The sequence below is a fragment of the Chelmon rostratus genome, chromosome 1 (genome assembly GCF_017976325.1).
Source record: "Chelmon rostratus isolate fCheRos1 chromosome 1, fCheRos1.pri, whole genome shotgun sequence".
Lineage (NCBI taxonomy): Eukaryota > Metazoa > Chordata > Actinopteri > Chaetodontiformes > Chaetodontidae > Chelmon > Chelmon rostratus.
Window position 1 is genome coordinate 29970714 of NC_055658.1, and position 253820 is coordinate 30224533.

General features: G+C 43.0%; 17 protein-coding genes across 25 annotated transcripts in view; 10 read left to right on the forward strand and 7 right to left on the reverse strand.

The window, feature by feature from the left end:
* Positions 1-1612, forward strand: part of mapk6 (mitogen-activated protein kinase 6) — a 14972-nt gene extending 13360 nt beyond the window's left edge. For both annotated transcript variants that reach the window (XM_041959912.1, XM_041959828.1), the window contains exon 8: positions 1-1612. This exon is cut by the window's left edge and continues 823 nt beyond it. In XM_041959912.1, the coding sequence (XP_041815846.1) occupies positions 1-275 (275 nt within the window). In that variant the 3' untranslated portion in view covers positions 276-1612.
* A 14221-nt stretch (positions 1613-15833) lies between these two features.
* usp8 (ubiquitin specific peptidase 8) lies at positions 15834-27243 on the reverse strand. Its single transcript, XM_041962972.1, has 19 exons — positions 27174-27243; positions 26243-26430; positions 25934-26078; positions 25697-25782; positions 25423-25564; positions 24399-24441; positions 24106-24277; positions 23748-23910; positions 23453-23594; positions 22728-23014; positions 22110-22622; positions 21425-21499; positions 20984-21282; positions 20504-20725; positions 20205-20415; positions 18776-19012; positions 18397-18539; positions 17530-17662; positions 15834-17448 (listed from the first exon to the last, which is right to left on the reverse strand). Exons 2-19 carry the CDS (start codon positions 26344-26346, stop codon positions 17290-17292), a joined length of 3276 nt encoding a protein of 1091 aa, XP_041818906.1. The 5' UTR covers positions 26347-26430; positions 27174-27243; the 3' UTR covers positions 15834-17289.
* Positions 27244-32502: 5259 nt separating this feature from the next.
* hdc (histidine decarboxylase) lies at positions 32503-37038 on the forward strand. Its single transcript, XM_041938813.1, has 9 exons — positions 32503-32530; positions 32608-32780; positions 32853-32966; positions 33066-33188; positions 33280-33417; positions 33512-33655; positions 34677-34743; positions 34864-35027; positions 36584-37038. The coding sequence occupies exons 1-9, from the start codon at positions 32503-32505 to the stop codon at positions 36902-36904; spliced, it is 1272 nt and encodes a 423-aa protein (XP_041794747.1). The 3' UTR covers positions 36905-37038.
* Positions 37039-37195: 157 nt separating this feature from the next.
* On the reverse strand, positions 37196-41968 carry LOC121605431 (very long-chain acyl-CoA synthetase-like). Of its 2 annotated transcripts, XM_041935340.1 has the most exons (10): positions 41488-41968; positions 40475-40684; positions 40228-40386; positions 39931-40055; positions 39624-39818; positions 39324-39414; positions 39042-39240; positions 38556-38653; positions 38060-38190; positions 37196-37959 (listed from the first exon to the last, which is right to left on the reverse strand). In XM_041935340.1, the coding sequence occupies exons 1-10, from the start codon at positions 41966-41968 to the stop codon at positions 37786-37788; spliced, it is 1863 nt and encodes a 620-aa protein (XP_041791274.1). In that variant the 3' UTR covers positions 37196-37785. The 2 variants fall into 2 exon arrangements, with proteins under 2 accessions (XP_041791274.1, XP_041791283.1); XM_041935349.1 differs by lacking the exon at positions 40228-40386.
* Positions 41969-43244: 1276 nt separating this feature from the next.
* On the reverse strand, positions 43245-52890 carry zgc:158482 (uncharacterized protein LOC100009650 homolog). The gene is made up of 10 exons (XM_041936005.1): positions 52392-52890; positions 50951-51160; positions 50668-50826; positions 49293-49417; positions 47727-47921; positions 45616-45706; positions 45257-45455; positions 44628-44725; positions 44393-44523; positions 43245-43768 (listed from the first exon to the last, which is right to left on the reverse strand). The coding sequence occupies exons 1-10, from the start codon at positions 52873-52875 to the stop codon at positions 43592-43594; spliced, it is 1869 nt and encodes a 622-aa protein (XP_041791939.1). The 5' UTR covers positions 52876-52890; the 3' UTR covers positions 43245-43591.
* Positions 52891-57430: 4540 nt separating this feature from the next.
* On the forward strand, positions 57431-60913 carry gatm (glycine amidinotransferase (L-arginine:glycine amidinotransferase)). The gene is made up of 9 exons (XM_041941668.1): positions 57431-57499; positions 58337-58555; positions 58687-58882; positions 59434-59624; positions 59840-59977; positions 60087-60251; positions 60369-60432; positions 60529-60645; positions 60801-60913. Exons 1-9 carry the CDS (start codon positions 57431-57433, stop codon positions 60911-60913), a joined length of 1272 nt encoding a protein of 423 aa, XP_041797602.1.
* Positions 60914-71702: 10789 nt separating this feature from the next.
* On the forward strand, positions 71703-113462 carry pde8a (phosphodiesterase 8A). Its single transcript, XM_041933440.1, has 22 exons — positions 71703-72383; positions 92702-92758; positions 95866-96056; positions 97917-97973; positions 98165-98219; positions 98499-98587; positions 98762-98840; positions 99256-99396; positions 100066-100154; positions 100301-100352; positions 100447-100489; positions 102875-102952; positions 103095-103165; positions 105118-105282; positions 107780-107828; positions 108023-108158; positions 108287-108485; positions 109902-110119; positions 110705-110837; positions 111846-112010; positions 112147-112276; positions 112747-113462. The coding sequence occupies exons 1-22, from the start codon at positions 72231-72233 to the stop codon at positions 112851-112853; spliced, it is 2457 nt and encodes an 818-aa protein (XP_041789374.1). The 5' UTR covers positions 71703-72230; the 3' UTR covers positions 112854-113462.
* A 3600-nt stretch (positions 113463-117062) lies between these two features.
* Positions 117063-125796, forward strand: LOC121609114 (KH homology domain-containing protein 4-like). The gene is made up of 14 exons (XM_041940702.1): positions 117063-117198; positions 118221-118494; positions 118598-118717; positions 118892-118965; positions 119472-119524; positions 119664-119869; positions 120788-120996; positions 121581-121641; positions 121910-121967; positions 122179-122414; positions 122872-122976; positions 123846-123931; positions 124019-124137; positions 124543-125796. Exons 1-14 carry the CDS (start codon positions 117170-117172, stop codon positions 124671-124673), a joined length of 1761 nt encoding a protein of 586 aa, XP_041796636.1. The 5' UTR covers positions 117063-117169; the 3' UTR covers positions 124674-125796.
* LOC121608876 (fibronectin type III and SPRY domain-containing protein 2) lies at positions 125219-137066 on the reverse strand. 4 transcript variants are annotated; one of them, XM_041940328.1, is made up of 14 exons: positions 136593-137066; positions 136257-136389; positions 135389-135692; positions 134878-134961; positions 134371-134604; positions 134206-134228; positions 132966-133087; positions 132060-132224; positions 131823-131957; positions 131546-131699; positions 130734-130867; positions 127900-128032; positions 127617-127793; positions 125219-126233 (listed from the first exon to the last, which is right to left on the reverse strand). In XM_041940328.1, the coding sequence occupies exons 2-14, from the start codon at positions 136265-136267 to the stop codon at positions 125984-125986; spliced, it is 1926 nt and encodes a 641-aa protein (XP_041796262.1). In that variant the 5' UTR covers positions 136268-136389; positions 136593-137066; the 3' UTR covers positions 125219-125983. The 4 variants fall into 4 exon arrangements, with proteins under 4 accessions (XP_041796262.1, XP_041796516.1, XP_041796431.1 ...); XM_041940582.1 differs by having other exon boundaries at positions 125220-126233; positions 135389-135675; XM_041940497.1 differs by having other exon boundaries at positions 125220-126233; positions 135389-135675; positions 135879-136389.
* On the forward strand, positions 136646-150476 carry LOC121608748 (WASP homolog-associated protein with actin, membranes and microtubules). Of its 2 annotated transcripts, none has more exons than XM_041940121.1 (11): positions 136646-137294; positions 138263-138436; positions 138906-139056; positions 139390-139559; positions 141068-141275; positions 143521-143705; positions 144308-144394; positions 144476-144694; positions 145995-146400; positions 146929-147071; positions 148904-150476. In XM_041940121.1, the coding sequence occupies exons 1-11, from the start codon at positions 136719-136721 to the stop codon at positions 149057-149059; spliced, it is 2475 nt and encodes an 824-aa protein (XP_041796055.1). In that variant the 5' UTR covers positions 136646-136718; the 3' UTR covers positions 149060-150476. The 2 variants fall into 2 exon arrangements, with proteins under 2 accessions (XP_041796055.1, XP_041796140.1); XM_041940206.1 differs by having other exon boundaries at positions 144476-144571.
* Positions 150477-153039: 2563 nt separating this feature from the next.
* Positions 153040-184049, reverse strand: homer2 (homer scaffold protein 2). Its single transcript, XM_041938321.1, has 9 exons — positions 183393-184049; positions 172854-173010; positions 164534-164665; positions 164148-164240; positions 163193-163332; positions 159994-160150; positions 159405-159515; positions 156563-156643; positions 153040-154997 (listed from the first exon to the last, which is right to left on the reverse strand). Exons 1-9 carry the CDS (start codon positions 183395-183397, stop codon positions 154809-154811), a joined length of 1065 nt encoding a protein of 354 aa, XP_041794255.1. The 5' UTR covers positions 183398-184049; the 3' UTR covers positions 153040-154808.
* On the forward strand, positions 183398-186685 carry LOC121607495 (RNA guanine-N7 methyltransferase activating subunit-like). The gene is made up of 3 exons (XM_041938335.1): positions 183398-184430; positions 184695-184865; positions 185745-186685. Exons 2-3 carry the CDS (start codon positions 184696-184698, stop codon positions 186025-186027), a joined length of 453 nt encoding a protein of 150 aa, XP_041794269.1. The 5' UTR covers positions 183398-184430; position 184695; the 3' UTR covers positions 186028-186685.
* An 8961-nt stretch (positions 186686-195646) lies between these two features.
* LOC121603832 (BTB/POZ domain-containing protein 1-like) lies at positions 195647-202225 on the reverse strand. 2 transcript variants are annotated; one of them, XM_041933094.1, is made up of 8 exons: positions 201645-202225; positions 200385-200541; positions 199215-199320; positions 198911-199108; positions 198550-198679; positions 198358-198445; positions 196559-196705; positions 195647-196443 (listed from the first exon to the last, which is right to left on the reverse strand). In XM_041933094.1, the coding sequence occupies exons 1-8, from the start codon at positions 202067-202069 to the stop codon at positions 196285-196287; spliced, it is 1410 nt and encodes a 469-aa protein (XP_041789028.1). In that variant the 5' UTR covers positions 202070-202225; the 3' UTR covers positions 195647-196284. The 2 variants fall into 2 exon arrangements, with proteins under 2 accessions (XP_041789028.1, XP_041789020.1); XM_041933086.1 differs by having other exon boundaries at positions 195648-196443; positions 198550-198742.
* Positions 202226-203721: 1496 nt separating this feature from the next.
* LOC121605734 (transmembrane 6 superfamily member 1-like) lies at positions 203722-209062 on the forward strand. Its single transcript, XM_041935787.1, has 10 exons — positions 203722-203991; positions 204123-204226; positions 204525-204622; positions 204717-204820; positions 205042-205124; positions 205349-205464; positions 205696-205800; positions 205892-205984; positions 206082-206201; positions 208410-209062. Exons 1-10 carry the CDS (start codon positions 203900-203902, stop codon positions 208599-208601), a joined length of 1107 nt encoding a protein of 368 aa, XP_041791721.1. The 5' UTR covers positions 203722-203899; the 3' UTR covers positions 208602-209062.
* A 720-nt stretch (positions 209063-209782) lies between these two features.
* On the forward strand, positions 209783-216232 carry zrsr2 (zinc finger (CCCH type), RNA-binding motif and serine/arginine rich 2). The gene is made up of 11 exons (XM_041965220.1): positions 209783-210060; positions 210500-210579; positions 210688-210772; positions 210912-211020; positions 211705-211791; positions 212220-212258; positions 212685-212815; positions 212933-213146; positions 213751-213806; positions 213901-214010; positions 214126-216232. Exons 1-11 carry the CDS (start codon positions 210020-210022, stop codon positions 215046-215048), a joined length of 1875 nt encoding a protein of 624 aa, XP_041821154.1. The 5' UTR covers positions 209783-210019; the 3' UTR covers positions 215049-216232.
* Positions 215275-220960, reverse strand: ap1s2 (adaptor related protein complex 1 subunit sigma 2). The gene is made up of 5 exons (XM_041965343.1): positions 220804-220960; positions 220163-220341; positions 218305-218413; positions 218027-218164; positions 215275-217205 (listed from the first exon to the last, which is right to left on the reverse strand). Exons 2-5 carry the CDS (start codon positions 220339-220341, stop codon positions 217158-217160), a joined length of 474 nt encoding a protein of 157 aa, XP_041821277.1. The 5' UTR covers positions 220804-220960; the 3' UTR covers positions 215275-217157.
* Positions 220961-222048: 1088 nt separating this feature from the next.
* On the forward strand, positions 222049-240678 carry phka2 (phosphorylase kinase, alpha 2 (liver)). 2 transcript variants are annotated; one of them, XM_041960155.1, is made up of 32 exons: positions 222049-222302; positions 222429-222518; positions 224309-224467; positions 225043-225090; positions 227062-227230; positions 227394-227476; positions 227831-227911; positions 228036-228134; positions 228220-228366; positions 228493-228546; positions 228663-228785; positions 228903-228998; positions 230030-230137; positions 230391-230469; positions 231058-231192; positions 231282-231391; positions 231517-231661; positions 232013-232091; positions 232236-232372; positions 232463-232633; positions 233000-233109; positions 233200-233336; positions 233446-233608; positions 234280-234359; positions 234451-234529; positions 234609-234738; positions 234819-234920; positions 236529-236647; positions 237384-237437; positions 238587-238820; positions 238900-239100; positions 239199-240678. In XM_041960155.1, the coding sequence occupies exons 2-32, from the start codon at positions 222441-222443 to the stop codon at positions 239370-239372; spliced, it is 3684 nt and encodes a 1227-aa protein (XP_041816089.1). In that variant the 5' UTR covers positions 222049-222302; positions 222429-222440; the 3' UTR covers positions 239373-240678. The 2 variants fall into 2 exon arrangements, with proteins under 2 accessions (XP_041816089.1, XP_041816169.1); XM_041960235.1 differs by lacking the exons at positions 222049-222302; positions 222429-222518 and having other exon boundaries at positions 224387-224467; positions 227042-227230.
* The last annotated feature ends 13142 nt before the right edge of the window (positions 240679-253820 follow it).

Sequence of the window (253820 nt, forward strand, 5' to 3'; positions counted from 1 at the left end):
GCCTGTTCAGTCGGAAGGAGGAGGGGGTCGGAGAGACTGTGGCCGGCTCGGAGACGGAGCCCTCGGAGGCGAGAGAGCTGGACGAGAGCTTCCTCGGCAGGAACACGGAGATTGTGCTCAACGTGCAGCTGGACTCTCTGGCCCTGCCCGGCTTCGACAGCGCCGATGACTTGCCTCTAAAATCCATCCAGGCGTCCCTCACCCCCTGCGCTGTCAGATGCTCCCCACAAATTGCCCACAAAACATACAGCAGCATCTTCAAGCATCTTAATTAAAGAAATATATATCCTCCCTCACAGTGCAGAGTTTAGGCAGTTTTGTTTTTATGTTTTTTTTAATAATATGGTATATTATTGTACTTGAATCATTTCATACCTTTTTTATTATGGTTACTTTTAATTAGTTTTTTTTTTGTTTGTTTTTTTAAGAGTTGAGAAGGGTGATTTATTATATTCAAAGAGTTTTGGTCATCACTCTGAGCCTTGATCACCAGGCCTTCATGGGTTAATGTCTACGCCCTCATTGCTAAACTGGCATGTCACTCGCACACTTATGTACTGTAGACGACCAGAGAGCGGGGGGGAGTTGGCTGGAAGAAAGTCGGAGGGTGGGAGCGGAGTTCTGATTGAAGAGATGAGGTTTGGCTGTTCGGGTGTGACAAGGAAGGATGGTAGACGCTAACATTGCTGTAGGCATTTAAAGTGCTTCAAAAACCCTTTCCTGGGATGGGATCCAACAGAAAAAAGGGGATGGGATGTCCTTTTTTATTTTATGACTTTTATTTCCCCCCTCTGAAGAAAGCTTCCTTAATTACCCTTTCATACTGTAAATCTGACACATGATGCCAGCAGCAACCATTATCGTAGGCGTTAATGTAAATGTGTTATCTACCTCAAGGTAACAGCCGCGAGAGACACTCGAAGCCGCACTAGTGCTTTACACACATGACCATCCTCATACCATGAAATGAAGTGGTCGCGTAGACGAAATCTGTCTCACTTTTGCATTTAACATAGTGAGGTGTTTCAGTAATCATTATTTATTTCTAGCAGATGTGCGATATTTATTTTATCAAAATGTGTTATTTCAATGTGATTATTGAAGATCGAGGAGTTGGACAGACTTCCATTTTCATTTCGGCACTATATGGGCGTGTAAGTGTTCCTTTTGTTTTATGGTAGGATGCAAATTCATCAGTTATGTTCTAAAAAGAAGTTGAGGCTTTCCATTTTCCACCAATATTGTCCACATGGATATCATTCTTTTTGTTCATTTTTTTTTTATTTATAGGTGCGTTCTGTCTTTAGTGGAAAAAAAACTGCTTTATGGTTTAAAGAGGCGCCTAAAAGTCTTAATTTTTTATCTAAATGTAATGTAAAAAATTGCGTGCATGGAGGCAAGAGAAAGGTACATTAAAGTAAAGTTAATGGTGAGTATAATGTACGTCAGTTTTAATTGTACGTTTTTTGTTAAATTTCTATGTACTTTTTCCAGGCAAGCATGAATTAGGTTAAGGTGTAGCATGTAGAACACTTATGGACTTTTTTTTTTTTGGTAATCATTGGTTCCCCTGTTCTACAAAATATCTCAAAATAAAATTACTGGCAAAGAGTTTGTCCTGCGTCTGTCCTTTCTTTTTGGTCAGGGACGACTCTGACCTCATGCACTTAGTTAAGCTGTGTTTTTATAACTTGAATTTTGTATGGCGGCGCAGCCACAAGATCCCTGTTGGTGGAGAAGTGCTGACTGCGGCGCTGCCACCTCTAGACTCACACTTTTAATGTTTAAGTAGGCAGACTAAATTACACTGAGTGCTGGGGACACAAGCTTTGAATCATCAGCTAAATGTAGCTCTGACTCAGAACACCGTACATCACTGCTGCTGACTGAGTACACAGGTTCCCACCTGCTTTCAGACATTAAACAAGCGGGATTACATGTCGACATTTGTCTTTCTTTTTTTTGGCAGCAACATTTTGCTTCTTCTGCAATACTGACGCTTTTTCCCGTCAAGGACACAGGTGTAGAAACGCGGTATGTCACCATCTCACGTCCCTTCACAGGCAGCCTTGCAGTTTGCATTTCCAAACTTCTCGGAAAGAAGACCAGCTCGACGAGGTGGCCACATCAGACTGTGAGAAAATAACAGACTCCTGCAGGTTGACAGTGTCAAAGTGACAGTTAATTTTGGGACGAGTCGTCACATTTTCACAAGAATTTAGCATTTTAGTGTTTAATGTACTGAAAAGCAAACAGCTTCTAGGTTCCCTTTGATATATAATCTTAAAGCATTGACATAGTCTGATATTTTGGAGTCAGGGTCAGATTGTATAGGGTAACATGAAATAGTCTGTATTTTACTTAATAGATAAATGTTTGAGTCAAAAACAGTGGAAAAACTTATTCTTGGTTCACATTCCAAGCTGTAAAACTACTCCATTACAAGTAAAAAGGTGCCACATTGAAAACGGTAGAAGTACTCATTATTTCCAGCAGTCCCATCAATGTATTATTGTATATTACTGAATTATTACTATTGATACGTTAACATTTAAGCAGTGTTAATGTTCCAGCTGTTCAAGGTGGGGCCAATTTTATGTATACTGGTAAACATATGTCTAATTTTCTAACTGCAGGTTTTGTATGTAAAGTCTTAAGTACTGCGCTTGAGTAAATGTACTGACCTCTTAAAAACTAAATGTTTGTCCAGCTAAGAAGGTTGACAACTGGTTTGTGATGCGCATATTTCTCTGACCAGACCAGAGGCTCATTTGAACAGCTGTAACCTCACAGGAAGTGAAACGCTGCGGTGCAAAGGTTGGTCGTCTGACTCTAATCAGCTGCAGCCGGGCTCGGGCTTTTCACCGCTGCTACCTCCTGCTGGGAAAAATTAGGCCAGCTATGTGTTGTTATCCTGCTCTCTTGGTAACAGCGCAGCGCAGCCCTCAGCCGCAGTGACTAAACCCTGCAGGAATACTCGGATGAAAGCTAAGACACCCGATTTGTGCCAAGACCAGCGCCTAAAGACTAAATGTAGGTCAAATTGTGCTATTTTCCCTGTTTTCACTCCAACCAGCTCACAGGTTTTCCTTCTTCCTCTTCGCCTCACTCGCTCTATAAATGTCTGCATCTCTGCTGCGGTGTCACCGCTCGCATCAACCCCACGTAGGCTTCTTCATCACCCCCCTCATGAGGCGAACTCCTCCATCCTCCCCCCGTGCTGCAACTTCATCCACACACGCTTCTGCAACTTAACTACTGAACTACTGGGGGTTTTTCCTCTCTGTCGCACACCCACATTGCATTCTCCATCTTTCATATTGCCTCCTCATCCTTCACCCTCTGAGGTCTCCCTCTGAGGTCCTGGGCCTGTCAGGTGTTGTCAGGTTAAAAATAAAATCCAGGAACACCAGGATAAGCAGCTCAACTCACCCCCCCATCAGCTGACAGTAGCTTAACGCATCACCTACTAATTCAAGGTCATGAATGCAATTCTCTTTCCTGGAAGGCCAATTAAAACTCAGTGTCGGAGATTTCGGCAAAGTCGAGGAACTCTCAAAGCTTCCACAGACGGAAAACACCGAAATAACTTGATGACCTGCTTGGAACAGGTCTTGCAGTGCAGCTGAGCACATGTGGAGACAAAGCACAAGCCTCCAACAGTTATCTGTTCAACTTGAGGCTGCTCATTATGGCTCCTCAGTGTCAGAATGTGTGTCCATATTCAGACTGGAGTTGTGCACCGTGCCGGATACTAAAGTTAGAACACAAAGTGCCTTTAAAAATAGACATCAGCTCTCAGGGACCTGCACTTTGAATGCTTTAACTACTGCCAAAGTCACAGAGCGTCCTGACCACTGACACCAGATCAGTGTATCATTTTATACGACTTCTTAGCAACGCAGGAGTGCAAATACAACAGGCTGCCGTTTCCGTCCGGCAGATTCAGAAAATGTAGCTTGCAAGAAGCTTGTGCTCAGCCTGAGAGTGAAGTGAGGGTCCTCCGCAGCTTCTGTAAAACGTGGGATGGCTATAATCCATATTTTTATCAGAAACCTGATCAAAGGACAGCGTGAGAATAACTTGTGCTGCAGAGAATGATCACATGACTCTGCAGCTCCCCTGGTCTTTATAAAGCTTTAAAGGTCCAGCATGTAGGATTCAGGGGGATCAACTGGCAGAAATGGAATATAATATTCACAATTATGTTTTCATGAATGAAAATAAGGATTGCTGTGTTTTGTGCAGCCCAGAACGGACAAACCGAACACTGGCTTTGCAGAGAACCCTTCACGTTTTGCAGCCAACATATGGTGCTCACTGCTAGATCCCACTAAACACACACTGACATCCCAGCATGCTCACTGAAGGAGCTTTTGGTTGCAGCGTTTGATTCCCCCTTTCCAAACTGGCTGCGGAGCAACTTCTTAATGCAACTTCAGTAAGAAATGGGGGCAAGGAAACGTCTGGGGAAACACAAAAAGGGAATTTTGCACTAACAACACTGTTGTTTTGACATTTGATTTGACTGAAGCCTCAGTTTGGCTTCAGCTGAACATTAGAAGCCGTTTTCGCAGTCAGGACGGGATTTTGTTCCCCATCTCTAACATCAAAATCACATTAGGAGGAGATGCTTCGCCGCCAGTACAGACAGGAGGAATGATTACAGCGACCAGTCCTTCAGTGAATAATGGGCACATGAGTATTTTAAGAAAGAAAAAAATGTGAAGCTAACATTCTGAAGACGCACGCAGGTTTGGAAAAGAGCGACCAGGTTGAGAAAAATGCATTAGTCCTCAGCCAGGCGTGAGTGCTCTGGAGCTGACGTGATAAACAACGGTGGCCAGCACAACAATCTGTGCCCTCATTCAAACAAAATCATCCTAAAAGCTTATTAATATTCATAATGTCCCTTTTACACAATGTTCCCCCGGCTTGTAGAGCAGCAACAGCTGCTCAGCACATTAGCTGAGCAGTTTCCATAATGAAAGATTTCTTCTTTGTGTGCACACGAATGGCACAAAAACATGCTTTTTTTCTCTCTTGTGCAATCAAAATATTATATTGTGCGTATAAGTCATTATGTCGTAGTAACAAAGCAACTCACTGTGAACGAATTCGCTCTTCTTTCCTACCATGCAGCTCGCTCACACGCAAGGCAACAAAAAGGAGGGAAATCAAGTTTTATTTTCACTTTGGAGTGTCACACAAGCTCGCCGGAAACACGAGACCCTCCTCAGCGGGGATCATCTGATGTGTGTTAGCTAATGGAGAGACTACAGATGTTAGAGCGTGTCAGTTGACCTCATCCGTGATCAATCACACAGCCCGGGGACGCGATCTTTCAGTTCTCGAAGCTCAGAATCTGGTACATCGGGTCAGCAAAACCGTCTGTTTTGCGTAATTCGCCGCAGAAACATGCTGCTCTCTCTTCTGGCTGCTGTTATTTTGGGATATTTCAGAAGCTGAACCTGAAATAACACAGTTTTGGATTGGGGGGGGGGTAGTAATTTTCATGGTTTGAGACAGCTCTTTTATTGTTCTCAAGGATAAAATCGTCTCCATGATTTATTGGAGATGTTATTCAGGATATTTATAATCTCTGTTTTGTTTAATTGTGATGTTGCGTCACATTATCCTCATAATTATTATTACGGCACAGTAAATTGAATTGAATTGTTGCCAAGGTGGCTTCCAGGGTTCGGTACTTACATCTCAGACAGATAAACGCATCTGGGATCACTGCTTTGTTCTAGGGAATGGTCTCAGGTCTGCAGGTGCTTGCTTGAGCCAGCCTGAAAGGGAAAAAAGGAAAAAAAAAAAAAAGATAAACTTATCAGTTGTCCCCCTTTTCCACATGGCGGCCGGTTTTCCAAGCACAGCTCACAAGAAGGAAGCCTGCTCATATTCCCACCGCAACAACAAGCCCTCGTTTTTTCCAAAACAGAGCTGACCTTTTTCAGGACGTGGACTTTTCCACTTTGGCTCAAAAATGCAGACATGTCAGTTTTAGGAAGAGGCTCAGAAACACGCCTGGTGCAGCTGTTATCAAACTATTCTGCAAACAGTGGCGTGCAGCTCGCTTCAGTTTCTGCCAGATAGGTAGGTGGCATAAAGCATTCGTCCACAGAGCTGCAGGGAGACACAGCAGCCTTGATTAGAAATGCAATTTAACACATGTCCAATAATTACATGTACGTGTATTTTGCCTGGTCATTCCTTTTCATGCGCACAGCTCATGAATTTATCGGTCATCGTGGCGCCAGAGCTCAGCAGCAAAGAGGCGAAGACAATTTGTTCCTCCTAACAGATCAAGTGTGTTTGTGTGTACAACTAAGCCTGCGGTACCACAGTGCAGGGGTGTGAAGAGCATCAGCACTCCTGGGCGCGCTGGAAAACTCACTAACTCAATGTTCTTGCTGAGTCCTGAAAATTACATTTGAATTTGCGGAGGACGCAAATAGCTGCTTGTGTGCCTCATGCATATGATGAGAGGTTGCAGGAAGGATTTCCCCCAGTCAGTATGTGACAAGGTAAGACTGAGCAAGACAAGATGTCGTTACAAGAAGTCCCTGTGGCCTGTGTGTGTGTGTGTGTGTGTGTGTGTGTGTGTGTGTGTGTGTGTGTGTTATCAGTCAGACTAACTCGTGACTTTTCACAGGTTATTAGCAGCAGAAACAAGTTTGTGAATGTTTCACTTCTCCTGACGTTATTTACTCTGTAGCTTTCCCTCAGGGGTGAAACGTGCAAAGCACATCCACTCAAAGTAGTTTCATTTTACTTGAGTATTTCCATCTAAAGCTACCCTGTTCCTCTCGTTCGCACTGTTCACGGCCAGACCCACGCTATCTCAAAACCCACAGTTCTCCTTTCTGTGCAGAAATACACTCGGGCCTCAGCATGCTGAGTTGGTCGAGTCTCTTCAGGTAGAAATGTCCTCTGTGATGCCCGCTGAAGAGACTCAACTGAAGAGTCACAACTTGATTTGAAAAGCTGTTATTCCACTTAGCACATGTCTCTATTTATCGTATCCTACTTATTTAATCAGTGTTCAGACTGATGGACTCAACGTCTTGGGGCCTGTAAGTAGTTTAGGATCTGGTTTAGATTTAGGTTGGGTTTAAGTTCAGGGTCTTTGGTTAGTTTTAGGTGTTTTCTTGGTTGTAAATATTGCACATTCAGACGTGTCGGTAAACTTTCTTTAAATATTCTCTACTTAGTGTCAGGGCCATTATAGCCTTATCACGGTGTCCCATGTCACATATCTCCATTGAGTCTTATATGATTGTACTTTCCTTTTAAAGGTTTTGGGAACAAACTGAGACGAAAAAGAAGTATTAACGCATCCACAGCTCTGAGCTTCCTCATCTTTGTCCATTTGTCTTCCAGAGAACAGAAGCAATGAGACAAACAGTGTGGGGATCGTAGCTTCTGCGTTTTCTGGCTCATCAACAAGTGGTTTTACCGACGGAGCATCTGAAGCAAAAACAGCTCAGGTGCTGAAATAGTGTTTTCAGGAGATAATTTGAGTGGTGTTGCAATGCCAAACATCGCCTACACATGCACCACTTGAGACTCCTACATGGAATAAAATCGCCACCTTTGTATTTTCTTATTCATTGTGTGGGTGACATGAACGGGCCACTTCACAGCGGAGCGCATCCTGTAACGGTGGAGACCGGACGAAGCGTTCTGAGGGTTAGTGAACGGGCCTCACGTCGTGAGGAGCGGAGAGCTCAAAGGGCACACTGAAGGAGCGAAGATGTCCTTTGATATTAATGAACTGACATATTTTGAGCTTGAAAGTGGGTTTGATTTATGCAAGAGAGCTTCCAGAGCCCTCCGGGGTAAGTGTGTGATTCTTCCACCCCCGATGACAGAAGGCAGGGTACTGTCACGACGCCCGGTGCTGCAGCACACACTGTAGACTCGCTGTGGAAAAACACTTAACCAAAGGCTGCGACTGAGACGTGTTTGGTCCTGTTTGCGCATGCCCGCGGCTTAGAATTGTTGTGTTCCTTGTAGGTGTGTGACACCTTTTTTTGAGAGGTTTTTAACCAAACAACATTATCTATATTCTTAGAGACACGTGCTGTGTACCTTGTCTGTAAATACTTTCTTTTAGCCATCACAGGTAAAACCCCAGGTGTTCTTTACACTAATGATGGCAACAGCTGGGCTGTTTGGAAATGAACACAGGGGAATAACTTCATAATTTTGATCACAATCAGCTGAAACAATGCTCACAAATCCCTCTTGTTTTTGTGTCTTTGTTGCCAAACATATCTGCATTTCACAGCCAGGCAGCTTGGAATATCACAATTGTGCCGAAGCCAAAACAAAAGCTCCCAACAGACATTTCTGCTCCCATACAGTGAATGTTCTGGATCTAATCTATAAAAACAAAAATGTGTTTTTATCAAAACACAGAATGAAGTCTGAACAATTTGGCTGAAATTTGCCAGTGCTTGTTGAACTGATCCTGCCCCTGTGGATGGATCTCCGCGAAACGAGAACACCGACGTACCTGCACCTGAAACCAGGAAGTTCAAACCCACAGGTCAGCATCTGTGTGCCGTGTGCTTATCCACAGACGAGGACAGCAGCAGCCTCCAACATCGTCACACTTGTGCCAATGCAATGCTTGTACAGTGTGGTTATCGTGTTGAATTTTAAACATCCAAATGTGTGTGTAAGTGGGGGGTGGATGCAGAGTTGTGACTGCAGGAGTGTCATCCTACTCGACTGTTATCTTGCAGTTTAAAGAGAACTGGGTTGCGTGTCTTAGTGCTTTATTATAAGGATTATACAGTGACCAATCTATGATTTTTTATTAATAATTTACTAACATTCATGTCTGCCAACTTCATGGTTTTGAATGACCAAACCAACGTTTGTAACTGTAGTCTTGATGGCGTGTTACAGTGAAATCATATGAGGATTTGCGAATGGATTAACAACATTTTAGCCATCAAGTGTAAAAGTTGTGGGGGCGTTTACTTTATTTACCTGTCGGAGGTGACATCTTTGCTTCTAAATTTCAGGTGTAAGGTGATGTCACGTTCCTCTCCTGCAGGCCACACAGGTTGGCCCCTGCAGAGCTGAGCTGAGTGACTCAACAGCTCCCCCTTGTGGATAATCTACACGCTTGCAAATATGAACTAATTACATTGCAGGAGAGTGTGTTGGGTTAATCCCAAGAGGTGCACTTGGGCTGACCTCCTCGGACTGATAAATCTGCACGGAAAAGCGAATGAATTGCATTTTTCCTTTCCCTCATTACCTCTGTTGATGTGCTGTTGAAGAACTTAACCTGCAGCTCCAGTAGTGCTCACTGGGCAGCAGATCAGGCTGCAGCTGTGCGTGAGTGGCTTCCAGGTCTGACACTGAAGGTCTCTACGGATTGCCAAGACAGACAGGAAGGAAGAAAGAAAGAAAGAAAGACCTTAAATCACTGATGACATTGTCTAAAACCAACCAGACTGCTGAAAGTTACAAAGCTGCACAAATGAGGAAAACAGAAGGTGAGCTGTTGAATTCTACATCTTCATGACTTTTATCCACACATTCAGAAAGACCTGCTTTGTTTTTGCTCTCTTTTGTTTGTGCAGAAGGGGAAACACTGCTGACTTTCAGCTTTGAAAAATATCATTTTACGATCCGGGGACATTTTGGCATGTTTCATTAAACATGATCTTCTGTCTCCCAAACACAGAAACACGACATAATAGTTTTTCTGTGGCGTCAACCAACAATCAATGACAGACAGCTCTGCTACAAATATCAAGTTATTCATATTCAGATTTTGTGAGGTCTAGTTTAATTACAGGCATGTTCACACCTGTAATTATATTATAATTAAATATAATTGAAGCTTGTTTGACTTTCATCTTATCTGAATTGGAAACATGTCTGTATTACTCTTTTATTTACATGCATATACTGATATAAACAAGTCTTTAACGCCATCAAAAACATTAATGACTTCAGCTATTTTCAAGATTTTGTCTGGTACAGACATGTAATTAAATTTGGGAGTGACAACATGTTCGAGTGCTGAATCTTAATCTTAATCTTAACTCTAACAGCAGAGCACGCCACTACACCAGAGAAACAGGCAATTCAGCACAATCTGCATGCAACATATAAGAATGCATTTGCGTGCACAGGTGATGCCGGGACAACATCACTCACCCTCCACTGCAGACACCCGGGTTCAATCCCTCACGCTGATGCCTTTGTCTTGGTTGTACATTCCAAAAAAACACATTTGGCAGTGTTTGCAGGTGGGAAGCCAGCGAGGGGCTCAAGTCCTTGTGGCACCAGCGGCTCCTACTGGCTGGTCAGGACGGCTGCATGGAGACGGGTGGGATCTACAGCGGCAACAGCAGTGAGAGGAGTGCAGTACGAGAGAGGTGGTCGTTCCAGTGTGCAGAAAAAATGGGTCAAATAAAAATGAAAGAAGAGATAAGAATGCTACTGGTGTTGCTATCTGGTAGAGAGCTGCTGTACAGTCGTGTTTTTTTTACATAATCTACACATGATGGAGTGCATGAAAGCTTGCTCAAACCTCGATGTAATGTCTGACAGTCACGCTGTGCAGCAAACTGATAGCATATGGGCTTTCCCCTAGCATCTAAATGCTTTGCTCTATGTCAGGCCCAACCGTGACATGGCACAAGAGGACAAAAACATGTCATGAGAGCTGCACCGCGACCCAAGTGTTGTGGGTTGCCAAGACACGGTTGTCTGGCCACAGCGGACGCCTGGTGACACTCATTCTCATGAGTGTCAGAGTGTGTGTTTCACCTGAGAGCAGATCAGCACACACACATACATATGCATACATACATAGACAGAAGGGAGACGCCTGAAGTGCACTCCGGTCTGTGTCTGGTCCTCTTCTCATTTTGCCATCAAAGCAAACGGGCAACGAGCAGGAGCTTCAGGCACTGTAATTATGCTTTTTCGTGGCTTATCTCTTGACATGTCACAGTGGTCTCTGTTGTGAGAGAAGCTGCCACTATTTCAGGAGTTCCAGGCTTTTTCTTAGACCGGAGCAGCAGAGAGGCTGAGATGAAGGCCAAGGCTTTGTCAGTGAGTGAGTGCACCTGGATGTCAGAGGAGTGCCACCTGCTGGATGAGCTGCATGGAGACGCCCACAGGGACGGCCTGCGTTTGCCAAACATCTTCAGGTCCAAAAAAGTGAAGCCGCTCTCTCGGATTCAGACCGGGCCCGCTTACCAGGTCTACCATACAGCCCGGGAGCTTCTGCTGGAAGTGCTGGACCGAGGAGCCGTCCGGGAGCTGATCAGGAGAGCTGCCGGCGTGAGGGCAGGCTCTCACCGTCCGTCGTACAGCCAGAGCAGAGAGCAGAGTGCAGGTCTGTCTGAGGGGCAGTATGCTGAGGCGCTAACGTGGATCTCTATAGTCCTGCAGAGCGGTCTGTCTGCAGGAGAGAACCGCAGCTTTGGCTCCGAGCTGACCCTAAAACTGGACGGATGGCAGGGTGTCCTGAAGAGAAACAGCTTCCAGACCAACCTCCTATCTCTGACAAGACTGGACGATGGAGACAAGTTGGAGGTCCTCTCGGCTTTCTGTTGCCACATAACCAGGCGCTACCAGGCCTTATACACGCCTGGTCACAGCCTGGCTGTGAAGAAATACCGACTCTCCTACCAGCAGAGTCCTTGCTCTCTCCATCTCGCCCTCCTCTGTGACCTGAGCTCTGGGTTCATCTGTAACATGTATCTGTACTGTCCAGAGCAACTCCTGAAGCAGAGTAGGAAACCTGTGGTTGAGCAGGTGGTCGGATACCTGCTGAGACCTTTCTGCAGCCACAGACACTCAGTTCAGCTGGACAGCTCTGCTTGGATGGAGGGCAGACTCACAGACATCCTCTCCAGCTTAGGGGTCAATATAATTTTTGTTCCAACCGTTAAAACCCCCGTCACGGACCCAGCGTCACCTCCACCGGTCATACCACATCAGCAACAATCATCCGAGGATTCAGCACCTGAACTCGTGGTCCACCTGCAGGGCTGGACCGGCCCTGCTCTGTTTCCTCTGTCAGACCTGAAAGGATCAACGGCAGACGTGTTTCTCCCAGGCCTCTGGGCGACGCTGCACATCGTCTGCATCAACACGTTTGTGCTGCACACACAGCAGAACCGGGGGTCAGGCAGGCAGGCGCACCTGGCAGAGTTCACCAGGAGCCTGGCCTCTCAGCTGGCCGTGGACAGCAGCGTCACCGTGCCCGTTCTGCCACAGCTAAACAGCACTTCATACCAAGAGACATGTTTTACACATTTTTCTACGCAAAGGTTTGTTCAACTCAAGCTAACTATGGCCGTCACAATATTAGAGGCTTGAAAAAACAAAACAAACCTAAAAAAGGGACGCCAAGGAAATGGTACAGTGATAACGTTCTGTCATTTCAATTCAATTATTTTATTTGCATCTGTAGCTGAATTCAATTAAATATGACTCTCCAAGTTCCTCTACAGCAAACAATGAAATGTGATTCTGCATTCTCTCAGGATAGCACACATTTGCAGGCTTTTAACTAAGAGACAGTTGTTCGAGAAGCAGTGGCTGTGCTGTTAATCTCTATTAATACAGAATTTAATGGCATAGTTGACATGCCATGCACACACATAGTGTGTGGTACACTGACAGTAGTCTATCAATGCAAACGTGTAAATGTGGATATTTTTAACTTTAGGCTCGCAACTAATGGCTATTTCCATTGAGAATTGCTATGGAGGTTATTCAGTTAATTGTTTGTTTAGTCAGTAACTTTTCAGTGAAAAAGTGCCTCCGTTCCCAGATCCAAAGGTGAAATCTTCAAATTTTCTGATTTGCCAGACGTAAAATCCAAAAAGCAAATATATTCCATTCACAATCATTTAAAACCGATAGTCCAGTTTGACATTTTTGCTTGATAAATTGCTTAAAATGATTATTAAATTTTCTGGCGGTTCACTTCCTGTTGATCAACTGATCTATTCAGCTGTAGAAAACATATTTATCTTATTTAAAGTTTGGACTATAGATTATGATCCAATGTGCAACGCTGCACAGGATGGCTTTGATGTCTCTTCTGTCGCTGGTCTTGCAGGACAAACACTATCAGCTGTGGTCAAGTGATAGAAAAGGAGAACCAAGGCTCTGCACTGAGGATGCACAGGTGGAACAGACCAGGAGTGTGCGGTTTGGACAACTCCGGCAACTCCTGCTACCTAAATGCTGTGTTGCAGTGCCTGTGTTCCACTGTGCCCCTCGTGGAGCACCTCCTTAATCAGGACACTCGCAAAGAGCTGGCAAGGTAAGACCGCCCACCACCCCTCTTTCTGCCCCACTTGAACGCTGACTCTCATGTTTTCCCGGCGGTTGCACCTCTGCCCACGCAGGTGTAAGTGCCGGGTGGCCGAGGTGTTTGTGCGCCTGCTGGAGGAGATGTGGATGGGAAGGAGCTCCAGCTGTGCCCCTGTGGAGGCCAGGTCTGTGCTGTGCTCCATCCTCCCACAGTTCAACAACTACTCCCAGCAAGACGCCCAAGAACTGCTGCTCTCGCTCCTCAGCGTGCTCCACGACGACCTCAAAAAGGTGCAGCGACACCAACCACATCTGCACTACCGCTCACTACGCCTACAGAAAGAGTAAATCTATGTGTGTGTGTGTGTGTGTGTGTGTGTGTGTGTTTACAAGGTTGCAAAGCGTCAGCCACGCTGCTCAACACGGCAGCCGAGACAGGACCAGAATAGAAACTGTGCCACTGCAGCGGGGGAGTCCACCATTGTTTCACAGCTGTTTGAGGGCCAGCTGAGCTACATGACCCTCTGCATGCACTGCGATCACCAGGCGCACAGCTCGCAGACCTTCACTGTGCTGTCACTACCGATTCCCACGGACATCATTAAGTGCTCCATACAGGTGCGGTTTAATGGCTGCGGGTGCCAGCAGCTCCCACTCCGCCCCATTAAAACCATCATCCAGACTGCATGCCGTAGTTCAGATATTGCTGCTCTTGCCCTTATTGCTCCGTGCCGTCTCACAGTTCTGCATCCACGTTGTGCAGGATTGCTTGTCACTGTTCTTCGAGCAGACGATCCTGACGGGGGGAGAGCAGATGCTGTGCTCAGTGTGTGGGCTGAGGAGAGAAACAACAATCCTCACTTGTTTGGGCAAACCTCCCGAGATCCTCATGTTGCACCTGAAAAGGTGGGTAAAACGCAATATTGTCTGTTAAGGCAACACTTTGTATTTAAGGATACCAGTTTAATTGACGAATCTTCAGTTATTGTGAAGAAATGCATGACATTTATAACTTAAGACTTGGATTATCATTGATAAACAATCTCACCTGAAGGTCCACTTAGTAGCTGGTCTGGAGCTTTCAATCATATCACATGATCTTCACAAGCAGAAGAACTCTGCGCAGTTGCCACATGAATGTTGATGTGTTTCAGAACTTAAGGACTTTTAATATTGTCTACTTGATCATCATTCAGCACATGACATTAATAAAAACAGTTCATGAATCTTTTCTTCCTGCACAAAGTGACGTAACGAGCTTTAGAAACCTGAAATTTTGACAATAATTGGAATAGTTGGATGAAAATAGTTAAACTATAATTATTAGCATAATTGATGAACCAGTGCAATTAAATTAAGCAGCAGAAACCATCTTGGTAATGAGAGAAGTCAGGGAAGAACTGCCAGACACGAGGAGGCGAAGAGAAAGTCCATAAATACAAACAAAAGCTGCTCTGACATTTTAATTATGGACAATTTAACTGCGAGTTAAAAGTTGTGGCCCATTAAACTGTAAGTACACAAACCAACGGTGCCTGGAGCATGTGTTAATACTGAGCCACAGACCTTCACAGTGCATCATGTATAGTGATTAATTAAGAGTCATGCATTCTTTATGCACCAACACCAGTTATGTATTCTATTAAGTGCTACAATGTCTAAATTCCCAGGATGTACTGGAGGGCTAAAGTTGTGGGTATAATTAGTTGTAATATCTTCTTAAATCAAAGTGCTCTTCATCTCCTCTGCAGGTTTGGTTGTAAAGGGAAGAACCAGGTGAAACTCAGGACTAATGTTACGTTCTCCCCGAAGCTCGATCTCACCCCGTTTCTGTCCAGCTCGGTACAGAACACCTCATGTTCTTCATACCACCTGTATGCTGTCGTGGTGAGTAAACATATATATATATAATCCCATTTATAATCCCATTCATACAGACATGAAGACTGTGTACAGCACTTGTAACTTAACTCTTTCCTTCTCTAGATCCATACAGGCAACCTGAACATTGGTCACTACACGGCTCTGTGTCTCAATGCCCTGACCAGGACCTGGCACTGCTTCGACGACTCAGCCGTCAGAGAGGTGCAGGACAGCCTTGTGCAATCTCCAAATGCCTACATGCTGCTCTACAGCCGCAGGCCCTTTCAAACGCCAAAGATCCAGGGAGTCTGAGACCTCCAGCCGGTGGGCTGAATCCGCGAGGGGACTGAGGCTCAGCTCTTAAATGGGTGGAGTCCTCTTTTAAACTGCAACATCATGTTTTTCTGCTGTCTTCTCCACACCTACACTTCAAATCATTTTAAAAGACCCAGCACTGACTTGTGTGCCATTATTATAGCCAACTGTTTGTGTGAAATGTTTATGCACCACATTGTCTTATAACCTCAGAAATGAAAGGACTGTTAGATTAAGGGGCAAGGTTTCATTCGGCCTTTCCATACATATTTTTTGTGGCTCCACTGTTGCCGATAAATCCCGAAACAGCCATTAAGACACAAATGCACACACTAATTTGAAGCAGTTTTAATAAATAGTCATATGAGTTGTTCGAGGTTAATATAATCGTTATATCCGAAACAATTTTTCTAGAGCATTAAGAAATGAAATCAACATGTACAAGTAAAAACAAAACAGATTATGATTTCATGCCAGGCAATAAAACTGTACTCAGGAAGTAGAGAGTCAAATCCTGCCACCTCACATCTCTGGTCCATTCAGAAAAAAACATCAGTGTACTTTGTGCTTGCTCGGTCAGTCAGTCAGTCACTCAGTCAGTCAGTCAGGCAGCAAATATCGACACTAACGCACTCATGGTCAATTTCTCAAGTCTTCATATTCTCCAGGGTCGGTTCTGAACACAGAAAAAAACTAAATCCGATCAATCAAAATTACAGCCTCCTGGAAACATGTTCTTTCAAAACCAAAACCAGCCAAGAAGGATGCCGAGTTACCCCAGTCATATTTCCTCCAAATAGTTTTTGAATAAAATAATGTAAAGAGTCGAGTATGTTAAACAGAGAAGAAATTCTACAACAAACTTTAAAGAAGCAGGTCGGTTCTTCTGTCACTGGCTGAACCGAGCAAGACGGACAAGATCTCAGCATCAGTGTCATTTTAAAGCATTCTGAGTCGAGTATTAATGTCTGCTGTTAAACAACATGATCTAAATAAACAACTTAAATTGATTGCATATTGTGTAAGTGCAAGAATGTGGCTAATATGAACAAGCAACAATCGCAATTCCCTATTCTCTCTGAGGGAAGAATGCAAAATTCAACACTCGCAGTCTCCTCCGTCCCCTTTAGGACCATGTTAAACATCAGAAGGCTATAGAGTTAAACCCCTAAAACACGTGGGTTGTCTTTATGAATATGGTGATAACTATAATGGCTGCTACTTTCAAGAAAGAAAAATTTGGTCACTTAACAGTTAAACACCTTGCCCTCGAGTATTTACATTTTTCAATGTGCAACATCAGCATTGGTAAGTATGTACATGGCGTCCAACTGTTAACCCCGGTGTCTGCACAGTACAAGAAAGCTGAAGATCAGTTCTGCAATACGGCCATCCACACTGGGTGCAACAGAAATGACAGTGAAGAGCATCTGACCAGCTGTCAGCCCTACAACACAACCATCAAGGTAAAGAAATCAGAGTAGAAGGAGCATCTGTTTAGTCTCTAGATTATCAGTAATACGAACAGACGGCATGTTTTAACAGGTATAAGGTCCTCTAGTAGCTGAAGCATTGCGCAGTGTGCCTGCACCTTTCCCCGGTCTGCGACAAGACGGGCTCCCATAGCCACTCGCTCGAGAACGTCTTCGCGTGCACATACACGACTAGGTTACCCGCAACTACGTGCGCCAGGTCCTCAGAGCTGTGACTTCAAAAAGAAAAAGGAAAAACAACCTCTAGGCTTGAGCGTCGCTGCCCTGGTGGAGTGTTCTCTCTTCGTGTCCCACAGTTCCATCACAGGGTGGAGTAAAACAGGATGTAGGCCGCGGAGGACTTGACGGAGGAGGTGGAGATTTCGGACACCTCGTGGTCATCAAACTTGTACCAGCGCTGTTTGAGGCCGTTCTTACAGTAGGCTGTGTAGTGGCCGCCATCCAAACCCCCGTAGTGGTTCTGGTAGCAGAGAGGAAGGAGGTCAAGCTTGTCTATACAACAAACACACCTTGCAAAATAATGAATTTAACGTCTACTTACAGAAACTCCATAAAGGCTGTATTTCTTCAGGTTCTGTTTGGGTCCGATGACGTACTGGGCCAGGTCCAGATTGTCTAACGAGAAGTCTACAGACGTCTGCAGCTTCTGCTTCCATCTACCCTCATAGGAGAACCTGCAGAACAAAAACACCCAACAAGGAAGAGACTGTCAGTGTCAATATTTAAAAGTTTCTTAATCTTATTCCTCAAACAGTTCACAATGAGCATTGCACAAATAAATTAGAAAAATAGATTTACTAAAAGCGTGCTTCCACTGCATGGTACGGCTCCACGACTCTACTCGCTTTTTTTCATTATCCATTGTGGATAGCACCTGTACTTTTTTTGATACCACCTCAGTCGAGGTTACAAGCTGAGCTGAGCCGATACTCAACGCTGACATGAAAACACTGCAGACCAATGATTGGTCAGAGAATCGGTGTCATGCAACATGCATGCATCATACATGCTGCATCACCCCTGCATTTTTAAACAGCCAAGCTAGCATCAATCGCACCTCAATTTTTTTTATTCACTCGACCCAGATTTTAAAAAATGGCATCCCCCAAAACCATGCCATTGTCAATCGAGGAAGTGCACACATATAGAGGATAGAGGACACAAGACTCCCACATGTTGATTCCCAACTGCTGGAAAAGTGAAGTGGGCGCAGCAGCGCTACAGCAATGAGCTAGGACTGCCACTTACACTGAGAGGGTATTTTCTGCAGTGGAAAACAGAGAAGAGAAAAGCATTTGGCCCTAACAGAGGAGTGAGTCGAGCTGTACCAGGCAATGGAAACACAGCTAAAGTGACAAAGGATTTGGTCTGAGTCAACATCACTTTTAATGCAAACATCGCTACAGACCGTTTTAAGTGCACCAGGAGAATGGGTGGGACCTTCCAGATCTCCAGTTTCTTGGTGGAATCTCTGTGGGCCTTGCAGTGTCTGCAGAACACCTTGTTGTTGTCGGTCAGCTTCTCTTCCTTAGAGAACAGCCTCAGACAATCCTGCCAAGAAGGAGCAAACATTCAAGTGAAGAATTACAAACCCTCTGCTGTCCACACATTAAACTCACTTGTGTTCAATGCTTTCGTCGCCCTCAACAATGAATCTGAGTACTGTGAAGGGCATGTTTTCACTGTGGCCCCAATTTGGTCCTTCTGACAAGCTTAAATGATCAGAAAGAGTTAAAAAGCAAACACCTGACACATGCTTTGGTGCAGGTGTTAAACGTCTGACTGACCTGCAGGGAGCACTTGCTGGTGGAGGCCAGAGGCAGCGACAGGTACATAAAGGTCTCAAATGTGCGTGACTTGCGATGGCAGGTCAGACACTGCACGGTGGACTTGAACTGGCCCTGGAACAGTGCTACAATGATGGACTCGTTCAGCAGCTTGTGTTTGCTCCAAGCCACATCGGCCGCCGTCTTATCGTCCAAGTGGTCATTTTCCTCCTCCTTGTACCGCTTCCTGTTGTCCGCCTGAGGCCAGAGACAGAAAAACAACGTGATGGTACACAGGAACATCTGCAGCTGTAGGTATTAGCCTGTCTTCATGATCCCATTCAAGCTCTGACTGATACAGAAGACGCTGGTCATCATTTATAACCCTGCAGTTAGCAGTGAAATGAACAGAACTCACTGAGAACTACAGACTGAACTTCTAAGTGATAAACTTTGTATTCAACCTAATCTCTTTCAGCCTCAGTAGCATGCAGTTCAGCCAGTTCACTCTCATTACGATAGGCAGGAAGATATGAAAGACAGGTTAACACTTGCTAATTAATATCTCGTCAATTAGACTGACTGATTTATCAATTAGCCCGGAGAGACAAAGTGGACTGGGACTGGGCCAGCCTGATGGCAGACAGGTCTGAACATCACACAAAAGGGATGTGATGAGATGGAGAATGTGTCATGAGAAATGCACGTCATCAGCTCCTACAATTTAACTGGCATATCACCATTGACATTTAGTAGTAAAACGGGGGTGAATGTACTACTTCAACTCAACCCCAGGTGGAGACAGTATCACAGCATCTCCAAGCCCCGAGCAGCGTCTTCTTTGACAGCTTAACAATCTCCTTCACATGATGGAAGAATGTCTTTGAAAGAGCGATCAGGTTTGATGTTTAAAATTAGAAAAAAAAAAAACGTAAATATCAAGCTGTGAAATGATCTTTTCACCAATTCACCTAGTCCTCTCCCCCATTCAAATGCACATGAAGCCAAGAAAAATCAGTCGGTACAGGCAATGAGGCATGTCTTGGGTCTACATGCACAGAGGTTCTGACAGAGCATCAGACCAGACGGATGCAGACACGCCACACTCACACTGCTGCAGGAGGACCAAGGACACACAGCTATTTACTTACTCTCTAATTTGCCATCAAAATGAAACCCGGTGAAAAAACAGAAAGAAGGAAAATGATAAAAGACTACGTTTTAATTGTTAACAGACAAATGTGCAATGACATACAGGGGTAGTAGAAGGCAAGCCTTAGAAAGCCATGGTTGAAAGGAATTAATTACTTATTTATTCACTCAATATTTAATTCATAGTTAGATTTCTCTATTCTGTTTTCTTTTCTTGCTCCTAGCACATATCAAAACCTTTTGAACACTTTACTTATGCTACACTCGTTGTTATGCAGGAAAGAAGTGTGTGCACTACCTTGTTGAGATCCTCATGGAGCCCGTCCATGAGGAACAGCAGCAGCTCCTGAGAGTCTTGCTGGTCATAGCCAGAAAACTGCTCATTGATCTTGCCTATGGTGATCTTGAAGTCCCGTGGGCTGATGCACTTGTACAAACCGGCCCACAGGGCTTTCATGATCACACCGAACTCCTCCGCCACCTCCCCTTTATGGCCGAGGATGTTGTACCTGGAAGAAAACGGAGACAGAGATGTTAAAATAATTCCCTCACGCCCCAGTGTTCATTGTGAGTAACTCCATTTATCTGGGCCCTGACCTGTTGATGTCCTCCATGTAGAAATTGTTGTTGAAGTACTCGGCCATGGCAGGGGTGTTACACAGACACTGCAAGATGGAGTTCATGTAGCATGTGTTGCCCAGGTTACGGAGGCCAGTCAGCGATGCGCCTAGACCTCCAAATGTAGGATTCAGGTTGCGGATTTTGGCAGCTGAAGGCCGCGCAATCTCCACTTTAGGATAGACTTTAGCTGCGGCAGGTCTGGAGGGCAGAGGAACACGATGAGAGAATACCAGAGACAAGATTAAAGGAAATACTATGTGAAATATATCTGAAGGAATAAGGAAGTGCAGGTAGATTATGATAATAGATGCTAGATGCAAGACACAGTCCACCTAACACAGGGGCTGGAACACCCTGGAACTGGCTGGGGGCTGAACCCAGCACTGATTCTGCATGTCGCAAGGAAAAACATACCTATACATTTCAGTTGTCATCATAACACATCTGTGGCCTTACTTGGTCTCTCTGTTGATGGTGGGTATGACAGCAGCAGTGGTCGGGGCGGTGGCCTTCTTCTGGGCCTCCTCTCTCAGGTCCTGGCTGATATCGGGCGAGGAGTAGGAGCGTTTCAGTTTAGACTGCTCCCGCTCTCGCTCAGGGTTGACGTCCGGCTCAGCTGGTTGTGGTGGTTTCTGCTTGACTGTTGGCGGTGTGGAGGGAGGGGTCTGGGGAACGGTGACCTCAGGAGGGTACAGGTGCACGCGGTTGGTTGGAGAATGGTAGTATCGGTAGGTCCCCGTCACTGTGTCAAGGAACTAGTGGAGGAGGGAGGATGAAAATATATATTAGGTAGAAAGTAACTCTCAGGTATGAGGAATAAATAGTTCTTGTGAACTTTTCTGTTTAAATTTTATCTACAAAAGCTTCAAATGACTCAATATATTAAACATGTGGTACCTTCATCCAGCCGTCAGGAAGGCCTGGTACACTCCTGCCCATCTCCTCACTCCTTGCTCTTGTCAAGGGCTCCCTCTGTGGAATAAACACACACACATACATAAATACTCTTCATTTAAAAGTTCTCCATAAACCGTCTGACTAACATACCAAACACCATAAAAGCACCCAAGCACAGACTTAAATTGCATATTTAGTTCTTCTATCAAATTGTTTATGATCTGTGTCTCAGACTGACAGTTGAACACACAGTGGCGGTTGGTCTCAATGGTTCAACCTCGTGAGCGTGAGAGAGGAAGCGTGCAGACAGTACTGAACTGAAAAGGAAACTTAACTTTATTTGGTACTTCTGTAATGTAATTCTGTGTAATTATACAGTTAAGATGAAGTGTGTGGAACCACTGTTGCAGACAACCAGCAGTCTCTGGGTCAAATTTTAGTTACATCGCAGCTGTACAGAACAAGGATTACATTATCGGACATTTTATCTTTAAAATTCATTGTCTTTTGGACTCTGCTCTTTACTTTAAACAGAACCTTAAATCTGATGGGCTGTGTGTTGTGGACATGTGGATTTGTGGTAAGATGGCGCCGTAACTTTCCTTTTAGCCACAGATCAAAGACACCAGACGTTAAGGTACTCTGACGTCAGCAGACAGAAACAGTGACAGAAAAGAGGACTCACCTTAATTTCACTAACAATATGGTTGGGAGCAGGCGAGTCCAGAGACATACTCTTCGAGGGTGTATCAGAGTTCTGCTCCTTTCCCCTCCTCTCTTTCTCCTCCCACACCTTATTCTCTTTGTCTTCCTCTTCTTTTGCCTTCTGCCTTTCGAGTTTCTTTTTCTCCTGATGTCCTTTCTCCTCCTCCTCCTTCTTCCTCTTATCACGTTCCTCCCTTTCTAGCCTTTCTTTCAACTCCTTCTCCTTCTGTTCCTTCTCCCGTCTCTCCTCCTCTGAACGACGCTCCTGGTTGCGTTTCTCCTGCTCTTGCCTCGCCTTCTCCATCACCGCCACCACCTCAGAGTGTATCTGACTTTGTTCTTCCTTAGACAGGGAGGTGTTGGGGGTGAAGGACGGTTTGACTGAGCGGTCAGGGACAAATGGGCCGTTCTGGGTGGAGTCCTTCGCTGACCCGTTCTGGCTGGGCTTGAGCTCGTCCGACACACGGACAGAGGGTTTCTTGGTACGATCAAACTGGGACAGAAAAAGAGGAGGACAAAACAAAACAGGAGTGATGTTTGACACACTTGGCCTCCTTAAAGTTTTGTATTCTAATAGTTATCAGGGCCAATAGAATACCTGTGGGAACGCCTTGGCTGTTGCAGGTGACTGGCTGGGTGTGCCTGCCGCAGGGCCCTTCTTACTGAGGTCAAGCCCAGAATTTGTGGAGACTGTGACGGGGGAGTCAACGGTGTCTGGCAAACTGTGAGCGACTGTGAAAGTTTTGGACGTGGGAGGTTCTACTGCAGCAACCCCGTTCACCAGCACAGGAGCCGGGGGTTCCTGAGGCTCCGGTGTGATCTCAGGCTCCGGTTTAGGTGGGGTTGGAGGCTTCGGTTCCTCTAAGGATGGGTAGCTAAAGTTCACTGTCGAAAGAAAAAAATAAATCTAAGACAGAATCATTTTCATATTTTTAAAAACGATAATACAATTTGTTTCATTTTCACCCTTATTTCACTGTATTTAACACAAGCCACCACACCACCACACTACGACTGGTGAGAAACGCAGGTTCTGAGCTGAAACAACTGATCATGACGTGCAACATGTTTAAAGTAGGAACATCTACATTAAGAGCCATTTCAGGTGAGCCACTAAACCACTTAGAGCTGGTAACAGATTTGATTTGTTAATTGCTGGTGAATTTTCTGCTTTGTTTCACTGTTTCATTTACTTACTTTCATTAATTGCTTAAAATAAAGCAGCAGTTGCATGAACAAACCCTGGTAATAAATTAAAGCCCAGGGACTAATGAACACAAAGAGCCAAAGCTGTAACGTGCACACTGTGCTGGTGATACTCACACTGAGGGAGGGTGCTGATGATATCCTGTCTAGGGGGCCGAACTTTAGCGTTGGTTGTGTACATGGGGTAAAACAACAGCCAGTTCTCGTAGCCTCCCTCCAGCACCAGCGGCTCACTCCGCAGGATGGTGATGCTGTCCCACTGTGGAGGGTGTCAACACATTATTGGACCTCACAGGAAAATTCTACTGTTGTGATTCACACTCTAGAGTCATACGTAAACGAGTGCACAAAGGCCAACCTGCGTGCACGCACACGCACACGCACACGCACACACACACACACACACAGTTACCTTATAGAGGGCATCTTTGAGGCTCTGCAAGGTGGTGCCGAGTCTAAGATCAGTGACAGAACTGAACCAGTCCAGCAGTACTATATAATCCACGAAACCCCGCCGCCTCCAATGGTCTTTGGACACGTCCGGCAGCTTTGCCTCAATCTGAGTCACAGTGATTCTGAAAAGCCACGACATGCAAGTTCATGAGGTCACGTTTAACAGTTGATATTCTTTCATTGTTTGACAGTTAATTAAAGAGAAGGGAACAGAAAAACAAGTTAACAAAGGAAATGAGATGTTAGATTCATTCGTATATTGTCAGTCCCAAAACCAGATAATGAATTATATTCATTCATTATTATACTATTCTCACCCTGGGCTAATGGCCTCATCAGGCACGCTGATGCAAATCTGGGCCGGGACCTGAATGTGAGACTCCTCAAAATCCCTGTGGCTGCGGGCGTCCATGACAATCACTGTAATCGTCTGGTCCTTCATCATATGGAAAAGTTTCTCAGCTGTGATCCCGCCAGCCGGCATTGCAGCTATCAGATAGAGTCATCAAATCAACACAGGACGAACAACTGCAGCTCAACTTGAAAAAAATGTCATGGGTGTGAGATTAAACACAATGGCAGGAATTTTCTCTCGTGTTATTCTGCTTACCTTTTGAGGTCGCATTCTTCAGTTCATTCTGTTCCCCTTTTACCTGACATACAGACACAACATTGTGATTTTCCTTTGTATATTCTGTGATTTTTTGTATATATGTATCCTAGATATATCAATCTATGTAAACACTTGATTTGAAAGGTATTTTCTTACAACCCTGATTTCAAAAAAGTTGGGACACTGTGTACAACATATATAAAACAAAATGTTATAATTTGCTAATCCTTTATGACGTATACTCGATTGAAAGCAGTACAAAGACAATATATTTAATGCTCATCAACTTCATTTTGTAAATATCTGCTTATTCTGAATTTGATGTCAGCAGTACGTTTCAAACAACTTTGGACAGGAGCAACAAAAGACTGAGAAAGTTGTGGAACGCTCCAAAAACACCTGTTTGGAACATTCCACAGGTAAACAGGTTGATTGGTAACAGGTGATAGTATCATGGTTGGCTATGAAAGGGGCATCCTGGAAAGGCTCAGTAGTTCACAAGCAAAGATGGAGCGAGGTTCAACACTTTGTGAACACATGATTGTATAAAAGATATTATTACATGGGTTGGGGAACACTTAGTAAAACAGTTGTTGGTAAACACAGTTTGTCTGTTAATGATTGCATTCTGCTTTTATTTGCATTTCAAACAGCGTCCCAATGTTTTTGGAGTCAGGGTTGCACTACTATTTGGACTATCTGACTGATGGCTTCTTGCAAAGGGTGTGGTATGCCACGTGTGCTCATAAGATGCATCATGGGCACTGAACATGGTGACTCTGAAGTCTGAAGTCTGTACAAAAATCCTTCTATCAGGAGCTATTTGCTGTACGGATCTATTTGTTTCAACTCTGCTACATGTTGTACGAGGCTCAATCAAAAACTGCACTAAACATCCACTTGCAAAACTTTTAGACAAGGAGACTAAAGTATTTGTCATTGAAATGAAGAGTCTGTCTCAAGTGAATATGTTTTAATATGCAGATATCATGACAGTTTGTTTATTACTTGACATCTCTACCTTTTTGCTGTCCTTCTTGTTTTGGGATGATGCTTTCGGAGAGCCTCGACCACCATCTTTCTCCTGTATTTCCTCCTTCCTTTTCTTCTCTTCTTGTCTCTCCTTCTCCTCAAGTTTTTTTCGAACCTCAACTTCTTCATACCTGTTTAAAATGTGAAGGTTAAGATGAGCAAAATGGAAGAATGTGATTTAACACTCATGTCCTGATGTACTATCATGCAGCTTATGCATTAAATAACAAGGTGTGTACACTCAGACAACCAAAGCCTCTAACCTGAGTTTAAGGCTTTCAGAGAGTTTCTCAGCTTCTTCAATGGCTTTCTTAAAGCTGGATGGCCCAAGCATGGTCATGTAATACTCCTTTGTACATTGGAAGAGAAAAGAGTTACTCAGAAATGACTTTAATTCTTGATACATTTCCACCTGTCAACACATCTACATATGAAACACATTTAGTTTAATAATAAAAATACACAGAAAGAAGCTACAATGGTACAGTGATCAACTATACCGGTTGCTGCTTGAAGTCTGGTCTCTTCTTGATGATGTCATATACTGTTAAATACTTCATGTACAGCACATAAGATTTCTCCTCATCTCTGTCCAGGCGACACTCCTCTGCCGCCTTGAAGATTTTGCAGGCACTCTGAACATAGCTGCAACACAGCAAATGTCAAATTTCACTGGGGACCTTTGTTGCATGTTGTGTTACAGGTTTGTTTTCCAGGGATTTGGAGTAATTACATCACTGGGGTTAGTATGGTATAATTACTGTATACCATTCTGTGTTGATACCAGCAAACAAGAGACCTAACGTTACCTCCTGGTGCTCGTCTTGTCTGGTTTGATTTCAGCCTTTTTATTGAGGTCACCCAGAGATGTGGACAGATACAGCTCCTTGACCCCGGTGGATACTGCAGGCATCTTGGCGGATGTGTTCAGTCAGAGCTCACAGGCAGTCAAGCGGTCAGTGCTGGACACCAGCTCTGAACATCTCTGGAAGGATGTCTGTGATAGTAAAACACAGTAAACACACACTGTTCCCAAAACATGCAACAATTCCTGCTCCACATCGCATCTATAACTGAACGACGCTAGCTAACGCTTAGCACAAGTTACTGTTAGCCTCCAATGTTATCAGTAATGTCTGAACGAGATAAGAGTAAGACGAACTGAGCTTTCACTTTGCGCTACCTGTCATGTAGCTTTTAAAAATGGCTAGAATTAAGATTAAGCTGAAAACATGACATGTCGATGATACGCTACACCGTGCTATCGTAGCAAGTTGATTCCACTGTTAGCGCATTAGCCAACAGTTTGTTAGCTTGTGGTTGTAGTTAGCTGGCGCAGGATATGTCAACACTGACGACAACAACATGGAATAGTTTACTGGCAAACATTAGCCGCGAACATCCGCTTTCATTGAATGCCTCCTGGCCAACTAACGGCCATCTTATTCAACGCAGAGCACAAACCAAACATTGGTTTAATATACACGCCATTTAGCTAATCAAATGTTAACTTATCTAGCTGTTACATTCCGAGTTAGCCACCTAGCTACGTCAGTTAGCAAGCTACGCTCTGAGCTCACGCAGTTAAGCGTTAGGTTAGCTACAGTGAGCTATTTAACTACAGCACAGGCAGTCACGGCTATTATCACATTCAGCAGTAAACAGATACACTCCCGTCATAATGCCGACACATATATAGTGGCTGATTGTCTGATAAGATAACGTTGATGTAAAAATTACCTCTTTCTGATCCGTTGCTTACACTTTAGCTACTTTTTTGACAGCTGATTCCTGATTCCCTGTTCCGCCTCCTTCTCTTCTTCGTCTGTCAGGTTTCAGCTGGCATCCTTAATGTTGCGGTACTGCCACCCTCTGTCTCACCTTGTCATTACTGCTCCCCGTCCCCCCAAGAAATGTCCTAAATCCCTTTCTTTCTGGTCCACAGTGAATATGCTTTCTCTTCTACATATCCTGCACGCTATCATCACAATCCACTGAATGTGACAGATTGTTTGCATTGTTCATAAATCAGGCAAATGCATTCCTGCAAAGTCTCACTGTTCATTTTGCCATTTCTACTCCTACAACAGCCCTATATAGGCCTATATGGTACATGGTCCATCTGATACTTGTATGTTGTCCAGCTGTTGCATGCATAAAATATGTTTATTTTTGCTTTGTTTTGCTGTATGTCTAGATTTGTATCTTCCTGTGAATTTCTTTTCTGCACTGTGTCTGATGTGTCCACTGAAACCTGACCAACACTGCGATGCTGAGTCTAATACAGGATGGGACAGAATTGAAAAGCTGTATTTAAACCAATCATTAGTGTGGTCTAAAAACCTAACATTTAATTATCCAACTTGTTGGCTTATGCAACATAATATGAATCACATCCTGAAGAATACATATATCATCAAAGTTTAACAGTCTGTTACTGTTTGATTGGGCAATTCACTTTTTTTTGATGATATAACTCATAAAGTTTTTTATACTAGGTTTAAACATTACCCAGAAGAAGTTTTTCTCTGAGCAAATTAGTACATTAATACCATTTGTGTGGCACTTTAAAAGTTAACAAAGGGCTTGACCTTTATAAAATAAAATAACATGGTAAATCAGAGTGCAGTTGTATAATTTTCAGGAAAGCCCCTGCTTGTACACAAACACGCTCGCTTCCACACCAGGAAGCTATATGCAGTACAACCAGTCTGACCTGCTGGCCACAAAGAAGCACCAAATGAGCAGCTAGAGGTTGATGACCTTGCACATAAATGGTGGCAGTGAGGGAAGAGTCACCGTCCTGTCTCTGATTCATACTGCCAGTTCAGAGATGAACCTTCCAGGAACAAGGCTAAGATTATGAATGAGAAAGGGAGATAGAAGGGAAATGAAAATGCTATGCAAGCAAAACTTCAGTAGCAGTCATACAACCACACACAGTACAATGTATTGTGAGATTCTTGGGTGCCTAGCTCCAGAATGAGTCGAACAAATGGCTGAATAAAAAATAAGTAAAATAAAGAGCCAGCAAAAAGATTGAATGAATAAGGAATATATGAAAAGGAGTGAAAACGAACAGTGGGACAATGAACAACTTAGTCAACGCTGAGTGAGCATTTCAAGAGAAAGAAGCAATGATCCTCTCACGCCTTGTTCTGCAGCTCCTGGTGTAAACATCCTGTAGGGCTGAGAGTTGTCATCTCATGGGGCGTTCTGCTGACCGCACCACCCTTTCACAGTCTGAGCCCTCTCGGCCCTCCTCTTCAGCCTCTTTCCGAGCTCCACAGGCCCTTTCATTGGCATTTTCCATATTGCCTTGCTGCCCCATCCATTCACACACAGCAGTACGTAGTCTTTTGACAAAGTGTAGCATATAGTGCTCAGTGTGCAAAAAAAAAAGCAGACTTCAGCAACAATGGCAGAAGAAATCCAGGCCCACAACTGAAAGATATATCTAATTTTCGCACAGGAATATTTGATGTGTTTTATTGAAATTATGCAGCTATTGCCAAAATGTTCACAATATGAACAAACCAACATGAGCAATAACATGAACAAAAATATCATCAGTCTGCAAGTTTTATGGAAAGGCACCCAGTTTGATTGAAGCAAGGATAACAATGTGCTTCCAAAGCAACAGAGATACCTGCAGGGCTAACTGCTAGTTCCAACGCATGTTGCATTCGGTGAGAGGGGATGAGGTGTGGCTGCCCACACACCCTGCCATTGAGGACCCAGTTGGAGTAGCTGGTACGTAAACTGCAGCAGGTCCAGGGTCAGTGGTCAGAGGAAGTCTTTGACAAGCCTCTCCAAGCACTCCAAGGTTTATTATCACCTACAGCAAACGCAGGTCGAGGTGACATTTCTTGGCCAGGGCTTCAATGATTGGTTCAATGATCAATCAATTCATTGTTGAAAGAAAATTGCCAACTATATTGCTTATTTATTGTTTCAGTAATTTTTCATACAAAAATGCCAAATGTTTTCTGGCTCCAGCGTTTTAAATGTAAAGATTTGCTGCCTTTCTTTCATTTATGGCAGTAAATGAAGAGTCTTTGGGTTTTTTGGACTGTTGGTTGGACAAAAGGAGCAATTTGAAGACATAACGTTGGGCTCTGGGAACTCATTTTAAACCCATGCACTGTTCCTGTTCGCCTTTCTGACCTTTCTGACCTTTATTCACAGACAGTCTCATCATCATGTCAAACTCAGTGGCCGAATCCTGTTTGTATGAATTGTTTCCGTCTTTTGGTTTGAATTATCAAACCCAAGGCTTCCTTTGTGGTAGATCGATGTCATGTTGATATTTCCAGCTTATTTCAATAAAAGCAACAGAGCAGGATCCATCAGGAAGCACTTAGACTTTGATGTCACGAGGCAGAGCTCGAGCTTAGATTGCACAATTATGATTAAACCCGCTTTCATCAGGTTCAGACTTCGGGACGTAAAGGCACACAAGGAGGACAATAGCCACAGTGTGCTCTGCTTCATATCATATAACACTTATTTTGGGGTATTGTACCACACATACACCATTACTCGAATTATTGCCTGGGCTTCCGGCCTTCAGTGGGATCAAAAGTCTACGTGGGAGTTATTGATTCAAACAACTTGTGGATTTAACTTCAGTTCTACTTTTCACATCATTGTTTGTTCCTTTTTGTCCATGCATAAAATTTAACTTGTTTAATAGCAAATTTGAGCTTAAGCCGTCTAACTTGAATCTGGCACAACTGAGGTGAGTGAAGGGCTAAAAATTAACGCCAAAAGTGGCTCTGAATTGTCCTGGATGAAAAACCCGAAGCAAGCACGTGATATATCATTATATTGACACGCATGATTCCAGTGAATGATTGCCAGTGAGAAAAATGTTGTCTTCACTATTTTTCCAGCGGAGCACAGAGGACTGATTGAGAGCTTCATCACCTGGTGCAGCAACGATCGCCTGAAGCTCAATATCAGCAGAGGCAATCAGCACGGAAAATCTGAACAATCAGCACAGTTTCAGGGTGGACGCCCGAGATTAGTGTCACAAATTCAGCATCTGACCAAATGTGAAATATGATGACAACCTCCCCCTTCTGTTCCTTTTTTTTTTAAAACTCTTTATTTATTGGTATTTTCATTTTTTTCCATAAAGCAAATGACAACTGAACAAACAGTCAGGGTCCGGGGGTATAGTCAATACATCCAAAGGATAAATTATCCTAAGTATGTATGTGTGCATCACATACATTTAAGACACATAACATTGTCACATTTACAACAGAGTCACTCATTGGCCAAATAAACAGTCCATTTCTGCCATCGCTTCTCACCCACATCTTTTTGAAGTCGGATTGAGTATGTCGTTTGTTGAAGGACATGTAGTTGTTTTACTACATTAACAAAGATATCACTGTCGGGGGCGTTTTACTCGAGCTAACATTTCGTAATGGCTTTTTTACTCGCTGCCTGCAGAACCTTGAAAAGGTAATTATCAGCTCTAGATGCAACCCAGTCTCACAGAAAGTCGTGAAACTGTCACGCTAGATAACTAGATAACTAGATAGCTCTCAGATGTAATCAAATTCCCCCAATGTGTTACAGAGATACCGTGTTCTCAAGAATGGGATGGACAGCCCAAAAAACACAAGGCTGTCCGTGTATGAGGATTAACTCCGAAAGTGACACTGACGTTTCCTGGATTTAAGAAACTGAAACAAACATTCACATCCCAAATTCTCAGAACAATCAGTATTTCAAGTCTGTTCATCTTTTGGACTCTTGCTGAACATTCATTTAACCGATTTACTTACTCCTGTGTGTCTGAGCTTGCATGCGGTGTTAATGAATAATTCACCTACAGCGTGCAGACTCTTTCTACCACATGAACATCAGGTCAGTTTCCCTGAAGCGGTGGAATGAATTGATTGCCTCTCTTCATTCTCTGGTGAAACACTGATGTGTGCTCTCTAAGCGTGTTTGAATTGTGGTCAGGTTTGCGTCGAGGCCGCTGGCTTCCGCAGAGAAGCAGAGGAGAGCGAGCACATGCGGAGCACAAAGCACCGCAAACAGCGCGGCGTGTGACCAGTCCAGGTGCTGCTCCGGCTTTTGTCGACGTTTAAAAGGCAGCAATAAGCTGTGACACAGATGGGTTTGCCCTCATGATCCTATTACCTTTCACTGTGCGTTCATTCATTGTTTCCGTTTTTTCAGAATGTCCCCTCCAGTACACTTGCCCTTTCTATTTCTTTGTGAAGAGTCATCATCCAGTACAAATATTGTTACACACCACAAATTAAAAGGAATAGTTTGACATTTTGACTTGTGCTTAGCTGCTTTTTTGTGGAGCGTTAGATGAGGAGACTGATCTGGACCACACAGTACCGGAAATATGTAGCTGGAGCCAGCAGCCGGTTGGCTTCGCACAATGTCTGGAAACAGGCGGAAACAGCCTGGTTCTGTCCGCCTGCCACCACCTCTAAAACTGATAAATTAAGATCAAATAAAAGATAATCCTTATTGTTTAATTAAATAGAAGATATGGCTGTACATGACCCATTTTCTCATATTCAAGTTTATATGGCCAAAATATAAAATAACTTATACTTTGCTATATATATTTGGTACACAGGAACTCATAATCTGATGATTTTATGTTGCAAAAAAAAAAAAATCACACTGTGGCATCTTGAGTCAAATATGGAGAATATTTGTTCCAGGTGCAGAAGGATTGATGCATATTGCCCCAAGAATAGTATATATAGTGCTGTTAATGTAATGTGTTAATGTTCAAAATAAATGATCATGCAGTGTCTCTGAGATGTGAATAAATAAACCATTACCACCAGAGGAGGGTAAATATTTACTACAAACGGGCAGTCAATGAGCGATGCGACCGACGGGTCCAGTGATGGAAAGTGGAACGTTGTTTGATGGGTGAAATGCGTCACCTTTTAAGGGCGTGCTCTTCACAACGGGGTCTATATAGCTCTGCGATCTCCGCCACTGAATGCACAAAGCATCACTGCAGCCACCCGTCGGGCAACAAATTAACTCAAAGAGCTCTCGTCTCAAAACAGAAATGCAGGCTGAGGAGTACAATCGCAGAGGTAATCACCGGTTCCATTTTCCCAGTATTGCCTCACTTTGTCTGTGTCCAGCTGTTACAGTGTCTGTTACTGGTCAGGTAAGGAGCTGGTGGACTACATCACACGGTACCTAAGCTCCATCAGGGAGAGGAGGGTGATTCCAGACGTGAAGCCAGGTTACATGAAAGATCTTCTCCCTGACACTGCGCCCACGGAGCCGGAGGACTGGGAGAGCATCTTCAACGACATCGAGAAAGTCATCATGCCAGGAGTAAGTTCCTACTGACTGAAATTTAAAACTATAGGGCAAGTGGGCAAAGTAAATTCTCATGTTTTCCCCCAGGTGGTTCACTGGCAGAGCCCTCACATGCACGCCTACTATCCCTGCCTGACCTCATGGCCCTCCATGCTCGGGGACATGCTGGCCGACGCTATCAACTGTGTTGGATTCACCTGGGTAAGATGACAACCACACGTTTTACTCCACATCTAAAAACAGCAACAATGATCTCACGCCATGCACATAAATCACGTTGTCGGTGCTGGTTGCGAACAGGCCTCCAGCCCAGCCTGTACCGAATTGGAAATTCATGTGCTGGACTGGTTGTGTAAAGCACTGGGCCTGCCCTCCTTCTTCCTGCATCACCATCCTGACAGCAGAGGTGGAGGCATACTGCAGGTCGTGCAACACGTTGATCTATTTGTTTTAAACCCCAAAACCTGTAGTCTCTGTGTTAACCGGGACTTTATTATCCCTCCTGTTATGTTAGGGCACTGTCAGCGAGAGCACACTGGTTGCTCTGTTGGCAGCCAGGACAGACAAAATATTGCAGTTGCGGGCTGAGCTCGACCAGGATGTGGAAGACTCGGTCCTAAACTCAAGACTGGTGGCCTACGCTTCAGATCAGGTCAGTGTTACCGCCTCTTGTCCAATAACCTCCTGTCTATCAAATGGAAAAAAACTGAGACACTGATCTGGTGTTTGGTGATCTGCTTTTCTAGGCTCATTCCTCAGTTGAGAAGGCAGGTCTGATCTCTCTGGTGAAGATCAGGTTTCTGCCCACTGATGAGCAGCTGTCCCTGAGAGGAGACACTTTGAAACAAGCCGTACAAGAGGACAGGATGAGGGGACTGGTCCCTTTCATGGTAGGTATTTGACACTGACGGGCGGGTGGGTATCAAGGTTTTAAGAATCATATCAGTGTCCTGTTTCACAATACTGGCAACTATTTCTGAAGTCATACACTGATTGCACTGCAAGAACTTAGCGTGATTTCCTACGTATCACACGTGCAATCTTTACAGGTTATGCCAGATGATGTAAGCCGCCCATTGCAGTGGACATTCATTTACCTTTATTTCGTTTTCAAGGTCATGAATCTGCCTTTTGGCAACACAGATGCAAGCAGGAACCGTTTTACAGGCTTTCTTGTCGGTGCGTTCAAGGACACTCCAACGTCCGAGATTTGCAAGTCTGTTCTCGAATGGAAATTCCTTCAGTGCCAGAGGAGTTCACATGCGTTTACGTGACATCCATGCATCCATCCATTGCTCATTTAACCCTGCATCAACATCTGCAGTGCTCTAAACCTCTGGGGAGCACAGGGGACTTTTCTCCTGCTCTGGCTTTAGACGTTGGGTAGACTTAGGGACCCGACCCCTGAGTTAGGGGCTGCTGAACTAAACTACAGTATATAACAGTGTTAAAACTAGCTGCAGCTCGACTCGTAAAATGCTGTTTACATGTTGATGCATCAGTAATAACAATCTAATAATGTCATATGTAATAATATAGAAGTCACATGGGGCATTTTACTGCAGAATTTAAGTTTATTTTGAGTATAATGCTATTAATGTACTTGTATATAAGCAAATGATCTGAATAGGTCTTCCACCAGTGCATATCGCTAAATGTTCACTTTCAGTGTATATTCAAATGAAATAGAAACAATGCTGCCTAGAAGGTCAAACAGATAATACGTACAGTATGGAAAATGGTCTGTGGTAATATAAAAATTAATTATCTGCAATTTGTAGGGCTAAAACATAAAAAAAAACACTGTGTCTTATTATATAATTTAAAAAAAACAACTGAAACTGCTCTTAAAATAAAATACTGCCTTTAAATGTCACATCTTATCTGTGATTTTGTCTCTTCCCTGTTCAGCTGTGTGCAACTTTGGGATCTACAGGAGTGTGTGCCTTTGACAATCTATCTGAAGTGGGACCAGTCTGTACGTCTTCAAATTTACTCCCAGCAGTGTGTGCTTTAACGCTGTCAGTAATGTCAAAACAACGTGCTCTTCCACCGAGGTGCATTAGTAGAATTGCTTGTATTTGAATCTTTTCTGCAGGTGCAGAAGAGGGCATGTGGCTCCACGTTGACGCTGCGTACGCTGGCTCAGCCTACGTCTGTCCGGAGCTCCGCTGGTCCCTGGGGGGCATCGAGTTTGCGCACTCTTTTGTCTTCAACCCTGCCAAGTGGATGATGGTTCATTTTGACTGCACAGCTTTCTGGTGAGACCACCGAAGCCTCATCTCTAAAGACATAAGCATTATCTGTGATATCAAAGCCCAACAAATCCAAAGTGAATGTAAAGGATGGTCGATGATGTGGATTGACTTTGTTTCCTCAGGGTGAAGGATAAATACAAGCTCCAGCAGACATTCACTGTTGATCCTGTTTACCTCAGACATGAAAACTCACAAGCAGCCACAGACTATATGGTATGACACTGTCGCATCTACACCAAATTAAAGATTCAGCCACAATAGTGGATGATTTCGTGCAGTGACGCTCCTTTTTGTGTCGTTCAGCACTGGCAGATCCCCCTCAGCCGACGTTTCCGCTCTCTCAAACTCTGGTTTGTTTTGCGCTCCTTTGGACTGGCAAACCTCCAGGCTCACATCCGACATGTAAGAGGCATTCAGTTCTCGCCATGCAAGTTGTTTTAGAAATAAATATCAAATCAGATGACAGAATAAGAGGGGAAATTATATGACCACCCACAGAATTTTATTTGTTTTTAAGTGTGAGTATCTACATGTTTATTCCTCATGTCTTTGTTAGGGGATTGAAATGGCGAAGCTCTTGGAGTCTCACATAAGGAGCGACCCTAACTTTGAAGTTCCTGCTGCGAGGCACCTTGGCCTGGTGGTCTTCTGTCTGAAAGTACGTAGCAGAATGTAAACTATAAAAATTATCATGCTAAATTGAGTTTTACTGCTGATAAGCATGTCACTGGCTAATCATTGCTGAGATGCATAAACCTCCCAGTCACACCTCGTTCAAAGGTGAGTCAGAGGTGCTGCCTTTGACATTGTTACCTAACCAACACTAACACCGTTTCCAGATGTGGGCTCATTGTCTCCATTATTTGCTCAGCCTGTCAAGTTTGTTTCATCTGACAGATCCGCTGAAATTGTCTCCAAAGCTGTCTTGAATGAGGATTAATCCCGGCATTGTGCATCTTTAGAAGGTCGCCTCTCAGCTTTTTCCTCTCTGTTCTTTGACGTAGCCACTCTTTCTCCGATCCATGCCTCTAACAAACCGGTCTCTCATGTTTTAGGAGAATAGCTCACCTGTTTTATGAAGCACAGGTGAAGGGTGGATCACGAAAAAAGAGCTGAAACCTTGACCTGATATTGCTGAAAATGCTTTTCGGCCATGCAGCGTTTATGAACACTTCATGTTCTGTCATGTTCATTTTCTAGGGGGGGAACGCTTTGACCGAGGAGCTGCTGAGGAGGCTGACCCGGTCGGGCACCATGTACCTCATCCCCTCAGACATCCACGCCAAACGCATCATCCGATTCACCGTGACCTCACAGTTCACCACGGCAGAGGACATCCTTAACGACTGGAGCATCATCTCCAAAACTGCTTCCGCTCTTCTGGCTGAGACGCAGGCTCCGAATGATGCAGGCCAGCCAAAATCAGGGAAAGGTGAGGTGACAAGCGCGGAGCGAAACCAAGACCCCAACCCAGCCACCAGGTCCCAGGAGAGGCAGGAGGCTGCATCCAGGCTGGACAAGGCTGAAGTGGAGCTGTGGATTGACAAGGCATGGAATCAATCTCGGAGACCAATGCGCTCTCTTAGCTGCAACAGCGAGCCTCTGCCTTACAATCCCACTGTTCCGGCGTCTGGCCACGACCGTGAAACAAGGCCTTGTCTTAAAGATGCTGCAGGTGCCCTCCCAACGCCATCCGCAGGGCCCGATCCTGTGATCCAGATTACGAATGTGCCTTCAAATCTTCCGGGTAAACAGGACCTGAAAAAGCTGACAAAGTTCTACAGCGTGCCCAGTTTCTGCAAGCCGTGGGTGCAGTGTGGCCAGCACCAGGTGTGCTGCCCTCTGAAGGTGTCACAAGAACAGCAGCACAAGAACACTTGACCTCCACCTGCAGAAGAACAAACTGTATGTCTTCACCTCCCGTGGCCAACAAAGCTCCCTCTCCTACTCCTACTGGAAACCGCCGCTGCACCGAAGCTAGCGTAATGATCCCCGAAAGCGCCGCGCAGTAGTTCACACACACACAGAAATCCAGATCAAGCAGTTCATGATGTGGCTGCCTATGGCTCCTGGCAAGCTGAAGGTCACCATCTAACTGTGTCAGTGATTTGGGGTTGCTTTGCTCATTTGTAATCATGTTTTTAAAACTATTTTTATTAAAAAGCAGTTCAGACCTTTTTATATGTGTGTGTGTATGTGTGTGTATATACATTTATGAATATGAATGTGGTGTGTGTGTGCGTGTGTTTATTTGCTTTCATTTTCTATTCAGTGAATGTATTCTTTCATTATCATTATTATTATTAGAGTACAATCGTTAGGTTCAGTTTAACATTAGTAATATATGATATATGCCATTATCAATATTTTACTTGTATATATATATAAGTAGACATATCATTATTATTATGTTAGTATACTATATACTATAAGTATATTTGCATTTGTCTGTATACATATGTGTATTCTTCTATTTGCTTCCTTTAAATCTATCTTCTCATGCCTGAATGTAAATGTTCATATATTTCATGTATTGCAATTGCGTTGTAAATGGAGAATCTTTCAATAAAACAAGTCTTTACCAAAAGAAGCATTTCAAATGAAATCATATCTCTTGATACATTTCAGTACAAAATACTACATTCATGAAATGTGCAGGTCATTTGCGATTATGTCGCATCCTGTATCACCTATAACCTAAAAAAACAAAAATCACAGGCACTATTTGAGGTTGACAATCCAGTAGTGAACTCTGAACGCTTTCAAAGCCTGACTCTTCCCTCTGCGATGGAGTTGAAAATCTCCTGAGTCATGGGCGTGTAGCCCTTATTGTCCTCCAGGTAGAACATACGGTCCTTGATGACGGCAGGGTTGAAGCCCTCCTCTGCCAGCTTCACCTTCATTTGCTTAAACGTGCCAGTCACTACCAGTGAATCCTGCCAAAAATAAAAAAAAAGGTTATAGTTGCAGGACCATTTCAGTCAACTTCCTGTTTTTTTTTAAACTCAGTCAGTAAATTCAGCTGGGTTTGCTCACCTGTAAGCGAATGAAACGTGGTCTTGCATAGCTGGGGAGGGAGTTTTTGACCTGCTGATATGCAGCCTTGTCATCAAAGTCCATGTTTTCTTTCAGCTTCAGTGCTGCCATTCCAATTCGTCCCTCGTGTCCTAACCAGTTCAGGTCAAAGCAAAAAGAGAGGTGAAACAAGATCGTGATTGGTCTCCTTCTTGAAACAGGATTAAACTGAAGTGACTTCGCTCGGCTTTGTGAGAGCGGGAAACCCGTTCGTTGCTGCTTGCGGATACATTTTTGTCTTCATTCGCAGGATTGCATGAACAATGATTACACTCATTAATGATTAATGGGCATGTTAAAGGTCAAATAAGTTCAAGAGGATTGTTAAACCTTTAAAACTCCAGTCTAACAGTCTTAAACACATGTCGGTTTGGACTTTTCTTCTTCTTTTCTTGTAATTACTATTATGAGAGTGTCCTTATAGAAATCATTGCTGATTAATAAATACAATCATTACCTGGCACCTTCACACCGTAGACATTAGCCTCCTCAATGCAGTCCACCATGAGCAAATGATCAGCCACCTCTGTGGTTGCCACATTTTCTCCTTTCCACCTGCGTTTTATGACATTTTATTTCAGTCAGATTCAAGCAAAGTCATTCACAGAAAGTGATTCAATACTAATTAATGGATGACAGTTCACAGTTTTAATTAACAGCTACAGGGGTTCGTGTATGGAAAGCAAGAATAACCAAAGTGTCTGCAGTTCCTGGAATCTGTTATTCTCTAAAGTCAAGGCTCAAGGTCAAGTCAAGGTTCTCCAAAGTATTCACTGACCTTGAATGTAGTTAAATGAAATATTTTGTAGCCTGAGTTAAGAAATCTTGCAGCGGTTCTACGTAACCTAACACATCTGGAAACAGTGTGTTTTCAGATGTGGGCTCCTACTCTCCATTATTTGCTCAGTTCGTCAAATGAGCTCAGTGTGTTTCATCCACGGACCTGAAAGTGTCTCCAATGCGGTCTTGAAAGTAGACAAAACCCTCGCTGTCTATCCTTAGAAGGTCGCCGCTGTTGAAGTAGACGTCTCCCTTCACGAACACGTCGGTCAGCTTCTTCTTCTCTGTCTGCTGCTTGTTCTTGGCGTAGCCGCTGAAAGGCGTCCTTTTTCCGATCTTTGCCACCAACAAACCGGTCTCTCCTGCGGGTGAAAGCAGTAAGGACGGGATACAAAAGAGCTAAAAGGTCAAGAAAGAGCCATATTTTTGGAGGAGGCTGGCTCACCTCTGGGGACTTCAATACAAAATCCTCTGGAGTCTCTGACTGGCTCCTCTTTCTCTGTGTTGTACCTAATGAGGGCATACGGACATCCCATCTGAAAAGCATATTTATAAAAGAACAAAGCGTGTGAACACTTAAATTCATACCACGTCTGCATGCATTTATTTATATAATAATGATGCGATTACAACCTGTGAACATTAAATTAAAGCTCATCCCACCGTGTTAAATATTACCCCACTATAAAATATATTAAATGCACAAGGGACAAAAAAAAAAACATAATTTCCCTCCCTGTCTTACCTTGTGGAGGAAATGCTCCTTGCCAATAGCTCCAACTTTGCCAATGTAGTTGACAAAGCCGATGTTCCCTTCTGTTGCTCCGTAGCATTCACAGATCCGAATGTCCCCAAACCGCTGCAGGAAGTCAGCCCAGGTGTCGGCCCTTATCCCGTTCCCCAAAGCCAGTCGGACTTTATGATCCCTGTCGTTGTCTCTCTGGTGGAGAGCGAAGGACAGCGGTGCGTCAATCATGCACGTTTCACGATAAACCACTTAAGCTTCTAATGAATTCATCAGCGCTGTTGTGTGATCATATTCTGAGCTTTACCTGCGGTATGTTGCAGAGGTAGTGCATAATTTCTCCTATGTACTGAATAACAGTCACATTGTACTTCCTGCAGTCATTCCAGAAGTGGGAGGCGGAGAATTTTCTCCTTAAAACGACAGTGGTGCCTAGAAAAGAGGAGGCCCAGACTTCAGCGATAATATCTCACACTGAGAGTTCAATCAGTGTTGTAAACTAATGACCATCAGGACTTTGAAATGCAAATAGAGGTAATCAGAGCTGTTGGTTCAACCTTTAGTAAACCCAGAATGCAGCATAGAAAGCATGTTTTGTGATCACCTTTTTCTATGGCTCCACAAAGTCCCATCAAAAAGCCAGCGCTGTGGTAAAGAGGCAGGTATATGTAGATGATATCGTCTGAGCGCATGCCAGCAATAGACTGCAGAAAAGATGCCATCCATATCCTCTCGTGGTTGATCAAAGCTGCCTTAGGAAGCCCTATAAAAGATAACATCACCGTTAAAAGCAGAGGCAGCTTATTTTTACTGTCCTACGTCTGACAGATGAGAAGTGAAGGTTGGACTACCTGTGGTTCCTGAGGTGTAGATGTACAGCGCGGGACTCTTCAGGTTAATGTTGGCCCTCAGCTGAGGTGACAGAGGCTGGTCTGAGGCCTGCTGGATCTTATCAGAAAGGCTTTCGATGCCCTCCACGTCACAGGCCTCACCCAGGAGGAACACACGGACGCCCTGCTCCTTCAAGGTGGGCAACACCTCCTCCACGGCCTCTCGCAGGTCTGAGAGAGCGAGGCAGAGGAGAGGCAGCGGAGGAATTATTCAAGTGAGCCGCTGATATGTGTCAGGCCGGCACCATGCAATTAACAGACAGATGGAGGATGCAGCCTCTGTCAGTTACGCCCCAAAAGCTCTGGAGCCCACCAGGGGAACCAGTTGGCTGAATATTTTTATTCACTTTGAGCTTTAACTACCTATGACTTTAATGATATGGGCCTGAAACCTTATTCACTGCTGGTCTTCTCTTAAATTTTAGCATTTTATTTTATGCATTCTATGTATTCTATTTCTATCACTATCATTCAGTGGTTTTACTCTCCATCTTTTGTAATTTTTTTTTTTTTTTTTGGGGGGGGGGGTTAGTTAGCTTGTTTTTGTCCTTATTGAGCAATGTTGTGCAAGTACACTGAGTGCAATGTTTAAACCAGAGTCAGACTCCTTGTGTGTGCACACTGCTTGACCAATAAAGCCGATACTGATTGTCATCATCATCATCATCATCATTATCCTTTATATCCTCCATTATTCTTATTATCATTATTATTATTACTACTAGTACAACTAATAGCATTAGTAGTATATTCACAGGAGGACACACATTTAACATTACTTATTATTTATTAAAGAAGAGCACAATTTCTTTTCTTTTTTTCTTCAAGTGCTGGTCTCTCAATTTTAAATGCAGGTTTATGGGACAATATCCATGACTTAGAGAGGGCGGTCTGGAGAACCATAGCTCCATTACGTTCAAACAGATACTGCAGAACACCTGGATGTCAGCGCATATACCAGTCAGTCCGCTTACCAGCCCCAGCGACCAGGACCTTGGCCTCGCAGCAGGAGAAGCAGTGCAGCAGAGACTTGGATCTGATGTTGTAGTTCAGCAGGGAAGCCGTGCATCCCAGCTTGGCCAGTGCGAGCCAGGTCCACACAAACTGCGGCTCGTTGCCCAGGAACAGGGCCACCGTGTCCCCCGCCGCCAGCCGGGCGTGCGTGGACAGCGCTCTGGCCGCCCTGTTGCTCTCCCTGTCGGCCTGACCGTAGGTGTAGGAGCTCCCCTCGAAAAGGATGAACGTCTTCTGCGGCTGCTTCGCCACTTTCTCCAGGAAACAGTCCAGAATGCTGTAAAACGGCTTCTGACGCTTGAATCTGCCCAGTTGCACGCCGATTTTAATTGCAGTGATTGCGTAACTTAGATCTTGCAAAAAATAGGGATTTCTAAGGTAAAGCAATAGTGGCAAAAGTGCCAAACCCGCAAGAGCGGTGTATAAAATATATTCAATCATCATAATCAATGGAAGCGTGTCAATGAAGGCTCAGTGCAGCACACAGGACAGACCCGGTGAGCTCGCACCTATTAAACTTTGAACTGTTTTCTCCGGGGGTGTTAACAAAAGTTGCCTTGCGGGATCACGCGAGACCTTAAAAGAGTCTATAGGCTACAGTTTGTGTCCCAGGTGGAAACTGATCCTCCAGCAGCTGGCAACGGTCTGCAAGAGGCTGCTGCCGCCCTGAGCTGCAGTGAAAGCTGGATGTGTGCTCAAATCTTGAGCAATAATAAATCATTTTTGCACCAGTGGTGAGCTGGGAAGCAAATTTGGGCCAGAATCACACTGACCCCATGAGTTATTATAATGTAATATATAATATGATAATATAAAGAGAAACTATTCAACCGTAAAAATGTTTTCCCAAAGCTCTTTTATAGGCAAGCTGGGTTAAATGCACGTGCGTATTAAGTTAAAATCACCTTCCAGAGCTCTGAGCTATCGCACACTCACTGCAACACATTTATTATCAGTGTATTTTTTCTCTTATGCCTACATTAACAACCCTTTTTTGACCATAAGTGCTCCAAAAATCATTTGTCACATTTAATTTCAACCAAATTTGAGTACAAACACAGACAATTCTACTCATAATAGACCTCAGCATGGCATGCAGCCCAGGGTCATTGCTTTGTGCTGTCGAGCCAAGGCAGTAACAATAAAAGCAAGCTTGCTGACTTTTATGGGGTCAGCAACTCAAGGATGAATTTCCTGTGGCGCGCTCCCTCTTTTTGATCTGAAGCAGCAGAGTGATAATAAAAGAATAAAAGTGCTCTATTTATTTTCCTCTGCGTGGATGATTTTGCTGTTGTTTACCAAGTGAAAAAGTGTCAATATGGCTGTGATTGCAGGAAGGACTTTGTCCCCCCTGAAAGGAAACTGTTTGCAACCCTGTTTTTTTTAATCATTAAAGTTTTTGTTTGTTCATGTTTGTGGGATGGCGAACAGATGTGCTGTCCGTGTCAGTGCATAACAAACACAAACGCATACATCCCAAAAGTAGACTAATAAATCTGTGTTTGTGTGCGTTTGGCCTGCTGCTGATTTTAGCACATGCATGTGTCTCCACCTTGTGGTCCGGCACACCTCTAGTTTGGCTTTGACCTCCTTGGTGGCTATGATGATTAAAATCAGTCACACATGGTTTGACAGTGGGAATCATTTTAATTTTTTTTAGGAAAGTCATTTATATTTACAAATATTGGCACATAAATATAAAATCTGGCCATCTTCTACAAATTCTTTTAATCTCTTAAACCATTACATGCTGCTCACCTCTTACCTAAAAGCACAGAGCTCTGTGAACACTTCTCAACACCATTATCAATAACTAAATAAAGTAAAATCAGCAGTCCTCACACTGGAATGCAGTCATTATGTTAGTAAATATGAAATTTAGGTTATTACTTTCCAGTAAATATTAACATTATCAAACTCCCTCTTCCTCCTGCAGGCTGACTCCAGCTCCTGATATGAATCCAACACTTCTGATTCTGAGGTGTTCATGCTTCAATATCAGCACTAGAGCAGGAGATTCATTTTCAAAGTACCAACGCAGCCGCACAGTTAGAGACCGCAGACTCAGAGTTTGATGTTTCCCGATACGATGGAGCTGTAGACCTGAGCCGTCAGCGGCACGTAACTCTTCTCATGATCATCAAGGATGTAAAGAGGGTCCCGGACACGTCCTGGATCAAAGCCCTCCTCCACTAACTTCACCTTCATCTGCTTGAAGGTCCCCGTCACCTCCACGGCATTCTAGATGGAAGCAAAGTTCAAAACCCTCACTCAGGCACACTGATTTTGATCGCGTGCTGCAAACACGATGACAAAAGTGTCAAAACACATCGTCCTGTACTGACAAAGTTGTATGAACATTTTTTTAACCCCTTAACGCTGATTGTCGCGAATTTGCATCAAACCGCTTTAATCCACATTGCAGCCGAATCGTGCATGCCTTCCTCTAATGCCGGTTTGTGCATATTCAACACACACCTAAAGGAACCTTTTGCAAGCACTGGTTTCTCGTCGGACCTGTCAAAGTGAAAGAACCCCTGTTCTAATCGTTGTTACAGTGTAATGGTTCTAAGCCAATTTTGTGGCTGCTTTGATGAAATAAATGAATTTTGAATACACAAAAAAGATGTTTTTACTGCATTTAAGCATTGAAAAAAGTGGACATGTTTGTTTGTTTGAACCCTATTCTAGTTGGTGAACCTACCTAAATGTATATCTATTGTATGTGCTACAGAAAAATGAACGAACTCCTCTTAATTTAGGATCAATTTGAAACAAAAACACAGAGAATTAATTTTTAAATATATTCTAAATAAATTCAGGCGTCAAGGGGTTAACTTTGTTTTGAAACAGATATAAACTCACCTGTATCCTTACAAAGCGAGGTCGGGCGTATGAGGGCAGGTAGCTCACCACATGGTTATATATTTTACTTCCATCAAACTGAGCACCTTCCTTCACAGTGACAGCTGCCATCCCTATCCGGCCCTCATGCCCTACATCGCCAAACAAAATAGACACAGATAAAACACTTGTCTTCATGAGCTAATTCATTATCAGTGCCATGTAAAGTCAAACAGACTGAGGAAATGACCATCACCTGGCACTTGGACTCCATAAACGTTGGCTTCTTTGAGACAACCGCTGATCGTCAGGATGTCGGACACCTCGGTTGTGGCCACATTCTCTCCTTTCCACCTGTGTGCATGTTACAGGTCTGTGCATGTGAGGAAACAAACGTTTGCCCAGATCTTCACAGCTTTTCTAAAGGAGTCTGGTGCATAACATGCAGGAAATTTAGTGCTGCAGGACTGTAGAAAAATTGCACTCAGTGGTCAATAGGAAACATATTAAACATTCCGTATAATTTCCGTATAACCAATGTGCTTTGGGCTGGAAAGAAACATTGCTATTATGTTGTCTAGTAAAGGTCTTCAGTTTTGATAGTTTTGGTAGACAAAGTGTTGTATAATAATCATGGATTGTGCCTCAAAGATCTCTTTTTTTCCCAAATGTGCACAAAAAGTGTCAGAATCTCTCTTAAATTAGCTGCAGGTAAATTGAAGTAGATAGAGATCAGCTTCATATCTATTTATATGTGGATCTATCCTGCATCTACCTAATAATGCACTCTTCAACTGACCTTGTGACATTTCATCCTCTGTCATTCTCAGTTGTGTAATATGGCTGATATCGCAGTTTTAAAACTATAAACAATATCTTCTGTACCTGAATGTGTCGCCTACACGATCCTGAAAGTAAATGAAGTTGTCTTGGTCGACCCTCATCAGGTCTCCGCTGTTGAAGTAAAGATCTCCCTTCTTGAGAACATTGCGAAGTCTCTTCCTCTCTGTTTGGTCTTCATTCTGGGCGTAACCGACAAACGGAGCGATGTCCGTGATCTTCGACACCAGCAGTCCCGTCTCACCTTAAAGAGAAAGCCAAGAGACATGCCTTTTACCGCCATCGGGCTCCTGATTTGGTTGGTAAGCAGTCCCTGCCTGGGAGATCCATGTGTGGGTGGATGAGGTTGAAAGCGTGTGATACAGCGCTCTGATTTATGTGAACATTTGCAGAAGCTTCTCCACCTTTGGGCGACTCCACACAGAGGCCGTTAGCACCTCGAATCGGTTCGTCCCGCTCTGTGTCGTACTGGATCAGAGTGTAGGGAAACAGCTTCTGCAGGAGGAAGTAAAGGCACCAGTCCTGCATTATGGGCCCAGTACATCTTCATACCAAGAGCAGAGTAAAACATGTAACTCACATATTATTTACTCATGGTGGAATATAACTAAGTACATTTACTCAAGTACTGTACTTACAGGAAGTACAAATTTGAGTATTTCGATTGTATATAACATCATACTTCTACTCCACAACGTCTCAGAGGCAAATATTTTATTTTTTACTCCACTACATTTGTCCAACAATTTTAGTTACTAGTTCCTCTCAGATCACAATTTTCCATACCCTTCCTGTCCAATGAAAACCACGTATCTCCAAATTTGTGTGATTTTGAAATGGAGTTCATGAAAAGTTGACTTTTCCTGAGCTTTTCATGGAGATACGTGGTTCTCACAGGACAACAACACTACACATATATGATGAGCTTATAGACTATGATGCATTGCTGCAGAGTGCAGATTAAACTACTCAAGTGTGTATAAAGCAGCTGATAGTAAGATGCAACTCACACACATTAATGCAGCAGTAATATTAATGCAATAACATCAACAACACATTTACTGCAGCACGGTTACTTACTTTTCCTTTTGATACCTTTCTTGAAAATAATTAGACCTTTATGAGATTTCAATCAATGATATACACTCACCGGCCACTTAGGTTCACCTGTCCAACTGCTCGTTAACACAAATTTCTAATCAGCCAATCGCATGCTAGCAACTCAATGCATTTAGGCATGTAGACATGGTTAAGACGATCTGCTGCAGTTCAAACCGAGCATCAGAATGGGGAAGAAAGGTGATTTAAGTGACTTTGAACGTGGCATGGTTGTTGGTGCCAGAAACTGTATTTCAGAAACTGCTGATCTACTGGGATTTTCATGCACAACCATCTCCAGGGTTTACAGAGAATGGTCCGAAAAAGAGAAAATATCTAGTGAGCGGCAGTTCTGTGGTTGAAAATGCCTTGTTGATGCCAGAGGTCAGAGGAGAATGGCCAGACTGGTTCGAGCTGATAGAAAGGCAACAGTAACTCAAATAACCACTCGTTACAACCGAGGTTTGCAGAAGAGCATCTCTGAACGCACAACACGTCGAACCTTGAGGCAAATGGGCTACAGCAGCAGAAGACCACACTCCTGTCAGCTAAGAACTGGAAACTGAGGCCACAATTCGTACAGGCTCAACAAAACTGGACAATAGAAGATTGGAAAAACGTTGCCTGGTCTGATGAGTCATTCAGATGGTAGGGTCAGAATTTGGCGTCAACAACATGAAAGCATGTATCCATCCTGCCTTGTATCAACGGTTCAGGCTGGTGGTGGTGGTGTAATGGTGTGTGGGATATTTTCTTGGCACACTTTGGGCCCCTTAGTACCAATTGAGCACAATGCCACAGCCTGTTTGAGTATTGTTGCTGACCATGTCCATCCCTTTATGAGCACAGTGTACCCATCTTCTGATAGCCACTTCGAGCAGGATAACGCACCATGTCATAAAGCTCGAATCATCTCAGATTGGTGTCTTGAACGTGACAATGGCCTCCACAGTCACCAGATAGCAATCCAATAGAGCACCTTTGGGATGTGGTGGAACGGGAGATTCGCATCATGGATGTGCAGCCGACAAATCTGCAGCAACTGCGTGATGCTATCATGTCAATATAGACCAAACTCTCTGAGGAATGTTTCCAGTACATTGTTGAATCTATGCCACGAAGGATTAAGGCAGTTCTGAAGGCAAAAGGGGGTCCAACCCGGTACTAGCAAGGTGTACCTAATAAAGTGGCCGGTGAGTGTATGTGATTCCAACATATCAGGCTCTGATTGTTCACAGAGAAGGATCTAAACTCAAGGACCATGAACTAGCCTGCACCTCATCTCAGTCTCACACCAGAATCAGTCAATGAATGAGGACCATCTCCACCAGTGAACGGTGCTGTAAGATTCTGAGATGCGTCAAAAGCTCTGAAAATACTCATAAGTATTGTTGTGTTCTTGCAATCTCATTCTTACCCGATGCAAGAAGTTGACCCGTCCGATAGCTCCAATTTTCCCCGCGTAGTTGACAAATCCCACATTTCCCTCAGTGGAGGCGTAAAACTCTCGGACCTCGATGTTCCCGAAGCGACTGAGAAACTCTCGCCATATCTCTGCTCTCACGCCGTTGCCAATGGCCAGTCTTACTTTATGATCCTTGTCATTGTCTCGCTGCATTTTCACGAAAAAATGACAACACACAGATCAAAGCATTTTCCAAGAAATCATGTCGTGCCTAATTCAAATAGTCACAGCATTTGAATCGGCTAACAGTAAAAAGAGTGGTGACGGGGACGTTGAAGAGGCGTTTAGTACAAAGCATGAGACTGCACTGCTTTTAAACACACACACATATGTGAACTCATGTGCTTGAGAATTTCCACAGCCATCTAATTAGGTCCTTAATGAGGATTTCTAATCAAATCTGCCTGAACTAAGAAGAATTTGATAATAGAAATCAGTTCAAAGTAGAAAAAAGTTTGACTTAAAACCACTGATCTCTCTAAAAACCATGCAAATACCGTATGAGAAATATGAGTCACTGTGACAAAATGAGACCCTAAAGTTGGATATTAGTCCAGAGAGATTTGGCTGCCAAGTGACTCAATATGGTCTTCCTGAGTAAAGGCCAGCATCTATTCCTAGAGCTGACCAGATACAGACAAACCACCTCCTCTTGCTGCCAGAGGGTCACGCAGTAAATTGAGACAGCGCTTCATGTGATGCAATCAGATACTCTGAATGGCCATACATGTAGGCAGAATGTTTACTCCTAAATACAGCAGGTACATCTTTAAGAGATCTCACAACTACGCAATACCTTATGTGTGTGTATGTCTATTTACATGCATCCACAATGTTTGATGCTGCTCAAACCCCTACAGCTCATGACGCATGGGGGCTGGAACCCGATCGTTGAGATTTAATGATTTCTATTTCGGTGAGCCAGCTGTGCTGCGCTTCGGGGATTGTACAGTACAGTTGCAATCCCTCCACCGATTAAAAAACTGGTATTCAATGAATAGGTTAAGGCTGTTAAACAAGTGTGGACCAATAACACATTAGAACGATGTTTTTAAAAATGTGAGGCAGCAGGTTTAACAGTTTGCTTATGATATGACGGCTCCTTCACAACCACAGGTGACTTAAACTGCAATTACATACACTTTAGCTGTCCCTTAAATTGCACTGCTACATTCTGTCCTAAGAAATCCTCATTTTAAGACCTAATCTGAGGGGGGGGGGGTCGCCTTAACCTCCAGCCAGCCCTTAAAGAATGCCACTGGTTTGGATTTCACTTCGAGTGTCACATGTGCTGCACAGCCACACTACAAAGAAAACACAACGGGGTAAACCCTCAATAATTAAACTGTAGAATCAGCAACTTAAAATGGACTTCAGACCTCTTTATCTATAAAACAAATATTATTCCTACAATGCTGACATATCGCACTGCTGCTCAGTTTTGAGTTTTGCAGCACTCAGCTCTGCAGGGCCGAACGCCGGCATGTGTACAGCTGGAAAGCGTTAAAATCCTCGTACCTTGGGCGTGCTGCAGAGATAGCGCATCACCTCTCCGATGTACTGCACGACGGTCACGCTGTTTCTCCTGCAGTCGTCCCAGAACTGAGAGGCCGAAAACTTCCTCTTCAGAATGATCGTTGAGCCTTCAAAATAAGACAGAAAGAAAAGAGAACAGATTTTTGTGGGAGACGTGACAACAGATTTGCATTCGGTTTCAGTCCAAGTTCAGAAATATTCTGTTATACAAGTAGAGATGCAGCTTATGCCCATTTAAACAAAGACATTATGTTTATTAGTGATATTCATTGTTGATCATAACTGATTTGCGAATACCACTTTTGCATTAACTACTGTATTCAGAGTTTTTTCTACTCCCCATTTGTATTCTGAATTGACTGAGCTAAAGATTAATTACTGCACTTCATGCAAGCGTGCAACTTCATTCAACTCATGCCAACAGTATTAACCTGCAGGCCATTTAACTACATGCGCTGCACAACAGGGCTGTGGTTGTTGTGGCGCACTACTGGATCTCTGCTAATATGTGTGTGTCACTCAGGCTGCTTACCCACACATATAACAGCGGTGTGAACTTTAGCCTATTTAGAAAAAAGCAGTTAGAAAGCGGAGGTAATCTGGTTTTGGTTGACCCGGCTCTGTTCAGCTTACTGGTCCACAGTGACAAAAGACTCTTTCATTTAGGTTGACGGGAGCAGGGAAACCAGAGGGAGAAGGAGGAGCAGGGGCGTCACTTTTCACTTTACAGCGACGCAGCACTCGGCTCATATTTAGGTCATGTGTGAGAACCTTATGAAGCTCCTGCAACAGGGTCCCACTTTCATGGATGAGCAGAATCTTCCAGGGGCAATATACCTCCCCTCCGCTGCAGAGATCTGAGGTCCAAGCGATTGGCCGACCTCCGGCAACAGATCAAATTAACTGCCTGTGATCGCAGGTGGGAAGCCAGTGAGGGATCGCACACCTGCCGCTGTAAGATCAATAATGATCGTAAAATGACTCAGGGCGGATTTTGGAACCACCTTGATTAATCATCGCATGTTAACTGTTGCAGCTGTGCTGTGAAAACCATGTATCTCCAAAACAGGAATCATTTTTTTTGAATGGTTTGTTTATATTAATTAAATTTCCTCAAACCATAACGAAACACTCAATGTGTCAGTTTATATTAGGACTTCTCTGCATTTGAATCTATTTCAGTCAGGAATAAATACATGCATACTATTCAGTCACGTAACAAAGCCCAAAACGTATAAAACAACCTACAGCTCACTGTTGGGGCAGTGAAGTACTCGTCAGCCAGTGAGGAATCTCACACAGGCCTGACCAAGTGTTTGAGGTCACGACCGTCTTCGCTGCATCTCAGTGGTCTCACCTGTCTCAATGGAGCCGATAAAGCCTATAATAAATCCAGCTGTGTGGTACAGAGGCAGGTTGAGGTAGACGACATCACTCGGCGTGACTCCGTTTGATGACAGAACAGCCAGAGCTGTTAAGAGGCGGTTCTGGTTGACCACAGCCGCCTTCGGGAGACCTGAGATACAACAAGACACGAACAGCACGAACCTTGAAGGCTGAAGAAGAACTGTGTGTGCAGTGTGTTGTCTTGGAAACCAGACTATCGCATGAAACTGAGAAACAAACAAATGCAGCGACACCTGTAGTTCCTGAGGTGTAGATGTAAACGGCGGGGCTTTTGAATGTGATGTGCGATCTGAGAGATCGAGGGAGCGGGGAGTCCGGGGCCTCGTCCACTTTGTCGGAGAAACTCTCAATTCCAGGTGTGTTGCAGTGTTCGGTCATCAGGAGGACGGTGACGCCCTGCTCGATGAGCGAGGGCAGGACGTCCTCCACCGATTCCTTTAGCTCTGGAAAGAGACACAAAGCACAATCATAGCCACGAGATACTATGTTTAGATGCACGTGCTGACTTGTCTAGATACTTGCGCGGGATTGGCTGTGAAATATGCGGCTTTAGAGAAAATGCATGCATGTATGATTGAAGCCTTGTGGAAGCCAACAAGGTCGTCTTTGACTTTGAGTGAACGGCAGTTACTGAGAACGACCTGAGCGTAGAGGCTGGAGGACAACGTGCGCTGCAGTATTTTAAGAATAAAACTAGCCTACTGATTGCATCTCTGTCTTGGTTAAAAAGATGTTCCAGCAACCTCAAAGGCTATTTTGAGACCCCTGAAAACAACAACCGAGCCCAGTCAAACCACCAAGTGAAATACCCGAAAACATGCTTTTTCATGTTACATCAGTCTTGCAGAGGATCTCTTTACATCTCCTATAAAATATCAACTCTACCAGTCATCTGGCCCACTTAAATGGAAATACTCGCCTAAATGAAAGCACACACTGACAATTTGAAGCTTCTATTGGTTCATAAATTGTTTTGTTGTTTTGCACTTCTGATTAAATAAATAATTTCTGGATGTGTGATCCATATGGGCCAGAAGCTACTGAAGGGTCTTTTGGGAGGATTATGAAGAAAAAAAGGACTTTCAAGCTGTTTTTAGAAGTAAAATTCAACTTCTTCCACTTCTAAAACAGCTTGAACCATGAGGAATGACAATAGTTAGTCTGGAACCATAAACTATTAATGTAAAGTAACTTTCCATTACGCCCCAAAGCTGCTGAGTATTTTCAACAGAAAGCTAAAAACTTACCTCTTCCCTTCAGCCTTTAACTAGCAGCGACTTCCTGATGCAGGCCTGAAACGTCTGTGCTTTGCCTCGCGTTTAACTTCTTTTAAAATGTTGTGTTTTAACTTGATTTTATGCATCCTAGGTAATTTATTTTTCCCTGTATTTTTTTATCACATGCTCTGATCTGATGCTTTGTCCTTATTTTGTTGTCTGACCTTTACTATCATCATTCTTTTATCTGTTTTTATGTCCATTCTGTCTTTTCTATGTGAAGCACGCACTTGGTGCATGTGATTTATTTCTTATAAAGCACTTTGAGCTGCAGCTTCTGCATGAACGGTGCTGTAATAATAAAGTGTATTATTATTATTATTGTTATTAAGAGCTACATATGGAGCAGACCTAACTGCCTTCACTTCAGGCAGAGCTTTGCTCCTAATGCACAAACCTGAGGCAGCTATCAGCACTTTGGCCCTGCAGCAGTTGAAGCAGTGCAGCAGAGACTTGGTGCGGATGTTATGATTGAGCAGAGCCACCGGAGAGCCTAATTTAGCCAGAGCCAGCCAGGTAAACATGAAGGCGGGTTCATTCCCCATGAAAAGCGCCACGGTGTCCCCGGCTGTGTACCCCGGGTGGGACCGCAGCGCGTTGGCCGTCTTGTTGCTCCTCTTGTCCGCGTGAGAGTACGTGTAGCCCTCGTTTTCAAACACAATGAACGGCTTGTCCGGACTCGCGGCGGTCTGCTCCAAGAAACGGTCCAAAACAAAGAAGAGGGGTCTCCTTCTTCGCCTCGAAACAAACGTCACCAAGATCCGCAACAGATCCCTGAAATACACAACATCCGCCCAGAGTACAGGGGAAAAAGATCTGAGTGCGAAAGGTACGATGAGGATAGTTGCTAAGATGAATGAAAGTAAATAGATCTCCATCATGTGTTAAAAGCCTCAGGTCCTGTCAAAGCAAACTAAAGTGCGGACCCTGCTGCAAAATGGGGAATGTTGCAAATAGGGATTTTGCTCAGTGGGGCGGAGCAATTCCTCTGGAAGAAAGTTCAGTTCACAGAAAAGATGAAGATGATGATGGAGGAGGGATACCGCTCGGCTGCAGCGGCTTGTTGTTTGCAGCAGGAGGTGACTGATTCATTTAGAGGATAATCAAATAAAGGATGTAAAATTAGCAGCCAGATGTCAGGGTCATCTGTTGAGGTTTGAGGCTGTGAGCACTCTGCAGAGTTTGACCATTTAAGCTGACAGAAAAATGTCATTTTTTCTGGTCATAATTAGTCATACAGTACAGTACAGTTCGACCCCCTCCACCACTGATGAAGGTGAGGATGACAAGCATTGAAGGTTTGGTGCTGATGAAGGAATCACGATAGAAGTGGTTCAGCAAAGGCTGGAAAGACGGGGTTGGACACAGCACTCTCTCATCATCAGTTCAGGCAACAAGCATCTATTTCTCTTTATAATATTTAATTACCCGAGACGCTGCTTTGACGACAGTGGCCACTAGTTGCCGCTGTACGACGTGAGCTTGCCAAATTAATCAGTCAATTAAGGGAACAGGAGCGTGATTGTTTCCTCTCACACTGCTCGTACTGCATTCATCACAAGATAACCGTCATATGATGATGATGGAGATAATTTCACCGGCGGGGTTTAGTGCAGGAAACCGTTCACACTGTAAAAACGCTCTTAACGTGCGCCTCCTCTCTCCTACGTTCACAACAGGTTCACTGATGAACCGAGTTATTATCTCTGTTTAACAGTAAACTATTTTTGCGATTTATTTTTAATTCTTTAAAGTTGGCCTTAGTTTTAAGTTCCAACATTGCTTCCATTAATTTTGAATCTGCGCGCTCCTGCGATGTCATCGCGCACTGCATGATGCGCATGCGCACATTGGAGAAACTTACACAACAAAATACGATTTTTTTTCTTTGTTTCTACATAAGATTGTCGATTTCAAGGCTAAAACAATAAAACAAAGTTATTTTCCCTATAAAAAAACACTTTTCATTCATCATTTTACTTCTTACAGTCCTGTTTTTTAAATAAAACCATCTATCAACCATCTAATAAGGGTGAAATATCTCTTTTGTAGAACTGTCAACAACTCACTGTCAAATATGAGAAGTCAAGAGGCTGAAACCAGACAAATAAATAAATGCAGTGGGGTAAAAAGTGCAAGTACAAGTATAAATTGCCACAACATGGAAATATTCAAGTAAGTACCTGGAATTTTGTATTTAAGTACTTTAGTAAATATTCTTAGTTATTTTTCACCTCTGATAATGGGACCATGCTTGTGTGAAAATTTGGATTATGTATTCACACACACACACGCACACACACAGGCTGAAACACAATCAGAAACACACACAGTATGACGGGTTGAAACCTGTCTGGAAGTGAAACCAGAAACCAGTTTCATAGCAAGTGTCAGTCAAAAGCTGTCTGTGTGTCATATATGTCAGCACACGTTACGGCTACATTTAGACAGTGCTTTACAAGGTTTTTGCCACTCACCACGCATTCACCGCCGGCGGCGAGCTAGCACAAAGGCTGGTGGCTTTGTGTGGACAGAAGGATCGAGCCGCCAAACCCCTGTGATCAGTGGAAATTAAATTATAAAGTGCTTTACAATATCATTATCCAAATCAGGCCTCTTCGGTTTTTAGTTTTAGCTGTTTGTAACTCCTTATCATAGTCAGGCTGATGGGTGCTAAAGTCAGCTTCGTTTCCCAGTTCAGCACCAGGGCTACACAATGATTCCTTTTGCCGTTAAACCCACAAACAATGCATGCAAGGAAGTATGCTAATGCTAACTAATGCTTATCTGCAAACATAACTCGATAAAGCTACTGAGCCTTTAACTGGACAGTCATTCGACCAACTTCAAGTTGCAAGACTTCAAGTCAGATGAACTAAAAATAGTCAGTTGAAGGCGATAAACTTTAAGGGCAAAGTGGGTGGAAGGCCACTTAGCCTGCCAGGTTGCAGGGCTAGCTGTGAAAGAAAAAGACGCCACTCTGAGGCCAAGTTCAGCTGCACTGAGCCCAGCACATGCTCGGCGAATGGGGTGCAGACTGCCACGCTCAGAAAATCTCAGATAGAGGGGCACCTCGCCATAAGGCCCATGAGGTAGTGAGGTCCTGCATGGAATGTGCATGCACCCAAGCCAGGACCAGCCTGCCTGTTTATACGCCTTTTGGATTGCATCCACAACCAAATGAGCGAGCCTAATCTTGGAGCACCACCACAACTTCACCCAGCAAGAAGCAGCAGCATTTCTCATGCACTGAAGGGACATGGGGACATTTCTGAGGCCCAGCCAGCTGTCCAGGTGATTGAGGATGCAAAAACCTTTTATGTGGCAAGGGTCCCAGGACTGCATCCTAGATGCATAGGGGGGCCTAGCAAGAGGAAGTAATGGCAAACAATAACCCTGAGTTATGTTGGAAATCACTGAGGGGTCTGCCCAAAGGGTCTCCTGGGACAGGCACTGTCCAGTGAGGCATCAAGGAGGAGCTGGGTTCTGAGGGGAGGGCTTGGGGGGCCCCAGCCTCGCACACTCCACTGACCTTGTTTATGTCTGTCATGCTGATTGGTTTCAAAACAGACCTCTAGGTTACCCGAAACCACAGAAGTCAGCTGACGGGGCCCTGCTGGTGGGGCTGTAGAGAGTCTTCCTGACGCTGGAGTCTTCCTGACGTTTCCTGATTATTACTGATTATGGACGTACTAGTGTTCTCTGACCGGGTCAGATTCCACGAGAGACTGCTGATGTGGATGTTACGGCTGATTTATGCTTCTTCGTTTACTCTACGCCACAGATGTGCATCACTCTGGAATTGTAGCTACATGACGCAGCATCACAGACCGCAACAACTGCGATTGGTTTGCTTAGAATCTCATTTCCCTTTGAGTGGCTTCTACAGGTGTATTGTGCACACACATATGCGGGATAAATGGCACAAAACAGAAAATTGACCCTCCTTCACTTCAACATCTTCTTTATTTCCTGCGTTGCCTTAATTTCAGTCAAAGTACTGTTGCATCACATTCATATTCCCCAACTCCACCATGATCCATTCACTGTCCAACTCAAACTCACAGTGACGGAGGAACTCTATCGCCAACAAGCGTTTTGGCGGTGTAATTGCAGGTGGACACAGACACACCAGTATAAATGCTCACAATCGCGTCGGACATTGTGGATTTGGACTGGAGGCGCGCCCTGCTGCGCCCTCCAGGCCGGTTTTCACCTGGGACACCTGCTGACACGCTTCCCCCCACCGCAGTGTGTCGCAAAGACTGCAGGGATGCAGAGGAGCCGGCCCCCCGCCCACTAGGTAAGCTGGCAGCGCTGATATCAAAGCGCACAGGATAAAACATGCACAACTCGCATTACAACACACACACACGTCTGACTGCTTGATCATGGAAATCAAGGAATCGGAGAGGCCACGCGCGGCGCTTATATAACCACGTGTTGCTAATCAGCGCCCGGCCAGCTGATGTGTCTAAGAGAGTATCCACGTCAGCTGCCCCCGTGGGGGTCAGTCGCCTATGGAACGGGAGGGTGGAGAGATACGGGACATAGAACAGCTTTGCACTGCATGAATGCTTGAATGATAAAATACGAATTTGAATGATGCTGTGCGGACCTGAAGGCATCCTCGGTGCATATGCTTTGGACCCCTTGGGCATCAGGCAGAGGCGGTGTCAGCAGTCAGTTAGGAGTCTGGTTTATGAAACTCTTGTAAGCACACCCCAGACCCACGGTGGCGGTGACACAGGCAACACAAGGCGTGTGTGACTCTGATTTCACCCTCTGCTGTGCGCTCATCCGTCCGCCCGATGTCCCCCAACAAGATGATATTGATGGACTCAAAACAATTAAATGAGCATGCATGACAAAGTGGCACGTAACACCCACTCACAGATAATTTACAGCAGATATTGAGTCGGTTTGTTCAAGTTTTAGCAGTGGATTTCTTTTGCGATCAACTCTGGAAATATTAATGAGGTTTTGAATTGCTGATTTATTAGTGAATGAAATCATTTAAATGTTTTATTTCAGCTTTATTGTGCAACCAAGAACCATCAAAGTAATATGTAGTTTATTTTTTAATTTCAACATATCTTTAATCGATCCATATTGTTGCTTAGATTTTTTTTTTCTGCGCAACAAAAGGAGAGCGATGCGCAATGAGACCAATTTTGGAGACATTTTCAGATGTTCTCCTTGCAAACTCTTAACGCTGGAAGCCCGGTCGATAAGAATTTGCTGGCGTAAGGGATTGTGTTTCAGGAATGCTTTTTCTCAAGTCACGTTGCCCCACAACATGAAGGCGACCAATGGTCTCAGAGGCACGTAGACCCGCTCCTATAAAGCCCGCGCGTCTCCATTCATGCGCAAACCGCGAGGTGGATCCTGCGCTGCTGTGTGATTTCACTGACACACTCACTATTACGTTGGACAATGCTGCGAGTCAGGTGTCTGAGAGGAGGTAGCAGGGGGGCCGAGGCTGCCCATCTGATCGGAGCCATGGTTGGTATAATGGTGGTTTCATGTCTTTTCGTTCTTTTCTTTTTTTTCCATGTCAGTCAACGCGAATAAAGAAATTCTGTTCGTTTTCTTCACCAGGCTACATCTGAGCTGCTCCTTTCACCTGAGATCAGTTTAATTGATTTATTGGTTCACTGTTTTCTTTGATTGAAGCCTCTCGGTTGACAAAAATACCAAAATATCGAAAATCAAATCCAATCTGATCGACTGTTTGGGCTCAGAAACACTGATTGTACCAAACAGACCTCATTCCAAGGATTGAGTTGTTTCTATTTGCTGAGAGGGCTTTTTTTCTTTTCTTTTTTTCCATCGGTCCCTGAGTGACAGTGAACAGCTGTTTGGCACAGATGCGCTCCCAAACTCAGTGACACTGGAGCTGCTCCCGAGCCAGCAGAGGCCGCACTATCTGTGGAGATAATGCTCCTTAATAACACGTGTACTTTGGCACCAAACAAACTGAAGGCATTTATTGATGATATCTGAGGTCACTGTGCTCCTTTTGTCAGCCGACACCATTTGACTCTGTTAAGTTAGCCTTTTTATGTGTGAGCAGCCAGCCAAGCCATGTATGTTGTTCTATCGCTTAGAATTGAACTTAATATCTGGATCTAAAATAAAATAGAAAAATAAACAAGCATACATCAATGGTAATGATTTAGTTTAGTGGATTTTATAAATATGCATGCACTGCATTTTCCTGAAAAGGTCTGTTAAATCTAAAGAACTGGCGTGGCTTATAGGGAGGCCTTCCTCTCACCCCCACGGCAGAAAATGAAAGGCTGCAGAACATTAAAAAAAACGCTCTTTTTCCCTCCTCAGCTTGGCCGGGCGGTGACTGGATGGGCGCAGAGGGCCTTCCAGAGCACCTCGAGTGCAGCAGCTGCACAGACGCAGCGTGCACTCGTGGAGGAACATGTTACTGAGCCCGTGCCGCAGGAATGTCCCGTGTGCAGCTACAATGAATGGGACCCTCTGGAGGAGGTGATCGTGGGCCGCGCTGAAAATGCCCATGTGCCCCCCTTTACTGTGGAAGTGAAAGTAAGCTGTGGTGTCAAGATGACGTCTATATGTGGGCCACTGCTGATAGAGCGTAAAAAAACCCTGCAAAATCATACTTAAATTGAACGGTGATAGCATGAGATTAACTCCGTGTTGTCACCTTGCAACAGGCCAACACATATGAGAAGAACTGGCCCTTCTACCAGAAGTATGGGGGCCAGTCTTTTCCTGCGGACCACTTGAAAAAAGCCGTTGCCGAGATTGAGGAAATGTGCAATATTCTGCGTCACGAGGGCGTCGCCGTGAGGAGGCCGGAACCCATCGACTGGTCCACGGAGTACAAGACCCCAGACTTCGCCTCGTCAGGTAAAAAACAGAGATGTGACTCACTGATGAGCATTTTCTATACACGCTCAGCCCCCGTTAGCATCAGATTATGCCTAAAATGTGTGTGTAAAGAAGTGGTTCACATTTCAAACCCAGTAAGACACAAGTCACAGAGCTTGCACACACAGGTACTGTAGTTAAGTACCATTTTGAGGTACTTCTACTTGAGTGTTTCCATTTTATGCCACTACTCTACTAGTACTTCTGCTCCTCTACACGTCAGAGGAAACATATTCTGCTTTTGACTACATTTATTTCACCAACATAGTTGCTTGTTTCTTACGGATTCATATTTTGCACACAAAACATATCATCAGTTTGTGAAATATGATGCATTCTTATAGATTAAAGCACACACAAGTTTGAATATCTGTTAAAATTAGTGTATAATTGGCTTTTGATACTTTAAGTACAGTTTTGCTGATAATCGTGAAGTTTGTACACAGACACTTGTAATCGTGTATGATGACAGTGTTAATTTTATGGAATAGTCTGTGGAAGTTAATGGTGTATCGGTTAATCTGTTGCAGGCATGTACGCTGCCATGCCCAGAGACATCCTTATGGTTGTGGGAAACGAGATTATCGAGGCTCCTATGGCCTGGAGGGCTCGCTTCTTTGAGTACCGAGCCTACAGACCTTTGATCAAGGAGTACTTCAGAAAAGGTGCTAAGTGGACCACTGCTCCCAAACCCACCATGGCTAACGAGCTGTACGATCAGGTGGGGCTTTATCTCAATCTGAGATAGCGTTCGTCCTTCGCGCTGAGCATTCAAGCCAAAGTTAAACCTGCATTAAAACACCTTTTTTTTAGGTTTTGCTCTTATCACCTCTGACCTCTTCGCCTCGTGCTATTTATTGCGCTATATGTGGCAAGAGTCTGTGCATTACTGCGTAATCGCCGGACTGTAAATCATTGTTGCGTGGTGTCGTTCAGGACTACCCCATGCACACGGTGGAGGACAGACACAAGCTGGCCGCCCAGGGGAAGTTCGTGACCACGGAGCACGAGCCCTGCTTCGACGCTGCTGATTTCATCCGAGCTGGGAGGGATCTATTTGTCCAGAGGAGTCAAGTATGAAGGCTGTCAGACCTCTAAGCACGCCATGACACGTCGAGGTCTCTGTGCCATTTACACAGCTCCATAAAAGAGTGTTTTATGTTCATTTCATCTTTATTTACAGGTTACAAATTACATGGGGATTGAGTGGATGCGTCGTCATCTGGCCCCAGACTACAAGATCCACATAATCTCATTCAAGGACCCGAACCCCATGCACATCGATGCCACTTTTAACATCATCGGGCCCGGACTGGTGCTGTCAAACCCCGATCGCCCATGCCTCCAGGTACCGTAAGACAGGAGAGGCCGCTTTCCGTTGCTCACATGCCCTGTGTTGTCCCCCCCGTGGGCCGATATGTAAGCATGCCTCGTTTTCACACTTGCTCTTTGCCCTTTGACTCAGATCGACATGTTCAAGAAGGCTGGCTGGACTGTTGTGAAACCTCCAACGCCTCTGATTCCTGATGGTGGGCACTCGAGCTGCAGCTTCTCTTACATAAGCAGAGCATGTTGAATGTTTCCTGAAAAGAAAAAAAACAACAACACTCTCCCTCTCTGTGCAGACCACCCGCTGTGGATGTCCTCCAAATGGCTGTCCATGAACGTCCTGATGCTGGACGAGAAGCGCGTTATGGTCGACGCCAATGAAAGCACCATTCACAAAATGTTTGAGAATCTCGGTGAGCTCATACATTCGAGTCCTTCCATCTTCTTTCTGCATCATTTTGCATTCATTGTTAACTCATCTGTGAGGAAAACGTTCATTTAAAGGGTTATTTTCAGGAAATAAAGCCTCTGTGCTGTGCAGTGATGCAGAAATTTGTTGTTGTTGCAGGTATCAAGACCATAAAGGTGAACATTCGCCATGCCAATTCTCTGGGTGGTGGCTTCCACTGCTGGACAACCGATGTCCGCCGCCGTGGTACCCTGCAGTCCTACTTCCACTAGCCTTGCCAGAAATAGGCAGTTTTTATTGAGCTTTTAAGATTTAAGTCCTAAATATAATTACCACTGTAATTGTCAGTGGACCGTGTAGCATGTACACACCGGTTAATGAAGGCTGAAGCTTTGCAATGAAACAATTTCTGTCTTTAAAAAGTGGACACATCTGAAACGTGTGCACCTGAGTGTCGCCTCCTGTAAAGGCGAACCCGTGAACACGAAATAATGAGGTAATTTTGTTATGACAGGTGGCGCCAAAGTCCATTGTCTGGATTGGGTCATTATGTCATCAGTGAACATGCATGGATTTTCTTTTTTGAATGACACTGCTGTGCATCACAGTGCCTTTGCAAACAGCTTTGTTCAGAGATATATACGTAAAAAAAATGCTCAGATCACTTTACTTCAATCAGTAATCTCAATATTAACTGCATTTCTGGCCTGGCTATTGTGAAGCTAAATTGTTTATGGCTGGTACATCTGAGAGTCATAACTCTGAGGACAAGGTACAATTTGGTATGTGAAAGTCACCAAAAAAGGGCACAGGAGGTCAGAAGCTGCCTCCTCACGAAAAGTCAGAAACCTTAACTCTCTTTTTCCAAACTATTTTTTTACTTAAAGAAATGTATAAAAGTTGTTACGTAGGTCATTAAACAATATTGATTTCTTATTTTTCATACTCTTTATTGGATTTCCCGACAATTAGATGTTTTTATATATTTACTTAAAAAGTATGCGGTCCATATCAGATATTGTACACCTTTCGCCTCTGCTGTTTTCTTCTATTGCAAATCTGGGCCAGTTATATGCTACTAGTCATTCTCAGTGCTTGGCTGCTTCTGTGTGCAAAGCAAAAATGCCCAAATAACGAAAAAGGTGTTTTGTTGTGCAGATTCATGTTTTATGATTCCTTTGCTGCCTGAACAGTTGGATTTACGATGTTTACTTCAAGCCTGCCTGGATATTTCTGCTAAAACAATGAACTGAAGGGACGTTACGGCTCAACATAGGAATGCAAGTGATGTTTTGTATTGTGCAACATTATTAAATGTGATTAAAATAAGTGTGTGCCATGTTTGTGCTTGTCTGCTTCTATTAGTTAAAAAAAAATGCACATAGTAGACTTAATGCACATCACCAGTGGTGCGAGAAGTGCTGAGATCTTTGAAGTAAAAGTATTAATACTGCTAGTTAGTCAAAAGTTTTACTTAACTAATCAGCAAAATAAAGTTTTAAAAGTACACGTTACACAGAGTGACTGCTGTCATACAGTTAAATTAATCACGTATTATTGAATTTTTAAAGGCAATAGTGCATTAGCAGCATTTCAGTGTGCTCAGTGCAGTTTTTTAACTACTTTATAAACTGTTAAGTAGTTTTATTCACAACAATGCACCATAGTTCAGAAGCTGGTCATATATTTAGGTTGAAACTTTTTAATCTGAAATGTAACTTGTCACTAGATTAATCAAATACTTGTAGTCGACTAAGTACAGTAATCCTCTCTGCAGTAGAGAGGAGTAGAAGTATAGAGTGGGATAAAATGTAAAAACTTAAGGACATCGAGCTGCACTTGAGCACAGCAGTGCAGTAATCATCCTGATACTAGCTGAATACAATAAGCTGTCTCAGGTCACACGAACTCGCCAACCTGGGATCTATTCACCTGCTTGATAAATGGCACCGCATTTACTGTAGCACCTTTACGTCTGTAAACATTAACCAGGTTGGTGTCAGAAGGAGGAATATTGCATCACATATTATCACGGAAACCAGACTCCTGCAAGTGCAAATGCAAATGATTGCCTATAAAGATTAAAAAATAAAAAATTTAAAAAATAATCTTCATTTATTTCATACTTTTTATTGCTTAAAGGATGTCAGAAAAAGTCAAATGTTTGATTCTGTGAAAAACAACTGGCTAGTTTGTGGACAGAGATGCTATTTTCACTGAATTGTGCAAAAACTTATATTTTAACACTGTTTAAAGTTAATGATTTATTCACTGTTTTTTCTCTCCCTGTGGCTCAGAGGAAAGGTGAGTCAGGTGAAATGTGCTCTGGATAAGGAGGTGTGTAGTGGTCAGAAAGTACCTACTGATGAAGTGACAGTTATGATATCTAAAAGTAAAAAAAAAAAAAAGTACATGCCAGGGGTGCTGTTACACCTTTCACAGCCGCGACGACGCATCCACTCAATCCCCATGTAACCAGCCACGATAGAAAATATATTTCACTTTATGTATTTTCTGTACTTTTACCTGTTCATACTACAGTATATTCACCCCAATATGCACTAAATTAATAAAGTAATTTATAAAGTAATTTATTGTGCAAGACAAAAAAAATACATTTGAAAACTAATAAATAGTGTTCTGATCTGTCTGATACCAAGTAAATTAGTAATGACAACATGCTGATTATGTTTAAAGTAATAACAGAAAAAAGGTTTAAAGTGTGAGAAAAGCAGTGCAACAGCTTGTCGTTGTCTGCATTCTGCCGCCATCTAGTGGTGAAAACTACTTACAGCACTCTGAGGTTTATTGGATGATTTCAAAGTTTCACACCAACAATGATGAGGCTGAGATGACGACAGTGAACTCAGCAGGAAAACAGGTCATGACTTGTATTTAATGAATGTTTAATACAAACTTCAGCGTGTGGACTTACATTTAGAATAAAAAGGCAACGTACTGAAGACAAACATCATTCTCAGCGTGAAAGCTGTCACTAATCATGTCTCTGTCCTCCCCAAATGAACCACCAGCTGCAGTGATGGGGGTGTTAGGGTGCAGACTTGCTCTCCGTCACCAGTGGTGGAGGAAGCATTCACATCCTTGAGTAAAAGTATTAGTACCACGCTGCAAATACAGACGTTTTAAAAGTAAAAGTACTGCACAGAGAAAAAAGGCCCCTGTGAGTGTTCTGCTTTTATATATTAGATTATCATTACTCATGCATTAATGTAAAAGCATGATTTCACTGTTGGAATTGGTTGAGGTGGAGCTCTTTATTAACGATTCTGTATAGGATTCATGATTATTTTCATTATGGAGAGGATCAATAATCTGAACCTGAAAAGCAGCAAATCCTCAAATTTTGAAGCTGGAACCCTGAAGCGTTTTTGAAAAATGACTTAAAAGCTGATCAAAGTGGTTTCCAGTTAATTTTCTGTCAGTCGACTGATGAGTTGATGGATCAGTTGTCTCACGTTTCAGTGTGGTGGAGTAGAGGTAGAAAGTGGCATGAAAATAAAAGACTCATCACAGTGCTTGGGTTACATTCCACCACTGTCCATAACCTGTTGGAGATAAAACTCCTTCACATTAAATCTGAACGCCTTCTTTGCACGCTCTCTTGAACTTTAAAATGCTTCCATCTTTACTGCGAGCCGTTATTTGATCTCTTTTCTCAGCGCCGCTTTTACACAATGTTTTTATTGTCTCACATAAATCTGCTGTAGCACTCCACGCTGCTCGTGCCAGATGAGAGCATCGCTCTTAACCTGAGGCCGTGCGCTGTGGCGTCCTGTGAAGTGCGGCCAAACGTGGACACCTGAGACCTTTGAGGACCTTTCAGTAAACAGCTTTGATTTGTAAACTCCTCGAGGACTGATCCAGCCGTGCTGTCTGGAGTACATTTTAAGCGACAGAGTGTGAATTCACAATTTCCTCAATCTGATTAACCTTTTTCCGACCCGCCGTGACAGCACGTGACTTCAGTGGGACCAAAACAGTCCGCCACCAGTAGACACGTCCCAGCTATGTGCGGCTCTCTGACATTAGCTGCAAGCATGCTGCCTATTTATCTGCTTCACCTTTGTCACAATGTGGCTTGGATCAGGCACCCGGGTGAATGCTATCGTGCTGCAGCTGTGGCCTCCTGCTGATAAATCACATTCAGAATCACACTCTGGACTGAAGGTGACCCAGCGCCAGGACAGGTCCACTGGAAGCCAGGTCGCTTCTCCCCACAGCTGTTCAGCCCCTGCCTGCTTCCATGTCGCCGTCCGCAGATGGATTTCTTGTTTGTACAGCTGCCTAATTGCGCAATGCTACAGCTGCCTCAACAACTGTGCTCAAACAGGAAAATTGATTGGGATTTTGTAATGATCAGGCTTCAGCGTCTGCAGGGAAACAGCAGTCGTCTTCTCAGATTCTGCACACCAAGAGTGACTTTATGGCCTGAATTAGATCCAGAACCGTTGGCCAGAGAGGATCCACGTGTTCAGATCTCTGCTAGCTGTAGTATATCAGTAAAGGCGTCTCAGAGAATGTGCAGAAATGTTTATTTTACTGTTCATATTGAGGCAAATGATGGTTTGTGTGGTGGTAGTGTAGGATCTGACAAATTTAAGATGTAATAAACTTAACTGTATTGGAACAGATTGATCAATTGCTTTAAAGGTGCAGTGTGTAGGATTTAGTGACACCTGGTGTTGAGGTTGCAGACTGCAGCCACCTGAAAACCCCTCACCTCACCCTCCACTACACCGGACGCTAAAAACGAGAAAAAAGCAAAAGGCACACTTTGGAGACAGTGTTCGGTTTGTCCATTCAGGGCTAAAGATAACACCAGAGTTCTTATTTTCAGGTGATTATACACTGATGAAAACATCACTATGAATATCACATTCCATTTCTGCCAGTAGATCAACCTCAGTCCTTCACACTAGGATACTTTATGCATTACAAACAGCATGAAAAAGAAAAAAAAAACAAATATTAAACAGGGTCACTAATAGCAAAATACAAAAATGTAATCAGAAAGTTTGACTGTTTGTCTTCTAAAGCAGATGTGCAGAGGTGAACAGCTGAATAGCGTGAGTGACTCACGGTCCAGAACGGTTGGGACTGAAGAGTCCGCACGAACCAAAGAGGTCATTTCACACGTGCTCACTGGATATCATGAACAGGTAACTGTGGAACAGTAAAATCCTGCTTTTCTAATGTTTGACCTGCTTTGCTGTTGCACAGAAAGTGAGCCTTTTCCTTTAAGAGTGCTTACAGGTGGTCACTAACATACAACAGGTAAGCTTTCAAAGCAAATCCACCACAGTTTGGTGCATCTTTTTTTGCAGCTTTTGATGAGGTTTGAGCTGGGTACTAAACATAATCATGAATTGTTTAGATTCTGGTGCAATGAAACCAAAGGTGGCCGGATTTTCTCTTGCATTCAGGCTTCACTTTGATGCTTTGAACAGCTCTTCTGCTGTAACCTGACTGACAGTTGGAGCTGCGTCGCGGCCGAGACGCACGTGTGGAACAGAGATACGGCGAGCACAGCGTGTGCAGACAATACATGATACAGCAGGAAAACAGTGAAGGTGTCGTGTGTTGTGTCTGGGCGCACTGTGAGACACAGCCTCTGAACTGTTCCAGCTCAGCTGTTCCATAGACACCAGTGACATGAAATGGATTAACTGTCATCATTGTTTGCTGTAATATTCAGGCTGTTCTGGAGTTTGCATTTAACAAAGTTTGACAAAATAGTCCACATTAGCACTCTGTGTGCATTAAATTAGACATGATTTAGTAATTTACTGCTTTCAGGAAAAAATAAACTTGTTTATAATGTAATGTAATGTTCATTTTGAACATTATTTTTAGAAAATGTATTTGACAGTAGAGAGCAGCAAACAGTTTTTTGGGGTTTTTTTTAGTAGTAATTCAGCAGAAACATCTTTATTTAGATGTTTGTACTTGCTCACTTTACTATATGAATTCAGCATTTCTATTTTTAGGATAACTGAAAGTCACTGTGTGCACAATTTGAAAATCCGCCTCTTTAGAGCCCCCTAGTGGAAGTATCAGAAAAGACACTGGGGCAGGCTGCAACGCACACTGCTTGGACAGCTGCCAGGCACTTGCAAGAAGTGATGAAGAGCACAATTTCCATTAAAATCAGTTGCAAACAGCCAGAGCGGAAGAACTGCGCCGTCGTAGAGTTAACGCAGTGAAAGTGTGGTGCTGCTGAGTGCAGCTCTGACAGCACACAGTGAGATGGAGATATGAGGCCTTCCTGTCGATAGATCAGGAAGTATGTGGGATTATTTCAGTATTAGCTTCGATGAGATAAAACTGCTCACTCGATTAGACTAAAGATTCCTGCTCTCACTCAGCACCGCTTCCTGTAACATCTGAACCAGCGTTTCTTTTTAAATCCAGTGTTTCACTTGCCTATGTGGGTGTAAAAGTGTCGAGGTTTGGAGCATGTGTAGAGTTAGTTTGTACGTGATCTTCTGCATGCTTGTATTTTCCCTGACTGTGAAAAGCTGAATCATTTGTCATAATAACTGCACTTCAGGAACGACGATACAGTAGTTTTCTTACTGTATTTTATCAAGACGCCGGATCTGCTGTCAACCCACCTGGTGCTCTCTAACTAAAATGAGCACCTCCACAGAAGACTACCTCGGCTGCTAGAAGAAGGCCGAGGGCAGCAGCTGTTTGATGCACCGCCGCTACATGTTTCCTCTGCGCGTCGTTTCAAGATTTTCCTTCCAGGGCGTCTTGATTTCCTGCTCCAGTCCCAGGCCGAGAGGACGGGGGTATCGAAAGAGGAAGGTGAACTAGGACAGGAGGATTAACTCGGGCTGAACTCCTTTCACTGAGTGATAATGGAGCACTTAAGCTTTTTACACTCTGACCAAACGTTTCTTCAGCTGCCTAAAACATACTGTACATGCCCAGAGCTCATCATTGGTCTTTTTTAATCGTCATTTTTCAACCACAGCAGCAATTCCATTCACGTCTATCCTGCTCGGGAGCGAGAGAAGTATCTGCAAAATGCAACTAAGGTTAAGTGGGATGAACTGATTTGAGTGGACATCTGCTAATATGAGGATGCTAACACATAAAGCTTCTGTTGCATTCCACCTATTTCTTTACTGGCTGCAAAAATGGTGATGAAACCTGCCAGAAATGTCAACAACTATATAAATTTAATTGGATCTCACAATGGGATCCAGCAGAGCGGTGGGGAATACTCTCATACATGCCACAAACTCTGATTATTCATGAGGATGAACCAACCCATCAGGGGTCATTATGGGAATAATCACAGTTTATGTGTAGTTCAACTTAAACTTTGATTTATTGGTTAGGAGGAAATTAAAAAAGGCTTCTGTTACTGGAGGCTGATAAATTAATGCTCACTCTGAAAGACTAATACAGGTGTTTTTTCTAGTCCGTTAAGCTATTTTTATATCGGAATCAAATATACTGTACAAGCTTCAGTCCATATCAGGCTAATTTTCACATAACAACTCCACGCTGTGATCTTTATTTGGGTAAGTATGCAAATTTATGTATTTTAAACTACAGAGCATGAGAACAGTCAAACACTCAAACTTGACATATTCACTTAAATGGAGATTATAATTAGTGCAAATGGAGTTTTATGGTCATGTAGACTCATTTCTTCAGACATCCAGGTTGTAAACTGTTAAAAAGGTTCATTAAAAAGACTTTTTAATGGTTAAGAAAGTGTGAGAGAGTGTGACAGTAAATTAAACATGAATGTGTTGCGGCTTTGCTTCCCTTCAGTCGCCCAGCTGCAGAACGTGGCGGCACAAAGCACAAACACACATACAGTTAACGACAAAAGTGCAGCTAAGGCATCAGTAAACATGCCATCCCCTCGTGCATAATGCAGCCGGTGTTACCGAAGGCTTATAAAGAATTGATCGTGATGTGTCGGGGGGTTCATTCGTGTGCTGTCAGCCATCATATCTCTTACACGGTTTGATTTAACACTCGCAGTCTTACATGTCAGACTGGCGTGTTTTTGTTTTGGAAACGCAATAAACCATTTCAAGCTGTGATTTACAGTCGTGCTAAAGCTGCTGATGGTTTGGTTTTGAGACTAACAATGAATCAGTAATGGTTTGTAATGTGAAAGGGTTTGCATGCAGAAGCTCATTGTTCTCAAAGGGGAACTCCACCAATTTTATAGCTACAGTTCAGTTCACTTTTAAAGGGGACCACTTCTCTAACTGAGAAGACATTTTAATTCTAAGAAAACAGCCCTGATCATGTTAGCGATTTTATCCCATAGACTTTATAAATAGTGGACAGAGCAAATACAGAAATGCCTTAAACGTGCAATCTTTCTAATGGCCAGCAGGGGGCGACCCCACTGGTTGCAAGAAAGACGCTCGACTGTGAGAAAATTATCCCCGCTTCTCACTTTGCCTCAGTAAACACTTTCCTCATGAGTTTATGCTCTCAATCGTGAGTTTAAAGTCTTCTTCAATACAGCATGATGTTAATTTTGTAAATTACGGTCCCATTTAGACTATATTAGACGATAAAGCAGGGTATGCTGTAGGGCACGGCCACCCTGTGACTGACAACTGGCTACAACATTGTCGGTCAGATCCAATCAGGATTGAAGCGAACCGAGGCCTATCCTCCATAGCTTCGCCCTCTCACCCAAATATGGTCACTTCTGGCTCCAAAAAACCCAAGATGGCGACTGCGATAATGGCAAACTCGCAGCTTCAAAACAGCAGTCCACAAACCAATGGGTGACCTCACATAATATACATCCGCTATTTATCACACAGTCTATATCTTATCCTAACTTGACCTTGAAGATCACAAATTTTATAACCAAAACTCGATTTATTGAGTTTGAACGATGGATGCTCACCAGAGAAAGGTGGTATAATTAAAATATTCTATTGGCCGGACTATGGGGAACGTAGGATTCAGCATATTTGGAGGTTAAAGCGATATTGTCAGGATATCTCTAGCTCTGCCTCTTTGGTTCTGACCATTACTCTCCTTATGTGTCTCTTGCTTTATGGAAGGGCAATACTGAATTGTTGGAGTACCTTCACTATTGGCTATTGGCTTCTGTATAGACTGTATGGTAAATCACACCAGCCTCACATCAAGGGTTGATGTTAGTTTGCAACAGATAGATTGATAATATGGTTTATGTTGGCTGATATGTAACAAGAAATTTTGTGGTGTTTTATACAGCCAGTAAGAGTGTTGCTATTGCATAGTTTGTCCACTAGAGGGCAATGACTATCTCTGGGGTTTTTTTCAGTCCACTTAAATTATTTATTTTTGAGCGTATTTTTGCTAAACTTTCAGCAATGATACAAACATTTGTCTAGAAATAAAGATAAATGTGGCAGTTGCTGATGCTGAGCTCATGAAATGTGGCATTCTGAAAACAAATACAAGAAATTACCAAAAGGTGTATTTTAAAGTGGAATAGAAACACTATAAAAAAGTAAAAGACATCACTTCATTCTGCTAAGCAACTGAGTCATTTTTCAAGCAAAATCCCAAATATTTGCAGGTGTTGGCTTCAAAAATGTGAAGTTTTGCTTCTCTTAAAAAAAACTTTCTTACAGCTAAATGCTTTTTGGATTTTAGACAGCTGATTGCACGAGCAATTTTAAGGCACTACGTTGGACTGTGGGAAACTGTGATGGGACTTTTTCCTTACATTATTGATCAAATAATTGGCAGATTAATCAGCAATGAAAACAAACATCAGTTTGAACACTGATATAATTATAATAAGTAACTGACTTTTTGAAAATATCTAATTTTACAGTGAACCACCTGATCTCATTTATATGTGTTGTCTGTAAAATCAACGTATTTTTTATAATAATGTTGCGCCATTAAAAGCAATTAATTTTGTCCCCAATGGTGCTCCGTAGACAGGAGAAACGCTTTCGTCTGCTGCGTGTTCAAAAGCGTTGCACCGCCGCTGCAAATGGGGCAGGTTTTGCAGCAGATCGCGCCGTGAAGCACCGATTAAACGGCCGCTTTCACCCGCTTCGCATGTGCCACCTGCAGAAACCGTCCGGACGCCGTACCTGCGGCCAGCGCGCCGCTCGCCTTCTGCTGCTTTCAAAGTTCCCACGGAAAGCGGAGGACCACCCAGCGGCGCCGAGCACGACGCCGATTAGCTGCGCGCAGCTCATTTGCATTAACGTCAGTAAAGGCTGTAGGTCAATCCTTGCGGGTGCTTTTATTGGATGTGCCGCTGTCAAGCAGCGCTGAAGAATTGGAAGGGCAAACGGCAGAAAAAGGCAGAGAAAAGACGAACATAAGCTCAGCATTATGTAGCTCGATGCCGCCGCAGCTCCGCTTCGCCTGCCGCAGATGATCCACCGTCGCCGCGTTCAGATCCCAAACTTGTGGACACGGAGCGGTCTTGGATTTTTTTTTTTTTTTTTTTTTTTTTTTTTAGATTTTTTTTTCCTCTTCTGTGTGTCTCTCAAGCGATTGCATTCTCCAGAGGTGGCACATCCACATATTGCAGCCTGACAGCCTCCACATCCCGTTCCCCCGACAGAATGAGGCAAAACCGCGGAGCCTGGTGACACCGGAGCCCGTCGCACCCGGGTTTGGACCTCTTTATCAGGCGGATCATCCTCAACCGGGCGGCGGATGCCTGAATGGAGATTGCGAGCCATCCAGCCGAGATCTCCCCGCGTCCTGAACTGGTGATTTGGGGCTGATAGATGGAGCGTTGTGTCGGGCTACATGGCATTATGTTCTGCGGAGGGGGCTTGACATCGGAGCGACTGGCCAGAATAACAGCCCGCAGTGTGAATATTTCAGCCTGTTGATGATGAACCGCTCAGGACTGGAGCAAAGTGTCGTGAGAACCGGTTTGTGGCCCGCGTCTTGAGCCGAAGTGGCCAACCGGATTGTTTAAGAGGGAGGGAGAGAAAGCGTAATATTTGATGGCTCCGGGGTGGGGGAGGACGACTACACATGAAACCTCGGGCACAAAAAATGGATAAAACTATTGCATGAAGCTGGCGGGTGGTGGGGGGGGACTGCATGCTGTGCTTTCGGGCCTACTTGATAACGGTGAAGTTGAGGAAAAAGGAGAAAATGGTGATGTGGTACGAAGCGGGCTTGAAGAGGAGCCGGAGTGAGGGCTAAAACCGCCTGGGATCCGGGATCTGAGCAGACCAGCTGAACAAAACCGGGATCCAAGTTTTCGAGGATAAGACAGCTGCTTTGATTAAAGACCTCCAATTAACTTCATGTGAAAAAGAGAGGGAGGAAATCAGCTTCCTGGTCGGGGGGGTGGGGGATACAGAGATATATTATTCATGCCTTGTGTCAGGGCAATTGGAGAACCGGCTTTGCTGTGGCCTAGATGATACATATATGTGTATTTATATATGTTTTAAATGAGCCCTTGAGAGGAAGGGTGGACCTTAAGACACACACACACACACGCACACACACTCAAAAAGAAGGCGAATGACACTCGGGTAGCCTCAAAGTAAAGCACTTGCGCAAAAAGAAAAAAAGGCTGAAGTGGGTTGAAGCATGGGCTGTGCTTCAAGTATTCATATCTCTGATAGGGTGGTCTACCACAGTGGAAAAGAGTCCGAGGATTCCCACTCACCCCAGCAGACTAACACCACTCAGCATCAAGGAAATCCTGCCTCGGGACTACCCCTGAAACCCCCGAGCTGCAAGGTGAGGCGACCTGCGTCCATTACGTTTGTACACGGGAACAAAGTGTGTTTGAGAAGTTTTGTGTTTTAGTGTGTGTGTGTGTGTGTGTGTGTGTGTGTGTGTGTGTGCTGCAGGCCTCTTTGCCATAATGGAAAGCAATATGTTTTTTTAAGGACACCATACAACCATTTTTCCAAAATTTATTTTTCAAGTTTAAAACCAATATTATGGAGATTTATGAGGAGACTTGAAAAAAGGTGGTGGAAAAACAACAAAGCCACTATAAATTTGACTATTCAGTACAACACATAGCCTCTGTTTTCACGCTTATTTATATTTTGATGTAGGATGCGTGAGTTTCGTTTGATGCAAACTAATAATTTCCACGCATGACGTTGCAGGTTTGCAGCCTTTCTGGTTTTGGAGCAGCTAGGGCGGTGGTGCATGAAAGGTCGTGGGGTCACGGGCCTCCACGCTCACCTGAAGTGTTGCTCTCTCTTTTTTGGGAGTTTTTGTGTAAAGCTGACGTTTGCGCGCGACGTGCGTAACTTTAACTTTCCAGGATCTGAGCACGAGGCGTCTGTCGTCAAACACGGCCCCCTTTCGGCTGACGCAGCTTTGGCCTCTGGTTCACCTTTCTGCCTCTCGGTAGGATGTCCTCTCGTGTGGCGTCTCCTCGGAGGCTTAAACTCTGCGTTTCGTGCCCGACATGAGAAGTAACTCGCGGACGCTTTGAGCAAAGCGGACGTGGACGCGTGAGTGGAAAGTGGGAGCAGGTAGTGAAAAGGATTTGAGTGCCACAATATCAAAAAGTTTGCCATCGGTGCGTTACATCACCGCAAAAAATAACAGTCCCATTTGCGTATTGGACCAAAAATAATTACACTAACAGAGGATAACAGAATGTGCTGCGCCTGCTTGTGCGCAGGAACTAAATAGGTGTTTCTAATCAAGGTGATGGTGATTCTTGGTATTATTTGGTGTGTTGTGTAAGAGGTTGCATATGCACATAAAAACCGCCTATTATTCAGATTAACAGGCACGTGTGTGTGTGTGTGTGTGTGTGTGGAGGTGAGAAAGGTGATCTTTTTGTGCAGCGTGCTTAGAAGTGAAGATTCTGGGTTTAGCGTGTGCTGGCAGGTGGTTTGCAGAAAACTCAGCAATCGCCCAGTATTGAGTTGAGAGCAGTTATTCTGCCTGTAAATGAAGAATAATGACGGAGGTAATAATTTGATAATGAAATCAAAGCTCGTGCCGTAATGTTTGCATCTGCAGGCGTCTGCAAACACAAAACGTTCGTAAAAGAGAAGGAAAAAAAGAAAAGGTGTGATCTTGTGAATTTAGTAGTGTGTGTGTGTGTGTGTGTCTGACAGACCGCAGGCTGTTTGAGGGCCTCTGTCAAGCTGAATTTCGTGGCCAAATGTCACTGCAGGATGCAGCGAGAAGTCAGTGTGACAGATGCCCCCCACGTCAAGACGCCCACTGCGCCTTTGATTGCATTAGTCCCCGGATCGAGTTATACAACTCTCCATCGCATGGTGATGCTGAATCTGGTGGCACCTGAAACGTCCCAGGTGAGCGGCCGGCTTTGATTTTTACCAAAACGTGTAGAAAGTACGCTCTCCTCGCAAATCACGTCTGCATCAGCTTGTCGCGATGCATTCAAGGCTCGGCGATACAGCTGCTGCTTGTTATAGCTCTTTTGATTTCTTCTCCCTATAAGAGATCAATAACTGCCATTGATTGTTTTGGAATTGCGTGCACCGCCTAGATTTGATCACATCACATCATTGCAGAAAGGACCAATTTCTTGTATTTCACCTGGATTGTATTTCAGGAGTGGAGACTTCCAGAGATGTGACTGCAAAACTGCACCAGACCCCAGTGGGTGTCAGTAGAAAGTAGATCTGTAGAACATTTAGTTGATTAATCGATCAGTTTATGATTGATCTGCAACTGATTAGTCATTTTTTTTCAAGCGATAATGCCAAAAATGATCTAATTCCAGCTCCTCAAATGTGCAGATTTGCTGCTTTTCTTTGTCTTATGTGATCGTAAACTGAATGTCTTTGAGTTTTGGGCTGTTGGTCGGACAGAAGAAGCAATTTGAAGATGTCAAATGTCAAATTTAGGAAGTCCTGAGAGTGAAAAATTGTCATTTTAGTCCATTGATCCACATAATCTCAAACAGTTTGTTGTCTAATAATGAGGCGTTTTGTGTGCACCTTTGTGCCCTGGCTTTGTGTCACTGTGTCTCTGAAGGCAGCATCCATCCTCCACATCTGCACACAGCTGGCTGCAGCGACAGTGAAGTGCACAAGTTGAGCGTTATTACAAAACCGAATTAAGCAAGCGTTCAAACTGTGCTGTATCTCCGCTTGCCTTTCGTTTCCGCTCGGAGATGGAGATAGAGCGCCGCGGCGAGAGCATGTGCAGGCGCCCCCACTGTGAGAAAGATTCAATAGAAGTTTGGGAAGTGTGATGTGAGTCTTTGTCAAGGTTACTTCACCATCTGGGCTGCTCTGGCGATGATAAGGCTCAAGTACAAGGTCCCGTGATAGTGGCCTTTTTGTTTTTTTTTTAAGGGTGTGTGTGTGGGGCCAAACAGACAGAGAGCGACCTCAGCCAAACACAACACCATTTATCTGGCCTTGACTTTTCCAGTCCGATTGCCCCCACTCAAGGAACTCAAGTAGCCCCCCCCCCTCGAGCAGCAGACGTAGGCCCGGCTTCACCGTTACCTCTTACTATCAGTGGAAAAGGGCAATAAAAGGTGCTGGGCTTGTAAGTGTCTGGAGAGTAATACCATCCCGCTTGGCGCCTGATTCCAGCCTCCGCATGCATTAACATAAGTGGTGGAATCACTCAGCCGTACCTCAGGCTTCCCCCGTGAAAACCCTCCCACCCCCAGGAGTGACACAGCACACAAAGTCGCTTTTCTCAAAACCTAAACCCTCGGAGAAACTTAAAAAGCCCCTGGACCGAACACCTCACGCGACGCGGCATACTTTTTTGAGAGCGCGTAGAGCGACGCGATAGGCCGCTGACCCGGGCAGCCCCCTCTCCATTTGTCAGTTTTCTCTCCCGCTGTTTTTGTATGTGCTCTCTGGTCAGTCGTGTGTGTGTGTGTGTGTGTGTTTAGTCTAAGTTGAGAGTCATTGGGTAATTTATTCCAGAGGAGGGCAAAGGCTCAGCATGGTGATGAATTAATCCACTGTGCTTTTTCTGCCGGCTGAGAGGAGGGAGACTGATATTGGCTCGTTTTCTCTTTCTCTCTCTCTTTTTCACTTTCTTTCGTTTGGCCATCAAACTTTCTGGGCTCCTCTCTCCTGTCTGCTGCTCTCGCTCTGCAAAAACTCTTAGATATCGCTCTCTGAACATCTCTGTAAGCGAAAGCTGTCTTTATCTTCACAGCGACGTCTATGGTTTAATACGCAATAGCAGCCGCCTCCCTCTGGGCGCTCGTAGAAATGACCACGTTCAGTTGACCTCAATGGCTCCGCTGTTGTCTTTGTCTTCACAGCTGCTGATTGGGTCAAGTGATTGACGAGGCTTATTTATGTCCATTAAGGACGTCGTGTGTGCATGTACAATGGGCTTTTATTTCACTCTGCCACAGTCGGCAGTTTGATCCCCACCAACTCTGGCGCTACAAGGCGCTCCGGACGAAAGCACAACTGGATCCAGCGGCCAATTAGACTAGCTTAGCCTAGCTACGCTAACAAAATCCACCTACCAGCGTCTCTAAAGCTCGCTAATTAACACATAATATCTTGCTTGCTTCTTTTGTTTGCTGAACTGTTTCTTCCGCCAGAAAACGTTCCTGGTCCCGTCCAAGAAGTAGTCCCTATAAAAAGTCGAACTGTCATTTTTTTTAAACAGATGAGATGTAACGTGTTTCATGTTAAACGGCCACGTGTGAGAGTGGTATCGCTCTTCCAGCTAGCTGAAGTTTTGGCAAGGATGTGAATAAGCATGTGTCCCAAATGTTGAACTGCTCATTTAAGACTGAAACTTTCTTTTTCTCCAGTAACTGTAGGATGCTGTATAAAACATAAATATAACAGAATGCCATCTTTTGCTGATCTTTTTTTGACATGAACTCACCTGAAAACAGCACAAACACAATATATTTAATGTTTGACCTCATCAGCCTCATTGATTTTTGTAAATTTCTGCTTATCGTGAATTTGATGCAGCAACACGTTTCAAACAAGTTGTGACAGGAGCAACTAAAGACTGGGAAAGATGTGGAACGCTCCAAAAACACCTGTTTGGATCATTCCACAGGTAAACAGGTTGATTGGTAACAGGTGATAGCATCATGATTGGGTATGAAAGCCAGGATGGAGCGAGGTTCGATTGTTTAAAGGATGTTACTGCATGGGCTCAGAACTGTTCTCGGTGGACAGTTTCTTCTGTTTTTATTTACGTCTTACGCAGCGTCCCAACTTTTTGGGATTCGGGGATGCTCTTGAAAATTCACTGACATCTGAAGAACACAGTGTTTAAAACGACTTCAGCCGTTCATTATGTTTCAGTTAAACAAAACGTCAGCTGCAGAGTGACTGTTTCCCTTCCTGTCTGGTGTGTCTGCAGCGGCAGTAGTTGTTTTTTTTTTTTTTTTTGCCATGTCATTTATCTCCACTGGCACATGAGCAGAAGGGGGGAGGAAGTGCGATGGGGCCCGTGGAGCACCCACAGTCCACTGACTGATGTGCTGGCAGCTCTAGAGCTCATCACGCTACAACACGCTTGTATATAGCAGGAGATGTCTTCAGGTTAAACACGCTGCTCCAGTATTTAAACATTTGATTTCCTATAGAACCAGTTTATTCCTGAGCACTGAGCAGCTCCAGTGCTTGATTTAATGACACCAAAGTCTCCCACTGCTGACGGCGTGAACGTCGATCCCGCGTAGAAATCAAATCAGGATAATATAATAAATCCCTTTGTCACCTTGAGCGTAGATACAGTGGGCCTCTTCATCTCCGAGTGCTCGCTCACTTGTGAGGTGTCCGTCGGGTGCATGTACTTACGAAACAGAACCTCCCATTGTTTTTGAAATAGTCTTAACAACTAAGGCCACATTCAAAGCTTGTTCTGCTCCCCCTCCAGGTTAAGAATTTAGTATCATAAGGTCAGCATGTGATAGTTTCATGAGATTATGGAAATGGTATTCTATTCCAAAACAAGGCGTTACAAGTGTTTACTCTGCAGCAGCGCTCTCTGTTCTCTCTCAGAAGCTCACAGGAATGTCGATGTGAGTGGGCCCAGGTCCACTGGTGGCCTTTAGGCTCCTCCTTGACTGCATCGCTCCCAATTTCAGGGCTTTTTTTTTTTTTTTTTTAAGCTGTGAGCATCTGCAGGGGTCGTGGTGTCAAGCTACCGATGTGCATTTCAAACGTGGCTTCCTGCTTTGTGGCTTTAGACTTGGAGGGCTGACTGGACTGGAGACTATCAGTGTGAGGACGAGTGCTGAAGCGGGCGGTGGGGTGGTCTTTCATAGAAAAGGAGTCTCCTGGAGTCTTCCTGGAGTCTCGAGTTTGCTTCCATAAAACCACAACTTGTAGTTTTTGCACTTCACTTTTTTGCGCTAGCTGTTTCCCCCTGTTTCCAGTCTTTGTGCTAAGCTAATGCTGCAGTTTGCCTTATGGAGGGATGGTGGAGTCACAGCAGTCCAAAGATGTATGATTTTGCTCAGAGTGTTTCTATATATACTCATTCCAGCACCGTGTTTCCAATTATCTCATTGAACTTAAGTGATTATCTGATCTGCTTCTCTTCTCTTTAGCCTTTTTGTAGTCTGGAAAGTCTTCTCAGGCTGTTTGTTCAGTTGGGAGCGCCACAACTATCTCTTTTAGCCGTACTTTCAAGTGAATGCACCCTTCAGATACTACGCTGATGTCATGTGCGTACCGTCTATACTGAGATTTCTCGAGGTCTTAATCACACACTTTCGAGTGGTTTTGAAAAGTACAGCATGTACAGAACACACCATCATTGTTCCTCCAAAGGAAGAGTTCATCCAAGAGTCGTCGGTCTTGCGTAGTGTGGCGGTGTCGGTGTCCATAGGTGTGTTTTTAATCTCCCCTGGAAGAGGGCCTTATGTGTCGCTTGTGGACTGCTGCAGCCATGCACAACACACCGTGGTAACAATGCTAACAGCCATGTTAACAGCATCTGGTTACTTGAGTACTTTGGCCATTTTCACGCTCCGTCACACCGCTGTCCTTGCAGCCAGAATAAACTGAAGAAAGGTTGTGCACAGTACAGTCCACTGAAAGATTCTTCCTCGGGCAAGATTTAAAAAGCACTAAAACTTGGTAGATTTAGTATTAAATTATGAACCTGATGGGCGTTTCACTGCACAATTTGGCAGCTGATCTGAAAGTATTTTAGAATCAAAATGCTCCCGAGGCTTTGACTTAATTTTGCTGCCTTTCTTCGCTAAAGAAGCGCTGAGCGGACAAGAGCCTCGGTGGATTTAAGTGAACAGGCCTGCAGCTTATTGGCTGTAGTAAACACGCAAGGCGCTCATTCACCTGCTGAACACCGCATTAAGCAGGCAGCGCTCGTCTCCTTCCTCGTTTTAATGGACACAGCGATGACGCAGAACTCCCTCGAGTGTGTCCTGCCTTTTGCTCTGAAGATATAGTGTACCCTCAGTTGATATATCCCTTACAGTTTTTATGGGGCAGAGCACAGATGGTGCGCATTGTTTTCGTAGTATGAGGCATGTGGTTGCAAGGACACGTTTTGGGGTCAGTGCAACAATTCAGTCCAGAGCTTAACTCACGCTTTGGCTTTTAATTAAATTATAACACAAATGCCCCGTCAGCTCCTGGTCTTGGTCACTTTTTTGAGTTTTGACAAATGTGACTTTTCTTCCAGGATTCACCGTAAAATAATATCATCAGGATACTTAACGTAACACAACTGCAGCACTTCGAACCATGTGGCTGTGACATGCAGATGAATTATGCAGCTCAGATGCTGAAACAGGAAGTGAGCCTGTCTGCGTTGCTTTCCTAAATCAGGATAAAATAATTCACGTCTGAATGTGTATACATGCATGTGTTGGCCTGTAACATTTGGGCCTTTGATATATCAAAAGCACCTTTCCCCGCTGAGATCCATAGGTCACGAGGAGTACATCCAATATAATATGGTCAGTTACAGCTAATGAAAATAAAGCATTATTATTATTATTATTATTATTGTTCAAGAGGATTTGCCTTCTCCATACAATTTGTCTTCAGCTTTATGAACCAGGTGGTTGATCTTACTTTGGTCAAAATTCAGCCTGTTCCCAATTCTGCAGCGTTCCACTGTACAACATATCATAGCAGTTGGTAAAAATACTGTTCATCTCCTTCTTCTGAGCCAGTTGCCGTTATCCCATTGTTGCCAAACACATTGTAGCATCCAGCCAGTGCATGTGACGTGATATGTGGAGGAGCATACTTAAAATCTAGATACTGGAAGGCCATAAGAGAGCAGGAAATGTTTCAGTGGAAACTATTAGAGCAAATGCCCCATTAGAAATAACTGGCATGCACACAAGAAACAATGAAAGACATTTGGACACTTTTATCATTTTCTAATAGCAGTGAGTCAATAGTTTAAACATTGCTGCGCGTCTGGAGAAAGCACTTGTGTCATTTACAGTATTGTACCTGCTTCACCTACCTGATCACATTCCTCACAGGTCGTCTGTTTTAGCTCTGTGCACCGTCACCACAACAGCTGCTTGTAGCTGTATGAAATATTATTCTATATCACACAATATGCGTATTTTCAAAGCAGAGGCTTTGCACGCAGTGATTCCTGCACAGAAACCGCTTCCACATCATCTCTCTGGGCTAAACAATCTAAAAACGGCAAACAAGAAGCCTTGAATTTCGTTTTGTCCGAGGCTGCGTGTTTTTATTTATTTATTATTGGACCCTCATTGAGTGTTTTCGTGTCAGTGCTACATCACATCACTCCCTGTCAATCATCTGAGACCTGCAGGAAAAATGGAAGAATCTGACAGTAGATTATCCCTCGAAAACATGTTTGCTCACAAACTGTCTTTTTACATTTATGTCCTCTTATTCATTAAAAGTTCGGCTGGAGATCAGATCGCACAGTTTGCATTTTAAAATTAGACATAAAACCGACAAGCGTTGCTGTTTAGTTGCAGTACATCCATAAACATCAAATATTCTAATGATGCAATTACAGTCGTTGTGCTTGTTCATTCTCTAACAGACATCAGTACTGAGTTAATGTGATTTTATATTAAAAACATTTTAAAATATGTTCTGCATTGTAAATAACCTCTTAAAGATTTAAAGGGTTTGTATGGAAGCAGAAAGAGGCCATAAAGGTTTGAATCTTAGAAGCAACCAAACACCTAATTGTGAAACGTGATCAGCAATGAATTCATATACTGAATATTATGAGGACCATTGTAGGTTAAAAAATATGGAGGATAATATCATGAGAAAAAAAGGATTTTCAAAATTAAAGTTGCAAATTCCTGAGAAAAAAAACTTGGATTTTCGCTGAGTTTAAAGTGGTAAATTTTCAAGAAAAAATGATTATTCTCTGAGATTATAGTCCTAAATTTGTGAGAACAAAATACAGAAATTCTCTGGATAAAAGTCAAACATTTATGAGTCAGAAAGTCAGAAAGAAACACACAGAGACGCCGATTTCTCCGATTTGTTTCTCATACATTTCCAAATTTAATTCTGAGGGGTTTTTGTCAGAACATTACCTCTTTCTCCCACGGTTCCATCATTGTTTTTTCCCGCCTTACTTTCAGAGGCCCTAATGTGTCTTTGTACAGCATAGCAGTTGTGTGAATCCGTGTGCTTTGAAATCCCATTCAAAAGCTTGATTTACCTACTTTTAAGGGTTCACAAATTCAGATAACTCTAAACAACCTGTTCATAATTTCAAAGAGGAAATTCTAACCATAGTAACGTAATAAATTCAGCTGTATTTAAATTTCAAGGAAGCTGCTGTAAGCATTTATTCATACACATTGCCTGTTTATTTTAATAATGCAGCATAATCACCAAAACAAGTCTGGGCTTTATGTGTGTTTCCACTGTGTGTGTGTGTGTGTTTAAACCAAGTATAATTTGTGTGCCAAGCCCGGTGCTCCAGCTCGTGTCGCTCACTGATCCCTCATGCAACGGTGACATCAGTGCTCCTGTTTTAGCTGGTGAAGAGGAGGGGGGAGTCCGGCGATTATCTAATGCTCTCGCAGCCATCCGAAGAGCCCCGGAGAACCGCCTCTGATATTTTCAAAAGCATCTAAGCTGTCACGGAGAGGTGGAGCCGCGCAGAGTTTGCAGATAGAGTCGGGCTGGTGTGGCCGCTGTGAGCATATTGCTAATTCTAATCCTCCCTGTAGGCACACGGGGCTGATTGTACAGTTGGGTATGGCCCTGGCAACAAAGTGAGTGGAGACTAAATGATCTCTCATTCAGGCCAGACGCTCGTCTTGTGTTGCTTGTTGTTTGTGCTCTGTTTGTCTTGTTGTCATGTATTTGGCTGGAGCGAGGAGGAGGAGTGGCTGACTGCAATGGAAAGGTTCCCGGTAAGATTACAGCACGCTGTAGTGTCACTGGACCAAGCTCCTTTAGCTTGTCCTTTTGCTTTATTGGCCTTTGACCTTAGCTGGAATTAGCTAAGATGGGAAAGGGGAATGCGGACTACACGCTGAGCAGCTGCCCGTGGTTCATAGTGTAAGTGACACTCTGGAGGCAGGCGTAGAAAAAGCTTTAGGGTTAATAGCTATTAAATGAAGGGGGGGGCACAGTGAAAGAAAAATACAAAGACATGATCATAAATATTCTTTGGTGTGTTTATATGCAGTAAAATTGAATTATTTTGGACGAGCATGTGTGAATAAAAAGTGAAGCCGTCCAGTGTGCAGGCCTGTACTAACGGTGGTGTTGATGGAGGCTGCTGGGGGCAGAGGAAGAGGAGAAGGTTTTAGTGAGGGGCTGCCCCCGAGCCCTGGATGGCTTAGGATTGTCCAGGTCTTACGGGGATTTCAGGGTAATCTGGATAAGGACAGAAATACCTTGAAGGTGAACATTGGAGAAAGTGCTCAGCTTCTCGTGGATGTGTCTTCTGTCTTTAATTAATATACACACACTGGTTGTGGACGTGGAGAACAGAATGTGGTCATCTGCTAAACCATTTTTGACATATATCTTCTATATATATCTGTGAATATATGTTTATGTTGTTGGGACAGGAGCATTGGATCATTCCACAGGCAAACAGGTTGATTGGTAACAGGTGAGAGGAGTACTACAGAAAGCTTGCATTACAAACTGGTGTTGGAGCTGAGAGAAGTTGCGTTCAGGAAGCAGGAAAAGCCTGATGAAAGGTGCTATTGCATCATGGGAAATGTAGGATGCAGTGTTTTTGGAGCTTGACCCCCACAGAGGACAAAAGGTGGAGATATCTCAGCTTGTGCTGCTCTCATTTTGACCATTAATTACAATAAGGCATGGCTGCATTACCCCTTTAACCAGGCACACTTGTTGCTTCACTTTCATGACCAGGCTGAGGAGATCCCACACTAAGTTTTGAAAGCTAGGTTTTGCTCATATTGCTGTCAGGAAAAGTGATCAGGATCATACTGAGATCACAGTTTCGAAGCCGGAGAGAGAAACCAGGGCAGAGAAAAGACAAACTGAGATACTGCGTTAAAGTCGAGGACGCAGGCCAGTGTGATCAATTAAAACTCATCCGTCTTTTGATTTGAGCGCTCAGAAAGCCCAGCCGCGGCATCATCGCCCCAGTGTGGCAGTTAGCTTACGTCCGTGCGGCGATGCAGCTAATGGCCTCATATATTTCTCTCCGTGCTTAATGAGTGCATCTCTCTCCTGCTCCGGCTCTCCTTCTCATATCCCCGTGGGCCGGTGGGTGAGGGCCCTGAGCACGGTCTCTAACCCTCGTCACCGGGCCTGTCGGCAGGAACTGCTCCGCCGCCAGGCCTCGGTTGCTCTCCTTGGCACAGTGACGCACGGATCGCACACACACGCCCTCGCCACTATGGACACAGGGTATGCACGCAGGCCCAGGCAGCGTCACGAGCTGAGGGAATGCAGCATGTGCTCTGTTGCCATACACATGCACATATATAATTTAGATGCACATACAAGGTACTATACAGATTACATCTGTAGGAGCAGAGGAGTAAATACTGTACTCTGATCTTTTGAGTACCTGCAAGTTCTTTTGTACAGTGTGTGAACTTACAGGCCTGCAAGTATTAAATATCAATTTATTTGTCTTTGCTGAACTGTTTAGAGATGCACCACAGCAGCACTTCACATCTGACGGTTTTTGTGTAATATCTGAGGCGATGCTTGCCACACACACACACACAGGGAGAAACAGGGACAGGTCACCAAGGATGAAGCAACCTATCCATTTTCTGCAAACTCTGTATTTTTAAACCACGGACGTCATTCAAGGGCGTTTGGGACTGAATTCCAGGACAAGTTCAGTCTCCTGCGAGTTACTCGGTGTCTTCCCTCCGCGTGTGTGTGTATGCGCATTCCCGTATGCTTGAATTTCCGCACTATCTGGCGAGGTAGGAGAGATGTCACTGCAGACAGAATAAAGGTCAGGGCGTACTCTGGAAGCGCTGCTCGGAAAACAATGAGTGTGTGTGCGTGCATGTGTGTGCACTTTTATGCGTGACTGATTAGAAATCGCTGTATTTGGGGCGGCGTGTGGAAGATGTGTGCATCAGTAGCTCATGTGTGTGTCTCTCTCTATGGGTGTGTTCTTGGGTCAAGCTTCAGTTCGCTTTTTTTCCTGATTTGTATTTTGCTCTGCAGGGGTATGGACAGCCAGAGGCAGCTGCACGTATAACCAGCGCATAGCCTCACAAGCTAATATCACTTAAATCACTAACTTACCTTGACTTACAGTTACTTAACACACCAGAGCTGAAGTCAGCAGCTGCTGGCTTTGTGAGGCATCACTACACACCAGGAGCTGTTTCCTCTGTGCAAAATGAATGTGGTAACTAACGCTGGAAATCATAACACAGCCATGATGATGCTCTCATGCACCTCGAAGGGAAAGTGGAACAAAAGTTCTTATTTAGAGGATTGCAGGGTAGTATAAGACTCCTTTTTACATTGCAGGCCATGTTGTCACCTGTTGGTAGGTGTGTGTGAGATGTGATGTCAAGCTCGTGATACGATATGAAGTCGCAGTCGGGCGAAAAGCTGCAGATTGTTAGTTGGTGTGTTTAGGCTTGGTTGCATGTGAAGTTTAGATGGCTAAGAAAAAAGCACGTGGGGCTTCATGCACCTCAGAGTTCAGCTACCGTTTGAGATCACAGGCACGCCTTGCCTGACGGTATTACGTATTGTTATTGCAAATGTTTCTATCGCTGATTTCTATCACTGATCTGCTCTTCGTCCTGATGTCCAGTAGAAACCTCCCAGCCCTGAAGAGTGCTCCCATCTTCAGTGATCTTTCCCAAGATTGATTCAGTGTTTTTCCCTGTTATATTGTAATATTTGTTCCTGCTGTTGTTCGTTTGTCTGGGGGGGTTGTTTCTATCAGCAGCTGTAAATGTTCTTTATAAAACACTTTGCAAACCCTGGTTTAAAAAAAAAAAAAGAAGGCATGTAAACAAACACAAGCGCTTGCAGTTAAATGTGATGTTTCACAAAGGATGGAATAAAACAGTGTGCGAAGATGACATGGACAGAGCAAAGCGATCAAAAAAGAGCATTAATAAATGAAATGCAGCTCAAATTAAGGCTGAAAGAAGCTGATTAATTGATGAGTGAATTGACAGCAAATACGTCATCAATTCTGATAATTTAGTAATTCTTTCAGTCATATGGAAAATAGACATCAGATCTCAAAATCTGAGCATTTGCTGCTTTACTTTGATTTATAGAATTGTAAAATGGACTGTTTGTCGCCCAAAACATTATTTAATGTAGGAATTATGGTCGCAGCTTTTAGTAATCAGTTAAAAGTTACTTATCAATTCATTGTTAAAAGGGAAAAAAATGATTGCCTCGCTCATATTGCATTCCAAAGTGAGCAGAAAACTAATAATGGCAGATTAGGGGGAGATTAGAGTTATTTGTTTTGTAAATGGATTAAAACATAGGCGCAGGACAGATTAGAGCCATTAAAGGAGGAGCAGAAGAAGATCAAATAGAGATGAGTTCATCTGAGTGTGTACTGATTTGCTGTTGCTGGTTATTCTGTCGTGTCACGTGCACAGCTGAACAACTGAAGGTGGAAGCAGGCACATTGTTCATCTCATGACATTGCATCTGATGCAGTAAAAAAAAAAAAAAACACTGGGAGATATTACATGATTAGCATCTATTAAATTCTAGTTTTGCACATTAAATGAGTGTTTCTGTTCTGAGGATATTGTGGTTTGTGTTGCAGGAGCTTGATCTTTCCTCTGTGACGCGCTCCACCAGACGTGCAGAGAGAGAAAGAGCGAGGCAGAGCTAGGAATACTGAGAAAGCGAGGATGTTCTGGGACAAACGGATCCACGGTGGCCTAGTTTCCCTCAGCCGTGCCAGTGACTCAACTAAAGTCTTCTGCCTGGCTGAGTGTGGGCTTGGTCACCATGGATAAGACATGTGGACAGAGCCAGAATACACACGGTTGCAGTTATTTTTCTACACGGATGAACTGCAATGACATTAACACGTTAGATGATTTTTCTTCGGGTGGAGGAGGGTGTGTTTCTTTCATCTGGAGCCTTTTCGCTGCCCTCTTTCTAATAAGACCAGATAGACACAGCGGACAATCGGAAATGTATATAACGCGTTTTATTTATCCGCGCTTTCATCTGCCATCTGTGCTTTTTCCACTGCTACGTCGTGCATGTGCTGTACATCTGGAAACACAAGAATATGATCAGACGGAGATAAACAAGTACATAACAAACTTCAGGTAGCAGGGACAGAGGGTTTTTTTCTGTGTGAGCCCCTGCATGTAATGAGTCAGTGGGTCTGAGATCTGTGGAAATCAGTGTGCAGGAAAATAAAGGAACGACGTCGAAGGAAAGGAAGTGGCGGTAACGTGGGAAGTTTTATTAGTGTCTTGACTTGTGGAGTCCTGGCTTAGTCACTGAAAATGTGCGTGACTCCTGCAGCACCTGTGTGCTGAAGTAATTGTCTTCTACATTCATTCATGCAGCTGATTAAATGAAAGCCTAGAGAAGATGTTTCTTTGACGATTTTTGAAAAGTGAGTAGTCGAAAGAAATCCCTGCTGAGAAGATCACTGAAAAAAATACCAACACATTCAGCTCTGAATTCCAGCACATAATCATCACTTTGTCACTTTATCATGCGCTTCACACTGGGCCCAGAACCAAAGGGGGTTTGAGGATGATGAGATAATGGCACATCTGAGTAGTTCAGCCTGAAAACCAACAGATTTTGTAGATTTTTTTTTTAAAAGCTTGTATTGCACAGGGTGTGTATGAAGTCGCTCACTCCTCACCATACGCTCCACTGTACAGCATGTGTTTTGAAGTGTTGTTCGAATGTCTGGTGAGACCTATATAGAGAACTAAAAATACACCACAATGCGCTGACCGATGTAGTGAACAATTGACGGTCAGGCGCCACTTTAACCACCATCATACAGGATGAGAGGAATGACTTGAACCGTGTCCAGTAGTGTTAATTGCTACGTAAACGCTATATAATCCTCTACATAAAACTCCCTATATGGTGAGTGATTTCAACACAACTAATCCCAGAATGCACTGGGCAAAAGGCAGATGGCAGGTCTATAGCATGACTTTTGTGAAATATACATTACATTTGCCTTAAATTCATTTGGCCTTTTTTTCCTAATATAGATATAGAATATCAGAATAGAAATATTGATATCGCTCAGTTTAGTGTGGACTGATATTGCACATGAGTCAGTTTTGGTGTGAGTTGTCTGCTGGGAGAAGTGTTGATTGTAAAGTCTGACAGCAGCAGGAAGGAAGGACCTGTGTTATCTCTCTATACTGTGTATATATAGGTTTATTTTTTTCCTTTTTTTCAGTAGGTTTGGTGACATTCATGTTTGTATATTTTCTATAGAATCGTCACGACATGACTTTTCAAGAGCCAAGAAAGACTGGCCATGTTTTCGGCTTCGGTGCTGCTTTTTTCCAATAATCCAGTGGGTTTTTAAATGGTTTATTTATCTTGGGAAGCAGGAAAATCTCCTCAAGCAATAGCACCTAATCCCTCACTTCATCACCAAACTTGGAGATACTTGTGAGTGAATGTGACGGGGCGTTTGCCGGGCCGCTCATTGATCCGTCAGGGGTTGGATCTGGTTGCGGGTTTGAAACCCCATTGTTATCGATGGCTGCGGCGCAGATCTATGGGCGGCCAGCGTAAGTGGCCGCGCATGAAAGTGAATTATTCTCTTTGAGGTAACGCGCACAGCATGGGCGGCGAGCATTACTATCTGAGTGGCTCAGCATGTGGCGAGGCTGATGTGTCACTCAGTGCCATTTAGCCCATCACTTAGCTCAGTGTGTGTGAGGGTTAGTGTGTCCGACTGTCTGACTGTCTGACTGTCTGACTGTCTGTCTGTCTGTCTGACTGTCTGTCTGTCTGTCTGTCTGTCTGTCTGTCTGTCTGTCTGTCTGTCTGTCTGTCTGTCTGTCTGTCTGTCTGTCTGTCTGTCTGTCTGACTGTCTGTCTGTCTGGTACATAGTGTGCATCCACACCTGTGGCAGGCACCGCTCCCCTTAATCACACCTAATGAAGAACATTGATTAATCTCCATTTGATTCACACTTTTAGACAGGAACACATGTACACGCACGCAGACCCACACAAGACACCCCGCCACTCGTTGTGAGGCCAACCCTTTTGACTCCTTCTAAGGAGGAAATGCTGATCCCGTCTGATGTTGCTGTAGTGTCATCACCTCTGCATATAATACTCTACTTAGCCACATGTGGAGAAGTTTTAAGGGGAGACAAGGTGACGTGAGGGAGCTGAAGAAGAGGCAGAAGAAGAGGTGGGAGGGAGCGAGAGCGCGGTAGCCGCAGAGAGCAAAGGGATCTGGAGATTGTTAGCGAACGCGTCGGCCATGCACGTTTTCCGAAGAAGCACGAGCAGGGCAGGCATCCCAAGATTCCCTGCATCCTGGTCCCAGCTCTGGGGTGGAGGAAGCTGTTTACTCTTTCTATCTCTCACTGCTGACGTCGGCGCACCGAACAATGTCATCCAATTTCCTGTTTTTCACTTTAGTGGAAAGCCACTCTCCCAGTGTGTGTGTGTGTGTGTGTGTGTGTGTGTGTGTGTGTGTGTGTGTGTGTGTGTGTGTGTGTGTGTGTGTGTGAGACAGAAAAGCTGGTGGGCTGAAGGAGGAGGAGGAGGAGGAGGAGGAGGAGGAGATCTATAGGGCAGGATACACTGGGAGCAGGATATAGGGTCAGAGGCAGCTTCGCTATGTAAATACATGAGGTGTGTTGAATGAGAGTAGCGGGAGGCTGCAGACTGTCGTGAGCGCAGCTCGAGATGAACGGAGGCACCTGGTGTGGTCTGAAAGGTGTGATATCACATGACATAAAACCGTTTCACACCATCAGCCTGGAAACTGGACTTTTGGACTCTTTCATTTTGAACTGCAGTGTTTTTGGGACCTCCTTAAAAGGCCCCAAAGTCTCCAGGTTCGCCACGTGACAATTGGTTTGCTGTAATTAGATTTAGGGATTTAGCTGTTAACTGGATTCGCTGGATCGCTATCAGTGCAGACAGTAGCCTTATTAAACGGATCTGATGTTTTGGCCATGATGTGACCGATCCACCTTATACTTACAATTTCTTCATCAATATCCTTAAAAACTTTGAGGCGTCTGCTTGCAGCTGCGTTTATTTCAATCACCGGTGGCTGTTGACCTAGTGTTTAGCACCACAGCATCTCTGGCATCCCTAGAAAATTAATTCCACCGAGCTCGTCGCAGATTAGCAAGCATATTTAGTCCTGCAATAAAACCTAAATGTTCAGTTTTTGTTGAATGCTGGTGCTGCTGAATTGCATTGTGTTGTGCTGACAGGTGTTGCAATTCTTTACTCCACCCTCTGGATATAAATGGGCAAGGTATAATATTACAAACATCTCCATGTATGATGCAGCATAATTCAACAGCACCACAAACTACAGCCTCCAAAATGACCATAAAGTCGAATCAGCATCTCTTTTTAAGAACGGGACCGTACAAAAAATGGATATTACAACCTTCGTGATGGTTGGATTTATCGCAGGACATTAGTGGCATTAGTTTTAGCTGGTGTCCTGATAACAGAGAGGTCAGTGAGGTCCCACAGCTCCTTTTTGTCCCGGGGGTCTCTGAGGGGTAATTTTGACCTGGAAACTAGGAATGCAGTGGGATAATATGGTTTAAATAGCTGAAACTAATAAGGGTATTTTCAGATTTTATATTATGATATGACAAAACCACGCATAATTAAAATCAAAGCAATAAACTGCCGTTATAAATCAGACCAAACTGTTCATACGTGCAAAACAAAAACTTTGTAGAATAGATATTAAAAAAATGAGGATACAGTCACATTGTCATGATTCTGTATGATTCCACTGGAAGTCTGCAAACAGTGATATTAATTTATCACCCAACTTGACTAAAAAATCAAGACAAACTACAAGGACCAGGATGCATTGCTCTCCTCTCAGACCTCTACAGTAAAGTGTTTGCACTGGGAACAACTGCGTCCGCACTACTCCCTGCTGCCCGACAAACTTGTCATCTGATCAACAAGCGGCCCATGTGCACAGAGAGAGCGAGAGGTCCCAGAGTGGCTGGCACGACGCAGCAGCGCACAGCGAGGGGGGGCGGGACATGGCTTACGTAGGCGCACCCGCCGCGTCCGTGCTCCTCGCCTGCCCGGCTTGCATGCTCGCTCGCTTCCCCTGCTTTGTTTGGCTCTGGTCGAGTGCCAGCGTGATGTTTGCGGGATGCAAATGCTTAGCTGAGTGATTCACTGCAGTGTGTGTGTGCGTGCGTGTACTGTGCAAGAGGAGTATGTTGCCCAAAGAGGCCGGCAGACTGGTTCAGCTGTGTGTGTGTGTGTGTGTGTGTGTGGGGAGGCTGGCTATTTGAGTAACACAACCTCAGCTGCAGTTGCATTAGTTGTGTCAGTGTCAGCTAGAGAGGGAAGTCACCCCGGTTGGAGACCCCTCTCGCTAGGCCCTCGGCTAGCTGGAAGCTCTGCGGTCAAACTCTGTACGTCAAAGACCCTGACCTCAGCTAGTTCGCCAACAAACGGCATCACGGCGGTAACACGATTTCTACGAGTGATATATTTTTGTGCGGCCGCCGCCTGCGACATTTACCCAGCAGTCGTCCGTAGGAGAGAGAACGTTTTGTTTGACCTCCACAGGAAAACGAACGGGGAGTTTGAATCTCCGATCAAAGCAAATCAAGTTGAGGGCTGAGTTATTTGTGCTGACACACGTGGTCAGAGTAATCGAAATCATATCTGACAACAGGAAAACTAGGTCTTGCTCGGTCAAAGCCGCTTGGAAAAGCATTAGTTTGTGGCATTTCCATATGTTAGTCCCTATAGCCTCACACACACACACACACACACACACACACACACGCTAACACATGCATACTGCCTCTCCAGTGCATCATGCGACCAGGTCCTCGTGTCTGTGAAAGATCAGATGATCACAGAGCATCAGCTTGTAGCCATCCTGATGCCATGCTCGACAACAAACGGCCTAGTGTCACGATGACGTCAATTTGGCTACAACCGAGGGCTAATCAGCTTTTTTTTTTTTTTTTTTCTTTACCCCCCTTTGTTATTTCACGGGGCTTTCAAAAGGCTTACAATTTAGCAAGAAGTGATTTACTGCTGCCCGGCATGCTCTAAAATTCCTCTCTGTATTCCTCCTCACATGTGTAGATTGTTTACGGAGAAGAGGAATTCTAGAGGGATGGCGGTCCGCAAGGGGCTTGGTTGCTATGGTTACTAACCCCTGAGCTGGGTTACATTTAGCAGGAAGGAAGCTAAATTATTTGCAGACAGTAAGCTCATGTAGGGAAAGTGTAATGAGTTAAAAAAACCTGACTGTGTGCAAAATGCCTTTTTTTTATATTGTATTCTTAAATTTGTCACAATCTACAGTCAAATTAGAAATCAGCAGATTAAATTACAAGCATGTGCTGTTGCTGATTCAATCAGTGGTGGAAGAATTGTAGAGATCCTACACTGAAGTAAAAGTAATAATACAGCAATTTAAAAATACTTGAGTAAAAGTCCTGCTTTCAAAATCTTACTAAAGTGAAAGTAAAGCAAAATGTGCTGAAACAAAAAGTAAAAGTACTGTAGAATGGCCCGTTTCATGGTGTTTAGGCTTTGTGGTTGTAATTGGGTCCCAAAACCAGTGAAGTATTCAGATCCTGTACTTTAGTAAAAGTAGCAACATGTACTGAAAGTATGAAAGTAAAAGTACTGATGATTAGAGACAAATAGTCCTTTGGAGTTTTTAACTATATTATAGTATTGCTTTTTATTTCTAAGGCAATTGTTATTTTGTTGTTGGTTGATTTGGAACTACTACCAACTATTTTATTGGAGGTAATTTAATCTATCAATATTATGTTAGCTGATCATGTTTTGTGTGGAAAATGAGCTTTTAAGTAAAGCAGTTATACCATGAAAATGTACAATATGTAGTGTAATACATATGCTGTGTGTAATGTAAAAAATTTAATTAAGTGTAATGTAGCAGAAGAAGTGCTCAAGTAAAGAGCTCAGCTGTAAAGTCATGGTTGAATACAGAGGATTTTCAGATGCTCTGTGTCTGTGATCGCTGTTGACGTTGGCTTCTCCCAGAGGCCTCTGGGGTCTAACTGACCCTAAACATAAGTAACAAGTAAGTAAACACAATGGAGGTTAACATACTGTACATTTCTTGAATCAGCAGATGTTTTCTCATGATGAACTCATGTGACATAAGGAACATCAGATGCTTCTTTCATGTGGTGTTATGACACTGCTTTATGGTCATTTCTGCATTTTGTCACCTGCATCAAATGTGCGAGGGTTTCCACTTGAATGCTTTTCTACATGATGGGTTTTAACAAGGGCAGAGGACAAGAAAATGGCTGTTACACATGCAGCAGTGGGGTTTGTGGGATCCTAAATGATGATGAAGTAATGCGAGTGTCAGAAAGATGTGAATGTGATATAACTGAAACTGAAAACCTCCCATTTATGAAATGATTTCTTTCTAATCCTTGTTTTCTTCTTGTTATCTTTCAGACCACATTAACAGAGGTGCAATTTGGACCAATGAAGTTATTTAAAGACCCACTTCAGGTATCGTAAAACAATGCCAAACATCTGAATGATTGATGCTTATGGGCTTTGAATGCATTAAGGCTTTCCAAGGAACAACAGAAGTGCTCCAGTGAAATGTTTATATCCATATCATTCAGGGGCTTTTAGCTGCGCTGTCGTGCTAAACTTGGTGTGACTGTCAATATTTGGGAGCATTTTTCTTGGATTAGTGTTTCAAAACGTCACCTAGTTCTGTTTGCAGTCCGAACTAATCTTGAATTTCTCAAAGATAGCACACCTCGCTGAGAGATTAAAGAAACGAAAAGTCCCCATGCGAACGTTCAAAGCAGGAGAAAAGGCTGTTAATGGACGTATTGTGCGTGATGCAGCCTTGGGTTGTCGAGGCAACAAGGCCAAACATTTATGACCAAGAACATACCATAATGAACAAAGCGCCTTATGGAAGAAGTGCACAGAGGATCCATGGACCGGTTTCGTCCCCGCAAATGGGACATTCTCCGGCGCTCAATGCTTCATTATGCGCTGCACTCGTCCCTTTGGCATGCGTTGCTGCTGCACTTCCAAAAGTCAGATTTTTCAAAGCTTTATTAATCTTTCAAGCGAAAATGCCAAAACATTCGCTAGTTCCTGTCCGAATGTGAGGATTTACTGCTTGTCTTTGTCATATTTTCAAGTAAGCTGAGCATTTTGGCCATTTTATTTATTTTTGCCACTGTTAGTTGCAGCTGCAGTGCACAGCTCCTTCAAGTGAGATCCACATTTAAATTAAAATAAAACCGCAACAGCTGCTAAACTTAGTACAACGACGATGATGTGAAGTCAATTAGAGTCAAAGAAAAGCGACACATTGGACGTCCTGTGATTTAATGCCGTGTGTAAGCGCGCAGGCTCGGCTTTATTGTCTGATGCGCTACAGCGTGACCGCGGTAGGAAAACGAGGTAGAGAGATATCCCCTTCCTGTTTTTGTCACTCACAGCTGATCCTGTCATGCCCCCCCCCCTCCCCACCTCCTCTCTGCTCCTCCTCTTTTCTCGCGGCTCACAGGATCTGGCCAGGGCCCGCTCTTGTTTTCAACAATGATGTTTTCTAGGCAGAGCGATCAGACCCTGCCAACATGCTCGCTACCCCCTTCAAACTACTGCCCCCCCCCCCTCCTGCTGTCTTTGTCTCTCTTCTACTTTCTAGCAAACACAGTGACTCGTCACTTTAAAAAACTATTTTTGCTTAAATGTACTTTTAGAGTTTTTTTTTTTGTTTTTCTTCTGGTTAGTTGCAACTGGGTGTGTTATTGCTGCGTGAGGCGTATCTGTCTGGTCTGAGAACAGCCATGTGAAAAGACCTTATCTCAGTCTATATTACCCCGTTCCCCCACCTCTGCGGGAATGTTGACTTTTCTACCAACATCCCAATGTGGAATTCTGATCTAATTCCCCGTGCGTACCGAACATAGCTGCAGGACTCAGTGGTGATGTATTTATGACGCTTATTGCTGCTTGCAGGGAAAATGTTCATTTGCGGAATATGGTTTGCATTAGCAACACCCCTCTCAGGCGTAAGGGCTGCGCTTCGGTCCTTTAATAAAGCCGATCGTCAGAATGAATCAAAAGGACAACTGTCAAAACAACCAATCCTCTGTCCCCTCATTGTGTGGAGGACAGTAGCTCTAGTTTTCTCAACAAAGTCAAGTCTTTGTGCCCTAACTCAATTTTACAGGTGTGATGCAAACTTGAAACTGCAGAACAAACTTTCCCTTCTTTACGTTCATTCTGCTCCCTGCCAACAGTTGGAGATGACGTCTGTTTGAGAGAGTGACTCATGAATCTACTCTTAGTGCAGCGCTGCTCTTGGAGGCGGGCCTAAATCTCTGGTCCAGTATTTACGCAAGTAAGGGGTTATATGAAAGTATGCTGGCAGAGAGAGAGCGTGCTCTCAATGGCTGTTTTGATGGCAGCAGCAGCACTTTCTGCCACAGCCTTGGCAGGCCGGTGGGAGGGGCCGCAGCCAGTCAAGGCCACCTCGACTGATTGTGTCATAGATCACGGCAGCGGACAATAAAAACTCTGACGCGGCCGAGTAAGGGCTGAGCCTGATCAATCAGGGCCTGTCCAATGGGGGCTCGAGGGTCACAGTCAAGCCCGCGCTGCAGGCTGATTAGGACGACGGGCGCAAATGAGCATGAATGCACCAATGATGACTTGACAACTCAGAGATGCTGATACGCTGAGGCATCAAAAGCAAAACATTTCACTGTAGCTCTCTCCTCTGCTGTTTTTTACTGAGTCAGTTCTATGATGTAGGCTGGAGCCGCGCATCACTTGTGATCAGTTTTGCCAGTTTTCCCATCAGATCGCAGCTACTTCTCAGTTAACCCTGTAGCTCTCTAATGCCTTACAGTATCTACTGTAGTTTCTGTATAGTTGTGACAAACAAAGAGATCATAAGACCATAAGTAAAAATGTTTCTCGATCTGGTACAAGTCAGATGGACATAATACTTTACAGCTTCTGAAGGCCTGTACACATTCTTTTGCTTGCTTTACATTACCACTGACTGATTTTCAAAGTATATGATTCATCTTGAGAGGATCTGTCAATTAATTGATGAGTTAATTCACAATGATTCAATAATAAATTGATCGTTTAAGTTATTTATCAAACAAAAATGTAAAAAATATGTTTGTTCCATCTTCTCAGATGTGACGACTTGCTGGTGTTCAGGTTTTATGTCAGTGTAAATTGGATATCTTTGAGAATTGGGCTGTTGGTCGGACAAAACAAGCAGTGAGAAGATGTCACTATGTGTTTTAGGAAATGGTGATGGCCATTTTTCTTTTTTTTCTTTAGCTCTTAATACCTGTTTGTATACACTTGTCCTGATTTGTGATTTTTGTGATGTTTATTTGAAAGCCTTTTTCTTCTTCATCAACCCACTCCTCATTATTCACACATGTATATATTATATTTACACACCGTATCTATCACAGCTCTTTGAAAAGCCCTCTTTAACTCTAATTTTAGATATTTAGGAGAAGTAGAAGTAGTAGTATGTTTGAATGAATTTCTATGAATTAAAGAGAATTTACTCAGTTGGATATATATGCTGAGTCATCTCCCTTTCTTCGCAGGTACTTTTAGTTTTTGCCAAAGAGGACAGTCAGAGTAATGGCTTCTGCTGGGCATGTGAGAAGGCCAACTTCAGGTGCAGCATGGCACGAACACCGGAGTCGGCTCTTGAATGCTTCTTGGAGAAGCATCATGACCTCGTCATCATTGACCACAGACATTCCAGACACTTTGACGCTGAAGCACTATGCCGGTACGCCAGTTCTGTCATCATCAATGTACTTCTACTTGATGTTGTATATCGAGAATGATGTAATGCAGTGTGTCCTACTATTTAATGTTTGGTGTAACCCCACAGCCCCAGATCAACTCAAGTACCCCTCTACTGACCCCAGCTATGTTCCAAATGTGTACATTTTAACTGATTTTAAGACGGATGCTATTTCAGACTATTAATTACGTCCAAGAGGATATCATTAAAATGAATTTTTCATACAGTTGAACTGCCAATGTTTAACTTTTAGGTCAGTGTGGTCAAGTTTTCATTCATACTACCACTGGAGAGGTTGAAGTGGAACATTTCCAGCCATTTCTTTTGCAAACTACTTAAACCATTTAGCTAATGATTTAAGGCATGTAGCTTATCTATTACTTTCACTTCTTCACCATTTATCTGTGACATTTAGCTTACTATTTTAACCACTTAACAAATGAATTTAAACATTTGTTACTTTTTGTAAATAAACTTTTAGCAATTTCTGAATTTATGCAACTTTTAGCTAAGCTAACTATTTGAATAATTTTCCCAATTTATTGTGTATTGGTTAGTTTTAACTATTTTAACTTCATACATTACTTTTCACAATTTAGCATTTTTTTTTAAGCTAGTTATCCTTCTTTTAGCTTGTTAAGCTAACTATTTAACCATTTAGCAATTAATTCAAACATTTATCCATTACTTTCAACCCATTTGTCCGTTACTTTTAGCTAACGTTAACCATCTTAACTGTTTATCCGTTTATTTTAGCAGTTTCTCCATTCATCCAACATTTAGCTAAGCTAACTATTTAACCATTTAGCTAATGATTCCAAAGTTTTAGCTTCCAAACTTTTTTACTTTTAGCTTTACTTTTTGCTAACTATTTTAACTGTTTATCCATTACTTTTAGCATTTTTTCCGTTTATCCAACAGCTAAGCTAACTATTTTAACCATTTAGCAAATGAATTACAATCCATCACTTTTAGCTAGCATTAGCTATTTGTTAACCGTAACTTAGCTGTCTTAACCATATATCCACTACTTTTAGCTAACTTTAGCTACTTTAAACCTCTCTGATTGCTTGTTAGCTATTTCTCCAGATTAGTCTCAACATCTTGTGTTCAGATGTTTCAACTGACTCAATTTGTGCATTTAAAAATAAATGCAATTGTAATTATGATTTTATCAGATTAGCCGAGCTACTCCACAATCTCTCTCCATAGCCCCTTGATGACTGCAGAAGTATACCGCGGGGTTGGCAATCACTGATGCAGTGGACACAGTTGAATTGAGTTCTGTTGGTGACTGGCATCCAAAACCAGTGACATAATCCAGACCAGATGATTTTGATGGGACAAATTATAGCAGTCCCTTTCATGTGTTACGGTACGTTTGGGTAAATGGCCAGTTCACTTTGGGCTCCCCGGCTTTCATCGCATGCTACCTAGTGGAGTCGCGTCGATGAGAAATGAGCGGTGCCTGCCCATACCACCCTCTATCTTTAGCCTCTGCCCAAACCAAAAACACATTTACAAACATTCATTTGCCCTGCCCAACGTGTATGTTAACCCTATTCATTTTGGCCAATCCATATGTTCAGTGTACACGCACAGGCTCCGATGGGGAACTAAAGGGCCTTTATGACCACTGGCTGGGGAAAACCACAGGCGGATGAGTGGCCCTGTACACTGCATTCTTTCAGAGGCCTAGGCCTGCTCACAGAGCTCCACCACTGGGCCCTGCCTGGCTGGGAGAATCGGAGCGTGAAAGACTGAAAAATACATTGATTTGATGCCATGTGCTTTTCCACCAGCCTGCTCACTGGCTAAAAGGCTCCCTCTGTTTACATTCAGGTCAATTAGAGCGGTCAACTCTTCAGAAAACACTGTGATAGTCGCCGTTGTGAAAAGGTACGTACAGCTGGATGCCCCCCTCTTCCTTTCTGCCCTTTCTTGTCCTTTTCCTCGCTGTCTTTTTTAAGTAGCTGGTGATTTGCAGCGTTGTCAGAATTCAAATGCCTGACTCAACGGGGGTCATATGGAGCAAAGAAGCGTTGATCACAGCGATGGTGATGCACGCTAACATGTGTTCTCTTTTTAAGGCCCGACAGGGAGGAAGCCTCTGTGATGCCCCTGATCAATGCCGGCTTTAATAGGGTGAGCGACAGTGTGTGTGAATGTGTGCACATGTGTTTTGCTACCTGCATTTGTGTTATTCTTTTGATATGTTTTTTTTTTTAGTATCCCTACCTAACAGTCACTGTAAGGCAGAAATACAGATTGTAAGGAGGCGTGTGCATCGAGTTGCGCTTACCTGAATCATTGTTACTCGTGGCACTAGCAGCATTGTAACGCATCCTGTAATGGATACACTGATATGGAAATGGGATTTTAGTTGTCTCTGATTGATCTGTGTTTGCTTGGTTTGACCCTCAGAGATATGTGGAGAATGCCAATATGATGGCCTGCTACAATGAGCTGCTACAGTTGGAGCATGGAGAGGTGCGGGCGCAGTTCAAACTGAGGTGAGGTGTATTATGCAGTGTTGTAGTTGCATTTTAGATCAACTGCATAGGAACTTTATTCAAAGCGGTTGCACTGAGAGCAAGACATCAAGTCCAGTTTTGAGATGCTGCACCCTCTGCCTGTGGCATATGTTAACAATAATTGTGCTACTTTTGTCTCTCTACCTGTACAAGGGCTGGAAATGCTATTTTCACAGCTCTAGAACAAAGCCAAGAGGCCATAGAGATCACTTCTGAAGATCAAGTTATTCAGGTGGGTTTCTGGTCAACTTCTGGTTGCTTTATTGTGATGAACAGTTCATTCCTCTGTCTTCCCCCTCCTGCTCTTTCTTTCTCTCTCCTGTTTTAGTGCCTGTTCATGTCTTGTGATCCCAGATCTCTGTAGTGATAGTTGCGGTCTCTGTCCCTCTGAATGGCTCCTTTTGTTAACATCAAAGCACTGTAGCCCGTGTTAGCACGTTATGTTTTCCACATGAAGTGTATATATGTTTCTGACCTCCGTGAAATAAACAACGAATGTGTCCGCTTCTCTGAAAACCAATTGTTCCGGCGGGCAAGGTTCATATGTTCTTAGAGGTCGTCATCCTACCCGTGTCTGAACTCTTTTACAAACAGCAGACCACCATCTCGGATCAAGCCTGAACACTGTTGTTACCTCTCCTTCACAGTACGTGAACCCTGCCTACGAGTCCATTATGGGCTACCAGCAAGGCGAGCTAATAGGGAAGGAAATAATAGAAGTGCCTAAAAGTGAGAAGAATAAGCCTGATCTCCTTGAAACAATAAATTCCTGCATACGTAAAGGAAAGGTAATATGCATTCATTAAATCACCTCATACACAATACATCTAAAGCCAAACACAATTTTCAGCGTGGTTCAGAAGCTTAAGCTCATCAGGAAACACACGACCGCCTTCTTCTGGTTGTTGATACTGTTACATGCATAGTGCTGACATATATTATGGCATGTAAGTATAGTTGTATTGCATCACAATTAGATCACTCTCACATGTGCTGTAGATATCTGCTCCTGCCTTTGTGCCTGTGCATGCATGCGTGCACGTGCATCCATGTGTGCACCACCGGCCATCCAGCCGCTCTGTTTCATGTCCATAAGAACAGCGGCCGATGGCTGTGCTGTAATCTTACTACACAGAGAGCGAAGGTCAGTCCCAGACGGGCTAACAGCAGGAAGGGCCTTTTTAAGCCGCCGCTGCAGCCTGTAGGTGGGGGGGGACATGAAACAAGCGCACCGGACTCCAGGTGCGCTCCCCCAACCCATTAAAGCAACTTGCCGCTGTCTGAAATACGCTGACCCCTCACCACCCAACCTGCACCACAAACACCGCCATGCTACACCTAGTCCACACCCACTTTCAGGACACCTCATGTTTTGTCAGTTTTTAATGACGAATGGTCATTAAACGTGTTTTGCATGTTTCATTTCCTCTCTAAACGCTGGCTTGTTCATGTTCCAGGAGTGGCAGGGAATTTATTATGCCAAAAAGAAGAATGGAGACAGCATTCAGCAAAATGTGAAGATCACACCTGTAATTGGACAGGGAGGGTGAGTGACAGTATGTTGAGGCCAGCCTTTCTAAATGTAAACTGCGTTTCCAGTGAGTGAATAATCCTACTGCATAATAGACAAATGAGTAATGATTGTATCCCTTTATTTGTCCTGGTGTACTAATTGGCGGATGTCATTCACAGAAAAATCAGACACTATGTGTCTATCAACTGGCCTTTAAATGATAATAATAAGGTGAGCTGTGTTTCCAGTTTTGCTGATTATTAATGAATGAAAGGAGCTCTCTGGTCTGTATTTACCAATGTGCTTTTCTTCTGTAACCATGCAGAGTGATAAAACCAGTGAACGCGTGCAGGCAGAGTCTCAGACAGGTAAGATCCGTCCTGAAATTCTCTCCGATCCATAAAAATGCCCACTGTGGGTGCAAGACTGCTCGGCCTATTCTGTATTAGAATAACACGACAGGAGATTTTATTATGCTACACCACTGCGAGGACTGTGGAGTCTTGCATATTTGAGTATTTCAGGTTGTTGGCCAATTGTCAGCATTAGTGATAGGAGTTCTTTCCGTGTCACAAGGTTCGAGGATCTGAGAGCCAGCATTGTGTTTGTCATTAGGAAGCACAGCACTCGAGCCCAGTGTTGCACAGATGATACACAGGGCTAATTTTAACCGACTGTTTGCAAACACCAAATATGTGTTAGATGTTAATAACAATAAAGTGGAGATAGTCACTTTTGGGAGTTTGTAAACTCAAGAACTTTGGAAATATGTCAGCAAGTGTGTTGCACCACGCCAGAAAATCATTGTTTTCTTTCATCGTGACCCAAATTTTGAACAGTGACTAACAGTGTGTCCAATCCTGCTTTATCAAGCTAAGAAGTATCTCAAAAGAAAAGAATTCTGTCTTTTGTTGATCCACGCTTTTATTTCCCCTAAACTGAACTGCTGTTCCTTGCTGTATTGTGGTATCAACCGTAAAGCCAATTCACAGCTGCAAGTGATTTCAAAATGCAGCAGCTACGCTCCTGACAGGCAAACAAAACAGGGATCATATCTCTCCTGTGTTTGTGTCCTTTCGCCAGCTCACTGAGAAGAAGTGTCTCACACTGTACACGATATTTCACAGTAACTCTTATAAAACAACCCCACGTTGCAGAGGTCTTTGGCTCTGAAGGTTGACTGTGCTTCCCTGTGTTATGTTACAACCCAGCGAAACGTGAAGTCAGCATAGTCTTTTGCCATTTTGACAGATTACAGTACAGCTACAGTATTAAAAGCTTTCTTTTTCTTCTCTCTGGCCTTTCAAGTGTTTTTCCATTTGTGTAGTCTCTTAAATCAGTGGTCCCCAACCTTTTCTGTACCATAGCCCAGTTTAATGTCTGACAATATTTTCACGGCCCAGTCTAAAGGTGTAGCAGATAAAAACAAAATAAAATGATAAGATCGGCATTAAAAACAGTGGTATTTTCTCTTTAATAATAATAATAACAATGATAATGAACGTAAATCCACTTTTTAATCATGTCAAGAGGACCTGGCTGCAGACTGGCACTGTCAGGCACCACCTGTTTTTCAAATTATGTGAAAAAACAAAATAATGGAAATTATTTTTTCTTTCTGTGTGGCCCAGTACCAAATGACCCACGGCCCACGGGTTGGGGATCAATGTCTTAAATTACTTCGATATGTGTTTGTGTATTGTTAATATTATATTTAAAGTGCATTTAGCAAAAAACTAAAATATTACAGTAAAACTCCCTGTAAATCAAATCATGCACACACTTCGATGTCATGTGATCGTAAATCTAAATTAAGGCAGAAACATGGAAAAAATGGTGAAAATGACCTTTATGATAACCTTAAAGCACATGTCTAACAAATTTTATATTTTTCTGATTGTCAACAAATTCCATTAAGACCACAAAAATGAGTTGATCCTACCCGCAGGTGTTGTCTGTGCAGCCAAAATCCGAGGTGTCGTATTCCGCTGTCTGATAGACCACAGACCATTTTTGTCCAGAAACCACTGAAAGTACATCAATAAGTCACACTGTTGCACTGGGTGATGTGTTCGTACATCGCCATGTCCACACAACAGCTCATTTTGACTCAATCCCACTGTATCAATTCACATCTTAAAATAGTCCCCAACAAATGCACCATTTAGCCCTGAGTGACAAACCTTTGCTAAGAACTACAGTGCCCAGCTGTTTAAGACACATTTATAAGCCTTCTTAAAAATGAAACTTTTTATTTTTTTTACCCATTTTTAAAGATTTACATCCTCAGTAGGAAGTAATTATTAGTAATTAAAAGTAGTGATAGATGGAATAATACATTAGTGGTTTTGATCTTTTTATGCTACTTGTGGACAGTAAATAAAATATAGAATAACACCAGCCTTATCCTTTAAATGTCTTGGACAGATGGGACAATAGAAACAAAATGAATTATATAATATCTACAATCCTCTATTGATTGGATTGTGAGATTGACGTGGCAATTTCAGTTTTCTTCGAAGCACTGGAGTACTTCCAGGAGCTTCTTTGATAATAGCACATAAAATAATTAGATTTCACTTTGTTGCACCTTTTGTTCCCAACTTTGAGCAATTATTGAAATTTTACTGGATTGAAACCTCAAAACACAAAACTCAGGAGGCAAAGTCAGCCACGTCACAAGACTTGAACTGTGTTTGTTTGCGTGTGTGTTTGCGTGTGTGTGTTAATATAAGGTGTTTTCTTCTCCCCAGACATCCAATCCAGTAAGCACAAAGACCGGAGGAAAGGCTCTCTGGACGTAAGATCCACAACATCTCGGGGGAGCGATGGTGAGGGTGAAGCGAGATAGATGATGGAACTCTGGGCGTTTCTTGTCATCTTATGAAACCTTCCCAGTTGTCTGTTTGCATCAAGTGTTGATTGGACGCTCATTAAAATGTGGTTGTTTTTTTATCTTTCTCGTTCCGCCAGGGAGCTCACAGCGAAGGCACTCCTCGATGGCCCGAATCCACTCCATGACTATAGAAGCTCCCATCACCAAGGTGGGGTCATCCCTCCGAGCATCCATCATATGATGAGCACTTTGTGCTGATGCTTTGTACCTCATGACTGAACCCATTGATTTATGAAACTGCCACAACTGCCATGAGCACTTCTTGTACAGCTACATGCACGGAGGCCAGAGGCCACGCATACCATGTCAGGAGGAGATGGGCTGATAAAATGCACATTTCATGCACAAGACAGGAAAGCATACTGGACCAGAATGACCTGCTGTTTCAGTGGTTTGTGTAGTTGGCAGCCTGGATGGTCGGAAACAGAGAAAGTCCCCGGGGATGGGTCATATGACACACTGCAGTTCCACTGCTGTATCATTTGACTGTGTAGTCAGTCCCTGTAGGCGTCATCCTCTCCAGAATAAAGCAGTGATAGAGCTGCTGGTAGCCTGCTCTGTGTGTGTGTGTGTGTGTGTGTGTGTGAGAGCTGTGACTTGCTGTGTTATTGCACATGCTCGCTGACCTCGCCACAGGTGCCCATTGTTAGAAGCTCCAGAAACTCCAAGTTCACATTTTGGAGTGAAAATGTAAAAGTCAAGATCTTTTGTGAATGTAAGCAACATGGAATCCATTTTTCATGTCGTTATCTCATATCCAGATTATTCCAACTGCCCCTTTATTTACAGGACAGGCTTGATATTTTGTCTGTGAGGATTCTCAGACATCCAGGTCATGGTTATCCAAGGAGGGGTGAATCTAGGGCAGCTGGACTTGGTTGTAGATACTGAAAACATTTCCCCTGTATCCAAGGGGCTTCTTCAGCTCTGACGGGTGGGGAATCCCATGCATTTAACCTCTGTGGGGTCATTATCAAGGTCCTTGATACCACTTGGGTCGTCAGTGCTCCTGGCTGTGTGGAGGCAGTCTTTGGAGTTGGTTGGAGTAACCTGAGGCCAAGTGTAAACGACAGTCGTTGGAGTTGTCACATGAGGCCAACTGTGAATAGCTGTTAAATCTGGAGGGGATGAAAGGAGGACAGCACTGAAGGTGGAGGATAAGTGGCGTTGTTGACCTCCTCCTCAGTTGAGGGACGGTTTCTCTGTTTTATACGCAAATAGCCTCCTTCACTCCTCTTTCAAACCATCTGTCCTCCCTATCTAAAACATATACGTTGTTGTCCTTGAGTTTCCCTTCTCTTTCAGGGACAGGTAAACTGCAGAGTCTCCACCTGAGGAGTAGGCCCTCGTGTGCTGAGCGTTTCTTTTAATAGTTGTCAGTGAAGATTCTCAGACATCCAGATTATTCAAGGCGGGGTTGAGGCCAGGGCAACTGGACTGGTTGCAGATACTTGCCAAGAGATTGATATTGCTGGGATATGCTGCTATTTCTTGTTTAGTGCTGGATTTGAAGATTAATACCACCCTCCTATCTGTCCATTCAGCATTAAGGTGCAGCCAGCAGACAATTAGCTTAGCTTAGCACAAAGACTGGAAACTATTTCATGGCTGAGCAGCAACTTTCTGAAGTTTGGTATCTACATGGCAACCTCACAGTGACAAAGCACAAATTGTAATTTTTACGTCTCCATTTTTGTTTTTGAGGCAAGCTGTTTCGCCCGTTTCCAGTTTTTATGCTAAGCTAAAGTCCTTTCTCCCCGCTTTAGCTTCATATATACAGATGTTACTGGTATTGATCTCCTTTAAAACCCTTTTGCAAGAAAGTGCATGAGCAGAATTAAGAGATGTGACCACATTACACCTGTTTTCATCGCCCAGTATGTTTCAGGATTGGTACATACCTACTGGTTTATTTTAAGGTATCGTGGTGTCGCCCTTACTATATTTGCGACCTATTAGTCCCTTATAAGTGTGTACGCCTAAAGCTAGTCTTGGTCCAGTAAATGTGCATAAATTATATGTTTCCTGTTGGCTTATATTATTATTGTTTTTTAAAAAGTACTTGACAAATAATAATATCAATCTTAATTTGTCATCCAGGTAATCAACATCATCAATGCAGCGCAGGAAAGCAGTCCTATGCCCGTGGCAGAGGCCTTGGATCGGGTACTGGAGATCCTGAGGACCACTGAGCTCTACTCCCCGCAGTTAGGCACCAAGGATGAAGACCCCCACACGAATGACCTCGTGGGGGGGCTGATGACGGTAAGCAGCAGGTCCTTCAGAGCACAAGGGTCCTTCGAGAAGTATGAAAAACACCCAAACAGCTTCCTTCCGCTCCGAATGAATCGACTCCCATATGATAACACACGTCAGAGCGTTTGCGGAATTCCACAGCGATAACGCGCGCGTCTGCGTGGACGTCTCGCAGCGAGAGCCCGCGATAATGTGTTGCATGTAAGAAGCAGAGAGTCAGGAGAGTCGGTGCGTGTGGACTTTTGTTTTTCTGAGGTTTTCTGCTGGCGTTCGTCAGAGGCAGAGAGAGACACAGAGATTAACAGACAGCAGTGGTGAAGTACAGAAGTAGAAAGAGTGCCAAGTTGGCAGTCTTGGCAACAACCCCAGAGGAAGTGTTAGATTGTCCTTTGTGCTCCTGTAGGCTGGAGAGGAAAGCCCACCCCACCCTCTCTTTCTCCCCCCACTCTGCCCCCCCTCCTCTCGCTCTCTCTCTCTGCACACAGTCACACTCACATGAACCTCTTCCTCTCCACTCCACAGGCCTGGAAACATCCTGTTCTTTGGATCAGATGAATAAGCATGGCTTTACTTACACATGTACACCGTGGACACGCCGAGGCACAGAATTGTTACACGTAGTTCTTCCCCAGTAAGATTTGCACCGCATAAGTGATGACGGCCGATGAAGCCGGACAGCCGTGAGCTTCGAGTTTGGGTTTGGCTGATTGTTTACGTACGATCACGTTGGTTTACGAGGTGCGTGGTTGCATAGTCACTTCCTCCAGTTTGTTGTGGTGAAGTGTGCTTGGTCTGAACTCAGAAGACCCAGTGAACGTTAAGAGAGGAGCTGTCATCTTGTGGGGAGAAAGTCTTAAAATAACCAGTGTGTACAGAGGCAGCGCCACCATGAGACAATGCTGGGGTCAAAGATGAGCCCGTCTCCTCTTCCTTTTTCACTTGTGAAGTAAACATTTCACTGTGACACACACCCATGAATTCACTAACGCCCAAAATACATATATGTGTCTTGCACCAGATGACTGGGAGATACAGGCCTGTCACACACTGACAAGTGACAAAAATGCTGTTTGAGAGAAGCTGAGGCCTTAATGCTCACAGTGTTTTATCTTTATGTCTTAACATTTTCATGACGCGTGATGATGGCGTTCATGATCATTCGTTTTGCAGGCATTTGGTCAAAGTATTGGACAAGTGATGTTTTTGACCTGGTGATGGCGCTAAAACACGAACGTCTGTACAAACATTCATGGCAGTCCTTCCAGCAGTCGTTCCAATACTTTAGTCTGGATTGGCGATCGACTGACTTTGCTAGCCGCGCTGCTAATGTGGCTAAAAGCAGTTTTCCAGTTTCTTCACACGTATTCTATTATTCACAGCTGATACAAATCACGGCCCCAGAGGATCCGGATCATTATACTTCTAACCACTGAGGAGCTGCGTTTGATGATTTGGGTGATGAAATGTTACCCCACTGATAAGCCCCATTTACTATCCCAGCATGCAGCACTGCCCAGAGGAAGAAAAATGTCATAATGGAATAATTTACTGTAGATTATCTGACATGTGTACATAAATCAGCGTGGCGTCATTTTTGACACAGCTGTCACGGTTCATAAATACGGTAATCATTTTCTAAATTGCATATTGGTTTCATTAATAAGCTCAGCTTGGCTGTCTCATCCCTCCACTCCCTCCGTGGAGAAACGATATGAGGTGTCAACAAAACGTGGCCTCCAAAATATTGTGTCATGCTCACAGATGAAGGAACACTCATAAAAGTGCTAATATGGAAAATCAGCAAGATCTCTGTTCTCTGTTTCCTCTTATTTATAGTGCAGTTATAATTTTTACGTTGCCTCGGTCACAATGCAGCACCAAGGCCTTCAGACAGATCCAAAACCCAACTCGTTTCTTCTTTTTTAAATCATTGACTTGTGATAAAAGACGCAGCACTGCTTGTCCTCTTTGCTGGGAAAATGACTTATAAATGAGCTGTTGAGATTCTAGTCGTGGCTCGAGGATTTCAGGCTGTCGTTAGCTCATTAGAGACATTAAAAACAAACTAAAACAACAATTTAGTTGTATGTAACCTTGATCTGTCCAGACAAGAGGCTCTGTTATCTACTCTTCAGATGGAAATTCCCTTTGCCGTGTGGCTGAATCTGGGTTTTATTAGTCTTATTTTGTGGGTCACTGAAACATCTGTGATGGTTGATACTCCATGTGCAAGACACAACAATGTGACTGATCTCATTCAGCTTTCTTTACCCTAAAGCCCAAGCTGATGTCTCTGTCTGTGTCGGCGCTCGCGGTAGCTTAATTTAACACAGAGGGCTTTTATATTAGACCTGATCTAAGAGGAAAAATGTCAGTTAGACAGTTGAATCTAAGGCATCATTTGTTGTCATTTGTTATCAAAAAGGATAAATGATGATTTTATGAATGGCATGTTTGCAGCGAGTCTTTCACACATGCTGACACTTTCTTTCTGTCTCGTTCGTAGGATGGTTTACGCAGATTGTCAGGAAATGAATACATCTTTTCCACAAAACGTAAGTACATCCAAAGCATACAGGAGGCGCACGTTTCAGAGTCCTACTTATTTTTCCCCGGCTCCGTTGTTATTAAAAACTAAAATCCTTTTTTTTTTCTTCTGTGGTTTATCCAAAGGTGGTGAACAAAAAAATGTCTAACCTCCTGCTCTTTGCCTGAATGCTTCCTTTCTCGTCTCTTCCTTTGCTCACAGAGCCCCACCATATCCCCAGTCACCTGATAACTCCTCTGTCATTAAATGACATCCCCCCTCGTATCGCGCAGACCATGGAGAATGAGGACTCTTGGGACTTTGACATCTTCAACTTGGAGGCTGCAACCATGAAACGGTGAGGCAACAACACAGCGGACGGCTACTCGAGGGACTGCGTCTGACTTTCTTTCTTTATGTGTGTGTCGGGGGGAGCTTGGGATGAGAGTTTATGTTAAACTATTAAAAATGTGAATCCTCCTGCAGGCCTTTGACCTACTTGGGCCTGAAGATCTTCTCCCGCTTTGGTGTCTGCGAGTTCCTAAACTGCCCCGAGGCCACTTTGCGCTCCTGGCTACAAGTGATTGAAGCTAACTACCACTCCAGTAACTCCTACCACAACTCGTCTCATGCAGCTGATGTTCTGCACGCAACAGCATATTTCCTCTGCAAGGAGAGGGTCAAGGTAACTGAACAAATAGTAAAAATGAATAATAAAGCACAGGATTTTAAAGAAATGCATGCCAAACTTGCAAAACATAGCAGTTTTGCAGGCAGAATGTTGCCACAGGTCAAGGCTAAAAGTGTGGTTTGTCAATTACCCAACGGACTGAACATTAAGTTGCCAACAATTTACTGATTCTAGCTTTTGAAATGCATGTATTTGCTTTAGGTGATGCTTCTGCTTTTGATATTTTTAAACCATAGTTAAAGGTCAATTGAGAAAATAACTGTATTTCCAGCTTTACTACTCATGATTAGCTCTTATTTGGGAGGCTTTTGGAGTGAGTCTCAGGTCGCTCAGCTATTATTTTTGCAGACGTAATGAAATATATGAATAAAGTGGCCGTGAATGCTCTGAATGTTTCTGTATTGCGATTGTTAGACCTGCATTTCATTTTGTCTACAAATGTTCTCCTTTGCTCTGCTTGTGGGCTCAAACACCTACAGTATTTAGACACTGGGATTTTCTACTATCACAGCTCTCCGCTCAGTCTTGAGTGTCAGGTGCTCCGTCTGAGCCTACCTTATCCAAGAGGGTCGGGGTTTTGCCCAAGTGTGTCAGTGGCTCAGTAACTGGTTTAGGGCATGCACTGGCTAAGCTGATTACCAAACTGTCTATTTCTGATCTGAGTGATCTTTCATTGGCTTAGCCAGTGAACTGTGAAGTTACATCACCAAAGGTTAATGAATCCTTGGAAATCTACAAACAGGTTAGCAGGTCTGTTATGTTACAAGGTCATTGTTCTGGTGATCTAGATACTGTCGCTTTTCCTTTTTTTTTTAAAGTTTTTATAGTCCTGTGACACATGTGTTGAAAAACTACCCATCAAGTAATAAATAACTTCATACATCTGATGCCGAAAATTACAAATAGTTGAGAGCAGCTATTAATTCTGTGAGCTAAAATGTATTATTAGCCTCAGTTCTGTTAGTATTGAAGTCAATATTTTAAAATAATAGCCTCAAAATTAGATTTATACACACTGAACAAAATGAAGGATTCTCTGTATTTGCTTTATTGTTATATTGGGTAACATTAGGAACATCTTGCTGTCAGTCAGATGCATGTGTTTGTTTTCTTGGGAAAGCTTAGGCTCCCTTGTAAATGCAGGTAAATTAAGGTGAATAATAAATGTTATTCTATTAACAAATCACAACCATCTTTCACAATGTTGAACTACTTCTTGGTTCAACCTGCTGGTTAAAGTGGATGCACGACGCTGTGGTGTTGATAGTAGGATGTGACACGTCTAATGAATGTAGTAGAAGGTTATACTGTGGCAGCCTTTGGTCTAGCTTATCAATCAAACCTTCCAAACATCACCCCCAATAACAATAAGACCAAGGTGGTAATATACCATGTTGTTTGCCCCGACAGCAAAGTTTGGATCCCATTGACGAGGTGGCTTCCCTGATTGCTGCCACGGTGCACGATGTGGACCACCCAGGCCGCACCAACAGCTTCCTGTGCAACGCAGGAAGCGAGCTGGCCATCCTCTACAATGACACGGCTGTGCTCGAGAGCCACCACGCAGCACTGGCCTTCCAGATCACCACAAGAGATGATAAGTGCAACATCTTCAAAAACATTGAAAGGTGGGGGATTCACGACACGTGGAATAGGTCACTGTTTGCTCACGCCGCGGCTGTTCGTAGCTCAGTGGAAGATCACACAAAACATAGTCCCCTCCAAAACTATTACAGTTAACTTGATGCAGAAGTATGCAGCTACAAGTCAGAAAAAGCCTAAAATACCTGTCAGGTTAAATCAAGGAATCCAAACTATCAATCAGATAAGGGGTTACTGATTGCTCTCACAGTCCAGTCGTATGAACTTTCATATTTAATGTATTGAAATCCTTGTTGCGATGCAGACATCACCTGAAGCGCCACAGGGGACGAACTAAGTACGCCGATGAAAGCAGCACTGTGTGTGTGTTGACAGCGGCGGGGTAGTAATGTGATTTGAGTCCCAAAGCAGAATAGCTCACATGTGCTGGTCCCCTCAGAGGGGGAAGGTGAACAAAGCATCCATTCATCGCCGCTGTCACTGCAGTCAGAAGGGAGAAACTGTTCACACGGGTTTCCATGCTATTTACCACGCTGTCATCTCTTTCCCTGCCTTCCCCCTCCCTCGCCCATCTGATTTCTGCCCATCTCTGTCTCTGTCCGTCTCTCTAGGAATGAATATCGAACACTACGACAGGCTATCATTGATATGGTGCTCGCGACTGAGATGACCAAACACTTTGAACATGTCAACAAATTTGTCAACAGCATCAACAAGCCGCTGGCTGCTCTGGAGGAAAATGGGGTGAGGTTACAAATGCAATCATGCTGCGGCTCCTTTTAATGTTTTTTATTATTATTAATATTTTCATACCTGTGTAGAAATAGTAGCTCTAATTTTAGCATATTTTTTTTTCTATATAGATGAGTGTTGCGTGCGTCAGAGCACGAAGGACACACAGGAGCATTCAGACACTAGATAAACACTTTAAACTATTGTAATCTCATTCTGTCACAAACTGTCCCAGAATCATTCTCAGTCCAGCATGCGAGCAACAATAGTTTAAGATCTTGAGAGATGACGACTCTGGTTCAGGGGACTCGTGGCCTGTTGTTGCCTGGGCACAGATATCTTTGTGGGGAGAGAATTTTACAACCTGGTACCATCTTTCTCATCTGTGTGTGGAATGCTCAACACAGACATTTAAAAGTTGTCTTGCCTTTTAAAGGCAGGACTGATGTGAAAAAGTGATTTAAAGCTTATTTTTCCCTGAATTACTGCACTGAGAGTTGCCAATTTCAGAACTTTACACAGATTGAACATTTGAGTGTTTGATAGAAATCATAAAGGGGTTTAAGTCTAGTTGATATAAAAGCTCTTTGGTCCTTGTGTCACATTTATCTCCCTTCAATTAGCCTTGAGGCTTGAAGGTCTAAATAAAACAGAGACCTCACTCATCTTGGCTTAGCAAAATAGACCCTCTGAACTTCTGTGCTACTTATTACTTGAATTCATTCTCGAAACATACAGCAGGATGCAAATCATGTGACTGCATGCTATACTCTTTTACATGTAAGTGTTGCAAGAGCTCAGAATGAACTTGACAACACTAAATGCGGCCTCTCCTTCTCCTTGAAGAAAATTAAAATGTTTATCAGCTGCCCGTGTCATGTCTTATCTTCTATCTTCCCCGTTTTGAAGTTGTTCTGCTGCTGTGTGCTCTACAGATCTGTCTAGTGACACCAAAAAGAAGCATTTCAGTTGTTTTTCTGCTAATGTGTTGCTTCTATTTCCTGTTTGTTTTGTTTTTAGGGAAACAGTGATGAGGAATCTGTCAAAAGCATTTTGACATCGCCCGAGAATCGCATCCTTGTCAAGCGGATGCTGATTAAGTGTGCAGACATCTCCAATCCGTGCAGGCCTCAGGAGCTCTGTATAGAATGGGCCGGACGCATCTCAGAGGAGTATTTTGCACAGGTGATTAGAAAAAATAACATGGTGTTGATGATGTGGGGAGACGGATCCAGCAGGCAGCACCTGCGCTGCTTTGTTTTTTTGCAATTTAAGTATTTATTGTGCACAATGATCACTTGTGCTGTTGTCTCTGGCACAGACGGACGAGGAGAAGAGGCAAGGTCTACCAGTGGTTATGCCTGTGTTTGACAGAAACACGTGTAGCATCCCAAAGTCCCAGATTTCCTTCATAGACTACTTCATTACGGACATGTTTGATGCATGGGATGGTAAGGCTGCACAACATGATAAGATACATACACTGCAATAAATCTGTATGCTGAGGGATACTAGTCTGAGGGATGCACCAGATCGGTTTCAGTGCAGATACTAACCTTACCAAGCCACAAAACAGTCATCATAAAATTCAGTCTTTCCACTATTAGTTCATTCACTAAGTGGGCATGGTGGGCCACCACCTCAGCTGCAGTCACAGCAATCCCTGGCCTTGTGTTACCTTACATAAATCCAATGATTTACACACAGTGAAATACACAGAATTTAAATTTGGGAAAAAAAGAGTACTGGAAATTAGTACTCAGTATCTGCATATTTCTTGAGTTTAGATATAAGAATCAGTAGCGGGAGAGGAAAAGTTGGATTTGTGCATTTTTATTAAGCCTTTTACAAAAACACTTCATACTGTCATTTAAAACAAAAGGTCACATCTGAAGTTCAACTTCTTTTGTCGTCTCTCCAGCTTTTGCAGACCTCCCCAATCTTATGCAGCACTTGGACAACAACTTCAAGTACTGGAAAGGCCTGGATGAGAGGAAGCTGCACAGCCTGCGACCGCCTCCAGAGTAGGCGCTGCGGTGTCCAGCCCTGGGACTCTGTGGCCTGGTGCAGCCGTCCTCTCTCGTGCTGGGGCGTCTCTCTCCCTGCCAGCCAAAGGGCCTCCTCGCCTTCACTCTCCTGCTTCTGTAGCACGCCCAGCGTCCACATGTCCGTCCATACAGAAACCACAGAAGGACTTCCTGACAGGCAGCTGCAGCAGTGACATTGCTGGCTTTACACCCCTGTCAGATGAGAACTGTGACAAACAGGAACGGACACACAGCATCCTTATGAACTTCTCGTGCCTCTCAGGCATTCGCAGTGTAGCTGGTCATGTGACATGACTGAGAGAGGGTCCTTACAGGCCTCCTGGCAAAGCATCCGTCCCCTTATTACCACGGTGGCTCTCCTGTCTGCCTGTGAAGTTGCTGTTCGAGTAAAGACTGCCTGTTTACTGAAGGAGCGAGCAACACCGGAGGAGCTGATGGAAGTGTGGTCTGGACATGAGGGTGTCCAATCACCGTCAGGCCATACAGTCACCTTTGACCTCCGTCCCTGTGCTCGTAGCAAGGCAGGGCTGCCCCCTCTGCCCCTGGAGGCCACACCATGAAAGAACACTCCACTGCTTTTTTTTTTTTTTTTTTTTTTTTTGGCAATATACGCATGTGTCCTTCAGAAACACATCCAAGTTGACACGTAGCTGTCATAACAGACATGTGGGAGGGGGATGCTGTCTTTTTGGGTCAGGGAGTGGACCTTTACTTTAGGCCACTGCTGAGAGACAAAAACCTCAACATCGTGATCATAGGTAACTAATTACAGATGATTTGGTATGTTAATTTTTCTTAGATGTTCCATATTTTCTATATTAAAATTCATAAATGAATTAGTTGATAAATAAGAACAAAATAAATTTCAGAAAGAGAGAAAAGCCAAAGCTGATGAAGACAAATACTACTATAACTCTCAAAAATTCACAATTATTATTCATATGAAGCATTACCATATTAAACATTTTTATTTTCTTAACAAAAGTACAGTACCAGTTTGAATGAACACTTTTGTATTGCACTGTAAACAATATTAGAAATGTCTAAGTCTCAGTGATTTGTCCAGGGATGGGATGTTGCATTGTAGAATAAGCTGTTATTGTTGAGCATCAGGAGTTTGTGTGTGTGCGTGAGTGCGTGCATGTGTGTGTGTGTGTACGTGCGTGCATGTGTGTGTGTGTGTGTGTGTGTGTGTATTTGGGTTGTAGGTGTGGGTGCGTGGGTGTATTCATTGTTGCAACAATCCCTTACTCTTGGTTTAATGCTGTAAACCGCTTGACATTTGACAACAGCAGAAATATGTGAAAACATTTTGGACTTGAAAATTTTTTCTCCCAGAAATTTTTGTATCTGGTTTATCCTACTGAAAAGACTGCCTTATTTTATACAATATTTATACAGTACATCCCACTGTGCAACTGCAACGGACATCTGGAGTTTTTATTATAACATAGTCAGAAGGTTATGTTCAAGTAAATCTCAATATTTTTATAGACAATGAATTTTACACTGGATTTGCAGCAAATGAGATCAACCATTATAGCTATCTGAATACCTGTGAATTGGATGGTCCCGCAGAGCATGTATACAGAGAACTAAATGGTTAAGAAGGATGTGGATCGCAGAGTTGTCTATCACTGTCTTTAAGCAGTCTCCTAGAGGCCAGCTTGCATTGATTTTTGATCAAACATCATTCTATTTTGGCCACTTGTCCAACATCCTTATGCACAGACCCAGGGAACAGCTTTTTGTTCGAGGCTGGTTTCAGATTAGGATACTAATATATGTTAAAGATTGTTGCTTATTAAGAATATTTCCTCTTTAAACAGTATATAAATGCCATAACAGCTAAGCAAATGATGGTTAATAAGATGTATTGACCATGGTTATCTTTGTTTCTCTCTTATGACAGAATTGTACACTCAATCAGGGGATTTGTTTGTTCCTTCTGATTCACATCTTGGTCTGAAGGCACGGAAAAAAATTAGAAACTATTCAATGAAAAATAAAAACAATGTCAATTATTAAGTTTGCAGTCTATTTCCTGCAATGATTCAATGTTGTCACCTTACTTATGTCACCTTTCTCTCTTTATTCACCCGTTGTTGAATATTTGCACTGAGCATGTCTAGCTATCTAACTACCTCTTTACTTGTTTCACTTTGAATCTTCATTCTTAGAGCAATAAGAAAGGACCAAGTTTGAATCAAAGGTTTTCAGTATTTTGAGTGGAGACAAAAGACACACCTCAGAGTCCATGGTGGCTGGTTGAGACTCTGGCTTGGACATCTACTGTACCCACTGTACACAGGACAAAAAAACCCCAACATGAAACACATTTTGAACATCACTGAGATGGCACATCAAACAGATCTACTCTTCTTCCAGAATGGAATAGCCATATTTCAACACTGAGTGGTAGAATAACTCAACTGGAATAGGAACAAGTTGTAGAAACAGCTGTTCTCATCTCCTCCAGGTCATTTAGAAATACTCAAAGCGTTTTTTTTTTAAAGATAACAGCAAAGCATGCTCATTTAGCTAAAATGCTAAGCGAATGTAGCAATGGTACAAGTGGAAACGACCGAAGTGATTTATTGAAGTGCATTATAGAGCCATGCCAGACCAAGTGAGGCTGTAGCAGCAAAACCCTTGAGTGCATTAACACGATGAAGGGCACGTTTTTTGCTAATCAGTTCAACTTTTCCTTTGTAAGAGGAAGAACGCGCTATTTCCTTCTTTCAAAAACGTACATATTCTTGCTTTAAGGTTTGGTTAGTTTAGCGAAAGGTGGTTTGGTTTAAAAAAAAAACTACTTGGAACTGATTGTGGTCATGGTTAAAAGACGACTATGTTGGCTGTTGGTAGGAAATGGGAAATAAACAATGGTATCCCATGTCTAAATCACTTTGTTGACTCATCTGTCTGCCGAAACCTCCTCCCTTTAAGGTTTTGTGTTGCTAGAGACAACGTCATTCAACTTCCACCTTTATTCCTGGCAAACGAGTCAATAATTCACAATGCTGCTGGAGCTCCTTGTCAGCTAAACATAAACTTAATGGGCTGTTTTAAGCATTTGAACAAAGAACAGAGACTTCCAGTTTTCTTAGGAGGGCAGTCTCTTTCTTTATTACAGTTTGTTTTTTTCCAAATTAACAGATGCGAATCATTTCCACTTTGATTTGAGTAGAATATGTACAGTCACTTCATGCCACGCTATGTGTGCAAAGAATCTGCTGCATGTTGTTCTGACGGGGCTGCATTTTTTCCACGCAGTGCTAAATATGTCTGAACTCCGCCACTAGGTACAGTCACACTAGCTTTCCATTCAACAAAATTGCCCCACATTTAGCCTAGAAAAAAAGGCTGTGATGTAACGGCTCTGATGTACTTAATGAATACTTAGCAGAGCGATTGCAAGCTGTATGCAATCTGTGAGACTGGCACTACAGCTTGTAGTATAGTGATGAAACATGCTAAAATAATAATTGTTCTATTTTTGTTTGTATTTTTGGAATTGCTGCCTTACTATTTAGATAGTGACAGCTGGAGAGAGACAGGAAAGGCAGGGGAGACAGAGAGGGGACCCAGCCTTAATAGTTTAGACTGTCAGACACTGTATGCCAGCCTTGATAAGGACAACGATGGAAACAAGTCCATGACGTTGTCATACAATCCATGAAAAGATCTGATATGTTGTCTTTTACAAATATATGAGAATGTTGAAAACTAAATCAAACCAAAAAATTGACTCTAAGCTGCAGGTCTGCTGCAGCCAACTGGCGGTTGCAAAGAAACAGGAAACACATGCTTGAATTTATCCATTGTGCTGCCTTCAGTTGAAATGAATGAGACAGTGCTAGTAGGTGGAAGTGTCACGTGACTGTACCTTTAACAGGGACCCAGCTGCTCCTTATTGCCCCAGTGCCCCCTAGCAGATTATCCTGGTCATGGTCACGACCTCGTGCAAATGGCGGGGGGGCAAATTTTTGTTTTTTTCTATACTTCTTTATGCATTTTAAATCAATCGGCCGAGACTCCTGAGCAAATGTGTAACTTTAAATGTTTTTTTTTCCCTCTCTAACGGTGTCCACTTATAATGTTGACATGTTGCCTGTTAGACAGAAAGTGTTACGTAACATGAAAACAGCTCAACTTCCGCCAAGTCAGACTTTGCGACAAGTCGTCAGAAGAAATCGCCGGCGCCGGAGAGAGCAGACCGATGGCTACCGTCGTTCATCATCAACTATATTAGAAACTGTTTTAATTTTACTGCCGATTTAGTGGAGCGGTGCTATGTCTTCGGGAATGACTGGACAAACGCCGTAAGTATCTGTTTAGCGTGTTTGTTGTTAATACATTTGATACGCTGAGTAACGAGACACTGCATGTTTACACCGAGCAGCAAGCTAACCAGCTTAGCCAACGTTAGCCGCCACGGTGTTTGTCAGCCTTTTAGCTGAACGTGAACCACAGGGGTTAGCTTTACCGCCAGCTAGCATACATGGTCGTGGCCCGCTAATAAATGTTAGCTTCTGAGGAATCATTTGTGCGCTTAAAAGTCCACACGAGTAAGCTGGGCTGGGTGTATGCTATCAGAACAATAGAACATTATGCTCATTTAAGTCTTAAATAGCGTTAGATACATTAGTAATATGAACCCCCCAAACCAGGATCGTAACTTGCTAAGTACGCTAGCTTAGCCTTAGCTTCAGTTAGGCACCGCTAGCTAACTTCGACTGTTGTTAGCTTAGCTAATAATAACCGCAACGCCTATTAATTTCGTACAAGCTATTAGCGTCATCAAAAAGACAAACGAAACACTTCTATAACTCTGCCTTCTACCTGTAAGACATCGTCTTTTAGCGTGGTGTACGATTGGATACAATAAACATCAATACCGTTAACTTTACTAACATCGTTTTAATTATTGAATGTGTGCTAAGTGTTTTCCGCGTGTAAAAGTATGCCTACACAAACGATACAAGAACAGAGAAAGCATGCAAAGTATTGGTGTATGTCCCCTGAGCCCCTCCTTCATTTCCCACATCACTCTTGACAAGCCCGTTCTGGTTTCTGACCTGATGACTCTCAGTAATCTAGGTCGTAGAAGTATTACTATTAAAAGTATTCAGTCAGAGGCTCTTAAATCGCCATTTTAATCTCAAAATGTTTCGCCAATCTGCGGAGATTCAACAGATCAGTTTCTGCATTTATAAGGCATGTCCATTTTCCATTGAGTTTGTGCTTTTGTGTCTTTCTTTCTGGTAGTTGAGATGTTGTCTAACAATTAATTTTTTTTATGGGTTTTGTATTTAGCATTTTGCTTGTTGTGATTTATTCTCAGGTGCCTAACCAGCCGATGGGATCAGCCAGCCCAACCTAAACAGAGTGTAGATGTCAGGCAGCAAAGGGGTAGTGAAAATGCAGGCCACCCTGTCTCTTTATCAGGAGTCGTCAGCTCTGCTGGTTCAAACAGCACAGCGTCCCAGCCACCGCAAACAGGAGAGAAGCCAGCGCCTCAGGGAGGAGTTGAAATGGCTGCAGCTATGGCTGCTAAAATAAATGCCATGTTAATGGCAAAAGGAAAGCTGTTGACTCCTCCACCGTTACTTGCAAAGGTACATATGATTTAAAAACTGGTAGCAAACAACTGCAATCTGTCATGTTTATGCAGTTGTTGGGGGGCTTACAGTTTTCCTTGTCATTTCATGTGTCTTCTAGACCCCTCCAAGTGTGCCTGTGCCAGCCGCTACAGAAGAGATGGTGGTCACAGAGGTCGACATCAATGATGTGCCGCTAAATTGCAGGGACCTTCTTACTAAAGGAAAGACGCAGGAGGAGGTAAGTGGAAAGTGGCCATGGCAGTGTTACATTTAACACATGTCACTAGTTCAGAGAACAGGGGAAGTGATTTTAAAAAAAGTTAAGGAAAGTTTTTAACAGCTTTAAATAAACATATATATTCTCTAACAATTCCTCCAGTGTCTTAATCAGATTTCCTATTACCTTTTTCAGATCAGACAGTTTAGTGGAGCAGTCGTCTCAACCAAAGGTCATTTCATGACTGAAGCTGAAAAGGGAAAAGGAGGGTATGTATTGAATCTAAGGATTTCCCAGTCAAATTTTTTGGCCCCTGACCCCCGATCAAAACTCTTTATCACTTAATATGTGCTAATACATATATGACCAGCTCATGTCCTGCAAAAGAAATATTGCATCTATTAATCTTTCACATCACTCGTATTAGAATGGCTTACTTGATGTCAGATGGTAGACAAGTTATGTGGTAATTATTTACTTCAATACAGTAAATATCATTATCATTTGTTTGGTGGTTGCTGCAAGCTATACATGCACTGTCTTACAAATCTTTGCAGTTATATTTGTAAACTGTCTACTTTCGTACTTGATTATTGCTTGCCAAGAAAATCTCGACATATTTACTAAGGATGTAATGTCCATCTAATCAATATCAGTTACCTTATAGAATGAATGTCTTGATTGTCACAGCGATAATGGGGTAAAACGAACAGATATTTGGAAGAGTGCAAAAGTTCTGCCTTGTCCATGACATTTCTGATTTGCTGTCCATCAGACAAAGACCTTTGTATTTGCATGTCCAAGGAAAGAACCAAGAGCAGGTCAATAGTAAGTAGCGCTTTTTAAATCTGCTAAATATGTGCAGAGTCTGGCATTGTCTTCATCTAATCTAATTCACAAATGTGACAAGAATCCCAAAGGGTGTTCTTTGTGTGTCCAAACAATGTTGACTTCTCTGCAACATCAGAAGCTGTGATGAGGATAAAGGAGATCATCTCAGAGGACCTGTTGAGGGCCTCGGCAGCTTCAGGAGGACAGCAGATGCCTGTAATACCTCCGCTCACACTCTACCCTCAGCCTCCTCGCCCCGTCATTCCCCCGGCTGTGCCACGGATGCCCAATACCAACTCAGTGCCAGGCCAGGGACATCGGCCTGCGGCTCCTCATTCAGGGGTAGGCACACGTGACATCCATGTTAAAGTTCACCACGCTACAAAGGGCTGTAATTACTAAAATGTTACCATGTCATAGATGTTTCTGCCTTGTAGGAGGGATTTCCCCTCACTGTCAGCAGGCCTTTCTATGTTTAGACTTAAACAAAAACATGTTTATCATTTAGCCGAACCTCTTCTTCTCTCTACATTGTGATCAGTCGTATGACTTTTATATATCTGTGCCCTGTTAGACATGGAACAGAGACAAATAAGTGGTATATTGTGCTCACTAGTTGCAGTTTTTCTAGTTGTTATTGATAAGAGCTAAGTCTATGCTCCAAACACTGCTGATTGACGTAGTTACTATGGCTTCTTAAAACAGCAGGATTTGTATGAGAAGATTTTGCTATGTTGGCCCAAAATCAGTGACCATGGTAAATGAAATAATTTTTTGTTTTTGTCCTGAAATAAAGATTACATTATTATAGATTACATCAAAGTCATCTTAAACCTCTTGGCACAAAACAAAATTGTGATAGAAAATATATGCTAGAGAGCAGACCACCAGGCACATGAGGTAGCAACATGAATAAATCAATAGTAATTTATTTGGATGTGTGACACATGAAATAATGACTTAACATATTATGCAGGTAAGGTCTATTGAGTTTAATATTGTTTGTGGCTGGTCATTGTGTGGGATTTTACAAATGGAGGTAAAGAAAGTGAGGCAAATGAAGACCATTTTTCCTTCACTGATACCCACCTCCCAAATTAAGTAGCAGTGAGAACATCCCTGGTGTACAGGGAAAAAACCTTGGATTACTGCATCTGCTTACAAATCTGTTCTGCCTCTAGTCAAATTTATTTCAGATGTCAGTAAACAGCCTAAATGTGCAGGACATAATAATAAGTCACGTTTTTCCCATATCCTCAGAGTTTTGTGCACACAAAGATTTTTGTGGGTCTGGACCAGGCCTTGCCCTCATTCAATGTGAATGAAAAGGTCGAAGGTCCAGGAGGTTCCTACCTGAGCCACATCCAGACAGAGACGGGGGCTCGAGTCTTTCTCAGGGGGAAAAGTTCTGGCTACATTGAACAAGCGTCAAAACGGGAGTCTTTTGAGCCTCTTTATGTCTACATCAGGTATGTTCATTCCAAGTACTGACCCACACTTTTCAAGTTCCCAATTAAGATTCTTATTCAACTCTGTAGCTCTGGTAGCACCACAAGTAGAACAGTCCAATCTGGCAGACTGCAAAGTACCTGTTGGCACAGAAGTCAGTTACCGTGTGGATAGCCATCTGTAAACCTTGGTGCAACATGAAAAGAAGATTGTCCGCTTCCAAAGAACCTCCAGCTACAACAGTTACAGCCCTCGAACTATTTATTTCTCACAAGTTATTAAAGGGACCTTTTGTTTTCAGGGTACGCAAACAGCACTAATAATAAACATGTTAGGGCTAATGAATGAAGCTAAAATTGCCATCTTGAAGGACAAATCTCCGAAGTAAAACTCTTAACTAAATCATAATAGGACTTGTCTGAGTTACTTAAGTAAACCCAAATTTTAATTTCAATTTAAAATTCAAACCCAAATTCTGATTAATCTGTGACTGAAACAGCCACCAAAGAGCCTGACTTGCGTATAGAAGCTAAAATCTCTTTGCTCTGTTAGTTCTGTCCTGAGTCTTTCATCATATTTAACAATGCCCTTTTGTGTGTTACAGCCACCCAAATGCAGCTGGATTGGAGGCGGCGAAGAAACTCACAGAGAGCCTGCTGGAAACTGTAAGTTCATGATATTGTCACCACAGATAAAGTTGTGGAGTTTAGCTGATTGCCTGATCGGAGGTTTAAGAAGGTGAAACTATTAAAGCATATAGTCTTCACTGATACCCACCTCCTAAAGCGACAGTGGTAGCGTGAACCACCTGGTCTCCAGAGATAGATTTTGAGTGCTCTGCACCTACCCACAATGCAACTCAACAGTTGACTATGAATCATCACAGCCGTTGCTGCTTGTTATACAGCTCCTTTGTTTTTTATCATTCTCCAGGTGAGAGCTGAACATGCCCGCATGGTTTCGATGTACACAGCCACAGGCTCAACACAACGTGAGTATTATTTTACGCCTTCTAACTAATTCCAACAGGGTGACCACATATGAGGTCCTAGTTGAGTGCTTTCTTCTTCTGGTAATTAATCCTCCCTTGGCGTCTTTAGTGGCTCAACGATAGGTTGAAATGTAGGTCACAGTTGTCAAAACACCGTTGTTGATTCATGTGATATATGCTATTAACTCCACGTTCTATACTTTCATTTCAGCATACGCAGCACATGGATTTCCACCTAATAGCAATTACTCTAGCCAGGGGTCCTGGTATAACTACCCAGCAAATGGGTATGCTGGCGGCTATTCAGCGTACCCAGGAGCCAGTGGTTATTGGAGTAATGCAAATGGTCCCCCAAGTCATTCTAACATGTCGACAAACCCTCCATCTTCTCAGGCAATGGTTCAGTATCCAGTGTGTCCTAGGAAACCGCATCCCTATCTCGTCCAGGTAATAACCAAAGATTAAGGCTACTAATCTCTAAATATTCAGCATTTATGTGTTTGTTATTTTGTTAATTGATTTAGACTGTAGGAAAAATTCTTAAAATGTTGTTGCATGTATCGTAGCCTTAGATTTTATCCCAAGTTTTCATTTTATAATATTAAGCAAGAAAAGTGGGTAAATAAGTTTTTTTTTAGTCAATCATCTAATAAATTGACCAGTTACTAATTTGTTTAAATCTACACACACACACACACACACACACACCCCACAACCTTTAAAAACTTCATATTAAAGGGTTTTGAGCTCATTGTTTATGTAACAATCCATGTTATAATGTTACGATGTGTCATGTGTATGTATGTCACGACACATGAAACCTGTTGCGGCCTTTGCTGGGTTTTAGTCATTTAACGTCCCGCTGCAGCATCAGTGTGTGTGTGTTGGTTTTGCTTTACTTAAGGATCCTGGCAGCAGTGAGACAGCGGAGCCTGAAGGATCTTTAAACGCCCCCGCTGACTCAGGAAGTCCCAAACGTCATTTCCAGGAGGGGGCTAAGGAAGAACAGGTTAGCCGAAGAGTAGCTGCACGTAGCACTCAAAGATAATTCTGGCCACTTCAGCATGAACTCAATGATTAGCCTGTTTGAGTTACTGCTGACAGTTAAATGTCTGGTCTTCACCATTAACAGCTTCAATCATCACTGCTAAACCTCAAAAATCATAGAATAAGTCAAATACATATCGTTGTCTGTAACGAGACATATCTTTTAAATGTTGAATGAAGACCATTCAAATTGGGTCTTTTTTTTAAATTATTATTTTTAACGTTGCTGCCCTGCTGCCCATCTACATACAAGTCAATTTGACACATTTGGCCACAAATCAGAATTTTGCAGTTGTCCAGATTTTACTACATCAGACAGATATCAGGTGTTTTTGCAATTATTGTATATAAGTAAACTTGTAATTAGGTATACGATGGCTCAGGGTTTTAGCGTTTTTATGGATTTTCAAGTTGATTTTCTTTTTTAAAGGAATATATTCAAGAAATGAGCTGCTGATTATGCTGCTGCTGAGACACAATAAAACGACTTTCTTTGAAACATTAAGTATCACCTGCTGGAGAATTGTTTCTCACTCATTTTTTATTTAACACCAACAAATTGCAGACATTACAGCAGGTTGCTGAATACATTTTGATTATTTAATCCAACTACCCCCCCCCCTACCAGCCAACAGGACTCACCTGGATTTTTCTATTTTTTTTTTTAATGTCTTTGAAAAAAGAAAAAGTCAGTTTATTTAGTAAAGAAAGTTTTAAAAATAAGCAGCCCTAAGCATGAGGATGTTTTCACATGCAAAAAAAAGAGCTTTCTCATGGATCTTTGTGTTTAAGTTTCGAATGGTCTTAAATGTTTGGTGTTTTTCTGTGCAGCCTCCCAGCAGCTCTCCAGAGGGTCCTGCTGATCAGGAGTCTGAACTTCCTGCCCCCAGTGCTGGAGAGGAGAAAATAGTAGAAAGGTGTGTTAATAGATCTAATTTCCCCTGTATGTTATCCTGCATGAATCCTGTGTGGGTTATGATGATTTTTTTTTTTCTTCTCGTCAGGATTCTGATGCCTCCGCCACCGCCCCCCTTTGTGGCTCCCGCCCCTGTTACACGCAAACGGCCGAGAGACCCAGTGACAGAAGATTCACCCAGTCTGCCCATCAGTGCTGCATCAATGGGTATGAATTTCTTGATTTCCTAAAATTCTGAGAGCCTTGTCTGTTGCATGAAATGGCATCTGCCCCCATGGAGGAATGGGGGAGGGGAGGAGACCTGTGTGAATCTCTCCACTGGTGGAACCCACTAACATAATCCTCTTGTATATGTTTTTTGTCTTTCCCTTGTTTTCTCTCTCAACATGTGTCCCGGGACCTGCCTGTTATGGATGTGTGCTCTGCTGCCGTTTCATTTGATATCCCCCCCCTGGCTGTGGATCAAACGAACTCAAAAACCACCGCTAACATGGGGCTCCTCAATGGGTTTCCTTTTTGTTATGTTCTCTCTCTTTGCCCCCCCTCCCCCCGCTCATGTCTCCCACCTTCCCTCTACTTCTCTATCTCTCTACTTTTATTGTGCCCTTGCAGGTGTTCAAGAAGACGTGTGCGAGAAGAAGTCTAAAGTGGACGAAGATTCATCGGGGCTAGTGCCCTACGGAGGAGATTCCTCTGACGAAGAGGAGGAAAGGACACACAGCAGTAAGACCGATAACTCATAACCCCTGCCCTGCCTCGCCCCACCCCCACTGCCCAGGATACCCACAGACCCAAAGTCATTCAGTATACTAACACAGTTCTCAACCCCCATAAAAGGAAAAATCCACCCTCACATATTATCAGACACTGTTTTAGGATCATACAAGTGTTTTTACCCCCCCCCCCCTCCTTTTTTGTTTTTTTTAGAACAAAGAACGAATTTGTGTACCAACATCCGTTTAAAGACAGGTGACCAAGCTTCATTCACTATCGAGTATTTGTATAGGAGTAATGTAAAGTGCAGATGATTGAGTATAAAGTAGACTGTAGATACAAAAAACACTGGTATAATCTTTGAATTATCACCAGTTTCTGATGGTTGGTGCTTTCCTGGACTCGGTTTTTATTTTCCCGTCCTGGTCTCGGTTTTGCTTTGCGCCGTTCTGTTTCAGTTGGTTTTGTCACGCACCTCCCAGGATGTCTTTCTACATCTCCTCACACGATGGTTGTGATCCTGTTGGTTTCAGTCAAAGGTGGCCATATTTAAACTTATGTTCGCCTTTAAAGCAAATGTAAATATAGAATTAGCCTGCTGACTAGTCATTGTGCATATGTTTGTAGCCGCGTTACTTAAAATGCAACACAACTTGTGGCTACACGTCATCAAGGAATTTTGAGGTGATGGTTTTAGAAAATACAGGTCTTTTCTACAGTGTTTTTCTCCTTTGTGTTATTGCTGTCTTGGCAGAAGCCTTTTTTTTATTCTGACTATAAAACGTGCACTTATCAGTCTGTTAAATGGAAGATAAAATTTCTGTTGCAAAATATGTACCCCCTAAAAAAAATGGCCACTTTTAACAGTGTGGAAGTATTTGGGGTGGATTTTTCCTTTTAAGATGTGAATACAATTGTATAATAACTATAAATGGATTTTCTTTCTTAAAACAATTTTATTTCATTTTTCAAAGCATCTTTTGTTCATCAGAAACAAGCCCCTTATTCCGTTTTTTAATTTATACACTAGGTCTGCTGCAGTTGCTGATGGTATAAATACATATTGTAAAATTCAGTGAAACTTTTTCTTATCTTGGAAAATGGTGTATGCCTGTTCCCATGGAATACAATAATAAAAACAACTGAAAGCCCCTTATTGTCTTTAGATCCCACACATTTTCTACTGCTGAGGATGGTCAACAGATGCTTTATTTATGAATTAGGGTTATCTTTACTGAGGATGTCACTCAGATCTTCAGTAAGTATTAAAAACAAAGTTGTTTCACTTCCTACCATCCTGGGTTTTATTTCATGTTAACATTAGATATGACTGCTGGTGTCAGATGAATGCGTACTCAGGAGCCTCTATGCCGTTGTGCACAGTAAGGGCTCCTGGATTGTCCAGGCCAAAGCAGGGGTGGACATAATTTTGGAACTGACAGTGGAAGGTGTGTAGGTGTTGTTCCAGATCCACATTAAAGAAGGACAGAGTCCCCCTGTCGTAGTCCAGTGCCACTCCTATCCGCACTGGGTTCACTGTAATCCTCAGGTCAGGACTCCAGCCATTGTGCAGAAACTCGTATTTATGCCTAAAGGGAAAAAAAAGGGAATTGTTATGATTGTGGTTGGCAAAGTAGTTCAAAATATAAAGCTTTTTCTCTCATCCTGTTTGGGATAATTTTCCAGCATCAGCCGTTGTAAAGCAGATGCTGAATCACGAGCCAACAGCAGGATTTCAAAAGGCTGCGGATTAAAGAAAATGAGAAATGTGATTGTTAAATTGCACGTAGGTAGAATCACTGAGAAGATGCCCACAACGGAAACCGCATTCATCACTGATCTGTGAAATGTGACGATTCAACTGTCCTGCTTTGTTCCAAGATGAGTTGCCATAGCAACAATTGTAAAGTAACAGATATACAACTGTTGGTACCTTCAGTGGGCTTAGCTTTGCATAGAACGGATGCACAATTTTTTGCTTAGGAGAGGAAAATTTGTGGTAGCTAAAAATACAGTCTTGGCCCAGTTTCCATGAACTGCAGTAGTGGTCCCTGGGAGAGCCAGCATGCTAATGGTATCTGATTGGCTGAAAAAACTGCATCTACTTGGTCTGTGTAGTCTTGTGAAAATGAAAGGCCGTTTCTCCCCCCCAGCTTGCACAACAAATGGGAATAAGTGCATTTTAAAACGTGACTGTGCAGCACACCAAGGCTACTTTAACCCTTGTGTTTTGTTGAAACTTTTAGTTCTTCATTGTTTGGGCTCCCACAGGCCCCCCACTGCTGTTTGTATAAAAATAATTTAATTGCAAAATCAATGTTTTCCTTGAAATATTTTTTTTCTTTTCTTCTGACCCCATTAAAAAAAAAACCCAATATGTAGAAAAGTCGAGGTGGTAACCCCTCCCTCTGCTGCAAACAAAATACAGAAGTGACCATAAAGGAGTGGTTCTCAGAATATTTCTATCATGCCCCCCCTTCAGAGGCCAAAAAAAGTTGATGCACCTGACTCCACATATTTAAAAATCAATAATAAATGATGATGATGGGGGAAGCAACTGATAAAAAACTACTGAAATAAAGTTAGTGTGGTAGCATCAGCAAACACTTGTTTATTATCCTACATAAATCATCTTTATTAATTCCATAGTTTTCCTCTGGTTGCCCCCCACCCCTCCTGATCAAGAACCACAGCCTCAAAGCATTGTTGCTTCATGAAATAATGTTTTTTCATGTTTCAGAAGTAATACAGGCTGTAAATATGTGCTCCTCCGTTTGCTGAATAGTCATTCACAGACCAGTGAGCTGTATGTCACTCCATGATGTGACGTCTGGGCCAGTTAGACTGTTAAAAAAACTCCAGTAACAGAAATCTTCTGTATCAAACTGTTTTAAAGCTGAGACTCCAAACACAACACAGGGTTCAATAATATTCACAGTCATGCTGTGTTAACAGAAGTGCTGCGCCGTCACCTGGATGGGGTGAGAATGTGTCTCATACACCAGGAGGTGGTGTTCGCTCCGAGGTACGAGTTCCTCTCTGTGTCCTCATACGCAACTCCAATCCTGAACTCTGTCCCATCATCCACCTCGACTTCCCAGTAATGCCTGCCTCGCACTGGAATCAGATCCCCCAGGACGGCTACACATCTGCACACACACACACACACACACACACTCTCTCTTATTTTACACGTCTGCACTCCTAAACGGTCATCTTGAAATCTCCTGCACAAGTATCCACCCCGTGCTTTACCTGGTGAAGGTGTAGTCCTCTAAAGCCATTGCACTAATTGGCAGCTCCTCATCGCCATAAAATATGGTGAAGCCATCTTCAGAGATGGACAGGCAAGGATGGGCACTGTCCTCCAGGAGATAGAAGAATGTACCTGCGCAGGTAAGCAAATGCTGTTAGCCATCATATGAACATGCAAAAAAAACTGCTAAAGTATACTGTCGTTTAGAAGTGAAGTACAATGTTGATAGAACTTTATACTTGTCCCGTATTACAATTATTCACAGACTATCGTTGGTAGTTGCTTTTCAGATAAAGATTTCTTCAAAAATTTGATCAGACCAGAAAAAAACGACCCAGCAATATGGACCAGACAAGGTGTCATGAGATCGGTCTAAGGCGCTGCCAGTTATTCAATGTGGGAGGACGTTTTAAAACCACAATTCTAAACGTTTTTTTGGCTTTTGCTCTCATACTTCAGTTCAACCTAGGGATGCACGATAATTGTTTTTTAAAACCGATACCAATAACCGATAACTTTCAGCTCCTTAAGGCCGATACCGATAACACACACATATACCTAACATCATGACATCAATACCATGAACAGAACCAAAAACAGCTTTGACTCTTTAGATGAAGAGATATTTATTTTTCCAATGAAAAACTACTGGTAAGCCTCTCAAACATGTTCTCAAAGCTATCAAACAAACCTTTTTGATATCTCACATCAATTTAAATAAGGTGCATTACTTACTGATATAAAAAATAAAGGCCCCTTGAAATGATGCAAATACATGCATCAGGATTACAAACTGAAAAAGTGCATTCCAGAAGTTTACAAAAAATAAATATACATAGAAAATTAATGCACTGGCACAAGTTAGATTCATACATTTCTATTTAAACAAACTGAAAAAGTGCATTCCTCAATGACAACAAAAATAATGCACAGTGCATATCGTACTGACAGAAGTTAGAAGACGGCACTCTTAAATACTCAATTCTGATTGGTCAATCGCGGAAATTCAGCGGTGTTCCTAACAGTCAGACTAAAGGGGCAATCCCTTAATGTACCAAGCTCAATAACAAATCGCCAGCTGATTTGAGAGGCATAATATGGAGCATTTTCCGTACATTACTTTTAATTTGTTTGGAGAGGACCAAACACTTGGCTGGAGAATGATGTCCCCAGCAAAAAAAGACGAGAAAAGTAAAGAACAACGCTGGACCGACAGAAGGAGCGATATTAAGACACAAAAGACTTGAGGACGCAGAGATTGACCAGATTGAAGCCGACAGGCACGAAAAAAACACCAAGAGAAACACAGCATGGACGATCGGTCTGCTAAAAGACTGCTGAGTGGAGACAAAACTGGAGACAGATTTTTTAATGTCTGACGCTGAAAGCAGAAATCAGCTGATGCAGGACTTTTATCCATCAGTCCGAAAAAATAGCGTAGCATAAACTGTCTCCAGCTACGTCTCTCTCAGGTCTGGGATATCCCGTCACTTCTCCACATTTGACATGATTTCGCTGAATATCTGTAAAGAAATAAGTTTTCCTGCCTGCCGTCCTGCGCACAGTGAGAGGCGGTTGCTACGCAACGTACGTGTTTACATCACACTGTGACATCACACAGTGACGTCACACACTGACATCAGAGATAACACGGTGACATCACACAGTGACATCACATGGTGATGTCAGTGACGTCACGCTGTGACATCACACGCTGTGACATCACAAACTGACATCACACGGTGACATCACACTGTGACAGCTGGCCAAAACAAACTGAAAAAAGGCAGTCCATAGTAAGTCAAGCACCATCATGTCCATGATTAAATCTTCAATAACCTTAGCCCGTGGGTCATCTTTGGCAAATTTCTTGGACTTTTCGAAAGCCTCGCCGACGCGTAAGTCCCAGTGGCTTCTTTGCGGCTGGCTTGCTAACGTTAGCGTCTTTAGCGGGCCGTCCTCATATGCTTTCCAAACTCCGTCAAAGCGGTGGTTATGTTTCAGGTGACCGATCGGGTATTAAAGCTTGTGCCATTTCTCGCTCCTAGTGGAACTCGCTTGGAACATTTGTTACGAATAACCAGCGAACAATCTTCTTTGGAAACTTTGAAGAAGTCTGAACTCTGTTTTCATAAGCACGCTGTGCCGAATGCTGCATTCAAGGTGTAACGTACATTCCCCCGTTCCCTCGTCGTTCTTTCGGCCTATTTAAGTTCATGTTTCTATTTTTTGTGTGTAACATGTGAAAAAATACTGCGAATGTTAATTCAAGTCAGCAAATAGCAAAATTATGACCGAGTTAACGAGTTGTTTTCTGGCATGAGGGGGTATTCTTGATTTTTCCCAGTGAGAAAGAGTTTTTCTGATTATGCTAACGTCACTTGAACGCAGCATTCACTGCAGGCCATTCGGGTCTCATAGTGGCAGCGAGGCACTGCCGTGCTGACAAAAACACATATGTTATCGGGGCTGTTCGTCATGATATCGGACTTATCGGAATGACATCATAATTTCCTGTTATCGGCCCGATAACTATCGGCCCAATAATTATCGTGCATCCCTAGTTCAACCTCTTTAGGACTCAAACCAATTCCAACTCGATGTCGGTGCTTTGTATAATGTGGTCACAAACAGGACTGGTGGTACCTCTGGTGTAACTGCAATGAAAATAACACTGACAGATACTTCTATACCTCTACTTAAGTAAAGTTTGAATGAGTTACTTCTACTTGTAATGAGATATGTTCATAAATTGGAGCTACTTTTAAGTAAATGACGCGACTGACCACTGGCTGAAAGCGTCACGATCGGGCTGATCCGTGACGCCTCTCACCTGTTGTGGAGACGGTAATAACTTCACTCCTGTCGCTGGGCCCGCCGACGTTGACTGCTCTCACAGAGATGAGGTAACGGCGTCCTGTCTGCAGCTGGATCAGACACTGACAGGTGGGCACGGCGACTATAGACCTGGGGGGTCAATGAATGGGACAGGACGCTGAGATCGCTTCCTTTTTGAATATATTAAATGCACAGTGTTGACAGCTTTTTGGGTTGGCTTTTATTTACACCTCTAGTCTCAAGTCTTGATATAACATCTTGTCTCACAACTTCTCAAACACTAGGTGGATAAATGGGGTGGCTGAGTGGGAACTTTGTCATATTTGGACCACGGGCCTATTTCAGTTGATGCAGTTCAGGCTCCTCTGCGCAAAAACACACCAACGATTGAAATAAATGCTTGACTGTTCTGTGAAGTGACCCCAAATGCGAGGACAGTATTCTCGCTGAGGCTAACAGTGCTGCAGGAGCAGAAGCTAAGAATAGATTTTCTAGGACAGAGTGTGTCTTGATTCAGCAGCTCTATAACCATGGGACCTCAAAACTCCCAGGCAAGCACTGACGCAGGCTTGTTTATGGACGTATTGAAGCAAAAGCCTCATAAAGGACGGGCCGGTGTAGGCAAATACCATGGGGTGCTGCATCTGTGAAGCACATCCAGTGGAGCGTCCCTGCTTTAACCGAGCTATTTGAACTTCATCGGGGTGCGTGAACTGGTTGCAAAACATGATAAATTTCAAGGAAAACGCAATTAAATCTGCAGCTTGTCAAGCAGCTGCAGGTGTTGGTTAATAACGCAGGTCTTACTCAGTAACGCCGCTCTGTGTGCCATCAGTGCCCATCTCACTGAGCTCCACGGTGTAAGAGTCTACAGGGTTGGTGTTGCCGGAGTCCCAGCGGACCAGCGCAGCCTCTGGACAGCTGGTACACTCCCTCTGCTTGATCACCGGGGGGGACGGCACTGGGCAGGGAGGAATCAGCGATTTCAGACTCTATTCTCTCTAACATCAACCATACTGGACTGATAACAACATAGAGGAACAACAGAACAATTATTAGCAGCTGTGAGTGTGGCACTTGTCACCTGTCATGTATAGGGCCTTCTCGCTCGCTGGGCTGATGCCCGTGGTGTTGGTAGCCGTCACCCACAGCTCGTACTGAGCATTAGGCAGCAGATCTGTGACGGTGCAGTGGGTCTCCTTCACTTTCACCTTGCCCACTGAAAGGCGAGCACAGGTTTACACGTGGCTGCATTGTTCGAAACAGACGCTAATCAGCAGTAGATGGTGTGAGTGTGTGGGCGGTGTCTCTTGAGCTGTACCGTGCGGCGCGCAGGTGCTGTCTGCCGGCGTGTCCTCCAGCACCGGCCTGTAGTAAAGCTCGTAGTACTCCACCGTGTCGTCGGAGAACAAGCTCCAGCACACACGCAGCGACGTCTGGGTGGCAGAGTTGGAGATCTGGGGGTTGATTACTGGGGCAGATGGAGCTGTTTTATATCAGAGAAACATTATTTGCCCGGTTTTGCTATCAAGTCATACAATCAAAAGTGCTAAGATAACTGTACAGGAGCACATTTAAATAAAAAGTAAAGATGCATTATGATAGATTGTTCCAGTTGCAGCTCAGCATTGACGACTTTGTGCTTTACTTATTATATTCTCATGTGTGAAACAGTGACTTCAGAATCAAATATAGCATTCACATTATCCTAAATATCCCTTCCTTCTGAAGCACATACAGAAACAGGACAGGCTTTTGTGCAAGTTTAATTAGGAAGACTTTGTCTCTCACATTCTGCCTTTATTCCTCTCTGGGTGAATTTCTGCCATTTCTTCTTGCTCTTATCTTCTGCACCGCCTCTGCTGTAACACGCTGTCAAAGTATCTGAGCGGTGATCTTTCTGCCTGCCTTCCTGAGGTCAGATCGGGCCTTAGTGGCTGTTATTTTAAATATCACTGGAATCCTGTAATTTCGTTGCCTGCAGGACATTCAGGGAAATTCAACTGATAGTTTCCATCGTCCACCATCGCCGGTGTTTACACTCTGGGATCCTGTCCTGTCTCCACGTGGGCCTACGCTTAATGAAGATGCTTCAAATCAATAGAGTCCAATCATCATGGTCTCTCTCTGCTGCTAACCTCAATAAATATTACGCACTTCCCAATGATCTCTCCACAATGAACGGTCTTTAAATCACACATAACGGGGCCGTGTTGGTGACTCAGACCTGGCACAACGTTGATGGAGTCCATCATGGTTTTGACATCCGACAGGTCAGCGAGCGGCGTGTTGAATTCAAGACACGTGGCCAACGTGAGGTCCATCTCCTCTTTGGCAAACTCCTCGATTCTAGTGTCGCACAAAAAGGAGAGCTCTGAATACTAAGATTTAAGGTAAAGCAGCGAGAGCCGGGCCCTTCGTTCGGACCGGTCAAAAGGTCCGCTCACGAGCGTTTCCAGGAGCAGTGGATGGAGTTTGCTCAGTTGTCATGGAAACTGACTGAGTCAAGTGAAGTCAATTTCTATAAATCACAACAGAGGTTATCTGAGGGCTTTTCAAATAGAGCAGGTCTAGACCGCACTCTTTGCATTATTATTAGACTTTGATACTCTTTACCCCAAGCGCTCTCAATGCTCTGCAGAAAGCTCGTACGTGGACCTCGACTAAGGATTTTTATATCAAAGGACTTTTTCCAAGGCCAGGAACTTACTTTCACGATCAAACTTTGTGTACTTTAGTGGTGGAATATAACTAAGTACATTTACTCAAGTATTCAAGTACAAATTCAAGGTGCTTGAGGTTTTCCATTTTATGCAACTTTATATGTCTATTCCACAACATTTTAGAAGCAAATACAGTATTCACTCCACCACATTCCTCTGATAATAGCTACTTTTCTGATTACAATTTTTCGTACCCCTGTCCAGTGAAAACCATGCATCTCCAATGTAAACTGAAGAACCAGTGTTCCTTTATGATGTGAGAAAATTCTACTACTTGAGCTCAATAAGCCACCTGAAACACCTCTTGGATTAGCTGCACTGGCGCAGCGACACTACAATCACATGATGATCTTACTGAATACGATGCATTGCTGTAAAATTAATTTACCCAAGCAGTTAAAATCAGCTCAACCTCAAAAAACACCTGCAGAAAAATGCCACATGCACACTAATGCAGCAGGAATATTAACCCAAAAACATCATAATCAAATTTGAAACACTACACTTACATTCCTTCACGTCACTAAGGTTTTGAAGGCAGGAATGCAGTATTTTAAATGAAGTGTTAGTAGTTTTACTTCTTCCACCACTGGTCTACTTACAAAATATTAGTCTGAAACTGCAGGCATAAACACCTACTAACACAATATCAGCCGTGTGCCGTCACTGGTTAGTCTGTTCAAATTGCACTATAGTCACCACCAGTGAACATGTGGCATACTCACTGAGCTGCACCATAGTTACCTTTTAATGGCGGGCATAACAGTCTGTCAATGAAGGTCAAAGAAAGCCATTGAACAACAGAGTAAGTAATGTAGAGATACTAATCAGTATACATTTATCATGCACACAACTGCATTCTGCACATTTGACTGACTGTCAGACGAAAAAGACCACAAGCCGCGACACCTTCAGGAAAATCCTCTTGTCTTGGCTGCGGTAGATCTCCTGGGCCGTCTCAATGAGCTCCTTGGAGGCGTCCATCGCCTGACCGCAAGCCAGCAGCTGATTGTACAGGGCCTCCAGCTTGCCCTTCTTCTCCTGCTCCAGGCCAGCCGCCCTCTCGTCATATCGCTGGGACAACGTCTGCAGCACGTCATTGTAGTGCTGCTCCAGGTGCTGCTCCCGGCGGCCAAAATTCTCCTGCACATACATGTATGTGATCACAGCGGCGCCGTTAGAGAGGCGCGCATTTGTAGTGCATCAAACAAAATAAGCAAAGATGAGAAAAACTGAGGAGACGATGACAGATCAAGGAAGGGGATGAATGAAATGCACATGTTGATTCCTGAGTTCAGCCCCTCCAGGGGACATAAAAAGAAGTCTTCCCAAATGCTCACACAGCCCTAAAATAATACATCAATGTCAAAACAATGTGCTTCACTGAACTGAAAGTCTTTTGGAAGGGATGTTTACCTCCACGGTGAGAAAGATTTCCTCCAGATGACCCGCAAAGCTCTCCATCTCAGCAACCTTCCCTTGCAACCGATCCCTGATTGTCTGAAAACAGATGAAAGGCACACTTTCACCCCCTCTCCTTTTAATTCAAGCCAGAAGCGTAAACCCTTTCTCAGCCTGTGCTGTCAGGACTTTCTGCTCATGTCTGGCTTGGTGAGAACGCTCTCATGTGGACAGCTCCATCTTCTGGGAAGTAGCTACAAAGAAATCTGCAATGCTAAATGCGAGTCCACAGTCCTTAAGTGTGGTGTAAAGGCCATTTTTGAAGGAAATAAACGGATAAATGTGAACGTTTTAATGTATAGTTAAGAATAAGAATTTCTTTTTCAAGAATCGTCGCATTTCTTGGGCCGCCGGTTCTGTTTTTATGCTGCCATTTTCACTAAGACTCTTATGACAAAGTGGCTTAAAGAAATGTCAGAGGTCAAATAAAATCAGAAAAAGCCAGAACTGTGTTAGTGTCCCCCACCTCGGTTTCTCCCTCCTGAAACACGTCATCGTCATCATGTCCATCTTCTGCCCCAGTGGGAGATGGAGAGCTGCCATCACAGGGCTCAAAGCGAAGGGACTCGTTGGTGTCCACGGAGAACCTCTGGAAGGTGGAAACGTCCCGGGCCGACCTCCCTCCTCTGTCTGGAACCACGCTGTAGGGCTCCATGGCGGTCGACCCCCTGCTTAACTCCTGGTGCTCAGCCTCCTCTGTGATCACACCCAGTCTGCCCCCTCTGATCTCATACAGGTCCATGAGGACAATGACTGCAGCAGGACAAAGGCTGATACAAGATCAACACAATTCAGCCTAACCAGTTACAGATCAACAAGCATTCAGAATAAAATCTATCTGAACAACAACACATTATGAGATCTCAAAACTACACTTCATACTTGAACCAAGTCAGTGCAGAACAATCTGTTAATTGAATTATTACAAGTGAAAGAGCAGCTGATGGCAAGTTTACCTGGATAATTCAGTAAATCAGTCTGTTCTAAGCAACCATTTCAGGCCAACAGTGGCGTCCGACAGGCCAACTCTGAATGCAGTCCAACCTTCACCCAGAAACTGGGACCAAAATAGATGGGACTCAGATTGCTCAGGGGCATGTCAAACATCCGTGCAGGAAGTTAGTTATTTATTGGATAAAAAATACCATTTAGACTAATCAAAGGCCTGAGTTTTGTTAGCACTAAAAAAAATCTAATTAGTGCCAGTTTCAGTTCTGTACTACCCACTGCTTTGATATCAGGAGATGGAAATCCCCGAACATGTGATTCAAAGGTTAAAGTTGAACACGATACCGTGGACATTATGGTGCATTCATTGCGCCTCGTAAACTTACGCTGCCATCATTCAAGCGCTTTTGAACAGACACATCTGGAATGTGACCCCCTCTACTCTTTCAGCAACACGGTCATCGAGGCTGGCTCATTGTCGTTATTGTTGCTTTGCCGTAGAAATCAAGCAAAACGTATCTGTAGTAAACGAAAAAATGAGGATTACTGGGGACAAGTTGTGTGCAATCAACAACACAAGTAGAATTATAGTTAACAGCCTAGCTAAATAATTCCTACGAAACTACAGGGCTTCCACTGTTTTCTCTATCACAACGTTTATTCGCAGTAAATGTGATAACGTCTTCAAACGGTATATTTATCACTGTGTGAAAACCGTTAACCTTTGGTTTAGAGAAAGTTCCGGATGCTTCTGCGGTCCTGAAGGCAGCTTACGTCACGCAAATGGCGGACGTTGTAAACAGAGCCAGCAGCGACTCGGAGGCCAAAGTGAAACATCTCTTTTTAAGATGAATAACGTGGAGTGCGAGCGTCTGGACAGCCTGGAGGGCTGGGTGGCCGTTAAAAGCAACATATTTGAAGAAACCGAGACGTTTAAGCTGGGCTTCATCGTACAGTGGAACGTCATCGAGTGTAAGTTCGCTGTCACCTGCCACAACCGGACGCTACAGCGGCAGAAGCGCAAAGCAGAAGTTGCCGTTGTCGGCGACCCGCAGATGAGCTGGGCTGGACTCTTCTCCGTCAAGGATCTGAAACATATCCATCAGCAGTTTACATGCGTGGCAGACATCTTGGGAGCCTGCTTCCCGGATTTGTCCGAGTTCGAAGACGGAAACATTTGGGACTTGCTCTTCCTGAATCGGCGCTCCGGTCCCGACGACGATGAGAGGGATTTTGACACACCGTGTCGGAAACTCGAGAAATACTTCAGCACAGCCATCGACATCTGCGGCCGAAAGATTGTCCTCGACACGTTATTCACTCAGGATGAGCGAGACGTCGAGGAGTACTTTGAAAACCTGCAGGAGTTTAAAAGGAAGACCATGCAGGAGGAAATGTCAAGGGCCAAGGGTCACCTGCGACAGGTGGGCTGGCATGTGCGGTGAAATGACCCACATCAGGGCTGTGGGTGCTGTACAAACACTCAATTTCCAGGTTATTAGAAACACTGATGAAATCGATGCAATCTAATACAACAACCCTGCAATACTTCTGTGCCTCTCTCCTGTGTGCAGCCAAAACTCGTAGAAGAAGTCAGAGAAAACATCTTCGATGCACTCAGAAGTAGACATGGACAAGCCAGACAAGCATTTTCACAAGTGTTGTTTCACTCGAGTGAAAGAGAAAGGATTTAAGATGCACTAAGTAAGGGGAAACCTCTCTAGGTTCCCTCTATGTTTTGATGCAGGACTAGCACCACACAGTGGTCCCACAAGTCTGAAAGCAGGCCTAGAATGACACAGCAAGCCTTTGCTGTTTGTGCATGAGATGTTGCAACATCCCCAGCTCTGATGTTTGTGCTTCAGCCAGTGAGGTTTACCAATACCATGGTGACGGTACGAAGACAGCCCAGAGATATGAGACAGTGGGAAGAAGGCAGCCAGTGTGCAAAGCATCGGCTACGTCTAATGAAACCCAATATGCAGTAAATCCCACCTTCATTAAGATCATGCGGTGGTTTGTTGAGACTGCGTCAGAGAGCGGATTCAATTTGCATCATATCTTACGATTAAATCTTATATCGTTCACCTCAAATACATAAAGACAGCAGGGAATTATGTTAGGGTTTGTGTACAGCTTTAGATGTGACAGAAAAAGTAGATCTTCTTTCTCCAGTTTGCCCGTCATCTTACCCCACTGATCATTAATTTGTATTCTTAAAGGACTAATATTGACTGTTATTGTGGTCAAACTTGGCACAAATAACAGCTCCCTTCAGAGTTTCTGTGTTTTTTCCATTCCATCTGCAGTATGAGAAGTAAGGCAGAGCGAAAACTAGGCTGTGGGCTCAGAATAAACCGGGTAAAGGTGTCCATGTCCTCCATATTCACAGCTGCTGCAGAGTCACGGCAGTGCGGACCGAATGGTTGCGCTGCTCAGCATCTACGAGGAAGAGGATGAGGCCTACCAGGACCTGGTCACTGTGGCCACCACCTTCTTCCAGTATCTGCTCCAGCCTTTCAGGGACATGAGAGAGCTGGCCTGCCTCTACAAGATGGAGATTCTGGTAAATGCAGACGGATTTTTAGCAGCTGTTGGCTTTTTTTAGGATGTGGTAAATTATTATAGGCAATAGTTACTGGGAAAATCCAACATGTCTGTACAGCAATGAGCGAGAAGGATCAGCCGTGGCCAAACAAGCAAACCTTAACAAGTATTTTGTGAAGCTGAACAGGTCTAATGACTGACGAGTCTGAGATGCAGTCTGAAAAGCCTGCCTCTCGGTTGTTTTTCTGATTCGATAAGAATTCCTCCCATTTGTTTGGGACATTGAAGTCTTCCAGGACACTCGGATCAGTTTTTTTTCCACCAGAAACCCTGATTTTTGTGTCAAATTCAAAATGCGACGTCAAATTTTAGTTTCTCGCAAAACTAACTTTGACTAAAGGACGAATTTCTATGTATGTGGGGTAAGTATCTGTGAGACGTCTGCATTAAAGCTGTCCACTGTTTTGCTTACCGCGGATTTCCTGCAGAAGTCTTTGGAGTTTGAGGACTTGGGTCCTAAGAGAATTGCAGCCCTGGAGAAGGAGGCGGAGGAGTGGAGAACGAAAGCAGGAGACGCAGTCGCCTCGATTCAGGACATCACCGTCACCTACTTTGCACAGACTTCAAAGGCTCTGGCTGGTATAAGCTGCCTTGTTTACTTCCTTTATTAGTGTATGGATGAATTAATGAATGACTTTCATGTGCCGTTCCTCAGGAGATGAAGCGTAGTAGAGTCGCAAGTTGCACTCCAACTGCAGAATGATATATGATATATGTTATCTAATATTTAAATAATCAGAAAGTCCACACAAAATGCACATTATCAAATAAGAGTAATAATATAGCAGATATTACAGTGCAAGAGGGCGGTTAGGGAATGTAGACATGTGTTTGTGTGTTTTGTACCTATGTTAATATATAGTATGTGCTTCATGTAGTGAAAACATAACAGACCCTTGTGTGCATATTCAGGTATGTTGAAGCAGATGGAGGAGGATAAGTGTCGATTTGGAGCTGCTGCCTGGGCGTCTGCAGCTCCCAGACTGGAGAAACTGCGCTTCCTGTTAGCCAAAGAAACCCTGCAGCACATGAGAACTACAGAGATGTGCCTTAACCGCAAGAAAGATGGCATCAGAGAGAGGGTGTGTGTCTCACGTTTGCTTGACGGACATAAACCACAGCTTTTCCAGTGGTTCTGTAATTAGGCGGCGCACTCCATGATGGCGTGTTGGACCCTGACGCAGCTGTAAGGCCGTGGTCGTCATTCAGATCTTTACTTCCCAGTGCCAGCGCCAACACTACTTTTATAGGTTGTAGGTGTGTCGAGATGTGACGTGGTGCCTACTTTTATCTTTTGCTTGGTATTCCAGTCTGATGTGAATCTCTGGCTGCTTTAGTCCTTTGATCTATTTATAAAGCCTCTCGAAAAACACAGAGAATCCCCTCGATACACCCCCAAAACCTGCATGCATGAATAGCTGAGTGCGACTGTGTGTGTACGTACATACAGAAAACGTGCCAGCTATATGCACAACTGTGTGCACATGGGGAGGGGGGTACATTCTAATGTAAGGGTCGCGGCCTTTTAGGGAAACCGCAGCAACTTGCTGCTGCGCGGTGTCGTGCTGCGCATTTGAGCTTTTTGAAAGAGAACAGAGAGCACCTTCAGCACCTTCACCTTCATGTCGGCTGCATTATTCATCAGATTAAGCTCTTCAAAAATCAGGTATCAGGACGCCGGCGGTATCTAGCGCCGTGAAATCAGCACGAGCCTTTAAAGAGACAGCTGCGTGCAAGTGTTTGTAATGAGATCGATGAGCTACGCCTACGCAGAATCTCGCGCTGGTGGCAACGTACGGCGGTGGGATTTTTGAGCGCGCCAGTGTGCCTGCAGATGTCACGGCACGATGCCTTTACATATAGTGTGTGCCCGTCAGAGCTGTCACAATCATGAGATAGATAGAGACAGATAATTGCAATTAACGATTTGATTGTCTTTTTGTGTTCATTTTATGCAGCTATTACAGTATAAACATAAGCCAAGCGATTATGCAACCTTTGTGACGGGCCTAGTGTGTACACGTATGTTTGGAATTAGCTGTGTATTATCTAAAAGCAGTTCTCTCTGCACAGCTCTGTAGTGGCAGCGCCTGTACTTATATTTGACATAATTCAAAACGTTTTAGGACAAGCACATGCTTTGAATGTGTCAGCTCATAGACTGTATATCAAGCCTGCTTAACATTGCTGTCCTGTTGCAGGTAGCTGTTGGTTTCAGCCCATTTCATCACAGTACGGAATCCAACTTGCCGAGATTAAAACTTCAAAATAGGTTTGAGTTTGACAGCTGACTCTTAAGTGGAGTTCATTCAAGGTGTCTTTGAACACAACAAGAAGAGTTAAAAAAAAAAAAGTCCCTGCTTGCAGCTGCCTCACCATCTCCCTGTGAGAGATTAGCAGGCAAAGTTTCAAGCCTATGTGAGCTGAGGTTAATTGCGTACTGAAATGAATGGAAACCAGCAGCTCAATCAGGCAGAACATATGGCTTTAGAAGACGGTCAGCAATAAGTATGCACGGCATGTGATTATTAGGCTGCAATTTGCAAAGCCACAAGCGTGACCCTTTTCATTTTTTGTTGTCGTGGTGTAGTTGGGCAGCCTGTCTGGCAGAGACAAGAGCCACAGAACCGATCCGAGGTCTGCGCCTGGGGGCGACCAGCAGCAGGACGCAGTGGACCAGCTGGAGCTGCAGTTCTACGAAACCCAACTAGAACTGTACGACACCAAGTTTGAGATCCTGAAGAACGAGGAGCAGCTGCTGGTGGCTCAGACTGACAGCCTGCGACGGCAGATTAAAGGTAGACTCACTGTGCTGAACTGCAGCTGTGGAGGTTATTTCTGGTTTAAATCGCTGTGAAAGACGGTGATGTCCTTGTGCAGTCCACCATAAAACACTGATTCAAAAAAAGTATGACGCATTCTGTATTTAATAGCACTTCTGTTTTTAAGAAATCGTAATACCAGTGCACAACAGCGCAGCGGAGGCTAAATGCTCGAGGTTCCCTCACACTGTGAAGCTGTAATTAGAATCTAAAGGTCCTCACACAAACTACCATCTTTGCCTGCATACTTTATTTAAATCGATGCAGTGATACAGTGAATGGCCGCAGAAATAGAAACTCTTGAACACGGTGATATTTTGCTGTATGAAACTCCTGCAATCAATTCCAGCTCAGCTAAATGCTCAGGTCACGTAAGCCACCACTCGATCCCTGCTTTTTAGCCCACATTTGTTCACATTTTGGCCAATTTGCAGCATTTAATGTATGCTGAATTAGCTATTAGACGTTCCTGTTTGCAATGTACCCATGCATGTACAACGATCACTGGATTACTTTGACACTGCAGGAAACGTGATGATTCACCGGCAGGGTCTGGAGTTGAAAGGAGGGTATCTTTTTCTATGATTCATGAGTGGATTTGGACGTTTATTCACAGTGGACAGCAGAGATAATGGTATCTTCAGGAAGTACAATGTCTGGATTTGTAAGCTGTGGCAATCAGGCACTCAGGATTTTAAAGTCTCTTTATGGCCTCGATGAGCTGTGTGTCACAGCCGCTGCCTCAGCTCCAGCCGCTGTCAGAGTTGCTGTAGAACACCAGTGTGTACTTTCTGCTTTCACCTCACACATCACCTCTGGCTCACGTCTCCCCTCCACTCCCCCTTTGCCCCACCTCTTCCATGCCCCCCCGGCGTGGCACGTTTCATGGTTTCATTAGGCGGAAGATGTGTTTTCCTCTTTGAGTTTTATTTTTAAGAAGCGGCCCTTTGAAATGCTTTCCTGTGTTTCTATGTTGGCTGTAGTGTTTTACTTTACTGCATTACATCGTAGGTTGTCTCTAATATTTTGTCCACTGTACTGCACTTACCATAGAGCTGAATCTGCACCCCTCTGACAGTGTCAGTTATAATTAAAGCTTACACTCTGCGTAATGTGCCTTATATTCCTGACAGGACTGCTTGTTTTGGATTGCATTATGATGTGCAGTGCTTTCTGTTTTTCTGGTCACTCGGTGTCTCGTACACAGGGTTTACTTTGGGGGAATATTTTGTTCGTGTAAATATTTCCCTAATTGCTCCTCCTGAGACGTGGGATGTTTGCTTCCAAGTGCTGTGTCTGCACATGCTGTATGTCTACCTGTCTGTTTCTGTGGTGACTTTGGCTCTGCGTGTCCTTACCTTGGCTGCTTTCAGGTTTATTTCCCACAGCTAAAGAGCAGAAAGCTGATCCTCTATCAGCTGCCGCTCAGTAAAGAAAGCAGGACGACAGAGAAACATGTCCGTTCAAGTTTTAAGGAGCTCAAATTTATAACATTAATGAAAAACTCATGAGGATTTTTCTAATATCCTTGTTGGAATGAATGATTTTGTTGGAAATCTTCTTCTGGTTGTCACAGAGACTCTTCCTCAGTCACGACAAATCGACACAGATAATATGCAGATGACCTGGTTTCGTGTATGCATGTAAACAGCTGATATATAGAATAAAAAGAGCTTTACTAGTCACATTACTCTGCTTTCCAGTTTATATGCAGCTGGTCAGTAGTGAAATTACTGCTGTAACAATACTGAATCTTTATCATGCAAAAACCCTTTAAATGTATTTTTTTTGTGCTTAAATCTACCTGCGGTATCAGGATTCTCTAAATCCCTTAATCTGATGGAGGAATCTCGTTTTCCTGTTTACATATTGTTTCAGAAGCAAGTAAACCACCAAAACAGGAAATGATCCGAAGCACATGTTCAGTGTTACTACAGTTGACATCAGGGGGAGACCTGAGATACACTCTTCTCTGCTATCTGTCGTTGTGATGCTGCACCTCCGCGGCCTGTTTATCTGGTGTGCAAAGGTTAACGTAGTGCATGTTTACATTGTGGTGAGCGGTTCATGGCCGGAAAAACAGCCGAAGAATCACGTCACCCGCGTTGAATACAGAGTGCAAGCGCAAGCGATGATTTACGGATTGAAAGAAGAGTTGAAAGAGCACCGTTTGACCAGTTCACAGGGCGTTTTTATTGATTGGGCTGCATTTGTGTTTTAGAACTGAAGGAGGAGGTGGTGTACTATGATGTGTGTGAGGATCCGGAGGAGCTGCAGAGTATCCTCCACACAGGTATTCAGCAAGCCGAGCCTCCGACTGTCAGTCAGCTCAGACGACGCCTGCAGACCTTGGAGACCAAGAGAGGCAACATCTGCGCCCGGCGAGCTTATCTCCGCAACAAAAAGGTGCAAATTGCTTTCAGAAGACATCCCCTCGTCAGAAGCGACCCTTTACTGCCCTTTTGGTCCTTTTCAAGGGGAAATGTATTGATCAGTGAGTAATAGATTGGAAATAGGTGGAACTCTCAGTGATTTTCCTCACTCTCAATCCACGTCACGTCCCCATCTGCTGAGCTTTTTAAAAAGTTTTTACTACATCGTTTTATTTTTAGCTGACAGGGTAATTTAAGCACAGTTGGTGCAGTTGGCGTTTTCTTCTGTCGCTGGCTGCGTGCTCATTTGTCTGATTGAAAAGCATTTTATTGCTCAGAACAAAGTGAGAAGAATCCCCCGGTTAGAGGCTCCCACAAATCCTCTACAATAATTTGCAGGGGACAAGAATCACATGCATTAATATTTAACGAAGCAGTAAAAAAGATGGACATGTGGGGGGGGGAAATCAGTCCTCATTAGCCGAAGTGTTATTTGCCGTCATTATCACGTTCACTGGCATTTTCTGAACTTTGAAGGACAGATTTGCTCGAACACCCCGCTCATTTTTATGGGTAAGTGTAACACTGCAGTTAATGTGAGTATACAGGTGTTAATGCTTGTGTGTGTGTTTTTAGGATCAGTGCATGGAGGCACAGGAGCAGAAGAAGCTGCACGCCGAGCAGAGCTCCATACTCTTCAACCAGCACCATCAGGTCCACCTGGTACGACGACACCAGCAACGAGACACCCCACAGAGACGCTCCTGGGCTTCCTGTCTCACTGTCTCCCTCTGTTGTCTGCAGAAACGCGAGAAGAGAAAGGAGGAGGAGCAGAGGAGGAAGGAGTGGGTGGACCAGGAGCGAGAGAAGACCCTGAGCAGATTACGATCCTTCAGAGAGGTTAGGCTCTGTCGTTGTCTCCCTGCAGCTTCTCCTCTGCTTATGAAACCCCAGAGGCTCCTGCTTCATTCAGCAGCTGTAGGGAGGATCTGTGCACAGCATCAGACGCTCTGGACATGCTTTGTAAGTGTGAGCTGTCTTACAGCAGAGCTTTAAATGGCCTTGACAGATTAGAGCTTTACCAAAGAGGAAAGTGAGAGATGAGGGAGAACATTTAGGACCTTTGTTCAGGAGCACAGAGACTCACTGATGATATTAAACGCTCAACATTTTTAGCAAGGATCCCTCCCTGAAAGTTAGATGTTAAACACTTGTGACAAAGACGGTGTGGTGGCAGAATACTTTACCGTTGAACAATGCATTTATTGTTGCTAACACATTTCCATCTGCTCTGCTCCAAGTCTGCTTCTCTGCCAGCTCGAGTCTGCTGGAAATGCAGTGTAATGTTAACTCCGTCTCTAAATCACCTGAAGTGCTTTCTTATGTTTTATTTTTCTTTTTACATGCAAGCCAGCAGGCCAACACTAACACGCTGCTAAAAAGCTAATATTAGCCCTCGGCTCTGTCGATTCTGACCTGTAGAAAGTCCGTGGATGAGGTTGAAAGTTCATTCTTGGAAACAGCAGTTGGCGAAGCCGTGTCTTCACAAGGTCCACGCAGTCGCTGTTAGTAGCTTCAGATCATATCGTACGATTCTTCTCTTTTATTCTTTGCTTGGATTAGCTTCCACAGTGTTGCAACAGCAATGAAAGAGACACCAAGTTAAAGTCACAGTCTCAATAAGAAGATGAAATATGAGCCAAATGTGAAGATCAGAAAGTGACATGACTCCAAACAGGAAACAGGGTTAATTCGGACAGTTCTGGCCTCCATTACATCCATTAATTCCTGATTGTGGACACCTAGACGGTGGATTGCCATGACATTGTGTCCAGACAGCCCCCTCAGGTTGAACGTCTTTTATGACCCCCTGACTTTTCATCTAGCGTCATCATCGTGTTGAATTTTAAGTTTGTCCGATACTGGTTTGTGACTAAACACCCGTAAAACTAATGAGATTCCCTCAGTCCCAGCTGGAAAAGGACTTTACAAAAACACTGGGATGGATGATGGTGCGACCCGGTCCAGAACAGCTAATGAGCGCTTGTGGTGAGACCGTTGTGTCAACCAATCAAGAGATCGTCACGCTGGAGCAGATTAGGAGGATTTACTTTTTCTTCGCGTCATATTAGGTGTGTGCGTGTGTTTAGTGCACATTCCCTCTGTCACTTCAGTTTAGTCTCACACCGCTGTGAGACCCGTTTAAAGCAGCAACAACGTTAGACTGCTGTGCGGGCGCCGTCTTGTGTCTTTGTCGTCTCTGTTAGAACATCAGACGAGATGATGTCCTCAATCCTCAAACCATTTTTTCCCCCTTGTCTAGAAGCGATTTGGCCAGTACATCCTGAAGACTCCTCAGTCCAGGATGTCTTCTTCAGAAGTGCCGTGTCCCTCCCAGCCGCTGTCCATCATCAGCCTCGGCCCCTCTCCCGCCTCTGAAGGACCCTCCTCCATCCATCCCGCCCGCAGGCGCAATAAAACGCCCAAGAAACAGCAGCCTGAAGACATCCCTGTCCAAATCTACTCTGCGCCGCCGCCTCCAGCAGCAGCAGCCTGTCCTCCTCCTCCTCCTCCTCCTCCACCACCACCTCCCCCACCTCCACCGCTGCCCCCCGCCATGCCTCCTCCACCCGTCCAAGCCTCGCCTTCCTCTGAGGACACGCCGATGCCCCTCAGTGAAAAAGAAGACCCTCCTTTCCCAGCCAAGAACATGCTGAAACAAAATATCGGTGAGAGTGAAATTCATACGGTGTCATTCATCTTTTTCTGTGTGTGTAATAAATACACACCAACATCAAAACGTTGGATTTGGGAAAAAACGTTTGATGTGCATTTATTGGAAAATCATAGTACAGATGGAGCTGAATGTGCGGATCCGTCCGACTGCAGGGAAGGTTGTGTTTGTTCCTGTGTGTGTGTGTGTGTGTGTGTGTGCGTGCGTGTGTGCGTGCTTGTGCACATGTGTGTGTGTGTGTGTGTGTGTGTGTGTGCCCGTACATGGTGTTCTGTCCTAAATTCCCAGCTTCCCCCATGAGGCCAGAGGAGGCATTTTACCTCAGTTGTGGTCCTGCTGATGCACACTCTCAGCTCCAGGGAGACAGTAACGTCCAACACGGCTTCATATTTCTGAGCTTTTGTGAGATGGAGGTCATTCATGAGCCGGTTTTAAAAAAAGAACTGCCAAATGACCGGCAAGGCCTTCTTTACTCGCATCTTTGTAAAAGTGCTTGTTTCCCTTTCTGGTTGAATTGCTGTAGGAACAATGGATGAAGTGTTGGCCTCATTGCAGCGTGGACAGATTCAGCTTCGTAAGGTCCCCGCCCCCAGGACAGCGTCCCCTGTTGTGGACCTGAGGAGCAATCTGATGTCCGCCATCCGACAGGGAGTCACCCTGAAGAAGGTGAGAGTTTTACAGGAACAGAGAGCATGCCAAAGCCTGGAGGGGGACTGATCAATCAGCCAGGCCAGTGTATTGACTGATATTAGCTTATTGCAAACGCTGGCATGAGTATATGCTGATGCACACAAACTTATTAAACAGGAAAGGAAGGAATCTCTAACAAGATTATTTATTTAAAAAACAATCTCCCAACCAAATATTAATATCTGTATAGTCCTCAAAAATCCAGTCTTAGTCTGGTGATATTTTTGCTTTTGTCTTTGTAGCTTAAGCCTGACGTTGTCCAAAAACTACTACGTACACATCAATGAGCCACACTGCTGCTCAGGGTGACGTTACCATGAGTGTAACCGCTGTAGTTCGCTTTGAGCCGATGCCACGTAACAGCTGCCACAAATGCTCGCCAGCGCACCAAATGTGTATCAGTCCTCGTCTGAAAATAGTCCCTATGCTCCGGTGTTTTCATGGGATTTGTTGACTACACCTGACAACCACGTGACTACAGTTAGGTGTTACAGTCAGATACCTGGTTGAAAGTGAAATGCTGTGAACAGCCCTGCATTACATTGATGAATACTGAGACTGTGACATAAATATAAATGATCCCCAGCCTCTTAGTATAGACTCTGTGTGGAAGAGTTTGAGTTTATGGGATGGTTTATGGGTGGTTTTTAAGGGTAAATGGGAATAACTGAAGGCAGTTTGAAAGAGAAATAAGGCAAATGTCCTCCTCAGTAATTTGGACTAAATTAACCAAAAGTAACAAAACTGAATAACAAATGTTGGAATATTTTTCGCCAATATATTTTGAATATTTTAAGTTTTCATTTGGTGCCAGTCATCATGTCCTGGAAGTTTTAAATGTCCCGGACAAACGGGAGACAAATGGCGCCAGAGGGTTTTAAGAGACCTGAACGACCATGGACTCCAGAGATAGACCTTTTTGTTAAAGAGTAAGATGAACAGAAACAGCAGCCACATCCACCAGACTCCATTTGCAGAAACAGAAGTTTTACCGTTGTAAAACACACAGGTTTGGTGGAATTCAACTCTCAGTTCACGGAGCTAGATGTGAAAATATCAGGAGAGGAGCGAGAGGGATGGCGGACACTGGAACCATGTAGAACCAGAATATTTCCACGTCCGTCTCAGGAATTACACATGTCGGACTTCCCCAGATTCCCCCAGTTAATAAAAACAGTAGTTACCGGATGGGAAATCCTGGTGTGTACACTGAATGTTGTTTCGGTTTGTATGAAGGTTCATTCAGATGTATTCTGTGTGTGACAGTTTAACTCACCAGTTAGAAAAACATCTGCTGAAATGATTTTTACAGATAAATTTATCAAAGATGTGTCATCAAGCTAGCTTTCTTTGCTAGTGCAGTTTGTGGGAGGGATCAGATCTGCCTTTTTCACAGCAGCCATGTTGACCAGTTTGACTGATTTCAGGTGTCTCAGTAAGTCATGACAGCGAGGCAGTGAGCCAGCCTGCACAATACCAGGAAAGTGGAATTCAGCCATCATTAACTTTATTTAGGCCAATCAAAACACACAGACACACACTCTGTTGATGTAGGATGTTTCGACCAATCGGCTGTGGGTAGAGATCCAGAGCTTTGACTTCCATTCCTCTCATGAAGGCGCTGGCTGTGTGACAGCTTACAGTTTACAGACAGCGGCGGACTCAGGCACAAGCCACAACGTTAATAATGGCTGCGATCCATTCAGGTCAAAATGTCTGCTGTGAAAAAGCGTTTTAACAGCAGGATGTGACACACGCGTGGAACATGAATGAACGCTGGTGTTGAATCACCTCCCGTCGTGCCGCAGGTGGTCCCTGCGCGAGCAGAAGTCCCGAACAGCGGCGACAACGAGCTGGAGCGCAGCATCAAGGCTGCCATGATGAGGATGAAGAAGGTGGCGGCCGACTCCGACGAGGAGGACAGAGGAGACGACGAGACACAGAGTACAGACTGGGACAGCTGAGAACACACACACACACACACGCACGCACACACACACGCACACATATGTACCGATGAAGCTGTTCTCTTACAGTACCCTTGCTCCGTTTTCTTCATTGTTCTGAGCTACAGCTTATGTTGCTGCCAAATTTTCACCAACAAGCTTTTATTTTGACAACGCCACTTCTGACTTAAAGGTGTACTATGCAGGAGTTTCCTAAAAAACAGTGTAGACACTCATACAAAAGCAGTCCCTCTCAATCATCACTTAAGTCTCACCAACAGTGTGTGTGGGTGTGTGTATCTGCAGAGACGCTGCCCTCCGCCTGTATTGTCTTATTTTCTTCACATTTTGCTGTGGACGTTTCAGGGCTGCAGCGCGTGTGCAGCCGCCAGCCAATAACGGCGTGCAGGTGAGGTCGGGGCCTTATAAAAAGACAGCAGGTGTCAGACCGTCGGCAACATGCGTCTAAGAGGAAGCCATGAAAACGCCAGCCCAGCCCGAATGTTCACATTCCTGGTGGCGCTGAGCCTGAGGAGAGGGGCCACGGGGTCGATTCCTGCATAGTGCACCTTTAAATGTGGCAGCGTGCTGAAGTTGTCAAACTTTAATCTGTCTTTTCAACACACAGTAGACCTGAGATGTTGTAATACATCCAAAGCTCCTCTGAAACAGTCGGTTCGCAGAAAATCCCACGCCGAGCGAACAACGCGCTGTTCTGCGAGGCTCGTTAAGGAGAAAAGCCGAGCAGTACTACTGTAGTTTGGTGTGTAAATGACCGAATCCAGGGAATCCTGCTGCAGGAAGATACGACCACATCACACAACATGCTAATGTTTCCACATGGCTGAGCGTAAACTGACTTCTGTTAAGTTGAATGGGATTTAAATATGAACTTTTTTTTTAACTTTATCCCAATAAGGGCTACAGCCAACTGAGTTGTGTAGTCTTTGCATTTTATTACTAAACAAAGACGGAGTTATGTCCTGAGGTGCAGAAGTGTTAATTATTTACAGCCTACGTGACCACAGTCTGCGTCATTGTTGGTGTTACAGGCTGTTCGATGCACTGTCCTGTCCCTGATTCTGCTTTGTGTCAGAAACGTGTGAATGTGTTAGGCTGAATTTAGGTGCAATTTATACATGAACTGTTAAAGTGACAAAGAATGTTAGAGTCGTTTAATAACCAATACTCTCTTTTGATTATGGAACTGCTTGTTAATGTACACAGCTCTGTCTCTAATCATGGTTGAATCCTCAGAAAAGCTTTCTGACGTTTTGTTGATGTTTAGAGGCAGAATTTGTACTTATGACCTTTGAACCTGTGACACAGAGCACTTAACTTACCTGAACCTCCAAAAAGATGCAAGGCTATAATGTATTATGTACAAAAAAAAACACAATACTGTATGAAAAACAGCATTAAATGGTTTGCAGAAGAGTTTGAGGATATGAAACCTCTTCCGGTGTGTTGCAGACAAGCTGACGACGGCTGAGGCTGACACACACTTGTACTGCTGTGATTTAATAATAAACAGACACGTTGGATCATGAACAGGAGTCGCTGGCGATTTCTTTTTCATTCAGAATCTGTTGCTTTCAGATCTCGCCTTTGCCACTCGAGCTCGTGGATTGCTCATGCCGTTCCCTGATCTCCAAAGGTTAGCTGCACCTGGGCTGTAATGAAACTCCTCTTCTTCTAATGAGTCATCTAAAGAGAGGTGTGTTATCAACCTGCGCCGGTGAACCCCGGCGAGTGTGCTCTGGCGAATTTTATAGCCCACATGATGAGTCACATTGTAATATCCACCCCGGCAGCCGCGGCTCTCACATCTCTCTCCTGCAGTGACGGCTCAGACGTCCCCAGCCAGCTGTGATTGGGTTTGTTCAGCTCTGTGTACTCGGAGCAGAGGGGGGGCGCCGTCACTCTGCGTCTGTGCGTCGTTTTTTTGGCACCGTCCAGGTGGTCCAAGTGGAAGGCGGGTCATGCACCTTGGGGAAGGCGAACGAGCCGGGCGTTTGGACGAACCCGCCTTTCGAGCATCAACATGAAATTCCGCTGCCTGTTACTACGGCAACAGGAAGTCTCAGTGGTAGTGGCCTGCAGTGCCATCTCTCTCTCTCTCTCTCTCTCAGACACATGTACAGAGCAGCATAGTCTCTTAATGATGTTTCACCAGCTCGCCCACTCATCACCAGTCACACAATGAGCCTTGCAGAGAGCGTTAAAGAGACAGCGATGGGGGGGGGGGCAGAGAGAGAAATGCTGCTTTTGCTGCATCACAGCTGCTGTAATTTCCGTGCGACTGATACCTGATACAAGGCAACAAGGGTTACTTGTTGATTGTTTCACCTGTTTTTCATTTAATTCATAATTTAGTCACTGAAAAGTTTGAAAGGTGACAAGATCACAGAGCCCACAGTAAGATTTTTTTGTTTCGTTCAAACAAGACACACAATCTAATTCAAGCAAAAACAAGAGGCAGCTCTGTGAGGCTGTACTGTGCTATGTTCACTAGCGTAGTTTAGCATGTTAGCTTGCTAACATTTGCTACATAGCACAAAGTACAGCTGAAACCAATGAGAATGTTATTAGTTTTGCAGATAATTGGTTATATTATTATTGGTTATTATTATATTCTTGTCATAACTAGAGGAATTATTAGGATTTGTCCTTTGCTGGTGAATGTTGGTACAAATTTTCGTGGCAACTGAGCGAGCAGTTGTTGAGATATTAAGAGCTTTTCGGCTAATGTTGCTAAAAACTGAATGTGGATCCAGAGCCTGCACAACAAGAAAAAAAAAGATTAATGTATAACAGTGAGCTTCATTAGTGATTCAGTTCTAGTTTTGTCCATAAAAAGTTATTAAACAGTGAAAAGTGCTGATCAGAATTTCAGTTTACAACATGAAATGAAAGAAGCTTCTCAGAATGAATTAGCTGGAACTGGAAAACATTCCTGAAACGAGTCGACAGTTTTAATTTGATCAGTTTCACTCGTTTCTTGAAGCAGAAATACAGAACATTCATCCAGCTTTTTCAGCCGTGACCAGCTGCTTTACTTTTTTCATGATGGCCGTTTTTCGTATTTCTTTTATCGTTTTACAGAATTAACAACTAAGTGTTTAATCAGAAAAATAATTGACAGGATTAATTAGTAGTGAAAATAATTGCAGTCCACAATGGTTAATTGACCATCAACGGACTTATTGGTCAATTAGCTGATCATTTCAGCACTAAATTGATGCTTATTTTGCATATTGATTCATTTTCCACCCAGATGTACCTGTGCCAACCAGCTGATCTCCGAAGGTGAAAAAGAAAATGACCATCAGTGATATCACTGGTTAACAAAGATGATTGAAAAATTAACTGTTGGAAGGTTGCACCAGATCTATACTTTTCATTGTCAATCATTTACGCTGTTATTTACAAAAAAAAATGGAGCAAGTGGGATGAAGTTGCCAAGGCAACATGTCCTCTGATCCACCCCTGCAGTATTTCCTCAGTACTGTGAGGACGTTGGGAGTTTTTCCATCCCTCAGACAAGCTCCTATGTGTTTGTGCTTTATTCTTTCCTATCTCAGAGAAACTGATACGTGTCACGGACTGTGATTAAATCCCACTTGTTTTGCCTGGGTTATGTGTGTCTCTGCTAGGATTACAGCTATATTTAGAGCTATGTAAATCAACATCAGAGGAAAAGACGTGCGGTGGCGGAGCTTCTGTGCTCGCGCCTCGATGGGATGCAGCTCTGGCGCTGTAGGTTCATTTCCACCTCCTCTGTGCTTCTCATCCAGGAAAAAAAAACAACGCCTCAAGACTTTCACAATGTCAGCATATTTGTAAGCTTTCACAGTAGCTTGTTTTCTACGTACAACCCACAGTGCTGATTTACAACTAAGTGAGGATTAGGGAAACCTCCCCTCTCCTCCCCTCTCTGTGGAGCTCTTGCCAAAACGTGGCCCACCACCAACTTAAAAGAAGACACTCACTCGGCATTGTAATTAAACTAAATTTTAACAATTGTCAGTTCTATTGTACAATATTGAACAGGAGTCACAAAAGTGCACAAGAGGCATTGGTTCAAAAGGAAGGATCATACATTGTGTTATCCAGGTTCAGGTGACGTATGAACAGTAGGGCAAAACAGAGAGAAGCAACAAGTCCCTTCGTAGATATCATCTTATGACAAGATCAAAACAGTGATGAAAAAATAGACTTATAACATCGTATTACCCGGTAAATATGCCACGACAACGCGTGCCCTTAAAGGTGAACTCCCAAAAAAGCAGCGGTGACGCCATCCTGCAAAACTAAATCTGCAAACAAAACCAGTGAATCCTGACAATTTGGTAGATTTTATATATTATTGTACATCTATAGAGACATTAGGTTAAGGTTGATTTAACTTTGTATGTTCTAGAAACACCAGATGTCGAGAGGCACCAAAATAAATAAATATGTCAAATAAAAACCAAGACTCTGGCAGGGCTGTGGTGAAAAGGCCCATGCCATCTAAATGTTTTCAATGAAGTACACTTTCACATTATTTACCCACTGAGCAGCACCAAGTCCCCTCACCCCAAAATAACCACCACCATAACAAAAACTAGTGTGTAGGAAGCACGTCAACAGCCTTGGAGACACACAGTACGTCTTTGTTCTACAAACGGGCAACAATACTATTGCACACACGAAATCTTTTGCACGCGACACTACACTCATGGCAAAACGGGCTTCCTGTTATTTCGGATGTTTCTGAAGGAAAGCTCCTGAGACAAAGTTTTCCTTTTTTATGCAAATATAATTAAACTGTGTTTTACCCACAAGTGAGTTGATGAGTTCCTGCTGCAGTCCCGTCTCGCAGTCGTTTTTTTTTTTTTTTTTTTTGTGCAAACACCTGTGTTGAGTTTGTCGCCACGTCCTCAGGACGGGCCCGCCTGCCTGCGCTTTTCATCGCGTTTCATTCGCGAGGGTTTTCTTTTCGTCGGGGTTTCTCGCAAAAATCGAGTTGTTATTATGGTGATGGTCATCACTTGGCCAGTTCTCCTCGCCAGGTGGATTCAGACTCACCTGGAGGCACTTTGTGTCACGGCCTTCTGTCACATATGTGCATATAATCTAATGAGTACAAACTGTCTTCCAACGCACCTGAGATAGACGAGAGGCAACAGCAAGGACAGTCTGTGGAAAGATTTCATCGCTAATTCTCTGAGGGGGCCACAAGGATTAACACCAATTATTACTTGAGTGATGCTGAACAGCATTGTGTGTGTGTGTGTGTGTGTGTGTGTGTGTGTGTGTGTGTGTGTGTGTGTGTGTGTGTGTGTGTGTGTGTGTGTGTGTGTGTTCATTTTAGCCCTTTTAAGTCCCCTCCTCTATTCTAAACTCCGACTGCCTGTGAAGAAGCGCCGCAGCCTTCAGGAAAAAAACAGATGGACAGAATCTAACAACCCACCACCAGCTTTTTAAAACCGCCCCCCCCCCTCACAGAAACGGGTAAGTAAGCTCAAAGTGTGACTCTTGATTTAGTTTCAGAACGCCAGCGTACAAAATGGAGCCGTTTGGTGGAGCACGCTGGCCTCCCTCCTGCCAGTCTCTCCCTCCCTCTCCAAATAAAATCTCTTTCTCACATGGTTGTGTTTATTAGAAGCTGAGTGGACATCACCTTGGGGGAGTAGGTGCCACATAGTTTCTGCCCTGAAGACATACTGTAGTGAATCCTTCGTACCTGACATCTGACCCTTTCAACTCGGTGCCACTTTTCTCAGTTATCCACACCTAGCTTGGAGAGCCCCTGCCTGAACTCGTGCAGCTCGTCTAGCTTCCCGTCCAGAATATCCATGAACTTCTTCAGCTCGCCCTTCATGTTGCCCTGCTTTTGTCGACTGTCGTCTATGTCCACCTGAAGACCCCCTATCCTCCCCTCCAGTTCGTTGTTCTTCATCTCTGCGGCCTGTGGACGGACATTAGGGAAGGAAAAAAAAAGAAGAGTTACATCACAGCAAAGGGTAGATACAGGGAAATTAATTAAAAGTGATGTGGGAGCATTTGATGTAGCAGTACAGGTACGATCTTTCGTTTTTATCCGAACCAATGACAGAGCTTCTCTCAACTACAGTCAAAGTAACATGAGAGCAGTTCAAGCCATCTCCCTGTTTACATCATCAGGACTGAAAACTAAGCTTGACAGAAAGTAAACATACTTTTTGTCTGCGGGAGGACGGGAGGGCACACTAAAGCAAGTCTTTCAGACTAGCAGGCGACACCAGTGACACATTAATGCCAAAGATACCATCGAAGGGAGGGGTTTAAAATAGAATGCTAAATGGGTGTTGCGCCTGCATGCCTGTATCCTCCAGCTGACTCCTGAAACCTGACCTCCACGTGGGGTGTCGTCTTTAAATAGAGGGGAGCCATGACCACAAATGCGGAGGTAGAATAAGTGGACTCGTTTTTAAAGTCGGGGTAAAAACAGTTGTGCTTTAGAGCCGCTAACTTTTGTCTGAATGGACGGTGGCTGGGTTTTCTGCTTTGGGCCTCGTGGAGAGACGGAGGTATTCGAGAAATCCCATTGTCTGTGCTTCTCCTCGGTTTGGATGGCTGCTCAGATAAACTCCTGCTTCAGCCAGTTCTGTTGTTACTGTCATTCATCCAGCTGGCTGTTGCAGAAACAAACCAGGCAGTCGAGCTTTGTGAGGCACAAGAACTTCAGGCATGCCACTGTTGGTTTTATCCTCCTCCCCGCCCGGCTTGAAAGGCAGCACATGCATGACAGCTTGGATGATACAATCCTGTTCTGAGTCGGCCTGAACGGGGCGAGATGAGCGTCACTATCAATACGGCTCATGTCAGACTTGGCACTCGCGGGGCGTACAGTCATTCGCCGAGCCTGGCACTTCTGGTTTTACAGAGAAAGTCTGATATTACTCAATGAGGAATCAGCCTTGAAGAACAGGTGCTCTGTGGTACGCAGGAGACGGGAGGTGACGGGCGTGAATCTGTATTGTTTATGGCAACAGCAGATTCTCAAACCTGACGTAGGCTCTACAGAAATGCTATAAGGCTTGGCTGTTAAAGCTCTCGGCAGAGCTCTCAAACAACTTCAGCTGTTTTTGTGGTCGGCAAAACTGATCAAATCTGCGCCGCCAGGAAACTAATAAGCCGTGACAGAGATGTGTTATCACTGTTCCTCAGATGAGGAAGAGGAGGGCTTTTCAAAGAGGCAATAATCCACTCAGTGTTGTGCTGGGGATGGACCTTTATTAATAGATACAGTAACCGCGATGTGTGCTGGCGAGACACGTGACAGGAATGTTGTGTCACCAGCCCTCCGGCAGAATGGTGAATGGTAACTCTCGTTCTTTGCCTCCGTCTGAAAGCGCTGCCGATGCCTCGCTGTGACGGACGTCGCGTCCTCACGTGTGCTGTGAGCTCGACGCCTGTGCTGGCTCCCACCCTGCTGTAAATCACACCTGAGACATGTGGGGTTTGTGGGATTTCTCGCTGCTTTAAACGTACCTGCAGTTTTGCGGTGATGCTCTCGCACTCAGACATGAGCTGAGGGATTATCTCGGCCTGCTTCCTCAGGTTCTCCAGCTCCTGGGGAGAAAAAAGCAAAAAAAAGAAACCAGTTAAGCACTATACGGTAACAAAATCCACCAACCAGTACCTCTAAACAAGCAAGATATACCGAACATGTTAAACAGCGAGCTTTAATCTGTAGGGAAGACAGCGTAAAACAGACGGGGGACTAGGTCTTGACGAAGAGCAGCGATTTCCTGTCTTAAGCAAACAAATTAAACAGATGAGATGAGATGTGAATTCACATGTTTGCCCGAATAAAACAGAAGACTACGAATCACACACTTGATGCCACCATCAAAGACATAAACATTTGCATACCCAGCCACGACTCGGTGCGTTTACATTTGTTTTTCAGATCCCCTATAAATCCACAAACCATAAAAAGATGTTAGTGACACAAAGCAGGTAAGTAAAAATGAACAGACGTGACTGAATACTGTTTGTTTTCTTCTCAATTAAACATATTAGTGCCCTGAAAATTCCATCCTTCTGCTGCTCGAAGCCACACGGCGCATATGTCATCGCGTCGAGCGCCTCCACAACAGGTAATAATTGGCCGAGTCTTTGTCGGCACCTGCGGCAGCTTTGTTCTGTTGGTTCACGGCTGGCCAGCGCCGGGGTCAGCGCCACAGTGAACGCTTAATAATTCATGGGCACGTTTTTAATTGGAGGAGTCGAGCGTGTGCATTTCTAGAAGGGGGTGAGTCACTCGGCTGACGAGCCTCTGCGGACCGGCTGCTGGATCAGCGCTGTGCAAACACCGAGGCTTCCTTTGGTCAGAAAGGAGCATCGTGGCTGATGAAGGCCCCAAAAGGACACGGTCTTTGCTTACAGGCTTTTAAAATCGGCTTCAGCTCTTTGAACTCCTTCCTTCCTGTTGTTGTGTAAGATATACCGCACTCGAAGGAAAGATTTCTACATTCTATTAATACTCAGGCTGCCAGGTGCTGAACTAGAATATCCCAGACACACAGTTTACCTCGGGGAATTTCAAAGGGCCTTTAAGCAGCACAGCCGTTCGCAACAAGCCCCATCAAATTCAAACTAAACGACCATCAAGGAAATTAATAGACAACATATTTGAGGACTGATCGATCATTTAAGTCATTTATCGAGTAAAATAGAACAAACGTTTGCTTGTTTCTGCTTCTGAAACGTGTGGATGCACTGCTCGTCTGTTTCAATGAGATTAAACTGAATATATTAGAGCTCTGATTTGTTGATCAGAATAAACAAGCAGCACAAAGACCACAGCTACAGTCAATCGACAGAAAATTAATCCGCAGCTGTTCATGTAGATTGTTGATTAATCCTTTCATTCATTTTTTTCAAATTAAATGATTGATGACATTTGATGGTTCCAGGTTCTCAAATGTAACATTTCACTACTTTTCCTTGTTTTGCATCAGCCTGAATTAGTGGTTATGGGACTGTATTGGACAAAACAAGACATCTGATGATGTCGCCTTGAGCTCGAGGAAAAGGTGAAGAGATTTTCTGGTGTTTTACATACAGGACAATTCATGAAGGGAACACTTGGCTGATAAATCGGGAATGAAAATAATTGTGAGTTGAAGCCCTGATGAAGATATCAAAACTCAATGGAGAGACTAATTTATAACAGGCAAAAAGTCATTGCAACCACTATACAGAGAAAGAGTGTACAGCTACTGCAGTGTTCAGGTATATGACCTGCTCAAAACAGAACAAGTGAGTCTATTTGTCTCTTCTCTGAACTGTTATGTTATATCCTGAAGGACTTGACCAAATATCTACTACACACTTGAAAAGCCACAGTGAACAGAGACAATTACTGAAATACTGTCGTTTGCTGCTGAATAGGAGATACATAAAGATTTCTATTCTTTTCTTGTTATGGTAGCTGAATCTGTGTGGTTCATCTTTTCCTCCGCTTCACACGTGGCTGACTGTGTCTCCCCATCACTTTAGAAAAAGGCAGCGAGACTGTCAGACATCGCCAGGAGTCCGTCCTAATCATTTGTCTGTAGACAGAAACAAAATTTAACCGGCGGCGAGCAAAGGTCAAAAGACTGTGTGGCCGAGCGGGGCTCATGCTCATTAGAAATAACAGCACCATTAGGCTCCGCTGAGCTGACGGTCGGCTAGTTTGGATTATGGATGACTGATGCAGTCGACGAAAGGTGATGCCGCTGATGTATTTGTGCCAAAATTCCCTGCTGTTTTGACAAAGTCTGCGGACGAATTTACCCCCCCCCCCCCCCCCCCCCCGACCATTTTCACACTGGAGTTCAATTTTAACAAAACAGGACAAACATCAAGTAAATTACTGAACTTAGATGCAGCACAGAAAGTGTGAAAAAAACGGAAATTGAGAGAAAAAAACAACAATGGGCAGTATAAAGGTCTGGGTATCGGTGGGAAGGCGAAGAAAAAAAAAATCGATCCATACAAAACCCAAGATCCCACAACAAAACCTATTATTTCCTATGGAGGTATAATCACCTCCTGAGGGAGAGGAGCGAGATGGCGCAACAACACGAGGCGAAGAGTTGGTGAAATGTGTGGAGACGCGCTGAGATGAAGAAGACAAAGTGAGAGGGTAACTTCTGGAGACAGGGGGGCGGAGTGCTGGCCTGAGCATCATTTCTTTGATGCAGAAACGATGAAGGGGACTGAGCGAACCGTCAACTTTCAAGGTACCAGAAGAAGGGGAGTTTTACACAGTCTTACAGACAGCCCAGCTCTCAGCGCTGGCCCCATTGTTTCCAGACCAATGTTCCCGCAGATGCCTCACCTGCTCCTTGTCCTGTAGCTCGGTCTCCAGCTCCTGCACTCGTACGCTCAGCTGGGCGTTTTTCTGCTTCTCCTGATTGGCTTCATTACACTGAGCTTCTAGTTCTGCGATCTACACACGGAGCGAAAACAAAGACGTGCTTTATGAGAAACTGAAACGCAGTCAACAGATTTTCACTTTGCTTGCCCATCGTGCATCTGTTGATTTGTATTCGTGGAATATGCTCTGTATTGTAAGTGGTGTCATTTGGAAACTGACAGCAGCAATTAGAAATAAACTTGCAGCATGTTAGAAAAAGGAACGATGCAACAGCAGCCCAGCTGCAGTAACAGCCCACATTGATTATGAAACTAAAACGATTCTATTTATAGGGGACTCTGGTGCAGGGACCACAGAAACTAATAAAATGTACAGTACTGCTCGCTCAGAGTGGACAGAATGGAGAAACCCTCTATACATGATATTAATAGATCAATCAAACTGGGAATCTATGCATCTTGTGATGTTTGGGGTGCAGTTTTGTTCCTTTTTTAGAAGAGGCATCAGAGTTTCTAACCACCTTCTCTGCCAGCGTGCATGACTGTATTACCTTTTCCCTGAGCGTGTCACTCTCTTCCTTGCAGGCACTAAGTTGTTTCTTCCAGCTCTCTACATTAGCTGAGGACTCCTGCAGTGCGTCCACCAGCCTGGCATTATTTTCTCTTAAAGTCTGCAGCTCTGTTTCCCACTTCTTGGCGTTGGTGTTGCTGCCAGACAGGAGAGACAGAGATACAGGAGGAGAGTTATTAATGGGAAGGAAAATTCAGACAGGTTAGTGTTGAAATGCCTGGGGCTTGTGCCCACTGACATGACACATAATGCTTCAAAATCCTTCCCGTCATAACTATTTAATTAGCTGTGATGTACAGCATGCCGTCAAGAGATATTTCGACCATACAAAATGAAATAAGTGGGAAAAACCTCACAGGTTTAATGAGCTGCAGCCTTGATAGACGCCACCATGCAGTTTGTTATCTTTTCAGACCACAGAGTGTGTGTGTTACTGTCTTATCAATAAGGTTGGAGAGGTTGTGATGTATATTTAGCATGCATCACTGTTCCCTTCTTTATGCATGGCTGGGCTGAAGTGTGCTGCTCGCCATCAAATGCGGACAGACTTGCACCGCAGCGTTCTGCGGTCCTCGGCTGTTTCGCCGCCGTGACACACTTCCACAGAACACAGTCCCAAAGCCGTGTGAAGGCTTGAAGAAGGGCCAACGAAGACCAAGAAGAACTGTGGTTTACAACCACAGCTTGGAGAAGCTTAATGATGCACATAAGCGTGATGCACTTCTAGGAAACAAATGTCTTTCCTTTATCAACAGTGTTTGGAATCAGTGTTTTAAACACACATTAGAAAAGCTTTAATCTAAAGGATTCCACAGAATTTCCCAATTTGGCACAAATTATAAGGCAGAGACAGTTTCTTGACTTTAGTTAGCTGTTCAAAGAATACAGATCCCTTTCATTGAAGTGGTCAGTGCAAACCCAAGTATTCTTCTTCATATTCAGCAGTATAATAGCTTGCAAAGAAGGGGGGAGCACTTTAGAATGACATTTATGCAGCATAGAATTTATTCCTTAGCTAATGTTTCTCCTGAGATTAAAAGGAAAAAGCTTTACATCTTCCAGGGCAGCTGGATGTTAAGTGAAGGGAAGAGAGCGCTGAATTAAAACAAATCATTGGAACAGCAACTAACAGTTACCTCCATTATCGACTCATCTGCCGATTATATCTTTGATTAATTGTTCAAACAATAAAATGCTCATCACAACACATCTTCAGATTGCTTCTTTTGTCCAACCAGCAGTCCAAAGCCAATTAGAAATAACAGCAAATCTTACATTCAAGAAACTGGAACCTGCAATCATTTGACGTTTCCGATTGAAAAATGAGTGAAACGATTAATCAGCTATCCCAATTGTTGAAGATTTAATTTCTTTTGATCGACTAATCGAGCAATGGAATAATAGCTGCAGCAATATTGTTAGTAAGCATAATTTTTAAATCATGATTATACAACAACATACAACATCTTAGGGTAAACATCCAACAATAGAAATGAATATGCAAGAAAGCCCATGTGATTAGAAATAAAATCAAATCGAGTCCTGTCGGATAAATATCAACTTCAATAGGAAAAGATGAACATTTCCACCTGAGCGAGCATAAGAAGCGCAAAAAACTATTTGTAGTAGATATATTCTCTCTCGATGTAACATTAAACACTAGCAAGATAAAAAGTAATTAAATCAGACTAGAAATAGAAGCAATTCTAACATGGAAGTTGGATCATGAGAAAAGTAGTTCAGTTAAATGTAATTAATTTAGGTATTAGGGAAATATAAAATAAGGATAAAGATGTGCAGCTTATCAGAAATCAGCCAACCGAGTAAATACTCATTCATTGCTCATTTATTATTGAAACTTCAGCCGCCATATTTGTTGGGTTGTATACTTCCCTGTAGGCACACACTACATGCTGTGTGTGAACTGACTCAAACACTTTCGATCACATGTTACTGTCAGTTGTAAACAGAACCTCCGTTAGATGAGCAATGTCCCATATTCTTGGTACCTAATCACGTCATCCGGGCCAGGAACCTTCTTAAGAATGTATGATTATATACATCTGCTCCTTTCTAAGGAAATGACCCATAAAATAAACCCACAGCACTCAGACAGATGTTCATTATTCTCAAGTATTGCCTGGAAAGGTCTGCTAATTGTTTTTTCTTTATCTCAGGCCTTTTATCCCACCTGGATCAAATATGTCAGTGATGTTCTTGTCGCTATCCAGTACTTATCCTGGTTTAATGTACTCTCGGTGGTTTCGGATTACTCTGGTGCCCTGGGGTCATTTAAGTCCCATCTGGAAGCACATCTGGTGTTTCATGCAATTGCCCATTTATATACACTCGGCATCTGGATTAAAAGGGCCAGATAACCAAACGGTGGAGTGGAGCAGTGTCACTCTTTAGATTAGATTAGGTGATTTCCGAGCCCTTTGGGGACGTGATATCGTCCCAGGAGTTTGGTGAAGCGACATCTACAACGCACGAGTGAAACTGCGTGAAAGCCGCTGTGTTTGGAGTTAAAACGACATGATGCCCCTTGAAGTAAGTTTTGCTGTATTGTGGGAGCATTTGGATGACTCAGGAAAACGAATGATATGCATGGCTAACTTCAAATTGCTTGCTTTAGTAAAACTCATGTACTGGGCAGACACCATCAGATTGCCATCTTTTTAAGGACTGTGACGGCCCCAGGATGAAAGGAGGTAAATAAGCAGGTGTCGCATATTTGATTCTGACTGAGCATCGTGATTCGATAAGAGTCAAAGCTAAGTGAGTGCTTACAGTCACAGTGATGCATTGGTGCATGACTCCTCAAACAGCATCCACTCTGCTTAGTTTACATTCAATTAACCAGATTCCCGACACCTGTGCGTTTTCTGGTGCCACTCCAGAGGCTTATACGGTTTACACAGCTGCAGATTAATCTGTGATTTACGTGATCATGATGAGACCATTTCAGAATGAAAGAAACAGAAGATAAAACAGTTGCTTAACTTCTGAATGAAATAGATTTGTCAGAAAGAAGGCTGATGGGTCATATATAGATTGTAGTAATGCTAATGAGTAAATACAGAAAGGTGATTTTATCATGAAGGGGAAACACATTAGGAAATAAGTTGCACGGCACAGTGACAAGGTTCCTGTGATGTTTCCCTGAAATGAAACCTCACCTCTGCTCCACGGCGCTCTTCAGACGCTCGTTCTCGCTCTTCAGCACAGCAGCATCCGGACCGACGTGAGAGATTTTCTCATCATCTGTCCCATTAATGCTGGACGCCTGGTTGGTGGAGGGCGTCTCGCGTCCAGACTCCTGGTCGGGGACGGAGGGAGACGTGTCATGGTTCAGGGCAGGTTTTGATTCGGTCAAAGCTTACCTGTAAATCTGTACATGTGTCTCATAAATCCGGGCCTGACAGTGAAGAAAGGGCCCTGGGCCTCTTTGGTGAAACACTGTAAACACCCCGGCACGTCAGCTAGGACAGCGGAAGGGTGAGGGAAAACTGTTGCCAGTATTCATCATGTCATATGGCCCAGCAGCTTTTTGTGTCTCAGAGCTGAGTCTGATTCCTGCCATCTGGAGTCAGTGCAGGCAGAGAGCAGGCCTGGCAGCTGACGACCGGGCAGCGACTGCTGGATCTGTCTCAAATCAACGCTGTTTACTTGCTTATAGAGTAACTAGCTTCAGACCATTTAGGTTGAACTGAGAAACCTTTACTGTTTTATTGCTGGCTGGCTTCCTTATCCTCTTAATTGCTGTGGTGCTCGCGCGATAGGAATTAGCTTCGGATGAACTTTGACCTCTCATGATGATGATTCACACTGTTAAATTAATGATTTCTACAATATTCTAACAAGCTTCATACACCTGTGCTCATATAAATATTTGAACTCAACTGTTTGAATACTCGATTGTGCCAGGAGCCATTTCTAAATACAGAACCTGCAGCCTTTGGCGTTTGTGAAGGAAAGTGAGCTTAACCGATATGTTCTAATTTATTATATTCTCTCTGCAGTGCTGCTGGTTTTCTCTCTGTGGAGGCCGACAGTGACTTCAGAGGAGACGGTTAGACAGCAGAGGTGTTGTACTGAATCAGAATTTCAGACAGCAGAGAGATATAATTTTACCTGGGAGTGATTACTCAACGTCTCCACCTTCTCTTGAGATTTGTCCCTTGCTAGCTTGGCTGCTTCTTTTACCTCCTGGAACTTCTCAGCAAACTGAAAGTATGAGAGAGATGTTGTAAGAGCCGTGACAATACAAGCTGAAATGTCGTACGCAGTGTGGCGCGTCTTCAAAAAAAAGTTTTGGGAGATCATGGAGCCAATTATCTGGTGATAGTGAGGATTCAAGCATCAGATATACCCTTAAATCCTTTCCTGCTTCAATTCCACTCAATTCCTTTAATTAATAAAACATTGTGCCCTGTCACACTTGAGTTTTAGCACAAATAGATACGATATGGATGCTTTTGTGACATGCTGTGACTCTGCAGAGAGGTTAGGGTTCCCACCTTGGCCAGCTGTTGCTCCGAAGCGAAGCCCAGTCCAAACACAGTGTTGGCCCTGCTGTCCGCCCACTGGCCAAACTTCTGCGATGTCTTGGTGAACGTCATGTTGGGTGTGATGGTGCTGTTGATGATCACCTGTTAGGACAAAGAACTTATCATTAATTTCCTGGCTGTACTGGTGATCATACTGGTAAATCGGACTTCCAGCACAGCCCTCAGGCCCATCGGACTGCCACACTCCCTCAGAAACATGCCTGTTCTTTGTTCAAGACATATTAGAGAAGGAACTCCAGCAGCATGACACGATGAATAGTCCTATTGATTTAGCAAAGGACAGTCCCCCGCTGTAGCGCCATTCATACCAGAATAAATCTCTAATACCTTGTAATTGTCTTTCACCATGCTCACACTGACAAGTCTGATTACATTTGGCATATTTAACTTTTTTTCTGAGGATGATCCACTTCATTAAAACAGGCAGATTCATATGCATGTTTGAGAGCCTCTCTACAAAGCAATCTTTAATAAGTACTCCTGTCCATACAGGGAAATACATTCTATACAGTGAAAGCAAAGAAATTAAATATAAATAACGATGCAGGCACAGTCACATGTGACACATGATGTGGGAGTGTCCCTTTGTTCTAGACGTCTGAGGTTGAGTATTCATAGTTTTATCTGAATTGACAAAATGGTAATGCCATATCACACAAACAGACTTTTCTACTATTTAATCATGACTCTCAGAGTCAAATGAAGGACGCCGTAAATTCTTCTCTTACAGCCACCAAAAAGCTCTTAGTCCAAAGACGGCTAGTGCCTTGCAGTCTTGGCGCCAGAGTATGTCTGACATATTTTCTTAATATTGTGTTCCTTGATGTGTCTACCACCCAAATTAATAATGTAAAATCCTCCACTTTGGATACGTGGTCACATGCAGCAATGCAAATACACTTTAAGCTTCATGGGTCGTGAACAAAGACATGCCATATAATACGCCTCACTGAATTGAACATGGTCAAGTAGTCCATAGAGACCCCAGGGGATCGGTGGTTGTGAGGGTTAAGCAAGCACCAATCATGTGGTGGAGGCAGATACTGCACATAATGCATACAAATGAAAACCAGTGCACCAGTCATTTTGCTCCACAATTACAAATAAGCAGTGTTGAGTGCTGACCCACTAACCTCTAAGTAGTCAAATTACAGTCTCACATTCACCTGTTGTGGATATGCAGTGAATGAGCTGCCAGAAACATCTGCTGCAGGCTAAAACTGGAACCAGTGCACAAGGCAGCGACAGCGGAAACCAACAGATGCTTCAGACCCTATTTCAGTCTGACCAGACTGCATCGCTGTAGATATGTCTCATCCTATATGAACAGCTAAGTGTGCATGTTAACACAATTTACACCCGTACATGTATACACAGCCAATCTGACTACCAAGATACAAGAGAACTTAAAAACAGCACATGCAAAGTACCCCAACAATTAGGAAACAATAGACGGCAGTTTAATCACAGTGCAGCCCTTGTTTCATAGCAACATGGCTCTGAACACAGGATTCGAGAATCCAAATTGCTGACAGACTCGTGTCCTTTTCTACGCCCCCACCGTCTCCCTCTCCATCTTTTCAGTGGCTGAGGTGTTAAAACACTTTACACTGCATCATTACTGGACACAGAGACCCAAAAAGCAGAGACTGAGCTCACAGAATGAGCACATTAGCACGCAATCAATCCCCTCTTAGACATTTGTGTCCCGTTCAGAACAACGCTAATGGTTTCCAAAGAGAGAGATCACTGCACATACACAGAAAAGGAGCTTATATGCTGGAAAGCTTACAGTTGCAGCCTCTGATTCGGACTGCATTCCTGCATCCAGGTGTTACAAGGGGAGCGGCAATTTACCGAGGCGCAGGTGATCTGATTTTAGAACGATCACTTGCTTTCCGAGGCTTCATCAAAACAAATGTTACCTAATTTCCTCAGTAGAGGAAGCCGGGCGGCCTGAACAACACTCACACGTCTCTTCATAAGCAGCGAAGTGAATATTTAACAGAGCTCACCGTGTTGGCTCAAAGAGAAGCGTTAAGATAACATGAAACTTTAATGATCATTGTGGAGAAACTGGGCCGTTGCTGCAGGACAAAGCAAAGACGAAAAAGGTGAGACATAGGTAAACAGATGGTAAACATGCATAAGCAACTGTTTAAACACCCAGAGAGACACTAGTATGTAACATGTGAGGAAGAGATAGATGAATCCAAATGCAATCTTTCCTTCTGCAGCTCACCCTCACATTCATCAGAGTTCAATCATCCAATCAGAGTCAGAGTCAATGCACGAGCTGCTAGATTTTACGACAGAAAGCTAACATAACCGACTCTTGGCTTAAGAATATAAAACTGGCCTGTAAAAATGAAAGGTGAAATTGTTAAAATAAGACTAGACAAGCCTGTTTTTTTTTCATAACCTACAGGTGGAGAGGTACAAAGTTGAGAAAGTAACTGAACATTGCACCTGTCTGCAGTGTGTAGTAGAACAATGAAACCACACGTTACAGACCTAAAATCTGCATCAGTGTCCTGCTCTGAACACCTGAAGCTCACCGTTATTAAAGTTTTTGTTTTAAACATATAACGTAGAGTTGAAACAAATGAAATCAATCAGTTGATTAAAGGAAATTGGAAACTATTTTGATTCGTCGAGTCAGTTTTCAAGCAGAAACACCAACAGCCCATAGTTAGAGCATCTTAATGGTTGGGATTTGCTGCTTCTCTCGCAATCTGAAAATCTTTGTTTTGGACTGTTGGTCAGACAGAACAAGTCATCTGAAGACATTACCAAATGTGATCAACATTTTATTAATTTATTTTTGGATATTTTATTGACCAAACGATTCATCAAGGAAGTCATTATTCTATGTAATTTTGAATATTTTTGCCGTATCATGATGACTATTGTGACTTATAGTGAAAAAGGAAAATATTGTGACACTGAACTCAACCACATCGCCTTAGACATCACAAATCAGTGAGCAGGTTATTGATCCTGTATTATCAAAACACCTACAGCACCAGCAGTAGAAAACATGATCAGCAACACATAAAAACTGTAAAGCTAATGATCTGTGAACTACATGCAGGACTACCTGGGCCCCCGCCCCCTCCCCCCACCTTCGTGGGCCCTGTGACTGTATGCTGGCATGTACGAGTGTACGTCTCAGTGAGCAGGCGAGTGAGAGTGGGAGGGTGTGACGGAGGGAGGGGGAGCGGAGTGACGCTGACAGCTGTGCCGGTGGTGAGCCGGGCTCCGGATCAAGTGGCACAGGAGGCGCGCAGAGCGGAGCTCGGCCGGCCAACGGCCTCAGGGTCAGTCAGAAACTCAGAGACGGCCAGGAGGTTACTGGAAAAATCGTCCTCGGCTGATTATGTGTCTGCAGAGCGCAGAGAATCTGCAGAGTCAGTGAGTAAGACGGGAGATGTGGAACATGGGAGAGGAATATAAAGGAGGGAAAGAGCTGTGATCGCTTGTCATGCAGTGCCAGAGGACTTTATCAAGCTTTTTTAGGAGATTTTCAGTGTCTTGTTATCTATCTTGTGACTCCAATTCACATATTGAAACATGATACTATGAAAACACTGAATATTTTGTTTTTAAAAAAGGTAAATTAAGTAAATATTGCAATACTTACAACATTTCAAGCACAACTATTTTACTGTGGGTCAACAATTGCAGACTTCAGTGAGTTCTGGCTGAATGTGTGGCACAAAGCCTAGTTTTTGAAGGCTGTATATCAAAATAATGGTGACAAATGGGCAGTGAGGATAGTCATGATGATGAACAGGAGGAACTGGCAGCCATGTTATGACTGAAACTAGGCCAGAGAAAGACGAGATGATGGTCACAGTGTCCTCTATCAAAGCAGACAGCAAAATGGAAAATTGGGATTGCTCATCAGGCGAAGGTGTGATGAGGATGAAGAAATGTTCAATGTTTCTTGTATGTCTGCCAACTGCTTTAATGACCTGATGCATATTAGCACACCGTATATCAAGGACTGCAAAAACACAGTGTTCCCTGGTGGCAATGACGCAGGTTTGGGTTGGGGGTTGGGGGGGGGGTTAACTGAGTTGGAGTCAGGGGTGCACCACCACATCAAAATCTTAAAGCGAGGCTGTTTTCTTACATACAATGACTGAGCTGGCCCTCATACTTTCCACAATCAATTTCATAGTTAGAAATGATGTGTTAATGTCTCAAATAACATTAGGTGAGGTGGAGCGGATCGTTTCGGGGGTTCGATGCCCAGCTCCTCCTGTCCGCATTTCGAGGTGTCCCCGGGCAGGACACTGAACCTGACGAACAGGTCAGCGCATTACATGGCAGCTCCGTCGCTAACAGTGTGCGAGTGTGTGATCAAGAGGCCAACTGTAAAGCACTTAACGCCCATTAAAGTATAAAATCGCTTCATAAGTGCGTCCATTAACATTCAGTTTCATTTAGCTGCGTGACCATAGAAGTAACTACAGAACATGCTCCTCCGTATTTTAAAAACTGTTATGTTATATTTCAATCTCTACATGAGGTATAATTTATGTGATTGGCTGTAGCTCCGTTCACTGTGTCTTTTTATAAAAAGCCTCTGATTCACTGAGGGCTTCTTGATGATGTTCCTCACGCTAACAGCAGAACATGATTATCTAATCACAGACAGACGTGTTGCGTATGCCTGCGGTGCAGCTCTTCCTCAGAATGGATGAACCGAATGTGGCTTCTTTTCATTGATTGACCTGATATTAACTTAGTTAGCGAGATGTTTGGCTGACTGCTGGTAATATTCTCAACGTGATGAAACTGGTCATAAAGTCAGTCTCACATTTGATCGTGTGGACAGTTGTAGCTGACTAACGTATGCAGACGTGCCGTTGTAGGAGCAGTCGTTGCATAACATTGGAAACGAGCCACAACTTAACCTTACGCATGCAAGCATGTCAAAGGTGTGCCCTGGTACTTAAACAGCACTCTGAAAGGAATGAATAAATACATACCGTGCTTTAGATGCCATTCATGTTTTTTTAATGTGTTTTTTGTCCCAGTTTGTTTTCCCTTACAAAATAGTCAGTGATTTGCAGTGCTGTTTACAGTACTAGGCTTCCTGATGTTGGAGATTCGCACTAGCTCAGACCAGCTTTGGAGTGAGAGCATCATAATCCTCATGGGTGACTGCTCGGGGACTCCAGTTTCCATGAACGGGGCAGACATGTCTCCTTCATCCCCAGTGGAGCAAACTCTTTTTCCTGTTGGAAACTTGATGACATACAGGTAGAGAAAGTACATGATGTACTTGGGCTGCAGCCACAATTTTTTAGGGTAGTGGGGTGATGAAAACACAGGGAGCACGGCCTTAGGCTGTAACCTGACCTATACGTTAGACTGGTTAAAGACAAGCTCACTCAGTCATTTTAAATTCTTCATCTTGACAGACACATGTCTTTCAGCGCCAAGGCCTTTGGCGCATGAGCCAAAATGTTCATTTTAGACACAGGCTGGGAGAGGTGTAGTATGAACTAAAGAAAGAAGAGGTAGTTAAAGAGACAGTAGGATGTAAAAGAAAATGGTCAAAACAAGAGAAGAGCAGGAAAGTTTTTACACGTTAGGTCAAAAAGTTATCAAACTTGGGAAAAATTCAGAAAGTACAGCAAGAAAACTCCTCACTGTGTAATCATAAGCTCGGTACATCTCTGTGTGAGAAGGGAGATTCAGGATGAGCAAGAGTCAAAAGTGCTGATATGCTCCTCCACTTGCCATATCATCATGAGCGAGTTGCCCGGTCATCACGGATGGACGAATATGAACTGACGGTCTGTCAGAGTTGCTGTGTACAGCGGCGCAGACTATTCTTCTGGACAGACCTGTCTCCCTCGCAGCTAGTGTACAAACCAGAAACTATATTTAACATTCATTTGATACGACTCAACATTTCCTCGCTTACGGTTACTTTGCTCATACTGGCATCACTTTGACTTACTTAAATTAACTGGAAAAGGGGATAAAGTGGAAACCAGCAGGAGTCGGCCCTCTTCAAATTGAGATAACATTTTATTTCAGAAATTTTAATTGTCACAGCTCACATATAGCTGCTGCCTGCAGACATTTCATGACACATAGTGCTCTGTTACTCTAGGCTGCAGGAGAGTGGAGAGACAGGAGGACATGGAGGATGACAGGAGAGAGAACACCTGGCCTTGAGGATATAGAGGACATACCAAAATATAGATGTGTCTAGCCAGAAATAAAGTAGATTTCCAAATTTCTTTCTTACAAAGGACATGAAAGATAAAAAATGAAGTGGTATTGTCAGCGTTGCAGCTCTGGAAGTGCTGCTTGATGACATAACAGATTAGAGTCTGGCCTCTCTGGTTTCTAGCTGTGGGAAAAAAAGCTATTTTGAAGCTAATAAAGCTTGACTCAACAAAGCCATGCAGGAATAGAGAAATAATGCATTTTAAATTACATGAAAATTACATTATTTTACTGAAAATTGTACTGAAAAGCCTTAACTTGCACAGGAAAATGTTTTCCTGAACTGAAAATCCTGACAGTAGCTCTTCATTTTTGAGCCTGATTGACCAGGTAGATTTGAATAATATGAAATCTAATAGGCCGTGTGCATCTATTTGTCGCTATTAAGAAGAGCTTCTCCTTAGCAGAAAATGCTCACTATGCAAATACTCATTCAGATATATCTATGATGAGCTCCTGCGAGAGCCACCCTTCAGCTGTTGAGTTGGTAATCCTAACACTGAACCCTCCCAAGCAGAGGGGTGTGTGATAAAAGGACCAACTATGAGGAAACACGCAGACCCAAACAACTGTCAACCCATGCAGGCTGTGAAGAGGCTCTGCAGGTAATCTGTGTGATTTAAGATTGCGCGAAAGGTGATTGCCTGGCAGTGTCAGCAGAGGGATACCGCTGTCATAACCCTCCTCCACTTTCCACACAGAGAGAAGACTCTGATCGCCATGGAAACACATAATCTATCTGAAGAGGGGAAGGTCTCAGTATGGGATACCGGCACAGTCATATGGTGTCTGTTATCACATGTATGATTTAATCTCCACATCACGCTCTTGTGATAACAAATCAAACATCATTTTGGAAAATAAATGTTTTCACTGATAAGCCACTGAGACTGTTCACATGCAGCTCATGTTCTGCACCCGAGCAATTCCCTGCTTTTCAATGCACATCGTGAAACAGAATCCAAAAGAAAAACATCAAACAGTTCAAGAATCAGTGCACGGGGATTTGACTGGGGAGGAGAAAAGCTGATCCAGTAGTATCACTGTAGTCCTTGAAGTATGACTACCGTTCAGTAGTTTACAGTTTAATTGACACTCCAACAGGTATGCAGCTCTTGGCTGCTCGTTAATTTGCTAAAAAGGGATGTTTGCTGATGTTCAGGCTTTGATTTTAATTTTCATGTTACTGTTAAGATGTGTGTATAACACAAATAACACATACTTGTAAGCCTTTCATAAACTTTTAGCAATCTTAACCTGTTTAGCTAGGCCGCAGGCAAAATCACATATGAAGTGATGCAATGTGACGTGAACATGTGTAGCTGTGTGCAAATTCTTACAATGTAGATAAATATAAACATGATACTACGTACGGTGTATTTCCATCTGTCGTGCTTCTTAATGCACATAGCAGATACCTTGTACACAGTGTTCTGCTGTGACACTAATTTTCCTACATGGGAACAACATTTAGCTTAGAAACATTACAATTACAGCTGGGTGATAATTATTATTTGGCGACTTGAGCCAAATGATATTATTATTATGGTGATTCTATATAATTTTTGTCTGAGACATTTCTGTCCAAATTAGTGCTGAGAAGGTTATCGATTAATCAGATGGTTTAAGTTATAATCTTGAAGATGTTCATATGTTTTACACATACGAAGAGTTTTGTCTCACGTAATGTATGATGGCTGCTTTGAACAACAGTTTAATCTATGTGTGATTTTGTGATTTGCCACATCCATATATAGGGATAATGCAAAATATCAGCAACCATAGATGACGTCAGTCACGTCAGAAGCGGGAAAAGATCAAATGGTCCGACGTTGATTGATGCTGATCATGCTGCACACGTAGCATTAATATGCTTTATAATTCCTTTTGTTCAATTGTGACTTTAAGTGCTTCCTCCTCAGCCTCGACTGTCTCTCCTGAGAACAGTTAAATGTTTCCCATCATCTCTTTCTAATATGATCACACACACACACACATACACAGACGCACATACCTTGGATCCATCCACGCTGATGATGCGGTAGCTGTTACGTGTGCTGTCGTAGAAATAGGAGACTGTGACAGCCTGCTTGCTGGCAGGGACCCAGTTCTTCTTGGTGGTCGGGTCGATCTGGAAGACATGGGCCCTGGTGGTGTAGATCGGCTGCTCCCTGGAGAGCGAAGGACAGACGACAACATGAGAGAAGGGACGCTGCAAATAAGATGCACAATATGCAACCACGGATCAAGATGATATCCACTGATTAGTGAGCTACATTTGCACACAGCTACTATGTGTGTGTTGAGTCCTTAACATCTTTGTGTCACATTATGCCTGCAGAGACTCTGCTGTGTCTCCAGAGATACACGGTCCTGGGCGTTTCAGTTGGGATGAGCAGGTGATAATGTAACACAAACCCTAAATCCTTATAGCAACCCAAAGCCATTAGCACATCAACACCTCCTCCCCACTCAAAGGTGACGGCAACACATATCTACAGTAGGTGTTTGTGTGAGACTGTGCGCTTCTATGAATGTGTGTGCGCTCACATCGACTGTCTAATGGAAGACTCTCCCTGTGCGCTGAATATATTCAAGACAATTATCTACTTGTGTTAACACAGTCAAACAACAGAAGACTCTCTGTTGTCAAAATGTCCAGTTTTTAAGTCGAGAGAAACAGGTTAACGCTGCTCGTACTCTCTCATCATTTTTCCAAGACGAAAACATAAAAAGCCCTTTCTATGATCTCTGCACAGTCCTACACTAACACCAGCACGTCGTCCTGATTATACATTTTATATCGTCCATAAACTCGTTACATTTGTAGTTCAACTGAATCGTTTCGTGGTCTGAATGTGACATCAGCCGTACTCTGCACTGCACAGTCCACAACTGCTTTGGCGCTGTAAATAAAATTTATTTGACTTGATTATTTTATATATGTGAGTTTGTACACGTTTGGCATCATTGTGATCTATATTTATTTTCTCGTTAATGTCACGTTATTAATTTCCGCCATATCACGCAGCACTATTAGAAGGAATTACTTTACATTGCTTCTCTTCTCTTCAGCCTTTTAGCAGTCTGTAAAAAAAACGGTTGCTCAGTTCCTAAAAATCTGCTTTTTTCAGCTGATTGCACAACAACTCTATGCTTTTTTTTCTCTGGCTGACACCGACTGTTTCGTGTTTGCCACTCAGGGCTGAGTGACTGCGGCAACTTCATAGGAGACGCATTTCAACGGAAATTAAACCATTAGAAGTACAGCCAGCAGTTATGAACTTCTTCTTCTTCAGCAGCACAGTAATGAGTGATATGAGTACCATGAGGATTTAAGGCATTTAAAGCTATTAGCGTCAATGTAAAATAATGTTTTCAATTAAAACCCTGAAATTAAACCTGTAATAAAAGCCGTGGTGAATCACCTTTACAGAGCAGACTACAAATGTATTGGGAAACATTATGTTAACATGACTTCCATCCGTCTTGGAAATAATAAGTACATGAACCCACTCTCAACCGACCAATTTTACTGCTATGTCTGGTCATTTTATCAAATCCAAATCCAGTATTGAATCTTCTTACTGGATCCCAGAGCTTCTGAGTCCCTCATACTTAAAATATCTATTCAGGTTTAACTTATATACAACTAAAAAATATGAACATGTGGGTATTTTATAACTTCCAGCCAAATCCCAAATGGAATTAGCTATCAAAACCCACGACTCTGATGGGGAAAATTCGAAATCATGTCATCTATCTGTGAGAGGGTGACGTAATCTGCCTCCCAGCCATGGGCAGCTCGCTGCCCATGTGATTCAGCAGAGCATCAATGTGGGGATGAAGGAGCAGGATCAGACCGCCTGTTCAACTTGAATGACTGCAGACTGAAACATACAGTGGAAACGCTCCTCCTTTTTTTATGACATACACAGACACATCTTTCTCTCTCTCTCTCTAGACACTGATTATCCACTCTCTGTCACTTGGGCACACACTCATATATGCAGATACACCACAACCTGACTCGGATGTCGACAGTTGAAAGCTGTTGTGAAATATGTTCAGAAAATCCTCTTCTCCTATATGTTTTCTGTTTAAAGCATCAAAGCAAACAGCGTACTACACATGAATACTATACAACTAACTGGTCTGCTGTAGCATGCAGGTGAGAATATTGATAATGTACAAATTTTACAACTGGGACTGATGGGAAAGCTACACATGCTTAATCCAGTCTTCAGAGAGGCCACATGCTTGGCCTTATTTCCAGATATCAAGTTAGTTGAAAGACAAGACGTTGCCGTTTCGTACTTTTCTCCCCTTGCCAGATTCAACACCATTAGGCATGTTGTCACATCCAAGACTATTTCTAGGATGTTGTTCAAGTGCATCTTGGTGGTAAAAATAACCACACCTGCATGCGGTACACTCATATTCTCAGCTCCATACAAACTATGCAGGCGCTCGACACTGACGGAACACCAGTGCTGAGAGTGAAAAACCATTTGCACTTCCCTTTAATGGCAGCACTTTACAGGGACCGGACCCGGCAGGTCTGAATTATCCACTGCAAGTTCTAATTTCAAAAGGTGAGTGCAGGAGGTTGTGACTCTCTCCTATAAAGTTTCAAGAGTGAGGAATAATTAGGCTGAGTGGCTGGATGAGAGGGATTAGAGGACACCTCGAGAACTCGATAACAGAGGCAGATGTGGCGGAGACGGATGAGGACGGATTTATCCTGCTGGCAATCAAAATGTGAAGTGAATGTGTTTTTCGGACAGGGCGAAGTTTACTTGGCGCAGACTGCTTGTTGCAACACTTCTCTTTATTGCCATGTGGAAAGTATGATATATTGCCTCTGTCTTTTATCTCAGTGTTTCTCCTTATCTTCAATGCTGTTATCAATGCAATTATACTTTCTATTGGTTTGTCCTGCCATCTTCCACATGTCCAGTTGTCCTGGTCTCTTCTTTTTCTTGAAAATATGTTCTGGGATGTTTTCCTCGTCTTCGCCGTGGGTCTAAGTGTGCCGTCACACCAAAAAGTGTCACAGAAATTCATTCATGCGTCCTTGCCCGAGTAGCGCTGGAAGCTTCATTGACTGCATGCGCACTTGATTGCTAACTGAACCATAAATTAAGGTGCCACAGGGAGTTTTCTTGTAAGCAAACTAGAGTTTCTCACCCAAATGTATTGCGTGCATCCATGAGGCCTAACAAATGTGAGGAGTGCATTCCCTTCCTAATAAAACATTTGCATCTTTTTTGCTTATTTATTTTAGGTGCTTCGTTGTTTACGCCATTGTCTGCTCGCTTGGTTAGACTGGTTTGTCTTCCCAAAGAGATGTTTGGTGTCCTGCACTTTCAGTTGTTTTCTTTGTATGCATCATTTTTTCACTTCTAATTAATGATTTGTTGCATTTGGGTGAGCTCACTCTCTGTTAAGTCCCTTACAGATCAGATCAGGGGCTGCTGAAAAAGATTTGATAATAACTATGATCACTAATCTCCACTGCACATGGCCTCTCTCTCGGTTACAAACACGCTCCCAGGTGAGAGCTTTGCTCACAAACTTCCTGCATCAGTTTTGTGTCATAAACCTTTTGAAATCCTGACACTTTCTTCCTCTGTTTGCTTTCCCTTCTTGGCCTGCCATTTACTTTCATGACATGAAGGGTTTCAACAGAATGTGTGAAGTGGGCACAAGGGTTCTGAGCTGGACTCAGTGGCACAGCCTCAATTTGCTTGGCGCAGCAAAAAAAAACCCATTGATGCACAGTAAAAGCCATTACATATATTGCACTTTTTAGAGCACAAGAAGGTGCTTCAAAAAAAACGGGCTAAATCCAAGTCATCTCAGAGCATATTCTTAAAAAGTCACTAAATTTATTCCAAACAAACAGATGTTAAAGCTTGCAGAAACATAAACACATCTCCTCCTGCATGGCAAGGCGAGAGGTTTCATTAACAGGGTGCAGATGGTACCATTGTTGTTGTTGTAATGCAGGAAAACAACTTGCAAAAGCAAGTTGTCAAGAGGACATTCGGTCTCGGTGTTCCACGAGGGCCTGTTGCAAATAATGTCAGGCAGACGAGCAGGCAGCCAGCAAAAATTCATGAGCTAATAAAGCTTTTGCTTCCATTGGGATTATGGTTCTCACAGAAATGAAAGCCTAATAAATTCACTGTCCCCTTTAAGCCTAATCTCAGCCTTCATCTGTTTTGGGAACAACAAAACCCATTATACAGATCACTGTTGTCACTTTACATACTCACCCGCGCGCACACACACACACACAAACACACAAGCTGACCTTTGCAGGGGCAGCGTCTGCAGCCAGCTCACACTGGCAGGGAAAGAGAAGTGAAAGGCCACTGCTGAACACATGGATGCACTCACACAACTGTTGGTGGAATCCAGTGATCTGCTTTTCTCAGATAAAAAGCATTAGGTTGATTGATTTTACTGGATTAAAAAAAAAAAAAAGAAGACGACATTTGGGACTTTACGGCCGCTGAATTCTATCTCCCACTGCTCGGCCCCCATATGGTGCTTTAAATAATTTACAGGTGTGTGTGTGCATTTCTGTGTGTGTGTGTGTGTGGGGAGGGGTTTGAGTGAGTCCACGCTGTCTATGCCTACACACACCTACACACACACACACCTCAGGCCCATCCACACTGATGATGCAGCAATTGTGTTGTGTGCCCGCTAAAGACTAAATTAAGAGTGAAGGAAATGTGCTGACAGCCGGATACCTGACGACTAAGTCAAATTGTTCGGAAAGCTCAACATTGTTCATATAAAAGTGACATTTTTTGTTACATTGAATTAATCTGCATCCGTAAGGAATAATCTGTAATGAATCTATATCACAGAAGTTATGATTACACGCGAATTCGGACACCATGATTTCAGTTCTGAGGAGGAAAAGTGTTGTGTGCCAGGTTAGCAGTGATGCACGACTAAGCCCGCCTGCGTCCTGTTCTCTTAAATCCTGTGAAATGTTAGCTTGATCAGTAGCAGGGTTTTACCTCGACACAGCATTCTCCGGAGTTTTAAGTGAAGTTCGCTAAAGAGAAGGATAATCCTGCTGCTTAAAGGCGACATTTCTAAGATGACGAGGGATGACACCGTGTCCTGAGAAGAAGTGTGAACAGCAGCAGGCAGCTTCTATCTTTGACTCAAAGTTTGGATGGTGATATTAATGCGAGAGGGTTGCAGTCACGTTGCATTTGCGTTGTGCTGCACCTGTAGGATTCAGGTATGTAGGAACTTCAAATGAGAAAACAGCCTCGTCCAGATTCCTGAGTTCACGAAGTCACTCCAGCCTCATTCCTCAAACAAATATTCCACATCCATCACACAGTCAGTGGTCAAAGATATTGATCAGGTCAAACAGTTACACATCAAACCTCAAACAGGCTTTATAGCATGTTTGACGGGTAATCGGCAGTTTCAGATATGTGCACGGCAACATTCGTCGCATTCCTGCAGAGACTGAATGTTACTTCACCATCTCCACGAATCAATAGCAGATACAATCACACAAGTGTGGATAAATTAATGGAAGGGTTGGATAAATGACAATGCTGCAGTGCTTCGAAATGAAGAGGCAGACATATGCTTATGCACGCTGTAGATTTGATTACCCTCGTCGTTTTATGTGATACTCTTTAGTAAAATGAGCGGAGGCTTTTTCTTAACTGGCGGTATTATCACTGAGGTGTCAAGTCTACCTCTAAATGGGTCAGCAGAGAGATAGCATCAACACACGATGTCTGGGTTTCACATCATGTTTGAGGGTGAAATGAGCTGAGGACAAATAAACTAGCCAACTGTACATCCAGGCACTGCTGGCTGAAGACCCACAGGCACAATGATATGACCGAGCCTGCGATGTGATAATATGATCTCTTCATTAGCGAGACAACACCTCTCTGCCGGTGGGACTTCATAGGGTCATTGGGCTGTTTAGAAATATTTTGTCCCCCTTTGAATCCTCCAGAGGCAAAACACAAACCTGAACAGACACTTTCAGTGAAATGCACCACATTAATGTCAGCCACCTGATGAAAACACACACAGCAAACAGCCTTATTATCGAAACACACAACTTTGGGAGCATTCAAAGTCTTTTGCGCATGCTGATGTACATAATGTACGGGCAGTGAACACATATATTACTCCACCACTTTAAGTGCTGTTGTGTCACATTCACGATGCTCACTTTGTCTCCATGAGACAGGCAGTAAGTAGGAAAATCACCTGAATACATCAGTTACTTAAGATCATTATATCACCAGCAGAATATGCAGAAAATGCTGTCTATGATCCCAAGTAGTCTGACTAATACAAGGAATTTACATTTCTGTCTGCTCAAAGAACTTCCATGACAAAGGCAGCATTAGTCACCTGTCAAATACCTACAGTGCATCAGGGGGAGGAACACCGACACGTATCATTCCTCACTTTCTCTGCTGGCGCTAACAACAATACGCTAAGTTACAATTGACTTTTCTGTGGCACTGAGTAACAAAAGAACATCTTCTCCCAAATCTGTCAGTGAGGGAAAATGAGAAACTCATATCTAGGTCACAGGGTGCACAGATCTGGTGACTGGCAACATGAAAATGGAAAATTAGAAACAAACGCGTTGCGACGACCAAAGCAGCACTCGTTTGTGAACATAAAAAAAATGAATTTAATAAGTTGAATCCTCATTAGCCGGTGTAATCCTGCTCATATGTCAGAAGAACAGAGTTGAGGCGCTCCGTCATTGTTACCTGCGAGGCCTGCTGGAGAGCAGAGCTGCCTTATTAGTGAGAGCGGCGCTCCGTCTGAGCGAATGAGCAAAGTAAGCAGGAGAGGAAAGCTCTGTGGGATCGTCACGACAACACCACCTGGGCTTTTATCGCAATAAACACGCTGCTCCACTAATGATGTCGGGAGGTCAGAGAAGGGCGGGTTTGTGCAATAACCTGGAGTCCAAGATCCCCGCAGACTGAGACAAACACTTAACACTGAAATGAATTAATTTGTCTGAACAGAGAGTCACATTTCATGACTGGTGTTCTTAAGCTATCACTGCACAATTCTTACACACAAGAAAGTCTTACTGACAGCTGTGGAAAAATCCTTTCCGTCCTCAGAACTTCAACAGGTGAAATTCATGAAGGTCTGAAACATTATTAAAGTGAGAGCGAGCGGTCGACGGCCACTGGGATTTTGTTTTGTTCCGCTTCATTCAGTAATAGAAAACATGACATCACTTGATGTTTTGATCATCTAGTGCTGAAACGATTAGCCGATGTCAGATTAGCTGACTGACAAAAAAAAAAATTCTGCTTTTATCTCATGCACCCTGTAAAGGTTGCTGTGTCTATTTATGATGATGACTTTTTTGGGAGCGGGGGCACAGCTGGACAAGCAATGAATGAAAAACATTATTGTTAGACCAATAATTTATTGATTTATTTATTAGCTACAGCCTGGATTCGTTCTTATTCTACATCTTTACTATATTGATAATGTGCATTTAACATTGTATATTTTTAACCTTACCATTGTCTGTAACATTTTTACTGCCTTTATTAAAGGTGACCTTCATTATTACTTACAATGTTTTGGCAGCATACAGTATACTGTACTGCCAGTACCTCATGCCAGTACAGCTCATTAAACTGGAGAGAGAGAGAGAGATAGAAAGAGAGAGAGAGAGAGAGAGTCCCATGCTGCAAAGGCAGTAGGCCAGATTCAAACCAGCAACCACAGCAGGTCCTCCTCCATCACACTGAGGCAAAAGGATGCAGAGCCCAACTTAATCTAAGAGCTCGGAGAGAAAGGAAGTGAGGAAGTCTCCACAGAAGCGCAGCATGGCAGCAGATGGCCTCCTAGGCCTCAACCATCTGGTGAGGAGACGTCCAATCCGCCGTCAGTCTGTCCCCTTTCATTTACCCGTGATTCTTAAACAGTTAAGACCTGCTTCTACCCCCCCTACCTCTACAGTCTTCATCTCCAGCCGCAGACGGGGAACACACACTCCGATTAGGCTTACAGTCCACTCTCCCGCCCGGGCAGCCAAGAGACCCACTGCCACGTCACATGTCACAGAGCCTAATCAATGAGTGTTAAGCCTTTAGCTGTCACTCTCTGGCAAGGCAGGAGATTATCATCTATCCCTGTGTTAGGGCTGCTCCAAGGATGGCTTAATTTAAATAGCAATATGCTGACTGCATTTCTGTCTGTATGACTGCTTAAGAAGGGGCTCGAGGAGCTGCGAAACTGTACTTAAAAATACGATTACCATCACTTTCTTTCCCACCGTTATTATCAGAATTTACACACATTCTTTAAATTCAGCGATCTCCAATTACATACATTTCATTTATTGGTAATTCTGCAGAAAAAAAAATGTTATAGTTTAGACTAAGGCATACAGCATTGTGCTTTATAAATCATGCGGTAATGGCATGATCAATAGCAAATGTGTCATGGTCAAGAGGGTACTGATAGATCACATGATCAATGCTACCCATGCTAAAAAAGGGACAAGAAACAGAGAGTTATAGTTAATCTATAACTCAATCTATGACAAAGGGACACCTGGCAAAAATCCTGCAAAACCCCACCACAAACGATCTACACACACACACACACACACACTCTTATCTTTAATGACTGGTCACTCAGGGCGGTCCACATTGCACCATTACCACATGTAATCAAGAGGTAATAGATTGCACAACTGAGCAAGCATATGATCTCAATCTTGATTTTCACTTCTGTTTGATCTAGAGCTGAAATGATCACATATGAATCAACTAACTGATTAGTCCATTAGCAGAAAAACAATCTGCAACCATTAAAAAAAAAAAACCTCTTTCAGCTTCTAAATTGTGAGGCTCTCCTGCTTTTCTTTGTCTTATTCAATATGAAACTGAATATTTCTATTATTGTAAGTGCTGGTTTGGGAAAAAGAGCAATTTAATGATGTCATCTTGGGTTTTAGGACAATAGGATAAGCATTTTTTTTTACTTTTTTCCTGAAAATTAAAGGACTTCAGAGAGAAAATGATCAATTTAACAATCATACATTTTTTATCATTTCTTAAGCAAAACTGTGTCTGAGAATGCACTCTGAGAACTAGTGATGGGCGATTTCTGACACTGATGGACTAAACAACTAATTGATTCATTGAGAAAATAATAAAATAATGAAATTAATCATTAGCAGCAGCCCTTAACAAATCCTGTCAGTTTGTGACCCAGAACAGTGGGTTTAAAGAATGGCTGGCCAGATGAAATTTCCTGGGAGCCGTTTGTTCCCGCCTTCCAAAAACTATTCAGCTGGCAAGTGATACTACTGGTTGGCACTGAGTGAAACCAGGACGCTGGAAAAAGGAAACTTGTTGCCATGTCTCTGTCAGTACAGTAGGTGTGACCTCCTGCCTTGCTGCTGCCGGTCCACCGGGACAGTTTCATGACACAACACTACCAACTCCCTTCTGCTCCAAACCTGCTCGATGAGTAATCCAGTCTCTTGAGAAGGAGTCGGGACTGTTGAACTGGTTTCTTACGCATTAAAAAAATACATGTCTGCTCTGGTGAAACCCACGCTGTGACACTAGCTGGCAATTTTTCCTTAATTACTGAACATTAATGCTGCTTATTATTCACACCTTGCCTCATGTTTTCGCATAAATCAAGATCTCTTAATATTGCAGATGGAAGCATTAATGAAGTTTACATATATTAGTCAGGGGCAGATTTGATTCTGCAATAAACTAATCAATTATACTCTGCTGTTATTGCTATTTCTGAGTCAAATAAAAGCCAAAGGAGTAGGTAGTCCAGCGAGAAAACTCAGTAAGGTATGTAGATGTGAAGAGAGCTGCTGATTGCATAACTGTGGCATTGAGCCACAGAGTCAACATTCACACCACAGTAGACTATGGAGGCAAAATAATGTACTGTACCCTGTAAACAACTGTGGGAGTACACCACTACCTCCAGCCCGTGGACAACACACACACACACACACTCCCAGAAGTACCATCTCTCCATATCTGTGGGCAGCGTTGGCTCTGACACCTCCATATCACAACCCTCTCCAAAGCATATTCCTAGTGACAGGTGAGGGGGAGCTGAAGTGTTCAAAGAGGAATTACACGGATCCATCTGAAATTCCGCTCAAAAATTACAGCCCACAATTAGAGATGTGGCATCAAGCATTTTCGCACATGAAATCGTGTTATCTCAGACAGAGAAGAGCAGCTGAAGTCACCTCCTAAATTGCCCACACCGCCAAATAATCTGGCTATAAAAGAGTAAATTGGTGTCTTCCTCTGCTCCCAGCACGGACAGACAAGCGCTGGGGAACAGCGGCTGTGTGTAATGAGATTTATTCAGAGGCTTGACAGGCAAACTGGACAGTTGTGGAGGCATTTTTTTTCCCGTATTTTCCATCGCACACACGCGTAACGTTTGTGTCAGTGCAGGTGTCATTAGAGGCGCTCTGAAGGGCAGCGCTTTCTGGATTACTCACCCCATTGCCGCGGACTTGAGGAACAACTCCTTTTTGTGTACGGGCTCTATCGGCTGTGGACTGAGGGAGAAATTGTGCTTTAAAGCGTAGTCAAAGTCCAAAGATGATTAGCGGTCCGAAGAGTTCATTCCCCGTGCGCCAGCTCCGAACAAGTCCCCTCGCTGCTGGGAGACAGCTGAAATATGAGAGCACTTCTTCGTAAACTCGATCCACCGGGTTGTCAAGATCACGGTCTTACAGAATCCCGGTCATTTCAGGAAGTTTTCTCTCTTTGCTTGTTTGTTTTTCCCCTTCACACACGCGGAAGAATAAATCCCACTTCGGATTGGCTTCTTCCTCTGCGTCTTCAAACAATCGGCGCCGGTGAATTAAGTTGATGTTTGCGTTTCCCTGCTTGCTCGCTGAGCAGAGTTTCGTCCTCCCCCGACGGGATTGTGTTTCACTGAAGGGCAGCAGCAGCGACACGGAGCGGCTTCCACCTGCTCGCTCTCCTGCCTGAGCCACCCACACTTTTTTAAACCTGTGGTGGGGTTTAACTCTGAGTCTTAGCACAAACGGCGGTCTGGAACCACCAAATAATCCCACAATTAGCTAATTAGCAAAACACGCATTTATAAAACGACAAACAACGACGGTAGGTTTTCTACATTCAGCTGTACTTACATGTTAAGTGGTTACGACGGCTACGAAGTTGATGGGAATTTAGCAAAAATAACGGTTATGGCAAATTTATGCGATTAGCCGCGCCACTCGTTGGCATTTTAAACTCAAATTTATGTCGCTATAACTTGGGCTTCCAAGTCGACTGTTGGTATCAAATAAGAGAGTTTAAACGATGTGATTATTGACCGTCGGTCCTGCTACTAACTGGCAGGTAACGGCCATCAATCACTTTCAGGTGCGCGCGCTCCCGGAACCTTTGAAACATCTTCATTTGTTCCGGGGGGAAGCATTTGAGCGATGTACCGCAAGGGAAATTTGTTCAGACAAGTCGTTTCATGAATGTGGAGCTAAAGCTAACATTCGCCTCGTTTGAAGGTCTGTATTGAAATCTACCGTTAAGAATGTTTTATTTTGTTTTTTTGTGTTTACACGTACGCTATCTTTGACTAACGCTGGCTCGTCCCATACAGAGCAGTTTAGTTTTTATTGTTCCGCTTGGGAAATTTGGTTTGTATGATGTAGCAAAGGCATCAAAACAGACATGTCCGCCCGTCAACAGGATATCAGTTTATATAGCTGTGTTTGCACCCTTTGCCGTGGTATCCAGAGGTTCTGTATCTTTTCACCTTATCACTGCAGTATGACCGAGACTACGGAAAACCTGCAGGAGTACGAGGAGCTGTTTGCCCACAGATTTTCCTCGGAGGACCATGAATACCAGCAGTATCTGAGCCGACCACCTGACCCCCCACCTGTTGTTGAGGACTGGAGGAGTCGTGGAGGAGGAAACTTCAGAGGCAGAGATAACAGGTAACGTCCCTTCAGCTCACAAAGTGGACCCAGGCGCTTTTCATAATCTGTCATTTACATAACGACATGTATTCATTGTTAGGATTAGTGCAGTGAGCGTTATTAACAATGACTTTCTGTTAACAAGGTGCAACAGTGTGATCTTGGAGCAGGGTTTTGTAGAGCTAGGTGAAAGGAGTGACATGATTTGACGATTATGTTGCCCATGTTGTTGAGTTTCTCTGGCTCCATAGTTTGTGGGATTTTGTCTGTTTTGCAAGAGACAGATCAGGTTGTAATTTTGTTAGTCATTGTGTTCCAAGTAAGTCTGACTTAAATGGGTGTTTGCTTATAACCTGTTTGATTATGTGGCTGCTTGTGTTTTCACTGTGTTCTGATATCTCAGCTGTTACTTTGGTTAGTACCATGTTATCATAATGGCTGGAGCTACAAGAATATAACAGAAGTTGAATTTAGATCTTTGCCTTTAAGAAAAGTTTCTCCAGAGCCAATGAACCCATTATACTACTACTACAACTACTATATTAACAGGCTGAGCACAGTACCCCTTATGATTAGTAAACTGACTTTATGACTGTAAATAGATGGTGTGCCCTGTTTAAGCGATGCAGTTTTAACTATCTTGAAAAATAGTCCTTTGCATTGTGTGAAAAATACTCAATGTAAAGGGAAATGTGGTTTAAAAATGTGATCATAATTCATCTGTGGTAATATCTTCGACATGTATTTACAATGTATTTTGGCATTACAGTAATCTTATAGTTTATAGTCTAATAGCTTTTCTTTTCCCCTAATGTGAGGTTTATTGTTTTCAAATTCAGGTTACAGTAAAATTTTAAGTTATTAGTATTGAAGTCATTTATATCTGTCTCCATCTAGGTACCAGGACCGCCGTGGAGGTCGTGGGTGGGGTGGAGACCGAGGTTGGGGTAGAGACCGAGGTTGGGGTGGAAACCGAGGTTGGGGAGGAGACCGAGGTTGGGGCAGAGACCAGGGTTGGAGAGGGGACCAACGTGGGCAGCAACACTGGCATGACAGAGACCGAGACCGAGACAGTGACAGAGACAGGCACTCGGGGCATGGAAGTAGGTATCAGTCAGGCCCTCCAAGCTCCAACCAGGAATACAACTCCCATCATCAGAGACCACGTTATGACCGCTAATGAGCTCTAATCTCTCAGGTGTTGTCAGTATTCATGTATTTGCAGTCTTACAGCTTGCATTGCAATACCATATGTGGCAATGTGCAACCGTTGATGTTTTTTTTTTCTTCATAAGCAAGGGCTGAGCAATAGATCAACTGATAATTTACTGTCCATTATTGTAACTTGTGGAACTTTTTCAGCACTGTGATTGACAATTTTATTGTCTGAATTAAAAATACAAAGCAGGTACTCAGAATTATTTGGGTAATATGACAGTGGAAAACCTAAGCACTGTATATATATATTTCATATTGCTCAGCCCTTTAATCATTGAACTTTTTTTTTTTTCATTAAAATTTTGGGAATGATAATGACATACTTGTAATTTTCAACATTGAAAATGACACTGAAATGACACATGTGGGCTGTGGGAAATATCACTCAGGAGTCGTTTTATGCTCAGATAGTTTTGCCGCTACATTTTTAACATGCTTTGATATCAGGGTGTTCTGAATTATACAGTACAGTATTGTTGCAAACAGTGAATCTGAATTTCCAGAGAAAATCTATTTCTAATGCAGTTTTATTTTTCTGTGTCACGATAGTATATATGGATACTTTTGAACTGAGCTGTTGTCAATAAACATGTATTTTCTTAATTACTTAGTTTCTGTTTTGTGAGGCTATGGGGCTGACTGTGTGTCAGTCCAAGTTAGCACACTAATGGGCATTTTGTAGGGATGCACAAGTGTGAAACACTGGATTGTGAATTGGAAGATGATTAAAAGCACAATTTATAGTCTGGTATGCCAAATTAGGCTGTTTTTAATCTGAGTGATCTCAAAGGTCAGTTTATAAGTATTCGATCGGACAGGCCACTAACATCTGTCATTTGAAACAGAAGGAAAAATGGATCTTTGTTTGATTTTTCTCACAGCTTATGTTCACAGTAAGATATAACTTGTGACAAGGGGTTGCAAGTAGGCATTGAGTTTTTTTAAAGGATAACTTTCGTTCTTTACAACCTGGACCTTATTTGTAGCATTAAATACGACCATTTACTCACCCAGACAACTTTGGTGGCATTTGGAGTCGTTTTGAAGAAACTAGCCCCAGAGGAGCGGCGCGTATATCCGTATAATGCGAGTACTCGGGGCATCCATGCGCAGCCTCTATATAACGCAAAATCTGCGGCGAAACTCGTTCATATTCCAATATTATGATATGCTGGTGCTATTCCCCTCTGAGCCCGTGGTGGCATGTTATCAACATCCGGCGTCTCTAGGCAACTACCTCTTACGTGGATGATGTCATTACCGAACGTCGGGCGCTGCGAGCAGCCAGCCACAACACGGCTGACTCTGCAGCAGTCGGCTACAAATACGCAATAACGAACCATAGCTGTGCCAAACTACAGCTAAACTAGCCGACCGCTGGCTCAGAGGGGAATAGCACCAGCATATCATAACTAAATATTGGAATATGAACGAGTTTCGCCGCAGATTATGCGTTATATAGAGGCTGCGCATGGATGCCCCGATTACTCGCATTATACGGATATACGCGCCGCTCCTCTGGGGCTGTTTTCTTCAAAACGACTCCAAATGCCACCAAAGTTGTCTGGATGAGTAAATGGTCGTATTTAATGCTACAAATAAGGTCCAGGTTGTAAAGAACGAAAGTTATCCTTTAAGGGGTTATAAGACGAAAAGGTGAGGAACCACAGATTAATAGGTGGACATAGCTTTAGAGTGGGGGTCTGAAGCAACCCACCCGGAGGGGCCAGATCGGTTTGATTACATTTGTTAGCCTGAAAATTCATCTTTAATTTTTCACCAGCCTTTGTATTTTGGAGTAATCATTTCATTTAGTGGAAAGTAACTGTGTAACTAATCGTCTCTTTACTCCACATTTAACATTTAGCAAGCTGCACCGAACTGTGCAACATGTACATTCTGGCTGTTTTGTTTAAAAGGTGTTTCTTTGTTTCTGGTTTTAAAGTGATGAGTGCCAAGTGGCCTCCATCAAAGAGTAACCTGACTGATGTTATCCAAGTAATTAGAGTTTGGGACCCCTGAGACCATGTAATGCCACCACTGAGATGGCAAATATCTGACCCGTGTTTAGGTGGAGTCACTTTATAAAGCTGTGTCAGATATTAATCTGCTCTGATAAACATTGTGATGGCCCCACTGCACCCTCTCAATTTTAAACTCTCAGTTAAATATATTAAAATTTTAGATCAACAAATTCTTTCCTAGAAGAAGTAATTGTTTGGTTCTCTCTCACTACAGGCTCCGAAATCAAGAATTTGCTGACGCCACAATTCATGACTGTTTCAGCCTTTAATGTCAGTCTAATGGACGGCACATTAAACCACATGGCCTGAACAGCTGTACTGTGTGTGGAGGGAAAGCAGCGTTCACAGTCAGTGGCTCAGAAGAAGCCTAAGACCAATAGTTCACACTGTGAAAAGCAGCTGAAATATTTATGTGCATCATTAATACATTATTGCTGCATGCATCATTGGCTATGGCACGTGTAGCTCATTGCCTAAAGATGTCAGCACTTGCGTATCTCAGTCCGCTCACAGCAGATCTCTAATGAAGTAACAACAAATGGTGACTTTGGGCACACTGGCCCACTCTGCTGATCCACAACACTCTGCATTGTTTTATCAGCGCCTGAATGCCATTCTGTGGCGTCTATTTATGGCCCTGCTGAAGACGAGGTTAGCAGTTCATTTGGACTTCAGCAGTGCAATCAGCTGTGACGATGAGGGAGGGGGTTAGGGAGAAAGTGGGTGGGGGATGTGCTGAGACTGGCACGCAGCGGGAAAGGCTGCCATCACCGCTGTAATCAGTTTAGATTCGAGAAACTTCACCCCAGATTACTGCGTCTTCACACAGCAGGGAGGCGGCAAAAGTAAAACAGATTTATTGGCAAACAAATATCTAAATGTTACTGTTGCACTTTGGTGGCATGGAAAAGAAATGAGTGTCTAGAAAATAAACATGATTTTACAGTCAAATAGTTGTAAATTTTTAAAAAATATATGCTAATTTGCTTCCTGAGGGAGAACTTTCATGTCTATCGGTTAAATATGAGCCTGCAGCCAGTTAGCTTAGCTTAGCTTAGCGCAAAGACTGTAAACAGCTAGCGCAGCTCTGTCCAAAAGTTACAAAGCATGCATGCCAGCACCTCCAAAGCTCGCTAATTGATAATGGTACGTTTTTTTTAATCTTCACAAAAACCAGAGTTAAAAGATGTTGAAGAAGAGATGTTGTTAGCGATGCGATGTTAGCCGTCCACCACTGTGGTCCAGGCTGAATTATCCCAACAACTACAGGATGAACATTCATGGTCCCCAGAGGACGCCCTGACTTTTCCTCCAGCACCAACATGAAGGTGCACATTTGTGGTTTTGAGTGGAACGTTTTGGCCGTTTGATGGATTGTCTTCTCTTAACCTTCCATGTAGCGCCATCACCAGGTCAAACTTAAAATTTTAAGTGTATTCAAATATCTGCAAGAGCCATGCCATTCCCATCAGCCTCAGCTGTACTTTATGTTGCATGCTAATTAGCAAAGTAAGCAGACTAATAGACTAAAGGAATTTGGTGAACATGTTAGCATTTATTGTTAGCCCGCTGCTGTTAGCATTCAGCTCAGTACGGCCTCACAGAGCCACGAGCAAACGTGGTGCACAGCTAATATGACTGTTTCCCTCAGAGTGAGATCCACTGGCGTCCTGAAATCCTCAGGAGCTCGGCCCTGAGGATTTTGTCTCGATGTGTTATTGCTGCATTAAGAAAGGGATCAGCACAGAATTGCGAGGGATTCATTCAGCTACTTGTTGGAGAGGAGCTCATGAAACTTTCAGTGCCCTCTATAATCAAATCCATTGCCTATTAGATTTTAATTAATAAGCTGTTAATGCACGAGAATGAGAATGTGAGAGAAGGAAAACAATAGAGAGCCGCGGTGAGGGACGAGCGAGAGTCCCCTCGGTCGGGTCTGCCGGCCTGTCGGGCTTCATGTGGCCTGTTTGCGACGATGCAATGTGACAGCAATGGAGACAGTGTGCTGGGGGCCATGTCCTTGATGATGAACTCATCCACTACAATCATCACTCTATCTCCCCCCACTGTCTAAGTGCATACACACATACACGTGTGTGCACAAAACACAGCCTCCCCACCAACACACACACACACACACACACATCACATCCCCCAGCCCCTGCAGCACTCGGCGACCTACATCTGGTGTTGGAGAGTGCAGGGGCTAAGGTTGGCCCAGGCCAGCCTGCCCCCAGCAGACAGCGGGGAGGGTTCATGTAGTGCGTGACGCGTGTGAATGGTGGAATACTCTTGCTCTCCTCTTTGTGCTGAAATAAACGCCCCCCCAGCTTTGTAAAGTACACAATTACACCCCGTCACATGAACACACACGTGCAGACAGTAGGCAAGCGCTCATATGTGCACTTAGATTTAAGAATAGACCCTAATAATCGCCACAGCAGATCCGGTTTGATAACATCTTGTCCCCTGCTCATCCAACTGCATGCTCTGTAAGTTAATCATGCAGCCGCTCAGGTCATCCATGTGAAGACAGTGGACTCTGCTGCTGCCGAGGGGAGCTTGTTAGTCTGATTATATCTGGTGGTACCTCCACAGGAAAATAGGCTTTTATAATATTCAGCGGAGGAGGAAGTATTTAATTCCTTTACCTAAATAAAAGTACAAATACAATAACAAACAATACTCCAATGCAAGTACAGGTTCTGCATTTAAGTAAAAGTACGGAAATTGATTCAAAGTATGAAAAGTAAAAGAACTGTCCTGTGACTGATATATTATTGTATACGACTTTTTTCAGTTGTTCATAGTGACGCATTATTTTGAAAGCAGCATTTTAGTGTTGTGGCGGGTCAAAGTGGAGCTAGTTTTCACTACTGCATATACAGTTGGTTTAATCCAATGGTTCCAAGATGAATCTGAGCGATCTGTGAGATCATTAATGGGAGAGGAAGAAAAAAAACTGTGGCACAAAGCTGTATTCATTTTTCTCTAATCTTTGCTTCTTGTGAAATACTGGAGAGTTGTACTGTACCTCTTTGCGCATCAAATTTTAATGAAATGAAAAGCTGTGAGAACTCTTTCTTTGGTAGAACAGCTAACAGCAGGAACCGACAGTGCTTTTTGTAAGGGGTCACAAGTCAAAAAAGGTTGGAAACCACTGGTTTAATCTTTAACAGTGTGTTGTATTTTAGACGCTGATGGCATTCTTTGATTTAAGTTTTAGTTTGGAAAATAATTAGGAATTCAAGCTGTTAAATAAATCCTAATCCCTCAGGTAAAATACATGTTAAATTGTATTTGTTAAATTCAGTAAAGGCACTTTACTTTTACTTTTCAAGTACTGCCACACTCAGTAAGATACTTGTTGTCAAACCTGTTTGATCCAGGACCAAGAACTTGTAGAGGTCGATCAATCAAGAACCATCTGCAAGGACCTCACATCCACTGCTGAGTGCATCTCTGTCATCCCACCCAGTGCTTTTATCTGAGGGACAGGCTGACATGTCAGACCTAACACACACTGCACTGAGAATCTTTTCAATGCCGAAATGATGCTGGTTTGTGAGAGACGTCTCAGCTGTCTTTCTCTTCTCTTAAATTGGTTCCTAAATTCGGCAGCGCCAGAGTACGACATGGAACATTTGCTTGCATTCTTCAGCCCGCTCTGTGTTCGCCGCTAACAAGGCTGCAATTAAAGTTAAAGGATGACAAGCATCAACACCCTGCAGAGCACCTCATCGATATTTACGGCGTTGAATATTAATGAAAGTCACACTCAAAGGGCACGGGAGGATTCACTTTGGAAAAAACGACATGTTCCCCTTTTGGAAACCAGTAGGGGAGGAATTCATTTTACTTGCTATGGTGATTCCTGCCTCGTTAGCTAAACCACCTGAGCACACCTTTGTGCTCAAGAATTCACCCAACACTGTCATGTGCTTTAGTAACACAAGATCAGTAGAATCAGTCACTACTGATTACACAAGATTTTGGTTTGATGTGTATTTCTTTGCACCGGACCACCTGGACTGTTCATCATACTGCCATCTCCACCGTCACTGTAACCACATCCACATGTGTCCTCTGTATCCCTCTCTGCAGTGAGACAGGAAAGCCACGATGACCCTCCTTTTCTCTTTCCCCTTGTGAATTATAAAGTGTGAGAAGTCACAAATGAGTAGTTTTCACTTGACATGAGCAAAGCTCGACACCCTGTGATTCAGTGGCTCAGGGGGTTACTGATGCTCGCCACACAGTCCTATACGTGGACGTGGTAATTAATTACAGTCTTACATCACTGGAATACAGATTGCATTACTCCCACCAGCTGGACAAGTAGGGGCACACACACACACACACACACACGCTCCCTCATCCCTGCAGGTTGATGTTGTTGTGAAGTGGCCTGGACACACACACAGAGCTGGATCTCGCACCAGAACAGTCGGCATAAATGTTGATAACAGCCAGAGGTCGTGTCACGCTAACTGGGGGTGCAGGATATTTGAATAAATGGACCAGCTAACATGAATTACCCTGGCAAATTTCAAAAAAGTCAAATTTCAGGATGAATGAAATCTCAGACTAACCCAATTCAGCTTTTTGCAGCTTCAAAGGGAGCAGCGTAAAGTCTGAGGAACTGCCTTATGTGATGTCACTCGAGTCAGCGTTGGTGGTTTGCGTGTAAGACTACAAAATTAAAAAAATAATAATCTGGGGGTGCGGATTCAGAGGAAGGGGAGTTTATCACACCTCTGTCGGCTACTCCTCTTCCCCAATCTCTGGCTGCATTGCATTGTGGGTATTATAGGCAACAGGTTTTGACAAGGAAGAAGAAAATGTGGAATAAAAAACAAAAAAACTATATTCTGCAGCATCAATTTTTACACTTTTTTGAACAACGTTGCAGGGGAGCAATGCTGAATCTGTGGAGCGCTCGTTAAAAGCGCAGCAGACAGGCTGCGACTGCCATAAGCAACGCTGAAGAGACGCTTTCACTTTATGTATTTTTAATGACAGTCTTGTGCATAATTCTTCACATCTGAGTGAGTCTCATCCTTTTGAGAGTAGATCCTGTCGCTTCCTTCAGCCACATTTCACTTGAAAAGTGAATCTGAATTATCTGACATCACTGATTGATTGAAGTTGTTTGGTGATCACTCAAGAAACCTGCACAGCTGTTGTCATCATCGAGGATCAAATCTTGAGGGTGACCTGAAAATATTCAGCGGAATTCAGAAATTCTCAAATTTGTCTAGAAACAACACATTGAACTGTTTATTTACACTGTTTATGTGTATTAACGTGTGCTCGGTGTGCAGCATGACACTGTGTGTGTGCTGTATGAATGGATATATGAGTAAACGCATGTATACTTAGGTATGTTTCATCTGCATAACTACCATTTTATTCACTGTCTGGACTGTGTAGGTTGCTCCTAATTGTTCTATTTTTCGTCTTGTGAGGAAGGTAGGCGTAATGAGCTCTGGCTTCAGCCTTCATCCTCTCCATCATTGCTACAATCAGTTTTTTTGTCATTCACTCATTATTTTGTGGCTTCTTTCAGATGATGGGATTATTGTGAAGAGTATTTGTGTTTGTCCTGCGACATAAAACATGAAACCATAGCAGGTCGAGCCGCATTTTCGAGGCCACTTTGAATGTTCAACAGCCCGTTTGACCAAAGAATTACTCTGTTTTGCTTTGCTAACGGCAAAGTAAGCCTGACTCTGCAGCACTTCAGTTCTGTACAGTCATATGTCATATTGTCAAAAACAGCAGAGGCATAAATCCACTCCCCTGCTGTCAGTGTTCAAGTAGAAAGCTCAAAATGAGAAATACAGCCCATACTGCTGCTGCTATCTACCCACACACACACACACACACACACACACACACACACACACACACGAACAAGCAGACAGAAATACAACCACACACTTCACAAGATCACAAATCACTGCCACGGATTTGTAATCTAATAGCTGCAAGGAGTTATTCCCCATAAACTTCAAATTCCACCTCTTCAGTGCCTCAGTATCAGTAAAGACGTCCCTCCATCACCCTCTGAAATACAACACAGGAGCTTTCATGAAGCTTGTGTTTCCAGAGTCCCTCAGGACCTTCAAACAGTCCTTTTTTTTTTTTTTGCACAGGCAGGTGAGAGCAGGCTGTCGTCTACCTGCACTTGGTTTTTGAGTGTTTTGCGTCTGGTGGGTGTTGAAAACCTGTCTCAAGCTGATTTTCTTGGTTCTCTTCTGTTAAAAAGGCGGTCTAAGTGGGCAGCCGGCAGGAGAAGCTCTCAACTGCCGGTGACTCACCTGACAGCCTCCGTGGATCACTCTCCTCGTCAAAGCCCACTCACAGCCGTCCAAAGCAGCCTTGTTTCCACTGCCTTCCTCACATGGATCCGTGTGTTATGCAATTTAAGAGCTCTTCATCTCTGTGCTATAGACACAACTTTAGAGCTTTAGGAGGACATAACTCAGGCTAAACTGACAACACTTGATATTTTTCTGCTTTTTTCACATTTGCGTTCAAGCCAGAATTGAGGGACACACACTTTGTCGCACTTTCAATTGCAGCTTTCGTATTAATTGAAATAGGAGTTGTTCAGAAATTTTGGCAATACTTTATGATTAGCCTAAAAGCTGATCATCCATCAACCTCTTCGATCCCTTAAAATGAAGCTGCTTCCAGTGGTGGAAAGTGTGTAAAGCTGTCTGTACTGCATATAAGTAACATTTTGAGGTATGTTTACTTCAGTATTTAAATTTTATACCAATGCACTCAGAGGCAAATATTGTACTTTTACTCCTACTACTTTTTTAAAACTCTAATTACATTATAGATTAAAATGTTGACTACCAAATAGTATATAAAGCAGTTAGAAATAGCTCCACCTGGATCAGCTGCAACAATATAATGCTGCTTATTCGACGCAATCCCTCCTCACGTGTTGTGTTACTCAAGGACTGTACTTTACTCGAGTATCTCCATTTCAGTAGTTCTGTTTATTTTACAGCTATAGTTACTTTTCAGATTAATAGTTTACATAAAACACATGATAAACTTATTAAATATGTTGTTTCAGATTAAACCTCTGCTTCTCAACAAGGAGTATATATGTATGTTGTTGCTTTGGTGCTTTTGAAGGGTCTAAATACTTCCTCCACGCGTGCATTTCTCAAGCAGTTCAAGCAGTTTTCTCAGGTTGTTTAGCTCGAATAACTAAAGGCCTAAAGACGCCAGTGAAATGTTTGTGAGGCGGATTTTTCTTTCTCATCCCAGTGATCATCTCACAAGCCCTAGACAGGAACCTCTGATCGACCCTTCCTGCACCCCAGTTCATGTTGGCAGTAGTCTATCTGGCTGTGATAGCTGGCTGCATGGAGTATCTAGCATCACCTAGTGGCAGAAAGGGGAACGACGTAAACTAGACAAATGATTTACCCAAGACCAACTTCATCTGGATTTATTAAAAGGAAACAGTCTTACTTTGGTCTTACCACATTTTATTGCCAAAAAGCTAAAAATAAACTTTTTTTTCCTTCATTTATTTCACCATAAGAGTCCTGGACCTTTTTTTTTTTTTTTTACTTTAATGAAGTGTAAGCAAACATGAAGTCATAAATTACATGTACCACTGGCAAAGTTACATAACACAAATGGATCGGATACAATGCAAAAACAAAGTTCTTGAAGACACCTGCTGAATAAATGATAACAGTGCACAATAAAAAATATGCAAATATTAGACTTTCAGTAAATGCATCAGCAAAAACTGACAAATATAACAAAGTGAAATGGCGTCAACCAACAAATGGCAGCGGTCTCTGTAGTTTCACTTGTGCAGAACAGACTCCTGCACTGATAACAACACACAGACAGGACGTCAGTATTTAGATCATTTACAACTGGTGATAAAGTTTATGCCCAAAAAACGTTTTTTTTCACACCAGAACTGTGATTTTCCCACAACTCCGACTGTTTCCACATTCATGAGCACGTCTGTACACCACTATAGACAAGATACACACATACGGCACATTCCCACACACAAGTACGCACTCAAACACACACATTCTTAATTCCAAGGGATCATGAGGCACTACGTATATCTCCAGCAGTCTAGTCTTCCCAGCAGTCTGAGGTCTCCCTGGTTCAGTGTACCTGCATGAGTCTAGTTAAGTCTAGGTGTAGTAGATGATCTCTGGAATCTGCCCGTCCTCCACTGACGTACCATTGTTATTTCCAGGTGAGCTGAAAAAGAAAAATGTCGTCTTGGTCCCTGTCGCTGATTCCTGGGTCACTTTCTTCATCCCTTTTGTGCCATAATGGGAGTCTGGGCCCTGAGGAGTGAAATGTTAAAGCAGGCAACAGGTTAATCCTAGCCTGGGTTCAAACAGATCATGTTCATTTATGGAATTTAGGACATATTTTAAAATGCAGCAAGTTCGGACTGACCTTTAAGGTGGCACACGCAGTGTAGCTGACATTGGGTAGGATTTCCACAGGCTCTTTGAACATCACTCTGAACGTGTTCGCTGTGCCGTCGCAGCTGAAACCAGTGTCGTTCTGGCCCAGTGTAATGCGTTTGTCGCTCTCTAAGATCTGCAGGACAGGATAATGTCTTTACTAAATGAACAATGAGGGGCAAAGGGAAAAAAGTTCACAGCTGGCTGCATACTTTGCATTTTTGAGTTCATCTGTGCGGAGGCATATTTTTCTGGTTAGTAACTAAAAGTGCTGAATGTGCATGAAATCATTTATGATCCACCACATATAACCACCACTATGTCTCTAACTAAATTATACCCACGTTAGTGGGCTCAAACTGGAGCATCATGGGGATGTTGTGATTACACAACAGAGGCCCCTAAATCACAGGATCAGGACGCCATATAAATCATCAGTCTGTCATTTTCAAATCTATCAAGTACTGTGACAGTTAAGCCTTTAGATTTAAATGATTTCTGCAAGTTGACAGACAGTATTTGAATCACTGAGGAAATCTGAGATGTGGGTGGTGATTCAGAGGTCTGGAACCAGCACGAAACACCACAGTGCATTGTGCCTTATCCGTGTAAAACACTAATACAGTTTTTGGTAACTGACAGTAAAGAATTCTCCAGTTTTAACAAGTATTCGTGCACTTCATCTGCACTGATAAGCCACAGTTAAATCACACTAGCTCTCTGAGGTAGTACACATCGGTTGTGGGAAACGCATGAAACATTTAGTTGAAGAGGAATTACACAACATACAGAATGAAGGGAAACTGCAACCACTGCTGGAACAAAGTGTTTGGATATCTGAAGAAAATGTCAAGTATCAGCACTGGCATCAAATGTTTGCTCAGATTTACTGAAGTATTTTGGATCAAAGGGTTTTTTTGTTTAAAAACATAAATCTACATATTGGCAATCAGATTCACATGTTTTGTCCGAAACTGGAAAGTTTCTGGAAAGAAGTGTTTAAAACACTTAATGTGGTATGTGGGGTAAATATTGTAAGGGACCCAATGGTGGCTTTACTAGGTCTATTACCAAGAGGCATTAATGGAAGAGCCAAAAAATATCTTGTACAAATACTATTAGCAACAGTGATTAAATGCATCACAGTACAGTGGCTGAAGCCTGACCCTCCGACATACAGTATGTGGACTGGAAAAATAATGGAAGTATACCAAATGGAACAAATAACATACTCCCTAAGACTTCAAAAAGATCTATTCACTAGAAGGTGGAGCCCTGCAACGGGTATACAGTTAAAGTGAGGAACCCATTTGATCTATATTATTGATCAGATATCATTTTTTTAATTCTATTTTTATTTTATTGTATTTTGTCTATCCCACTCTGTTGTATTTCATTTATTATTTTTTCTTTCTGTCACTATAGCTCTGCCCTCATTTTTGTTTCGTAATTGTTATCATGCCCCTATAAGCACTAAGTTGTAAAATTTTGAGGGAAAAAATAGCAGATATGATGAATGTGATTTTGTATATATGTTCTGAATGAAACTGAAATAAAAACATAAATCTGCTTATTTTTTTTTTTTAACTTAAGTTCTTGCATTGCCAGTTGTATTAAGACAACGTTACACTTTGAGAAGGTTGGCTTTTTGTGAAATGAAAAAAATGAAAGATATGTTCCTCAGAATTATCCCAAAAAGACAAAAAACTGGTGTATTTTCCCAGTACCTACAGAGACATCACACTGATGATGTCATCGACATCATCCTTCCTTAACGCCTGAAGTTACCTGTATGTTGACCTGATAGTCAGTGGGTCCGTGTATTGAACCATACAAGCCAAAACCCACTATGGATATTCTTCTGTTAACATTGAATCTACAGAGGGAGAAAGAAAAACAGAGAGAGGAAATGAAAAACAAATTGCAACCACAACTCAGTTTGCTCAGATTTACAATTGATCCGTCTGTTCGTCGCCTCACCTGATTCTGTCGCTGGTACCACTGTACCCCCATCGACTCTCAACCTGCTGGAATCTATTAATGCTGCACTCCTCTCCTCTGAGGCAGCAGCGGGGCCTGTCAATGTAGTCGACCCGTGGTTTGGGGTTTACTGTAAAGTGTAAAAACAGATTTACCACCTCCCGATCGAACAATATTCCAGACTGGGCAGGCCCTGTTGTACAAGAAAGAATATCAAGCTGGTTTCTGTGGTTCGAGTTGTATGGACACATCAGGAACATGACGAATATGTTCAGTAATGGCTGAATTGGTCAGTATGGTGTTGGAAAAAAAAGTGCCAATGCAGCATTAGAAACGATTTCTATCTTTGTGATACGCTTACCTGCAGCAAACTCCTCAACAGTCATGAGCGGGAAGCGGATGAGGGGGAGGGCTTTGCCCAGAACCTTCTGTTTGTTCTCCGAGGTCGGGGGAAGCTGCTGTCTGTAACACTCGGCCTCCGCCCAGCGTACCACCGCCCCGAACAGACGGTTCTCCCTGATGCTGAGTGTGTCTCTTTGTAGCACCGCGCACAAGGTGTCTACACGTGGAAACCGCCGGATACACACAAACACAGAGAGCATTCAGCGTTTCGCATCCAAATGCGTCGTAGAAAAAGAAATATGAGGTCAAAAAGACTCACACACCGAGGTCAATATCTGTAAAGCCCTCTGCGTTTATTGCGTCCGCAGTGCTTTTGTCTATGGTGTCTAAGCAGAGACTGGCAAGCTGAGGCTCATCGAATAACCTTGCCTGTAATCAAAGCACAAAAGAAAACACATACAGTATCTATTAGTCAATACTGGTCATTTCTTTACATGCAGCAAAAGTACAAAAGCCGTAAAAGAAAAGCATTTATTTACTAAATATTGCGTCAGTATATTTTTTCATATTTTATATTCCAACATCAACAAATTAGGCTTTGGCCAAAAATATCCTTCAAACATCACACAAGCAATGACAGTAATAATTAAGAGTAATCATCTGGGAACGTGTCTCTTTTCTCTGGGCTGCTTCAGGCGGTTTATACACGTTGGACACACACACAAAAAAAGAGAGTTGTTTTTGATCATGAATCAGCCTGAAGGCACCGCAGCCAGCAGCAGAACAAAAATCAAACAAACGGTGGCATGAAACAAAAATAGAACAGCTAACGTCATAAAAACTCAACCATCAGTAGCTGGAGGAAGGTGTGGGGTAGATATAACAAAAGAAAAATGGCTTTGTCCTTTACCTTTGTGGAGGCTGATACAGCCTCCAAGAGATGGGAAGATAAGAATTGTTCTAACGTGATTTCATATGTTGCCCCAAAAAACGTCCTTAAAAATCAGACCAGTCTGTTATTGAAACTTTCTCCTCCTGCCATGCTTCAAAATCCTCTTACGTTGGTGCTTTATGCCTTAAATGATGAGTTCAGCTAAAATTTTAAGAATATATTTTCTCACTTTCTCCTGGCCGAGCAGCGGGTTTGATTTTCTGTGCTGAGATTTGGAAATAACTGCAAACTTACAGAAAACAAAAAAACTGTCCCAGTTTCTCTGGACAGGCACCAGATATCAATGTGCATCAATGTATGTCTCTGACAGGAAGTAGATCCAATGTCCACTGATCACAGTACAGTCAGTAAATTATCTAAACCACCATTTCTGCAAAGGCATGTTGTGTTCAAATGTCATTTTTCAAGGCTTTGAGCACCACAAATGAAATTCAAGATTCTCAGAGACAAATAATGAAATTTAAGGTGGCAAACCAAAAGGTGCACTTAAAGCTGTTTAATGCCAGACAGCTGACGTCTCAAATGTGTACTATGCAGTAACCTGAGTGAGGAGCATGAACGCGTTGTCGGCTCTGAGGTGCTTGGTGAGGAACTCCACACAGTGACCCTCCAGGGCAGGGACGGCGTACTTCTTAGCCGTATACAAAGTCGTCATCACAGTCTCTGGACCAATGTGGACCTCATCAGAATACAGGAACCTGTGCAGAGGCAACAGAACAACATGTGCAGTCAGGTGTTCATGTTGTATAACTCAGACAAGTGGAGCCATCACATTTTAGACTGACAAACCTGAAAAAAAGGAAGTAGACTGATTGTGTCCGGTGTCGCAAAAGAGAAAATGTTTCTTCAAAACCGCAAGGGCTGGGCATCAAACCTCAGACTGAAATCTGATCTACACGAGTATGAAACACTGTCTGAAAGCCAGGGTCAAATGTCTGGTCAGATTTATAATCTCATGCACCTGATTTCCATCATTCCAACAATTTTAGACTGCATTTGCTTGTTTGTTTGTTTTTGCTTGTCTCCCATCCCATCCCAGCTCTTCATATAAAAGCTGTTTTTTCTCTGTACATCAGAAAGAATTTGTCTTGAGCATCTGTCCCAAAGGTGATTCAACTAATGATTGTTTTCATTGTATTAATCAATTTGCTGATGATTTTCTCAATTAACTGATTAGCTGTTTGGTCTTAAATGTCAGAAAACGGCAAAAGATGTCGATCAGTGTTTCACAGAGCCTGAGATCACATCCTTGTTTTGTCCACAACCCAAAGATATTGCTAATGTCACAGAAGAGTAAAAAAAAGGAGAAAATATTGACATTTAACAAAATGTTGGCCTCTTTTCTTTAATAAATGCTCAAACTAATTAATTATCAAAAAACTTGCAGATAAATGTAATAGTTGACAACTCATTGATCAGTTGCTGCAGCTCTACAACACATTCTATCACAAGAAGAGCAGCAGATCCTTGGAATCAGAGAATATGTGTAATTTCATCTTGAAAAGCGATTTAAGCAGTTAATCAAGTAGCAAAATTGCTGCAGAACATTTTTTCGTTGATGAACAATTAATACATTAATTACTGATTGGTCCAGCTCTACACAACACTGTACTTAGCTAATGCTTGTGTACCTACAAGAGTCTTTAATAATCTGAGAGTTGCATGATGAGTTAGTTGATCGCAGCGTGCAGGGCAACAACAAACACCCTCCTTCAAATGTATATGAAGCTGTGTGTTGCAGAACATGCACACTGACTATGTGTGCTTGAATTTGACACTGCATTGTGATCACCTGTCCCACCTGAGCAGGGCGAGGAAGGCTGCGGGCTCCACATCGGGCAGCTCGATTTCCGTCGACGTCGTGGCCATCCCTCCGTTGAACATGGCATCAAACACGGCGCTGCCAGCGGCCAGGACGAATTTATGGGCCGGTATCCTCTGGGCCTGTCTGCCTTTCCCGACTATGAACCTGACGTCGCTGAGCAGCTCGTTGTTGAAGAGGAAGGCGAAGCGCTCCTTCAAGGAGCTCTTCGTCGCCTGCCAGTTGTACATGGGCTCCCGGTGAAGGCCGAGGACAGGCGGGGAGGCGGACCGGGCAGGACCGGAGGCTGGCACGTTGGAGAGCAGTGCTGCGGCTCCAGACTGAGCCGAGTTGGACGCTGCCTCCTGACCGTCATGGTTTGACGCTAAGCCGCCGCGTTCGCTGCCGCCGCTCCCGGTCGCCATAACGACACACTTTTATTTTTTTTATGCTATAAAGAACCGTCAATGGCGCACGTACATACACCGACCGTACCGTATGTGTCGGTATTTATTACGTGGTATCCATCGCGGCGGGCGCCATCGCTCTCAGATGTTTAGCTAGTTACCTGCTAGCTTGCGTCTTTTCAGAATTGACGCAGGCGCACACGTCCTGAAAAACATTTTTTTCACTAAACTTTATTGTTGAATTCAAAGTAGCAAACAAAGAAGGTAACAGTGCTGTAAAGTGCCAACGACAAGAACAAAACAGCTATATATACACGATTTTAAGACTTTAAAGAGGGCGAATGAATAAATAATGCAAAAGTAAAAGTAAAATAATATGAGTAAAGTTGTGATATATATTACAAATAATAATGTGTTGACTTTCTTATTTAAGGAGGGTGAGATAGTTTCCTTCAAACGTACAGCAAAGCTAAGTTTGTTTTTATTGGTAAATTAACATTGGTGAATGTATAATTTAGCCATAAAAATTACACTTATGAATGAAAACAATATTACTGTCTTTGGGATTACATAGATAGAAACCAATTAAAATGTCTTTGAAATAAAAGGAATATATATATATATAATTATTAAGGTCTTTTTTTTTTAGTTTATATGTATATCTCTATATGTTCAGAATAAAGCACAACCACTGTCATGTCACAGTTCACAGAAAGAATACACATCAATCACATCAATATATATATATATATATATTTAGAAAAAACGTTATTTTACTTTTTTCTGACGGACAAATTATAACACATGCAATTTAGGATTCAATTCAAAAGGAATTCCTATCACCTCATTGGATATATATATAAATAAACATTGCCGATTCCTTCAGCAACAACTTAAACATTTGCTGGTGCCAGTTTGTATGTCTTTCAAGGGGAAAGCTTGGTTGATATCATTCAAATAGGCGAGGCTAAATATCTTAAGCATCCAACAAACACTTTAACAATAACGATGGAAATAATACAGGCTTAACATATAAAATGATCAGTTATTGTGTCACATAAATAACTAAATTCTTTTTCCTGGATTGATAATAATTAGACCTACATTTTTGGAGATCAGCATAGAAATCCTGTTCTTTATTTATTAAAAAACAGAGAATAAACGTATAAATACGGATATATATCAATTATATTCAAACATGGACATATATACATGTATACACATAAACATATTTACACGTTTATTTGTATGAATGATTAATTTTGTGTTTACATTGCCTGTATTGCCTTGTATAATGCAAATTATCTGTTTATTTTAATTTTGAATAATATGCATCCCGCTGCTTGACGTTTTCCAGTCGACCGCTAGATGGCAAAATCTGCACTTTTACTAAAAGAACATAAACAACAGTCACAGCCTATTAATAGATGGTAACAATCAAAAATAAATAATTATCATTGTGCTAAGCACTGTAACGTAAGCTCCTCTGTTAGATAAGCAGCGATATGAGATCGTTCTCTTTAAAAGTGAGTCTAAACGGCTGTGTGTGCTTGTGTGTGTGTGTGTGTGTGTGCGCGCGCGCGCGCGCGTGTGACAGTAGGTAGGAGGGAGGGAGGTAGGTTAGAGAGAGAGAGCCACAGAGAAAGCCACAAAGATTGTAGCAGAACAAGACCGAGCACATACTGCATGCAGAAGCTGCAAGTTGTTTGCATTGTTGGACTCCCCGCGACTTCTCCCCATCCCTTGAAACATGAGGCACAGATTGCACGTGAGAGTTTCCTGCGTCTGAACTATTTTAAAACAATTCTCAATTCTCGCTCAAGGTGATTCGCTCATACCTGGTCCGCAATGAGCGCGTCTGCAGGCACGGGGGTGTTCGTGCTCTCCTTGACGTCCATCCCCATCTGCTACTTATTTAATTCCCTCATTTACAGCAACAGGTGAGTGACAACAGGTCCACACCTTTTTTTTTCTTTTTTTTTGTATCTGTAAATTCTCAGCAATTATTGGCATCTTCTCAGAACGATTCGATCATTTCAAAGATACATGCTTATACTGTATGTGTGCTTAGTGCTGAAGCTTTCTTCTTCGCTGGGTGTACAACAGTCGTCATCCTGGTCATTTCGGCCCGTTTCATGCTCAAGAAAAAGGCTCCAGTAGATCCTCTTTTCTATGGTATGAACACACAAATGCATGTTCCTTGTTGTGTGAGAAATATTGATTTTTATACCAAGTCATGAGCTAGAAATCATAAGGCTCTGTCCCACTTTTAAATCAAAGTAGAGATATCAGCATATTCATTGTCTTTGGAAGTATTTGTTTTGTTTTATTAATACAACCTAGTGGGTTGTAAATGTTAAAAAGTTATATATTGGATATTATGTATGCATGGTACACAGCCAGTAAAGTGTTCGCTGTTGGCCAGTTTGTCACCCTGTTGGAATGAACTGAATATATGCATCTATTTGCGCAGTGTACGCAGTGTTTGCATTCCTCAGTGTGGTGAACCTGATCATCGGGCTGGAGCAGGACAACATCATTGATGGATTTGTGACGTTTTTCCTCAAAGTGGCAAGTGTCGTGTTGTGAGTCTTGTTTGCGAGTTGTCTATGCTGGATGCGCCCGCACGAGTTTCTCCTGATAAACAACCATCGCTGTCTTTCAGGCAGATCCACACATTAAGACAGCACATGGACACATGATCTCCTACTGGGATGGCTGTGTGCACTATCTCATGTATCTGCTCATGATTGCTGCCATAACTTGGGGGTAAGAGCAGGATATTGGATGGATATTTGCCACATTAGCATTAAATATGGGAGAATCTCTCTCTTTTGTGCTTACACTATGTTGAAGTCTATATAATTTTATTTGATGGGTTAAATTTCCTCAGATTTTTCATGTAAAATCTGAAAAAGAGCAGTGTTTTTTATTGATTAGTATACATGAGTTAAAGTTGACACCCTCTATCTATCTATGTATCTGCACAGGGACAGCTATCGAGCCATTGGACTCTACTGGGTGGGATCTTTTCTCATGAGTGCCATAGTCTACATTCTTGGGAATGCTGTGGGTAAGTACACTAAAAATAATGGGATGCTTTTAGATGCTAGGGTAGTGTAGTCTGTGTAACCCCCTGCACATGCATCCCTTGAGAACGGTCCAAACGTCGCAGTTTTTCTGTAGACTACAACTTAAATGGATCCACATTTCAATGTAAATGCAGCTACTTTTAGTGCTTTTGTTTTGGTCTGTCCCACCATGAGATATTTTCTTGTTCTGCTTTTTTTTTACCAGGGAAATATGGGACCCAGGATGGCCTCTTCCTCCTCCACATGCTGTATATCTCAGTGTCTGTCTGGGCCTGCTTCCGCATCTTCAGCCAGCCCTCCACACAGGATGTTCAGGCAACAGTGAGTCAGGATCAAAACTGGCATTAAGGATTAAAATTTAAGATTCACACACGTAGCTTTAAACTGACTCTTATATGTGAGGAAATGCAAAGCAAAGTGGTTTTTGAAATATGAGACGTCACAATTTAAACATCATTTTTTTCCAAGTTCGGCTCCGGTCTCAATGTTTTTGTCATACATCTTAGAGCGCTGGCCAAAACTGTTTGAACAGCATATCTTTGCTTTTTCCAGAGCATCCCGGAGGCTGAAAGAAAAAGTTTCCTCCACAGACCTCTGGACTTACTGTTCATTATCTACCTCATCCCTGCTTTTGCGTTCTGTGTCTTCAGAGGCCTGGTAAGAGACCTTAAAATCAGCTGCCCATTGCACGCACAGGGTATTTTCTTTATGTAGAGCGCTTCTCTATTTCAAACTCTTTGCGTTTTAGATTGTTCTGGACTGTTCCAGCAAATGGTGTCGAGATTACACACTGCAGTACGAGCCTTACCTGAAAGACCCTTCAGCCTATCCAAAAGTACAGGTAAGTCAGGAAAGTGAGGTCACAAGCACCAAACTTTCATCTTCACACTGTCATTGCACAGATCTCTGAAGCAGCAGATGATATCCATGTTGGTTAGATGCTGATGAGCATGCTGTACTCTGGACCGTACTACATCATTACTCTCTATGGACTGATGGTCCCGGGATGTGAGTGGATGCCAGATCTGACTCTTGTACACTCGGGAGCAGTGGCACAGGTACGTTCTGTTGGTTACTCCTAACTCTCGGCTGGAATAATGATAAATAAGCCTTTGTCGTTAAAGAAAAGAACATTATTTTAATTGATCTGTTTTGGTTTTTTTTTTTTTTTTTACCACTTTTTTCTATTTTTTGTGCACTTTTATGACATCATTGTTTGTTAGGGCTGTCTGTGGATCATTATTTGACCATACGTATGAAATGCTGCATAAAGCTTATAGATATCTTATTTAGTTTTCAAGATTTTAACCAGTAACCTTCACAAAGGGTGGGGCAGACCAGGAAAATGCCTGCAACCCACCTGTAACTCGCCTTGTTTGGGAATAGGCCTATAAAATGACTTTGAGCCGAACCCATAGTGGTGCCACAAATGCCAAAAGCATGTGACTCAAAATCCAGTGGACAGAATTTCACCTTTTTAGGTGTGCACGCAAATGGCTGAGGCCGATCACGTATTTGCTCATAACACAAAATGGTCTAAAATTGAACAACTCGGTGTGAGAATATTTTACTTGCTGCGTCAGCCCTCACATCCTTTACGTTAGAATTACAACTTTTTTCCTGTGTGATTTTACTTGTTGATGCCCTGCAGACACTCTGAATGGCACCATTTTTCTTTTATGATCAGCTAGCCCAGGTGTTAGTGTCTTTGCCTTGATGACAGGTGTCCATGAATTTGGGTGGTGGAGCTTCTGAAGGGGCACTGAATGGAGGGGTGGAGGCTATTTGTTTTCCTGTTAAAATTAAATTTCTCCAGAATACTCCACCTTTAATTCTTGGTGTGCATATTATGTTACCTGCAACGCGCTTTGTAACTTTGTTAAGAAAGTTTTATCTTCATTATTCACTTTTTAGGAAGTAAAATGAGGAATCATAAAACATATTTGAAAGAGAAAAACAGTGGAAGATTTCTTTGTCATGGATGTTTCTCTGCCTCTGTGTCCAACATAGCAGAATTTCTTCACATTTAAACAAGGAAACCAAACCTATAGATGATGTCTGACCCCTCTATTAATGAAATGCTTGCCAAGGTCAATTATCCATCCCTTGTTGTGGTTTTTATCATCAGCGGTCACACAGAATTCTTCCATATAGTGGAGCTTTGTGCAAAATCTTTCCCCACATGACATCATCATTCCAGAGAGATAAGGCAATGCTAGACCGCGACTCGGCATCTGGCCAAGTCTAGACTGCACCGTAACTTTCTCCTCTATGTGGTGATTTCAGATCGGTGTCTGTTTAAGTTATTCTTTGGTGCGATCAAACAGCCGTGGCTCCGCCTGAACAGATATGGTCCCAGTCAGCATCACACTATCTGTTTACATCTAAAGATGGAAACTCTGAAGAGTGGTGGGAGCAGCGAGTGCACCAATCACATCTCGACAACACAAAGCAGCTATTGTGTTTGAGCCGCAGGCTGCCGCGTCACTCACCGGTGGGATAAGGGCAGAAGCTGACTTCAGACCAAGAGGAATGGTGGTACTGGTGGTATTCGCTCAAATGTCAGCTGTTCGGCCGCGCTATAAATAGGAAAGCTGATGCTCTGACAGCCATGGTTGCTATGAGACGTGTCTTTTTCAGTGACTTTCTATGAAATGGTGACTGGCAGGAGTCTGTTAGATGTGGATATTTGTGGATAAGTGTCCAGAATTTGTCCAGGTTTTAGTGACCATCAGTCCTCTAAAGGAAAGATATACTCTAAAACAGCTGTTTTACTTGTGTTTTAATTGAATTATTCCTCTGCACGGACTGTAAAATTCAGACAATGTGATGTCTTGTCAAGATAAACATTACAACAATGGAATGTGCAATAGTAGAATACTTTGTCAGCAAGCACCCAGGATTCGCTATCAGAGGTTTCCCTTCTAGACTCAGTTTTGCACTGATGTATAACACAATAATACAGAGAGAAATCTAGAGGAGACAAAGATGGCAAACTCCACAAAAAGATCCTCATCCTCAAAAAGGAATCCTCAAAGGAAAGAGTATGACTTCACTTAAATATTAATCAATGATGAAATAATACTTGTAAAAACAAAAAAGAAAAAGTTTATCAGTGAGGCACCGTCACACAGGAGCACAAGATATTGTTAAAAAAATGTGAAATCAAGTGATAAAAGAAAACAATGTTCCTCTCAGTGTGAATGCAGACATAGTAACTGTGAAGCTTCTTTCTGTCACTTTTCCATCTCTGCCTCACTTCACAGGCCCAGTTCTCTCATATCGGTGCGTCTCTTCACACACGGACTCCGTTCTCCTTCAGAGTGCCGGCTGCCAGCCAGCCCGTCTTCTTGCTGGTCAACGTCCTGTACGCTGTGGTGCCTCAGGCTCTGTGCTACCGCTGCCGCACGCGGCCGGCCTTCTTCCTCAAGCCAACGCCAGATAAGAAGGCAGAATGACAGAGAGGGAGTGGCAGTGATGTCGAGGATGCCTAGATAAAAGGCTGAAGGACTTGCAAAGTACTGGTCTGTGTTTGCAGTTATTAGCAGTTGCTACTTTTGGAAAGGGAGCTGCTATGAGGGCAGTGGAGGTATTAGAAACATGACAAAATACTCAAGTGTCAAACAGAGTTTGTGTCATTTATATTCTGCTGCTTATTTTGAAAACGTGAACAGAAATTAAAAAGCTGAAAGTGTGTTTGTGTAAAGCAACAGCGAAGGCACAGGAGGGCACACTCAGAGCCCCAGTACAGATGCTTTAGTGCTTTAAAACTTGTGTGTGAGATTCAAACTACTTGACAGTACTTATTGTTCTTATATTTTTTTTTTTTGTTTACAAAAACTGCTCTCTTGTTGACACTGAGGTTTCTGTGCAGTGCCTTTTTGGCAGTGGGTCGGCAAATAAATAAATTGTGTACGTGTGTATGTGTATTTCATAATACACAGCATTGTTTATACAATAGACATGCAGATATTCAAGGATTTAAGGGCATTTGGTAACTAAAATTGGTCTATTATTGTCATACTCAGAGAGACTTGTCAAATGTGAAGGTGGTAATTACACAGAGAGAACATGAGATTAGTTTTGATGCCTTTAATCCTTTGCACTTTCAAATGAATTTTAATTTAATTAAGACTGATATTGTTAGTTCTTCAGTTAATTATATTGGAGACGTTTATGTTGGGCATAAACAATGCATTATTCAGAAATGCTTTAAACTTTACTTATGAAAATACATGAAGAAAGTGGAAAGTGGAAAAGATTTTGCTGTATTTAGTATAAAACTCGCATTTGTAATGAAGTTCAAATTATTACAGTAGATTTATCCTATAAAACTAGGACTGGAAAGATTTAGGAGGTATACTGTAACCATGCTTGTAATTTCTTTGCAGTTTAGGATAGGACACACTTTTTTTCTTATTTTCTTTACTGCACACTGTTTTATTAATATGAATTTAGTCACTCACCAAAGTGCAGTTTTATATATTTGACGTTAAGTTAGTCATTAAAGATGTTAAAAAAACTTTTAAATTTTGATATATTTTATGATGACTCTGTCATTACACCTCTTATGAGGACACAAGCAAAGCTTTCAGGGCTTTGAACCGGAAGTACTTTATGTTCACTCCACCTCTTCCTGTGCCGCTCAGGAGCAAAATAAGTCTGCATGCAGCTAGCCAACATGCAACAAACAGAAATTATTCAGTTGTGTCAGTAGTCTGAAAAAACAAATCCACCTTAGAAATAGTTCGTCCAGCCTGAACATATTTGGTCTAATGTTTTTTAAACTAAACGCGGACGAGAAGAAATAGAACTAAATACGTTGGCGTGCTACTATTAGCTGAACATGCTAGCTAACTAGCAACCGTTAGCTGTGATGGCAGCACCGACTCCGCAGATATCGGCTCCCGTGTTAAGGTCTGTGTCTCTCTTTAAATCATGCTGTGATAAGTTGATAATCTAACGTTGCTGATCTATGGGTGGTGGGCCACAAAAACACAAGAAACAGTGGTAAAGCCATTGTAATGTAAAGTCAATATCGGTAATGGTACTGTCGTAACGTTGGTTAGCCACTGCTACCGTTTGTTAGCCACTGCTACCATATTATAGCTTTGCGTTTTCACCGAGGATATTGTGACTTATCAGAGTTGGAAAAGCGCATGTGGAATCAATAATGTTTACAATGACAAAATGTCTGTTGTTAAAAAAGGTCTATTCAGTTTACTGTCGCTTCACGTCGGTCAGGTCCGCCCCCTCTCTGTAATGGCTCAGCACCTCCATGCAGCACAGGTTTTAGCCATGCTTCTCCACCCCTCTCATCTGACTATTGTTTCAAATGTCATCTGTTCCACTTTAGCCAAAAGCAGCGCAGGGCTGTCCAGAGGAAAGAGAGAAGAAAACGGAAACGCCAAGCTCTCGCCCAAGCCAGAGAATGTGGTACGAAGATAGCTGTCATGTTGGTGCTGTCAGATGTGATGGGTTGTCATGTCTACAGTTGTAGCTGCGCCGTTAACCAGACAAACCACAACATTTACTCTGTTATAGGTTTAAAAAATGGAAGCAATACACCTGGAGAAGAAGAAATAAATGATGAAGACGATGAGGATAATGATATTGCTGAGGTGGAAAGGTAGGTCAATACTAACATCAATCACTCATTGGTCCTGCAGCTGCACAGTCAGTGATAGAAACCCTGGCTGTGCAGTTTTTATTCATTCATTTTATTTCTTCTTCATTGTGTTTGATTTGTGTCCGTCTTGTTTTCTCAGACTGCGGCTGCATGAAGAGTGGCTGGAAAAAGAGAGGCTTGCCCAGGAGGAATTCAGGCTGAAGACTGAGAGGGAGGAAGCTGCACGGAAAAGGAAAGAGGAGGAGGAGGTAGCCTAATGTTTGCATTGATCAAAGGGAGTGTGCACAATTCAAGAAACTTGGCTATTTTTGAAAACAGATTTACACTTTAATTAATTATTAATGAGCCACACCGTTGCATCTTTCGTCTTTGGTTAACATGTTTCTCTAACACAAAGAATATAGGCATGTTGCCCTAAACACACACTAGAAGACAAAATGTGTTTTTTGTACAATTTTATGACAATAAGAAAATACACAAAAGCACCAGTCATATCCATTATGGCATCAGGTACAAGGGCACAGATTTATCAGAAACCAGTCCCATCCATTGGTCTCCAAGGTGTCTATGTAGATGTGTGTGGTCCAAAGACAGGACAGTTATCCCCATCACTAAAACACCAAACAGAGCTCAAGCTCAAATCATAACTCAGTTAACTTCAGTTAAATGTAATGACACTTTTGCCTAGCCTGAAGGAAAAATCTAACTGCTATGTCACCGCTTAACAAGGCTAAAGTAAAATAAAGCCCTGATCATAGCAATCAAATTGTATGAAAAATTGCAGCCTTGCATAGGGGAGTACTGCCAGCAGGTAAAACTGGTTGCTGTGATGATTAAATTTGCTGATTGACGAGCGTGACTGAGGCTGTTTGACCGAGCATTCTGAATACAGTGTTAATATTCACCGGCTTTATGTCCTTTTGTGTTCACAGCGGATGATAAAGGAGGAATGGGAGGCCCAGCAGAGGAGAGAACAAGAAGAAAAAGAGCAGAAGCAGCAGGAGAAGCGAGGCAGAGAGGTGAAACGGGCCCCAGGATGCTAGAAACAGAAGGAAATATATCCTCTTCTACTTAATCATGACTATTTGTGTTATTCATCCAAATGGGAAGGTTCATGTAATCGTGTAACTAAACATATCACACCAGTGTTTCTTTTGTAAAATGTATTTTTGCTTTGCACATGGTTCTTTTTCCTTGACTAAGTGGCACAAGCAACAATCCAACTCCTTAACTAAGGATGCACAAAAAGAGAAAAACCCTCATCTCTCACTACAAGGACGTATCTTTTACTTTGTGTGAAAACAGTCTGTTGAATTTGCTTTCCAAAAGTCCAGAGGTTTTCAAATGCCAGTCCTATTGAAAGTGGTCTTAACACACAGTAACAGATATGCTGCAGTATGTTGACCTCTACACATTTTCACCAGCCATGTCTTTACACCATTTGTAGGAGGCTGTTCAGAAAATGTTGGATGAAGCTGAAAATCAGGTATAAACACACATAGATGTCACATTACACAGATAGCTCAATGCTGATCACAATCAATATAACGCATAGATAAAAAAACTGTCAATATATGTGTATATGTGTGTGCGTGTGTGTGTGTGTACATATACACACACATTTTTTTCTTTCAAGTACAGTTAAAACACATGAAGACCAGTGGAGAGTGTTTAGGCGTCATGGCTTTAAAAGTAACTTTTCTAGAGCCTGACCAATAAGTCAGCCGGGCTGATTGGCTCATTAAAGATATGTTGCACTGTTGCACGTCAGCTGCTTGTCAGAAATGCTTGAAATACTGTATGTTTGCAGTCAAAGAGGTACATGAAACATACAGTTTGCACAACATCTCATTTTAGTTTAAAGTCAAACTGCAGTGTATACATACGTCTTTGTTCATGTTTTCACTTCCAGCTAGATAATGGAGCCCTGTGGATGAATCCTGAGGCTCCTGTGACGGAGAACTCTGACAACTTTGGCACAGAGCGCGACGTAGCCAACTGTCCGTTCTTCCTTAAGACCGGCGCATGTCGATTTGGAGACCGGTGCGGTTTCTCTCTTGATTTGACTTGTTGCGTTACATTTTGGAACAAACGGTTTGGATGTCCAGACACATTAAGGAATGTCTTTGTATTGTCCTGTCTTCTCTCTTGTGAGTCCAGGTGTTCTCGGAAACACGTTTATCCCACATCCAGCCCAACTCTGATGATCCGTGGTATGTTTACAACATTTGGCATGGAGGAGTCACGGCGCGACGATTACGACATTGACGCTTGGTTGGAACACAGCGAGGAGGACCTGCAAGAGTCTTTCCTCGAATTCTACCATGATGTCCTGCCAGAGTTAAAGAGCGTAGGCAAAGTGGTGCAATTCAAGGTAAGATGAGGACAGTCTGTATTTAAGTACTCAGGTTATGGTCAAATTTCTGAGCTAATCTAATTCTTTTATGTCATCATCATGTATATGAAAAATCTGGTTTTACATTATCAGTACAGGAGATTGGAAAACCAGATTCTCCCAGTTAGATTTCTCATCATGTACATACACGTAACTGGACTTCTAACTGGCATTACATATGCACATGTGGATGACAGAGACTTTCTTTTCATCCCACTGTACTGCAAGCACTTTACATGAACTGATCCATCTTTTTATTCAAAATAATTTTATTCAAAGTCTGACTAAAACTGAAACTGACGCAGAACAGGCACGAAGAGTCTGAAGGACTTTTTTGGAATCAGGTTTGCATTTGTAGAGTAACGACTTTATTACAGCACATGTTCATTCTTTGAATGTGTGTAAATGTACTCAATGTAAAGATGTCTTGAAGTACAGAGTCAACTCACTTTGTATGTCTTAAAGATGTTTTATCATTTCAGTGAAGTAAGTATTCAAAAATTACAAGGATAACATTCACCAAATTGTTGCCACTAAAAGTACGTATTTTGTTTAATCAGTTCCTTTCTTTTTTTTATTTTAGGTTAGCTGCAATTATGAACCACACCTGAGAGGAAATGTTTACGTTCAGTTTGACATGTAAGTCATCACACAAGTCGCTCGACGACTTTTTCTCAAGTAAGTAAACTGTGTTTGAATTTTTCCATAAAACTCTTCTCTGCTGTCTGTCCAGAGAGGAACAGTGTAAAGAGGCTTTAGTCAAGTTCAATGGGAGGTGGTACGCAGGGCGGCAGCTTCACTGTGAGTTATGTCCTGTCACACGATGGAAGAACGCGATATGTGGTGAGTTATTTGCTCAGAGTGATGTGAGCAATTTCCCGTGGTGACTTAACTGAAGACGTGCAAAATCCAGTTCAGCGTATTTACCATCCCGCTTGTATTTGCTTTAATCTCTCAGGCTTGTTTGACAGACAGAAGTGCCCAAAAGGGAAGCACTGTAACTTCCTGCATGTATTTCGAAACCCTGGCAATGAATTCTGGGAGGCAGACAGGGACCTGCACATGTCACCAGACCGCAGCGGCAGGGGGAGTCGCAGAGACGGGTGGCACTCAGAGCGATACGGAGACCGATCGTGGTGGCAGCGTCAAAGGAGTAGAAGCCCACCCAGATCTGAGAGATCCCACAGCAGACGAGAGGGTGACAGGCGGAGGAGCAGGAGCAGAGAGAGGAGGGCCTCTTACCAGCACAGAGAGGACAAATGGTCTTCCAGGTCCAGACACAGTGACAAGAGGAACGATCGGTATCCGAGCAGAAGTAGAGACAGGTCGAGGAGCAGAAGTAGAGACAGAGAGCAAGACAGGCTGAGAAACAGAAGTAGAGATAAAGAAAGGGGGCACAAGTATAGGCACAGAAGTGAAGAGAGAGACAGTAGAGACAGAGACACAGACACTCGAGGAAAAGCAAGGGAAAGGTCAAGAAGCTCAAGCAGGGAGGGGGAAAGCAGAGAAAGGAGCCCCATGAAACCGGATAAAAATGAGAAAACTAATGACACCAACAAACGCCACCGCCACAAACAGTCCAAAAAGAGCAAGAAGAAGAGCAAGAAAAAGAAGCGTAAGAAGAAGAGCCATTTGTCCGAAGGGATGACCTCATCTGGAGAGTCAGACGAGGAGAAAGAGTCAAAGGAGGAGACAGCGGAGGATCTCACTGAAATGATTCCCACTCAGGAGAAAAACGAGACAGCGCTAATTCAGAAAAACGACTTGGATGAGAGTGAGCGCGTCGACAGCGAGAAGACGTTTAATCCTGAGGTGAAAAGTGAACTCGACACGGGAGTAGAAAGCGAGCCGGATGGGAAAGGTGTCACGAGTTCCTCTTAGTGGCTCCTACATTTGACAATCTGTGAATTTGGTCCGGCTTTTCTCCTTGTAACTATGTGAATGTATGAGGAGGAATGAATTAAATATTTTCAGCAATGAGCGTCACCACTATGTACATATGTGGATATAAAAAGGTTAATGTCACTTGAACACTTGATTAACTGGAGCTGCGGCAGTACACGGTTACTGTTGCTGAGTAAAAACAACATAAAACACAAGTTTTTTTAATACATTTATTGTTAATAACTTTCAAATATAAGAAAAAAAATGTTGGCAAATGTGTTGGCAGTGTTTAATACAAAAGGTGATTTTTTTCTTGCACAAATCAAAACTTGTTTAATAATTATTTACTCAACAAAAACACTTTGTGGTTTTCAGAATGCAGATAAAAAAATGTGACTGCCTCAGTTTGGGATGAGTATCTATTCATTACTTGTTGGCTTGTTTTCCTGCGTCCTACCAACAAGTGAACAAGCTGAGAGTGATGAATATTAATGATGTACCCTGATATGTGCAGTTCATCTTCTTCTGTTCCTACTCCATAAAGAATCTCAGGACAGGCCTGTCTTTAAATGGATTGGAATAATTATATAATACTGGTTTATTGTGGCCAAATAGTCCTCACATTCATGTTTTCTTCAAACATCTTGCAGTCATAAATCCCTTTTCTGCCATGTTAGCCTTCTGTAGACACCATCGAGAAGGTAAAACACAGTGTTCTTTGGTCATGTTAGTCATTAAGAGTAAGCCAAACTATCATAATACATAAAATAGTGTTTGGGTTCTTTTTTTGGGTGACTATCGTATCCTGACCTAAGATTTATCTCCAGAGGCCATTACAAGCTTCAGTGTTAAACAAATGTTTCTGTCAGAAAAATAAAGACATCAGAATGACAAATTTTCACAGATAAGACACCAATTACACAAAACAGCTCAATCTTGAAAAGGAAATACAAAATGATTAATTTCTGGAGGAGACTCACCAAACACAAACCGACTTGACGTGTACACCGATGCTGATTATGGGTAATTCTTTAATACCACTGAATTGGTGGGTTGGCTCAACCCGTGTATAAGTGATCGTAACAGTGCCGGTGATTCCTACAATAGCTCTAGCCCCACTTGCTGCCTGTCATGGGTTAGCATTACATTAGAGAGCTGAGCATCAGCTTGTTTAAAAAATAAAATACAAGATCTTAAACAGAAAAACTGGTCATTTAGCAACACTCACTGCTGTTCTGAAGTCTTCTGAAGACTCCTTTAACCATCTGGATGAAAAACATTCCATCCACTGCATTAAATTACGATTTTTAACCCGTTTCACAAGTTGTACCTTTTTCCTAATACAAAGATAATGAAGACATCAAGACATGAACCAAACTTAAAATATAGTAGTTGCTGTTATATATTGATGTTTTTTCCAGTATTTGATATTTAGAAACAAAATAATTCATTAATACTTTGCTGTTTTGCAAAAAGAGCAAGGACGTGTCATTTCCACTGACCTGGATCAGGAAGAGTCAATTTGAAAAACAGGTTTTTTCTATTATGCAGCGGACAGAATATTTTCATCCAGATGGTTAGAAGAATCTTTGTGGATTAAGGAAATACTGTCAGAAAAGCTGTAAATTTTGTTAAACAACATTCTGGATTTTTCAAACATCGCAGAGTATTAATTTGTTGTTTAATCGGATGCTTAGCTCTGTCAGTGTGATGGTAATACACGAGAAGCACCAACTGCGGCTACAACAGCACCTTAGAAAGTCCTTAAAATCAAACAGCACATATGACTCTGCAATCAGTGATGATGGAGTTGTCGTGTGGTCGCTACATTGTACTCTGTGAGTTTTCAGAAGTTAGGGAGTGAAATATGCTGATAAGTACTGCAGAACACAGTGAGGGAGCTTGCTCATAGGAGACACATTAAAACCACAGTTGGCACCACATTAAAAGGACATTACAGGATAGTACAGTACAGAATAATACAGTACATAGATTGTGATTATATACATACAACACTGACACTGAACAGGAGAAGACAGGATAGAGACAGGGAGGTTGCCAGATCTGCGTCTGGGAGACAGAACTGCGAGGCAGCTGTGTGATGATTTATGTCAAACCAATTTCTTCTAGAACACTCCGCGGTGCCTCAGCCTCCTGCAGATGAACCAAAGACAAATATCCTTATTTGTACTGTCATAGCGCAGAGTACCCCTCCAAATTATAACTAATAGTACACGAGTCATAATTGCAAATTATTAAATGTGTGACGGGAACAGGAGGCCTTTCCAGTGAGTTAAACCTTTCACAGGCCTGCACAGTCGGCCACGCTGTTATTACAATAGTGCTGCATGCTTTACTATTAATAAATCTTCGAGCACTGATTCTGTTGACTCCAAATGACTGCAGCCAGACAGCAATTCAGACACGCAGGGCCGCACTTGCTTCAGTGCACTGGCACAAGGGAGACAGAGGTCTTAATCAAGCACTGCAGGCTTAAAATAAACAGGTGACGGCAGGTGTAAAGAGCCGCAAGGAGAAAAAAGCAATATATCAACATCTTTGGTCTACCCTTCTGTTTGGTCCAAAATTAGCGTTGCTGGGTGAATTTAAATCAACATTTTGACCAGGTTAGAACTGCAACTATCAACAATCAGAAAAAAGTCTAATAATGGAAGTCTTTGAAATAAGTTTTCAAGCAAATGTTCCATAAATGTGCTGCTTTTCTTTTTACTTATGTGACAGTAAATATCTTTGGGGTTTGGACTTTTAGAGCAAAATAAGTAACCTGAAGACATCACCTTGAGCTGTGGAAACGTTTGATGCCATTTTTCACAGCTGTCTGATCAGTCACATCAAACCTCTTCAATCATGCAGTGAAAATATGAATTAGTCACTGTCCTAGTCAAGTACGGTTCAGCTGACACTACTGTCGATCCAGTAGGTTCAACTATCTGTTGATAGAGAACTGTGCGTACCTCCTGCAGCAGGTCAGCCTGCTCTATGGCCTTTAGCACGTTCTTCTTGGATGTTTCCTGGGCCTCTCCACCCAGCAGGAACTCATCCAGGATAAAGTAGGCCTTCTCAAAGTTGAAGATAATATCCAGCTCGCACACCTGTGAGGCCAAAACACCACAAACAGCAGCAGATCAGAGGAGATGCTGTTCTTACTGAAAACCGTGCATTTTATAGTGTTTTCCCCCCGCCCTCACACAATCAATCAGCATGTTACACTGGTAATGTTCATGAGACTCACACTTCCAAAATATTTGTCCAGCAGCTCCACATATCTGTGGATGATCTCCAGGGTGATCAGCTCATTATCCTGATCCTCAACTGCACAGCAGAAATACAGGCTCGCGTATCTAAAACATAAAGCAAGGAAATGAAAGGCAGCACATAGATTAACAAGGCTGTGTAACAAATAGTAGTGGCTTCACTCTCTCGGCAGAAATGCAACATTTCAGTGTTAGTAACAAGGGTGGTCATTTGTAAGCTGTGATCACTTCACACTCCGCTCTGTATGTGGATACTGAAAGAACACACAAGGACTCAGCTGTAGTCACACACCAGCTTGTCTTTAAAGGAAAAATGTTACTGTATGCAAATATTTGGTGCTCTTCTGTATCAAACCATATTGATTTTCCAAGTAAGATACCTGTAAAGGGCAAAAATAAATGCAAAAAGCTTTAAAATTCAACATATTTTACTTACTGAATAACAAGTGTACCTGTAATGCTCTGCTTTCATGGCTACATCACCAATAAAACCATTTGTTTTTAATCAATCCTGCCAATTAAACCCTTCCAAAACATAAAAGAAAAATAAACAGTAAAATGCAATTAATTTAAATCAACATCTCTGAACAAAAGCGGAGCACTGTCACCTACATCGATACTATTTGTTGCAGAAATGTCAAATTAGATTGCACATACACCAGATAAACAGGTAACTCAATGTGTATCGTCATGACGCATACAGTACTGCAGCACTGTCACTGTCTCCTGGCTGTTTTGTTGTTTGTCTTTGTTTATTAGTTTTTTGCTTTATTGAGCACATGAAAATGTGTCTTTTGTATTTTTGACTCAGCACTCATTAGCAGTGACAAATCAGGCACTCCTCGTTATATATTTGTATCATTGTCCTCCATTGTTTGGCAGTTGCTGTTAGAGAGGGGGTGTTTCTGGCTTTCATAACACACCAGAAGGTGAGATCTAAATGCCAGAAATCTCGGTGCCTGACAAAATAATCACTGAATCACTGGTTTTCATAAACAACCCCAACAAGCTTCCACAGATACACGAGTGATGTAACAAAGCAAACATTAACACATCCTATCACTAAGATCATCCTCTGAAATGCTTCACATAGGAAATTTTACCACAAAAATCAGAGGGCAGCCCATTTAGACCTTAGCTAAATGCTTAAAGGTTTAAGAAAATAATCTTAGGGTCTAATCAAGGACCACTTGCTTTTTCCAGGGATTTCAGTCACGTGTCACAGTCTGCGTAGTCTCGTACACGACTACCTGTAAGAAGTTCCATTCTTATGCCACGTCATCACAACTAAACCATCTCCATGACAACTGAGCAAACTCCATCTCCTGATGAAGACAGTGAGATGCAAATGAAAGCCACCAAAAAAAGCTGGTGAAGTAAGGACTATTATGTCCATCAACTTTTTCCATGGTCACAAATGAACTTTCACATTCAACCTGTTAAATGTAGCTGCAGTGTCACATGGTAGGCGACTGGTCAGCAGCTTTTGCAGGATTTATTTGGTCTGAATAGATTTATTTAAATGAACTAAATTAAGCCTGCTGCTGTCAAAAAACAAGTGCCATAACAAGTCACAGATGAGTGGAGTAACAACACTGAAAACAACCAGGGACTTGTGCTGAAAGCTTCATTTGGTTGACAAGAAAAAGGTCACAGAAGGCTTGAAAACATGAGATGAATCTCAGCTGCATGTACGTCAAGGTGTTCACTCTATGTATGTGTATATGCATAAGTATAAGAGTTTATATGTTTGCAGTAAAACATATTGTAGATGCCACCAAGGCAAAGTGAAGGAGGGTGTCACAGCCAGCGTTTTAACGTCTCTTCTTCATTCACCTCTTGTACACAATCTTGAGGTCCCTCCACTCCAAGAAGCTGCACATCTTGGGCTTCCTGGCCAGTATGGTCTGGACCAGGTCTCTGGAGATCTTCTTCCTCTCCTTGTCAGACAAAGGCACGTACCATTTCTGTAACCGCAGCTTTCCCTGCCGGCTAAACAACAGCATGAACTGCATCTGCAAGGGGGAGTTCAGTTTAAAGTTATCCACCGACATTAATAAACGATGTTATGAGAGAAGAACTAATTAAATGCAGGTTAAGAAAACATGGTAGATGTAAAGGGACGGAGGGGGTCGGCGTTTAGGTCATCAGCAATCGTGTGACATGTCTGATGAATATTATTTTTCCATGACAAGAAAGTTAATTCAGTACATCTAACAGAATAATAAGTCAGGAACGCCCGAACAGGAAATACTGCATTATTTTCGAGGATAGCATGACCTAGCCATATGGCGACATGTAATTTAACTGTGGTATATTTTACGTCCAGGAGGTTTTTGCAAGTTTCGTTAGCTTACGTTAGCTAACCTTGCTAAATTGCCACATATTAACATCAACAACACGCTGTGTCGTTTGCGCCCCCTCCTGCGACGCTTAGCTAGCTACAGCAGATACGAGAAGTAAACACGACTCTTTACCTTCGACCGGGCCTTCGATTTAGTCACTTGGACGACTGGTAACTTCAGTAAATCCAAGCGAAATTCATAACCAAAGAGGGTGAACAGATATGTCTGTGTTTCTACAGGTTAGCTTCTTAGCCAGCTTGATGCTAAACTGCCAAGAGGACGACGGTTGCTGGTGAGGCAGCGATTAAGAAATCGTCGCCGTGATTGGCCGAAAAAGCCACAGCTATGGGACTTGATTGGTTCAGAGATTCCGTTACTCGTGACGTTGTTCCTAGCGTGCAGCTATGGCTTCCTGTCGCTGAAAGTTTGCCACAGTTGTTTTCACTTCTCGTTATTTACTAACACGGATATGGACCTTTGAGTCTGAAATAAGACTAATAATAAAAAAAATCACAGTGTGTCCGACCAAATGACACTTCTATACACATAGCTATAAAACCAAACAAGCTGTACAAACATAGACGTGTATAATATACAATATATAAAAGATAACTAGACAACTAGATACTTTGCTTATAAAGATTTTTAAAACCTATAAAATGCATGTAAAATATTATGGCTTGCTGTAGTGTAAATAAACCGTCCAACAGTATATATACATTGGTAGAATTAGCTCCACCACAACCAGTTAATTCATATGCTGCTTACATGTTAATGAAGTAGTAATGATAATAGTACAATGTATACAGTAGTGGAAGAAGTATTTAGATCTTTTACTGAAGCAAAAGTAGCAATACTGCAGTGTTTAAATATCCTGTTTCAAGTAAAAGTCCTGTATTCAAAATCTTTCTTAAGCACAAGTACTAAAGTATCAGAATCAAAATATACTTAAAGGCCAAAAGTAAAAAACTCATTATGCAGGATGGACAGTTTCAGAATAATATATATTACATTAGTGGATCGTGATTATTGATGCATTGATTTATACATCACTTTAATAGTTAAGATGGTAAAAGGGTGGCTCATTTTTTCCACCACTGCCACTCTTACGTATGTATTATTGTTCTCCTTTCTCTTCTGTTCTGTCGATGTTTGTTTCTCTTTCTCTTGCCCTGTGTGTCTTCATTTGTATGAAAAGCTGCTATGCAAATAAGATTGAACTTGTTGGGGAAGCGGTTGACGGTTTACTTTTGGGTTGGGCCTTGAAAGCTTGGAAAGGGAAGAACTGGAGGTGTTTTGGCGCCCCCTGTCGTCGAACAATCAAACCACAGGAACATAATGTATTTTTTTCAGAATGAATTTACAGTTGCACGCGAGGCTTTCACTGTAAAACGTCACGTATTGTCATCTGTGAGGCCTGACTGTACGCCTCAAGCCGATTGAGCGGAACACCAGGCTGTGTGTGTGTTTGTGTGTGTGTGTGAATGCAGGCTGTGCGTTTAAAGTGAAGTGTTTTTGTCGCCATAAACAGCTGGATGCTACTCGGCTAGCAAGCTTAAGCAGAGCAGCCTCTGCAGAAAGGTGTCAGCTCAGATCCGCCCTGCACGACTGCAAGGATGAGCCACTGCATGGTGAGTTTCCTCGGTGATTAAAGATAAATTCAGTTGCTGTAGTTATCGTACAGTCATATTAACAGAGAGGCAAATAGTCAAGCTTTTAGCACTGTGTAACGTGTGTGTGTGTGTGTGCGGGCGCAGTGATCAGTGAGGATGAGGAGCCGCAGCAACTCTGGAGTGAGGCTGGATGGCTATGCCAGGCTGGTCCAAGAGACCATCCTCTGCCACCAGGTGAGTCGAGACACAGGTGGCAGGACGCAGGATACAAGTCAGTGCTGTTAAATCACGTCTGCACGGAGGTGGAAGATCAAACCATTTTGCTTAAGGAAAAAGTAGCAGCACCACAGTGCGGAAACACTCGTACGAGCACAAGTCCAGCATTCAAAATGTTGCTTACGTACATGTTGCGTTGTTGAGTTTGCATCAAAATATACTATTCGTTATTATTCCAGATTAATATATTCAGGATTATAATCATTCATGCATGATTATGTAAGCAGCATTTTAATGTTGCAGCTGATACAGGTTTACATATACAGCATATTAATGTAAAAATCTGTAATGATACATCATAAATTATGTGTTGATTATATTTTATATTGAGAATGTATGATACAGAGGAAAAAAAAATACATGAATACATTGCTTGCTGGAATGTCCAAAGCTACAGTGACTCTGGAAGGTCGTTGATGTGAAAGACACCCTGAGGATGATGTTGTTGTGGCGCAGCAGTCATGGCTTAATGACCCTGAGCTTTTGCAAGCCTGGAGGACAGTTGCACTCTTTTGGAAAAATACAGAAATACTTTATTTAAAATAGAAGGAACCTGCAGCAGATTGACTTATATTGTTTAAAGAAAGGCCAAGAATTGAAGAATCGTTATTGGAGCGCTGACAGATATTCTTTGGAAAGTCACTCTTTAAAGTGATTCAGAAATTCTACATATATTTAGAGCAAGTATATAACAAGTCAGTGTCAAATAAATGTAAAGGAGTCGAAAGTTTGGTATTTGCAGCAAAAATGTTGTGCAGTTGAAGTATAAAGCAGCATAAAATGGAAATGAGCATGTTATAGTCCATACACCACAGAACTTTACTTAAGTATAGTCTGCATGAGTGATTGCACGCAGTGACTTTCCATCTCTGCATTTGTATGCATGGACACTGTGTTCATTATTAGTATTGTATGATTTTTGTGTTTTTGTGATGAAGTCCTCCATGTTGTCCAGCAGAAATATCGTAGATATGTTGATGTTTTGTAGCCTGTACAGGCTCAAGTTCAGCCAGTTTGAGCTGCATGGAAACAAACAAGGCGTGAGCAAAGGTCACCCTCTGGAATAGGCTTCAGACCAGGAACTATGCACCTTTATCTATCTGCACTTGAGCTGACACTGAGGCACACTTAGCAGTTGCCTGAGTTTAAAACTGTGACCCACAGGATTCACAGCTGATACGAAACTTTCCTTACAAAGCATGTGTGTAAGAGTGTAGTTTTGGTTTCAGAAGAGGAGGGACACGATGACTCAGGCTGTTCAACCAAAAACTGAAACTGAAACTATGTCAGTGTTTTATTAATGCATCGATCCAACTTAAAATCACATTCACTTTCATTGCTAGAGAGCTGATACTTTGACAATGCATGTTAACTGAAAAGGTCTGTCCTCTCCTGCCATATCCTTCGTTAAGTTTTAATGCTCGTGTTTTATTTTGTGATACAGATGAAATCACATTCAGGTCCCAGCATCTCACAGATATGAGCATTTGCTGCTTTTCTTTGTCTTATATGATACTATACAGAATATTTTGGGGTTTTGGACTATTAGTCTGACTAAACAAGAGATTTAAAGAAGCCCACCTGAGAGGCAAAACGCAGGGCACACAAAAGTCCAGCTACAGTCGATCTAAAGTCAGTCTGTAGGATGACTGTTGTGTGCCCTGGGTTTTGCCTCTCACTGTTACACATTTACAATCCTGTGTGTGTGTGTGTGTGTGTGTGTGTGTGTGTGTGTGTGTTTGTTTCAGAACCCAGTGACAGGACTTCTGCCCGCCAGCACCCAGAAGAAGGACGCCTGGGTGAGGGATAATGTGTACAGCGTCCTGGCTGTGTGGGGGCTCGGTATGGCCTACCGCAAGAATGCAGACCGCGATGAAGACAAGGCCAAGGCCTACGAACTGGAGCAGGTGTGTTTATGACAGAGGGTTAATGTGCACACCAGCGTCTGTTTGCTCTGCCTGTTGTGTTGGGTTAAATATGATGGAGAAGCGAGCTTTTGCTGTGTGCCGCACCACATTCTCATTTGATTAGTTTCCAAAAACATAGACTGCAGGTAAACTAAGACATAACATTTAACCATAAAATCAAGAAGTCAAAATAAAAACCTTCCTTTTTACAACTGAAGTGTGCATTTTATTCTTGTATGTCATGTTAGTACAAATTATTAATTTGGACATTTTGTCTGTTAGAGTAAGTAAGCAAATTCTAACATCACTTTTAGCTCATTTTGTTATATTATATTTAATAATTACCAAAAAAAATCAATAAATTTAATACAACATTTTATTACTTAGAAATAAAACTGAAAATTTGCAGTTCTAGTTTTAATAATTTAATCATAACTGACTGTTCTATGCACTGAAGTGCATTTCAACAGCTCAAATCAGCTAAGTGATTTCTACCTGCATTAAAAATAGATAATGATCGGGATTATAGTGACGTGTTGTAGTTAGCTGATGAAGCTGTTTTCGTCTGTTGATAGAGCGTGGTGAAACTGATGCAGGGGCTTCTGCAGTGCATGATGAGACAGGTAAGTCACACCTGCGCTCACACGACGTGTTTACACGCTCACCAGTGTTTGCACATACACACAACGCATCATGTGCTGGTGGTACACGCTCCAATAAACCTGCGTTTTGGTTCTGGGAAACCACAATGTGTTATCTGGGTAATTTAAACAGACCGTTTTATGTAAACAGCTTCTCCAGGCTTCTCACCACAGTCTGCTACTGTCCGCGCATGGCATGTTAAACTCAGGTGACGTACGTAGTTAGTCAGAAAAACAAACCTTTTAATGATTGACAACATGTTGGTGATCTCATAGCCTGTGGATGTAGCTTGACGTCAGCCATTGGTTGTGGACTACTGTTTTGTTGCCATCTTGTTTTTTTTTTCATATAAATGCAGCAGCGCTCAGGGAGCCCTAAAGCAAAGGGTCTTCATCCTCTGCTGTGATACCATCATCAGCAGGCCTGAAGAAATGACTCTTGAGACTCACTGTCAGGCCGACAGTGATTAGAAACCTTTAAAATGTGCTAATCATGTAAACGGGGATATGAATAACCAGATTATGTCGTAACATTATGGCCTGTATATGATCAAAAACAGGATATGGAGCATGAGTATGCATGTAAACACACCCTTGAGTATCTAATGGTAAATTAACGTTGTTTATTTTACAGTTTTTCTCAATCGCTTTGGTGCTTTTCTCACATCACTCTTAAAATTTGCACAACAGTTAGTGCATTTCTTAAAACAATTAGTGCAAACTGCAAACCTGCAAAAGCACATCACTTGCTAAAAATGGATAGTCCATCCCTCAAAAGCAAGTATTTATGTCAATGAAACTGCCAGTGTCTTCAAAATGAGACACAATCGTGTATGAACAAGAAAGTCAAAAGGCTTTGTTACATTTTCATTATGACAGTTTATTCTCTCAGTGTTTGCCAAAAAAGGTCAGAACTAAGTGACACTACCTGAAAATGATCAAGACAGCACTATATACTCCTTGTACCACCATTTAAAAACAACAGTAATGTTACACATGGCTGTAGTTAGGGGAGTAAGTGAGTACAAGACACATTTTTACTGTATATGTGCTCTGCAATTCTACAGCATTATACAAAAGAAAAACACACTGCAGTCACTTATTTAGAACAAACATAAGAGACACCCTTTTGTACATATTGTAACTGAACATAGGTAAATCATTCTGGCACATCCAGACGTTCCTGTCTGTCTGGCCACATCATTGTTCAATTTAGGAGACATTTCCAGGAAAAAATGATAAAGAAAGGTATGAAATTTGCTTGACAGAATTTGATAACGAGTTCAACAATTTTGCACGGAATGACTCAAGCAATAAAATGAAGACTATTAGTTTTATTGGGAATGACTATTCAGCATCAATGAGTATGGTTCATTTTGACTGACGTGACATAAGCAAACGATAATGTTTGAAACAACAGAGAATTGTATGAAACCAACTAAAACATGTCCAAAAACATTTGCAGTTGCTTCAGAGGAAGGAGAAATTGCTACTATGATGTGCACAAATGACTAAATGTTGTCGAGGTTGAACTAATAGTTATGAGAATTTTCATTCTGATCTGAGAAAAGCCCCAAAGCGACTGAGAAAAACTGTAATTTTTGAAACAATGTTTATGCTGAAAACTGTGTGTTGCTCATTAAAGCATAGTCAAATAAAATAGGTACTAATTTCATACAAAACTTAAATAGGGCAACATTTTTGTTGCATGCGATGCCCCATCTGTGTCTTCTAATGTCCCTTCTGATCTCTACTCTCCAGTGTTATAATGGCTAAAAGCCCCCCAAAAACACTTAAAAGAAGGGAAACGTTAAAACGTTCAGGATTCTGAGTTTTCATGCTCATCCTGCCTTGTCTTGTCTGGTCCCTTCCTGCCCAGACTTCACAAACTCTGAACTGTCTGTTGGTGTATTTCGTGGTTGCGTACATGTAGGCATGTTCACGTGTCTTCAGGTGGCCAAGGTGGAGAAGTTCAAACACACCCAGAGTACAAAGGATTGCTTGCATGCCAAATATGACACTCCCACCTGTGCCATGGTGGTCGGGGACGACCAGTGGGGCCACCTCCAGGTGGACGCCACCTCCATCTACCTGCTGATGCTGGCGCAGATGACAGCCTCAGGTACAGTCATGATGCAGAGTGCTGTGTATGTTTGCTGCCTTGTCTCTGTGTGTTTGTGCTCTCTCAAAGATGATTTTTGGTTTAAAAATGCCACACAAGCTCATTACGCAATAAACACCCTTGAGCATGAGTTGATCACTGAGCATTTCGCGTTATCACGCAGGTCTTCGAATCATCTCAAACCTGGATGAGGTAGCCTTTATTCAAAACTTGGTCTTCTACATAGAGGCTGCCTACAAAGTAGCGGTGAGTAACGTTTCTGGAGGTTTGGGAGGTTTCTAGAAACAGCTGAAACTGTAGTCCTCTCCCCATCTCTGCTTGAAACCAGCAGTTTGTAGCTATGTTAGCTGCTACTAGCATAACACACAATCTCTGACTGAACTGTTTGTGGTAGAGTTGAATTGTGGGTAATGTAGGAACCAGGTTTTGACAAGGCCTTGATTCTTTTTAAACTCTCCATAACTCTAACAATAATGCAGTAGTGCAGTGCTCAAATGGTGGAGTTCTCTTTGAAATGTGAGCTACAGTGTAGAGAAACTGGGATATTTTAGACACTGGAGAATATAGTAAGAAATGATGTGACCTTCATATCCTGTGCAGGATTATGGGATGTGGGAGCGAGGTGACAAGACCAACCAGGGCATCCCCGAGCTCAATGGCAGCTCTGTAGGAATTGCCAAGGTACAGGATCCACAAATTCCATCTATCGTTGTCAGCATTTGCAACATTTTTGGGGTTGTACGATAAACTATACATGAAAGTGTCGCATGAAACGTGCATTGAGTGCATGGATGTGTGTTTACAGGCAGCTCTGGAGGCCATAGATGAGCTGGATCTTTTTGGTGCTCATGGAGGGCCAAAGTCAGTCATCCACGTCTTGCCCGATGAAGTGGAGCACTGTCAGGTACCGTCGGCTTTGCCTCCAGCCGCCTCGGCACCGTCTCTGCTCACCTTTCTTTTGCTTAGCGTGTCTGTGTGTCTTCCCTCAGTCCATCCTGTGCTCCATGCTGCCAAGAGCTTCAACTTCAAAGGAGATAGACGCCGGTCTTCTGTCTGTCATTTCCTTCCCTGCTTTTGCTGTTGAGGATATTGACCTGGTGGCCATCACCAAATCGGAAATCATAAGCAAGCTGCAGGTACAGTCTAAGCCTGAGAAACACAAATCACTTGTTTTGGGATGATGAACCACTACAAAATTCTCTATTTTACCCAATATTTATTTCTTGTACATACATGGAAGTCAGTCTTTGGTGTAACTTCAGGGTCGCTATGGCTGCTGCCGCTTCATCAGGGATGGATATCATTGTCCTAAAGAGGTACGATTTCGAGAATGTAAATACTGCTATTTATCATGTATTTCATTGCTGTAATTGTGTGTTGTATAATTTGAGGTGGAAAGTTCTACTGTATTTCCTGGCTGTTGTCTCACTAGGATCCATCTCGGCTGCACTACGATCCTGCAGAACTCAAGCTATTTGAGAATATTGAATGTGAGTGGCCTGTGTTCTGGACTTATCTCATCCTGGATGGTATCTTTACTGAAGATCAAGTGCAGGTAATGATGCCAAACACACTGTTCCATATGCCGTTTCTACTGTATTCACACAGTCATGGAGTCTCTTTGAATGACTGCAGATGTAATTTTGAACAAGTTATCTTGTGCTCTGCACAGGTACAGGAGTACCGTGAGGCACTGGAGGGCATTTTGATCAGAGGGAAGAACGGCATCAAACTGTTGCCTGAACTTTATGCTGTACCACATGACAAGGTATAAGTATAGCAGATGCACCTTTATTGTCGTTACATTCTAGTTGCATGGTCTGACAACCCCTGCATGACTGGTCCTCATCTTTCAAAATGTGTTTGTGCTCATTTTTGGCTGCACAGTCTCTTGTGTTTCAACTTGAAGATCAGGGAACTACTTTCACACTGCTGGTGTTTGACACAAGCTTTCACCTTCAGTCTCATGCATGCAACTCTCCTGGTGGTGAAACAATTCTGACGCCAACACACCACGACAGCAATATAGATTAACAGGCAACATCTATTATTGATTTTATTATTACAAAGTCTTTTTGGTATAGTAATGGTTATCTCTTATCTTTGTATCTCTTATCTTAAACCAAGCGAACGTTGTTTACATACTGTAACCCCAGATTCTATGAGTATAGGCTCTTAAATCATTCTCTGGTGCGCAATGCTTATTAGTTGTCTTTTTTCCTGTGTGTTTTTGTGTGTGTGTGTGGGGGATTTCTTTTATCCTTGTACAACAGAATAGATTTTACATATTCTTGATTTTGGTTTCTGTTTTTAGCTAGTGCCGTCCTTAGGTCAACATTTTCAGTTTTTAGACATTGCCTTCAGCCTCAGCTGTACTCAGCTGTTTTGTACAGTTAGCAAATGTTAGCATGCTATCAGGCTAAACAAAGATGAACATGGTAGCATACTAGCATTGTCATTGTGAGCATGTTAGCATGCTGATGTTAGCATTAAGTACAGCCTCACAGAGCCACTAGAATGGCTGTAGACTGTTAGGCTTGTGTTTCAGTATCTTCTCACATACTGTACATCTGGTCTATTGTTACTCTATTTTTGGTCTGTTATCTGTTTGTTTTAAGTCTGCCCAAAGATTATTTTGTACATATTAACAGTATAACTACTATGTTAATGGTTGGGTAGTCTGCAAGCCTGTCAGCTCTCTACTGTCCTATGCACTATGGATATTTTATATTTTATGGTAATATGCACCTGTATATCAAACACATTAGAATGAGGAGATATTTTTGTTTATTCTGACAGGTGGAGGAGGAGTACAGCAATCCTCACTCAGTGGACAGAGTGGCCATGGGGCAGCTGCCGCACATGTGGGGGCAGTCGCTCTACATCTTGGGCTGTCTTCTGGCTGAGGTAGCCACAAGAACCTTGTGCCCTATATTGAGTGTTATCGTGCAACACTTGGCAGCTATCTGTTACTGCTGTGACTATCACAGCGATAGATGTTGATGCAAATCAGGAATAATACAGATTTCATCTTGTAAATGAGGAAAAACTACACAGAGGCATGATTTCCTCAGTACATACAGTGAAATCACTGCCGTTGTTTTCCTCTGTAATAATTCACCCTCCCTGTCTTCGTCTCTCTTTTTGTTTGTGTTAAAAGGGTTTTTTAGCACCAGGAGAGATCGATCCACTCAACAGGAGATTCTCTACAAACTTCAAGCCAGACGTTGTGGTACAAGGTTGGTGATTGGTCGTCAGTTTGAGGGAAAAGTTTAAGATTAAAAAATGGGCTGAATCCCAGAAAAGGGTGGGAAAATCTGACTCAGGAAGCAAGGAAGAAGCAGAGGAAATCACTATTTTAGCAAATGTTTTGAGTCTGTGATCGTATCACTTCATGAGGCCACTGTGAGGCCGTAATGCTCATGTTGAAACAAGGTTACAAATTGGATTAAAAATTTAAAAAATTAAAAATTGACAGGGGAGTTTTCTTGTTGCAGATTTTTATCACTAGTGGGCCAGAAATACCAAAACGGCTTGAGTGTTGCATTAAAGGCCTTGCTCTGCTTGGTGTAGCCAAACAAACAGGTTTTATATTAAGAACATATCTTAATCAGGCTCAACGCCACATTGTCAGACTCGGCCCGGCTCTCATTGGCCTCAGTTGTACTTTGCTGTGCCGTTTTTTGATTAGAAATCATCCACAGCTTCAAAAATATCGAGAATGTCCAAGAACATTTCCAATGTTTTTTCTGAGCATTGGTTTATATGCACATTTCCTAATAGAAGGTGAGATATAATGTACTGCTTCGTGTATATGTGTGTGTCAGTTTGTGTTCTAGCAGAGTCGGAGGACATCAAGGAGTTGTTAAGTGATTGTGGGATCATGGTCCAGATGATGTCAGACGTTCTGCCTATCAGGGTCATGCCTGCTCGCATCCTGAGCCATGTCTATGTCAGACTGGGTAAACAGGCACTCTTTTCCTCAGTCTCAGTCCTCAGGTGTGTGTTGTGTGGATGATAATAAGAGTAGCGTCTTGTGTCGTTGCCACAGGGAACTGCAAGAAGCTGAATTTGAGTGGGAGGCCCTACAGACACATTGGAGTTCTGGGAACATCCAAATTCTATGAGATCAGAAATCGCTCTTATATATTCACCCCACAGGTAAAACTAGCTGGTGGTGTTGTGATGATCATGATCACAAGCTAGCTAGAAGGTGCTGATAATGAATTCCCCTGATAAAGACTGTTTCTTTCTTTCTTTTCATTCTCCCTTTTCTCGCTGATCAGTTCCTGGATCAGCACCATTTCTACCTGGCACTGGACAACCAGATGATTGTGGAGATGCTACGCACCGAGCTGGCCTATCTCTCCTCTTGCTGGAGGATGACAGGACGGCCCACGCTCACTTTCCCCATCACCCGCAGCATGCTGGGTAATAAGGCTCTCAATCCATAGCAAAGCAGTCTTTAACTTTGTCCGTCTAGTGTCCTAGTGACAGTGCCATGTCCAGCTCTCTGTACACATCCATGCCCACAACTGATTATTTGTAGCTGTGAGCGGCACATCCATTTCCCTTGTGCATTGCATTGTGGGAGAATAGTGACAATCAACAGCACATTCAAAAATCCAAACGTTTTTTAAGTTTGTATGATGACTCTAGGTTGCATCTAATATGGTTTGCATGCATATAGCTGTGACATTGAACATACATGTCGTATATGTATGTTTTCTTCTTAAAACATTATTTCAATGCTCTTCACATAAATTATTTTTTTATGTCCAGTTGAAGATGGAGATGCGCTTGATCCGTGTATCCTAGCAACCCTCAGGAAACTACAGGATGGCTATTTTGCTGGAGCGAGGTCTGTTTCCATCTCTGACGCAGGTCATCACGCTATCACTGTGAATTGAATATCTGTTTGGTTTTCTTTTTTAAGCGTGTTGAAATGTCTACAACATGTTACTTCTCTTGCATGTGTGGGTATTTTGTGTGAATGTTACTACAGGGTGCAGATGTCAGACCTCTCCAGTTTCCAGACCACTTCGTTCCACACTCACCTCAGCTTCCTGGATGAAGAGAATGATGACAGCTTACTCGAGGAGGAGGAGGAGGATCAGGAATACGACAACTATGGGCCCCCAGGTAGGTCATGATGAATGATGGGTGTGTGCCCCTTTCAGCTGTATTTGATTAAGTGGAGCTGCAACTAATGGAGCATGTTTTTAATTGCAGAGGATTCAAAAGACATGTTTGACCAGTACCTCACCCAGCTCCTCCACAGCACCACCACCAAGTGCCATCTTCCTCCGATCCAGAGGGGGCAGCACCATGTCTTCAGTGCTGAACACACCACCAGAGACATCCTGTCTTTCATGGCACAGGTCCAGGGCCTGAACATACCCAGTGAGTTATTATGAAGCTAATAAGTCAGCTGAGTCTGCTTTGAAGAGTGTTTCTGTAATTTTGATTAACAGTAAGACATGGTTAGGTGTTCCTCAATATCCCATAATGCAATGCCGCTAAAAACATGCTTTCTTAGGGGCACAATTTGATTTTTCTCCAAATGCATCAACTTGTCCTTGCCTCCTTCCAACTCTAAATCTCATCTGACACTGAACAACAAAGTAAAAGCTCCTTGTTTTGTGGTTGTCACAAGCTTGGAAATGCAGGAAATCTCAAAAAATAGCAATCCAAATCAAATCTAGCACACCAAATATGGAAGAAACACCCCTTTTTTTCAGTTTTAATTTGCATGTTTGTGTGTTTTAGAGTCTTCCATGTATCTACCTGTGACTCCTGTTAAGAGCAAACACCGCAGATCTCTTAACCTACTTGAAGTTCCTCATCCTCAGCCTGGCCCGCAACTGAAGCAGCACAAGGTAGGCGCGGCTGATCCTTCCACGAGCGACCGTGTTGCCTCCCGTGACTTGCGTTGAAGCGTGTTTGTGCTACACTGTCATCCCTTTCAGTCCCACAGTGCTGCTGATCTGCACCTCCCTCGCGACTCTCAGGGCAACACAGACTTCGCAGCGTTGGTCAGGCAGCTGAAAGAGTGTCCGACTCTGCAGGACCAGGCGGACATACTCTACATCCTCTTCGTGATGAAGTACGGAAAAAGAGACAACCACCCACACGAAGACGGGCGAACACTAATAAGCAGACTACGCCATTGGGATTTACATAACCGACGTGTGCTTTATTTCTCTGATGACCAGAGGAGCTGATTGGCTGGTGGAGCTGACAGGTCCCGGGCAGGGCGGGGTCAGCGTGCGCTCCCTGCTGGAGGAGCTGTACATACAAGCCGGTGTCTGCAAAGAGTGGGGGCTCATCAGATACATCTCTGGAATGCTACGCAAGCGAGTGGAGGTCCTCGCTGAGGTCAGTGAGAAGTCACAGCAGACAGCAGGGAGGCGCAGCAGCTGGTTAGAGCTCTTTGTCAGTAACCTGCAGTTGGCTCTAGATACAGACCCTTGAAATTTTAGCCCTGTGGAAGACCTGTCAGAGCTGGATGTGCATAAATGAATAAAAAAACAGAGAGAGAGCTGATCTGACAGGGATGATTAGACCTGATCCATAAATGTGGTTGACCTGAACACACCTACACACCTACTGAGAACACCAACACTGGCAGCAGCTTGATGCTCCTCCAGTTAGTGTAGCCACAATCAGAAAGTGGCCTGGCCGCTAGTCTGCTTGGATCCACTTATTGACTCAGACCTGAGACCCGCGGCAATACAACCACACATGGTCTGAAGATCTTTACTGGACACCCTTGTCTGTACAGTCACTGTAGGTGTTTTGCCACATTCTGCCACGTGAAATAAAGAAAAGGCTGTCACAACATCTGTCGGCCATTAGAAAAACTGCATCATAACACACATGGCTTCAATACTAGGCTGTGATGAAGTGTCTCTGAGCAATACACTGAATACCCGCTGAATAACTTGCATAAAGGACCCAGAGGGAAGGCTGAAATGGTCTCTTCAGAATCAATAAATCACGAGATGATTAGAATAATTTCACTCCATCTTTATTCGTCTATTCTTCAGGCCTGCACAGACCTGATCTCCCATCACAAGCAGCTGACTGTAGGTCTACCTCCTGAACCCAGGGAAAGAGTCATCACAGTGTAAGTCGTCGTCGTTGTCAGAGATTTCGTGCTCACATTAAGGCTTTGTGGAACTGATTAGCACATAATAAACCGAATCATTTCTTCTCAGCCCTCTTCCTCCCGAGGAGCTGAACACTCTCATCTTTGAAGCCAGCGGTCAGGACATCAGCGTCGCTGTCCTCACTCAGGTAAATCTTTTTCAGACTGCCACAGGACTTTTTCAGACACTGATCTTACAGCTGTAAACTGCGTACGCTCGTCATACAGGAAATCATGGTCTACCTGGCCATGTACGCACGCTCCCAGCCGGCTCTGTTCGGGGACATGCTGCGGCTCAGGATAGGACTCATCATGCAAGTGATGGCCACTGAGCTGGCTCGCAGCCTGCACTGCTCCGGTAGGAAAACGCACTCCTGTGCACAAACACACAACCTGCCCTGCACAGTTAAAAATGGAACCCGTGTGACGTCTTTGTAGGAGAGGAGGCGTCTGAGAGTTTGATGAACCTGAGCCCCTTTGACATGAAAAACCTGCTGCATCACATCCTCAGTGGCAAAGAGTTTGGTGTGGAGAGGAGCAGTGAGTTTTTACCTCTTTTTCTCTGTCTCTTCTTGTCTTGACAGTATGTGTATGTATGTGTGTATTTATCTGTGTGTGTGTGTGTGTTGCACCATTAGCTCTGAATTAGAAATTGTACAAAAAAAATTGCCAATGAAGAAACGTCAGAATGAGCCAATATCAAGTTGAGCTGAGAAATATTTGCAAGAGCAGGAAAGCGAGCAGGGACATTTATGAACTAGGGATTGAATATGATGAGAGAAACAATTGAAAAGCAGTAGCTGTTGCCAGGACAACGTGTCAAATTATGTACATTTTCAGGTTCATACTTTAATTTAGGACATGTTTTAATACACAAAAAACACGTAATTTTTCTTATAGTGTTCATTGCTGCAGCATATCTATTCACCCTCCGTCTGAAAGGCTCCTGTCTCTTTAAGGCCCCCCCTCCTGAAAAAGCTCGGCCTGCTTAAGTTTAACTGCATTACTGCTGTAAATATCACCACAGCTGCAGCGTCCAAACCAAAAACTTCAGCCCAGCGGGCTGCGAACGTTCTGGACTGAGCAAGCTAGCTGCTGGGTGCTAATCAAATCATTCCTGCAGTTTGATTATTTCTTTTTCACTCTTGGCTATATCATTATAGTCTGGATGTGTCTATCAATCAAATACATTCACATACAGCAGCAACACACACACACCAGCGAGGATCACAGAGCAGAATGGATTTCCGTAGTTAACAACAGAGCTAATGCTAGCTGAGCTAGTGCTGAGCCGTGGGTGATATAATTCTACTTAGCCTGCACTTGATGTAGGAGGGGGAACCAAGTCTTAATGGCTTGTTGAATTCCTTGTTTTCTGACATAGACAGCCCACAAAGAACTGAATGGGTTGTTTTAGTCACAGTTTGTGGGTTGGTAGGCACTCAGAGACCCACATGTATGTGCACAAGCACTGAAAAGTGAATTTTTCAGAATATATTCCCTTCATTTTTTTATTGCCATGGTAACAGCATGGTTGTATGGATGTCATGTACCGTCTGTTAGGCAGTCCACCACTTTGGTCCAGACTGAAACATCGTTTCACCATCAGATACCTAACCGATGGGTTGCCATGACCTTTGGTACAGACATCAGTAGCTTTTCCATTACAGTTGGTCGCAAAATAAAAGCGATATTTCTGAAATTTCGGCAAACTTCAAATGCTACTTGCAGGTGTTCCATTGAACAGTGTTTTGCGAACCACCCGAAATTCTCGTAAATTCTCGGACGTCCAGTGAGATTTTATTTTGAGGCCGATGGCCGAAGGTGTTATGCGTCCGCTGACCTCGGTGACGTGTAAATGCGAAAAAAGTGTTTCCATTACACTTTTGTGATATACTTTTAGATCTGAAGAACCACCTCATGAGAGCATAAAAATGTTTTAGCGATATTTGAGAGGATTTTCGAAATATAGGTGTTTCCATTACCAGTTTTGTATTGCGATATTTAGGATTTGCACATTTCTAGGGGCAATGGAAACACAGCTACTGTTTTCATTTCTTCAGTGAAATATCTCAACACCTAGCTGATGCATTGTCATTCTGACACCAGGCTGCTAAAAACGTGTTCTTTTGTGTCTTTGTTCATCAGTGCGCCCAATCCAGTCAACGGCCACTAGCCCTGCCATCTCCATTCATGAACTGGGCCACACCGGAGCCACCAAGACTGAACGCACAGGAATACACAAGCTGAAGAGTGAGATAAAGCAGGTGGGAAGCACCAAATAAAAAACTGGATCACAATCAGACTGTAGATACGCTGTGGCATGTGCTATCTATCTATCTATCTATCTATCTATCTATCTATCTATCTATCTATCTATCTATCTATCTATCTATCTATCTATCTATCTATCTATCTATCTATCTATCTATCTATCTATCTAACACTGTTCTTGCTTCTGGTTGCAGCTGGATGACTCTCGGCCTCTCAGTGTGGGTTGGGTTTGATAAGATTTAGCATGTGACTGTTTCTAACCTCGGTGTTAACAGCCAAACCGCCAGCTCTCTCCTGCTCATTAACCGCCCGCTGGCTCTCAACATTTCGCGAGCCACAGCGTCCTCCATAGCTGGACCGACTCTCACCCCATCACAAGTATCACGCAGTGATTGTAGAAGAGCGTTTCATTTAAAATAACTTTTGCAGCTATCCAGATCTGGATGAAGCTGCTTTTAAGCAGCCCACCCTCAAAACTCACTTTGTGATCACGTTTTTCGGATGTTTTTTCTTGAGATCAATCATGTCGAACAGCCATTTTGCTTCAGAGAACCATTTTTTTCACCAGTTTTTGTATATTTGAGGAGGTGATTTACACCCTTCACTTTACAGATCGAACAGTAACATTTTGCTCTGTGTGGCTGCAGCATCATCATGACTGTGGTATGAAGGACCATGTGAACCATCTCAAACTGTTCTCTGTCGTCTGTCATCCACATCCATGTGTAGATCTTCAGCGGCGGTCTTTCCTTGAGTAGCAATGTCACTTCCCCTCGCTCCACGGTAAACCATTTCACCTCATCTGCTTCACATTGACTTGGTTTGTCCTCACTGGGGTTGCCGTAGTTAGACTGTATGTATGTACTGAGCAAGCTCATCATAAAGACGTTTTCCATTCAGATTCCATATTTTCTGCAGACACTAAAATGTGCCATGTGTCTTGTTGCATTAAAGGATGAGGCTGGCATTATTTTATCTTTTTATTATTGCTAACAAATGCCCTAAAGAGACCAAAAGCAACAATAAATATATTTTACCAACAAGTATTTATCATGATAAAGCAATATGTCAGCAGTTGAGCTCTTTTATGTTTAGGATAATAATTCTTGGAGGCACAAGCTACATCTGGCTGTGGCTTGTTAATAAGCTTAATTACTTGTTTTTTTTAATCTGTTAAGAGTAATTAAGACGTGGCTGCATACATGCTGTATTGCTTTGACTGGACTTACAGGAGTGTGAACAAAGAGCAGGACTGAGCTGCTTTCATTGCTCTAATTTCTGATATTGTTCAGTCAGGGTTTAGTAAAGGGTCAGTTGTTAATCATCAAAACATACAGTAACACCAGCCTTGTCCTTTTGTACGACTGCTGATATACCTTGTATTGACAGAGCATGTCAATATGCATGAATGCTTGCGTGAACTGTGTAACTATAGTGTTATTTGTGTGTGTGTGTGTGTGTGAGAGAGAGAGAGAGAGAGAGAGAGAAACGACTATGAGAAATATTTCAGCCTTATTTGCATGGACTTGTTATGGTATTTTCTTGCAATGTGACAAACCTGTATATGCTGTTATTCTTGTCTGTATACCATGTTCACCACCACCATTCATTAACCTGGAGATGCAGGCAGGGGCAGAGTAGTAGGCAGACATTTCAGAGTACTAATAAGTCTCTTGAAGGGAAACTCCAAATCTGTTTACAGGCCTTGGGGAGTACCTCTGCCTATGTAAAAGTAGTTGTGTGAAGCCTTTTTACGGCACTCGTGGGGGCTGTGCAAAATAGATACAATTTGCCTGGATGTGTGGTACAGACGCTACTGACAAGTGTGACGGTGTATGCAAGGAATACATTTAAGGTACATGCAGATAAGGTTGAAAATCAGTGAAGTGGTCCATTCAGTATGTTAGAACAGTGTCTTCCTGTTCACCACAGCGTTGCAGCAGCCCCTCCACCCCCAGTGGAATCCTGTCCCCAGTGGGCCCTGGTTCAGGAGATGGACAGCTGCACTGGGAGGAGAGGCAAGGCCAGTGGCTGAGGAGACGCAGGCTGGATGGAGCCATCAACAGAGTGCCAGTGGGCTTCTACCAGAAGGTCTGGAAGATCCTGCAGAAGTGTCACGGCCTGTCCATCGATGGATACGTGTTACCTTCTTCTACCACGAGAGAGGTAGCATCTCGCAGCTAAAGCTGGATTCAGGGCTTCCAGTGCGCATGGATGCGTGTCTCACTTTGTGTTATCTGTGTAGATGACCGCAGGAGAGATCAAGTTTGCAGTGCAGGTGGAGTCCGTCCTGAACCACGTCCCTCAGCCAGAGTACCGGCAGCTGCTAGTGGAGACTGTGATGGTTCTCGGTCTCGTAGCTGACGTGGACGTGGACAGTATTGGTGGCATCATCCACGTGGACCGCATATTGCATTTGGCCAATGACCTCTTCCTCAGTGACCAGGTGTGTTGCTGGCAAGAGATTCATTACTGTTCGAAAGGATGTTCGCGTATGTGTGCATATTCACCGAGGTTCACTCTGTTCTACCTCTGCATCCACAGAAATCCCACAGTGCCAGTGATTACTTCCTTGAGAAGGACCAGGCGACCGGAATCTGCAACTTTTTCTACGATAGCGCCCCCAGTGGCAGCTATGGCACCATGACCTATCTGTCCAAGGCGGTGGTCACTTATGTCCAGGACTTCCTGCCAAGTTCCAGCTGTCTGATGCAGTGAGGAAGCAGACTACTGTCTCGCTGCTCGTGACAGACCCAAAACACCTGAAGAGAAACGTTTTCTAACAAGGCAGCAAAGCTTCTCATTTTCAGTTCATACAATTTATGTGGTGTTTGTAACTATTTAATCTTCGATAAACTCTGTAGCTCTCATATACTGATGTAACATCATAGCCATGGCAGCTGATTGCAGACCACTATATAAGACTGTGACCATATTTATTCCTTAAACATGCTTAAATGTATGTTTACAGGACTTTAAAATGCAATTTGCAAAGATATTAGCACATCTCTGTGCTCTCTGTGTTGTGTGTGAGAATATCATATGAACAGGTATCTGTCTTGTAATTGAATATGTCGTATGTTGTAATTCCACTGAGCCCGCTGGTTATCAGAGTAAACATTTTGATCATAAATCTTTTTATTTTCCAGCTGTTTGGCCTAAACATGTGGGCAGAATAATAAAATACAAATCATAAATAACTATTTGTACCCACAAATTGCTAATTTGTGCATATGATTTAAGAAAAACGTTACCTCTAATAGCTTCCAGCCTCTTTATAATTCAGTGTTAATGAAACTTGTTGTAAAATTGTATTAACGCGAACCAATATGGGAGCAATCAGAGTTTTCTTGATGTTTTTGTCTTTGTGTCGGTGCTGTGTGTTTCGTGAATGAATGTAAATTAATTCTCTTCTTGTCTGCATATGAATGTTGCCCCAAAGTTTTGCTGCTGACATAGCGAGCCAGCATTTGCATGTACCGCAGCATATCGAAGGTACGGAAATTTATTTACAGTGAACATAACTTTATTTCAGGTATGTTGGGGTAGAAATCTGCTTTAATACATAACAGTGTTTTATATATATGTGTGTGTACATATACATGCACTATGTATGGTGTATAAGTAGAGAAAACAAATGGCAGGACATCCAGACATTGTTAAAGTACCACAGAGGTCAGAGTATGTTGAAAAGGGTCTTTGTAAGTCTGAGAAGAGCGTTATCCCGTATTTGACTGTACAAGTTTTGTGCGCAGAAAGCAAAACAGCAGGAAACAGCAAACTACTGATATATTTGAATGCCAACCCATCCCTGCAATATTTGCATTTACTTAAAGTTAATATATCAAAAACAGAGAGAATTTTAAATAATTATTTTACTAATAAAATACAGTATGCAGGTCATCTATTTAACATTTAAAAACCTGTTCAGTTATTTTGACTATGCAATTGCTGCTCATTTCCATCAGAAAAGTATGTTTATTATGTTATTTTCAAAGTACATTCATACAATAATAAAATCATTTGACTAACAATGGTAACCTCTCATTAATCTGTCACATATCCCTTTGTATGCGGGCAGCAGTAGGAGCTCTGATTGGCCAATCAGAGCTTCGGCTGTTGTTCTAAGGGTCGAGCTTTTGATGAGGAAGGGGCTCTCGAGCTCAGCCAGCAGTGTTTGCTGTTGTTCTTGGTAGACATTTCTTCCAGCTGTAGGGGGAGAGGCGGTGGGAGGCTGGACAGGCACATTTATGCCCGCCTCTTTGGTTCACGCACAGGTGGGAACACCCTCCATTCTTCCGACTGCACTCATTAATGTCTGGAGGAGAGGGACGGAATAAATCAAGTTTTTTTTATCCCCAAAACTCACTCTATATACATAATTGGGGTGAGCATTTCCCATAAACTCTTTTCATTTCAGCCTTCCTGCTGGCAAACTGCTAAAGACAGAACCTACACTGGATAAAAGCATCCAGCCCGACATGTTAATGTTAAAGCGAGCTGCACTTGCTGTAGTAGATGATAAAGTCCTGCCAGCTTTAGTTTTAGACTTAATCAGCCAGCGGTGCAAGAAAAAGTATTATTTTTATCTTAATTCAGAAGATGTGTGCACGCCACGGCACCTTCGCAGGGAACTCGGTCCAGTGGTCTACTGAAGTAAAATTCATCTAATTCTTGGCAAGGAAGAGAATAAGCTTATGTCTCAGAAATGCTGAGCTACGCCTTTACATAAACCTGATCAATTAGTTGGCAAATTACCAAATTCACATAATACATGAGTCGTATTATGTTATATTTTTACTAATTTACATGCATTTTGTACAGCAGGATCCTTCAGATTCTGTGTTTCATGTGTAATGATGTGTGTGTATGAGTGTGCACGACCCCACTGACCCTTGCAGCGTCGTCCATCTCTGTGGAGTGTGAATCCTCTGGGGCAGATGCAGCGGTGAGAGCCCGGCAGGTTGACACACCGCCACTCACACCTTCCCTCCTGGCACTCATTTACATCTGTGTGCGGAAACAACGGGAAGCTCAGACTTTTGATGTAAGTTGGAGAAGTCTGCTGAGTTTTCTTCCTACCTACGCACTCATCCCCACGAGCCCGTGCAGCTGAGTTCTCAGGTGTTGCTGTCGGGCGCTTCCTGTACCCAGGTGGACACTCGGTGATGCAGCTGCGTCCGTCTCCAGCTAAGACGTGCCCATACGTGCAGGAGCATCTGAAGGATCCTGGTGAGTTGTGGCACTGCTCCATACATGGGCCGAGCCCCTGATTAGAAACACACTCATCTATATCTGGATAAGAAAAGGAAGTTTAGGAGAAGAAGAATAAGTCTACACCTTTTCTATTTTATTTAAATATTCAATTTGATTGTCATATTATCAGAAAGGCACTGGAACAGTGCACTGATAGCGAAACATATTTCTAGTGTTGGCAACACTTGGTGCCTCTTTTTCTTTCTTTTTCTTTTTTAAGGCGGTATAATTAGATTTTGTGCTTCATAAGAGCTGAAAGATTAAAAATGTCTAATAATAAGCCAAATAAAATAACCGTTTTGCTGCATGTTTAAATAATTTGGTTTCAAAACAGGATTTTGATAGATTTACCCCACTAAGAGTGAAACATGCACATTGACAAATACAGACTTACACAGCAAGTTTATTTGTTTTGTTTGTTATAAAATACCCTAGTTAACTGCTCTCTCTCTCTCTGAGATCCACTTTAGGGCCGTGCTTCATGGAGTGCACACATGAAAATGCGGCCGCAGCATACCAGCAGTTGCCATTTACCTAATTAGGTCAAGCAGGGGGATCAGAGACGAGAGAGGGGAGGGCATGTAGGGGGATTTTTGTTGAGTTTGGTCGTTGTTTAGTGTTTCTTTAGAGTATTAGGTGGTTTTGTTAACTTTACCAGACTGTAGTTATTTGCATTGTGTAGAATAAGTGTCAGTGTGTTAAATAAACATATATGTGTGTGTGTGTTTTAAGTTAAGTGTGGGCAGGTCACAGTGTCACTGGGGTGGGGGGAGATTGGCTATAAAAGCCAGGTGAGCAATAGTGCAGTGTGAGAAGGGGGGGTAGGTTGAAGCTCTTGCTCTGTTCTGTTCTGCTGCTTCTGCAATCTGCCACAATTCCCTGCACCTTGGTGACTCTTTTGCCCTGCTGGTTTTTTTTGTGAGCTCTGTGTTTTATGTGTGTGAAAATAAGTAAAAACCTGGAGCTCTGGAACTCTGGAAAATAAAATGTATTGCTGGTCGGCTGCTCTTATTATCCATCCTGCTGTGCCCTTTGATTCTGCCTGGTTCATCCAGTTTGTAGAGGCTGAGCACATCCAAACCCTACAACCTCATATTCTGATCCATTTAACTAAAATATAGGATGCATGTTATGAGGGAGACTACGAGTCTGCAGACATGCTAGCAGTTCTCTGAGGCTGTGAGCTAAAGGCTAATGATAGCATGCTAACATACTGATTAAACAGGTAATGTTTGCAACTTTGTGCTTTAAAAACTGCTATATAAATATAGTTACTATGTTATGAGCTAATTATGCTCATTAAAAATGTTAGCAACTATCTTAGTTTAGCATAACAGTCCAGACAAATATGCTGCTAACATTTGCTACTTAGCGTATAACACCAGGTATAGCTAAAAGTAATGAGAATATGGTTAGTTGTGGAAATATTTGGTCATAAAGCAAACTGTTTATGGGACTAAAAAGTCAGGGGATCGCCAAAGTGACTACAATCTATTGTGAGGAGTGCATGAATGTGTGTACCAATTTTCATTCCAATCCAGATGTCAAGACATTTCACATGAAGTCACAACGTCATGGTGGTGCTTGAGGATTAGATTAGGATTCGTCACATGGGAACCATGAATGTGTGCACCAAAGCTCATGCCAAAACATCTAACATCTGAGATATTTCAGTCTGAATCAAAGTGGTGGACCAAATGACCGACATATCGCTATAGCAATGCTCCTAGCATGTTGCTAGCATGGGTAAAAAGAGCAAGGCATGGTTCGCAGTAATGTTTGGCCGCGTGTCCCCAAACCTTGACAGGGGCTGTCTGCAGACCAAAGGCTATAGCCAGCAGGACATTGGCAGCGGAAGCTCCCGGGAGTGTTAACACAACCGAACACGCAGCCTGTCACGCCTGCAGGCAGCAGGCACTCGTCCACATCTGGAAAGATGAAGAGCAATGTAGAAAAATGCTTTGCTCATAGTGACACTAACAGACACGAATGTACAAATGCATTGCTACACACACACACACACACACACCTGTGCAGGTCTGGTCATGAGCTGGTTGATAGCCGTCATCACAGCTGCACTTAAAGGAACCAAATGTGTTGATGCATCTCTGCTGACACTGATGCTGCCCCTCCACACACTCATCTACATCTACACACATGCAAACAGTCATCATGAAACACTTGGATAACACAACATACACACATATCTTGCACTGGTTTGAGTGGACATATTTATTCTTCTTGTGTCCAGTCAAGCCAGTGCGAGGACACACATGAAAGACAAAGAGCAGCAGATGAAAGGTGGTCATCTCCCCTGTCTCCATGTTTTGCTGGCTGTTTGGGCCTGTAATGAGCAAACCATAACGCAGATGTTTTCTAACTTCCTGTTCTTTGGAGACAGGAAACAGGGAAGGACTCAGCAAGCCTGTATGTCAGCTCTGTCCTTGTTCCCCTGCCATAAAGCAACGTCTCTCGCTAGAACTGCCTTTTCTGTGTTAATGGTCCCACGTGTTTCTATTTTCTGACACATCTCTGCATGTGGAAGACCACATGGACAAAGCCTGGTGCAGCAAGCATTACGTATTTTGAAATAACCAAAATAAATTCTGGCTTTTCTTTGCTGAACTGTCTGTCAGACAGGAATGTTTACAAGCCTTGTTTCACTGCTGGGGAATTTTTAGGCTAAAACTAAACTGTAATCAGTCGAAACGTGATTATTTGGACAGGACTCTGTGTCAAAGTGCACACTGGTAATAATATCAACACCTTCCACTGGTCGCCCTCACAAATGATAGGCTGTCTGTGAGCAGGCGCGTGTAACTTGAAACAACATACAAAGTAAATGTGCTTTAAGTGCTACAAGGTGATCGTGCTGACATAAATTTCACAGCTCAATTATGGTTGTCTGTGAGTCATGAAACATCAAACACATAAAGCATGTGAGGGAGACTCCCTGCTGTGCTTTAACACGCCTCAGTGGACACTGTGTTGTTATTAGGAAGGGCCCGGGGCGTCCACACGGGAGTCAGGAGGAATGTTGCAGCTACAGTGAAAGCTCAACATTAATGTGCTCACCACGACACATTCTCCCGTCGTCCAACAGGGTGAATCCAGGTCTGCACTGGCACTGAGTTCTGGTCTGGGTCTGGTTGGAGCTCTGGTTGTAGTGCTGGGAGTGAGAACACAGCTGGGAGCAGCCTCCGTTGTTAACTGAACACGGCGTCAGCTCTGCAAACAAACAGTAAGAATGGGGGACGGATCAATTCAGGGGTAATCACAAGTTCAAGCGTCGTTAGTGACAGAAATGACTTTCAGGGTGCTTTTAGATGGTAGAGCATTATGAGAGATGACCCAGTCTGAATCAGCAGAGGAAGTGAGTTCACCGTTCAAAATCATCTTTGACACTATAATTTCAGAATGAAAACAGATGAACTCATGTAATTATCTTTAAAACGGAGAATCGACATGAAGCCGCTTATATGAAACAGGCTGAAACTGGATGTGACTCGAGCATTAATGCCAAACATTATCCAGTCTCGGCTTAGATGTGACAATTCTCTGCCCTACTTTGTCTTTCTGGACTGATGTCACCAAGAAATGACTCTATGAATTAATTCAGACTTAAAATAATCAGAGCAGGACACTGGACTGTGACAAAGGAACACTGGTTTCCTTTAAGAAAAGGACCGTCATAAAATAAGTTGTCATCCACAGAAAACATCTCAACATATGTATTCAAACTGACAGATAATCCTTTAAAACGCCTCTGTATTTCCAGCTGACATCCATCTTTAAATGTCAGATTTTACAGATGTTCAGCATTTCAGAATTTAATTCCTGCCATGATACAAACGCCTCAAGGTCAGCTGATTGGGATAATATTAAAAAATATTATTAAAACTCTTTCAATAAGCAATATGAGGCAGCAACGTCACTTACCCAGGCAAACAGGTGTGACTCCGCTCCAGGTGCCCCCCTGCTGGCAGTAGCTGTGTATGTCTCCATGGGCCAGCGTATAACCAGGATAGCAGGCATACTGTATGTAATGCCTGTACTCTCTGGGACCTGGACTTTCTATGTTACGGAAGTAGAAGGTCCCGTGAGCGGGCACGGGTGGGTACGGGCACACAGGTCGTCTGCTGAGGCTCACAGACGGCGGAGGCGGTTTGGAGGTGGCGTTCATCGTCAGGCTGTGGTGTTCAGTCCGGGGAAATCTCAGCTCAGTGGTGATGGAGGTGTTTGAGGGGAGGGTGACTTTGGGCAGCTGTGTTTTCATATCGGACTGGGTGGAGCTGGGACTTGAGGAAGCTGAGGAAGAAAAGGTGGGAAGGGGGATTGGTAAGGAGGGTGCAGAGGAAGCGGAAGTGGAGGAGGAACTGGTGGGAGATAAATGAGCCGAAGCAGATGAAGTGTGTGCTGAGGTCTCTGTCGGCCCCTCTTTAGGCTCAGACCCAGCCTGAGACAAAGCAGGATTGACCTGGAAGCCAGTTTCAGCTGTTTGTTCTTCTTCTGCAGTTTGTGAGGAGCCTGTTACTACCTCAGAGGGAGTTAAATCATCCTGGGACGTGACGGACTCTCCAGGCTTCAGCGCTGCAGCAGATTTCGTGTGGTGGAGCAGTGAAGTTGGAGCAAACACTACAGTTGGGAGCGCACGTGTGTCAGCAGTGATAGCTGGTGTATGGGCCGATGGAAATGATGGTGAAGGTGTTTTCCGCCCTGTTCCTGACACTGATGATAAGGATGATGAGACAGTAACAGATAGGTGGTATTTAGAGACAAACCTTTGTGCAACTTTCTCTACCTTTTCTGCTTCTTCGTGTGAGGTTTCCACTGAGCCATCCCTCCCACTTCCTGTTTCTGGTCCTTGAGCTTCGTTTGCATCCTGAGCCTCATGACGAGTTGTCTGGACTTCATCTTTGACTTTAAAATCTGGAATCTCAGTTTGCTGCCGCGGGTGGACTTTTGGGTTAGTCACTTTAATCCTCTCACTGTTGGACATTTGGGATGGCGTATGTGACAACGAGCCGAATTTGAGGTTCGCTTCTTTGGAGGCAGTATAAGCGAAGCCGTCGTAGTGGGATTGTTGCTGGGTCTTCAGGACTAAGGTAGCCTGGAGGTTCTGGTGCATGGTTGGTCTTCGGACGCCTGAGACTGAGCTCATCATGTCGGACTCTAACGAGGAGAAAAGAGCAACAACAACAACAAAAAAAAAGAATTTAAGCATATCTTAAAAGACAGCTGCCATTAGAAGATCAAATTTAAAGGAATCGTTTGAAATTTGGGGAAATACACTTCTTACGTTTCTAACAGTGTTAGACGAGAAGGCTGGCACCACTGTTACATCTGTACAGTAAAATATGTTGCTGGAACCGGCCAGGCTAACTTAGCTTAGCACAAATACTGGAATCAAGGGGAAACAGCTAGCTTGGCTCTTACATTACCGTCCCTAAGGGAGCTTTCAGACCTCTTTCAGACAACTGGGCCAAATCAGCAAGGCGTGACTACACCTTACAACAGTAAAATCTTTTACTCTTCACTTTGTGCTTGGGTCCTGTCTTGATGCTGAGCTAATAAGCTAGCAGCTAACAGCTAAAAAAATTATCAAACACATTTGAGACTGGTATCAACCTTCTTATATGTCAGCAAGAAAGCAAACGAGTGTAATCTCTAAAATTTCGAACCATTGCTTCCATAGCTGAGAGTCGCCGTGCTCACCTTTGCATACAGGCTTTGTGCTATTCCACATGTGGCCCTTACAGTACAACATTGAGGGCCCGTGCAACCAAAAGCCGCTATTACAGCTGAACATGGCCCAGGAGCCGTCCTCATTCATGCTGCTCGTCCCATGGGTGACTGGCCCCGGGTTGGAGCAGCCAGAGCCTGAAGGAGGGGGGGGGGGGTCATGGAAAGTGATTAAAAGTTTAAGTCTGACCAGTTGCCTTTTAGGTTGCCTCCCTTTAAACTTCCTGTCAACTCTCTGCTGTGCACTGTATTAGAAGTTAAAATATTCTTGAACAAAAGTTGAAGCAAATGAGGTAAAATTATCCTCTAAATGCACAAAGTGACAAAAGCTGAGACAGAAATCTTAACATAAAAAGGTTTAAAGTGCATGCTCATGACTCAAGCTTCTCACCAACGCAGACCGGCGTGTCCCGGGACCAGTGTCCAGACACACAGCTGTTGGTTTTGTATCCATGGAGCTTGTATCCAGGATGACAACGGAAGATCACCAGCAGTCCTCCGTAACGGAAAAACGTCTGCCCGTTCTCCAGGTGCCTAAAACCGCTGCATCCCTCAGCTCCACACATTGTACACAGTTTCACCATGAATGCCTGCGGTTGCCTGAAAGCGCCTTCTTTGAACAATAAGCGTGGAAATCAACTAGAAGAAGTACCTGCAGCGTAGATGAAGCGCAGAGCCACCAGTGCTGCCAGGAGCCCCATCTCAGCTCCCATCTGAGTGTGTGGACGGGATGATGCCTCGATCCGGCGAGGTTGAAGAGAAGTGTTTGGAGAGTGAAAGTTGGAAGAACAGAAGAGGGTGAAGATGGGGGAGGAGATGTGGGCAGATGCGAGGAAGCAAGGGAGGAAGGAGGGGTAATATGCAAAACACTCCGACAGATGGAGAGAGGGGTATCAGGGGAGGTTCTCTTTTACCTGCTTTATGGCAAATAGCAATTTTTACTTGTTTTAATTTATAAAGTGATATCATTCACTCGGAAATAAGCAGTTTATTACAAAAGAGAAGGCAACATCCAAGAGCCCTGGAACTAAAACAATCAGTTTAAAAATTATTAGTCTCCACACCTCCCAGTTTGCCTCTCAGCCTTTACTTCTGCAGCCTCTTACAAATATAGGGTGTGTGAGCTGCACAAGTTGACAATAAAAATTCGAAACCCACCATTTACTCAGTCTGACAGGATGCCTGGGCCTGTTTAACTGCACTCACCGTATTGTAATTACAGCAGCCAGGACTCCAGAGTGAAGGCGCATAAAAACACACACAAACGCACTGAAACACGCTAAGAATATGCACGAAATACAACAATTAAGTCCCAAAAAGTCATTTTATTCATTTTTGGAATATGTATCCCAGATCCTGCTTCAGCAGGAGATGCCAGATGAAAGGTCAGAGGATCACCACAGTCTTAACAAGAGGATCACCACAGTCTTAACAATTGCATCACCAAATCACTGCCATTTCTTAGTGTTCAAGTGTTTAAAGGTGGATTTTTCATTTACCTGGCCTCAGGTTTGCTGCATGACTTTTTTTGGTCAGACTTCGTCGTTAAAGCAACCTTAAAGCACCATTATGCAACTACTTTACCTCAGAATAACAGCTGCTTGACCCCTTCATGCACAGACAACAACAGGAAAAAGTTCCAAAGAGTCATTCCACTCCAAATTGTGGTTCTGGATCCAGTGAGAGATCTGTGAGATAGTAATTGAGCAGCTTGTTTACTTCTCCCTCGTAATAGTCACCGTTTGGAGACTCAAGCTGCTGTACTACCTCAAACATCCTGCACACACCTTTGCTCAACTCCATTTCACGTTGTTCCGGGGACCCTGAAGACACAACCACACTCTCCCTTGTGGTGGCCCCCAAAAGAGAATTCAAACATCCATTTAGTCCACGTCCCAATGGTGTTGCATGACAGTGGAAAAAACCATTGTAGCCATTGCCCCAAAATACCTGTCGACTTTGAATTTGTGTTCTAGTCCAGATTATATTTGCTATCTCTAAAACTCTTTTCTCAATTCTTTAATTGGAGAGATTAGCTGATGCGTTTTTTTTATTTTGCACAAATTATTGTTTGTATTTTCCATCCTACATTACAGAAATTGTTTTTAATCTATTTTTTTATTATCAATAATTTTATAATTTTTATTTTAATTTGCTTCCTTCTGTAAAGCACAATGTAACCAGGGTTTTGGAAAGTGCCCTATAAATTAACATTACTATAAGAATTATAATTAAAATATCTACCATAGATATCAGATCAAATTTACAATATTTTCCCCTGAAATGTAGCGCAGTAGAAGTATTAAATAGCACACAATGGAAATACTCAAGTGAGGAACAATTCCCTCAAAAGTGTAGGCCTCCTAAAGCACAGTAGTTGAATAAATGTTGTATTTTTTGTGATTTTAATCTGATCATTTCCAGCTCTCCTGTGTGGGGCTGGACATCAGAGGCGTAATGTGAACACCGGAGTGCAGCTGCGGATTTAGAAAGACTTTTATTATGAAAGTCCCGGACCGGATGTGGCAGGTGCTCCGGTGTCTGACAGGTGCCGCTGCGACTGAAAAATGTCTCCGGTCAGTTTTGACAAACCGACAAAGGCCTGGATCGCTCTGAGGCGGCTTGACAAGAACGGTTCGTAGTTTTCTGTGAGTTTTCTCCACTTTTCCGATCCGTGATTTGACGTTTCAGCCACTGATGTAACGGCAACTCGACGAGCGCGTCTGTCTCTATGGCAACCAGCCTCTTTAACCCTTTAAAGACTAAATGGAGATTTTTTTGTTCATTTTTACACATCCAATATACGCAGTCGATTCATATATGAAGCTTATTGTTTTTCCTTCAGCAGGTGCTCAGGTGTAGCCAGACGAGCTGGTGTAGAAAAGAGGTGACAGAGGAGAGCAGCAGCTGTGTTTGACTGTTGAGCAGCACGAAGAGGCCATGAAACGCCTGTTTAATCTAAATATGAGATTACTGTAAACTGCCCGGTGTGTGTGTTTGCACTGCTGGCTTTTCATTGGTTAATAACTGATCCACTGATGCTTTTGTTCGAGTTATTAGTAGTCGAGTCAGTATTAAATGCTCATGTCTGCAGATGCGTTGGGCTGTAAACAAAGTCATTAATAAAGGGTTGTACATTTCTCAGTTTCTAAAAAGCAAACAACTCAGTCATCAGCATGCAAACACTAATGCACCATTGATAAAGGATTATTAAATGGAAATATATATAAATATTTGTGGCTTTTCATAAAAAAGTTAAAATTAAAATTAGCTTACTAGAAATTAAAATTGATTAGAATTTATAATTAAAAATTACATAGACTCCTTCTCCCTAACTACTATAATAAAAAAAACTGCAGAATAAACAAGTATTTCAAGAGTTTAAATACTGGATACACGATGTCTCCTGCTTCACTGTTGAGTCCGTTCTCAGTGTGTGTTGCACTGTAAATTTCCACATTGCACTTGTGCAAGTTGCATACTCCACCGTGATTGGCCTCCAGTAGCTGTGATGTCACAAAGTCATGCTTGTATGTGCAGATGTTAAACTGAGATTTATCGTGAGCACAGAGGAAGCTACAATAGGCAGAACACATGCCCTTTTCCAAAAAGGTCACTGTCCATTGGAAGGGTCTGTAGGTTGCTCTCAATGACAGCGCACAACTAACCTGTAAAGAATTAGAAAAGTATGAATAACCCATGAATAAAGCCACTGGTTACAAGTTGTAACCCCCTTTTAAAGGCTGGCATGTTAGTAACTGGCAGCATCTCATGTTGTATCTGTCACAGATGACAGAGTGGTGGCTCTTCGAGAAGTGTCCATTCCTGCTGCAGCTGAGATCACCACCATCGTACAGGTGTGCTGCTTTTGTGCTGCTTTCTACCTGCACTGTATGTAATTAGCAAAAATGGTAAGAGCACTGAGTTTTAACAATCACAGCACAAATGTACCAGAAAGCTATCTTGACCGTCATGTTGTTGTGATTTTTATTGTCATTCTTACTAATTTATTCGACAGTATTTGGGACACAACTCTGGCTGTTTTTTTTTTTGTTGTTGTTTTTTTTTAACATTGTATATTTTGTTATGTTTTTATACTGCATCTCTTTTCAGATCATCACCTCCGCCTTCGGGCTGAACTCCTCCGACGTCATATTCAAGGTCCAACGAGTCATTCGTCCTCATGTTGGAGACACAAGCTGATTTATGAATGTTTGGAGGAAATCCGTTTAACAGAATATTGTTAAAAAGAAAGAGAAAAATCAGTTTTTACTTGTAGCGCAAACAATATTGGGCTAGAAATGTTGAAAAGACAGTGAGCTGGATCACTTTGGTCTGTTTGCAGATGAGGAACCACCGTGGCTGTCTGATTCCTCTGAACAGCTCCATCCCTGCTAACAGCAAGCACATGTGAGGAGTCTTAACTGTTAACATTTAATTCTATCCATCAATTCAGTGCATGGCCATTTAAGCACTTATTGATGCTGACGTGTATTTTTCACCGCAGGCCTTATTTGCTTGAAGTAGCCAAGATCTTTCAGCATGGTAAGTGCGGATTCGCACACAGTGTTTCCAACACCTCTAAAGCTTAATAATTTACATATTAAATTTAGCAGGAGAAGGATCTATTGGGAATGTATCAAAAATTGCAGGATTTTCCACCATTTGATGGGATGTGCACATGCATCTGCTTTAGTGGAACAGCCAATAGGAATGCCCCGTCTCTGAGATGGCCTGTGATTGGGCAAAGCCTCCTGTTATGGGGTTTTCTAAACACTGAAAATAGTTTTCTCTCAGTTGGCTTGACTTACAACACACTGAAAGGCTGTAAAAACACTTATATCTGCATAAAACCACATTATAGTGTGTTATAAGACATTTACTAGGTGTTTGTTTACTGCTTCTAAATGCTTTAAGTGTTAGCCAGTGCTAGTTTGACATGACGGCCCATAATTCAGCAGATGCATATGCTTTGTTGCCAATACCAACATAGTATCATAAATCAAATCTTGGCAAACTATGCATCTGTCCTGAGCTCAAAGTGTTTATGAACACCTGCATTGCTGAGACTGCGTTCTGCCCTTTTCTGTGTATTCATGGTGGTTCACATGCAGCTGGTGCAGAAGTGAGCGGTGCTCCCTTACCTGTGCCTGAATCCATTATTAGCCATAACCACGTGTTATGTGTCACTGAAAGTTTCTTGTGGTTTTTCTGTTCCCAGTGCGTCCCGTGCCAAGAACCATTCCCATGACTGTGATCAACAAGAGCATGAAGACCAGGATGCAGACTGTTGACAAGAGGGTGAGACGCAGTAATCGTGAAGCAGAATGACAATAACTAGTGGTTTGGTTATGGTATGGTATGGATGGAGCACTAATAAAGCACTGATGTGTTTGTTCAGCAATGCTTGTGCACAGCAGCATTACAACGTTTGCAGGAAATGTTCAAATTCTCTTAAAACAGGGATGCCTACCTGTTGTATTGTTAAGAGGCAAAATGATCCAAATGTCCCTTAACTGACTGACTTCCTGCTCAGATTATGAAAAATAAATCATAATAGGTCTACTGCATATCTAAAGCATTTCACCCCACAAAAAATAAAACAACAAAAATAGTTATTCTAACAATGCACATACAGATTTTTTAATACATCTGGAGAGCCAACTTTGGCCTGCAGACCCCACTTTGTGTCCTAAAACAACCAATCACGTATACTTAAAAATGGCAGCATAGTTCATCTTAAAGCGCCAATGAGGAGATGATCGAATGCAGATAAACACAGTTGAGAACAACCCAAAAACTGGTAAAGTGAGAAATTAACATTAAAAACAGTAATAACGACTAATGTGTTTTGTGGTATTGTTGAATTTGATTGGCCTTTAGAGACTCTTTCATCAAAACATAATTGTAATTACAAATATCACAATATCTGGCCGGTTCAGGCTCAGGTTAGCCTGTTTTACTGGTAATGTATTCATTTCTTCTTGAAACATTTATTATTTCTTCATGCTATTTTAAGGTTTTTTCCTGTGTTTTATTCCAGATTCAGAGACTGGAGGTGCTGCTGCCTCAGATCAAACTCAGGCGCCATGAAAGACTAAGTCAGGTACTTGAACTTTCCTCCGTAACACAGCCGTGCTTGGCCATTTACTCATGGCTATGAGACTT

Excerpts from the sequence above, each read along its gene's own strand:
- LOC121603832 (XM_041933086.1), bottom strand. The coding sequence starts at position 202,069 with ATGGCGACCGGGAGCGGCGGCAGCGAACGCGGCGGCTTAGCGTCAAAC. Across the intron at positions 200,542-201,644 it reads GCCTTCCTCGCCCTGCTCAG|GTTCCTGTATTCTGATGAGG; the intron begins GTGGGACAGGTG and ends GCCTCTGCACAG. Across the intron at positions 198,743-198,910 it reads TGTTGAGGAGTTTGCTGCAG|GGCCTGCCCAGTCTGGAATA; the intron begins GTAAGCGTATCA and ends CTTGTACAACAG.
- usp8 (XM_041962972.1), bottom strand. The coding sequence starts at position 26,346 with ATGCCTGCAGTATCCACCGGGGTCAAGGAGCTGTATCTGTCCACATCT. Across the intron at positions 24,278-24,398 it reads GAAGAATGCGACCTCAAAAG|CTGCAATGCCGGCTGGCGGG; the intron begins GTAAGCAGAATA and ends TCTATCTGATAG. Across the intron at positions 23,595-23,747 it reads TCAAAGATGCCCTCTATAAG|TGGGACAGCATCACCATCCT; the intron begins GTAACTGTGTGT and ends CACCCTCCACAG.
- ap1s2 (XM_041965343.1), bottom strand. The coding sequence starts at position 220,341 with ATGCAGTTCATGCTGTTGTTTAGCCGGCAGGGAAAGCTGCGGTTACAG. Across the intron at positions 218,165-218,304 it reads TGGACAAATATTTTGGAAGT|GTGTGCGAGCTGGATATTAT; the intron begins GTGAGTCTCATG and ends TTGGCCTCACAG. Across the intron at positions 217,206-218,026 it reads AGGCTGACCTGCTGCAGGAG|GAGGCTGAGGCACCGCGGAG; the intron begins GTACGCACAGTT and ends GTTCATCTGCAG.
- gatm (XM_041941668.1), top strand. The coding sequence starts at position 57,431 with ATGCTGCGAGTCAGGTGTCTGAGAGGAGGTAGCAGGGGGGCCGAGGCT. Across the intron at positions 57,500-58,336 it reads CCCATCTGATCGGAGCCATG|CTTGGCCGGGCGGTGACTGG; the intron begins GTTGGTATAATG and ends TTCCCTCCTCAG. Across the intron at positions 58,556-58,686 it reads CCTTTACTGTGGAAGTGAAA|GCCAACACATATGAGAAGAA; the intron begins GTAAGCTGTGGT and ends ACCTTGCAACAG.
- pde8a (XM_041933440.1), top strand. The coding sequence starts at position 72,231 with ATGGGCTGTGCTTCAAGTATTCATATCTCTGATAGGGTGGTCTACCAC. Across the intron at positions 72,384-92,701 it reads TGAAACCCCCGAGCTGCAAG|ACCACATTAACAGAGGTGCA; the intron begins GTGAGGCGACCT and ends GTTATCTTTCAG. Across the intron at positions 96,057-97,916 it reads GACGCTGAAGCACTATGCCG|GTCAATTAGAGCGGTCAACT; the intron begins GTACGCCAGTTC and ends GTTTACATTCAG.
- zrsr2 (XM_041965220.1), top strand. The coding sequence starts at position 210,020 with ATGGCAGCACCGACTCCGCAGATATCGGCTCCCGTGTTAAG. Across the intron at positions 211,021-211,704 it reads AAAGGAAAGAGGAGGAGGAG|CGGATGATAAAGGAGGAATG; the intron begins GTAGCCTAATGT and ends TTGTGTTCACAG. Across the intron at positions 212,259-212,684 it reads TGGATGAAGCTGAAAATCAG|CTAGATAATGGAGCCCTGTG; the intron begins GTATAAACACAC and ends TTTCACTTCCAG.
- LOC121605734 (XM_041935787.1), top strand. The coding sequence starts at position 203,900 with ATGAGCGCGTCTGCAGGCACGGGGGTGTTCGTGCTCTCCTTGACGTCC. Across the intron at positions 205,125-205,348 it reads CATTCTTGGGAATGCTGTGG|GGAAATATGGGACCCAGGAT; the intron begins GTAAGTACACTA and ends TTTTTTTACCAG. Across the intron at positions 206,202-208,409 it reads ACTCGGGAGCAGTGGCACAG|GCCCAGTTCTCTCATATCGG; the intron begins GTACGTTCTGTT and ends CTCACTTCACAG.
- LOC121608876 (XM_041940328.1), bottom strand. Across the intron at positions 131,958-132,059 it reads CAGCACCTGCGCGCCGCACG|TGGGCAAGGTGAAAGTGAAG; the intron begins GTACAGCTCAAG and ends CTCGCCTTTCAG. Across the intron at positions 131,700-131,822 it reads GAAGGCCCTATACATGACAG|TGCCGTCCCCCCCGGTGATC; the intron begins GTGACAAGTGCC and ends CTCCCTGCCCAG.
- LOC121607495 (XM_041938335.1), top strand. The coding sequence starts at position 184,696 with ATGACCGAGACTACGGAAAACCTGCAGGAGTACGAGGAGCTGTTTGCC. Across the intron at positions 184,866-185,744 it reads TTCAGAGGCAGAGATAACAG|GTACCAGGACCGCCGTGGAG; the intron begins GTAACGTCCCTT and ends GTCTCCATCTAG.
- homer2 (XM_041938321.1), bottom strand. Across the intron at positions 159,516-159,993 it reads GTGACACGCTCAGGGAAAAG|ATCGCAGAACTAGAAGCTCA; the intron begins GTAATACAGTCA and ends CTCCGTGTGTAG. Across the intron at positions 156,644-159,404 it reads AGCTACAGGACAAGGAGCAG|GAGCTGGAGAACCTGAGGAA; the intron begins GTGAGGCATCTG and ends TTTTCTCCCCAG.
- zgc:158482 (XM_041936005.1), bottom strand. The coding sequence starts at position 52,875 with ATGATGGAGATCTATTTACTTTCATTCATCTTAGCAACTATCCTCATC. Across the intron at positions 51,161-52,391 it reads AGTGCTGATAGCTGCCTCAG|AGCTAAAGGAATCGGTGGAG; the intron begins GTTTGTGCATTA and ends GTCTCTTTCCAG. Across the intron at positions 45,456-45,615 it reads CTGTGTGGAGTCGCCCAAAG|GTGAGACGGGACTGCTGGTG; the intron begins GTGGAGAAGCTT and ends TTTCTCTTTAAG.
- LOC121608748 (XM_041940121.1), top strand. The coding sequence starts at position 136,719 with ATGAATAACGTGGAGTGCGAGCGTCTGGACAGCCTGGAGGGCTGGGTG. Across the intron at positions 137,295-138,262 it reads CCAAGGGTCACCTGCGACAG|CTGCTGCAGAGTCACGGCAG; the intron begins GTGGGCTGGCAT and ends CCATATTCACAG. Across the intron at positions 147,072-148,903 it reads AGGGAGTCACCCTGAAGAAG|GTGGTCCCTGCGCGAGCAGA; the intron begins GTGAGAGTTTTA and ends GTCGTGCCGCAG.
- phka2 (XM_041960155.1), top strand. The coding sequence starts at position 222,441 with ATGAGGAGCCGCAGCAACTCTGGAGTGAGGCTGGATGGCTATGCCAGG. Across the intron at positions 231,662-232,012 it reads CATCACCCGCAGCATGCTGG|TTGAAGATGGAGATGCGCTT; the intron begins GTAATAAGGCTC and ends TTTTATGTCCAG. Across the intron at positions 233,110-233,199 it reads CGCAACTGAAGCAGCACAAG|TCCCACAGTGCTGCTGATCT; the intron begins GTAGGCGCGGCT and ends CATCCCTTTCAG.
- LOC121609114 (XM_041940702.1), top strand. The coding sequence starts at position 117,170 with ATGTCTTCGGGAATGACTGGACAAACGCC. Across the intron at positions 118,495-118,597 it reads CTCCACCGTTACTTGCAAAG|ACCCCTCCAAGTGTGCCTGT; the intron begins GTACATATGATT and ends TGTGTCTTCTAG. Across the intron at positions 121,642-121,909 it reads CAGAGAGCCTGCTGGAAACT|GTGAGAGCTGAACATGCCCG; the intron begins GTAAGTTCATGA and ends ATCATTCTCCAG.
- LOC121605431 (XM_041935340.1), bottom strand. The coding sequence starts at position 41,968 with ATGATTGAATATATTTTATACACCGCTCTTGCGGGTTTGGCACTTTTG. Across the intron at positions 39,415-39,623 it reads AGGAGCATTTCCTCCACAAG|ATGGGATGTCCGTATGCCCT; the intron begins GTAAGACAGGGA and ends TATGCTTTTCAG. Across the intron at positions 39,241-39,323 it reads TTGTATTGAAGTCCCCAGAG|GAGAGACCGGTTTGTTGGTG; the intron begins GTGAGCCAGCCT and ends TTTCACCCGCAG.
- hdc (XM_041938813.1), top strand. The coding sequence starts at position 32,503 with ATGCAGGCTGAGGAGTACAATCGCAGAG. Across the intron at positions 32,781-32,852 it reads AGAAAGTCATCATGCCAGGA|GTGGTTCACTGGCAGAGCCC; the intron begins GTAAGTTCCTAC and ends GTTTTCCCCCAG. Across the intron at positions 35,028-36,583 it reads TTGACTGCACAGCTTTCTGG|TCTCGGAGACCAATGCGCTC; the intron begins TGAGACCACCGA and ends GCATGGAATCAA.